The 272,342-nt window shown below is 51.6% G+C and overlaps 25 protein-coding genes, 3 long non-coding RNA genes and 3 other non-coding genes across 43 annotated transcripts in view; 16 read left to right on the top strand and 15 right to left on the bottom strand.

Annotated features, from left to right (window-relative positions):
• Positions 1–11,061: 11,061 nt before the first annotated feature.
• Positions 11,062–13,473, bottom strand: LOC102567125 (ribonuclease). 2 transcript variants are annotated; one of them, XM_014597765.3, is made up of 2 exons: positions 13,265–13,473; positions 11,062–12,759 (listed from the first exon to the last, which is right to left on the bottom strand). In XM_014597765.3, exon 2 carries the CDS (start codon positions 12,751–12,753, stop codon positions 12,328–12,330), a length of 426 nt encoding a protein of 141 aa, XP_014453251.1. In that variant the 5' UTR covers positions 12,754–12,759; positions 13,265–13,473; the 3' UTR covers positions 11,062–12,327. The 2 variants fall into 2 exon arrangements, with proteins under 2 accessions (XP_014453251.1, XP_006262268.1); XM_006262206.4 differs by having other exon boundaries at positions 13,261–13,471.
• An 11,466-nt stretch (positions 13,474–24,939) lies between these two features.
• Positions 24,940–27,740, bottom strand: LOC102571789 (angiogenin-4). Its single transcript, XM_006264703.3, has 2 exons — positions 27,526–27,740; positions 24,940–25,807 (listed from the first exon to the last, which is right to left on the bottom strand). Exon 2 carries the CDS (start codon positions 25,787–25,789, stop codon positions 25,316–25,318), a length of 474 nt encoding a protein of 157 aa, XP_006264765.3. The 5' UTR covers positions 25,790–25,807; positions 27,526–27,740; the 3' UTR covers positions 24,940–25,315.
• A 4,093-nt stretch (positions 27,741–31,833) lies between these two features.
• LOC132251627 (uncharacterized) lies at positions 31,834–34,633 on the top strand. The gene is made up of 2 exons (XR_009463618.1): positions 31,834–32,677; positions 33,841–34,633. It is a non-coding gene; the product is annotated as an uncharacterized LOC132251627 (long non-coding RNA).
• A 1,852-nt stretch (positions 34,634–36,485) lies between these two features.
• LOC109285153 (maestro heat-like repeat-containing protein family member 2B) lies at positions 36,486–49,158 on the bottom strand. The gene is made up of 27 exons (XM_059731330.1): positions 49,028–49,158; positions 48,489–48,541; positions 48,037–48,144; positions 47,562–47,681; positions 47,214–47,336; positions 46,202–46,354; positions 45,828–45,854; positions 45,445–45,567; positions 45,215–45,294; positions 44,710–44,845; positions 44,460–44,555; positions 44,011–44,115; positions 43,704–43,827; positions 43,262–43,371; positions 42,489–42,641; positions 41,746–41,900; positions 41,314–41,452; positions 40,910–41,100; positions 40,192–40,329; positions 39,881–39,992; positions 39,210–39,356; positions 38,708–38,887; positions 38,352–38,507; positions 37,787–37,921; positions 37,453–37,555; positions 36,930–36,995; positions 36,486–36,724 (listed from the first exon to the last, which is right to left on the bottom strand). The coding sequence occupies exons 1-27, from the start codon at positions 49,038–49,040 to the stop codon at positions 36,543–36,545; spliced, it is 3,228 nt and encodes a 1,075-aa protein (XP_059587313.1). The 5' UTR covers positions 49,041–49,158; the 3' UTR covers positions 36,486–36,542.
• A 962-nt stretch (positions 49,159–50,120) lies between these two features.
• On the bottom strand, positions 50,121–52,228 carry LOC132251498 (uncharacterized). Its single transcript, XM_059731329.1, has 6 exons — positions 52,036–52,228; positions 51,796–51,909; positions 51,302–51,375; positions 50,727–50,846; positions 50,188–50,295; positions 50,121–50,153 (listed from the first exon to the last, which is right to left on the bottom strand). The coding sequence occupies exons 1-6, from the start codon at positions 52,199–52,201 to the stop codon at positions 50,121–50,123; spliced, it is 615 nt and encodes a 204-aa protein (XP_059587312.1). The 5' UTR covers positions 52,202–52,228.
• An 11,041-nt stretch (positions 52,229–63,269) lies between these two features.
• On the bottom strand, positions 63,270–65,013 carry LOC132251618 (ribonuclease pancreatic-like). The gene is made up of 2 exons (XM_059731584.1): positions 64,943–65,013; positions 63,270–64,084 (listed from the first exon to the last, which is right to left on the bottom strand). Exon 2 carries the CDS (start codon positions 64,056–64,058, stop codon positions 63,588–63,590), a length of 471 nt encoding a protein of 156 aa, XP_059587567.1. The 5' UTR covers positions 64,059–64,084; positions 64,943–65,013; the 3' UTR covers positions 63,270–63,587.
• Positions 65,014–73,881: 8,868 nt separating this feature from the next.
• Positions 73,882–75,870, top strand: LOC102569860 (olfactory receptor 4N2). The gene has a single exon (XM_014609974.3). It carries the CDS (start codon positions 74,020–74,022, stop codon positions 74,953–74,955), a length of 936 nt encoding a protein of 311 aa, XP_014465460.3. The 5' UTR covers positions 73,882–74,019; the 3' UTR covers positions 74,956–75,870.
• Positions 75,871–81,582: 5,712 nt separating this feature from the next.
• LOC132251613 (mast cell protease 1A-like) lies at positions 81,583–84,734 on the top strand. The gene is made up of 5 exons (XM_059731572.1): positions 81,583–81,690; positions 82,052–82,208; positions 83,175–83,319; positions 83,469–83,729; positions 83,925–84,734. The coding sequence occupies exons 1-5, from the start codon at positions 81,633–81,635 to the stop codon at positions 84,072–84,074; spliced, it is 771 nt and encodes a 256-aa protein (XP_059587555.1). The 5' UTR covers positions 81,583–81,632; the 3' UTR covers positions 84,075–84,734.
• Positions 84,735–89,447: 4,713 nt separating this feature from the next.
• LOC132243252 (ribonuclease-like) lies at positions 89,448–90,646 on the bottom strand. The gene is made up of 2 exons (XM_059731586.1): positions 90,519–90,646; positions 89,448–90,313 (listed from the first exon to the last, which is right to left on the bottom strand). The coding sequence occupies exon 2, from the start codon at positions 90,287–90,289 to the stop codon at positions 89,852–89,854; it is 438 nt and encodes a 145-aa protein (XP_059587569.1). The 5' UTR covers positions 90,290–90,313; positions 90,519–90,646; the 3' UTR covers positions 89,448–89,851.
• Positions 90,647–94,536: 3,890 nt separating this feature from the next.
• Positions 94,537–96,570, bottom strand: LOC106738401 (ribonuclease). The gene is made up of 2 exons (XM_059731585.1): positions 96,485–96,570; positions 94,537–95,389 (listed from the first exon to the last, which is right to left on the bottom strand). Exon 2 carries the CDS (start codon positions 95,363–95,365, stop codon positions 94,928–94,930), a length of 438 nt encoding a protein of 145 aa, XP_059587568.1. The 5' UTR covers positions 95,366–95,389; positions 96,485–96,570; the 3' UTR covers positions 94,537–94,927.
• Positions 96,571–112,385: 15,815 nt separating this feature from the next.
• TRNAP-AGG (transfer RNA proline (anticodon AGG)) lies at positions 112,386–112,457 on the top strand. Its single transcript has one exon. It is a non-coding gene; the product is annotated as a tRNA-Pro (tRNA).
• Positions 112,458–113,601: 1,144 nt separating this feature from the next.
• Positions 113,602–123,984, bottom strand: PNP (purine nucleoside phosphorylase). Of its 4 annotated transcripts, none has more exons than XM_006266565.4 (6): positions 123,892–123,984; positions 120,659–120,828; positions 120,424–120,527; positions 120,047–120,222; positions 115,426–115,616; positions 113,602–115,219 (listed from the first exon to the last, which is right to left on the bottom strand). In XM_006266565.4, the coding sequence occupies exons 1-6, from the start codon at positions 123,909–123,911 to the stop codon at positions 115,002–115,004; spliced, it is 879 nt and encodes a 292-aa protein (XP_006266627.1). In that variant the 5' UTR covers positions 123,912–123,984; the 3' UTR covers positions 113,602–115,001. The 4 variants fall into 4 exon arrangements, with proteins under 4 accessions (XP_006266627.1, XP_019335001.2, XP_014465478.1 ...); XM_019479456.2 differs by lacking the exon at positions 123,892–123,984 and adding an exon at positions 123,191–123,274; XM_014609992.3 differs by lacking the exon at positions 123,892–123,984 and adding an exon at positions 120,999–121,109.
• A 1,998-nt stretch (positions 123,985–125,982) lies between these two features.
• On the bottom strand, positions 125,983–126,626 carry LOC109281126 (uncharacterized). Its single transcript, XR_002087682.2, has 2 exons — positions 126,519–126,626; positions 125,983–126,205 (listed from the first exon to the last, which is right to left on the bottom strand). It is a non-coding gene; the product is annotated as an uncharacterized LOC109281126 (long non-coding RNA).
• A 311-nt stretch (positions 126,627–126,937) lies between these two features.
• On the top strand, positions 126,938–131,661 carry PIP4P1 (phosphatidylinositol-4,5-bisphosphate 4-phosphatase 1). The gene is made up of 7 exons (XM_059731561.1): positions 126,938–127,286; positions 127,385–127,575; positions 127,666–127,772; positions 127,863–127,968; positions 129,243–129,295; positions 129,564–129,654; positions 129,940–131,661. The coding sequence occupies exons 1-7, from the start codon at positions 127,112–127,114 to the stop codon at positions 130,081–130,083; spliced, it is 867 nt and encodes a 288-aa protein (XP_059587544.1). The 5' UTR covers positions 126,938–127,111; the 3' UTR covers positions 130,084–131,661.
• Positions 131,662–132,884: 1,223 nt separating this feature from the next.
• Positions 132,885–138,325, bottom strand: APEX1 (apurinic/apyrimidinic endodeoxyribonuclease 1). 2 transcript variants are annotated; one of them, XM_019479455.2, is made up of 5 exons: positions 138,243–138,325; positions 137,017–137,134; positions 136,743–136,930; positions 135,012–135,204; positions 132,885–134,199 (listed from the first exon to the last, which is right to left on the bottom strand). In XM_019479455.2, exons 2-5 carry the CDS (start codon positions 137,075–137,077, stop codon positions 133,685–133,687), a joined length of 957 nt encoding a protein of 318 aa, XP_019335000.1. In that variant the 5' UTR covers positions 137,078–137,134; positions 138,243–138,325; the 3' UTR covers positions 132,885–133,684. The 2 variants fall into 2 exon arrangements, with proteins under 2 accessions (XP_019335000.1, XP_006266626.1); XM_006266564.4 differs by having other exon boundaries at positions 137,017–137,139; positions 138,243–138,320.
• Positions 138,326–138,361: 36 nt separating this feature from the next.
• OSGEP (O-sialoglycoprotein endopeptidase) lies at positions 138,362–142,142 on the top strand. 3 transcript variants are annotated; one of them, XR_002087684.2, is made up of 11 exons: positions 138,362–138,485; positions 138,559–138,678; positions 138,755–138,930; positions 139,012–139,107; positions 139,399–139,448; positions 139,686–139,764; positions 139,870–139,935; positions 140,174–140,264; positions 140,812–140,887; positions 141,246–141,370; positions 141,928–142,142. XR_002087684.2 is itself a non-coding variant. In XM_006266573.4 (11 exons), exons 1-11 carry the CDS (start codon positions 138,371–138,373, stop codon positions 141,965–141,967), a joined length of 1,008 nt encoding a protein of 335 aa, XP_006266635.2. In that variant the 5' UTR covers positions 138,362–138,370; the 3' UTR covers positions 141,968–142,142. The 3 variants fall into 3 exon arrangements, 2 of the variants coding, with proteins under 2 accessions (XP_006266635.2, XP_019334999.1); XM_006266573.4 differs by having other exon boundaries at positions 141,272–141,370; XM_019479454.2 differs by lacking the exons at positions 141,246–141,370; positions 141,928–142,142 and having other exon boundaries at positions 140,174–140,280; positions 140,812–140,893.
• Positions 142,143–142,233: 91 nt separating this feature from the next.
• LOC102569535 (solute carrier family 12 member 3) lies at positions 142,234–158,594 on the bottom strand. The gene is made up of 27 exons (XM_059731402.1): positions 158,519–158,594; positions 156,392–156,705; positions 156,020–156,148; positions 155,841–155,916; positions 155,629–155,724; positions 155,128–155,267; positions 154,318–154,428; positions 154,034–154,145; positions 153,810–153,940; positions 153,630–153,714; positions 153,327–153,487; positions 153,007–153,114; positions 152,341–152,464; positions 152,129–152,230; positions 151,044–151,199; positions 150,676–150,775; positions 149,756–149,867; positions 149,542–149,670; positions 149,313–149,419; positions 148,951–149,033; positions 148,297–148,371; positions 148,062–148,166; positions 147,184–147,295; positions 146,710–146,796; positions 146,174–146,309; positions 145,722–145,789; positions 142,234–143,152 (listed from the first exon to the last, which is right to left on the bottom strand). Exons 1-27 carry the CDS (start codon positions 158,580–158,582, stop codon positions 143,011–143,013), a joined length of 3,165 nt encoding a protein of 1,054 aa, XP_059587385.1. The 5' UTR covers positions 158,583–158,594; the 3' UTR covers positions 142,234–143,010.
• On the top strand, positions 146,869–151,083 carry LOC109281129 (uncharacterized). 2 transcript variants are annotated; one of them, XR_002087686.2, is made up of 3 exons: positions 146,869–146,956; positions 150,711–150,875; positions 150,997–151,083. It is a non-coding gene; the product is annotated as an uncharacterized LOC109281129 (long non-coding RNA). The 2 variants fall into 2 exon arrangements; XR_009463622.1 differs by lacking the exon at positions 146,869–146,956 and adding an exon at positions 149,859–150,458.
• Positions 151,097–165,259, top strand: KLHL33 (kelch like family member 33). Of its 2 annotated transcripts, XM_019479452.2 has the most exons (5): positions 151,097–151,186; positions 161,206–161,822; positions 161,933–162,878; positions 163,256–163,426; positions 163,805–165,259. In XM_019479452.2, exons 2-5 carry the CDS (start codon positions 161,255–161,257, stop codon positions 164,388–164,390), a joined length of 2,271 nt encoding a protein of 756 aa, XP_019334997.2. In that variant the 5' UTR covers positions 151,097–151,186; positions 161,206–161,254; the 3' UTR covers positions 164,391–165,259. The 2 variants fall into 2 exon arrangements, with proteins under 2 accessions (XP_019334997.2, XP_059587413.1); XM_059731430.1 differs by lacking the exon at positions 151,097–151,186 and having other exon boundaries at positions 159,929–161,822.
• An 832-nt stretch (positions 165,260–166,091) lies between these two features.
• Positions 166,092–178,308, bottom strand: PARP2 (poly(ADP-ribose) polymerase 2). Of its 2 annotated transcripts, XM_006266570.3 has the most exons (19): positions 178,252–178,308; positions 177,896–178,028; positions 177,700–177,818; positions 176,773–176,985; positions 175,520–175,666; positions 173,379–173,449; positions 172,787–172,837; positions 172,590–172,686; positions 172,348–172,423; positions 172,156–172,258; positions 171,649–171,805; positions 171,064–171,202; positions 170,643–170,706; positions 170,431–170,565; positions 170,192–170,319; positions 169,983–170,082; positions 169,611–169,709; positions 169,162–169,280; positions 166,092–166,757 (listed from the first exon to the last, which is right to left on the bottom strand). In XM_006266570.3, the coding sequence occupies exons 2-19, from the start codon at positions 178,024–178,026 to the stop codon at positions 166,598–166,600; spliced, it is 2,109 nt and encodes a 702-aa protein (XP_006266632.2). In that variant the 5' UTR covers positions 178,027–178,028; positions 178,252–178,308; the 3' UTR covers positions 166,092–166,597. The 2 variants fall into 2 exon arrangements, with proteins under 2 accessions (XP_006266632.2, XP_019334998.1); XM_019479453.2 differs by lacking the exon at positions 178,252–178,308 and having other exon boundaries at positions 177,896–178,150.
• Positions 178,309–178,444: 136 nt separating this feature from the next.
• On the top strand, positions 178,445–194,684 carry LOC102561087 (uncharacterized). Its single transcript, XM_019479441.2, has 12 exons — positions 178,445–179,218; positions 181,661–182,631; positions 183,927–185,121; positions 185,486–185,713; positions 187,347–187,571; positions 187,816–187,843; positions 188,458–189,821; positions 190,872–190,926; positions 191,636–192,187; positions 192,353–192,489; positions 192,892–193,063; positions 193,432–194,684. Exons 3-12 carry the CDS (start codon positions 184,156–184,158, stop codon positions 193,722–193,724), a joined length of 4,020 nt encoding a protein of 1,339 aa, XP_019334986.1. The 5' UTR covers positions 178,445–179,218; positions 181,661–182,631; positions 183,927–184,155; the 3' UTR covers positions 193,725–194,684.
• Positions 179,674–180,861, bottom strand: LOC106737469 (zinc finger protein 664). The gene has a single exon (XM_014609979.3). The coding sequence runs from the start codon at positions 180,859–180,861 to the stop codon at positions 179,674–179,676; it is 1,188 nt and encodes a 395-aa protein (XP_014465465.2).
• A 6,882-nt stretch (positions 194,685–201,566) lies between the features above and the next one.
• On the top strand, positions 201,567–215,495 carry CCNB1IP1 (cyclin B1 interacting protein 1). 3 transcript variants are annotated; one of them, XM_059731565.1, is made up of 7 exons: positions 201,567–201,628; positions 204,582–204,754; positions 205,475–205,622; positions 207,811–207,890; positions 208,686–212,329; positions 213,170–213,506; positions 214,427–215,495. In XM_059731565.1, the coding sequence occupies exons 5-7, from the start codon at positions 212,033–212,035 to the stop codon at positions 214,624–214,626; spliced, it is 834 nt and encodes a 277-aa protein (XP_059587548.1). In that variant the 5' UTR covers positions 201,567–201,628; positions 204,582–204,754; positions 205,475–205,622; positions 207,811–207,890; positions 208,686–212,032; the 3' UTR covers positions 214,627–215,495. The 3 variants fall into 3 exon arrangements, with proteins under 3 accessions (XP_059587548.1, XP_059587550.1, XP_059587549.1); XM_059731567.1 differs by lacking the exon at positions 201,567–201,628 and adding an exon at positions 201,660–201,771; XM_059731566.1 differs by lacking the exon at positions 201,567–201,628 and adding an exon at positions 202,035–202,322.
• On the top strand, positions 207,471–207,548 carry LOC132251954 (small nucleolar RNA SNORD126). Its single transcript, XR_009463699.1, has one exon. It is a non-coding gene; the product is annotated as a small nucleolar RNA SNORD126 (small nucleolar RNA).
• On the top strand, positions 208,261–208,405 carry LOC132251953 (small nucleolar RNA SNORA79). Its single transcript, XR_009463698.1, has one exon. It is a non-coding gene; the product is annotated as a small nucleolar RNA SNORA79 (small nucleolar RNA).
• Positions 215,496–215,993: 498 nt separating the features above from the next.
• Positions 215,994–224,289, top strand: TTC5 (tetratricopeptide repeat domain 5). Its single transcript, XM_006266562.4, has 10 exons — positions 215,994–216,092; positions 218,911–219,043; positions 219,918–220,129; positions 220,312–220,462; positions 220,780–220,871; positions 221,112–221,168; positions 221,646–221,792; positions 221,884–222,098; positions 222,357–222,501; positions 223,414–224,289. Exons 1-10 carry the CDS (start codon positions 216,045–216,047, stop codon positions 223,531–223,533), a joined length of 1,320 nt encoding a protein of 439 aa, XP_006266624.1. The 5' UTR covers positions 215,994–216,044; the 3' UTR covers positions 223,534–224,289.
• Positions 224,290–227,287: 2,998 nt separating this feature from the next.
• On the bottom strand, positions 227,288–228,580 carry LOC102560838 (olfactory receptor 11H6-like). The gene has a single exon (XM_006266568.3). The coding sequence runs from the start codon at positions 228,268–228,270 to the stop codon at positions 227,335–227,337; it is 936 nt and encodes a 311-aa protein (XP_006266630.1). The 5' UTR covers positions 228,271–228,580; the 3' UTR covers positions 227,288–227,334.
• A 16,791-nt stretch (positions 228,581–245,371) lies between these two features.
• Positions 245,372–246,307, top strand: LOC102560615 (olfactory receptor 11G2-like). Its single transcript, XM_006266567.2, has one exon. The coding sequence runs from the start codon at positions 245,372–245,374 to the stop codon at positions 246,305–246,307; it is 936 nt and encodes a 311-aa protein (XP_006266629.2).
• Positions 246,308–248,762: 2,455 nt separating this feature from the next.
• On the top strand, positions 248,763–254,053 carry LOC102577043 (olfactory receptor 11H6). The gene is made up of 3 exons (XM_019479447.2): positions 248,763–250,458; positions 251,945–252,060; positions 252,755–254,053. Exons 2-3 carry the CDS (start codon positions 252,031–252,033, stop codon positions 253,703–253,705), a joined length of 981 nt encoding a protein of 326 aa, XP_019334992.2. The 5' UTR covers positions 248,763–250,458; positions 251,945–252,030; the 3' UTR covers positions 253,706–254,053.
• Positions 254,054–259,612: 5,559 nt separating this feature from the next.
• LOC132251621 (olfactory receptor 11H6-like) lies at positions 259,613–260,721 on the top strand. Its single transcript, XM_059731591.1, has one exon. The coding sequence runs from the start codon at positions 259,616–259,618 to the stop codon at positions 260,549–260,551; it is 936 nt and encodes a 311-aa protein (XP_059587574.1). The 5' UTR covers positions 259,613–259,615; the 3' UTR covers positions 260,552–260,721.
• A 10,927-nt stretch (positions 260,722–271,648) lies between these two features.
• Positions 271,649–272,342, bottom strand: part of LOC102577271 (olfactory receptor 4D1) — a 945-nt gene continuing 251 nt past the window's right edge. The window contains exon 1 of the mRNA XM_059731328.1: positions 271,649–272,342. This exon is cut by the window's right edge and continues 251 nt beyond it. Coding sequence (XP_059587311.1) covers positions 271,649–272,342 — 694 coding nt within the window.

The following is a 272,342-nucleotide window of genomic DNA, read 5'->3' as shown; positions in this document are numbered from 1 at the left end:
CTGGGTCCACGTGTCCACAAACTCCAGCTTCTTATGGCATGCGCCTCTATTTATACAGAACCAGACTCCAGGAAGGACAACTTCTACCTGGTTTCACATTACATGGTAGTGAGAATAGCTCAAACATGCTGTGTGGGAAATGAAGTTGCAGAACAATAAAGGGAAACATAGGGCATTGAGCAGCAATCCTGGCAGGCTTTTCCCTGACCTCAATGATTCAGTGAAATTTAAATCAATGGCAAGAATCATCTGTCATTAGCCCCGCAAATGCCTGCCTTGGTACCACTAATGTAATATGCACTGGTTGAAAACAGCTCTATGAACTGAGCATCTCTATGAGATACGCATCAACGGGGAAGTTGCATCGGCTGTACTTCATTCCAAGTTCACTTACAGCCTATGATCTACTCACTTGATAGGCCTCAGTTTCTCCCACTCTACTATAAGGATAATCTTCCTTTTCTCCCTGCATATCTATTTTGGCTGGTGTTTCTAATGAATACTTAGTGTTCTTAAACTGCTTTGAAGGCCCTAATCATAATATGCCAGCTCTTGGGAACAGAGGTTCTTTCTCATTATTTGGATGTGTAGTGCTTGCGGGTGGGAATCTCAGGCACTGGTTAATGTTCAGCACAGATGTTCCCACAGTTAGTGGCTAGAGGTAAGAGGAGAAGCTAGCAGCCTGTTTGCCTTTAGTAAATGTTACCTGAAGTTGGACCCCAACAGGCAAAAACTCAGCGGATGTAAGCAGTAGTGTTCTACTCTTGATCCTTGCAGGGGTAATTTTGCACTGGATTGTGACAAGTTACCCCCCTTTAGAGGTTTGCCTCGTCTCTCCATTACTATAGTGTAAAGAGTTAACCGTGTTAATCTGAAGTCAGGTAGAAGGCAGGGTAGATTTGCACCTTATGAAGTGCAACATTGAGTTTTGTTTAGTCTGTAAAGTGCAAAGCTACTGTCTACTACTATCTTGTGCCAGTGCAATGCCAATGACACCAGTGTAAATAGATTTCTAGGTTCATAGGTTCCTAGGGTCGGAAGGGACCTGGTAGATAATTGGGTCCGACCCCATTACATATATTACAACTGTCCATATGCTCAGTTTGAACGTTCAGATCAGGGATGCTCAACCGCGGACCCTGTGGAGCCATGGTATCCAGTTCCCATGGGTTGGGAAATTGGGCAATGATGCAGCAGTAGCTATGAATACTGCCACCCCTCCCCTGCTGCCAAACCCCATGAGGCCAGGCATGCCCCTCCTTCACATCACCCCAAGCCATGCTCCCTCCCTGACATGTGGCCAGGTCAGGGCCAGGCCATACCCTTAGCCCCAACCCAGCTGTGCAGGGGGAAAGCTACCCCTCCACCCTCTCTACCCACCTGTGGCTGAATTGCACCCCTCCCATGCCCTCCCTGCATGCTGGATCAGGCCCATTGTCTGGATCCAGTCCGCAGACATAACAGGCACCACTCATCCAGTCTACAGTGCAAAAAGGTTGGGCTAATGGATTTGAAATGATAGCAAGGTAGAATATTCCCCATGAAGCTGCAGTCCTGTGATGTTGGGAAACCTCAAGCGCTATCTGCATTACCCATGTAATCATAGGGCCCCATAAAACTTTAAGCTTTGTGCTCTGGGCATGTTCTCTTAGTATATATTTGGGTATCACACCAAGGGTCTGTAATTCCTCTACTATCTGAGCGCCTCCCCCAAGACACTGGGAACAGATACTGAATGTATTCTTGTAACATTCTTTTGGGCACCTGACGTGTATTGTTTTCAGACTGAAAACTAAGTCACAAGATATCATTTAGAGGATGGAGCATCAGGACATTTTTCCTAGATTTTGGTCCCTGGCAGTTGGTCACTTGAGGTTGGGTGTGGGGTTGCACGTGGGTTATCGCCTGAAGGTGGATGGTGAGCAGTGGTGGGGAGATGGGGCTTGGGATTGTACCGAGGGCTGGATGTGGGCTATTGGACCAAAAAGTTAGAGAACCGTTTATCTAGAAGACCTCATATATCTTGTCTTGAGGTCTATCTAATGTGAAGAGATCAGGGTGGAGCATGTCTGGCTTTCTTAGTGGGTTTTGGAGTGCTGTCTGCCTTTCTAATGAACTGCACACAAGTACTGGTGGGTGCTGGAGGCAGAATACCGTACTCCATGAGTCAGTGGGCTGATCCGGGTTGGCATTGCTTCTGCGGGACAGCTGATATGCAGATACTGCCAGTGGAAAATTTAGTAGGGTCTCTTCGTGCAGCAGGAGTGAGCCTTTCAGCTGTTAGAGCCCTTCCTGCTGCCTACAGAGGTGGAGGGGTCCATTGTCCTTCTCTATGCTCTGGAACAGAAGAAATGTCATGGAGACCTTGGTGCAAAGGAGTTTGATTCCCGTCAGCAAAATGCATCTGCCCCTTTCATTTCACCCCAGCCAGCGCACAAGTTACCAGGCTCAGAAACTGTAAGGTGAGGTTCTCTGGATCGGACAAAGAGGAGCATTGGAGTAGATGACACAATCGCCAAAATCCACGTATAAAGGATAACAGTGTTCAAGTCGACACACGCAGGACGGTGGGGAAAAGTGAGACTTGCATCCTGAAGCCCCTGTGCCAGATCACCCTTCTTACCATGGGGCTAAATCAGAGCCACTTCCTGCTAAAGGAAAGGCTTTATATCCTGTTTCTCAGTCCCCAAGCCAGTTACTCCCCCTGCTCTGGGGTTGGAACTGATACCACCATGCGGGAAAGGCCCTAGGTCCCAGTGCTCACCCTTCTGGCCCTCTGGCCAGCCAGTATTCCCTAAGAAGAAGACCCAGGACTGGTTTCCCTAGAGGGCAAAGGCCCAGTATCCTGTTCTCTGCTCCACCCTGGGCCTTTGAGTATCCCCAGTTTGGGACCCTAGCTTAGAGCTTTTTAATGCACTGGGGCTTCAGGTGGTTGAGACTGGCTGGGAATCTGTCTCTAGGCATCTCATCTATGCTTCAGGGGGCTGCTAGGACAAAGTGAAGAAAAAATGATGAATCATAATATATTGAACCCTTCCCCATACCCACCCCCACATACCTACAGGCTTGTAGCAAGGGTGAGAAAACCGAGCTAGGCAAAAGAACAGTGACCCTTCCCATGCCCTGCATCTCCATTGCTGGATGGCACCTGCTAGGGAGGCCTGCCAGCATTGTACTGCCTGTCAGCTGGCCAGATCCTTCTCCCTCTTGAGCGGCCAAGATAGTGCCTGGACTGACCTTAAACCATACATAACAGAGCCCAGTGTTATGACACTTATTATTTACCAAAAACCAGAGAAATCAGGTTGGAAACATGTCACTGTCTGTGCAGCTTGGGGTTAAGACCTTTGTTTGGCCTATGCAACCAGATGTTATAAACTCAAATCACCCTGGGGGCAGGTGGGGTCTTAGTCATTTCTGATCCAAATGAGCACTCATCCCTAAAGGGAGTGAGTTGTGTAATGCTGAAGGTTAATGATTTAACCTATTAATAGTTTCACTTGGAGGATGCAATGACACAATCTCTACCAGGAGGTGGGACCAAAGCTCCATCTGCAGTGCAAAGGCTGACTACCTATATATAGTTGACAGCCACACAGGCACCAAAAGTGTGAGGGTTGCTTATAGCTGGAATTATAGTGTGTACATGGGGAGTGCTTCCTGCTTAGGACCTCAGGGTTCAAAAGCTCCCTTAAAATGATGTATTTTATAGCCTTTTCCAAGGCATCCAAGATACCAACTCCCCACCCCTCAGCAAAAAAACCAACAACAAACCCCCGCCCCCCCAACCCCCAAAAAACAGATCAAAACCAAACAAGTTCTGAATGTTTGGTCTGTTTTTTTGGGTAATGAACAGGCAACCATGATCCCTCTGTGATACCTCAGTGATGTTCAGCTTGCCTTCCCTCTGACCCCCACTTCCTCTTCTCGCCCCATCCTGCATGGATCTAGGGCTGATATTTCAGAGTCAACCATGTTAGTCAGAAGTCAGGTAGAAGGCATGATAGATTTGCACCTTACGGACTAACCAAAGTAGGTAGATGTATCCCGGTACTCAACACGTGGCCTTTTGCAGAGCTTGAACATGGCACACTGCATTGTCTAAATGAGAAGTCCAGCCTCTGAAAGGCTCAGGAATGGACGTAGTGCTTTTGTGCATCTCACAGAGTAAGATTTTTTGGCTTCAGCCTCCCTGCACACGTGGTTTCAAATCCCACTACTACAATTTTGATATGGGAGGGATAGAAGTCACATGTACTCCTGTTTCAACCCTAAATATCCATCTCCTCTGACATCTGAACCTTTCCTCAGTGGACTCATTGCTCAAGTCACATGAGAAGCCCAAATGCTTTCTGAGCTGTAAAGTGTCTCACTGTTAGCACCTTCCTCATTGACAGCCCCCTACTTCTTCCCCACAGGTTTTGGGCTCCAATATTGCTCCTCCCCTCTCTACTCTCTTTCTGTCTTTTTGTGGCAGTGAGGTGCATGATGGGCTTCAGGAGATAGCTGTGATGGTGCCAACATGTGTAGAGGTCTACATAGAGGTAAGAAGGTGAGCTGGAGATTATATGAGAGCAGGCAGAATTGCAGAAGACAGGACTAGCTGGAAGGGAGAAAATTGGGAGAGCATATAGGTAGAGTATGAGAGATACCACAAGATGAGTGTCTGGACACAATTGACAGAGCCAATGTATGAAGGTTGGTGAACCTAGATTCCCAGGTCCCACCTTCTCTGGGCTCCTCAAATGTCTTCATCACCTTGTGGTCCAAGAGAAAAAGTCCAAGGAGGTTCTGATGGGAACAATATTTGAAACAAGTGAGGAGATCTGAAGTTTCATTGCTTGAGCGTCAGTGCGATGGTCTTATAAGCCTGATATCCTAAATTCAAGCCTCCTTGAGGCCCTGTGTCCTCCACAGAACTTTTACTCGGAAAAAATTGTGAGAGCCTCTGAGTGTCACAGGTGCTGGAAAGAGGACCTCAGATCCATAGGGACCCTGCATGAATCATAGAAAATGAGGGTTGACAGAGACCTCAGGAGGTCATTTAGTCCAACCCCCTGCTCAAGGTAGGACCATTCCCAACTAGATCATCCCAGCCAAAGCTTTGTCTAGCCAGGTTTTGAAAACCTCCAAAGATGAAGTTTCCACCACCTCTCTGGGTAACCTGTTCCAGTGTTTTACTCCTCTCCTAGTAAGAAAATATTTCCTAATATCTAACCTCTACTTTCCTTGCTGCAACTTGAGACCATTGCTCCTTCTTCTGTCATCTGCCACCATTGAGAACAGTCCAGCTCCAACCTCTTTTAAGCCACCACCATTCAGGCAACTGAAGGCTGGTATTGAATCCCCTCTCAGTCTTCACTTCTCCAGATTAAGCCCAGTTCCCTCAGAAGTCATGTCCTCCAGCCCCCTAACCATTTTCATAGCCCTCTGCTTCAGTCTCTCCAATTTGTTCACATCCTTTGTGTAGCAGGGTGCCCAGAACTGGACACAATACTCCAGATGTGGCCTCGTCAGTGCTGAACAGAGGGAAATAATCACTTCCCTCCATCTGCTGGCAACACTCCTACTAATGCAACCCAGTATGGCTCATATCCAGCTTATTGTCCACTGTAACCCTAAGGTCCTTTTCTGCAGAGTAGCTGCTTAGCCATTCAGCCCCCAGCCTGTACAAGTGCATGGGATTGTTCTGTCCTAAGTGCAGGACTTTGCACTTGTCCTTATTAAACCCCATGCTCTTTTGGTCCAACGCTCCAATTTGTCTTGGGTCCTTCTGACTCCTAGCCCTACCCTCCAGTGTATCTACTACTCCCCCCAGCTTGATGTCATCTGCAGACTTGCTGAGGGTGCACTGTATGCCGTCTTCCATGTTGTTGATGAAGACATTGAACAAAACCAGCCCCAGGACCCAACCCTGGGGCACTCTACTTGAGACCGGCTGCCAACTAGACATCAAGCCATTGACTAATACCCTCTGAGCCCCATGATCCAGCCAGTTTTCTATCCAATTTATAGCCCATTCATCCAACCCCAGCTTCTACTTGTCCAGCCCCGCAGGGAGCCATGTGAACAGAGCGCACAAACAGATGCGGTTTTGGGCCTGGCATGCGAGTTTGAGCTGGAGGGCACGCAGCTCTAGGCAGTGATCCTGAAGGGAAGGGTAGCCCAGACTACTGCATGGACCATGATGGGAGGGACACATCGCACCCCGAGCTTCCCCCTTGCATCTGGACCCCCCCCCCCGCCCTGGTACCACTGGGGTCTTCACCCAAATGGAGCCCATGGTTCCTGCCACTACCCAGACAGAGCCTGTGGTTCCTGCCCACACCTAGGCAGTACCCATGGCCCCAGCCTCCACTCAGACAGACCCCTTGGCTTCCTGTGGAGGCTGCCTGCCACAGAAGCAGCCAGCTGGGTCTAAGAGCACTGACATCACCCCATGTGGGGTGTGCCCACTGGTGGAGGCCCCGGAGCGCCAGATTAGGGAGCTCCAGGCAATGGTGCAGCGGCTGCACAGCATTAGAGATGGAGAGCAGGAACTGGATGCCTACTTCCAGGCTCTCCACCACATGGCTGATGGCTCCATGGTGGATGTGAACAACTGCCATGAAGTCCAGCTAGGGGTTACCTGGACAAAGGTAGTCACCAGCCCTAGGCGGCACTGCACCAGGGTGACCACTCCCCTGCAGCTGCACAGCCGTTTCGAACCCCTCACCTCAGCAGAGCCAGCTGAGCTGCCAGTGTACATGGAGAGCCACCAGTAACTACGCCCAAAAGACAATGCAGAGTAATCGTGGTGGGCCCCTGAGGGGGACGGAGGGAGCGATCTGGCTCCCCGACCCCTTAGCCCGTGATGTCTGCTGCCTCCCAGGGACCCGTGTCTTGGATGTAACTGAGAGGATCATCTCCAAACTCATCTGGCCTTCTGACCATCACCCCATGCTACTCATCCATGCGGGCATGAATGACACAGCTCAGATCAATCCTGGCCAGGTCATGAGTGACTACAAGGCTCTGAGGCCTGGGCTGAAGGGGCTGGGAGCACAGATAGTTTTTTCCTCGATTCTCCCGGTCACGGGCCTCGGAGGGAGAGGTCGACAGAAGGCTCCAGCAATGGTGCCATTGCGAGGGGTTTGACTTCTTTGACCACGGTCCGCACTTTAAGAAGACAGGCAGTGGCTTGTTGGGGAGGGATGGCCTCCACCTCACCCTGAAAGGGAAGAAGGTCTTCTTGGCCAGGATGGCTTACCTCCTTGACAGGGCTTTAAACAATAATCGCTGCGGGACGGGTGATCAATTAACAGTTCTAGCCCAGGTCACAACAGCCACAGCAGTACCAGACCAGGTAGCCTAAGGGAACCCACTCTGAACACATTTCCTTCTATTCAGCACTGGTGAGGCCACATCTGGAGTATTGTGTCCAGGTTTGGGCACCCTACAGCCCAAGGAAAGGTCATGTCCCAGCACACAGGGACTGTACACAAATGCCAGGAGCTTGGGGAACAAGCAAGAGGAACTGGCCCTACTCCTGAATGACAACGATTATGATCTCGTAGGGATAATGGAGACCTGGCGGGACTCCACTCACGACTGGTCTGTAGGTATAGAAGGCTATACCTTGGACAAGAGAGACCATGTTGGGAAGAGGGGTTTGGGTGTAACTCTTTATGTGAAGGAGCAATACACTTCCCTTCAACCCAAGTTTAGCAACCATGGAGGGCATCTTGAGACCCTCTGGGTTAAAACATGGAGGGAGCATGGGGAAGGGAACATAACTGTAGGAGTCTATTACAGACCTCCCAAACAAGAGGAAGAGCTGGACTGAGAATTCAGTAGGGTACCGGTTGAGGCTGCATGCTCCCGATGTCTGGTTGTAACGGGGGACTTCAACCTCCCTGACTTCTCATGGGAGGAGCACACGGTCAAATCTGACCCGTCACGTAGCTTCCTTGCTTGCATTGATGACCTCTACCTAATGCAAGAGGTCCACAGGTTGACTAGGCGAAAGGCACTGCTGGATCTGGTTCTGGCCAAAGGGGATGATCTGGTGAGCAATCTGAGGGTCGAGGGGAAGCTTGGTGACAGTGACCATGAACTGATCACTTTCTCTGTCTAACGCAGGGCGGGCAAGTGTCTCAGTAAGATAGAAACCCTCAACTTTGGGAAGGCCAACTTTCAGAAACTCAGGAGACTGGTCAACCAGGCACTCAGAGACCATGGCCCCTTAGAAAGGGGAGCCCATGAGGAATGGTTATTCCTTAAGAACATAATCCTTGAAGCACAAGGAAAGTCCATCCCATCCTGAAGGAAGTGCAGTCAGCGGGTTGGGGTGCCTCCTTAGCTCAGTAGGGAACTTTTGGGCCTACTGAAGCTAAAAAGAGTAGCCTATGCCAGATGCAAAATGGGTGCCATCACCCAGGAGCACTACACAGCACTAGCACACACCTATCCACCCTTGTCCTGATACCTCTGTCCCCTGCCAGAGAGCTCCCCAACCCTCTTATGCACAGCCACCTGGACAGGGCTAGCTGGGACTGGAAGGCCAGCGAAGAGCTGACTGGGTAGGCTCAATGCCCAGGTTGCTTGCAAGTGTGGAAGAAAAAGGAAGGGACACATTGGGTATTCAATTATCCTCCCCTTCACTGATTGGTCCCATTGTCTTGGTCCAGAAGGCAGAACCACCTGGAAAGTCTCCCGGGTCTGCGTGTGCACAGGTGCATGGTCACAATGGAGCCCTGGCAGCTGTGATCAGGCTGTGACCTGTCCTGGACACCTGGGTTCTCCCTGTCCAGCCCAACAACTCCAGCAGGGCTTAGAGCCAACCCAGTCCTTCCCGCATACAGGGATGATGACCAGAAGGTCTGATGAAGTGCACCAAGCTGGGCTAGTTTGTGTAGCTGGACGAGCCTGTGACAGGGCTCCATGCACATGTGTGACATGGCACTGTGGACCTTCTAGACATTAAGGCCAGCAGAGCCCACTTTGGTTATACAGGAGGTCAGACTAGATGACCAAAGCCTGAGGCGTGCCCTGTACGATTGCTGTGCCAGAGCAGATCTAGGAGAATGTCTAACTTTGCTAACACATTTTAAATTCATGGAGAATCCATGGAGTGAAGCACTGAGCCAGTTCAGTGCTTATAGATACCCAGTCTGAAATCATCTAGCATCTACCTCCAGCCACGGGATCCTGCTCTACCTTTGTCTGCTGCACAGCAGAGCCCTGTGTCAGAGCCTGGGCCCCTGTGGGTATTTGCAGACTGGCAGCAGGACACCACTCAGCCTCCTGTTGCTCCAGCTGAATGGACTGAGCTCCTGGGATCTTGTCTTCTCAGGCCTATTATCATTGTAGGCCTCTTCTCTGACCCCTCTCCACCATTTCAGTGGCCTCTGCAGGGTATGGACAGCAGACCTGCCCCAGTCATCCAGGTGGGCTCACCCCAGTTCCCCACTTCCAAACACACTGGTGACAGACCCTCCCGGCTCCCCCGCTGGGTCATCCTGTTTCTACATCCAGGGGTATCACTTCCACTTCTGGCCACTTTTGGGTGCTTGTGTCCAGCTGATTCTCTCCCAGAGCCACTTTCACTGCCCTTCAAATCTGGCTTCTCTGAGGCACCCCGCTTAGCTCTGGCTACTAGCTTTTGCCTTTCCCGGGACAGGGAGTGTGAGAGAGACAATGCGCTGCTTATAAGTAGAAAAAATGATTTTTGACACAGTTCCAATGGAAGGAAACATTCCCAGGGTTTGGGGTTTTTTTTTTCCATTTCAGCACAGAGCAAACACAAATCCCCAAACCACAAACATAGCCATGAGGGAGAATTATCCTTCTCCAGCCAGCCCCTGTGTTTGGATCTTGCATGCTAAACCAAAACAGATTTGCTGGCGCAGAAACAGCATTCCTGACGATGTTTGTAAACTGGCTTAGTCATCTGCGGTTCACTAGGGGCGCTTGCACACATTGTGCGTCGTTTACTTACACGTTACAAAACGGCACGAAACATCGCCGTTTTCCTAGTTTCGTCGCGCGTGCAAATACACGTTGACTTTTTCTAGCGTGGTAGGTTTTGATTTGCCATGGCGAGTTAGACCACCTCCGGCATGTTTTAGTTCTTCCCGGGGCCAGTTGTTCCAACAAGTTCAGTCTGATTGTGATCAGTCTGTTATGTGTATTCTCGCACTAGGACTCATTTTCGGGGATTACAGGTTGTGTCTTGTCTTGCCCAGAGAAGAGATTTCCCTTCACAGGTAGACTGTCCTTTAAGACAGAATCAACTGAAAGATCTCCATGGGCAGACTACCAAAGGCAATAGCGGTCATTGCTAACGGCTTATATTCTCTTTCTTCCAAACTGGGAAGAAGATCATCGTGTCTGTATGAGATATTGGACTGGCTAATTAGGACTGCTCACTGACAGAGGCAATTATCCCACTCTGTGCTAACTCAGTAGGTTTACCGTGTAGATCTGGCTACATTCATCCCCCCACTACCTCCAGCTCCCCTGCCTTCATCTTTGCTGCACCCTTAGCTGATGGGTACAGTAAGTTTACTATAGATATGGACTAAGTGGCCTCAGAGTCAGAGGTCCCTCTGCTCGGGGTTTCCTGGCTCAATTTATCCATTGATTCTTATACAGAAAATATTGACTGGGCTGGGTCAAGCCCAGATAATATTCTTCTATGTGAAATCCAAGTTTGGGGCTGGACTAGATGACCTTGTGAGATCCCTTCTGGCCATACTTTCCTTTGATCCTATGATCCTATGAGACTGGACGGTCACCTCGCTGGGGTCAGCTGACCCCAGTTGTCTGTCCTGCCTAGACCCGATGATCTTGCGAGGTCCCTTCCAGCCCCTTACCATCTGAATCTATGAATCTTTATCTTTCTCCTCAGCTGCCTGGCAAAGCCTCTCGCTTTGCAAGCAAAGGAGTTTAAATTCAAACGGGACTGGGATGCGATGTATTTTCCTACAGGATTTTTAACTCTTGGCAGCTTGTTCGCATTTTTCTTGGGAGACAGAGAGAACACTGCAGCAAGATACCCATGAATGATCTCAAACACCCTTTCAATGAAAGCATTTTATTGCAGAAAGCAGTGAAAGACCTTAAAACAATTGGACATATTCCAGCTTAGTGTGGTTTATCACAGCCCCCCACCACTCAAAACCACCCCAGCTAATGTGAGCAGCCATTTATTTCAAGCAAACAGCGCTAGTGACAGTCCACCATCTTAGATTTGGATGATGAGAGCATCGTTTCTGCTGCGTTAAAAGTACTGACTTGTCCACTGTACCGCTGACGACCACAACATTTGAAGTCCCCGTTGGTTTCGCGCATAATACCAGCCATAATATTACTGCCCACCTCATCTCACAGGCGTATCGCCTAGCAAGCCCACTATGAGCAATAGGGACCGTACTTGTATTGTGGGATTGCCTCGGGCCCCCGGTTGTGGACCAGACCCCCTTTGTAGTGGGCATTGTAAAAAACACAGGAAGAAAAAAGGTGCTCTGCCCCAATGAGCTTACGTGACTTGCAGTAGGATGGCATTTGTAATCTTCAGCTGAGACTGAGATTGATGCCATGTTAGGGACTGTATGGCAAGAGGCAGATGGTCCATGCCCCAAGGCTTATGACACAGACCAGATCCAGAAATCCTGGATGGGGAAACTGAAGCACAGAGACTTTATATTTTTGCCTAAAGTCATACAACACCATGGCAGAAGAGCCAGGAGTAGGACACGTACCCTGTCTCCTATTCCTGATTTTGTCACAATAGCTGCAGCAGATGAGGATGAAGAAGAGCAGCTGTACTGTACAACAAACAGGAAAGGGACAGGTGATGGTAATGGTGGGGAAGGGGCAGCTAGACTGCATAAGGGACACAAGGATTCAGCAGCAGGGAGCAGGTGTAGCTCATTGTATAATGGACACGAGAGGGCAGCAGAGGAGCAAAGAAGGGGTGGCTATACTATGTAGTGGGGCAAGGGTCCAGCACATGGTACAAGGTTGCTGAATTGAACAGCTATACAATACTGCACATGAAACTTGGCTGAATTTGCAAGCATAACCTGAGGCACCAAGTTCCAAAAGAGCATGATTTTTGCAGATCTGCTGAGCAACATTGACACCCCCAGGCCTTCACCTGAGGTTTGCTTTGGCACTGGAGGGTAGATTTGAGTCTGGACAGCTGCAGAGGTCTTTCCACAACAGGAGATTTCAGCTGGGATTTTGAAAGTGGTCGAAGGGATCTAATCACTTGAATCCTTATTAAGCTCCCTGGGACTCTAGTTCCCAGCTTCACTGACCTCTACCCTGTCCCTCTTCCCCTTATGCCTGGCCTTTGTAGTGGACAGGCATCCCATTTACACAAGCCACTCGGATCCTTTGGGTGCTAAGCTTAGGTCTGTAGTTACAGGGGGGCCGTTGTGAGCCCCCAACCACCCGGCAGGCGGTAAGTGCAAAGGCCACGTTGCTGTTGTAATAATTCTCGTCATGATGGGTCCCCCCCGAGGTGCAGACGCTATCCACCTGGGCAGGCTCAGCGTGGATGAAGGTGTTGGAAGGCTTGCAGATGCCGACCGTCAGGTTCCTCTGCTGCATCAGGAGGTTGCAGTAGCGCCGGGCATCAGGGATGCTGGTCTTGGGGAAGTCCACATGCTGCCGTCGAAACTTCTCGTGGCGTGTCTCTCTCCTGGCCAGGGCAAAGCAGGCCAGCAGGAAAACCAGCAGCACGCCAGGTGCTTTCAGAACCATCTTGCCCTGAAGGGTGAGAAAGAAGAGAGGTAGGCACCTGATCCCTCTCTGGACCCAATGCACAAGCCATAGCCCTCCTAGGCTGGGACGTGGGTGACAGCAGTGGAGCTGAGAGTTGGATTCCTGAGTTGTGGAGGACTTCTCTCTTTCTCATCCTACTTTCTCATGTGTAAATGGAGTAATACCAATTGCATTGCATGAGGAGCTGGCCCCCTTTATTGCATTGGGGCCACCTCCGTTGATTTGCTTTGGCTAGGCATCTGGCCCAGTAACCCGAGTGGAGTGATGGCTGATTTACATCCAGGAAGGATATGGCCTCCCTAGTTTGTAAATGCACTGAATCTCCAGATACAGAAAAAGAAGAATGAAAATGAGCCAGGATGGCTGGCCCACATTTGCAAGCTCTTTGAGCTACTTGTTCTAGCACAAGCTGGTTATAGGGCTGCGCACTCCTTATCCTTCCCACCTAAGTACCCACACCATCCCACACCGCAATACCCTACTTACCTACGTGGGTATGCCTTGGTTTTCCTTGGAGGGTAGAATATAGCCGCTGCCTGCAGAGCTGAGATTCCCTCTGAGGGTTTTTTTCCCTTCCGAGTGGCTGTTATATGCACAACTCAGCCACAGACCAGGATCGGGGAGGGGTGGCTCATCTCAGAGGCATCCTACTAGTGGCTAGCGCTGCAGTCTGTGTCCCTGGGAAGCTCTGAGGCCCCAGCACAGAGGAGGGGAAGGGAATGAGAGGGAAGCTTGATCCTAAACAAACAGTGTTGGAAGCAAAGATCAAACTCTCCTTGGAGATAGGCCAGACCCTGACATTAACTCTCCACAAGCCTTTGGCCCTTTGGTGGGGTCCAAGCAGCAGCAGTCAAAGCAGGATGCTGCATGCACTTAGCAACAAGACAGGATTAGGTTTTTCCCAAGGTTGGGCTTTTTGCAGGACATCTGGGTTCGTTTATCATGTAGCAGGGATTTGGGACCCTGGGGCTCATTTTTTCCACCTAGGAGCGGAAACTGCACGTTCAATCCCCATGACAGCTTTTGGGAGGGAGGGGGGGAAAAAGCAGAATGTCTCTGTGGCTCATTTTTTCCCCCCTTTTGCCAGCTCGTATGGTTACGAAAGTTTCAGTCCTTTGAAACATGCAGTGCCCTAGCTTCGCATAGGGGCGCTGGAGCCTGCCCTGACTGCAAGGGGATAGCAAGACCCGCTTCCTGCACCACAGCTCCCCCCTCGCAGTGGGGCTAGCATGGACTGAGAAGGGGCAATCCCCCCTGTTGAGCCACATGTAAGGCTGTGTATATTAGCACTGCGTTGGGGCACTGCAGCCAGCACTGAGAGCAAGGGGACAAGTGTAGCTACCCAGTTTCCTGCAGTATATCACCCTTTAGCTCCTCATTCCAGTGGGCCATTGGGTCAGCCTTGCTGTACTAGGAAACCCCCCTACAGTCCTTCCCACCACCCTGGCCACTGTGTAGCTTGACCCTTCCTGAACCAAAGGTACCGTGAGAACAGATGGAGCAGCTCTCGCACCATGGGGAAATTGTTCCTAGTGAAAACTCCTCGGAAACTTTTCTACAGCCAATGTTATCTCATTAATCAGCCAAGTCGGGATTAAAGGGCCCTGAGAAAATTAACATACATAATCCTGAACAGCCCAGCTTTGGGAGGTGGTTTCGTAAGAGGATTTTGGGAAATAGTGCGGACATCCCTCCAAACAGCAGTCCAGACAACACGCACCACAATAAAGCAGAGCTGATCCCTAAAGGAGGACATGGGGTCAGAGGCGTTCATTGAAGAGCTTGCAGTTTCAGCCAAGAGGTGGGGAGAAGGAAGGCTTTGCTGCTGTTGTTGTTACCCATTTCCCATCCCCCCTTCCCCCTCCCAAAAAAAACCCCAAACCAAAAGATCCTTTAGGGTTTTTTTGTGTTCTGGTTTGAATGACAACAGGAGTAAAAAAAAACAAACTCCAACATTTGTGGATAGTAATCAATTGTTTCTGGTTGATCCAAAACTTTCATCATAATGAAACCAAAATATATCATTTTAACTTTCAAGCTTTTTGATATTTTTTTCCCCAATAAATTAACTGAAATTTCAAAGCAAAACTGATCTTTCAAAATCAACTACTGAAGTGTTTAGTTAAAACAAAACAAATCTGTCAACTGGCTCTTTTTGATTTACCAGACTTAATTTTTTCCCCCAAAAAAACATTGGCATTGCTGACATATTTCCTGGGAGGGAGGAAGGGTTGAGGGAGGGGAGACTTGTAAGGCAGTGTTACTCGGTTGCAAAGATGTCACTGAGGACAGTGCTTTGGATGACTTTTTGGGATCGCCATGTGGACATGAGAGATCCTGGGTCCCGGTGATCTCCAGTTTGCAAAGCGAACAAGTTCTGTCCGCTGTGTTTGGCAAATGGACAGAGGCCAAAGGTCCCCCTGAGAGCAAATGGAGAGTCTAAAGCCAATGCACAGCAAGCCAAAAGGGAGAGCTGAGCTCAGTCTGGTTTTTTATGTGGCTGTTTTTAGAAGGATTATGCGTTTCCCTGAGTCAGCCAAGGCAGAGAGAGGACTGGCTGAGGGTGGGGAGTCCGGACACGGAGCAAGAGAGCACTTTTCAGTTTTGATATGAAGAGTCCTTACAATGCATTGCAGATTTCAAAGTGGTCACATCCCTGTCTGAGATGGGGATGGAGTAAAGTGGTGCGACTGCTTGGTAAACAGAGGTGCAACGGGTCAGGGCTGCACCTAAGACAGGCTCCACTTCCCCATCTCCTCCTCCTCCTTCCTCCTGCACCTTCTGTGCAGAGTTGTGGCTCCACTGCCTGAGCATCCATCCCTGGGGAGCGCTGTGCTGCAGGGTGTGGGTTATGGACTCTCTCACCTCAAAGTTAGTTCTGGCCTAGTGTGTTACTGCAGAAAGGTGGGAGCTCAGGAAGGAGTTGCTTTTCCCCTGGCAATAAGTGCTGACTCCAATGCATGACAGGGTACCGTGCTGCAGGGAACAGGACAGGGACTTGTTAGGGAGTGATCTCCTCTCCCAGTCAATGCTGACCCCACTACCTGTGTCCATTTGTCTTTACAACCCACTCCTGAGCTGGCAGCAGGCTCAGGGGATGGGGATGGTTCCCCCCACTGCTTCACAAAGCAATATTCTCTGGGTATCTGATTGTTGGTCTCCAACTTCCTCTAGATTTAGGTTTCCCAGGAGGGCTCTCTACTGCCTGAGTCCCTGTCCTGGGGGTTTAAAACCTGTGAGCACATGGCATTGAAATTCCTCACCAGTCCTTTTTGATGAGAAGCATTGGATAAGCAGGCTCCTTCTCCTGGTATTTGAAAGTGTGGCAACCCATGGCCCTCGCCCTTCCCCAGAGACTGGATCTCACACCCCCTACTTCCCACACTGAGCCACATGGCCAGCTGCAAAGTGTTCTCTCTTCTTTCTTCACCATCACTGGCTCCACCACATTTTCTCCATAAGCTCCCTGCTAAACTCATCTGCCCAGAGACACTTTACTTCCAGCCCACACCCCAGTCCCAGTAAATCAGGCAGAAATGATGTCTTGTGACCCCCATATTTCTGGGTTGCAGGATGATGCAAGCAAAAATTACTGTGATATCAGGAACTCAGAGGCAGGGACAGCTGACTAGGGAGCTGTGGAGAGGGGAAGTTATGGGAGCTAAAGATTTCCAAGAATTTGGCAGGACAAAGGGTAAAGCATAGAAATATAAAAGAAAGGTTTGGGAGAGGTAAGGAAGCGCCTTTCTGGGAAGGGCTGGGGTACCTGCATCTGGGATCTCAACCCCCTCTGGGATTAACTCCATGTAGCAAAGGCTTCCTCTTTACTCAGCTGACAATGGGAAGGTTGGAGGAAAGAGAAATTAGAGCCTCCTTAGCCAAGGTATGAATCCTGGTAGTCTACGGGAGTGTTTCTCATTTCAAAAGTAACAGAGACCCACCCCAGCCTTTTTAAGAACCATCTGCTCTGCCCTTAGCAAACCTGGTGTTCTCATTTTCAGGTACAGAAAGTTTTGCATTGAAGAGCACACCTCCCGAAACATTTGTTACCATACATTTTCATCCAGCTCCTGTCTCCTTTCAGGAGTCATTCAACAGATGAGGGGCTCGGGGGGAGACAGAAACCAAGTTTGGGCCTTGTTACACCTGACACTGTGAGCCACAAATGTTGATTGGCTTAGTGCTAGCTTGGAGTTGGGAGCAGTCACACGTTTAAGTCTAGAAATCTTCTCTGGCTGTCCCCCACCTGCACAGCTGTGACTTGCCATTAGCGGCCTGGTGAGCAGGGGCAGGACTAGGAGCTGTAGGAGTTCAGGGGGTGGAAAGTTTGTCCACACAGAACAGGAGGATAGGGCAGGGGCCACTGCATCCTGGGATACTGGAGGACTTCAACTTGAGTGGCCCATCTGTTATGCGGACCAGAGATAATCCTGCCCTGGAGTGGCATAACTTTAAGCCGCATAACAAATACTTTAAGCCACTTTAAGGTATCAATGTGGAGACAATCTAGGGGTTAAGAGCTCCAGGAGCCACCTAAAATTAATGCATAACAAGGCCGTATGTCAAGCCACCCTTGTACACACCCATAGCCATTCTGCATTAAATCATTTTATTACAGGAATAAGCAAGGTTAGTAGAAGATTACAGGACTCGGCCCAAGAAAAATCACCCACCATCATACCTAGCAGCCCAGAAAGGCTGCGTAACAAGCAGTAGAGAGTAGTAGAAAGCAAGAGGTAGGGAAGGGGTAGTGTATTGCTGAATGGGTCCTTGGGGGCTGCACAGGGCAGCTATGCCATGTAACAGGTACTACATTGCTCGTACATAATGGATGGGGAGCGTGGGCTGACAGGAGACAAGAATGCGCTGGATATCAGTGTGTCCTTTATAGTGACAGGGTGGTTTCTGTGATCGTCCTTGGAGAAAACAAGCGGTCAGGGCAAAGGTGCGCTTGCTTCTTCGCAGGTTCCTTTTAGCTGGGGTCCCTGCAGAGCCACAGATGCTAGTGACGTCTCCGGCAGCGGCATGGATGAAGGTGTTAGTGAATTTGCAGTGGGATGAGGCCATGCCTCGGCGTCTCATCATCTGGTTGCAGTACGTGTTAACGTCTTGAGCCCTTGTCCTGGGGAAGTCAATGTGCTGCCTTTTGAATTTATTATAGCGCAATTCCCCTCTGGCCAGAGCCAAGCAGGCTACTAGCAGGACAAGGAAGAGCACCAGATAGTATCCCCTCTGAGCCATGGATTGACCTGGTAGGGGGAGAAAGAGGAGGCATGGAGATGCAAGGTGGGAGAGCCTATTTATCCCTACTGGGACCAACACCCCTCCTATCTTCCTCCACACCACACCACACCACACCACACCACACCACACCAGCAACTCCTTGCAGTCTGGACTCTAAAGTCCACCCCATAAGTCCTCTTGGCTGCTGTCTGGTTCCACTGCAAACACCGGGAACTTTTCCTGGCTGAGACGTATAAAACAGCCAAAGACAGTGAATTTCCCACTGCTCCTCATTTAACTTCCATATGATCAGTTGTATATCCCAGCCATGCGATCGCAACAAGGCTCAGTGCTACTTCCTAGATCATCCTCCTGGTAAGATTTTGCCTGCTTTTGCTCAATGTGGGTACTGCGACCCATATAAAGAGATGAGTGGATTATCAATGGAGTATTGACCAGATAACTCATTGAGACCCGCCAGCTGTATTTTCTACTTTACCTTTCAATTACTTCAGTGACAAACAAGAGTGGTTGGGTTGGGGACCCAAGAAGGAATGGATTTTATCATTCTAAAAATTACCAAACCAGCACTAAGAAAAAACCCCAAATAACCTGCAAGAATAGAAAGTAAAAACATTCCTGATTTCCTCTCACTACCTGTTTTTCTGGCTTTATAAGCACATAGTAAATAGCAATCCTACTCATTTTACAATTTTGTTTCCAATTACAGTGTTTCAGGACTTGAGTTATACAGTGTAAAAAAAAAGTAGGAGCACATTTGAGAAAACTCTTTGTTTTAGGGCCCCAGTGGAGCCTCCCAACCCAGTTCTTCAGTGGTCCTTGGAAGGCATCAGTTAAGCAAGAAATAATAGTCTGGGAAAGATTTGGTTGCTAGGATTTTTTTCTCTGCGCATTGTTCGTGAATTGGTTCTGGCTTAGAAATTACATCTTTTCACATTAGTGGAGTTCAACAGGTCATTTCCATTTTTGTTCTTTAGGGCCAGTGCAACAGACTTCTAGGAAATCCTTCCCTAAAATTTACAGTCAAGTACCATAATTCACTAAATACCATCAACATAAGTAAACTATCAGCCAATCTTTCTGTACCATGTTGATGTATGGGATCAACCTCCACATCATCAGGAAAAGTCCTGTTTGGTTCAACAGGGCAGCCGATTTAGCCAGATGAAGGCCGTTCAAACCCACATTATAGTTGTATAAATTCTTTGAGCCTGAGATTGGCTTTTTATGCTGGGTGGGGATGGCACCAAGTGCACTTATAACAAGTTGGCTTGTTAATAGCAGTTTTGTTAGCAAATCTTGTTAATACAAATGGCCTGGTGGGAAGGTGTAGGAGACCTGAAGCAGCAGAGGACAATCTGTGCCCACATGCCTCCTCCTGGTCTCAGGTTTAGTCAGAGATATTTTAACCCCAGTGCAGCAGGTCTCTTGCCCTTCTTCACCCATCTGAGTTGGCACAAATGGGAACACCAGTCCCGAGTGCCTCCCAGAGCACGACTGCCCCACACTTGCAGGCTCATGCCAGCTGGTTCCTCTCCGACGGGCCCGTACCGCCACTTCCTACCTGTGCCTCTGTGTGGTTGCACCTCTCCTTACCAAAACCTTGGAGCCTGGACTCTCGTCTTCCCGAGGGGTCCAATCGTCTGCTGAGCGGGAGGTTTCTCTTCGGTCTTCCTTATCTGTCCGATGCCCATTATAAGGAGCCAGGAGGGCAGGGACCATGGGAGGAGAAAATTAGCAGAAGCAGGTGGTGAATGGAGGCTTTTGGGAACGACAGTAACAGACAGTTGATGAACTGGGAGGGGCACGTGATGAAAGAGAAAAACCGATAAAGTCAGGGGATCTAGAGACGTTTCTCAGATTTCTCCATCCTGACCTGGAGCTGCACCTCTGCACCCATTAGCTGCCCTAGCACATGACTCCACCAAAGCCCCTCTCTCCTGACTTGCAGCCCCTCTGCTCCTCCACCCTGTGCTCCCAACATAGAGCTGCATTGTCAGGGCTTTGTATAGGGGAGCCCATAGCTACCGGTCTGGATGAAAGAGCATGGACACATGTTTGTAAAGTCTAGACTGTCATTAATCTCTCTGATCACCCGCCGCTTTGTCATTTACAGGTTTTTATTGCCCGTTCCTGGGATGTGCCTGTTCATCTTTATCTCACTTGGATAATTGTCTCCTACCTTATTTCCTGGGCCTGTTCCCAGCGGAGCACCCTATGATAAGCACCTGACACTTCCACACCTACAGGAGTCTGAAGAGATGCACTGTGGGGTGACCAGGGTAGCGGCAGGGGCTGGGCTGGCTCCTGCAGCACTTCCCATTCTTGCCCCCTATCTAAGTGGGGACCAGGCTGGTGTCCCAAGTGCCCAGCCCTTGTTACACTACCACATGGCTGTCTTGCAGGCTCTTAAAAGCATTTTCCCAGGTTTCGGGGTCAGAGCTTAAGCCAGGTGTAAAATACACTAAATCTGAACTCAGGCCTAGCTACTGCTGCCCAATGCCTGCCAGAATAGGTACATGAGGATACAATGGGAGCCTGGCTTCTAAATGAGAGCTGTAAAGGAATAAACTTCCCCACTCATAGGCAACCTTAAAGTAAAAGAGGGCTTATGACATGGGAAAAGGGGACCAGATACACGACTTCAAAGGAAACTGGAACTATTAAGCTGCAACTGGAGTTAAGCAACCACTCCACTGCCCCCAGGTGTCCACGGGTCCTTTTTGGGTGCCAATGCAATGACACTGTTTTAGACCCTGACTTCCACAACAGCATGCTCAGGGACTGTAGCTCCTTTCAGCAGAGTAAGTATCAATGCAGTTGCTCCCCCTCAGCTATGCTCACCTCCCTGTGCAGACTGGATGGGGCAGGGACGGCCGAACTGTAACAGGCACTAGGGGCAGCAGCCAAGCTGGAATTTGGGCGCTAAGAATTACGCATCTAAATGACCTGACTTCATTTTCTGAGGACAAGGGAAGAGGAACCAGGGCCAGACCAATGGTGTTTGGTAGGGGGACCCTTCACTTGAACCGAGAGCTGGGGGACAGCCTCTGTGCTTGCAGGGGATCATTGTGAAGCTGTTATTGCTCTGAGAGTCATTCTTGTGGGGCTTGTTCCCAGCTCATCTATGGATGAGAACCACTTTTCAGCAGTGCCTAGATAGGCTTCTTAGCATTATTGTGTGATGCTGGTGACACCTTTTGTTTTTTAATTAATTTGTATCCGAGGACAAATTAGCCAAAACTACTTCCAAATACAAGAGTCCAGAACCATAAGTGGCCCTACTACCAGCAAACATCCTCCACCCACACCTGGGGCTTCAAACATTTCCAAATCCTTTGGCGGGCATCCTACTTGCAGGACCAAGCACGGAGGCTTTGGGTTTCAGATGCCCTGAGCTTTGCTTGCCCGTAGCCATAAGGCCCTCGGAGCAAGCAAGGGAGGAAACTCCCATCTCATCCACTGGCTCCTTCTGGAAGGTCTGGTCTGGTAGACTTTTATGTTCACGTTCACCCAGGCTAACAGGTAAGTCATGAGCAATAGGGTGGAAAATGGTCCTCTTGGCCACATAAATCCTTCAGCTCCTGGCTCCACCTGAGTAGAGGCATTGAGGGGCAGTGATTACCCAATACCCCCTCCCACTCCTCTCTGGCCCTAAAGCCCTCCCCTTCTCTACCCCGTCTCACACTGTTCTGCATCCAAGGCCATCCATTACCACCTCACATCCCACATTGCCCCTCCACTCTCTTAAGACTTGGACATATCCACTCCACTGGGTTTTAACTCCCTAGGTCTGACCTTTAATGACTGCCATGGACATCAACAGCAGTGATGGGGAGCTGGGATGTTGCTGGGTTTCCTTTCCAACCAGGTGCCTGTGATCTGCCAGGGGTACATCCAGAATTTTGAACTGGGAGTGCACCTGGCGAGGTGCATCATCACATGCACAACACACGTTTTTCTCCAGTTAAAAGTGAAGTAAATTTTTACCAATATGCTAGGAGCCTATGCCTGTACCACTCAGTTTAAGATTGAAGAAAAATATATATAACACCATTGCAATGAGTTAAAATAATCCACTGAGCTGTGAAATAGGAGCTTCCTTACCAGAAGCAGCTAAGGGGCAGCAGAAGTGCAGAACAAAGGATAGAAGAGAGGGGGAATGTCAAGACAATTAAGAGGAACGGAGGGTCCTAAAGGCCTGTGGGATGACGAGTTTAGAAGGGAGCAGGTAGATTATCGTACGCCGTGAAGTCAACTCACTCCCCGAGCACTGCTGGACTAGAAATGCTGCTGCCCATGCCAGGCAGCCTGTCTGAAATGCTGGGTGGAATAGGAATCAAAGTGGGATGGAAATGCATGCCCCCTCAGACGGGTCTGCTCCTGCCTGAGCCGCACCAGAACAAGGAACCAGGAAGTCTGGGAGGAGAAATTGAGCACTTCCAGAGAACTGGTAACACAAGACAATTATTAATAGAGGAGGAGGACACATGATCAAGGGGGGAAGCCCCAGATAAAGTACAAATATTTACCCAAACTCCTGAGCAGCATCCTCCCCTCTGCTCTTCCCACCATGGGCTTTGCAAACACAGCTCCACCAGCCAGCATCCGTCTTGTCAGCTCTCGCCGTGGACTCGACACGTACAAAGCTGCACCGGAGCCCTTGCATCTGGATCTGCAGCACCCCCTGCCCTCCCCCCACCCCTTCCCCCAACCTGCTTGCCCAGCTCCAATGGGATGATGGGGTAGAGAAAAGTGAGGGCAGCTCTGCCTCCAAAGATCATTCCCCTCTGCCCTGCCCGCCTGAGATGAGCACCCTTTTCTCTCGCTTTTCAATTGTTCCCTGGTGCTCTCGCCTCTGCCCTGGGGCCAGCCAGTCCCCTGGCACATTGCAACCACACTCTTCCTGGAGACAAAAGTGTGCGGAGCATATTCCCAACTCAGCCCCTCACTAAGCTGTCCAGGTTGGGGCCACACTGAAAGCACCAGGGAAGGTCCCTGAATCAGCCAATCCCCCTGACCTAGGGCTAGATCACATCCTCACTCCCCGCAGAAGGGAAGGGTCTTGTATCCGATTGCCAGACCCCTGGAAACAGGTAGTGCTCCCGCCCTGGGACCGTATGAGATCTGGTGTCTCCTGTAAGAGAGAGCTTCTTCCCCACGCGATGCCTCACCAGTCTCTTGCCGTGCAATACCAGCACCAGCAACCACTAGAGAGGAAGGGCTCCACATCTCCACACCCCAGTCACCTGTCAGCGGGGGCTGAAGGGGAAAAGCCCCAAATCCCATACTGTGTCTCCCAAAGCCAGCCAATACCCCTGCCCATATGGCCCGATGGATTCAGTGCTCCCCCTTCCTCCCCACACTGAGGTAGAAAGGGCAGATAACTCATTTTCCCAAACCTCCCACTCTTGGTGTCTTCTTGCTCTTTCCCAGGTTTCAGTGATCTGTGGACAGGAGGAGGGTGAGGAAAAAGTGCAAATTCTTAGCACCACGTTTCCACAACCACGCCCTGAGAGCGAGGTGGTGGAGGAGGTCCTGAGAACAAGATGGGCTTCGCCCAGCCAAGGAAAGAGCATGCAGCAAAGACACCTCAGCAATGCCAAAGAGCAACGTGCACAAACAAGGCAAAGTGGAGCATGTACAAACGCCAAAAGGACTGGGAAGTGAAGACAATGATTTCCCAAAGTATTAATAGCAAATTATGATGAACAAAATAATGTGTAAAAATTCCTAGCAAGGGATACCAAAAACTGCAGCTAGCCAGGAGAAAGTCCTGTGTGCTTCCTGCATTTCACCACATGTCAAGGACCTTCAGTTTGCAGAAGACAAGCGTAATGATCCCATGAACAGTGCAGAGCTGCATGCTTTGACTTGCCACCTTGTAAAGGGGCTGCTATTCACCCCCTGCTCTTTCAAAAGTCTTGTCAGTGATTCTGCATGACTCAATGTACAGGTAAAAATGAGAAAGAGAGATGTGCTTGTGTGTCGGTCATTGTGGTTTCAACTCTGGGACAGCTGGGAAAGAGCCAGGAAAGAGGGACCCCAAAGTGCAGACCAAGGGCTGAGGCTGAGGGTGGAGAGGACTGTTCGTGGTGACTGAGGGGCAGCAGCAGAGCTGTGTGGGGAGCCCAGGGCTGGGATCACAGGAGCTGGGGTGAGGCGCGAGGAGCACTGGCAGGGCTGTGAGGTATGTGGCAGGAGCACGGGAGGGCTCTGTGGCTTGAAGTGACATGACACATGAGCTGCCAAAGATGGGCTGGGGGTTTGGCAGGAGCTTGGATGGATGGATATGTTGGCCTCAACCCACGAGTGACACACAGCACATGAACATGAACGTCTAAACGAACCACCCAATGAACGCTTGTGGAGGAAGTGGATGTTTCCTATTAAATAGTTGTCAGTTTGTATGCCATCTGGCTAGAGTTGTTGCTGTGCTTTTCAAACTATAGTAAAATAATCCAGTGGGCAATTCTCAAAATCCCAGTGTAAAAGGGATTGTGTATAACATGGGCCCGTGCCCCACAGCTGTGATGTGTTCTGCACAACTTGAGCAATGTATGCTTGATTGCACGTGCTCACGAATGCACATGCAACAGGGGGCAAGGGTTTGTGCAAGTATTTGGAGAAGATTGTGTGTGTGCACGTCTGTGTCCGTATGTGCAACAGCGTGGTTTGCAGCTCCGAATATCCTAGAAAAGTATCTTGGAACAAGCTTGGATATTTTCAGCTTGAATAAGTGTGCGTGCATGCATTTGCCTGGCCCTTGGTTGGAGGGAACGGGCACTGCTTTGGGTGTGGGTGTGTGTCTCTGTCTGTGTTGGCGTATCGCTGCTGCTCGCTTGTGGAGGGAATGAGAAGGGTGAGGAAAGAATCGTGAGCCATGCATCCCCGGCTCCTCCCAGGTAAACTCAGAGGCCGTTTTAGCTTTGATTACTTCTTTATTGTAGCCAGGGACAGACATTGCACTTTGCCTCAAACACCAGCATCCAGTCCAGTCACCTTCCCTCATCTTGCTGTTCCCCAGCAAGGCACGTCTCCTTCTAGTGCTGCACTCCCCAAGGCTCACACTTACACAGACAAGTGCGAACACAGCACACATCCCTGGGGTAATGGATGACCAGCAGTGCACTCCTCTGCTCACACCAGCAAAGAAAAGAATTAAAAGGGATGTGTGATACAGAATTAGAGTTATGGAAAGTGACTGGGACAATTCAGTGGGGGGGCCCCAGCCCCACGAGAGACGGGAGCAGGTTAGGGAGAGCCAGAAGGCCCTGTTCCCGGCGCACCCCCTCACTCAGATGTGGCTCTCCTCGAAATGCACCGGGTTCCTGTCCTCGTCACAGGCAATGACGATCCTCCTGGAGTCACGGCTGGCCCGATACCTGCAGTTCTCAAGGGGCTTCCCGCCGTGAAACCTGCAGGTTGTGACCTGGAAGCTCGAGAAGCTTCTATGCATGACTTGGCCGCTCCTCGTCACATACTCACTGCCCCCTCCTTGGCACACGGCCCTGATGGCATCTTTTGTCTCATGGATGAAGGTGTTTATTTCCTTGCAGATTTTCTTCCCTGGGTTGGGGTCCCGCCTCCGGTCCTCCCTCAGCATGTAGCGCATTTGTCTGTTGCAGTAAGCGTCGTCCCGGCCCCTGGGATTGCAATGGACGTGTTGGAGAAGAAACCTTTCGTACTGCTGCTGGTTTGCTGACACAACCAGCAACAGGGCCGAGCCTGCCAGAGCCCACAGCATGACCAGGGTCCTTGCCTGCGTCATGGCTGGGAACAGATGATCCTAGGCATGCAGAGACACAGCGTTAATGAGAGAGGCAGGCAGCTCAACCAGCTATCTCTGTTCTGTTCTCGTCTGTGCGCCTCTATTTCTTGCTTTACTCTGGGGTGTCAGAAGTATCAATACTACCAACAAGTATTGATGTCACTGCCTAAAGAGATTGTAAAAAGTGTTGGTGGAGAAATACCTAGCACCAACCTCACACGTATTGATGCCATTGCCTAAAGTGATTGTAAAATTGTTGGAGGAGAAAGTCCTGGCACCAACCTCACATGTATTGATGCCATTGCGTAAAGTGATTGCAAAAAGTGTTGGAGGAGGAAGTCCTGGCACCAGCCTCACGTGTGCCCTCTCTATCATCTCCCATTGAGTCATTCCCATGCTCCAACTCACCCAATGACCACAGCCCCCCCATGCCTTTAGCATCCTTAACTCCACTTGTGTTCAAATGGGTTAGCAGCAGATGCCACTTCCATGAATCCACCCCGATGCCTCCATTCAAAACCTCCTAGTTAGCCCCGCTCTCACTCCCTGCTTGTGTCTCTGGTGTCGCATGTACAGAGTTGATCAGCTGGAAGATGTGCGGTGGGCTTTGCAAACTCATTTGGATCGGGGTGCCTGGCTCCCTTAAGCTGAACTGCTGGACATTTGACTCAAGAATATAGCCCCGAGCGTGAATGAGGTAAAGCAGAGCTAAGGTGTCTCGTTGTGGATCCAGAGGCACGCGCCTGAGCCCTGGACCCAGGCCACAAAGGCCGTCCCCAGCTGACTCAGTTCTCTATGGACACTGGTCATTAAGGCCAGGGAAGCCAAAGAGATTAGGGTAGACAGAAGGCACTTCACTACCTTGAGTGATACTGGCCACAGAAATAAGCCTGTCTGATACACTCCAGTGCCTTGGGCCTGCTGGGATTGGGCCAACGTTTGACCTTCTAGCTGTAACACCGATGGCCTTGGAGCCCAGGTATTTCTCCCTTGGCTTTAATACCGCTAGTTGTGCCTTCGCTTCAGCCTTCCCCAGCACAGGGGATCAGGCCTCTCCCTCTGCTAATCATGTCCTCTCCACCCAGCCTGTTTGGGTAATTCAGGATTTGTTTGCCCCATAACGGGAAGCTTCCTTGGGTGGAAAATGAGAGGCAAAATGAAACTTGGTGTTTTCACACCAACTCTTATTCTGCCAATCCCTCTTACCTGCCTCCAGTGTTGTAGCTCGTAGCTAAGACCACCATTGCTGCGTGCTTGCACCGACCCCTGCCCCTCTGCTGCCAGGGGATAAATCACAGCAGTCCTGGTTTCTACTTCCCCACGTCCAACTGTTTAACCCAAAGGCCTTTCCGCTACTACGAACAGAGCCCAGGTGTCAGAAATCCCCCCTGCTCGTGACCACCGGACACTGCTCTCTCCCTGAGCAAAATACAAAACCCAGGAGTCCTGGCTTGCAACCACTTCTTCACTAACCACTGCACCCAAACTCCCTTGCTGAGTTGAAAATGAACTCCAGCACCATTTTGCTCGAACCCCAAAGACCTTTTAACATCTGGGCAGAGAACCCAGGAACCTTGACATCCAAGCCCTCCTTCTGCAACCACTGGAGCCCACCCTGACCCTGAATAGGGAGCACACCTGAAATGCAACTCTTCCTGCCTCCCTCCCTCCCCCTGCACCCCCAGCCACCCTCCCAGAACCAGGATAGACCCCAAAACAATGGCTCTCAGGCTCACCTGCTTTCCCCAACAGAGGGGTCACACTTGGCACTTGGACTTCTCCACCTCCTCTCTCTAGGGCTCTGGGATTTCGTGCCAAAGGGTCTGCTCTGCCCACAAACCACCTGTGGCTCAGTCGTCTGCGGGCTGAAAGCCTGGCTCGGCAGCTGGATGAGGCTGCTTGCAGAGCTGACCCCAACTCCGACCTGACCTCTCCCTTTCTGGCGCCTGGTTATATGGAGCAGGCTGGGACGAGAGGAGGGGTTCCCAGGCTCAGCTCACAACATGGAAGGGGCGGCATTAGGAAACCAGGGTGGACGAAGTCCAAGCCTGGGCAGAAAGCCCAGTTTCACAAGCAGCTGCTGGAAGAGAAAGGGGCCCCATTGCCTCCAACACATCCCTGGGAGCCAACACACCCCAGGCTCCTAAACGTGCCTTGAGCAAGACCGCCTGCATCCTTCCAGTCCACCTCGCCCGGCCCAGCTGTGCCTGAAGGGCACCACGAGCTCACGGGGGAAGGAGTGGAGCAAAAAGAGAGAAATCTCCTTTACAGTTTTTTGAGTTTTTTGGTCTGAGCTCTTCCAAGAGCAAGCAGCCTGATCCCCATGACGCTGCACAAAGCTCCTTGCCACCTCTGTCTTGACACACATTGAAGACTGGGCATTTTACTCCTTAGGACTTGAGGCAAAAGTGCCCCAAGCCAGGCAGAGTGGGTGTGATCACCCTGCCGGGGAGCTGGGCCTTCACATCCTCTTGGGGGGAAAGAAGGGAATGAAAATCATTCCCAGCTCTTGCTCATTGGAGGTTTTATTGGGGTTTGTTGAGTTTTTATTGCTTTTCCCCTTTATGGTCGTTTGGCTGCACTGCATCGCAGGAAGCAGAGGGACTGGGGGGTCAGGTCCGAGGAACCTTCAGCATCGTGCTGGGTGACAGATGCATTGGTCGAGGGACGGTGCGATGCCTGCTATAATGAGTGTGGGCGACTGGGAAGGCACAGAGAGACCGGGACAATTCCACATTGCACAATTTCTGAGTGTGGGTGACTGGGAAATGAGGACAGGATGAGCCAGAGACTCATTTTCAATCAAATTTTCACACTTGGCAGCCTGCAGCCCCTGCGCACACCAACTCTGCGCTCCCACCAGCTCCACTTGTTCGACTGGCTCCCACAGCACCCTCTGCATTTCTTTGCTTTGCTTTTCTTCTGCAGATAAGGTGAGGGACATCGTATGTCAATATGGAGCCTTGTGATGAGGTTGACAGATCAAACCCACGAGGAAGGGATTAATAGCAAGGAGCTCTGAGTGCGGAGCGCCAACCTGTATCTGAGCGAGTAGCAATCACGTGGAAACCAGTAAGATTTTGTTGATACTGGCATTTGCTAAGCTATATTGAACCTTGATCAAACGTCTCCTTTCCACTTCTGCCGTTAATGATCTATCTCCATCTCTTGCTGTTTGGCACTGAAAAAGAAGCCAGGATCCAACACACGACTGCAGATACCTGGCCTCATTTCTCTAAGCCACGTTACCCAACTTCAGCATTGCCTTCCTAAGAAGCAATATTTGCAGGCAGCTGTTTTTCAGTATAAAGTCTGGGTTGGGTTTGACTCTGACACCTAACCTGGATTTTTCAGTCTTGAACCTTAAAAGCCTGCTTTGGCCTGTCTTGATCTTGTATTTTGATATTAACGGACTTAAAATTGAGAGAGAGAGAGGTCACTTATTTTCTGCTCTATAGCTGGGAGGTAAAAGTCTCTGACAATGACATTATCTCCGGCAGCATTTACCTTTGACATCATGTTAAAAATGTCTTTGTCCACAGTCAGGTATGGCAGAGACATCTCTCCAAGAGCACGTGCTGTCAAACCTATATTCCTCTGAAGGTGATTCATTTCACAGTGTAGGTGAGAGCAAGTTGCTGTGTTTCTAACAGCTTCCATCTCTTGTTACCCAGCCGAGTGCCTGTGGGCAAAGAAACCGGTGTGTTTGCCAACGAGAGCCCTGGAGAGGTGCCAGGATGAAATAATTTAAAATAATCTGTCCAAATCCCCAAGCTCTCCCTTCCTGCTCCCTCTTTCCCTGCCCCAGGGTTGTTGAACAGACAGACTGTTGCAGCCGGTTGCATCTCACCCAAGTCAGGATTTGCCACCCTGGTTGGATGTCTCTGTAGCAAAGAGGGCAAAATACATGAGCTTTGTAACTGAGCTGTGGTGTCCCAGTCCCTCTGTGCCCTGAGCAGCTGCTTCACACATCCCTGTCCAGAAAGGGAAAGTGGAGGATCCCTGTCCACTAACGCACGCAGGAGGATTAATTCAATGGGACACTGGTGCACGGCCATGCTGGGCTGTTTTCTGAGGGCCCGTAGGCCTCCCCACGCTCAGCCAGAAGTTTGCAGATGAAGGTGCACAGTGTTGTGCAAGGCATTTGGAGGGCAGACATGGGTCTGTTGGCCGAGGAAGTGCCCTGTGTTATCAAAGGCCTCTCTGGGGCTTGTCTTCACTAAGGACTTCCCACGTGAACCCACGCTCTGCCATTGCCAGCAGAGAATTTCAGCAGCAAGGGCAAATGCTCCCTCCATGGCAGCAAGAAATGAGCATCGATTTTAATTATGCCCCAAGAGTAGATTTGGAAATTAGTTAAGTCAGACATCACTGGGAGATCTCACTGGGGCACACACCCAGTGTCATTATACTGCAACAGCATGTTCAGGTGGCACTCTCTCTCCAGAGTATAAACTTGTGTGTTGGCATCCGTGGGTTTCAACTCTGGCACAGCTGGGAAAGGGCCAGGAAAGAGGGACCCCAAAGTGGAGACCGAGGGCTGAGGCTGAGGGTGGAGAGGACTGTTCGTGGTGACTGAGGGGCAGCAGCAGAGCTGTGTGTGGGGAGCCCAGGGCTGGGATCACAGGAGCTGGGGTGAGGCGTGAGGAGCACTGGCAGGGCTGTGGGGTATGTGGAAGGAAGGCGGGAGGCATCTGTGGCTTGACGTGACCTCTGGGTAGAGTTGTTGCTGGGCTTTTGAAACGATAGTAAAATAATCCAGTGGGCAATTCTCAAGATCCCAGTATAAAAGGGATTGTGTATAACATGGGTCCGTGCCCCACAGCTGTGATGTGTTCTGCACAGCTTGAGCCATGTATGCTCGAATGCACGTGCTCACGACTGCACATGCAGCTGGGTGCAAGGGTTTGTGCATGCAGAAAGGACTGGGAGATGAAGATACTGATTTTCCAAAGTATTAATAACAAATTATGATGAACAAAATAATGAGTAAAAATTCCTAGCAAGGGATACGAATGTCACCCCCTCCTCCAGCTCGGCCCCTGCCTGGGTCCTGGCTGGACAAGAAGCCAGCAAGTCTGGGAGGAGAAAGCGAGCACCTCCAGATGCTGACTGGGCACTTCCAGGGAACAGTGAATGGCACTTCCAAAGAACGGGTAACACATGGCAGTTGTTGACAGAGCAGGAGGACACTGAGAAAAGGAAGGCACATGCCAATAAAGCCCCAGCTAAACTATAAATATGTACCCACACTCCTGATCAGCATCCTCCCTGCTGCTCTTCCCACCATGGGATCTTCAAACACAGCTCCCCCAGCCAGCTGGCAATGGGCTCGACACGTGCAAAGCTGCTCTGGAGCCCTTGCATCTGGATCTGCAGCACTCTCCACACCCCAGTCACCTGTCAGCGGGGGCTGAAGGGGAAAAGCCCCAAATCCCATTCTGTGTCTCCCAGAGCCAGCCAATACACCTGCCCGTACGGCCCGATGGATTCAGTGCTCCCCCTTCCTCCCCACACCGAGGTAGAAAGGACAGCTAACTCATTTTCCCAAACCTCCCAATCTTGGTGTCTTCTTGCTTTTTTCCAGGTTTCAGTGATATGTGGACAGGAGGAGGGTGAGAAAAAAGTGCAAATTCTTAGCACCACATTTCCACAAACACATCCTGAGAGCGAGGTGGTGGAGGAGGTCCTGAGAACAAGATGGGCTTCTCCCAGGCAAGAAAAGAGCATGCAGCAAAGACACCTCAGCAATGTCAAAGAGCAACGTGCACAAACAAGGCAAAGTGGAACATGTACAAATGCCAAAAGGACTGAGAAATGAAGACACTTATTTTCCAAAGCATTAATAACAAATTATGATGAACAAAATAATGAGTAAAAATTCCTAGCAAGGGATACCAAAAACTACAGCTAGCCAGGAGAAAGTCCAGTGTGCTTCCTGCATTTCCCCACATGTCCAGGACTTTCAGTTTGCAGCAGACAAGCGTAATGATCCCATGAACAGCATGGAGCTGCATGCTTTGACTTGCCACTGTAAGGTTTGACCTAGAAACTACTATGCAAAGCCTAAGCAAAAGTGAATGTTATGTGCCGAATGCCCATCTGCAATGATAAGGGGCAGACAGTCTTAGATAGAGGAAGCTTGAAAACAAAAAACAGAATCAGAGGTACTGGAGCAAAGAGCTCATTAAAATACTAAAAATCACACCCCGAGGCGGGGAAGATATATGCTAATGGAACATATATGTACGTTAATGAGCTACATAGCTAAAACACAGGTATAGAGACATGCTCAGTAAAGAACTCCTTGCGTCACTCCTTTATAACCAATTAGCAAACAAGGATGCTTATGAAGATTCAACCTCTGGTATATAAGGGGCTCAGTATTGAATGTGCTTGTGCTTGTCTTGGGAGATTATTCCGCTTGCACCTTTTATTGCTAGCAATAAATCATTTTTATACTTTCACCCCTGGTATCTTTATTGGCCTTTGCATACCGGGCACGAACCCAGACTTGGGCTGGGGCCGAACAGTTTTTGGCGACCCAGATGGGACTGCCGTAGATAAGCTTTGCCCGGACTAACTGACGACCGGTTTATCTGCTTCTTCTTATCAAAAGTCGAGCGTGCCCCAGGATTTCTTTTCCCGGTGAGACTTTTGTTTCAGGAGGAGCTGGATCGCTGAGGCGGCAGTAGCCTAACGGTGCAACGCCATAGAGTGAAAGTATCAGTAACAGGCACCTGGGCGAGAGGGTAGAAAGGGCATAAGGCCTACCGTCAGTACGTTTGCCTGGGATTATTTCTGTAAGTATTCTGTCTGGCCCGAGTCCAAGACCAGTGATTTTTCCCCTGTGAGGACAAGGACTAAAAACAGATCCCTGGATCCCAGGTAAGTCGAACGGTCAGAACCGGGAAGGCAGTCCTGAAATGGGTACTATTAACAGTAAGGTTAGCAAATGTACCCCCCTCTCTTGTGTATTGAGACATTGGGCAGAGTTTGGTGAGGATCCTATGACTAAGAAGAAAGCTAAATTCTTCTGTGAAACTGCGTGGCCACACTATCAGCTAGATGATAAAGAATATTGGCCTCGGGAGGGAAGTATTAATTATAATACCATCTTACAATTGATTTTGTTCTGCCAGCAGAATGGTAAATGGGAGGAATTGATGTATGCGCAAGCGTTTATGTCTCTTTGTAGAGATAAAAAAGTTTTGGAGAAATGTGGATTGGGGGAGGGAGTTGGGATCTGTGAGATGGCTGTGGCTCGACCAACTGCAAATCCTGTCCTGGACTGTCTGGAGCCGGAGGGGGCCCCCCCCTCCCCCCCCCCAGCTCTGCTGCCTTTACCTTATTCTCTTCCTCTTCCCCCTCCTCCTCCTGATTCATCTGATTCCTCGTTGGCATCTGCTCTTCCTGCTTCTTCCCCCCCTGAGGCAGAAGTTGTAAATATTCCCCGACCCAGGGATCTGGAACAGCACTGACCATGGCCGTCAGGTGCCTGGCAATCTCCAGACTCCCCGACTTCTCCTGATATAAGCCCGGGAGGAGGATGGAGAGTACAGTTCGAAGCAGACTCCGGGGTTAAGGGAAAACATCACAGGGAATCTGATTCTGGCCGTGGGAAGGGAAATGGGGTATTTCCCCTAAGAGAACAAGTGGTACCCGGGCCTCTCGAAGATGACGGTGAGCCAACTAGGGAAACTAGGGAAAGGACCGAACAGTAACACCTGGGCGGCACGGACATGGCTGTAGAGGCAGTTCGAGGCCATGGACGCAGCCTGCTGCTCTGGAGACTGGCATCTGATCTCTCATCTGATCTGCAGCCAATCTCCTGGTCACATCTGTCATGGCAGGGCCAGACCCACTGTGCTCAGCAATAACCTCACCCATTAAAAGAGCCAGTTCCTGCCTCGAGGAGCTGGCGTGGTGGGGGGCTTTTGGCAGGGAAGGGTCTTTGGAGCTGCGTGGGGTATGAGAGAGTAGCGGGAGGGTTGTGAGAGGGGAAGGGCAAGAGGGAGTAGTCATCCTTGTCCCTTGTTGGCTCCGACCAGGTACTTGGAGCAAATCTAAGGAAGCCATGTCTCCAAGAGATGCCTGCCCTGCCCTGCTGCTGCTCCTGCTGACCCTGCCGTCAGCCTGGCCAGCCGTGGACAGCAGGGAAACACCAAACCAGAAGTTTGAGAGGCAGCACGTCGACCCGTCTACTAGCCTGCCGTATAATGACGCCTACTGCAATCAGAGGATGAAGGCTCAGAATATAACCTTGGACATCTGCAAGACCCCGAACACCTTCATCCATGCGCCATCATCATTAATAAATAGCATCTGCACTGGGGCTGGGACAAAAAAACGAGAACCCAATTATTACTATAGCAACAACAACTTCTTTGTCACTCTCTGCATGTATGTAAGCGGCTCCCCACCGAATGGCTGTAAATACAAGGCTAGGTCCTCTAACCAGAAGATTTGCATTGCCTGCACTGGCAAATTGCCTGTGCACTTCAGCCCAGTGAGAGATTGCTTGCCATGAATCCCGCACTGTCCCGCAGCTTTTGCTTGCAGCGGGTCCCCAGGGCCAAAGCCTCTCAGCCTGGCCCTTTCCCTGCTCCCTCCTAGACCATGAAGCCAGATCATTCTGTGTCCCCAAATCTTAGTGTCCCCATTCTAGCTCTTCTGCTGCCATCAGGGTCTGTTGTGCGCTACACCCACCCCTTCCAACTCCTGCACCCACAGGAGGGGCCAGATCCTGGTGCAGAGCAAGTGCCCTCCTGCTGCTGAGTCCTCGGTGCTGTTACTGAGCTGAATTTCTTGCTGCTTTCTGCAATAAACTTTGGCAACTGCAAACTGACCCAGAGTGTTTGTGGGGGCTTGGGGCAGAACAAATACCCACTTGGTCTCCAGGAGCTTGTGGGGAGCATGAATCATGGAGTGGTATCAGGGCCCTTTCCTATTTAGGGTGGCATTCCCCTTCCCTGCAGCCCCAAGGGGAAGGAGGGGAAGAAGGAAGATCTCTTCTTGTCTTGGGAGCCATCTCTGCAGGCATCTTTCTCTTCTTCTGCATGGAGCCTAGGCCCCGGGCAGATGCAGCATTCACTTCAAAAGCAACGAATGCTTCAAAGGGTGAGTGAGCAGACAGCAAGCCCTAAGAAGCCCTCCAGAAAGGGCCACAGTGCTCCAAAAAATGACCCCTGCTCAAGAAACTATTGTTAGCCTTTGGTTGTTGAAGCACTTCCAGTCATATCTGCACGCTGCACAAGGCGCACTGAGAGGTTGCTCATGTCTCGGGCATCCCACAGCGCTTGGCTCTCCCCCACCTCCGCAGGGCAGTGGGGCAGGACAGGGGGAAGACTGGGGTGGGCAGCAAACCAGAGTGCTCTAGGGTGCCTGGCAGTTTTGCAGCTGGAGAGCAGGAATAGCTACGTGCATCTCTGACTCGGGTCCCTGGCCCCCCAGGGTGGGGTGCTCAATAATCCCCAGGGTTTTCTGACCTGACACTTCTGCTTCATCGCACTTGGAAGGCAGCTCCTAAGTTCGACTGCGTTCTGCGTTATTCCACTTGGGAAACGTGCATGTTGAAACACCCTTAAATGTTGGTTTTCCTGCTACCTGACATTGCCTTCTCGTTTGAAAATGCAATTTAGTTTCATTTTGAGTGGAAATTTAAGGCACAAATATTGAATAGTCTTTGCAAACCTTTGTTTGTGTCATTGTAAAATCAGTTGTGCTTTGCACTGACAATTCATTTTTCTTCGTTTTAAATTTCTAGCGGCGGGCATGGACCTCTTCCTCAGATCTCTTGAGCACATTTCAACATGGTCCACGGTACAGCCCCGATAGCTCTCAGCCCCCAGCTTTGCCCATGGCAGGGGAGGGGGCTTAGGGAGTTTGGTGGCATGATGCCGTTGCCTTGTAGTTGTGCAACAAGGTTCATTGTGTAATTTTTGGAATATGTTAGCTAAGGAGTTACATATCAGGGGTGCAGTACTGCCCACCGCAGCAGGTAAGGGGGGAAGAGGAAGGAGAATGGGGGTGCAGATCAAGGCCCCCATGCTGAGGGTAGGTGTGGAGCAGAGAGAGGGGTGGGCGCGGGGATGAATGGTGCCCCCGGGGCAGGTTGCGGGATGCTCGAAGTCCGGGAGGCTTGCCCAGGGGTGCAGGGGGCACGCACCTCAGCACAGCCCCGGGGGGGCACATGCCCCCAGATCTGTGCATGGGGCAGAGACAGGCTGCTGCTGCGGGCTGTACAGGACTTCAGTTAGATCAGTCTTGTCAGGCCTGATCTGTTAGCCCACATCACAAATAGGGTTAACTTTGGTCTATAAATGGGCAACCTGATCCACCAAACTTCCTGAACTTCTGGAAAGTGCATACTTAGATCTCTACTTGGGTCAATCAAGTTGAAGGTCTGCACCCGAGTGAACTAAGTTAGATTGGGTGGCCATTTTTAACCTAATCTAACCTCCCTGAACATCTGTACCTAGCCTGTGTGCCTGGGAGAGCCCCAGCTCCTGGTTAACACGTGGTAGCACCTATGCCCTGACTTCAGCAGCAATGCCCACCTCACTGCCCACACAACCCCCCAAAAGGCAGGACGCCCCAACCAAGCAGACACACGCTCCCCAAGCTACCAGGCTTCGCCCCCCTCTCTCTCTGCCGTGTTCAGGACAGAAGCCACAACAGCCAGAGGAACCAGGAACAGAATTTATTTACAGAAATTGTGCGTGTGCACACACGCACGCGTAGCAGCTTGCTCTTAGTTTGTGCCGGGCCTCAGGCACCCAAAGCAAAACATAGAAAATATACGGGGCAGAGTACGCCCATGGTTTGCATCTGGAGATTGTACCCTTCCCCAAGGGCTTTTCGAGATTGCCTCCAGGACCTGGGTGGCCGCGACTTGCACTGGTGGTGATGAGTCCTTTTCCAGAGACCTCAGAGCTGGAAGGAGAGAGGAGACGTTCATGAACAGACCACTCGTGCTAGCAGCGCCACAGGCGGGTCATCCCTGGGCATCAGGGCTCAGGAGTGACGTGGGGTGGGCAGTGCACAATGCATGCAGACGTGCGGTCTCTCGGGGTCCTGCAGCCTCTCGGCTCCTTCTGGGCTCCAGAAGGGAAGGGCAGGGGCTGGATTTCTGACTTACAGCTCTGCAAGTGGGCGATGTTCAGCCACCTGGTAGTCCCTGGGCTGCTGTACTCCAGCATGATGCCTAAACACACAGCAGGGACAACCGATCAGCTTCCCCTGGTCGGGGTGCAAGGAGAACTCAGCCCCGAGGCAGGTCGCTGGTTCCCCTGTGCCGTGTTTGCCATCACAGGCAGTTACAACCAACACACTCCCTGCACGCTGCGGCCCAGGAAGCCCCTGCCCCATCCCATTTGCCTCCCCCATGAAGTGGGTGCCGAGCAATCCTGAGCCGTGCCGGGTGACCACGTCCCAGACACGTCTCCATCACTCAGGATGACTGAACCATGGCCCAGGGTTTCTCTGCCATCACCCCCAGCCCTGCTGTCTGGTTCAGTCCCCCTTCACACCAGCCATGCAACTCTGGGAGCATCATGCTTTCCCAGTGCTTTCTGGGGAGCCTGAGGCACGGGCTGATTTGCAGCTTTCCCATTCCTCGTGGGGGTGGGGGAAACGCACAGGGACCAGGCATCCTCTCTCACCAGTAAAATGTATTGCTGCTGCCCGGATCTCTGGCCAGGAGCTGGTGTAGTACCTCCTGGTCCTGTAGCACAGACCCTCCAGGAGTGCCGGTTTTTCTTTGACCTGGAGGGACCAAGGACACGTGATCTCCCGGTGGTGAGAAGACCTCCCGCACCACATGCTGGTGCAGATCAGGAGGAAACAGGAGCACCAAGGAGCAATCTTGGCCTGTCCCGTGCCCCGTGGTCCTGGACCTGGACCTTGCAGGCATTGGCACTGCGCCCCGGTTCCCCCCCTCCATCCTACAAAGAGCCCTGCCCTCCCTCACCTCCTGCCACTCACAAACTCACTCACCAAGTGCCTGCAAAGGTCTCTCAGCAGGGCGTTGACCCGCACCTCTCCTGACCCCTGCACATAAAAGGCCAGGACTCCCTGCACCCTCCTGAGCCCCAGGTAAGGGCAGCAGAGGCCCACAGCTCTTCTGCACTCCTGAAAAACACGGTCACACCAGGTCTGGACTCCCTGCTGACTGCTGAGCAGAGCCCAAGGCTTGCCTCTTGACCCACGACTGTGCCCAGGGCAGGAACAGGAGGGGCTGGCCAGGAGGAGCCTGGCACTAGGCACAGAGGAGAGGCGGTGGGCAAAGGGAGGACTTCTCCTGCCTTTCAGGTGCCACCTGCAGCTGACCCCAGTCTCCCGCTCAGTAAACCATGCGGGGAGACTTCCTGCCTGCACAGGGGTCGGATGTGCAACCTGCCCTGGACCTGGGAGGCAGCCCCAAGCTCAAGGAGGTGCCTGCATGGAGCTGCCCCAGTGGGAAGGGGATGGCCACCACAGGATGCAGGATTGGCAGAGCTGCCCTGGGGCTGGATGGGGGAGACCTGGGGGGGCTGAGGACACCAGTGTCACCGGTCCTTACCTTGGCCACCTCCTTGTTGGGGTCCTGCAGGTGCAGCAGCAGCGCTGCCCAGCTCTGCCTCACCTGGGTTTTAAACCAAGTGTGCCATCTTTTTCTGAGGCACCCTGCCAAGGTGGCGAACAGGGCAAATGAGGCTGTGCGCAGGGCATCATCCTTCTGTGGACAAGAAACCCCAGTGGGGTCACAACCAAACCTCTATCTCATGGGCTTGCTTTTCTTCCTGAGAACTCATTTCTTCCACAACAGTTAAAATCTTCCAGTTTGGGCTGGAGCAAGGGGCAGCAAGTGCATCCCCTCCCCGACAGGGCCCACAACGAAGAGCATTCGAATGGGGGTGGGGAGCGGTGCTCACTCACGTGGTCGAAAAAGGCCCTGACGTGCGTCCCCACAGCCAAAATGACGGGTCCTGTTCTGGTCCCAAACTGCCTGAGGACCTTGGCCAGAGATATCATGCCCTCTGTCATTAGCTCATCTGAAGATGGCACGAAGGAGGCTTGGACCAGGGTGTCCAGGATGAGGGTCCGGTGGTGTTTCAGCTGGACAAACAGAAGACGTGACACACGGATCAGCGCCTACGCTCCTCACCTCTGGGGTCCCCGTTATTCCCAGAGCGCTCAGGACTTCATCTGTCCAAGCAAGCCCCCGCGGCTACATTCCCGTACACCTGTGAGATGCAAAGCACCCACTTCTGCACCAAAAGTACACTCGTCACCCCAACGGTCCCTAGGGACACCGCAGGGGTGAGAGAGCAACACTGGATATATGTCGGGGGGTTGTGCACCCTTTCAGCCCTGCCTCATTGTCCGGTCTCTATGGTCAAGCTCCGGTCCAGACATGGCAGAGGGATTTCGACCTCACCTGCGCAGGGGCACCATGTGCCACGTTCCCCAAGGCCCTGGCTGCCATCTGCCGAACAGCATAATTGCTGTCCTTGGCTTGTTCCACCAGTAGAAGAAGGGCTGGGTTCAGCAGCTCCTCGTCCTGGATGGACGGGTCACTCATAAGCTAAAAGAAACCAATGCATGCATGAGATCCAGCACAGTCATTGCCAAGAGCCCAGCCCTGCAGCAGAAAGGTATCCCGTGCCAGAGCAGAGTCCCACAAAACACCACGAGGAAGAGCCTCAGCACATGGTGCTCTCCTGTTGGACGTGGGCATGCTTGTCTGCTTAGAGCCAGGGCAAGCATCAAGACAGGGGCCTAGCGTGAGCAGGAGAGGTGGTGCCGATGCGAGTAGATGGGGGCACTGCTTGGCTGAGAGCAGCGTCTTCCTGGGATGCTGGGTGCTTATAGAGGGTGCACTAGTTAGGACCAAGCTCGGAGCTGCTGGCTAGAATGAGGGCTCGGTAAGGAAATCCCTCTCCTTGTCACGTGGCAGAAGTGGTGAGGCATGGGCAAGGGCAGAAGAGAAACCTCTCAAGTTATTCCAGTGATCCTCCCTCCTAGGAAGGGGCTGGGGCACTGCCCAGGGAAAGAGCACAGCAACCAGCCACCTTTCCATCGAACTGCTCATTCTCTACGGGGCCTTACCTGGCTGAGGAAGGCTGTCCCTGTGAGCCTCAGCTTTGGTGACGCAGCCCGCACCCATTTGAGGATCTCCTTGATGAAATTTGGCGTTACCATGCCCGACGGCAGCAGAGCCCTGAAAGAGAAACCCCTGGCTGTGGGACCGGCTGGGCACTGCCAGCGCTTGGTTGCTCGGAGGCGGCAGCTCTCATCTCTTGGGGCACAAGCTCCCTGTCCCCAGCCCCACGCCACCCTGCAGCTTCAGCACGGAAAGTGCCCCCTCCGCCGCTTTCCCCTCTGCCTAGAGCGCAGATGCAAGGCAGCCTGCCTCTTACCTGGCCAGCTGGCACACCCCCTCGTGGTGTGTCTCTGGGCACTCAAGCAAGGGCCACGTTCCCTCCTTGCACAGGGATGCAGCCACACTTTCCCCTATGCCCTTTGAAATGGCGCAGGCCAGGGCCTCCATGGAAAGCCTGGGGAAAGAGAAGGCCACGTGGACAGGCTGTCAGGAGGTGCTGCAGCCGGAGCAGGACCAAAACTCCCTGTCACTCGGGAGGTGTGTTACTCAGACACTTACACACACCCAGCCAAGTGCGGTGGGATACCCATGTGCCTGGCCCCCCAAAAGGGAGAAAAGGCCCTGTCTGCCCACAGCTGCAGCTGTAGGGATGACAAAGGTCTCCAAACTGGTTGCTACTTCTGCTCTCCAAGCCTTCCCGATGGCTAAGGCAGACAGCTCAGATCAAACCGATGCTGCCATTGTTTCTCATGCCTTTGTCCCCTGGCAGGGACAGGGCGGGCTGGGCCTTGCACGCATCAATGTTGGAAGCCAGAAGGCAAGCATGGAGGCTCTCCCAAGCCCAGAGGAGGTCAGATGGGAGGATCAAACAGCCGTAACATGTCAGACTCGGCCCTTGGCAGACAAGCCCCGTGTCTTTCAGCTGCCAGCACCAAGACAGCTCAGCACAGCCCTTGGCAAGGAGACATCACCCTGCAGGCAGCGGGCCTGAAGTGAGGCCAAACCTGTGACAGCAGTCTGAGCCTGCCCCTCACCTGCAAGGGTTGCCCACTACGTGGACTTGGCCCTCTGTAATGCTGCAAAGGCTCCCGCCGGGCGCTGGCATTTTTTGCCCCACGGTGTGGCTTGTTTGCTCCACGAGAGCACGCAGCATGGCTGGGAGCATGTCACTCAGCACTTGGCCACACTGCAGGGTGCTGACAATCTCCAAAGCAGCACAGGTTGCCTGAAGGGAGAGAGAGGACCAGAGTCAGCCTGGGGAAGACATCTGGAAATCCACAACTCCAAGTCCAAAGGTCTCTTCCTCACATCCAGGAGAGCACAGGACAGCCCGGGGAGCACCTCCCTTAGCAATTGGCTCTCCTCCCAGTCACATCCCTTCCCAGTCAATCCCTTCCCAGTCACATCCGTGCACACCTGGGGCTGGGCTCTCACTTACTGCCAGTGGCTCAAATGCTGCGGTGAGTGAGCTGCTCTCCGTCTCAGCCCGATGGTCCAGCTTGGCGAGGAGCAAATGCAGCACGTGGATGGACAAATCATTGCCTCCACCCATCGCCCGCCACAATTCAGAGGTGTCACTGCAAGTTAATCCGAATTACATACGAGCTATGGATACTCTGGTGATGTCATGAAGCAATAGGGCATTGGAGCAAAGGCCAAAGGTGCTGCTGGGGTAGGACGGGGTTGGGCGCAGTGATTCCTCTGCCAATGCCATTAGGCACAAGCCTGGCATTTCCTACACACACCCACCAGGACATGGCTCTCCGGAAGCCATCCCAAGGGATCTGCACCTGGCTTGACCCTCTACGGGCTTATCCAGGCTGTGGGATCTGCGTGTCCCTCAGTACAGGAGGTGGGGAGTGGCAAGTACCTGTCCATGGGCAGAGGTCTACAAAGCAGGCTGCTGGTGACGGCCTCTACGTGGAAGCCTGCTAGACTGGCCACAGCCTCCAGCAGGCAGCTCTTCATGCACCCTTCCTGCATAGCGGGCATGTGCATCGTTATGGTGCCCAGGATGTCCGGCACCTGCAGGGAAAAGAAGAAGAACAAGGGCCCTTGCTCACTCGCCAGCACAAGACAAACCAATCCCTCCCACGCTTGGAAAGATGCTGCCATCTGAGCTATCCCTTGCTTTAAGGGACTAGTGTCCAGACACTGCCGCCTCAGGGTGATCCTTAGCAACGAGCACGTCCCTATGCCCCTGCCCGGGGTGAAAGTGGGCGCTGCTGCACATGCGCCGACACCCACCGACCCACAACCCTCAGCCCCTCGTGCACCCATGTGCACACACCTACAACCTAATGGCATGTGCCACCTGGGACCTATTTCTGCCTGCCTTAACCTCGCACAAGCACCCCAACCAATATCAATATCTGGGAGCTGATTTAAGATGCTCATTTTGGCCTTTTGCCTGTGGGGGTGCTCAGGTGAGGACCAACAAGCACCACCAACTTCACACCCCCTGATCCGCGCATCCCCATCTCAGGCTAGCAAGGGAAATGGCCCTTGCTTCATGCCCAGGGATCAGCGGTAAGATCGCTGTCCACACCGCATGAAAGCAGCATTTGAAAAGCATGAAGCAAATGCAGAAATCCTCCTCAGCTTCAACTTCACCTCCTCCAGCAGGGCCTCTCCATGCTCCTTGATGATGCTGAGGAGCCAATGTCCTCCTGCTGTGGCACATGTGGGGCTGGCTCTCAGCATGGCATTCAGCATGGTCTCCATAAACTCATGGGTCTGGCTTGATGGAAAATATTTTCCAAGGACCTGGAGACAAATTGAAAGAAGGGAAACTGCGCTGATTTTCTTCTCCAGGTGAGACAACTGGTGAAGACCTAATTGCTGCTGAATGACGGTTCATGAGCAGGTGCTGCAGGAGGGATCTAGCTCGTCATTGGGAATGGCAGCTACCCCAGAGCTCAAGGCTGATGTTAAAGAGTTGTGCTGTGCAGAAGCCTCTGCCCTATGGTGGCATGGTGTACGTGCAAGAGGCAAACCCTGAGCTTAAATGTTGCTTCCGTCTTCAATGGAGAGAGCCTCATTTGACAACACCAAATGATCCCAGCCAAGCTGCGCCCAGGATATGTCGAAGCAGGCACAGAAGGTGACCGAGTCCTGGTTATAGCTCTCATTTGGGTGCTGTACTGACACAGGTTTCTTCTTGTGTGCAAGGACAGAAGTATCTACAAAACTTTCTAATCTAGCTCTGACTTCTTCTTTCTACCATGCACAAGGGGAAACAGCAGCAGGCAGTGGATGAACAATAATTGCCCCCAATGCCTCACCCATGCACTCCACAGAAAGAGGTAAACCGTGTGAGCAAAGGAGTGGACAGTGAAGGACGCCCGGTCCCCAGAGTCCCCACACCAGCCTCTTGAGACACTCACCTTGGCCATGCGGGAGGATACGGCAAGCACAGTCTCGGGGGTGGAGGCTTTCAGCTCCTCCTTGATACCCCTCAGCTCCTCCTCCGCTGCATCCATGCCCATGGACTGATCTGGAATAAAAGTAAGGAGGATGGAGGGCTGTAATGATGTCTGATACAGTACCTTGGCTCCATGGAGGACCCACGTGCAATGTCATGGGCAGTGCGGTCCAAGGGTGACGTCTGAGGTCTGAGCTGCTTCAGGGGGGTGGAGGTGCAGTGGGATCAGAGCTGCTACAAGCCTCTCCCCACGCAACTCTCCTCTCCCAGGAGGTCATCCCAGGGCCAGTCATGGGTCTTTTGAGATATCTTTAGACTAGCAGGGAATGGACAGAGGAGAGGAGCAGCATTTCCAGAGGGAGAAAAGGGGCAGAGTTACTCGCACCTACTCCGAGTGCCCTCACCTTGTACGGGGAGGAGGCAGGCAATGCAGTCAGCAGCCCACAGCCGGGATGTGGCCAGAGAGGCGCAGGTGTAGGGCGCCAGCAGCCCCAGCAGGAACCCGGTTTTCCCAAAGGGCTCTTGCAGCTGAGAAAGGAGGAGAAAGACCTGAATGAAATGTGCTTGGGTCTGCCTGGAGTGACATTCAAGTTTCTGGTCCTGGGAAGGTGAGAACAGGAATGCATCCCTGTCTGCTAGGCATGATGTCTGGGTCTCGGGGCCAGGCTGCCACAACGACACCAAGGCAAGAGAGAGTTAGCCCATACTTACTCTGCAGTAGACGGCCTCTCGACAGGCGGCAAGCAGCTGGGCGCTGCCCTGCAAGGCCCTGTCCCTCTCCCACTCCTTGCCAGCTGAAAGCCATGGCTCAAGAAGCTGTCGGGAGAGCAGACTACTGTCAGAGGCACCTCCAAAACAGCTCAGATGAACCATTTCAACAGCAGACATCACCATCGCCCCTGACATCCCTCCAAGCAACCTGATCCTTTCACCCTCTGGACACATCCCAGGGGGACCGTCATTGCCCTGAAGCTGCAGGACCTGTGCAGTGACCCTGGCACAACAAGGGGCAGCTACGAGGCATGTCAATGGGATGCCTGCCCATACCCCCAAGGACACCTCTCATTTGCCCTGCTGAAGGAAACCTTCCTCCCTGTCTCTTGGGCCCATCCCTGCCTTCCCAGAAAAGAGAGCTCTGCCTGCTCCTGCTGGCTACTCACGTGGAACATCTCCATGACCCAGCTCTCAGTGGGGTCTTCTTCAAGGAGGCCTCTCATGAGCTCGCCCAAGGCCTGCATGGACAACTCGTGCAAGGACTGCAAGCGGGAGACAGAAGAGGGAAGCTGGAGCGTGTGCACAAACCCCAGACCCTTTTGGGGAGGTCGGGGGTGACTGCCAGGCCCAGGGCCGGCTGGGGATCATGCCGGTGGTCCCAGCAGGTGATGCCACAAGTCGGCTCTTTAGGCGTACTTGTATTTGCAACGAGTCCTGAGCTGTCTCCCCCTCCTGTGTCAGGTGCTGCACAGCTGGGAGAGGTACCAGGCACCTGAGGCAGGTTTCAAGCAGGCTTCTGTTTGCATCCCGATTCAGGGAGGGTTTCACCTTGCTGGCAGGAGACAGAGAGGAAGAAAAGCCCTCCGTCACACTGGAAAGTGGGTCTAGTGCTCAGATACGATCTGAACCTGGAACCCGAAATCCAGACACCCCTGGGCATGGCGGCTGAGAAGCTCTTGCACTGCCCACCACTCCTACTTGTCCCACCACCACCTCCAGGTCTTTCCATCCAACTCCCCAAGCGGACCAAACACATTGCAACCCCCCCTGAACCCCGCTGCAGGCAGGGCAGCCTGTGACCGGAGCCCTGCATGTGTCTCTCAGCTCCACATCTGGCAGGAAGAGCACCCCAGGGTGAAGCAAGGAGCTCATCTCTGAGCAGGGCATCCCAGCGCCGAGAGCCAGGGCACGAATCACCTACCTCAGGTGCTTAATGGCAAGCATGGCCGTGAGGCGAACAGGAGAGGCCAGGGAATCCATCGGTTCCTCTTTTATGAAGTCCTAAAAGGCATTAGCAGAGATGTGACTCAGGGGAAGACGGATGTGGAAAGCAGTCTGCCCCCACAAAAGAGCCACTCCCAGGAAAACCAGTCCCGCTACGTTCCCCCCAGGTCCTTTGCAGTTTGGGCCCCCGGCCTCCTCCCCACTCACCAGCATGTACCCCAGCAGCTCCTCTTTGTACGTGAACTGGAAGCTCTGGGAGCCGTCAGCGTCCAGGATGGCACGGCTGATCTCAGTGACTGACCGGATGAGGGTCAGCTTTAAGTCCAGGTCCTGAATTTCATGGGGGAACGACAAAGAGATGGGGATGAGGAGCGGAGAAGAACCGAGGTCTAGAAGGGGTGAAAGGCAGCCTCCTTTGCACCCCTGAGAGATGTCTACAAGCCCCAGAAAGCCCCAGATCCACCCCCGTCTCAGACAAGGTGCATGGCAGTGTAGGGGCTCCCGCCTGGGGTAGGTCATGGTGCCTCAGTGACGCAGGGAGTTAGGGGCTGGGAAGTGCATGAGCAGAGGTGGGCTCGTTGAACATTTACCTTATTGAGGATGGTGATGCCAAGCACCTGGGAAATGAAATGCAAAACTACCGTCAGCGCCTGGGACGGCCCCAGAGCGCAGCACTCTGCCGGGTCCAAACAGCGTCCGGGCTGGTGAGCGCGGAGCAGCGCAGGGGCATGAATGTACAACCCCTGCCAGAGCAGGACAAGTTGTGAGGAGTGTCTAGCCCAGCGCTCTCCATACGTGGGTCCTTCCCCCTGCCCATCGCCCCAGGAGCATGAACGCGGGTGCTCCTCACAGGCAGGAGTTCAGGGGCATCAGAGCATCCGAGCCGTCCAGGCACCCCGGTGCAGAGCAGACCTCAGTGCCACGGCAGGCCTGTTCCCACCACGCTGCACTCCCGGGCTCCTACCTGGCAGCTGCTCACGTAGTGCTGCAGGACCCTCCTGGTGATGTCAGGCTCCACGCGGGGGAGCAGCTGCGTTTGGGGGGCATGCACAGCTATTTGGCTGTAGGCCAGGATCAAGGCCCTGTGGGTCCTGCCTCTTCTCCCCTGGTGAAAGTCCTGCAGGGGTGACACGACACTCGCACCAGGGCTTCCCATGCCCTCTGCCCCCAAGTAGGAATCCCTGCTGACCAAGGAGCTGCCCCAGCAGCGATACCAGCTCTCCCTGCCAGCCCCACGAGACCCACAGCTCTCACAGCACCATCCCCACTGCTTTGTTTTGGATGCCCCCAGGCCTCATCATGTCCATCCTGCACCCGGGTGGCTCGGCAGAGAGAGCTGCCGTGCCACGCTGAGCCACGGAGGTGCGGGCAGGGGCGGGCGAGAGTTGGTGACCTCCAGGAAGTGGGGCAGCAGGCCTGACAGTGGGGCAGGGGGTGGGAGTGCAGTCCTGGGTCCCAGCCCCTGCTCCAGGGCCGCCTCGGGCATTTGGCCATAACAAGTCCCTGGGCACAATGCATTGGGAGGGCCGGTGTGGAGGAGGTGGCCCTGCCTGCTGTGCTCGGTGCAGAAGCTGAGCCCCATTTTCCAGCAAGCACGTAGGTGCCTTTCGACCCCCCAGCACCTGCCCAGGGAGCTGGGTGTGCACGCGGGCTATGCACTTGGAGCTGGTACTTTCAGGCTGGGCACTAGGGCTCGTGTCTCCTCTCCCACAGCTAACGGAAAGAGGTGAAAACTACACAATCTCCTTCTCTGGGTGAACAACAGATGTAGTTGCCTCCAGGCCCAAAAGGGGCTCTTTGAATGCTGACGCATTAACCTGAGGCATAAAAAGTGTGACTAGTGCAAACTGCGCTCCACGCCGTCTCAGCAGACCTCTGATGTGGAGCACGTCCCCTGGGAGAGGGTGCCACTGCCAAGCTGCTCTTCTCCAGGGTTTGCAGGGGAGGAAGCCGGAGAAAGCCCCCAGCTCCATTACCTGCAGGAGGCTGATGATCCCAGACACCTGCACTTTACTCATGGCAGCACCAAAGTCCTCCAGGGTGCTCAGGGTGAGGTCCAGGTGGCCCTTGGCTGAGAAAGCCAGGATGCTCACGACTTGCTGAAACCCAAGAAATGCTTTGGTGAGTGGGTCTGACCCAACCCGAGCATCCTCCCCATGTCCCATTGATGCTGCAATGCGCACCCGACCTGGAGCAAGCGAGGGGGCTGTGCGAGGGGAAGACCAAGGGAAAGCCGTGTAGCAAACCAGCAACAGAGAGGTGAGGACATGGGAGCGGGGAGTCAGGGAAGACCTGGCCGTGTCTGGACAGAACAGGGCCCTCACCTCTCTCTCCAAAGCGTCCATGTAATCCGTGTCCTTCAGAAATTTCTGGAGCTGGGATTTCACGTAGGCAACATCCTGGCAAGAGGCCAGCGTGGTACCAAGTGCCTTATATAGGAAAGTCTGAAAGAAGGAGACCAACATCACCAAAGAGCTGGGAACACAGCACCGCGCTACTCAGGGCAAGAGCAACCCAGAAACAGCCCGTCCCCAGGAAGGACCAAGAGAGCCCAGCCCCAGCACCCACGCACCCAGCAACCGCCCCACTCTGTGCAGGGAACTGGCAACTAACGGCAGGGGCAGCCCCTCCGAGCAGCTCCCTTTGGGGCAGTCAAGTGGGTAGAGAACCAAGGACCATGCCTTGGATCAAGAAAATAGATTGGAAAAGCACAAACTCAAGAGAGAAAGTTTCTGCAGCCTTCCTGCCCCAGCACCGCGAAACAGGTGCAGCAAGCCAGGCTTCGCCAAGAGCACGCACCTTCTCCGGGGAGGAGCAGGCGTAGCTGGCCGTCTGCAGCTGCAGCTCCAGGATCAGCTCTCTGCTCCAGGCATCGTCGTCGATGGTCTGCAGTGTCCTGTTCAGGAACTGAGGGCCCAAGTGAAGGGAAGCAAAGGGACGGGTGCATGGGCTGAGTCGTCGCCCTCCTCCTCTGCTGTGCCCTTTCTAACACCCAAGAGGCCCCGAGCAAGGCCTCGTCCCCTTCCACTTCTTGAGCTCAAAGACACTATGGAAAGGCTGGACAATCCCAAATGACAACTCTGGATGTCAAGCCAGACTCAAGGAGACTGGCAAACCTTCCAAGTTGGACTCCTCCTGCCTTATTGACACCCAGCACCTCATTTCCCTGAGGTTTGAGGGAACGCCCCCTTCCCAGACAGCCCTCCGCAGTTTGCCTGGCTGCCGTAACAGCTCTGCGAGCCGTCCTGTACCTTCAGCAGCAGGTGCTCCCACCACACGTTGTCCTGGCAGGTCTGAGCAGTTCCTGAAAGCGGAAGGCAAACAAGAAGGATGTCACTGCTGTCGGCACTGAAGAAGAGTCCCAGGTGCCTCCCTGGGCATCCCTTCTGTGGAAGCTCCTGCATCCGCACCCTTGCACCTCCTGGGTCCCAAAGTCACGGGCCTTGCCCCCCATGCTCAATGGATCCAGCACACATCATGCTGACAGGCCTGGGAGTTGTGCACAGCCAGACCCTGCAGAAGTGGCCGTAAGAGGAATGGAGGGTGCTCAGCACCTGGCGGACATGCTCAGCACAGCTCGGCACAGGGCTGGGATTTGCAGAAGGGCAAAGAGCACAGAGTTTGCACTGGGGGAGCCCTTCACGGGCAAACCCTCCCCTGGGTCCCATCAGCCTCAATGCTGTCTGGCCCCTCCCTGGGTTCGTCCCCTGCGACAAAGAGCAGAAGCTTTCAAGCATGTGGCGCTGCGGCAGGGGAATGGCACCACGGGGCGCTCCCCCCGGGTCGTTACCTTCCATAGTCATGAGCAGGATGGGGATCTTGATCCTCCACTGCTCCCCAACAGCAGGGTGGATCGTGCGGTGCAGAGCCCACAGTCCCCGCAGCGCACGATGTGCACGGGTCCTGTCCCCCAGGGCCGAGGCGACCACCTGACAGCGAGAGAGAAACAGGGGCTCAGCTCTGGAGCGGGGCTGCACGCCTTTCCTTAGCAGGGAAACCGGCCTCCAGCACACATGGCCAGAGCCTTCAGCCATCAGACACAGGCCACGTGCTGTGCTTGGCCTCTCCACGGGCTGCGAGGCGGGGGCCGAGCCTGGCTGTGCTCCGCGAAGGGCAGGGAGCTCTGCCGGCAAAGGGCAGCTCCGCGTGCGGGAAGAGGCAGAGCGTGCTCCTCCAGCCAAGGCAACGGGCACGTGTCTCCCACCCCACTGCCCTTCCCCACTCCTCTGGCAGGGACCTTTCCAGGGTACTCACCAGGAGTCGTGCCAGCAGCCCCTGGGCACTGGGAAGTTTGGCTGGAGAGAGAAAGAGGGCATGGCCATGTGTGACTGCTTTGCAACTACAATGCACATGCTGCTACAAGCCCGTCCATCTCCAATGCGCCCACCCACGTATGCCCTGGGTCCTGGGCACATCTGGCACTTCCATGGCACCTCCTGTGTCTGGATCGCAAGCAGCTTGCCCCCTGCCCCTCTGTGAGGCAGGTGCTGCTCAGGCACCCCTGGATGAGTGGGGAAGCTGAGGCAGAAAGGCCCTGGCATTCCCCTATGGCACAGCATACATCTGGGGTAGCCCTGGGTTTGGGGGACCTACACCTCCCGGGTTGTAATGACCCAACTGAGAGCCCTGATGTTGGGCCTTGCATTATGGACACCAGAGGTCAAGAGGCCCTTGGAGCTGGTTGAATGCACAGGGATCCGGATTGCAAACCTCCTTTGCTGGGGGGTGTGCCAGGCGCCGCTTCTCCCTCCCACTGCTGCTGCTCGGCCAGGTCCCCGAGGCATCGGCACAGCGGGCTCAGAGTGCAGCTGTACTGAGCCGGCACGATGTACTCCAGCAGCCGGGGCCATAAGACCTGGAGAGAAGAGCCAGACAGCTCCGACTCAGCTCCCACTTCTCCTGCGCCCGGGAGATGCCTTGATAATGCAAGGGCACCAACTGGTCACCTACTTGGCTCATGCCACGCACTGAGACATCCACATTTTCCAGCAGCTCTACACAGGTGGCACGGATGCTGTGTTCCTCCTCAGCATCAGCACTGCAAAGGTTTGTGGACGACTGCACAAGACACAGAGAGAAAGCTCAGGAGTAGCAGAGACACTAGCAGGGCACTCAGTCTCCATCTCTTCTGCAGCCAGCGTGGGTTACGTCTTGACAGCTGCCACGTTCTTTCTTCCCTCGTCCACCCAAGAAAACCCTTCACATCCAGCGCAGCGCACACCAATGTGCAGGCGTCACCCCTCCGCTCCATCTGCCCCGGGGGCCAGCCAGCTCAATCCTCTGTGTCCCCTCAATGTGACTGTCACTGGCAAAGCCACATCCTGGGCACCTAGACATGTCCTCGGGGTCTATTTTTACTCGAGAGCATTTCTGTTCTCAAGTGACTCTGCCTGGCTGCCCTGGGGCGCCCCGTGCTCCTGCTCCAGCCGGTGCCAGGCTTCCCCCTGCTCGGACATCAGCACCAAGCGCCCACCCTCCATTTCTCTTACCATTTGGCTGCTAGATGAGCTGGCCTGCTTGAAAACATAGGCCACCAGCTCCCAGGCCCACTCCTCCAGGCCGTGCACAGTGAGCACCGTCCTGCTGAAATGGAGCACAGCCTTCTTCACCTGGGAGGGAGGAGAGGACAGGTGGGAATGAGGACCGCCCTTGTGCCCAAAGGGTGGAGCGGCCGGCCATGGCACGAGCCCTCCCTCAGCCCTTGCACAGGGTGGCAGGGAGGAAGGAGGGTCCTCAGACCTCCAATTTGACTTCAAGGTTGATAAAGAGGAGCCCACTCACACGGGCAAGACAGCAATATGTCCTTGACATGCAATAGCCCCATGATGGCTGCTCAGGGAAAGCAGATGCCCTCCCCACCCACCGGCAATGGGAGGGATAACACTTCCCTGGCCCCCGGCTCCCCCCAGCTATGGATGCAGAGGGGCAAACTCCCTGCAATGCTTGCCCTGGAGACGCTGGGAGGAAAGGTTTTCCCTACACAAATGCAAAGATCTGGGGTGGGAATATTGTGCCAGGCCCACGTGCCATCCCCGGCACAGCCACTGCTCACACACCACCTCACCTCAATGCTCTCATCGCTGAGCGTGCCCCTCATGGCCTGCACCATGTCACATTTTTTCTCCTGCATCTCCGGCACTGGAAGGAGAAGGAGGGCACGGTGTGGGCTTGCTTTGGACGCCCACCTCCACAGCAGGATGCACCCTGGTTTCAGAAGACCTGCTTGTGGCGACCCGCACGGCCCCCTGCCTCTACTCTGCAACCGGCTCTTGGGCCAGAACAAGGTTTCATTAAACCTCTTCACTTGGGAGTGTGGTCAGGAAAGGTGCCCGAGCAGGATTTGGCCCCAGCACTCCTGCATCATCCTGCAGGACGCAGGGTGCTCCTGGCCCTCTGGGACCGAGCCGCAGAGGACTGAGGTCTGGCTCTAGCTCTCCGCAGCCAGGACTCTTGAGCGTAGCTGGAGCGGGATGGGTTATTAGTCCTGGCCAGTCCTAACGCAGGGCCTGACGGGTCAGCCAAGACAGCAGCCGACATGTTTGCTCTGCTCATACTTACGGTCAGCAGCAAGGATGCCACTGAAGATGGAGAGGGACGCCACACGGCTTGCCTCCTTGTCGGCCTGGAGCCAGGAGCCCACAAAGGAAATAAATTGGTCTGGGGAGAGACAGGCTGTGGGGAGAAGAGCACAACCCTGGTGAGCTCAGCGCTCCTCGTTCCCGTTCCCCCCCAGGGTTTGGCCCGGTGCAGGGAGGGCCGAAGGAAACCCCCGTGGCACCTGGGCTCTCTCGTCCTTACCGAGCAGACCGAGACAGTACAACACCTTGGCGTGGTTCTCTGGTCTCGGCAGCTGTGCGTGATCACACACCTGTGGGAGGAAGGGAAGGGAAGGGAAGGGATGCTCCACAGTCCCATCTGGATGGGGATGAAAGTGTGGCGTGGATCCGCAAGTCCCACTTGCCATGACTTGAACCAGAGTTTTCCTGAGCCCCAGGAGACATCATTGCCACCACAGCAAGAGCCAACAACACAAAGGTCCAGACCATAAACCAGAGGGGATCCTGGCTTCCAAGTCCCTTCAGCAGCATGGCTGCTCTTGGCTGGACTCGTGCCACGGGGGGGATCGTTCTGGGTCCGACTCGCGAGGAAAAGGGATTTGCATGCACCTGCTCCAGGGATTTGAACTGGACTGAGGGGAGACTAGGAGGCCACAGCCTGTTTTCTTCTTCTTGGGCAAGCAGAGAGCTCACCAGCAGAGTGGGGCTTTGCACGGTCATCAGCTGGCTCTATCGGGTTCACGGGACTTGGATCTGCTGGGCCCAGGATGAGCGGTACAGGACCGGCCGTCCCTTACCTGGTCGTGCAGGGCGAGGCAGACGATCCCGAGTGTCCCGTCAGGGAAAGGGACCTGAAAATCATAGGCCACCTCCAAGACCCGGCTCAGACTCTGCAGCAGAAGGTGACCGTCAGAGGGAGGGTCAGCGAGGGCAACCAAGGACCTCTCCTCACCCCCACCCATACCCGCGCAGACCGGCACGGCCAGGGCTGCTTTCCCAGGCGCTGTCTCACCACGGTGACATGAAGGTTGTCGACCCCTGCCCCGTACTGCTGCAGGAGACAGGGCAGGCTCTCAAAAACAGTATCACGATGCCCCTCGTGATGGAGGAAGAGACCCATGGCGGGTCCCAGCGCCTGGACTGCAGCCTGCTGCAGCTGCAGAGAGGGAAGGCAGGACTGAGTCCCTCGCACACACTTGCTGGGAGGTTGCTCTGGACCAGGCTAGTGTGCAGAGGAAGCAAACTCCTCCTGGACACCACAAGAGACACGCCTGGAAGACCCTGCCCCTACCCCAGTGCTCACTGCCACTCAGCGCACACAACTGCACGTCGCATGCGGGCAGAGCATTTCTCACGCACGTGAGATCACCCTGGACACGGGGTGTCCCTGCCACGACTGCACAGACATGCACGCATAGTGACACGTGACGGATGTGCTGCAGGTTTAGAAAGACAGCAGCCCTCACCTCTGGGTCCTCGCTGCTCAGCCAGCTGCTGCTCATGAGACTGATAAAAGGGAGCACGTGGAAACAGTAGTCGGCCGCCCGATTGATGGGGAACGGGACCTCGTCCCTGACCTGGAACTTCATGTTGGCAGCGTGAGCAAAGCCTTGCACCACTGCGGAGGGGAGGAAAGACAGGGTGTTTGCAGCAGAGGTCCCCTGGCCAGTGCGGCACGCTCCGGGGGGGGGGTCCAGGCTTGAGGTTCGGCCCTGGGTGCCCACCGGGGCACCTGCAGGAGGGACTGGCACTCACCTGCACACAGTGCCCGCTTCATCTGGCTGGTCTCCACCAGCCGCAGCACGTAACGCAGTTTGCTGAGCGTCAGCACCAGAAAGGGCTCAGACTTCAGGGCTGCAGAAGGGATGAGAGGACATACTGTGCTGTTGGAGACGTTCCTGTCCACCTTCATCCCTCACACTCAGCACTGGGGCTGGGCTGGGCTGGGCTGGGCTGGGCTGGGCTGCCTGCTGTGGCCTCCCCAGCCTGGCCAGCACACGGGCTTTGCGGATGTCCAGGAAACCCCCCAGCGACCTCCCCTACATAGGGCAATTCTGTGTCTGCTGCCCCGGCCATGCCCAGATGCAGGAGAGGAGCAGGGGTGCAGGGGCATGTTGGGGAATGGCACCTGGTCTCCACTCCTTCCCATCCCAAATGCTTTTCCAGCTGTGACGGGAGTTAGTGCCGTCCCCTCAGAGCCAGGAGGTAGACTCCTTGGGCCCCAAATCCAGGTCAGCTGTGGTGGCCCCATTGGGCAGAGGTGGTATTCATGCCCTCCCTCCGCAATCCCTGAGCAGAGCCCGGAAGAGAGGGAGCAGTGCTGTACCATAGGCTGAGACCAGGTCACCCAGCGTGATCAGGAAGGACAGGGGTGGGAGCTCCATGATGTCCACATGGCTCTGCAGCTCGTGCATCACCTCGTTGTAAAAGGTGCCGGCAAGCGCCACGAGGGTTTTTCCTGCCGCCAACTGCACTTCCTCAGTTTCTTGCTAGAATAAAAACAGAAAACTGGAGCAGGCGCCCGGCGCACACTTGATACCGCTCTAAGTCAGGCTGGGGATCAAGGTCCCTCCTCCGAAAGGGAGGCAGAGTGGTGCATGAGCCTCAGCATCTCCACTGTCTTAAGTCCATGCCATCCTTGGGTAGCCCTTGGCTCCAAGCAAACTGCCTCCCCCACCACCTACCAGCCACACACTGGCAAAGCTGCTCCTGAATTCACCAAATCCCGCTAATAATTCCCTGCATGAGAGCCCTCACCCATGAACGCCAATGGAAACACTTGGGTGAACAATATTTCGGCTCTAGTTGTGTGCTCAAGTGCAGAATTCACCTGGGCTGCAGCACACAGCTCCAGCATGGACCAGGAAACGTCTTGGGCAATGCATGCTGGTGCTGCCCCCAGTAAAGCACCTCTGCGCTCTGGGCTGTCCCAGCACCAGAGCTGCCCCAGGTTTCAGAGGAGCTCAGCACTGGGCTGGATCCTGTCTGTGCTGTGCAGAAACATCTGGAGGAGATCGGTCTTGAGCGAGGCTGCAGCCCCTAACCAGGGTCCATGCAGGAGACACACCGTCAGCTCAGGCTGCACCGGACCAAACAAACTGGGCACAGACTAAGGCTTTGCGTGGAGCAACTGGGCCGAGCTCACTCACCTGGGTCTCCCTCAAGTCTTTGGAGGCCAAGTGAATGATCCTCCCGACAAGGCTCCTATCCAGGCCCTTGATGTCCCCCTGCAAGACTTGCTCCAGGCTGGAGTAAACGGTTGCTCTTGTCTCCTGGGAACACACCGAGAGAGAGACCCACGAATGGGGTAGGCTTTGCTTTGGGACCAGCGCCCGACCATCCAGGACTATCGTGTTGAACATCAGCCACCCAGGACCACAGCAGCTCTGACGGGGAACTTGCTCCCTGGACAGGAACACAACCCCGGCCCTGGCATGCAGATGTTGACAGCTGGCACTAGCAAGGGAGGCGTGTCAGGCACTGGGAGGGCAGGATGCACCAGGGTGGCGGGAGATGCAGAAATACAGTCAGAAAAGCAGCCAGATGCATCACAGGCACCGTCCCCCGCGTGCACTGGGGAGTTGTCCCTGACTGACACACGTTTCCTTCAGCCAGGGGGACACTTGGGGAGTGATAAGGGGCTGCCGGGTGACCCCAAGCAGCAAATTTAGCATTGGGTTGCCAAGCAAAATGCTGCCTTAAACCATTGTGTGATCGGGTGTGTTGCTGAATGCAGAAAGGAGTGGAAATACTTGTGAGCCAGGTTCCCCTGACACAGTGGGGTCATCCGTGGATGAGAGCACATGAGGAGGGGCAGGGGTGCTGCCGGGGTCTAGACCGAGACTCAGCACCCTTGGCTGGATGCCCAGCTCTTTTCCTGACTTGCTGTGGGCCATGGGCACCCCGCTTCACCTCCCGGGACACAACGCTGAGGCTTTCCAGGCTCACGAGGTTGCTGGGAAACTTTATTTCATGTCAGCTCAATGCTGTGCGATACTTGGAGGAAGACGCTCAAGAGGGTCACAGCATTATGTGCAGGGTGAGGGCTTGTCTGAACATGGTTTATAGCACACCCACCATGCACTGGGAGCGGGGAGATGATGCCCGTGTGAGCGTGCCCTGATGTCATAGTGACATCACAATAGACCGAGGGCATGTTGTATTGGGACCTTGTTTTGGGGGAGAAGGAATGGGAAAGACAGAGCGGATGGGCAAGGACGAGCCCTACCTCCTCCCGCTGGAGTCTCTCCAGCACAAGGCTCACAGCAATGGCCAGCTCCACGTCCGATGCCTGGCCGGACCCTCTCCCTGCAGAGGCATCACTGGTGGAAAGACCTGAGATGGAGGGAAAGGACTCTGCTGATCTCCATGTGAGATGTCACCTTGGTCTCTCTCTTCACCCCCCGCTAGCAGCTCTGCCGGAGCCGAACCCTGTGGCCTGGCTCCAAAGCAAAGGTTTCCTAGCACAGCACCCACAGGACAGCTCTCCAGGCCGCCCTCCTGGGGCACTTTCCTTACAGCAACTTAGTTCTGCCAAAAAGCCCTTCGTTGTCAGTGGGATGGAGATGATGCTCTCGCATTGACCAGCTTCAAAGGCTCACAAGCTATAATCATCAGTCCCGTGTGCGATGGCCACGGCTGGACCAGGCACAGGGACCTGGTCAGGGAGAGGAAGATGCATCTTCCCCTTGCTCCTCTTCCGACTCTGTTATGCTGGAAGATTTGCTTGCAAAATGACCCAGACACTTGAAAGGGAAATTACTGTGACATTTGTTTTCAGGAAAATAAGGGCCGTCATGTAGACAGTGACAAGTCTTTTCCCCTTGGCAATTAGTTGGAGAATTGGGAGCACACACCATGATTGCTTAGGGCCAAAGTTTTCAAAAGTTAAGGTGCCTCTACACGTTCTGGGGGTGCGGAGGGGCTGTTTAAGTTAGAGTGGTTCCTCAACAGCCACTCGAATGAAAACGGCTCATCCTCACATGTATTAAGTCTTCCACATTTTAAAATGGCCACGAGATCCCTTGCAATCAAGCTTATTCAATACGCTTTAGTGAAAGGACCCGATGTAGCTGATCAGGCTATATGAGGCACGGAGAACACCCCGGGCATCTTACCGCTGCCGTGTAGGGTCAGGTCGGTGTCTTCCATTATTCAGAAATGGCTTCAACAAGCTTTCCGTCTCTCGCTCGCTGAGCAACTCCTATCGCGAAGGCGTCCGGAGCCACTCAAGCGCCAGGTCCAGGATGCAGGGAAGAGGTGAGCCAACCGCCTTTGTGATGTAAGCACCACCATGACAACGAAGTGACCGCGTCTGACCTCATAGAGGGCTGCTGACCAATGAGGGGCTGCGTATCGTGTCAGCTCTCACATGGCTGCACAAGGCTCCACATCCAAGCATCCCCCGAGGAGGCTCAGTTTGTTTAATGTAGGAGATCCCCGGCCCTGAGATCACCGGGGAGTTTTTCTGTCGTCTCAAGCAGCGCGGTACCGTCCAACACCGAGTTAGTATTTCGATCTGCCCAGGTTGGATTTGTAAGAGATAAAAACAGGGCAGGACCGAGAGAAGCTTCCTCTGAGCTGCTACTTGCTTGGCCTCCTTTGGTTTGTCATCTTGTTGTCCAAAAGGGCTTGTTGAGGCCCTCAGATGCTACAGGACTGGGTTGCAACCGTCTTGTCCAGACTGAGGTTTGGCACGGTTCATGTTGAAGTTACATGTACTCATCATGGCCAAGGCCCACAGTGCGTCTGAATGATTAAGTGTCCTTCTTTAGCGTGACTGGGGGACATGATTTAGGGGGAAAGACTGAGGGAAATGGGCTTATTTAGTCTGGAGAAGAGGAGACTGAGGGGGATTTGATAGCAGTCTTCAGCTACCTGATTTGGGGTTGGATAGAAGAGGGAGCTGGACTGCTCTCAGCGGTGGCAGGTGACAGGGCAAGGAGCAACGGGCTCAACGTGCAGCAATGGAGGTTTAGATTAGATATTCAGAAGCCTTTTCTCACCAGGAGGGTAGTAAAACACGGGAACAGGTTACCCAGAGATATGGTGACAGCTTCATCCTTCATCCTGCCCTCCCTCCTGGGGAAGTCTTCCCTGCACCCTTTCTTCCCTCCCCTCTCCTGCCTCAGCACCCATCCCAAACATGCACGTGCTCTTGTAAGCAGCCACTTCCTGCAACTTTCTGCAAACTTTCCCACTCCGCCGTTGCAGGGATCCTGAGCCCTGCTGCAAATCCACACCAGGTACGCCTAGATTATTGCTGCCCAGAGCAGGGAGGGGTTGGACTCCATGAACCTCAGGGTCCCTTCCAGACCGAATGTCTACAGTTTCTATGACCAGGGGTTGTCCAACCCCTTTTGAACACCTCTAGTGATGGAGAGTCCACAACTCCCCTAGGCAACCTATCCCACTGCCTCCCTGTCCTAGCCATGAGGAAGGTTTTCATGCTATGCAATCACAACCTACTTGGCTGAACCATCAAGGCATTGGTCCATGTCCTACTCTCCACAGCAAGAGAGAAAAGGTGTTTGCCCTCTCCTTCATAACAGCCTTCATTTCTTTGAAGACCGTGTTCATGTTCCCCTTGAAGTGCCTTTTCTGCCAGCTGAACATGCCTGTTTCCTTCAGCCTCTCCTTGCATGACTTGCCTTGCAAGCCCTTTCCTCGTGTCTGTCACCCAAGTACATTGAATCCCTCGAGAAGTAAAGGCTCATTTCCACTGGCCCTGCTGCTAGAGTGACCAAAACCCATTTCCAACACCACAAGGGGAAAATACATTTTTCTCACTGGTCATCTTTTCACTCAAATCCTGATATGAGGCTCCGATAGGCGCTAATAAGGGTATGCATTTATTAAGAACTCTGAGATCCAGCACGAATCTCCAAGGATTTCTTAATAATTCCCTGTTTTTTCCCCAAATCCATAGTGATCTTCCCACCACTCCTGCTCCATGGACTGGCTCTCCATCCTCCCAACCTCGACCGCCCAGAGCTGAGCAGGGAGCGAGCGGCACAGCTGTCCATAGCTCCTGCTCCCTCCGGGTCCTGGTTTCTGACTCACTTTGGCTCTGTTCCTGAATGCCGACTTTCTAGCTGTCCCCTTGGATGTAATAACCTAGTCGCTGACTCCTGAACCCTAACCCTGCCTGTGTTTTGGGCTCTGCCTCTGGATTTGATGGACTGGTCTCTGACTCCTGGCCCCTGGTGCAGCCTATGGTTTGACTCCTGCCCTCCTGCAGTTGTAGCCTAACCACCAGGCAAGGTCCCCTGCCTCCCAGTCCCTGACATTGGGCCCCAGTCTGGAGCAAGGTGGCCATAAAGCTGGGGTATTTATGGGGATGGAGGTGTGGGGTGAAGCCTGCTAAGCGGAGTTGCCTCCTGATCTCCCAGTGGCAGTAGGTAACACTGGAGTCATCCTTCCTCAAAGTCTTCAGGGAAGGTGAAACCTATAATCATACAAAGCCAACCATTTCCATCCCTGGAGCAGGGAAAATGAATAAAACAAGTTATTATGTACAGCGGGCCCTTTCCCTCCCTCTGCCCCTCCTCCTCTCCTCCCTTCCCTGGTTAGAGCAACACACACAGTCCCAGACAGTTTGCACTCGCAGCTGTTCATCGCACAAGCAGGGGGTGTGGTGCTGGGGGTGCTCAAGTGCATGGTGGACAGCCCCAAGGTTACAAGTCGGAGGCCACAGCAAAAGTGCTCGTGGTGCGGCCCCGCCAGATTCCAAGAAACGTGTGAATTCTGCTAAATACCTCGTCACCGCGACATGTAAAAGGAAAGGAAATGCAAACAGCAGCAAGAAGGCTCCTCTCCACACCTATCCTGTATAATGGTTAAGTGGATTTTGAACTGAGATGGGGCCGCGGTGCTCAAGCCAAGGTGCAGTTTTGTGGTGGGGCATAGTGCGCTGGCTTATTTCTAATACAAGCAATGCAAATCTGCCCTCTCCTGACACTTCTAGTGTATTGACAATCACTTCGTCGCAGGGCAGCTCAGTGCCTGCTCCTAGGGAGGAGAAACTGCCAGGGAGAGAGAGACAGCCCTGGCAGAACATAACCACAGCTGCGGGGTGCCGGGGCAGCTAAGGGGAGCCAGCTGCCTGTAGGAGGCAGGGCCTGGCCCTTATAAAGCCCAGGGCTGAGGCCGGGCTGGCAGTCCCCTGCCAGCAGCTGGAGGGGCAGGAGCTCCTGGAGCTAGGAGGCGAGCAATGCGGGAACTGCTCTAGCTGAGGGAAGGAGGGCAGCTCTGAGAGGATTGCGCACTATGGTTTAGCCAGGTGGCTTGGAGTTAAGTTGTTACAGCCAGAAAGCGTTATAGCCAGGAGGCTGGAGTTTGTGTTCAGGCTTTGATATTACACCGGTGGTTTGGGTGAGGCTGTAGGGGTTGGAGGAGGCCTCGTAGGGACCCCAGAGGGGGGGGGGGGGCCCAGTGCCTGAGTGAGGGCACAGTACTTTAAGGGGAACCCCAGTGGTGTGGGAACTGGTGCCAGTGAAGGCGCAGCTTGCGGTGTGGAGCGCAACCAGTGGGTTGCGGGCGGGGAACGTAGACCCCGGGTTGTGTGCGGGGTACGCAGACACCAGCCCCAGAGAGGGGCAGCTTTGAGACGCTCTAGCGCGGGCACGACAAACCCCAGAGAGGGGGCAATATTATTAGGAAGCCCAGTAGGGGCACGACGAGCCCCAGAGAGAGGGGGCTATATTATTAGGAAGCCCCGTAGGGGCACGACGAGCCCCAGAGAGGGGGCTATATTATTAGGAAGCCCCGTAGGGGCACGACGAGCCCCAGAGAGGGGGCTATATTATTAGGAAGCCCCGTAGGGGCACGACGAGCCCCAGAGAGGGGGCAATATTATTAGGAAGCCCAGTGCGGGCGCAGTGAGCCTCTGCAGAAGGGCTAGTGCTGTGACAAACCCCGGAGCAGGGCAGAGTGCTGCGGTTGCCCCGGCCAGAGGGGGTAGCGGCACGGTGAGCCCTGGGAGAAGAGGCAACAGCGCGGTGGGCACAAGAGTCAGGGGGGCGCCACCGAGAAGTCCCCAGAGGGGGCACAGCAAGCCCCAGACCGGGGGCGATATCATTGAGAAGCCCAGCGTGGGCATGCAAGGTCCCAGAGAAGGGGGACTATTGAGAAGCCCGAGACGGGCGTAGCGAGCCCGGCTGTATGCTAGTGCGACAACACCCCTCGGGCAGAGGCAAGGTGCTGCGGTTGTCCCTGAGGAGAGGGGATAGCACTGCGGTGAGCCGGGATCAGAGAGGGTAGCCGTGCAGTTGGCCTAAAGGATCGGAGACCCGCCAGAGGGTCCCTGAGCGGGACAACACTTTTAGAGAAGGCCCAGCGTGGGCTCAACAAGAGTCCCAGTGAGGGGCTGTGTATTAGAGAGCCCAGAGCGGGCTAGACCATAGAGGAGGCCCCAGAGAGCGGGTGAGAGTACATAGAGGAGGCCCAAGAGACGGGCTGTGTACATGGGATAGACGCTGGTATGTCTCTCTCTATCAGCAAGGCTTGGGGAGTGGTATTAGGGGTTGGTAGGAGCCACGCGTAGCCCATAAGGCTAGGGTGCCCCAAGGCACCCATGAGTGCAGGATAAGACCCACGAGGGGTCCGGGAGTTTACGTGCCCAAGGAGACGCAAGGCAGTCTCCCAACTACACATAAACATCAAAGACGTGGCGGGCGAGAATTTGAGGGTGCCCTCGGGCCGACTTGGCACGGGGAGGAGGCCGTAGGGAGATCACGGCCCTCCTGGCGGACCCCGCCGTGACACACTTGGTGGAGAGTCACATATGAACATGCACTCAGTGATGCCGAAGCCATAGGAGCTATAATAATGATTTCCAGATGTGTCGTTTCCTTCTCTTCCACAGATGGCATTTATCTTTGATATATCGGAGTGGATAAAGGTGCTGATTTCGTTACGCTCGTCAGTGGTGACGTTCCTGTTCTTCACCATTTTATTGCAGTAGGGGCTGGGGTCTGAAGGCTGTGGACACTCGTCCACGTGCTGCCTCTGCAACTTGTCGTGAGATCCTCCTCACCGAGAAACAGGAGAAGCGTTATTGGCATTGACAGCCAGACCCAAATCCTGTCCTGGAGCTGGGGATGGAGCCCAGGAGTCCACAGTCCCAACCTCCCCTGCTGAAACCCACTGTAAAGGTGCTGAAGGGTTTCCTCGGAGCGTGCAAGCTCAATCGAGGTGTTTGCACTCTTGGGAAAGGCTCTGCAGCAGGCTGTGCTGTGCACACAGGATGTGTGCATGAGATTAGACAGCTGGAAGGCCAGGGTGGGAGGGCCAGGAAAGAAGAGGGGATCTAAGCAGTAGATGATGTGCTTGGGGTGGGGGCTAGAAGGCAGCAGGCAGACTCCTGTGAGTCCCATGATGTGTATGCTGCAAGCTGGTACTGCAGGCTGATCATCCTTTCTTTCCTCAACCAACTTGGTCCATCACTCTTGGAAAGGTTTGCGGCACATGGAACAGCAGATTCCCCTGCAGCTTATCCCTCAGGTGCAAGGGTGTGGGGCCTGGGGCTGATATCAAGTGGGGAGAAGACCCAGAAGTCTCTGAACCCCCTACACCTCTCTTCCCTCTCCACCCCGATACACACAAATCAAATAGGAAGAAAAATAAAGCTTCTTTGGCATTGCGTGGAAAATGGCATCATGAGCACTTGCCCCACACCCCTTCTGCAAAGGGGGCTTCTCCTACTGCACCCCACCCCTTGTAGATCTGCCCCACACTCCATGATGTGCAGCAACCACCCCGTCTATCCACCCTCCTCCGCTGCAGGCATAGATAGTTCATGCCTCACTGCTGAGTGGGACTGAAGCGAGTCCAGATGCTACATCTTGGGACTTATCCTTTCAGCTCTCACGTGGGAAGCTGAAAAAGAAGATTGGCTTCTCTGAAAAACTTTTGGTGCCCCTGAGCTTTCCCAGGTCTGAGCAGGGGTGAGGGACACTGCGTTTTGGGGCCGTGAGGAAATCACTCCCTGTCTGCATGCCTGTTTCCCAGATCTCACATGCAGGTACTGCTGCTTGGCACCCATAATCACCCTGAACACCGATGTCCCCTCTGTCCACCCTGCTAGCTGCAGGTGAAGGGGAAGCCCACCTCCATACTGCACAGGGAGAAACTTCACGCTCAGGAGTCATAGCCATGGGGACCAGGGAATAGCACAAAGCAGGAAATCTCTCTGTAGCAAGAGGGACTGCAAGGTTTCCTTGGCCAGGGTCTGGAGCAAGGTGGTCGTGGAGCTGGCTGGAGATGTGGAACGGAGCCTGCTGAGCAGGGTCGACTCAAGAGGCATCAAGGGCTGCAGGAAGTGTTAGGCTAAGCCTTCCCTTGTGTCTGCAGGGAAGGGGAAACCCCCAGGGTGAGAAACACCCCCTTTTCCACCTCTTGGGAAGAGAAATGAATTCTTGTGCGTCAAACCCCTGCCGTTCCCCACCCACACACACACACACAGAGTATCCAGGCCAGTTTGCAGTTGCAGCTGTTTATTGCAAAAAGCAGCTGGAAGGTTTAACTCGGTCACAGCTTTGAGGACTCATCAGGATGCTGGGGGATTGGCTGCACGTTCCTGCTGCCTCTGGATTTGGGCGGGGAGGGGAGATGCTGTTCTGTATATTGGGCACCAGGGGCCAGAAGAGGAGAACGGCTGGGCTGGGAGTGCCTGTTCTGTATACTACATATGAAATAAGCAGTAGCGCGACTAAGGAGGGGAGATGGGCAGCAGACCCATGGGCTAACTTTGGACGTGGGCAGCGGGGTCAAGGCCTGCCCCACCCCTGGCTATTAGGGGAAGCACTCTTTGTAGCTGCCATAGTGGACAGGTGCCAGTCCAGCTCCGTGGACTGGCTCACAGGTTATGCAAATCCTCCGGGACAAGGTGGTTGCCTTGTACACGCAGCCTTGCCGTGGGTCCTTTCTTATAAATTTGCAGTCAGTGACATAGAAGCTGTCGTTGCTGTAATACCTGTTGTTGGGCTTCTTAGTCCCAGTCCGTGTGCAGACGGCTTTTACTGTTCCTAAATCTGAGTGAATGAAGGTGTTGAAAGGCTTGCACTTGGGAGTGGTCATCTTCTGCTTCTTCATCCTCGTGTTGCAGTAGGCATCATTGAACGGCGGGTGTGACTGCTCGTCGATGTGCTGCCGCTGGAACTTCTCGTATTGCGTTTCCCTGCCGTCCGCGGTCGGCCAGGAAGACATCAGGGTCAGCATCAGGAACATCAGCAGCATGGCGGCACGGGGCCCTCTGGGAGACATGGCTTCCTCAGAGCCACTCGATCCACCTGCAGTTGTGGAAGGGGCAGGGGACGTGGGTGGAGACGGTTATAAGGAGTACGGATTAACCATCCACCCGACTCTGTTATGTACCCAAAACCCATCACCTCCCCCCACCCTATCCTCCCCAACTCTCCCTCCCACCACCAATGCCCTAAAGCCCCTTTCTCTCCCAGCAGCCATTAGTGCCATACAGAGATCCTCATCACCTAGAAAAAGGAGCATTGTTATTGGCATTAACTGTCACACTTATATATGGTGGCTGAGACAGGGTCTCCTTATACTAGGGCAGTGTTTCCCAACCTTTTCCAGCCCAAGACACACTTACATTAATACATTTTTTCTGCGGCACAGCTGTTAAGGCATTCCCCATCCTCATAACTATTGTAGCTCATTGCCATAACATCATGGTGCAGCACACCCCTTCATGTCTGACGGCACGCCTTTGTGCTGCAACATGCTGGTTGGGAAACACTGCACTAGGGACTGCACTGACTTGTGCGGAGATCGGGGCTGCGCTGAGTTGGGTGCTGCACACACCAGCCCTGGATCCGGGCTCCTGTTGTGCTGGTGCATGCACGGACCCACACAGAGCATTGCTTGATAATCACATAGCCCTTGGTCTTACTTGGACTCTCTCTCTCCTTTGCTCTCATTCCAAGTGTTGCTGCTGTGACCCCCACGTCCCTCTCTTCCCTCCCATAAGTAGGCAGAGCATGCAGGCATCCGCACTAAAGCTTTCCCCTTCTCTGACTCTCTCTGTTGCCCAAAGTCTGATCTCAGCACTCCCAGGCTCAGCCCGTGGAGGCTCTGTCTCTGCACGTCCCCTGTGCTGGGACCGTGAAGCAGCAAGGCCTCAGACTTACTCAAGTGTTGGTGCTGGGACTCCTGGCACGCCCGGCTACAGTTGCCTGCAGGGCTGAGTCTCTGACTCTTCTTCCCTTCCTTCCCCATTATATAGAGCCATCTGGGAGCTGGCATGGGGGCGGGAAGGGCAGTTCCCACTGAATTTGTCCAGCAACTCCTCCCACTGAGGTGCTCAGAGGTATTGAGTGGGGCAGGGAGCTCTGGGGAGGGTTGGGGGGTCACTATATTGCAACCTCCAGAAGCAACCATCCTTCTGCCCCTGCAAATAACCCAATGATCCCCAGCCAAGCACCACTGCAGAGACAGACCTGGACCAGCAGTGCTGGCCCCCAACCCCTCTGTTTTAACCACTACTGCTCCCCCAAAATAAAATCTCAATCCAAGGCTCAGAGAGAAAATCCAACCCAAGGCTCTTCTTTCTAATGCAACAAACTCCAGTGCCCTCATGCAGGCATGGAGAGGTTACAGGAGTCCTTGTTTTTGGCATGAATCCCCCGCTTCCCAGAGGGGGTTTCACACAGGCAATAACGAGCAGGAGATTAATCAGAACAGAGACCCTTTTCCTTGGGCCTTAGACACCAGGCTGGCACGGCCACACACAGGTGGGGATTGCATTTCAGTTCTAGGTTGAGGGTTGAATGGCCATTGCACCTAGCTGATAGTTTATCCTGTGCACGGCCTGTAGATCCTGTGCCTTCAGCTGCAAACCCTGGATTCAAGTCCCCTCCTGGACCTGGGAATAGCCCCAAGAGCCCTGGCTCCCAGCTTCCTAGTACTTCTCAGCCCTGGGACTCCCTTGTAGCAGCTGCTCTCTGTACTGGATACCCAGGATGTCTAATGAGTACAGGTCTTCCTAGTCCTTGCCATCCCATCCAGTATGAGGGGGCGAGTGGCTGGGGAATGGGAAGCGGGGGTGGTGTAGCAGCAGCTGTAATCTGTGTTGGTCTCTTGGGGGCCAAATAGGCTTCAGCAGTCGTGTGCTGGCTTGGGCTTAGGAGAGAGCAGAAAAATAACACCTGCTTCTGCCAGCAGCCAGGAGCCACCACTGTCCCATCTGCTGCTGCTGCCGCCCAGGGTGTCAGAGATGCCCTGCTTTGCCTTTGGGCCTCTGGCTCAGGTAGGGGTGCTAGGCTCTGCCTTTCTTCCCCAAGTATCCCTCAAGGCCACCATCAGCTAAGCCATGTGCAGCCTTGACTGCAGCCAAACCCTGTGCTGATATGTGTGGAGACCAAGTGGATAAGAGCAAAGCCTGATCAAGGGGGGCTGCATGGGCAGCTGTCTTTGAGTAGCCAAAACTATTCCTTATTATGACATTGCTTTCCTGCTGCAGGAAAAGAAGCAGCCCACAGCCCAGCCGTTAGACCTCTGTGCTGGTTGCACAAGGGATTTCACAAGTGACACAAATCGGCTCAAGGAGATCAACAGTGCAGCTGGAGCTGTTGTAAGGACCACTTGGCGTAAGTGACTTCATCTTGCATACACGTCCTCCATTACACAAAGACCAGGCTTTTAAATTCATAGATTCATAGATTCATAGATGTTAGGGTCAGAAGGGACCTCAATAGATCATCGAGTCCGACCCCCTGCATAAGCAGGAAAGAGTGCTGGGTCTACATGACCCCAGCTAGATACTCATCTAACCTCCTCTTGAAGACCCCCAGGGTAGGGGAGAGCACCACCTCCCTTGGGAGCCCGTTCCAGACCTTGGCCACTCGAACTGTGAAGAAGTTCTTCCTAATGTCCAATCTAAATCTGCTCTCTGCTAGCTTGTGGCCATTATTTCTTGTAACCCCCGGGGGTGCTTGGGTGAATAAAACCTCACCAATTCCCTTCTGTGCCCCCATGATGAACTTATAGGCAGCCACAAGGTCGCCTCTCAACCTTCTCTTGCAGAGGCTGAAGAGGTCCAGGTGCCCCAGTCTCTCCTCGTAGGGCTTGGTCTGCAGGCCCTTAACCATATGAGTTGCCCTTCTCTGGACCCTCTCCAGGTTATCCGCATCCTTCTTGAAGTGTGGCGCCCAGAATTGCACGCAGTACTCCGACTGCGGTCTGACCAGCGCCCGATAGAGGGGAAGTATCACCTCCTTGGACCTATTCGTCATGCATCTGCTGATGCACGATAAAGTGCCATTGGCTTTTCTGATGGCTTCGTCACACTGCCGACTCATGTTCATCTTGGAGTCCACTAGGACTCCAGGATCCCTTTCCACCTCTGTGCCACCCAGCAGGTCATTCCCTAGGCTGTAGGTGTGCCGGACATTCTTCCTCCGTAGGTGCAGCACTTTGCATTTCTCCTTGTTGAACTGCATCCTGTTGTTTTCTGCCCACTTGTCCAACCTGTCCAGGTCTGCCTGCAGCTGTTCCCTGCCCTCCGGCGTGTCCACTTCTCCCCATAGCTTTGTGTCATCTGCAAACTTGGACAGAGTACATTTCACTCCCTCGTCCAAGTCACTGATGAAGACATTGGAGAGTATCGGTCCAAGGACCGAGCCCTGCGGGACCCCACTGCCCACACCCTTCCAGGTCGAAACTGACCCATCCACCGAATCATTGCTGTAAATGTGTAAGTAAATAACAGAAACTCTGGGTTAAGCTAAAGAAGTGTGGCGAAAGCAGAAGGTCCCAAAAGCCTGTCTCTGAGTGATCACAAAATGAACCTTTGAGGTTGACTACTATATTTTCCCGAATCAAAAGATGACCTTGAATTTGTTGCTCTGAGGGCCTGGGAAGAGTCTCCTGGTCCATGCTTCACCATTGCTGGGAGGCAGCAATGCAGGCTGCAGCCTATGGCACTGGACTGGCGATGGCCAGGAGAGGATGACCCCCTCCATCCCCTTGGGGCTGCAGGGAAGGGGAGCGCCACCCTAAATAGGAAAAGGCCCTGATACCACCCCATGATTCATGCTCCCCACAAGCCCCTGGGGACTGAGAGGGTGAGTTGTTCTGCCCCAAGCCCCCACAGATATGCTCCTGACCAGTTTGCAATTGCCAAAGTTTATTGAGGGAAGCAGCAAGAAATCCAGATCAGTAACTGCACTGAGCTCTCCACCAGGCTCCAGCTTTTCCATCAGCTATTAGATAAAAATGCCAACCCCCCCCCCCAGTAAAGCACCCTATCTTTACAGACACTGCAGAGACAGGTTTAAGTAACATGCTGCCTCTTCTTGGCATGTGTGGGGCTTGGCATGTGAATGTGCTGAGTTTAAAATAAAGCACTGGTTTGTTTGGGGGATATCTGGGGGGTGGGGAGTGCTACATCTGCAATCACCCACTGGCAAAACCTAAAGCTGGTACCAAGTATGGTAACATCACCATGGACTCAGCAGTGGGATGGGCAATTGCTCTCCGCTGGGCTCGCGCCCCTCCTGTGGGTACACAGTGGGGAAGGGGAGGCTGCAGTGCACAGCAAGCACCGAGGGCAGCCAAAGAGCTGGAATTTGAACATTAAGGGAGTCTATACATGTGCTCCAGGGTGGAGGGTGTGGGTGCTTTAATTAGAGCAGTTTCAAAAGCCTCTCTAATTAAAGAACCCGCCGCATCACATGCACTCAGCATCCCACACTTCAAAATAGTGCGGGTGCTTGAACTAAAGCTCATTCAACAAGCTTTAGTTAAAGTGTGCCCACCACCATTTTGAAGTGCAGAGATGCTGAGTAGACATGACAAAAAAGGCTGCTGGAGCGCATTAATTAACACACTCCAGGAGACTTGATAAAGCCTTTTCCAATGCATGCTACTTAGCATGCATCAGAGCAGATGTCCGGTACACGTATGGGTGCCCTAAGATTTGGACACTACAATTAGGAGCCTAAATGAGTTGGCTTAATGGTCTAGGAGGGAGCAGGGAGAGGGCCAGGCTGAGAGGCTTTGGTAGTGGGGGACCCCACTGCGAGCAAAAGCTGTGGGGCAGTGCAGGATTAATAGTCAGCACTGGCTTACCAGGCTGTAGTGCACAGACAGGTTTTCAGTGCAGGTAATGCAAATCTTCTGGGTAATGGACCTTGCCCTGTACATACAGTCTTTTGCGGGGCAGCCTCTTACAAAAGTGCAGCCAGTGACATTAAAGTCTCTGTAGCAATAGTAATAGTTGTTGTGTGTGTTGTTCCCAGCCCCTGCGCAGATAGCATCTACGCTTGGTAAGGCAGCGTGGATGAAGGTGTTGATGATCTTGCAAGTGCCCGAGGTCATATTTTTGGCCAATATCCTCTGAGTGCAGTAGATATCATTGTATGGAGCCTTGGATACATGGCTCCTTCAGATCCCCTCGATCCATTTGCAGTGGGGAAGGGGCAGGGGACATGGATGAACCACCCCCTCTGTCACTGATTAAATCCCTTCCCACACCTCCCCCACCACAGATCCCGCTCCCCATCTTTCAGTTTCTCAAAGCCACACCTGTGCCCCCAAACCTCTGGCACTACATACTGATCCTCATCGCCTAGAGACAGGAGAGCTGTAGCTGGTGCTGACAACTACACCGCGATGGCCTGACTAAGGTGAGGTCTCATTACACCGAGCACTGTGCAGCCCACAGCTGAGACCAGAACCCTCTTGTGCCGAGGGCTGCACAGACCCAGCTGGCTCAGGGCCCCTGTTGTGCTGGTCAGTGCTGGGAGCCACACCAAACTCGAGCCTCACACCCTTGGTTATGTGCATGAGGGTATTTACAGGGGCAAACTGAGGCACAGAGCAATCACGGCTGCATTTCCAACCCTGCCTGAGAGTGCCAGGATGCCCTGGCTTGGGACTTGACCTCCAAATGCCCACCAGGCACGTGAAACCATCCCAGCTCTGACCCCCCACGGAGCACCTGAGCCCCAGCCCAGCCTGCCAGGAGCCCTTGGTCTGACTTGGCCACTCTCTGTCCTTCACCCTCACTCCAAACACCGCTGCTCTGGCCCCCGTCCCCAAGCTGGACAGAGGACCCAGGAGTCCTGACTCTCGATCATCCTTTTTCAGCCTCTTTCTGTTGCCGAGAGTCCGATCTCAGCACTCTCCGGGTCACCCCGCATGGACTCTGTCTCTGCACTCGTCCACGGCTGGGTCTGTGAAGCAGCAGGTCCTAGATTTACCCAAGTCTTGGTGCAGAGGCTCCTGCAGAGCTGAGTTTCTGACTCTTCAGCTCTGCCTGCCCCATTGTATTGGGTAGCTAAGGGCCAGGGAAGGGCAGCTCAGATAGCATCTGCCCAGCAGTTCCTCTAGTTTATCCAGTGCATGAACAGCAGACACTGCCTTAAGGACCCCACTCCCCACCCACAGCTGGGGATAAATGCCAGGAGCTCTTATTACTAGCTCCCTTTAACCATAGGGTCCTGAGGCCCACCCAGTGTAGCTCCCAAGCCAACATCAGTCAGCCCCCATGCAACCTAAGCCTTGTCCTGAGGACAGAGCCCAGACAAGACCCCTGGACACTGTCCTCATCATGGGGGTGCTGCTTACCCCAAAACAAAAGAGTCTGCTCCAGGGTTGGGGATATTCCCCGGGGTGTCAGGTCTGTGAGCTCAGAGCAGGGCTGGGAACAAGACTCAGACCAATCCACATCCCCTCTGGTGCCATTCACCATCTCCCCCTCCCACCCGCTGCCACGATCCCTGGTGCAGGGGGCAGAGGGGAGGTGTCCAGAGGTGCTCGTGCTCCACAGGAGGGTTCATCTGAATGCACTTGGTTCACAGGGACCAAGGGCTCCAGAGATGCATGTTTTGGTGCTGTGGACCAGGATATGAGCCCTCTTTGCAGACTGTGTTAATGCACGTGGGCAAGCTATTTCCCTTTGGTGTGCCTTGGTTTCTCCATTTGTAATTGGGGTTAATTACATCCTTCAGTAGGAGCATGAAGAAAACATGACTGTCTTCTTGGATCATAACATGTCTGGGCACAAAGGGCAGCTCAATTTTGGAAAGGGGTGTGACCTCCAAAGTACAAACCCTTGCCCAGAATGAGTGAGTAGTTAGTGGACAGCTCATGGTATGAGGACAAGGTGGAGCCAGCAGGTAGGAAACAGTGGGGCCAGGGTGTGTGGTTCTGGGGTCTTGCGGGTCGGTGCTGTGGGTAAGGATGGTCTTTGGTGGAGACAGGACTCACCCAAGCAGATACCGTCGTGTGCCCCCTCATATCTGCCCTCCACATACACACATGCGCACACACATACACATACGCACGCCCACACTACCCTGCCAAGGAAAAAAACAAATAAAAGGGAAAAAATGCCCTTCCTTCATAACACATGAACAAGGAGGGGTTGCTGCTGCTGTGCTCTCAAGGCTGGTAGGGTTACAGAGTCTCAGTCAACCGTGATTAGGCTGGGGTAAGGGGACAGGGAGAGCAGTCTCTTTGAGTGTGCACACTCGCACAGAGGAGTAATTGTTCATTCTTTCCCCACCCAAGATCGCACTCCCACTTGGCTGGGGAAACACTTGGGCCAATAATTACAGGTGCGTAGGAAGAGGATATGCCCTTGGCAAGGGACGGGCAGTCCTGGGTGCCAGGCTGTGCTAAGAGGATTCTAGTTTTTCTTTTTCCCATCACTGTCCTGCAAGCAAGGGCCAGGGCCCAGATTGCACTTGCCCTGGGCATGCCAGAAATATTAGGCTACACAAGCTGGCTCGCCCTTGTTCAGCCTCCTTCTGGTGCCAGGACTGTTGCACTTTTGACTTTGCAAGGGAGCAGTTTCAGCTAAAGAGCAGAGGGTGCCCTTAGTCAGCCAGTTCTTCACCCAGGAGGGTAAAGACATGCTTCTGCAAAGAGAGAGATGTGGGTCAGATCCCCTCAGGCTGATGAGGTCCTGAAATGCAAGTCTTACCACCTCTTCCTGGACAAGGCCACCAACTGCTGGGCTATTGAGCAAAGCCTGGGTTGCAAAACCTCAAAACCAAGACACAGCATTGCACCTCTACAGCAGGTGCATCTACACTTGCGCTTAACTGTGCAGTAGATTAATTTGCTGCAATGTAAAGCATCACAGCCTACACGTGCAATGTTATTAGGCTGTGGCAAACTAATTTTTGCTGCATAGGATAGCACTGTCAGGGATAGTACTATCTTATGGCAGTTAAAATAACTGCACCTAAAACCACATGTAGACACTGATAGGGCATGTTAATTGTGCCCGGTCAGCCCAGCCAGCCAGGGGCCACGTCCTCTGCTTCTGCCAGACCCTTTGCTGCCTATTGCCACCACCCAGAGCCTAAAGCTGAGCCCCAAGGCCTGCTGCCAGCCTGGGATTGATCCATCCCAGCACAAACTGCAGTGGTCCCAGGGCACATGAAGATGCTGCACCCAAAAGCAGCTGATCCCAGCATGAACTGTGCCAGGGTTTATCATGTCGCCTTAATGGCACGTGTAGATGCACCCACTGATGCTGTAGGGACCTTAAGTGTATTATGGAGCCATTTTGGATCATTTTTCCAGCACAAATTCTTTAAATTTAAATGGGGCAATACCCAAGCTGAAGCACAAACTTAAACACCAGCAGTCTTCCCTGCCCAAATGCAAATGGGGGCTGGACCCAATGATCTGTAAGGTCCCTTCCAGCCCCAAACAACTATGAAACTGTGAAACCTGCCTGAAGTATTTTCTTTCCCAGTCCCCCGCAGAGGGGTTTCCACAGCACTCCCTGCTCGGGGAGCCTTGTCTTGGCTGGAGCCTCAGCAACCTGTTCCCCCAGCCCTCCTCCTGGTCTCGGGTGCCTAAGATCACTGTTCCCCCAGCGCACTCCTCCCAGGGGGGTTATGGTCGTGGCTTTATACGCTTGTGCTCGCTCACTAATAAACCCCCTGGTGCTAATTTGCAGCTGTGCTCTGCTGGGTCAGAGCCCATCCCTGCCAGCCACAAGAACCGTGTCTCCAGAGCTAGCCATGGTGGGCAGAAAGGAGATTGCTGGGACCAGCCGGGAAGCAGGAGGAAGAGGGGAGTGTCCTGAGGTCAATCGCTCCACTGAAGGCAATGCAGAGTGAGTCTCCACCCATCACAACTTTTCTTTCTCTCTCTCTCATCGTTTTCCAATCCTTTTTCTCTCTTTCTTTCTCTCGACTATCGTGCTCTGCTTATAAAAGACATGTATATTCACAGAAAAAAAAAGAATCGAGCTCAAAGTGCTATATACCGAGGATTATTTTATATTTTAGTTACGCAAATATATATTCTTATTCTGGGGAAAAAAAAATCTGCTGTGGTGAAGCATTGGGCATTTTTTTACATAACTGTTTAATATGTCAGACATAAGTTGACTGAGTGGGTTGCATGCATTTGCATTGCATTCGATGGATAGCTCCACAGGCTGAGACTAGCCCGGGATGCCCTAACTGAGTCATCCCTGAATTGTGGGGGCTGATAATAAGAGCTATTATCTTGCTATCCATTTTCCTTTCACCCCTTACTAAGATTGTTAGGGACTGGGATGTATTTGGGCTTTCCCCACTGAAGATGAAGGTTGGGATGACCAAACCCTCCCTTCTGTTGGCGGCAGAGATAGAGAAGTCATGGCATCCCAAGTTAGGGATCACTTAGAGGATCTGGATGGTTTCAAGTTGGCTGGGCTGGATGGGATATGCCTGAGGATACTGAAGGAATGGGTTGGGGTAATTTAGGAGCCATTGGCTATTCCTTTTGAAAAGTCATGGAGATTGGGGTCCCAGGTGGGGAGACTGAGGTCCCAGATAACTGGAAAAGGGCAAATATAGCGCCCATCTTTACATGGGGGAAGGAGGAGGATCTGGGGAGCTACAAACCTCTCAGCCTGAGCTTTGTACCCAGAAGGACCATGAAGCAGGTGAAGTGCCTAGGGGAGAATAGGGAGATACGGATCAGTCAGCATGGATTGACCAAAAGTAAGTCAGTTATGCATGACCAACCTGATTTCCTTCTGTGATAAAGTGACAGGCTCGGTGGATGAGGGGAGAGCAGTGGATGTGGTATACCGTAACTTTAGCAAGTCTTTTGACACTGCCTCTCCTGACATCCTCATTAGCAAGCTAAGGAAATACAGACTAGATGAAGCTGCCCCCTGACACTTGCTTATGACAATGAATAATAAATCTCACCGACCCCTGTGTGTGTTATAGGACTCCACGCTGATGGGATGGAGCAGGGGAACGGCACAGAAGTGGTGGAGTTTGTGCTGCTGGGACTAGCGCAGACCCAAGAAGTCCAATTTTTCCTCTTTATCTTGTTTCTTATCTTCTACTCACTGGTTCTCCCAGCTAACATCCTCATCATCCTCACTATCCAAAGGGACCGCCGCCTGGGCTCCCCCATGTATTTCTTCCTGGCCAACCTGGCCTTCCTGGACATCTGCTACTGCTCCATCACCCCACCAAGGATGCTTGTCGACTTCTTTTCCCAACACAAGGCTATCTCCTACAGAGCCTGTATGGCCCAGCTCTTTTTCCTCCACTTCTTAGGGGGGGCTGAGATCTTCCTGCTGATCTCCATGGCCTTTGATAGGTACGTGGCTATCTGCAAGCCCCTGCACTATACCACTGTGGTGAACAGGGGGGTCTGCTGGGCCCTGGTGGTGGCTGCCTGGACAGGGGGTTTCACTCACTCCATCATCCAGGTCATCCTTATCATCCGTCTCCCCTTCTGCGGTCCCAATCAGCTGGACAACTTCTTTTGTGATGTCACCCAGGTGATCGAGCTGGCTTGCACTGACACCTACCAGCTTGAATTTGTCATATTCATCAATAACAGCCTGGTCATTTTGGTAAGCTTCTTCCTTCTGCTGATCTCCTATGGGGCCCTGCTGGTCCGGCTGAGGGCAGGCTCCTCCCTTGGGAAGAGCAAAGCAGCCTCCACCTGTGTCACCCACATCATCATTGTCTTTGTCATGTTCAGCCCAGCCATCTACGTCTACTGCCGGCCCTTCTGTAGCTTCCCCATGGACAAGGTGGTGGCCGTCTTCCACACCGTGGTCTTCCCCCTCGTGAATCCCATGATCTACACGCTAAGGAACAGGGAGATCCTCAGTGCTATGAATAGGCTAATGCACAAACACAAGCTCTGGAGAGGGAAATAGAACAGAGAATAAAACCCTGAAGGGACTGAAAATAGTTTTGATGGGGAGGCCAGATGCCGATATGCTTGATGGCACAGAAAGTCTGTAATAAAGCTGTAGGATTTATGATCCAGAGCAAGGCATGCTTTCGCTAGAAATTAGAGGCAGGCACAGAGCCAGGCCATCAAATAGTTCAGATCGTACATATGCAAATCGTACATACGCTGGTGCACTATATGAGAGCTGCAGGATGATACAGAGAAAAGCCGTAGGTACAGTTTCTTAATACACAGCCGAATGACATGATTATGATGGGAGTACAGCAATAAAATATTTGGTGTTCTGCATGCTCACGTGCACTCGTTGGTAAAATTGAAGATAATTCTGCAAAAAGGAATGAGTGATTGTCTATGTCTTGTTTAGCCAAGAAAAGCTGAAGAGTTGGCATTGCTCTGTGAGCCTCATCTAGCTTGTCAGGTTCTGGAATGGCCATAGGGCAGTACCTTTCGAGCCAAGTAATTACCAGCTGTGAATCTTTCTTTGCATTAGGGTGCTTGTACATTTAGAAATGACTGATTGCACTTCAACAAATGACAAATGAGCCAGCATGTATCAAAGTGAATAGAATCCAGTACACCTACTAATGAGACCACAGGGATGAGTGACTCATTAACGAGGTTTCTACGGAAAAAAGTGTAATTGTAGCATCTATGGAATATTAATATCATCATCCTTTGATATCTATTCAATAATGATATACTGTTTTTAAGTGTTTACTGGGTCATTCTACCTCTTGACAATCTTGTGGAAAAGTGTAGAGCACTGGCTCTTGGTCTTTTTTAGATCTAACAATCCCCTCCTTAGACTCACAGCATCCGTTGGAAAATCCCACCTCTTAGTTTTCACTTGCTCTTTGAGTAGGGAAAAGCAATAAAGCAATTCTCTTGCTGCAAAGATCTCAAAATGACCACGGTGGGTCAGAATGTTTTTAACACGATGGATTCCTGTTGAAATCTCTTGGTTTTTCTTATGAATCGTGTTTGCACACCTAACTACGCCAACAGTACATGGCATTAGTGATTGGTGCCACCTTAGTCAGGAAGGGCACATACCCCCCCCCCCGGTGACCAGTCAGCAACCGGGGCGGGGGTCCCCCAGTGGGTAATCTCACTGACCGGTGGGAGTGGGGGGTCCTCTACAGCCAATCACACTGCCTGGGAAGCGGCTGCAGCGCTCCCAGAAGTGGATGCAGCGCTACATTTGGTGCTCCCACTCCCCGACTGGTGCTTGCAGGGCAGGCACCAGCACTCCCACCTGCCCTCCCCCTCCATGCCCATCACCAAAGCAGGGAGCACGGTTTGTCAGGGGGTGTACCAGCACTCTCAGGGGTGCACGTGCACCCCCCATGCACCCCCTACGCATCACCACTGGTACATGGCACCCTGCAGCACCTGAAAAAGGATCTGAAGGCACCTCTGGTGCCATGGCACCTTGGTCTAGAGTTTGTATCTACTGTACCTGACAGCAGAGATTAACTTTGCCTCTCTTCTGATTTGGGAGAAGGAGGAAGCCAGCAATTTTGTCTGTGGGAGTGGGAGGGAAAAGCAGAACGTGTCCAAGACGACTAGGGAAGAGAGAGAGACTTTTAAAATTACTTTTCAGACCTTAATAATAAAAGCATTCAAAATAAAGGGTAAGAGTGCACAACCTGCTATGGATGTATAGTACTTATAGTATACTTTATAGTACTTCTGTGAGGATATTTGTGTTTGTGAAGTTAAACCCATGATGGGAACTTTCCTCATATGAACAGGCCAAGCCATTGAACACCCAGAGGTGACACTGCCAGAAGGTGGCTGGATCGGGAGGGAGCTCTGAGACAGGGATGTGACCTTCCTGAGATTCTCCCAGCACCATCCCAGTCAGGCCATTCCCTTTCCCATTCTCCGTTTGACTTCTCTCTTGCTTCCCCATCCTCCCTTCAGTCCACCCCGCAACCCAGGACGGTGCCACTAGGTGCTGTGCGTGTCGTCAAAATACAGGATCTTTGGCTTGCCAGTGTTGGCCTGCCCGTAACTGCCCTGGGACTCTGCAATGGAGATGCTCAGAGCAGTGAGGCTGCCTTGGGTGACACCCCACCCCTTGCCCACCTGGAAGCCCAGCATGGCCACTCTCTGGCCCTAGCTAAGCTACTAACAAGGAGCCTAGAGCCCAGGTATGCAGATGGACAAGGACCCTTCTCTGAGCCCTGATGTTGTTCCTGCTCCTGTCTTCTGCTGCAGCAGCTGCCGGTAGGCAAGCTTCACCCCTGGAGCTATGCATGGAGTGAGGCAGGGGCATGAGCTGATGAGCGTGTGGGATGCTGAAGAGAGTCCTGGCTTGTTCTCCCGTCCCATCCTCCCGAACCTCCTAGGCAGCAGCACACAGCATTCACCCAGTGGAAAGGCTGGTCCACATGGGAATGAGCCCCACTTCCAGCCCCCACCCCATCACTCATTCCCCTCCTGGGACACCAGCTCTGTTTATTGCTTTGGGGACCAGCCTGGCCTCCCCACTTCACACAGGATCTCTGTAGACACTTGCACTTGGATTATAACTTGCAAGTGCTCCTATTGCCCAATTCCTTTTTTTTTTATTGTGTATCTTGATGCCATAACCTTTTTACAAGTCTTTTTTATTATAGGTTAGCCCTGTGAACTTATCTTTATAGCGTGTTTACCTGGCAAGCATCCTAACCCTATAACCCTGCCAATTATAGGCTTCTTTGTAAGTCAGCTACTGATAAAGAGACAAGCAACAGGTCTTGTGCCTGACTGTATATCGGTTACACCCAGAGTACGAGATACACATATCTATGAGTGCCTGTGTCTGACTCCCCATTACTGTGAAGTAAAAGTTAAAGCTATAACTTGTAAGACCGTACAAATGAAAGGACCGGTGTGGAGAAGAGGAAATTTGGCCAGCAGCAAGTGTTTTGGGAAGCTTAATGGGTTTTCTCCCAATTTCCATCTATTCTAACAGACATTTTCTGATTTTTTTTTCTCTCTTTGTCTTTCTGAGACTCTCAGAATCCAGCCTAAATCAGCTCTTCAGTAATCTGGTCTGAAATAAAGAGAATAGCCCTCTATAAGCCCAAATGCAAAGTGCTACCCTTACAAAGAAGCAATAACATGCACAAATACCAAACTGAGAGTGACCAGGCTCCAGTTCTGGTGCAAAGAGTCTGGGACTGATAATAGAAACCAGGCTGAATGCTCACCAACAATGCAATATGACTGAAACGAAAAGCTAATCACATGCTGTATGGTTTGTAACAAGAGTGTCATCTGCAAGCCACGGGAAGCGATTCTTTCACTCTATTTAGCAATGGTGAGACGTCATCTGGAGTACTGGGTCTAGTTTTAGGGACCAATCTTTGAGAAATTAAAAAGAAAAATTAAAAAGAGTCCAGAAGAGAATGACAAAAAAGACTTACAGGTCTACGGAACCCCACATATAAGGAAAGGTGGAGGAATTGGAGTTATTTAGGTTAGAAAAGAGTATACTGGGCGTCTCTGCACAAGACACTAAATGCGCAGTAACCAAATTATATTGTGCATTAGCATGTCATGGCAAAACCCATGCTAATACTACTAATTCAGTAGTATTGGGCTACTGCACATTATGATCACTTAAAAATCGTGCATTAAGGATTGATTTAGTACCTGGTAATACAGGTACTAAACTTAATGCACAGTATTACAGCACATTAATGAACATGTAGACATGCTCATGAAGAGGTGATTTGACAACCATTTTCTAATTCAAAATACATTGTAGTGAAGAGGATGGAAATCAATGGCTCTCTCTGTCCACAGGAAGGAGGATGAGAAGTAATGGGTTGAAATTGCAACTATGGAGATTGGGACTGACTACTGAAGTTGGGTAAAGTAGATCTCACTAGGAGGGTGATTAATCACAGCAAGCGATTGTAAAGAAAGACTGGAGAATCTCCACCATCAGCAGTTTTTAAGGGCAGGTTAGAAAGCTTTCAGACAAAAAGGGGCTCAGCAGCTGACACTAAACATGAAGCTACACATGTGTAGCTCCCTGGCCCACTTGTTCCAACCATTCACACACTTGGACTCTGCAATTAGATGCCTAACCCTACCAGGGCAGAAGGCACCAGGCCAGATAGCTTTCCTGCCTCTTCCATCCTGGCCCTGGACTTGCTCTGCCCATTGCAATCAATCCTGGCCTGCAGTCTCCTGCTATCCCAGCCCCAGGCTTCTTCAAATAGGGATGGGAACAACGTTCATTGGCACAGTTGTGCACAGACCGAGATGACAGCAAGTCAAGACTGAGTTTCCAGCAGATCTGTGGTCTGGGAAGCACCAGGCTGGAATAGCCAAGGGAGCAGCAGGGCAGCGGTGAGACTGTGTGCACTACCCTTGGGGCCGGGGTAACAAGTCCATGCAGATCAGGATGGAGGAGCACTGCATCCACTTGTAAGGGCTGGGCCATTATAGCAAATGTCTCTCCTTCACCACGTCCTGCTCCCACTATGTCAATCGTTGCCTTTTATTGCCAGCTTCTTAGAAACATCTGTTCACTATGTGGACTTGCTAATCTTCTTCTTTGATATTTCTTTGCCTGATCAAGCACCATGCAGCAGGCACCTAGCACAGGTAGATCAAAGGGAATCTGTGGGGAAGTCAAGGTCAGGGCTAGCTGGAGACTGCAGGTCGGGATGGAGAAGAGTTGGCAATGGCTCTTAGAGTTAGTTGTCTCTCTTTCATCCTATACCCCTCTCACTTGACAGCTGTTTCCTTTGAGTACTATTTCCTGGAAAGAACCCATTCACCATCTGGATTTACTAATCCTCCCCTCCCATAATCCCTCATTTCTTGCTCAGCCAAGGTCCATATAATGCACACCTAACAGGGATGGAAGCTCAGAGAAAGATCTCCATTTCAACAGAGGTTTGGACCCATCTGGCAGCTCCAAGGTTAGGTAAGAGGAGACATAACTGCTCTCTGCAGTCACAGAGACAAGGGTAAGAAGTGTTGGTACTATCCAGCAGGACACAGATCAGCTGGTAGGAACGTGTGTGTGCATGTGTGTGTGCGTGCACGCTGTCTGAAGCAGTTGGTATTGGTATTCTTGGTGCTAAATGTTGGGGACAGGATCATCCATCTCCTACATCAGGAGTTGAACTCGTCTTTCACCCATTTAGAGACCAGCCCATGATCTACAGTGGGGACAGATTGTGTCCTGCCTGCTTCTCCTTGGGGGGGAGATCTTGCCCAAGGAACTTACTATCTATGGGATGTCTCCATCCTGCTTTCCTCCAGCCAGTGGGATCCTCCTCTGTGAGCCTCACCACTGAGAGCACTAGTGCTACCCCCAGTCTGTGTGTAGAGGCAGGCAGGGTCTCACTGGGAGCAGCACTGAGCATCCCCACAAGAGCTGGTGCAGAAATTGGGGTTTGCAGGACACTCACGTAAAAGCCTGGATCTCTTCATTAACCCCTGCAAGGAGCTGGGATCCACTCCAGGGCATCCACTCCTTTTCTGTTGTGTGTAGAGACAGTCTGGTGTAGATTTTGCTACGCTGCTGAGGGCCTGCAACCAGGGATTGTAGATACAAGTCATGTCTGTGACAGATCGGGACTGATGCAAGGTTGCCAGGTCTTGAGGTGGGCCTGTGGTCCCTCAGCAGTGGGAAGACAGGGAGTAGAGACACAAGCTGCAGTTTCTCTCATTGCTGTTCCTTCCTCTCCCTTTTCTGGGTGCATTTGTTTGCTTTTGCCTCTGAGAAAATGGACTGGACTTTGACAACAATAGTGGCAACACCAGCTCCAGCCCAATTCAACAAATGGTTTCCGCTTCCTCCTGACTATTAAGCCCATCTCTCATATGAGGGTGCTGAGCCAGTCAGAGACAGTGAGGAAGGGATACTATCACAAGGAGCTCCTTACTTCTAAGATGATTTTAATGGTTTTCTTTCTTTTTTTTCCCCCTGCATGTTTAAGAAGTATTAAAAAGCTTTCTGGTACAATTTTTTTCAAGAAGGTAGCTGGCGATAGATACATTAACGTGAAATACTGGACTGTTTCCTGCTGTAAAATAGGACAGGGGGTCGGATTCAATGATCTATTGACATCCCTTCCGACCCTCACTTCTATGAATCTAGGACAGTTTCTAACACTTTATCCGTTCTTCAGCTCCCAACGCCCCGCTTCATCATTATTTCAGTTTGTGAGATGCCAATGGGAACTGTGGGAAGGGAATGGGGATAAAAAAATCCCACAATGCTCTGTACAGGAGCATGAATCTGGTGTATTCAGATGCTTTCTCTGTGCACATCGCCCTGGCATTTGTCCTCCTCAAGGTCCTATGATTGGGCTTCAGGTCTACAATGGGTTTCCCACTTTCAAGAGGAATTTCTGCCATTTGCTTTCCATTGGGGAAAAGAAACCCAGGACAAGGTTCAAACCCGTCCTCTCCTCTGACACAAGTTCACATGCACAAATGCATGCACAAATACCCACGCAGAGCCAAATGGCCATGTGATTTAACCTTCAACCCACTCCACCAGCGGTTCGTGAAGGCCCCCACAGGACGCCAGCTTTATCTCAGGGGGTGTGAACATGATTCGGAGGTTTCCTTTGGGTATTTATTATATCTTCAGGTTATTGCTTTCCCCAGATTGGGAAGATGTTGCTCCTGCTTCTGTTGCCTGTGGCTCTGCTCCTGCCCTCCACACTTGGGGACGGTGAGTATGGACGGGGTTCGTGGCCATAGGGAACAAAGGCCAGTCTGCCAGGGTTCAGGGTTCTCCCCTAAACAGAAGACTTTACATGCAGCTGTATCAAAATGCACTTTCTCTCCTTGTGCCTAGATTAGTGCTCATCCCCTGCATTACTGACCACTGCCACCATCTCTGTGTCATCTGCAAACTGTCTGAAAGACCATTTCTGTTTCCCGGGTGGGGATGGTGAGAGTTCAGGGCTGAGAGCCTTTAACAACTTCCATCTGAGATCTAGGGATGGGGCAAGACCATGGAGGAGTGGATTTCTGAGCCACATGCTGTCTCAAGGCAGGTGACTTTTCCCTCTTTCCTGTCTCCATGCCAGACAAGATCATTGGGGGACGTGAAGCTGCAAATGACTCCCATCCCTACATGGCTTCCATGAACATAGAAATATTTGGGCTAGTGAGAAAGAGATGTGCAGGATTCCTGATCCGGGAGGACGTGGTGATGACGGCGGCTCATTGTTATGTCAGGTTCAGGTGAGGAATCCCACCTGATCTCCAAGGGATCGGTCCAAGAAGAATACACCCAGTTCCTAGTGGCGAAGTGACCCACCCTGTTCCTTGGAGGAACCCCTGCCCTGGCTCTGGATGGAGGCTGGTGTCCCTTAAAGGGGTGGGCCCAGGGGGTGCCGTAGTGCAGCTGCTCCACCCACATTTCAAATCTAGCTGCCTGAGAGAGGCAGCAGCATTTCTATTCAGGCAGTGCTGCAAATGTCAATTGACTTCATGGCTCATTAACCTCTCCCTGATTCCTGCTAATCTCTCTTCACTTCACAGATGTTAACAGCCCACTCCCTTTTTTAATGGTCCTCATGTTGCACTATTCAAACTAAAGGACTAATGACACAATATCTTTTGACTGTTTCCTATTTTTCCCTAGTTTGTTCTGCTTTTTCAACTTTATTTATAATCTAGCAATTTAGTGGATATTTGGTTTGCTTTCATCATAAACTGAATAACATAGTGCTAGCCTCTTGCATATCAGTACAGCATCTAGCTTTTTTTTAACTGGATAAGCAATACATGTTGCATTATATGTGATCGTGTGCCGTGCTATCTGCCACCTGGTTCACACTCCTAGATCCTCCCCTGGGCCCTGTATCTCACTTCCACCTCTCTGAGCTGGCCAATATGCCCACCTTGGAGCCAGACCAGAGCCACTGCCCCTCCAGGGAAAAGACCCCCTGTTGCATTCCCTTCCCAGGATCTACTGAACGGATCATAGGAGATGGGAGCCCTGGTCCCCCAGTGACAGTGGCTCTGAGCAAGGTGGAATAAGATCACACTTAGCTGCTTAAGCCCACTTGTGTGTCTAAGAACTGCAATGGGATCTGGACCACAGCACCCCAAAGGGGTCAGAGAATGTAAGAGCCACAGAGAAATGCTCTAGACATCCTGTTTGCAATGCTTGGACAGCTACAGTATCCTGAGATTTCCACACAGGGATTTAAACAAAATATCTGTGGTGCTGGGAGCTCACAACGTTCGGAAACCAGGAGCAAACTCACAGAAGATTGACGTGCGTCACCAGATTGTCCACCCGAAATACAGGAGGAAAACTAAACACAATGACATCATGCTGCTGCAGGTACTTCCCTCGTTATATTAGCCTGTCCCCAGTGACTCAAGCTGCTCCAGGGTCCGGCCCCATCACATAATCCCACCCCGCAGGAGCTCAGACTCCTTCCTTGTTCTGCGGGATGAGTCTTTATCCTGTGGGTTTTTTCTCCATGGCAGCTGACTCAAAAAGCCAAGCTGAATGACCAAGTGCAACTCATTGGCCTGCCTGCAAAAGGGGAAGCAGTGCAACCGGGAACCGTGTGCCGTGTGGCTGGCTGGGACAGGACAAGCCTGTGGAACTGGAAGTCCTTGAATGTGCTGCTGGAGGTGGACCTGCCGGTGCGGCGTGATCAAGTCTGCGAGAAGGCTTTCTACACGTATACTGCCCAGGTGCAGATGTGTGCCGGGAACTCCTCCAGGAAGAGATCAGCTTTCAGAGTAAGTGTGTTCCTTGGCTCATGAAGTAGGGGACATTGACCCCAAGTTGTGGGTGCTGGCCCAGACTGCAGGGTGACCCCGGACTTGTTGGGTGTGATGTTGAAACCCATCCTGGTGCAGAGAGGGGAGGCAAATCCTGTCTTTGCCACAGAAGGATGCAATGAGACTCATCTCACATCTGGCTTTATTTCACAGGTTGATTCTGAGGGAGCACTGGTGTGCAACGGGACAGCCCACGGCATCCTCTCCTACGGACGCCGAAGAAGGACCTTCCCTCAAGTGTTTGCAAAAGTCTCCAGTTTCATTCCCTGGATTGAGAGCGAGCTTAAAAAGCTCAAGCCCTAGGCTTGAGCTACCAACATCTACCAACATCACCCAATTTCTCCATCACCCTGCACCTCCCCAGCAGAGACGAATCAGACCAGAGTGAGAAACTGAGCAGCAGTCCAACAAGAGATTAAGAACTTAATTCAACAGCAATAAATAATGATTTCAGAAAGGAAACAACAATAACTTAGAAATGAAACAAGAATTTGATACCAAATAATGTTGCACTTGAACCTACGCAGAATTCAAACTCACAGCCTCGTGAAAGTAAATTACATCACAGAATAAAAATAAGGGCAATTTTCACTTCAACACAATAAATCTGTAAATGAATTGCAAACTGGAACTTTCAAAAAACAAAATCAAACCAAATTCACTCAAATGGCATGAAAACCACCCTAAGCCCTTTCAGCTTCCTAGTAGAGCCATGGGGTGGCAATAGAGATCTCCAGTGCTTTCGGTGTCCAAATGGTGGGGAAAAATCAGATGAGAGGCTGCCTTTCTAAGACCTGAGCTTGCTTATATGCCAATCAATTAACCGACAGTGTGCTGGAACCAAGTGCCCTGAGTTCAGAGCCTTGCTCTTTTCCATCTATTCCTTCCTTTTCCTCTCTGCCTCTGTGCTACTGGTTAATTAGACTTACTGCTTTTCCTCACTGCAATGAATAAAAATGTTAAAAGCAATTTGTGTCAACGTCCCATGAATGAATTTCCTGAGCCTTGGTATCAGGAATGGACTCTTCATCTCACAGGCTAGGGTGATTGCGGAGGTGGGGAGCGAATGTAGGGGGGAAATAGTCCTTAACAAGGTGGAGCTGTGGTACTAGATGAGACACAACTGGTTGCAGATGAGCAAGGAATAAATCCACTTGACAGGGTACAGAGCTTATCCTGATGCCATCTGGGGCTGGTGGCGATTGGGGCAGGGACGATAGGTGTGTGGCTGGATGGTTGTAAAGATGGAAATACATTCATCGATTGTGAGGGGCTGGAAGGGCCTTACAGGTCATTGGGTCCAGGCCCCAAGAAAGATGGATGTCCATGAATAAGGACTGGTGGAGAGACTTAGAGAAGGAGGGAAAGTGAGATGGCTCTGCTTGGCAAAGGGAAGATAATGTATGCATAGATGGATGGCTACAGGGGTGCCTGAACAAAAGATGGATACATCTGGATAGAGAACACTGAACAGGGATATGAATTCATGAACGGGTGGCAAGGCTAGATAGATCAGCTGCCAGGGCAATACAGGGGGCAAATGGGCCAGGGGATCCCTTGAATGGATAAATGTGGGAGCGGGGAGGGCCTGTCACCTCTGTGCTTGGTGCTGGTGCTGGTGCTGGAGCTGGTGCATCTCATATTGTCCCCACATTCGCCTACTGCAAACATATAATTCTCGGTCCCTTGGGATGCTATCACAGAGCTTCCTTATCATGAAAAGAAAAATGCCTGGGCTCAGAGCTGGGCCCTGGGCTGACTGCATGGTGCTCCAGGGCTTCTCTGAGCTGTCTCTAGAAACATCCCTTTCACCCCCAGGTCTAGTCCAGGGTAAACTGGGGCCATTCTTTCCCAGTGTACAAAGGGTATGATGAAGGCAGGGAAACTGAGGCATGCACTAAGAGAAACATTACCGAGCACAGTTAATATAGAAGTATTACACAGTGCTGTCCCACTCAGTCACCGATCTGAAACTTCCCAATGTACCGGACCTTCAGTTGCTACCACCCGCCCTCCCCGACTGCCTCATTGCTAAAGATGCTGTGATTGTGTCTTTGAGACGACATCTAGGGACATAAAAAAACACAACACGAGGTTTAATGAGGGATTACCCACACTTTTACATAAATAGCATAGTTTGTAATGATTTACTTAAAAGAAGCAATGAGCAAAGGAAAAAAAAGACCTAACTAACTACTAACATTTTATTTTTCTAAATGTAGATTAGTCAGACAGGATATGCACCTCTCATGAGGCTCATCATTTGCAAATTCTGAGAAAGTTTTACGTTCCAGGCTGCAGTATAACAAAACCCTCGTGGTCCAGTAAATAATAATGATTCAGACAAGCAACGGTCCTGCATCTCCATGAGAAGAAGACTGTAGCACATAACACTAATGCTGCTAGCTGGAAAATATTGCCCTTGCACCCCTCTCTTCTTGACCTTTCCTGGCTTTCTTTTGTCTTAAACTGCCATCTAAACCACTTCCTTCTGCTCAGCATGTTGCTCTTGACCCCCTTGACTAGGGGTTTCAAGAAACAAACCATCTCCAGCATTTAAAAGTTCAATGAGGCTTGAGGAGAACTGCTTAGTTGAGCCTTGTCCTGTCGTGCTCTCTATATAAGTCAACTTTGGTTCATCAGCGAGATGCCAATCTACCTGCCTCCTGTGGAGGAGACACAGGTTTCTGTAGAAGGGCTTTTCTTGAAAACACCTGTTTCACTTGGCATTTTCCATACTGTGGTAGGAAGGGGTCATTCCCTTGCTGAGGGCTGCATGACGGCATCAACGGGAAGTTGTCGGCATCTTTCTGTGCGTGTCAGTTGTTACAATAAAGCCCTTTGAGAGAAGAAAGTCTCCCTGCCTTTTAGCTATGAGAGAGCGCACGCATTCAACCCTCCTGCATAAGCCACTGTATTTTTTATCTGCATTTTTTCCCTTCAGCATATTCTCAGTTTTATTAGTTATGACCTTTTTTCCTCCTCTAAACAGGGTTTTGCAATTTGCTGAATAGCATCAACGGTCAACGTTCCCCATTAGATATTTATCCAAAGGTTGCAAAATGACCTGACAGACTGATACCAATCTTCAAATATTGCAAAGGGTGCTGCGAAGAGGAAGGCTATAAGCTGCTCTGTATGTCGGCCTTACACAGGACAAGACATAATGGGCTTGAACTGCAGTGGGGTGAATTAGGCTAGACATCAGGAAAACTTTTCATGTGTGATGATAGTTAAGCCCTGGAATAGAGAAGCAAGGGAGACTGTGGGATCAAGAACAAGTTAGATAAATATCTGTCAAGAATGATTTCGGTGTGCTTGATCCTACACAAGGATGACTAGATGAGTTTTCAAAGTTGGTTCCATAATATTGGCTCAAATTCTCAAGAGATCTTGTACTATAATCACGTGCTTGTTACTAAATTTAGATAGGTTTTATAAAATGTGGGATAAAAAAAATGGACATTCAAGCACCTTTAGATTACTTGTTGAGTTATAATATCAATGATAAATGTTCTTCAGCTGGATAGTAGGAAGGGAAAACCAGATGGAGACATGTTCCAACGCAAGGCAAGGAAACATGCCCTGTTTGGGAAGCCCCTTCCCCACCCTCATGGCAAGAACAGCCTCACCGCTACCACAAGGACTGAGAGAGCAGAAGGACTTTGTCCGCCGTGCCCTAACCGCCGGCTGACACCCAAAGGGTGAGTCAGGCCTGGCTTTGCACATGTAGGTCCTTGAGCTTCACTCATGTCTTGCAGTTGAGGTCGGCGGGGTATAAGGATGATGGGATCGTGCCCCACCCTGCAAATTAGCCCTGGACCTGCCTCTCAGCCTGTGTGTGGACATGTGTATGAGCGGAGGGGTCTATGGATATGATGAGCACAAAGCCCTGAGAGAATAAGCAGCTTTTGCAGCGTAGCTGGCATAGAGAGGGCAAGACCAGGCCTGCATAGCAGTACTCATGGTGGTGGTGTCGGTGCTATCTGACCAGTAGTGCTGCCCTTCCTACAGTGATATTTGCTGTCTCGAGTCTGATAAAGGGAACATGACAGGGAGGAGATGCAAGACGGGATCAGATTGTGTATCTAGACAGTCTGACACCCCTGGGATTTGCTCCTCAGCCCAGCCAGCCCTAGCCTCCTTCCTCTTCTATCCCACATGAGCCCCTGGCCAGGCAGCCTGGTCTCTCCCTGCACTTCCTTCACATCAGCTCTTGGGCCCAGATATCTTAGTGTCCAGGGACTCCTACACAGACATGGCTCGCAGACCAGCCCTTTTCAAATGGCCTTGCTGCTATAAGAGGATCAGTTCCTTACACCTGGCATCACCTGTCCCCTGCCGCCTTCACCCATTGCTCTGCTGTTTCTGCCTAGGGCAGCACACAGGTAGTAACAGGATGGCTGGGCTGTTGGTCTGAGACAAGGAGGGATGTGGCTGCAGACCTGGCTGGCTGGGCCTGGAAGCTGTCCCATGCAGCGCTCCATGCCATCTGACTAGGTCACAAGGTTGCTCAGAGAAGGCGGGCGACTTCGTTTTCATTAACGAATTTTTGGGAACCTGAATAGAGTGAAATAAAATCACACAGCAGTGGTTAAGTCCACTTAGGTGCTTACTAGGCAGTCTAGGGTCTGGCTCCTAGTCTCTTGGTGTGACCTGGTGCTTTGTCTCTTACTGACTTTGAAGCCAGTGGCTATACCCTGTTGGAGTGCAGGAGACTGGGCTGGACTGGGAAAGAGGGAGATGGGATGGGCCAATGTGGGGAGAGGTAGCTGATCTGGAAGGCCCAGCAGAAGGGAGACTGGGGCAGATGGAGTTAGGGGCTCAGGAGGCAATGGGAGAACCTGGGGCATAGCTGTTTGGGGAGAGGTTGGCGAGGTGTGGCCAAGGTGCTGCTCTGGGGACAGGGGATGCCAATGCATTAATGCAGGAGCTGTTGTATGCTAGCTGTTGTATGTACCTTCACTCATCTCCCCTCCATCATCCTGCCAGTAGTGCTGTGGGGGCAGGGGGGGACTCATTCAAGTAGCTGGATGCCAGCAATCTCCTCTCCATTGACACGTATTGAGGCCTAGCCCTACCCACCCAGTGTCTGCTACTGTCCCTGTCACCCCTGCAGCAGCCTCACTTAGGCTCAGAAGACCCATCAGGTGCTGGGGGCAAGAGGGGCAATTAGCCTATGTGCAATGGGAGGTAAAATAGCCTCCGGTTTCTTGGTGGTTACTCTGCAACTCACTAGCAGAATCATTTCCGTGATGCAGGACGGTAAATGGGATAAGGTTTTATTGCCTAGTAGTACCCACTTTCAGTGCTCATTACAGCTGAGTGCACACGCTGTGTGTAGGGAGCAGCTGGCAGGATGAACAGGCTGGTGCGTTTAACATTGTCCACATTGTGTACAAGCACCTGCAGTCTAGACAGAGGGGAGTTCGTTCAGGAGTATAATTCAATTGCTTGGGTGAGCCCTGGACATCCTAGGTGAAGGGGACTGTGTTGGTATGACAGGGAGTAGCCTCCAAGGGGGGGGCCTCCACTCCCAATGCCTGTGGGACTGCTCAGACACCCCCTCCCTCCATGGGCTCCAGGGAAAAGGCCCCGTATCCCATTCCCTTCATACTGCTAAGCAATCGAGTGATGTTCTCTGCAAGGTGCTCTGCACAAACACACTCACGCTCGTTCTGAATTTGCAGGGAAGTAGTTTATTGCAAGAACAGCAGGAGAATTGAGCAGACTTCCATTTTCCAAGGTGCGATCGGAGACAGTCAAATCCCCGCGCTGCATAGTCAACATCTACCCGCTCAGTGGACAAGGGATGGGAAAGGGTTGGCGTCGCTGTATAATGGACACTAGCAGGAAGCAGAAGGTGAGGGGTGGGAGATGGATGCCCCATGCTCATGCACATGAAGGGAAGGTTGGGAGATCCCACCCCGAGGCCCCGAGCAACTGGCATGTGGAAAGGCAGCGTGGAAACTCAGTGAGCGTTAGCCTAGGAAGAGCAGAAAGCAGGAGGGCAAGTCATGAGAGCAAAGGCAGGTTGTGCAAGAAGCTGGATGCTCTCTGCATGGCCTAGCCCTTGAGCCCTACAGGATTTGCTCCAAGCGCACAGGTAATTGGTGGTCACAGGCCACCCGAATCCTGCGGTTCTGACACCCGGACGAATAAACACAAGGCCTCCTGAAGATCCGGGGCACCAGGCGGCATGTCGTGAGGTCGAATGACTCCTTGCTGTCATAGAGGTCGTTTCTGAAATGCTTCCCAAGACTGGTGCAGATGGCTTTGATCTGGTTGATAGAGGCATGGATGAAGGTGTTGGAAGCCTTGCAGTGGGGCGTGGTCATGCCCCGTTGCTGCATCAAGACGTCGCAGTAAGATCTGCTCTTAACACCACTGGTCTTGGAGTAGTCAACATGCTTGGACACAAATTGCCGGAAGCTGTCGCCCTGGGCAAGCTGGACCAGGCAGAGGCACAGCAGTGCAGAGAGCAGCAGCACCATGGGGCGCGGACCCCTTGCAGCCATGGCTCTGTCCTTCACAGGATCTTCCTGGAGGTGGAGACACGGGATGGCGAGGGAGTGCCATAAGGGTCTACTTTCCCTACGACAATGCTAGCCCCTGGCCCTGCCTCCTCCCGTCACCCTCCCGCACCACCTTCCCCAAGCTCCTCTCCCTCCCATTGCCCCCTGCCTAATTCTGCCCCCAAGCCCATCTCCTCCTGCGTCTGTTAAGCAATGTGCCTTGCATACTTACCCAAGTCTGGAGGTTGGAGCGCCCGTCAGAGCTGAATCCCTGCAATCTGTCCCCCTTGCACCCAATATATAGAGACCAGGCAGGGTCCGAGGTGGGGCATGGTGGCTCCTCCCACTGAGGGACCAGGGACCGTGCACTAGGCGAGAAGTTAAGGGGGGAGTGGGCATGGCCCTGCTAACAGGAGGGCTGAGACACGGCAAACCCCACACTCCCAGTTCCTCATGTAGCTGCCTTGTCACCTTGAACCCAACAGTGCACAAGGGCAGAAATCCTGGCTCCCAGCCCTGTGCCCCACTGTACCCCAGTCGATGCTACTCCCATCACAGTTGTGTGCAAGTGAGCACAGTGTATCTGTGACGATCTGCATGATTGTGGGTATACAGTGACTGTGGACTTTTGGTTGTAGCCGTGTTGATCTAAGCACATAGGCAGGCATGGTTTTTGAGTAGATGTGATATCTTTTAGTCGGGCACAGAGTACTTGGGAAAAAGTTCTAGGCAAGCTTTCAGGTGCAATCACCCTTCTGCAGGCATAGTGTCTAATGACACAATATCTTTTGACTGTTTCCTATTTTTCCCTAGTTCGTTCTGCTTTTTCAACTTTATTTATAATCTAGCAATTTAGTGGATATTCCAAAAGTGATATTTGGTTTGCTTTCATCATAAACTGAATACCACAATGCATCTTAGTAAAGCATCTAGTTTCTGTTTAACTGGATAAGCAATACATGTTGCATTATATAGGATCGTGTGCCGTGCTATCTGCCACCTGGTTCACACTCCTAGATCCTCCCCTGGGCCCTGTATCTCACTTCCACCTCTCTGAGCTGGCCAATATGCCCACCTTGGAGCCAGACCAGAGCCACTGCCCCTCCAGGGAAAAGACCCCCTGTTGCATTCCCTTCCCAGGATCTACTGAATGGATCATAGGGGATGGGAGCCCTGGTCCCCCAGTGACAGTGGCTCTGAGCAAGGTGGAATAAGATCACATTTAAGTGCTTAAACCTGCTTGTGTGTCTCAGAATTGCAATGGGATCTGGACCACAGCACCCCAAAGGGGTCAGAGAGTGTAAGAGCCACAGAGAAATGCTCTAGACATCCTGTTTGCAATGCCTGACAGCTACAGTATCCTGAGATTTCCACACAGGGATTTAAACAAAATATCTGTGGTGCTGGGAGCTCACAACGTTCGGAAACCAGGAGCAAACTCACAGAAGATTGACGTGCGTCACCAGATTGTCCACCCGAAATACAGGAGGAAAACTAAACACAATGACATCATGCTGCTGCAGGTACTTCCCTCGTTATATTGGCCTGTCCCCAGTGACTCACGCTGCTGCAGGGTCTGGCCCCGTCACATAATCCCACCCCGCAGGAGCTCAGACTCCTTCCTTGTTCTGTGGGATGAGTATCCTGTGGGTTTTTCTCTCCATGGCAGCTGAATCAAAAGGCAGAGCTGAATGACCAAGTGCAACTCATTGGCCTGCCTGCAAAAGGGGAAGCAGTGCAACCGGGAACCGTGTGCCGTGTGGCTTGCTACACGTATACTGCCCAGGTGCAGATGTGTGCCGGGAACTCCTCCAGCAAGAGATCAGCTTTCAGAGTAAGTGTGTTCCTTGGCTCATGAAGTAGGGGACATTGACCCCAAGTTGTGGGTGCTGGCCCAGACTGCAGGGTGACCCCGGACTTGTTGGATGTGATATTGAAACCCATCCTGGTGCAGAGAGGGGCGGCGAATCCTGTCTCTGCCACAGAAGGATGCAATGAGACTCATCTCACATCTGGCTTTATTTCACAAGTTGATTCTGAGGGAGCACTGGTGTGCAACGGGACAGCCCACGGCATCCTCTCCTACGGACGCCGAAGAAGGACCTTCCCTCAAGCATTTGCAAAAGTCTCCAGTTTCATTCCCTGGATTGAGAGTGAGCTTAAAAAGCTCCAGCCCTATGCTTGAGCTACCAACATCTACCAACATCACCCAATTTCTCCATCACCCTGCACCGTCTGGAAACAATCTGCCAGGGCAACACAGGGGCCGAATGGGCCAGGGGATCCCTTGGATGGATAAACGTGGGAGCGGGGAGGGCCTGTCACCTCTGTGCTTGGTGCTGGAGCTGGTGCATCTCATATTGTCCTCTCATTCTTCTACTGCAAACATGCAACTCTCGGCCCCTTGGGATGCTATCACAGAGCTTCCTGATCAGTGAAAAGGAAAATGCCAGGGCTCGGAGCTGAGTCTTGGGTGACTGCATGGTGCTCCAGGGCTTCTCTGAGCTGTCTCCAGAAACATCACCAGGTCCAGTCCAGGGTAAAGTTACCCATTTTTCCCCAGCGTATAAATTGTGAGAAAGTTTTACGTTCCAGGCTGCAGTATAACAAACCCCTACTTTTTGGGGGGGACGAAGGAGGGGGGGCAATAAATAATAATGAGTCAGACAAGCAACAGTCCCGTATCTGCATGAGAGGAAGACTAACGTGTAACACTAATGCTGCTAACTGCAAATATTGACCCTATACCCCCCTCTTTTTTAGCTATTCCTGGCTTTCTTTTGTCTTAAACTGCCATCTAAACCACTTCCTTCTGCTCAGCATGTTGCTCTTGACCCCCTTGACTAGGGGTTTCAAGAAACAAACCGTCTCCAGCATTTAAAAGTTCAATGAGGCTTGAGGAGAACTGCTTAGTTGAGCCTTGGCCTGTCGTGCTCTCTATACGAATCGACTTTGGTTCATCGGCGAGATGCCAATCTACCTGCCTCCTGTGGAGGAGAGACAGGTTTCTGTAGAAGGGCTTTTCTTGAAAACACCTGTTTCACTTGGCATTTTCCATACTGTGGTAGGAAGGGGTCATTCCCTTGCTGAGGGCTGCATGACGGCATCAACGGGAAGTTGTCGGCATCTTTCTGTGTGTGTCAGTTGTTGCAATAAAGCCCTTTTGAGAGCAGAAAGTCTCCTTGCCTTTTAGCTATGAGAGAGCATGCATTCAACCCTCCTGTATACACCACTGTATTTTTATCTGCATTTTCTCCCTTCAACATATTCTCAGTGTTACTTAATGATGTCCTGTTTTCCTCCTCTAAACAGGCTTTTGCAATTTGCTGAATTGCATCAGCAGTCCATGTTCCCCATTAATTATTTATCCAAAGGTTGCAAAATGACCTGACAGACTGATACCAATCTTCAAATATTGCAAAGGGTGCTGCAAAGAGGAAGGCTATAAGCTGCTGGAAACGGGACCACCTGGGAACAAAAGGTGCTGGGATGCAACCAGTGTGATGGCACATATGTAGGAACCTGGGTCAGAGCCCTGGCTTCAGTTGGGAACTCCCCACACCAGCGTGCAGTGGAGATAACCGTGCCGATAACCACGGCTCTAGGCAGAGAAACTTTCTCCTGTGTGAGGTGTTTCCTGATGTTATGCTAGGAGCAGCCTCCTCCCTCCTGTCCCCACGCCCCCCAAACCACAGGGGCTTTTAGGGGACTTGAACCATTTCAGGAAAGTCCCCGTTGCCGGCTGACAGCAGCAGGAGAGCAGGGCCTGCCTGAGTGCAAAATGAGTCCTCACGCCTTGCTCATTTTCCAGGGTTGGGCTTGGGCTTGTCTTTGATTGTAGGGTTAGGCCACAAGTGCTAACTCTTGTGCTAGGACGGTTAAGTCTGGCTGGGCTTATTCAGGGAAGAGGACTAGCTGGGATATCCATTCATAAAGGTCCTAGATCAGTATGGGCAGACACATGGCTGCTCATGTGTACCCACACCCAACAGATGCACATAGACTGCCATCCGTCTCCACTGTGCACATCTGCATATCCTCACACCCACCCCTACTTATGTTCATACCCTCCCATGTCACTGCATCACTGCACCTGCAGTAGCCTCCAAGGGGGGGCCTCCTCCCACAGGGACTGCTCAGACACCCCCTCTCTCCATGGGCTCCAGGGAAAAGGCCCCGTATCCCATTCCCTTCATACTGCTAAGCAATCGAGTGATGCAAGGTGCTCTGCACAAACACACTCACGCTCATTCTGAATTTGCAGGGAAGTAGTTTATTGCAAGAACAGCAGGAGAATTGAGCAGACTTCCATTTTCCAAGGTGCAATCAGAGACAGTCAAATCCCCGCGCTGCATAGTCAACATCTACCCGCTCAGTGGACAAGGGATGGGAAAGGGTTGGCGTCGCTGTATAATGGACACTAGCAGAAAGCAGAAGGTGAGGGGTGGGAGATGGATGCCCCATGCTCATGCACATGAAGGTAAGGTTGGGAGATCCCACCCCGAGGCCCCAAGCAACTGGCATGTGGAAACTCAGTGAGCATTAGCCTAGGAAGAGCAGAAAGCAGGAGGGCATGTCATGAGAGCAAAGGCAGGTTGTGCAAGAAGCTGGATGCTCTCTGCATGGCCTAGCCCTTGAGCCCTACAGGATTCTCTCGAAGTGCACAGGCAACTGGTTGACACAGCCCACCCGGATCCTGCGGGTCTGGGATCTGCCCGTATAGACACAAGACCTGCCGCGTCTCCGGTTCACCAGGCGGCATACAGTGAGGGAGAATGACATGTGGCTGTCAAAGAGGTTCCTGCGGAAACGTCTCCCACCATTGGTGCAGATGGCTCTGATCTGGTTGATAGGGGCATGGATGAAGGTGTTGGAAAGCTTGCAGCGGGGCCGGGTCATGCCCCGTTGCTGCATCAAGCGATTGCAGTAAGCGTTGTTGTTAGGAGCGGCGGTCTTGGGCTCATTAACATGGTTGTTCACAAATTGCCGGAAGCTGGCACCCTGGGTGAGCTGGACCAGGCAGAGGCACAGCAGTGCAGAGAGCAGCAGCACCATGGGGCGCGGACCCCTTGCAGCCATGGCTCTGTCCTTCACAGGATCTTCCTGGAGGTGGAGACACGGGATGGCGAGGGAGTGCCATAAGGGTCTACTTTCCCTACGACAATGCTAGCCCCTGGCCCTGCCTCCTCCCGTCACCCACCCACACCACCTTCCCCAAGCTCCTCTCCCTCCCATTGCCCCCTGCCTAATTCTGCCCCCAAGCCCATCTCCTCCATTCCTATCCAACTGCATCTGGTGACCCTGCTTATAGCAAAGCCCCACTGTGCCCTGTGCTTGCACACACGTATGCATCCATGCACATGCACACGCACGTGCCCATTCACACCAGCACTCTGAAGGCCAGGTTCAGAGAGGAAGATTTTATGACTTAAGCACAAGGAAAGGGTCCCTTGCTGCCAGGGTGCTGGGCGAGGGAGGCATAGGAACATCAAGATCAGGCCTTTCTAGGGCACCTGAGATTGTCTAGATCCCCAATTCCCATTGAAATACACCCAGTTTGGCCACTAAAATCTTATCACGAGCTTTAGAGCCTGGGAATCAAAACCAGCTCTCCCTGACCCCAAGAAAGCCTCTTGGCCCAACCACCTGTGTACCATAAGATAGCAGACAAGGTTCCTTGGGTGAATTTGATATCTTTTATTAGACGAACCCAATAATAAAAGATATCAAATTCACCCAAGGAACCTTGTCTGCCTATGTCCTTAGACCAACACGGCTACAACCTTAACCCCTATAAATAGCAAACATTTGTCCTTTCTACTAGTTCCCAGCACTTCTGCTCTGAGTCCTGGATCCAAATCCCCTCCCAGTGCTGGGGACAGAGCCTGCAAGCCCTGAACCTAGGTCTCCTCTGCTTTGACTCTAATTTTCCTGGCTCAATTCAGATCTCAGAAAGTGAGACATCAGCTGCTGGCTGCAGGGGCCAAACCTGGATTCTGCTCTTAGTTCCCCTGGGGTAAATCATAAGCCAGCCCCGGATGCAGTGGGGTTAGGCCCTGTTCTGCTCTCAGCTCCCCCAGGGTAAATCTCTTGTTACTTTATGATGTCAAGGCTGGATCTTATCTCATCTCCCCAGGGGCAGCCTCTGCATCCCTCCCTGTGGTTGGGTCTGTTAAGCAATGTGCCTCCCATACTTACCCAAGTCTGGAGAATGGAGCGCCGTCAGAGATGACTCCAGGCTACGAGAGCTGAATCCCTGCAATCTGTCCCCCTTGCACCCATTATATAGAAACCAGGCAGGGCCTGAGGTGGGGCATGGTGACTCCTCCCACCGAGGGGCCAGAGACCCTGTGTTAGGCAAGGGGTTAAGGGGGGAGTGGACATGACCCTGCTAACAGGAGGGCTGAGACATGGCAAACCCCATACTCCCAGTTCCTCATGTAGCTGCCTTGTCACCTTGAACCCAGCAGAGCACCAGGAAAGAAATCCTGGCTCCCAGCCCTGTGCCCCACTGTACCCCAGTCGATGCTACTCCCATCACAGTTGTGTGCAAGTGTGTACAGTGAAGATCTGTGTGAATGTGGGTATACAGTTAACAGGGGTATAGGTTGTAGCCGTGTTGATCTAAGGAAACTTAGGGTTTTTGAACCCAAAAGCTTGCTTAAAAATTGTTTTCCAACTATTTAAGTTGGTCTAATAAAAGATACCAGGTTCCCCCAAAAAACCTTGTCTGCCAGTATACAGTTAATGCACATGCGTGTCTGGGTGTGTGTCTGGGCAATTGTCGGTGTGTCTCCGGTCCAGGACTGCCTCGCCCGGTGACTCTCGAGCTTTCTCCTGCCCTGGCCATGCTTAGTTTGAGTGGGTAGCCTGGGTTGAGGGCCTCGTCTGGAGTGGAAGATCAGGGTTGTTCAGACTACTTGGGAACCCAGGCTACGTGGGTCGAGGAGTCCCGTAGCCCTGGATATTTGGGCCCAGTCTCCCAACAACAGCCCCATCTCTTCCAAGACTCAGGGTCTACACACACAGGCCCAGGGGCTACAGTCAGGCTTTCCATGGGCCAGTTAGCCAGGAAAGCCCAAACCCCAGCCATGAGCAGTGGATGAAGCCTGATTGCCCACTCTGTCCTGCCTGAGCTTTTGCTCGCCCGTTGGATATCGGTTGGTGGTTGGGGCAATCCTGACATGGGCCCCGCAGGGTCCCTGTGGTTGTGGGGAGCCTGCTCGTGCTATAACGGTGGAGGGGGAAGTTTCCCAACCCAGAATGGGGGAGAGGTACGGGGCTCATGGTGCAGAAGCCGAGGAAGGGATGGAGTTTGGAGCATGACTTGGAACAAGAAAGTATTTCCATATAATAGATGGGACCCTGAGACGTCACTGATCCTACCCCTCTGCCCCAATCCCAAGGAAGTTTTTCTCTGCAGCTCCTATAATCCTCAGTGACAGAGGGTCCACAGCCTCCCCAGGTCACCTGTTCCAGTTTCACCATCCTTATAGCTAGAAAGCTCTTCTCCACACCTCACCGACATGGCCCCTGTTGCCCATTACTTCTTAACCAGTTCCCAGCAGACGTGAAGAACAGTCTATCACCCCCTTCTTTCCAGCAACCTTTGACTGATTTGAAGATATTCTTTCGTCTGCCATCAGTCTAAATCTAGACTAAATCAGCCACGTTCACAGGGCATGTTTTGCTGCTTGCAGAATATGGTGCATGAGATGGAAAAATGACCTTATTGGAACGACCGCCTGGGCCAACGGACCGAGACACAGAGGGCTGCACTCCTGGGACGACTGATCAGGAGGTCTCTTTGGGCAAAAGGCTCTGGAGCACGGCCAGGGGGTGGACACACGTCCAGCAACCAGGACGCTGCATCTCAACCCCCAAGTGGGAGCTCACATGCAAGAAGGTTATGACTCTGAAAAGGGTCTTGAGGTCACAGCAGACGATTGATGAACCACGGGTCTCGCAAGCCCAGATAGTTGTGGCAGACTCAAGCTACTCTGGGGCTAAACTCTTGCTGTGGGGGGTGTGGGATCACTGCGGGGTATCGCGTTGTGCTTGCTGCAGAAAGCCTGTCTAGTGTAGGGCACGAGATGAGGGCATGAGCCAGAGATCCCCAGTCACGGGCACAAACCACTGAACAATGGAGCCTTTGTCTCTGGGCCCATTGCTCCAGCACAGGGTTGTGAAACTTCCCCTAGTGTGTCACGCTGATAGAAAACTTTCCTTGACCACAGTGGGGGCCCCAGGGGAATAGGACCATGTCAGGAGTGTCCCAACCACCAACTGACACCAAATGAAGGAAGGCTGGGCCACCACTGAATGGACCCTCAGGGCCAAGAAAACGGCATTCATTTCCACTGGGGTGCACTCCTGTAGGCATCTTTCCACCCCACTCCCAGCTCCCAACCTGAGACACATCCCTATCCACATATGTGATTAGGCACCTTCCCCCCCTTTATATGCATCTGCCCATTCATGGACACATGCTCCAACAGCCATGCCTATTTGACAGGCACTCATCTGATCTCCACCTCTCTGTCCATAGTGACATCTATACATGGCCCCGTGGGCAGATCTAGGATTTTGAAAATGTGGGGTGGAGATAGTGTGATGCATCACTGCATATGACATTTTTCTCCAGTTAAAAAGAAACTAGAAGCTTTACTGATCTGCTAGAGGCCTAGGGCTGTATTATTCAATGCATGCCTGAAGCAAAACCAAATATAACTGTATTTACGCTATGATTTATTAAGTATAAAAATGCGACAAACTACACAAATAATAAGCAAGCCATTAGAATTAAATGGCCATCTCTTATTCAGAATCATGCAACAAAATCTAACCTCCTTGAGCATCCTGACAGCATAACCAACATTTCACTGACAGTTATTTCCACATCTGAGTTAATGTTCAACATGATGCTTCTCACCTGTGGTTGAACAAAGCCACGTTTTAAGTCTCCAGCAAAGATATTTTGTCATATTGTTTGTTGGGCCACCTGTAAAGTTGCGAGGGCTGTTGGACAAGGTGACTTGAAGAAGGGCCCTTGATTCCCAAAACTTTATCCAATGGTCTCCCAACTATACAGCTGGTCCAGTCAATTATATTGCAAACACTTTTGCCTCAAGATTGATGGAGTAAGATGTATAAGGTGTGGGTCTGCAACAAGAATTGCAGGAGTGTAGTAAAAAGGGCTGCAGGGAAACATGGCTTTTGAGATATCTTAATGAAGTGCTGCATTTAATGGCAAGCCAGGCTTTTCACTGCTGCTCTTCTTTATGCAGCTGCAGAGGACTGAGGTGTGGAGCCCCTGCTGCCTCTGCACATGGATATGCTGCGCTCTGAAAAGCATGGCTCAGGACTTCCTAATGCTTAACCTTTTTCCTGCTGGCTTCAGAGGGGACCGTTTGCTCCCTCATTGCAGCAGGACAGGAGCGGGGAAGGGGGGATAGGACTTTCCCCCAGGAGAAGCATGTGCCCTAGACCCTGGGAGCCCTACCGGACTCCCCTCTGCTTCCCACATCCCAGTGGTTCTCAACCTTTCTAGACTCAGGGCACCCCCCCCGCTGCAAGATCGCAGAATTTAGTGGCAGCCCATTTCAAAAATGTCTATAAATATAGTATAAATATTATAAACATTACATTTTGAAGTGTGAGATCTCTTAATAGTTTTGCTATATTCTAACATAATATGACATGTAATTCAAATGTAATAGGCACAACTTCAGGCTGCTCCCCCAGCTCTGCCTGGCTCCATTTGCTCCCAACGTGGCACCTGGACATTAGTCCAGGTCACTGTTTGGGACTGGGAACCAGTGGGCCAGTTTCTGGCCTTATTTACTTCTAGGACAATTCCCACCTCAACTCCATTCCCAGGGCCAAAATGGGCAAAGCCCAAGGACACCTGCCCCCAAGAGACGAGGTGTTAGGCTGCACACACGTGGCACGTGGTGGGTGCTGAGGACCTCCAAGGGGCAGGGAGATGGGGGGCGCAGAACATGTGGCTAGAGAACAGAACTAAGAGCAATTGCCTCAAACTGCAGCAGAGGAAATGTATGTTGGAAATGAGGAACTTTTCAACTATGGGGGAGGTCAGGCATTGGAGCAGGCTGCCTAGAAAAGTTGTAAAACCTCCATCCCTCCAAAGTATCAGGAGCAGGTTAGACAGACACTTGGCTGGAATGGTTTAGCCAGGGATGATTCAGCCTTGAGCACAGGCTGAACTTGTGAGGTCCCTTCCAGCCCTACTTTCCTGTGATCCTGTGCAAAGGTGATAGAAACCAGCAGTGCCTGTGGCACTGAGAAGGCAGGGGAGAATCAGACCCAGCAGGTGGGTCCAAGACAACAGCTTTCTGCTGCACTGGGAAATGTGATGTCCAGGAACCAAATGCCCTGAGGTCAGGTTTCTCCTGGGTGGTTTCTTCCCTGTGATTATTTTCATCTCCTCACCCTCTGCCTGCCTTCTTGCGCCCATTATACAGGCCAGCCACTTTCTTATCTCTGACCCACTGCTGGCCCCAAGCATCCATTGTAGGGCAGAGACACCCTGTCTTCAGGGGTATTGACTTGGATGTAGGAATGTCACCCTAGAGGGACTGGCCTGCCACAAAATCCAGGGTCCCTGAGCCCCGATGGATGTGGAGATAGGAGGCAGGAGGGTGCATGATGACTGATACAGCCCTTTTTGCTCTCCAGCCAGTTCACCCATCACCACCACTGCAGCCCTGCCTCCTCTGCCACTGCCCCATCCTGGAGCTGTCACCATCACTGCCAGAGCCAGGTCTGCCCTGCTGCATGGGGTAGCCAGAGGTGGTGCTACTGCCACTTCACGGAGCTGGAGCTGCCATCGCCTGCGCTGCTGCCACCTGCCCCAGGCTGGAGCTGCCACTGGTGCTGCCACAAGAAGCTCCACAATCTGGATCTGGCCTGGGGCATGCAGTGAGTTTGACACCCCTAAGGTAGAGTAAAATATATCTTGGGTCCTGGAAGCAGTTTCTGTCTGCTGCAATCAATGAATCTGCATGCTCAGTAAAGATTTTTGAGTCACACTGCCAGGCACCGTGGTGCTCAATAATTTCCAGAATCTCAATGCTTGATAATAGCTCAAAATAGTCTTACTCTTGTATAATGGTGAAAGCGGTGTGGGGGGGGGGGGAGGGAGTTGTAGGGTGTGGTGGGAGATGGGGGGGTATGTACCCCTGTGGCAGGACACTGTTGGTGCCTGTCACTTTAAGATCAGAGCTGAGCAGCCAGCAGGTGCTTGATTGTGGCGGCCATTTTAGAACCCTGGCTGCCTATATAAACAGATCAGTTCCCTACTGGCAGGAATATTGTCTGGCTGTAGGGCTGCTGGGACATCCTGGAGGTAAGGGAGGAGTTGTAGGGGCTAGTAAGGAGGTTCCTGGTCCTAGGTGTGACCTAAAACTGCACCCTTCCAGGAGTGGGTGGCCTGGTGGGGCTCCCAGTGGTATGGGAGTCCCCAGGAAATGCCAGGCCAGTTACCACCTCAGTGAGAGGTGGGTTGGGGTGCCTTAACCCCAGCTTCTACAATTGGGTGGGTCACCTGCTGGTAGAGTCCAGAGGGCAGACCCCAGGAGATAGAGTGGGGCTAGAGACTCAGAGACCTGATGGAGAGAATACCCTCAACTAGTCAATGCTAGACTTACAAAGGACTTTTTTTATTTCCTGCCCCTGCCCCACACACACATCTTATCTACCCAGAACTAAGTAGAAGAAAAGTTTAATAGGCATCTCGGGCCGTATATTCCCCAGTCCCACTATGGGAGGCCTATTTAAACTTCATTGACTAAAACTTGGTTCCTGGGTTAAGGAATGCTGAGGCAAGAGAGCAAGTCAGAGGGGGTATGGGCACCACTTGAACAATGCTTAAGGGGTCATCATGGCATCTAGCCCATTAGAGCTCTGACCACAAATGCTATCATACTTTCACCAGGATGACTGGTGGAAGTCCTCCCCACAGCTTATGAGCACTCCAAGTAATCGATCCCCTCAAATCTGTTAAAAGCACAGTAAAATCTGAGTCATGCTAAGCTGAGGCTTATTCACAACAGATAAAATACAAAACCCTGATGCTGACTTCACAGTGCAAGCATAGCTAGGCCATCTGAGAAGAAACCATGTGGTATCCCTTCCAGTTTATCTTCTATATTCACAATAATTTCAAGCTGGCTCCTAAGTGTCTGGTTACTCCTTAACTTTATGGTTTTCCTGGTTGTTAATCAGCTTCTTGAGATGTTCTAAACCAGATAACCCCTTGTCACTGGAAAAGGTAATTCATTTACATTAAACCTGTTGATTTTTATATAACAGGATTTTCCCTATCAATTATGGCTGGGGGCCCTCTTGATTTACACAATTAAAAGAATGCTTTAAGAAGCTGCACTAAGGGTATAAGAAAGCTGTAAAGCAGCAAACGGTGCGCTTCAAGAGAGAGATCTCTGACGCCATGTGCCGCTGCTCTTGAAGCTGGGAGAAATGGATCATCTCCCTTCAAGGATCATGCTGGGGACTTTGCTTGTCAACTGATCACCCGAGTGCCTTGAAACGGTGAGATCCCAGCTCTCAATCTTTCTCCCTTTCTTTCTCTCTCTCTTTTTTTTTTTTTTTTTTTCTCTCTAGGCATAGCTTTCTGAACCTAAATTGTATTAGTTAAGCTTAAGCTAGGTTTCCCCAAATACTCAATTAAACCAAGGTAATACTGTAACTGTTTTGTTTGGGTTTTTTTCCTTGCATGGCTATTACTACTAATACCATTATACATTTCATACACTTAGCAATAAATAACTATTATAATCAAACTGGTGGTAACTGGGTGTATTTCTTTTTTTTTCCTTCTACTTCCCTTCCCTGCTTGCTCTGTAGCAACGCTGCTTTTACCTAAGCTAAAGATCACTGTGAAGCCCAGAAATACAGTGGGTTCTGCTTATTGAGAGGCTACCACTACTAGGATAATTAGGGCAAAACATTGGGATGTGCTGAGTTTGAAACACAGAAGGGGATCAGCTTGTATAGGCTGATTAACCCAGTTTGGCTCAGATGTGCCCTTATGAACTGAATGCTGGCCCACGAGGGTGTCAGCTGGACACCCAGCCAGATGCAGAGGTCTTCTGTTCACCCATGTGCTTGTCTGACTGCAGTTCATTGTTACCTTAATTAACTGATTCTTGGCATATGAGGGTGTCTGCCTGTACGTGCTGATCAACCCGGACAGGTCAGGCGTGTCACGTTAATCTGTGTGTGTGTATTTGACTAATTTGATGTTTGGAGGAGCCCAGCCCCATTGAAACCAAGTCCCTCAAGATAGCTCCACTGAGGGTGAGGACTTGCAGAAGGGAGAAATACAGCTCCACATAGAAACACAAGTAACACAAGCAGCACATTGATAGAATTGCAAAGACTCTAGAAGCGTATCCCTAATAAATGAGCACACCCCAAGGTGGTGGGCAAATCTGCCCCCCTGCACATGATACGAGAGTAAGACTTTGTTTTGAGCTATTATGCAATTGCCTCTATATGCACTACTGAAAGACTTAAATTGGGACAAAATTATTATTTTTTAAATAAAATTAAAGTAAATTATAGCAGATGTTTGCCTTTTAGTATAGTATTTGGCTTTTTTTATCTATAATTTGTTAAAGTGATATCTTCTGAAAGATTTTAGTGTGTGTGTGTGGCCTTCCACAGCTCACCAAAACTAGATAAATGTCCTGCCAGCTGAAATAATTGCCCACCCTAGTCTATAAGGTGCAAGTCTACCCTGCCCCCCAGTGCCCATTGTTCCCCAGGTCCTTCTCCTCTGCTGTCCCCCTAGTAGTTCAGCTGCCTGCTTTCCATCTTGCATTCACAGCTGTTGGGTCAACGTGGGGGGAAAGCTGTGTCAGCCTGAGCTCTGGACATCTGTTTCTGAGGTGACTTTTTGCTTGGTGCTTCCTGTAATAAAACAGTTTCCTGCAAATATGACTTGACTGTGGGTTTTTGTCGGGGGTTCTGGGCACAGTAAGTATTCCCCGCCACTAGTTTCTAGGCTGCTTTTGTCATGAAGTGGGATAGGCAGCCACTCCAGTTTAGGAGGTCATAAGAGTATAAGAAGGGCCATACTGAGTCGGATCAATGGTCCATCTAGCCTGGTATCCTGTCTGCAAGAGTAGCAGACGTGGATGCTATAGGGGGACTGCATTGAACCGTGTATATCTAGAATGATGCATCTCCTATTCATTACTTTCCCCAGCATTCAAAATTATTGGCTTGGAGATACCCAGCCATTCTGTTCAACAGCTATTAATAGATCCATAGATGTATCATCTGTGAATTTGTCTAGACCAGGGCTGCCAAACTCATGCAGCCCCACAAACCAGATGAGGGTTGTTGGGCTGGTCTATGGGCCAGATAGGAACCAGCCTACAGTGTTGAGTGCAGCCTGTGCACTGCACATGGCACATGTCAGCCCCAGGGCTCACTATACGCACAGCAGGCCGGCACAAAACATGTGCTGCTAATGGTGCATGGGCCAGACCCCAAACTGCAGGCAGCACATGGGGTCAGTCTGGGGTGCTGAGTGCAGCATGTGCCCTGGACTTGCATTGTCACATGTAATGCTGGTTCCAGCTTGTACACTGCAAGTGCACACTCCCCATGCCTGCCCTGCAGCACGTGTCAAGCATTAGGCTGTGAGTCCAATGGCTAATGATGGGTCTAGTGCCCAAAGACCTAAGCCAGGGGTTAGGGCCCAGGGCCTCAGCCAGGATTGAGCTAGCACTTAGAGCCATGACAAAGCAATCTGGGGGTTAGGAGCTGGGCATCGTAGTCGAGAATAAACCAGAAATTAGAAGCCAAATAGGTATCAGGAGAGCAGGATAAGCAAGGACCAGAGTCAAGGCAAGGTACTGGGATAAAAGCAATCTACATGCTCCATTTGTACAACTAGATTGCCACCTTCTGATCTGCTTGTTTTAAGGCTCGGCATGCTGGGCCTGGGCATTCATTAAATCATCACCTTCATATAGACCGGATCCTCCATGCCTAATGTTGTTCGGCAGGAGTTCAATGAGTCATTTCAGCAGAGACCTGACTGTCTAGAGCTTTTGGGCTTCCCCTTCTGCTGTTATTTCTATGCACACAGTCTACATAAAACAGAAGCAATTAGCCACAGACCTGTAATCATCCAAGATAGCCAGGGGCTAGAGGGCAATAGCAACCCACTTGTGAGCTACCTTAGCCTTTCATGTGCCTTGCTGATGATGGGCCAAAAAGCTTTCCTCTGAGAGCTCCAGGCATTGACTATCCTCTTTGAGAAATTGCGGAGAGCAGATAAGGTGACTGGGAAAGGTTGAATATAGCGCTCACCTTTAAGAAAGGGAAAGAGGAGGATCTGGGGAATTACAGACCACTCAGCTTAACAACAGTACCTGGAAAAATCACAGGATTATAGACTCATGGACAAGTAGGAGGGGAAGGGACCTCCAGAGGACCTTCAGTACCCTGGGATGAAGTTCATCAGGCCCCAGTGAATTAATTCAGACCCATTAAAAGTTCTCTAACAGTTTCTTTTGTTATATCATCCATAAGTTTGTCTCCTTCCTTATCCAAATAAACCTTATTAGATGTCTGGCTGCAGCTTAATTTTTTTTTTTTTTTTTTTTTTTTTTTGTGACGACTGAGGCAAAGCAGCTGCTGTGTAGCTCTACCTTCTTTGCATTTTCTGTTAAGAGTTTGCCCTGGCTATTTAACCATGGGTCCACAGCTTCCTTTTTTTACCAATGTACTTGTAGAACCTCTTCTTGTTGTCTTTAACTTCCCTCACCAGATAAAGCACATTTTTTTTTTAATCTTTTTCTTTCTGATTTTATCCCTGCAAGTTCATGCTTTTCCCTAGTAAGCTTCTTTGGTGACCTGCCCATCTTTCAAGTGCCGGTGTGCTTTCTTTTTTGCCTTTGAAGCCTCCTATAAGTTCCTTGTGCAACCACATTGGTCTCTTAACCTTTCTTCTTGTTCTTCCATTGTGTGGGAACAGTTTCTTGTTAGGCTTTCAATATTGTGCCCTTTAGAAACTTCCATGGGCCTGCTTTCCTTCGGGCTGTCTCCCCATGGCACCATGCCTATCATCACCTTCAATCAGTTCCACCTTAGTTTTGCTGACCCTGTGCTTTCCCGTTCTCCGGATAATAAAGTCTATCATATCATGATCACTTCCTCCTAAGATCTGCACGCTGACTAACTCATCAGAGAGTGATATCAAAGACTAATTAACTACAGGGACTTAGCAGCCTCTCCTGCATGGGAGGCAAAGTGTCTTAGTGACCTCCCTGCACCTGGGGCCAATAAATGGAGGGGACAGAGGGCCATGGTCACTTGAAAGGAGGGGGACGATGATAGGCATCGCTGAACCTGGCACCAGAGGGTGGAGATTTAGGGAAACAAACACCTCCATTGCTGTCTGCCTTGGCTTAACCTCCAGCAGGCACCTCCTGAGGTCCTTGCACTTTGCTTGAATGGAGTCCACATGGCATCTACAACCCCCAGATAGCTATAACGCAACCACGTGGCACAAAAAAATCTCCCCCTGCAGCTTTCCAGAGTCGATCTGGTTGATTATTAACAGCCAGATTTTTATCTACATGTATTACACTGACAAACTGATTATATCACCCGGTGCCTAGTTCTGCCATGTAGTTTCAGCGGCCGCATCTATTTCAAGCTCATTTTCATCAGTTATGCTTTTGTGGGGGGAAGTTAAAGTTCTGCATGTCTGCACTCAAGTTCAGAAAAAACGTAACTTTTTTTCCCCACCACATCTTCATTTCCTCAATTTTCTGTCTGTCCTTTCTCTTAAACTGTCTTCTTTTTTGTTGGTATTTGATACGTTTTACCATGGTAGCTCTGGGAGGGTTGCTGTCTGAAGGCCATCAAGCTCTGTGTGCACTACCATTTCCTATGTCTTACACCTTGAGAGAGTCCAGAGAAGAGTATGATCAGAGATTTGCATGGCAAGCCATACGAGGAAAGGCTGAGGGACTGGGACTCTTCAGGCTTAAAAAGAGACGGCTGAGAGGGGACGTGATAGCAGCTCACAGCTGCACTAGGGGGGCACATGAAGGGCTCGGTGAGCAACTGTTCACCAAGGCACCCTTGGGGAAAAGTAGGAGGAATGGCCACGAACTCCTGGAAGACCATTTCAGGCTCAACATTAGGAAAAACTTTTCCACAACTGTGGAATAAGCTCCCTCCAGAAGTGGTGCAATCGTCTACCCTGGAAATCTTCAAGAAGAGACTGGAGGGTCACCTTGCTCGGGCTGCCTGACCCCAGCTGTCTTTCCTGCCTGGTGCAGGGGGCTGGACCCGACGGTTTTCTGAGGTCCTTTCTAGCCTTACTATCTATACATCTATAACACTCCTGTTTGATGCAGCCCAAAATTACATTTACTTGTTTTAAAACCATGTCACATTTACTTATTCATGTTTTTCTGCCCTTCTCAGCATCCCTACTGCCCATCCGATTATCTCTCATTCAGTACCAGTGCATTTGGGTATCCTTCCCTAAGTGTAAAACCTTAAATTTGTCTGCACTGAACATCATTCTGTTAACTCTAGCCCAGCTCTCCGGTCTATGATTAATATTCCTGCTCTTCGGAGCGGTTTCAACTCCTAGTTTCATATGCTTTATAAACATGATCAGCAGGGATCCTGAGGAAATCACCATCAGCAAGGATCAGCTATCTGACCTGTTGAGAATGAAGGGAATCTCATAGATTCATAGATGTTAGGGTCGGCAGGGACCTCAATAGATCGTCGAGTCCGACCCCCTGCATAAGCAGGAAAGAGTGCTGGGTCTAGATGACCCCAGCTAGATGCTCATTTTTAGCATTTCCTGAAAGCCAGGTCACTTGAAGGTGCACCAAATCAGACGCACAAAAGCAGCGGTCCTCAAAAATGTTGCCCTCAATTGTACACCTGAGACATGGCCAGGATGATCATCCTTTGTGTCTGCAATGATTTAGATGGGGGGTCTCAACCACGGTGCGGCAGCACCACCATGCGATGCGTCCCCACGATCGGACTGGGGCCTTCCCAAACACAGTTTGTTTCTCAGTCCGGCGTAGACTTCTTAGTTGCAAAGAACCAGTGTAGATGTCAGTGGGAAATGAATGCATCTTTTCCCAGTGACCCTTACGAATCTCAGAATAAAAAAGGAAAAGGCCCCTGAGCCAAGGGCAGTAACAGCACAGTGGTGGGCTTTCCCTGCTTACAACTACAAGACAGCTTCCCTTGCAGACACGTTAGAGAGTTTCAGCTCTTTAGCGTGAACAAGAGCCCCCAGGGATTTCATCAGTCACGTAGGATTGAGTGTCGTCTTAGACTGTGCTTGTAACTAAATTAGCGTTGACCCTACAAATTACAGGTAGCTCACTTTTCACAAGGCTCACCCCTCCTAGAGAAGGTACCTGCAGGGAAGAAGTTACTTGCTCTGGGGCTGCTACGTAGATAAAATAATTTGCAGCTGTAAAGGACGTGCCCGGTGTCATTTACCTTCTCTTTGTCAAAATGTCTCTGTCGGTGCGTGTAGAAAGTGTCGCTTTCATCATGCGCTGCACAAAATCCATTCCTGACCTGTTGCAATGCAGAGAAATCTGCCTGCCAGCTGGATAAAAATAAGTCCAGATAGAGGGGAAAAAAGTGCATGCTTTTTTCCTTGTTTCAGGTAAAACTAGACTTGGGGAGCCTGAGAATGGGACAAGGATTGCTTTTGCAAGTTCAGAGGAAAGTCTTTCCCGATTACCTTCAAGACCCCATCTCCACCCCAAAATAAACCTGCCTCCTTATTCTGCGCACTTGTAAAAAGAAGTATATAATGTAAAAATAGGGAAGTGATTTTCATCTCTTTATATTGCATTGGTAAAATGTTGTCTCTAGTTCTGGGGACTGCATTTGAGGGAGGATGTGGAAACCCTAGGAAGTTCAAAGTGATCTGGAAAACCAGGCTTCTTATGTGTGTGTCTATCCTCCTCATCTTACTGGAAAGGTGGCTGAGAGGGAATGGCTCATATGGTTTGCAGGTATTCAACCCATGGGAAAGATGTTTCCTAGTGAGGGTCCAGAAGACATTTCCCCTCAAAATCAGATCAGCAAGGACCATGGGGGGCTTTTAACCTTCCTTGGCAGCACGTTTCCTTTGGTGGGATTAGCAGAGGAACACGTACCGAACCAATCCCTGTCATCACAGGGGCTCAGACATGAGCAAAGCCCTGGTCTCTGCAGGTGGGATGTTTAGGACGAATATATTTGGTTTGACACGGGACATGTGCATGAATCTCACACCGCTGACTGATGGTCACTTAAAGGCGTGCTGGGATCTGATCCGTGATCCCAGCAATCACGCCTCCTGCCGTGCTCCATGTGCACGGGATCCAAAGAGTGGCAGGAGGTGTGGGGAACAGGGGTATTGCTAGGGAGAGAGTTTTACTCTTCCTAAAATCTTGGAAGTGGGAAGAAAAAGAAGAGGCAAGCCAGGGTGCTGCCAGACTTTAAACCTGGATTCAGGAGCAAAAACTGCCTGGCAAGACCAGCAACCAGGAGGGAGAGCTTTTTTGACATGTGCTGAGATGATGGCCAAGCTTGTCCCTTTTTGCTGGACGTGTACCTCCCCCTGCTGCCCAAACTAAAGCATTGCCTTCGCCAGTGCAGGAGAAAGTCCTTCCGGATCCGTGCAGCCGTAGCTGGGCACCATGGGACAAGCGCCAAAAGGAGGAGCAGGGGGGACATCTGCTGACCACTGTGCTCCTGGCACAATAGTGCAGCCTTTTTTTTGTATGACCTGGGCCTTGGTAGTGTGGTTGAGTGCTTTAAGGTGCTGCATTAAGGGCTCTGTCTCTGTGCAGTTGGCTGCACAGTTTCACAGTAGCTCCAAGCGCACACCGCACCTCACGGTTGCAAGCAGCGGCACGCAGCACTTTAAATCAAGGTCCACCTTCTTGCTATCCAAACGGAGTCCCTTTACGATTGCACCGTGCATGAAATACGCTGGCAGCAGATGAGCGCACAACAAAGCGTGTGATGTAAAGGCAGCGGGGACCCCCTGTACACTTGGATTTCTAGCAAAGAGCCTGGCAGAAGTGGGGAAGCAATAGGAAGAGCTGAGCTTGTACACATAGCTGGCCATAGCAGACAGGGATGAGAAATGCAGGTAAACTTTTCCATTACCTTCCTGGGAGAAAGGGCAGAAAAGCGAGTGCAACCCTTTTTACCTGAGGGGCACAATACATTAGAGCAGGTGATGAAAGCTTTGGATAAATACAATGACACCAGGGAAAATGAGGCTGTAGGAAGATACTGGGGTTTTTTAAATCCAGAATCAGGCTCCAGATGAAGTAGATACTTACATTACAGAGCTGAAACCATTGGCACCCACATGTAATTTGGGGAACATAACGGGCTCCTTTATTAGAGACAGATTTATGCAAAGAATACAGGCTCTGCACCCAGGAATAGAGGCATGCCTGCCCCCACACCGAGCTTGTCTACTGGCTGGGCACCAGATCCCAGATGAGGACATGCCTGGAGCAGTGCGAGGTGTGCAGAGCATGGAGACAGGCAACAGGAGACACCGCAGCTTCATCGGATCCCAACATACCCTTGAGAAAAGGTCAGCACAGACTCGTTCGTGTTCAAAAGCAGAAGCAATATGGTCCCAGAAGACTGCACTCCTTCCAGAGGACCCGGGGCCCCTTCTCCATTGGATCCCGTGCCATCTCGCTCCCCCTTGCCCACAACAAGATGCCCATTCCTCTCTGGCTGGATGCAGACATGCAGGCACGTGTTGCCTGTGGTGCTGCAAACCTCTTTGCAGTGCCACAAACTACCCGAGTTGCACATCAGTCAGTGCACACAGCTGCTCATTTGCAAAGCTGGGCCAAAATTTGCTACCTGGATTTCCTGGTACCAAAACAAATAAACCGGTGCAAACTGCACCATAGTGGCAAGCACTGGGACAAATGCAAAGACAGGGGATCTGGCAGCCCAAGCTGCTCCCCTGTCTCCACATGCCACTCCCCAGCTGGCACAGGCTCAGCACAGGGGATGGTTAGTCCCTGCTCTGCCACCCTGCCAGCTCCCCTGCAACAAGTGGACCAGTGGTCCAACGTGTCCCACTGCAAAGCACATGGGCAGGGGTGCGCGCCGTGGCACAAAGCAGTGGCACAAATCTGTGCTGCTACTATTTGTGCGCGTGTGCCTGCTCATGTGGACCTGGTGTCAGAGAGCAACTGTTTGCCTAATGCAAGCTCCTTCAACCTTAAAATGAACCAGCTCAGTGGTCTACGGACCAGCTTGCTGATTTCCCTCTTTCATTCGGCTCCTGTCCTGTTACAGCTCTCTGCAGACAAGGGAGCCTGTTCTCTCCCCTAGGTCCAGTTATTGTACATCTCAGGGTTTTAGGTCTAGAAAGGTCTAGACTTAAAGAAACATCCTCTAGAAACGTCTTTGGAGAAAGGCAGATGCTGGCTTGGTATCTCAGGGGGAGCACATGCAAATCGCTAGCACTCTTGAGACATATGATACCTTTTATTAGCTCACAAACCACAGATAAATGATTTTTCTTTGCAAGCTTTTGGGCACGCGCACCCTTCCTCCGGCTTGTGGACGAATCCAATCAAGTAAAAAATCCTCGTAGGTAGAAAATAAACTTCATTTCGCAGAGGCTGGAAGTTTGCTCCCCTGATTTGCAAAGGAAGGATTAAATTTTTTTTTTAGTTCCAGTCTGCATGTCGTTTGCTTCTTGCGTTCGGTGGCAGGAAACGGATCCTTGTTGGTGGACTTTCTTCTTTTTGCACATGCAAATGTAGCCCTTTCTCCGCCCTCCCCATCAGCTCCTGTCTGCAGAGGGCTGGCATTTGCTGTCCTGTTGGGACCCCAGAGACTCATCAGGTGATGCCATGACATGACACGTGTGCGGCACCGCCGGAGGAAGGGCCACAAGCAGGGGTGGAAGAGCTGGGGGTGCATTGCAGCTGGTGGGGGTAGAGGGATGCTGCTGAGCAGGGAGGAAGAGCACAAGGGGCGTTGCTAGGAAACCACTCCATCAGCTGGCTCGTTGGTCTAGGGGTATGATTCTCGCTTAGGGTGCGAGAGGTCCCGGGTTCAAATCCCGGACGAGCCCAATTTTGCAATTTTTCTCCCACAAACTTTGGGGAGACGTGATTGCTTTTATTACATCCACTCCATGCTTGGAAAAAGGGTCTTTGGGCCAGAGGAAGCATGCTGCCCTTGATGGATGATGCGGAAAGGCACCGTGCTGTGTAAAACGTGTCTTCTGATTGCATTTTCCTTTCCCTGGGCAGCGGAATGACATCATCTGTAATGAGCAGTGCAATTCCTGACATTACGTCATGTTGGAGGGGCGAGAAAAAAAGAAATCTCCTGGAATAGCTTCAGTCAGAGTTGGCAACTGGAGCTGGTGCTTCCCCAGCGGAGATGGCAGATGGCAGAATGAAACCGTATGTCCCGACGCGTGGGTTTGCAATGGTAGTACGATTTCAAAACCTGGCTCCAGCTGGCAGTCTCTGGGGTTGGGTCAGGTTCTTGCTTGGAGTAGTAAGACGTGCCAGGCCTATATCCTGTGTGAAGCAGCTTGGATTTCTTTTTAATTTTAAATAGACTTCCCCCTTTTGAAGGAGGCAGAAGTATGCACAGCTCACCCTAGCAAACTGTAGCAACAGGATCTTGATTAAATGCACTATATTCGGTGCTGCTGCTTGCACCTTGAGCGATAGCGTTTCCTGGGAGCGGGCTGGTGTCGCCTGCATCAGTATCCTTCTTGCCACTGCGGGTTGTTACACCGTCGAGCAAACTGCTGTACCAGGAAAGAGGAAGGGGAAGCTTTGGCAGGGCTGGAATTGGCCGGGGTGGGGTAGGGAAATGCTGAAGGACCTTTGAGCAGACTGGGGCGTCAGCCATGAGAAACCGCCACGTGCAGCGCTGCCCACGTGTGAGCACCCCTTGCTCTGTGGGCTCCAGCCAAATGTTGCGTCCTGGTACAGCTGACTTGCTGCCCTGTGCCTCCATGGCCACATACAGAGCCCACCCAGCAGGGCTGCCTCCCTCAGCCTTTTGCAAGGCTATCTTACTGGCCTCTGCTGCTACTGACACTGGCCAGCCATGGGCCCAGCTTTCCTGTCCCAGCACTGGTTTGCTGCACGTGTAAGTAGGCTATTACATCCCCTGGAGGTATGAAGTCCAGCCCAAGCCCTGGAACGTCACCACCTCCCATGAGACCTGAACCTTACAAAGCAATTCACATGAGAGACTTTGCACTTATTGCTTTATTTTAACTGGTGTTATAATTAGCCAGGGCTACAGCTTCTTAAATAAAATGAAAGTGCCATATGCTGAAACAGTCCTTTGATACGATCGGTTTGGACTGGGGTGGGGATTCAGCTCTCCAGCAGCTCTGGGGCACCCCACCGACAAACTTAAGAGCAATTGAAAATGTAACTGTTGTACGGAGACTGTGGTAATGGTAAAGAAGGAGGAATGTGAAAAGCAGGCTAAAACCAGCTGCACAGCTAAGGCCTAACCCCAGAGAGGCAAGACATTCATCTCCTATAGCCAAGGTGGAACAAAAGGGCTTTGGTCCCTTTGCCAGTGGGCACCAGCTGCAAGCAGGAGTGGATATAACACACACATACATCACGCCATCTCCTCCAAAAGGGACCAAGGTACCCCTGAAAGTAAGAGACCCCAACTCTTCATGAAACCAAGGCACAAAAGCCACCCATTACTGCTCTCGGGACCTAAGGCAGAGTTGTCTCTGATAGACAGCACTGCATGATCCCAGAAGAGCCTGCCCACATCACGCACTCTGCACACAATAGGCAAGTTCCTGAAAGACTGGAGTCCAGATCCTCCTAATGCTTGCAACTCAGGTGACACTAGCAGGGCAGCACCAGATGCCCATGGACACTGCTGCCCTCCCATGCATGCAAACTGGCACTGTTGCCTAAAGGCTTGAGCTCAAGTGATAGCAGCCAGTGCTCCTACGTGCCCCAGCACCCAGGTTCTGTTCCTGCTGGTAAGCCCCAAGGAGGAGGCTTGCTGCAAAGGCAGGGAGGGGTTCGGGCTAAGACACCTAGTTGGACAGGAGAGCTACAGGCGCCCAGCAGGGCACAGCATGACGCCAAGACTGAGAGAAGCGGAGGGGGACGTGAGCGAGACACCAAGATGAAAACAGGGGGATTTTTCCCTCTGCGTGGGAAGCAGCAGCTAGAATGACAGAAGTGTTTAGGGTCAATCACCCTTTGCCTGGGCTGGATGCATCCATCAGTGCAATTAGTGACAAGGATGCCTCAGGAGAAGGAAATCTGGGGGGGAGATCGACCTGCTCAGCAGAGAAGAGACCAGATTCTCCAAGGACAGACAGACAACAGCATTCTGGGAGGCTTGCAGATAAAAGCAAGTCTCCAAGTGGCAGAACGAACTGGGAAGCTCATCTAATAACAAAGACTAAGGACAGAGAAAGGGACAGGCAGACTAAGAGACCAGACTGCAGTGTCCCAAAGTGAATGAACATCCGAACATCCTCAACCAGGGCTGGTTCTGGTGCTCAGAGGCAGCCTAACAGTTCACCGGAGGGGGAGGCTTAAACAAGATTTGGAGAATTTCAGTGCCTAAACAGGAGAGGGAGGGGGGCACAGGCATCCCCTGCCTATGCCAAGTTGTTGTTGCTCTCAATACGCTGCACCAGCTCCGAGACAATCTTCTCCAGCATCTTGGCACTACCAGAGCCGGCTTGCAGCACCTCTGTGTGGTTGGCTTTCTCCTGGCTGGTGTAGTCGAGCACCGCCTTGTTGGTGATGAGCGAGAAGCCAAAGACGCGCAGGCCACAGTGTCGTGCAACAATCACCTCGGGGACAGTACTCATGCCTAGGGAGAGAGCACGAAGGAGGTTAGCCTGCTGAAGGCAGACGGCCATGTCCCTCCCCTTAAGCCCTGCTCCCTCTTCTCTCCCCACTATGCATTCTCCAGTGCTCCCCTCCATCTCTCTTCCTCTGTTCTCTGTCATTCATTCTTTCCCTGTCCTTCCATCCACCTCCTCCTACTCCTCTACCTTCCCCACTCCTTCCACTTACCCACAGCATCGGCCCCCACACGCTGCAGGAAGCGACACTCAGCGATGGTCTCGTAGCTGGGCCCTCCAACTGAGCAGTAGACCCCTTCATGCACACTCTTGGCATGGCCCAGATCCCTGGCCACAGCCAATGCCAGGCGCCGCAGGTCTTTGTCATAGGCATCTGACATGGGGGGGAAACGTACCCCAAAACTGCAGAGGAAAGAAGGAAGAGAAGTCAGGGGGAAGAAGGACAGATAGATAGGGCTCCCCTTAGGACACACATATGGGAGGGCAAGTGCATCTACAGTCCAGCATATCTATCTCTATATATCTCTACCTCTATATATCTCTATCTCTATTTCTGTCTCTGTACATCACTCATAGGGTCTGGGGCTTTCACAGCAAACACAGTGAGAGGTGGTGGATCTCTCTCCAGCCCATTTTGTAGCAGTCATGGCTCTGCACAGCCGGGGCAGATGAGCCCAAGTCAGAGCCCCTGGCCATGCCCCGCCGCAGGGCTGGCTGGAAGGGGAGGCAGAGGCCTGAGCTCTCAGAGCGGGACCCTTGCCTCTGGGGTATCAGACCCCAGCCCAAGTTGGGACAGGGAACTGGGGATGGCTCAGGCTCAGCTCCCAGCTCTGTGACACGTGGGTCTGAGTCCCTGCCGGGTCCCAAGCGTGAGCGGCTGGCCCAGCAGTCCTCTCCCCGCCTGTCCTACCCAGGGGCTGCTTGGAGCCACAGGTGGCTTGTCCTGGCAAGCGCCCATCAGGCGTGACTGCCCATGATCAGCACCTGTCCCACCGCTCCGCCAGGGACCCACGGCTCCCAGCTCCCTGCAGCTTTGGTGCAAGTCCCTGGCCACTGGCCCTGCCCCAGCAGAGGCCTGTGCAGCATCCTCGCACCGTACCTGCAGCCGCAGCCCCGCAGATGGACGTGCCCGTGTGCAGCCACAGGCCCTGCTGTGCTCCAGGTAAGTCGGGCACGGAGAGACTGGGCGCAGAAGGGGGAGGCAGTGCAGGGGGTAAATGAGGCCTGACGGCTGGGGCTTGCAGAAGCTGCCTGTGGCGGGCTCCTGCCAAAGGAAGAGGGCAGGCAATACCTGTGCCCACCCCGGAGCCTGACTCGCCTCCCAGGCTGCCTGACCTGGGCGTAGCACTCCACCACATTGCCTCCAAAGTCAGGGTAGATGTACGCCCGATAGCCTGGAGACCTGGGATCACGGCTCTGCTCCAGGTCAGGTCAGTCTGTCTGCCATGCTGCAGAGGCTCCTGGGTGAGGTACTGCTGCTCTCACCTAGCTGGACCCATTCTCCTGCTGGGAAGTGAAAAATGGAGGTTTGGACCCAGGACTAAAACCAACAGACCGCGGCACCTCAGGCTGGGGCTGTAACCACTGCACTTTTCGAGGCTCTCACCTGGGGGCACTTAGTGCCTACCAAGAGGAACCAGCTCAACAGCAGACATATATTAGTTCCGAAAACCCACAGCCAGTGTTTCCAGTAGCCTGGTGGGCCAAGTCCCACACTGGTATGTAAGAAAAACTAGAGTTCAATCCCTGATAAGGGAAAAGTAAGTCTTTTGGTGTGAACAGTGTGACTGAGGTGGGAAGAGAGAGTTAAAGACTCGTGTCTGTTTATCTTGACTAATGCAAGGCGTCGTTCAGAGGCACCGAGTCAAGAGGTGCCTCTGACAGCTTTGTTTTCAGCAGGACTTGCTGGCCCGGTGGGGAGAGTGCTGGCTTAAACCCTTGGTGTCATGAGTTCAAATCCTATTTTGACATAGTGAGCTGGTCTCCTGGGCAAGTTCTTTACTCCCAGGGCCCCTGACTCTTTCATTGCTGTGGCCAGAGGCACTGAGATAAGAGGCGCACCCAACAGGTCTCCAGGAAGGAGAGCTTGCTGGCCTTGTGGGTGAGGCACTGCCTTGGGACACTGGAGGCATGGGTTCTAGTCCTGTGTGCGTCTGGGCTGGTGAGTGATCCTGAGTGAGTCGAAGACCCATGGCCTGGGTGCCCCCCTAGCTGTGCTGTTTGAGCGCACAGCAGCTGGGGTTGGCTCCATGCTGCTGCTCAGCATGACTTTGTTGGCACAGGACCTTTTGGAGGTCACGGAGAGGTCGCCCGGGTCTGGGGGCGTCCAGTTTTGGCACTCCAAATGTACATGTACAGTGTACAGTCGTCCAGGTGAACGTAGAAGTCCACGTCTCTGTTACTGATTATGTGTATGCCTTTTAGTCACTGGGAAGCTCAAAACCAGAGACGTGGACTTCTACGTTCACCTGGACGACTGTACACTGTACATGTACATTTGGAGTGCCAAAACCGGACGCCCCCAGACCCGGGCGACCTCTCCGTGACCTCCAAAAGGTCCTGCGCCAACAAAGTCATGCTGAGCAGCAGCATGGAGCCAACCCCAGCTGCTGTGCACTCAAACAGCACAGCTAGGGGGGCACCCAGGCCATGGGTCTTGGGCTCACTCAGGATTACTCACCAGCCCAGACACACACAGGACTAGAACCCATGCCTCCAGTGTCTCAAGGCAGTGCCTCATCCACCAGGCCAGCAAGCTCTCCTTCCTGGAGACCTGCCTGGTGCGCCTCTTATCTCGATGCCTCTGGCCACAGCAATGAAAGAGTCAGGGGCCACGGGAGTAAAGAACTTGCCCAGGAGACCAGCTCACTATGCCAGGATAGGATTTGAACTCATGACACCAAGGGTCCAAGCCAACACTCTCCCCACCAAGCCAGCAAGCTCTGCTGAAGACAAAGCTATCAGAGGCACCTCTTGACTCGATGCCTCTGAATGAGGCCTTGCATTAGTCAAGATAAACAAAGACACGAGTCTTTAACTCTCTCTTCCCACCTCAGTCACACTGTTCACACCAAAAGACCCATTTCTCCCTTATCAGGGATTGAACTCTAGTCTTTCTTACATACCAGCGTGGGACTTGGCCCACCAGGCTACTGGAAACACTGGCTGTAGGTTTTCGGAACTAATATATGTCTGCTGTTGAGCTGGTTCCTCTTGGTAGGCACTAAGTGCCCCCAGGTGAGAGCCTCGAAAAGTGCAGTGGTTACAGCCCCAGCCTGAGGTGCCGCGGTCTGTTGGTTTTAGTCCTGGGTCCAAACCTCCATTTTTCACTTCCCAGCAGGAGAATGGGTCCAGCTAGGTGAGAGCAGCAGTACCTCACCCAGGAGCCTCTGCAGCATGGCAGACAGACTGACGTGACCTGGAGCAGAGCCGTGATCCCAGGTCTCCAGGCTATCGGGTGTACATCTACCCTAACTTTGGAGGTGATATGGTGGAGTGCTACGCCCAGGTCAGGCAGCCTGGGAGGCGAGTCAGGCTCCGGGGTGGGCACAGGCACTGCCTGCCCTCTTCCTTTGGCAGCAGCCCGCCTTAGGCAGCTCCTGCAAGCCCCAGCCGTCAGGCCTCATTTACCCCCTGCACTGCCTCCCCCGGCTGCGCCCAGTCTCTCCGTGCCCGACTTACCTGGAGCATGGCAGGGCCTGTGGCTGCACAGGGGAACGTCCATCTGCGGGGCTGCGGCTGCAGGTACAGTGCAAGGAGGCTGCACAGGCCTCTGCTGGGGCTGCGGGTCCCGGCCACTAATGCCCAGCCGTGGCACTTGGGCACGAGAGGAGGGCCCAGGGCCAGCTGCACTGCGCGGTCAGGAGTGCTCACGAGGCTCGTGACAGATGTTGTGTGTGAGTGGTGAGTTATGCTCTGCTCGGTTACCTTCCGCATGAATTAGATGATATGTGGGGCGGCAGGGCCAGTGGCCGGGAACTTGCACCAAAGCTGCAGGGAGCTGGGAGCTGCGGGTCCCTGGGGGAGCGGTGGGACAGGTGCTGATCATGGGCAGTCACGCCTGATGGGCGCTCGCGAGGCTTCTTCCCAGGACAAGTCACCTGTGGCTCCAAGCAGCGCCTGGGTAGGACAGGCGGGGAGGGGACTGCTGGGCCAGCCGCTCACGCTTGGGACCCGGCAGGGACTCAAAGCCACGTGTCACGGAGCTGGGAGCTGAGCCTGAGCCAGCCCCAGTTCCTCGTCCCAACTTGGGCTGGGGCCTGATACCCCACAGCAAGGACTGCCCTCCGAGGGCTCAGGCCTTTGCCTCCCCTTCCAGCCAGCCCTGCTGCAGGGCACGGCCAGGGGCTCTGACTTGGACTCAGGTGCCCTGGCTGCACAGAGCCAGGACTGCTACAAAATGGGCTGCAGAGAGAGCCACCACTTCTCACTGTGTTTGCTGTGAAAGCCCCAGACCCTATGAGAGATATACAGATATAGAGACAGAGATAGAAATATACGGAGATATATACAGATAGAGATATCCATAGAAATATAGAGGTAGTGATGTATAGAGATAGAGTTATATAGATATATAGAGAGATGTACAGAGATATATAGAGATAGAAATAGAGGAGCTGTAGTCTCCTCTAAGGAGAGAGATCTCTATCCCTATATATCTGTATAGATGTCTAAGCTGTAGTCTGGCCTGGACACCTGGGCCCCAAGACATGTTGGGACTAAGACCCCTGGGTGCTGATCACCATGGAGACAGGGAGTAAAGGAGGCAGGGGAAAGGCTAGGGTGCCTGGGAGTGCCGGCTGATCCCCAGGTGCTGGGGAAATGGCTCTTACCTTTCCTCATTGGGCCCCACCAGGGGGTTGATCCCAGCCAAGCCTGGCATGTTAATGTGGTCACGGATGATCATGATGTCCCCCACATTATATTCTGGGTTGAGGCCACCAGCTGCATTGGTGACAATTAGTGTCTCCACCCCGAGCAAGTGGAAGATCCGTACCGGGAACGTCACCTGGAAGAAAGGTGGGGGGTGAGCAGGATCAGGTGTGCCCCCTCATCTGAAACAAGCAGTTCTAGTGACAGGTGTTGCCCTTGGCCTTGAGCTTTCTCTCTCCTACCCCAAAACTCTTCCAGTGGCCCCCATTCTCAAGCCACACAGGCTTCTGCCAGCCCAGGGTCCTTCCCTCCACTCCACACCATGTCTGCCACTCACCTTCCACAGGGGATAGCCTTCATACATATGGAAGCGACCCTGCATCACCACGCAGGGCTTTCCAGACAACCTCCCAAAGACTAGCTTTCCTGCATGACCTACGACTGGAAAGAGACAGCAAAAAGTTAAACTCAGCTTGATTTCCCACTGTACAGCACAGCCTCCCCTTCCCCATCTCATCTTCTCCTGCCCTCTCACACATTATACAGTCCAGTTGCTCCTTCATCCCAAGTACCTGTGCTCTGGGGGAAGTTGGGGATGTCCGTGTACTTGATCACCACTTGATCCTTCAGTAGACTGGCCAGGCCCCCGAGGCCTGAGCCACAGATAACAGCCACGCGAGGCCGCTCTTTGGTGTTGGCCTGGAGCCATTCAGCTGTCTCCTTGTACTGCTCGTAGGTGTACCTTGAAGACATAATACCAGCAGGTAAAGAAGCGACCATAAACCATCCTGCCTCAATCTCATCCCATGAGATGCAAAGTCTCTCCCAGGAGCTCTCTTGCGTTATGTCTCATTCCCATTCTTCTCTTGAGAAGCCACCCTCTTCCCTCACCCTGTTTGCAGAGACAGACACCTTTTCCAATACGTCATTTCCTCCCATACACCGGCAGCAACAACCTTTAGGATGAAACCAGGCTGACACTCAGTAGTCCAATTACCCAATAGTCTGGGGAAAGAGATTTACAGCAGCAATATCTGCTGCAACTTGCCTGGAGCCAATCATGTGACAGGAACTTGAGATGTGTAAAACAAACCATAATTACTAATGTAATAGGAAGCACATGCAACCCAAACAATATTTGCCTTCTTGGGTTTTTCCGCCCATATCCATCCTTTAACTGCTCTCAGCTGAGATTACACAGCAAGGACATCCTGAGATGGACTCATCCAAAACTCAACAGAAACCTCCACCAGGGGAAAAAACATTCTGTTCTGTTGCTGGGTGGGTGTAAAGCAGCTTCAGCTTAGCTCTGGCTAAGCATCCAGCTGGGAATCTGGCCCACAGTCCAATAACCCTCGTGCTTGGGTGAGTCCAAGTAATTAGCTGGGTTAAAAAGCCCCATGACCCTCATGTTCACAGGAAAAGGCAGAAAATTTGATTTGCTGTGATGATAAGTTTTGTAAGGCACTGTCTGAAGCTGGATGAGTCCAATGAGAATTGAGCCAGGAGGGGGGCACCCAGCTGGGGTACTGGGACCAGCACTATGCATCCCCCAACTCCACTCCCTGCAGCACAGCAGCCCCCACCACTAACTGCAAGTGGAGAACACCACCCCCTCCCCAACCAGAGTTTGCACCTTGCTCCCTGCAAGAAGGCCACTGTGCGGTCAGCACTAGCTGCCAGGGGAGAGCACTCCTCTCTAGAGCCAGCCCCTTGCACTGCACTAGGATGCTGACATCAGTGCAGGCCCCAAGCAGCAGCGACTCACGTGGACCCCCCACCCACACTTTGCCCCTGCTTAGCAAAGACTCTGAAGTGAGCTCTGAACAGAGTTGGACGTCTGCTCCTGCCTCCCATAGTCCCAGAGCAGCCACCGGCACATGCAGCAACTTGACAATGAACCCAACTTCATTGGGGGATCCCCTGTGGGAGTAGGACTGAAAAACACCCGTCTTCTGTAAAGGACTCATTTGTCCCTGGGGTCACAGAGAAGGACTTTGATCCAAGACTGACGGACACGTGTTTTAGGAATGCATGGAATCATAGGCTCCGGGACAGGGGGCAAGATCACATGCGTGTGGGTGGGGGGGAAAGTGAGGGGAAGAGTTTTCTTGCTACTGGCATCTTCCCCAGTCAGTTGCTTGCCATCTAGGATGGCAGCTGAGTGGCAGAGTCTGGGGGAAGTTGGAAACACTCTCAGAAAATGCTGCCTTGCCAGAGACAGGGAGGCAACCCATGAATCCTGGCTCCCACACCAGCCCACTACTTTAGCTAGCTAGACCCCACTGCCCTCCTCTAGCTAGGGATAAAATCCAGTAGCCCAAGCCCTGAGCCCCTTCAACACCTTCCTCACCTCTACCCAGCTGCACTCCCCAACTCCAGGGCTGGGCGCGAGCAAATCTCTCCGATAACCACATGGAGAGGGTCAGATTGACAAGGCTGCCAAGCTGGGACCTCTCACAAAGGGGAGGTCCCATCTGTGACACTAGAAAAACACTGATAAAACCATGAGAGTTTTATCTGCTGTAGAGGGGAACCAACTGATCCATCCCCTGGGAGTAAAGAAGAGTCAAAACACACTCGGCAATGATCCAAGTGGTTATGCCACTAGTTCCCCCAGCCCCACAGACCTAGCTGGCCAGAGCTCTTCTCCGCCGTCGGCTCCTGGGCACTCACAACCCTGCCATGCAGGCCATTCTCCACAATTGCTCAGGAGGGCAAAAGCAGAAAGCACTAGGATGGGCGCCATGGGGCACTGCTCTACTGAAGGGACATGGACTGCCAGAGACAGGAGGGCATTGCATAGCTAGGGGGAAGGACAGGGACAGATGCCCCCCTCCGCCCCCAGCAGAGACACATACCAGACCAAGCTCATTAACCCCTAACTGCCAGACTCCCAGACTGGGAGAGAGCTGCTCTCCTAATGCATAACCCCCCCACCTGGCTCTGCCCTGACCCATATCCGCCCTTACTCAAGTCCTTGCCTATATGCCGCCTCTCACGTCCCTGCCCTGCAGCTGACTCAATCCCTGCCCTGCAGCTGACTCAGTGTTTAGCCACACCGGAACATAACAATGTTGGGCTGGTCCCAACAGCAACGGGACCTTCCTGATGCCACCCGGCTTTGCATAATCCGGGCAGGGGGAAGGGGTGCAGTCAGCAGAGCGGCGCAAACACAGGCTCCCGTCTCCATAGCAAGCAGCAACTTCTTTTCCTTGTGACCCAAGAGCCCCGCGAGCGCCCTTCCCCTCGCCTCGCCTCGCCTCGCCTCGCACACCCTTGTTAATGAATGACAGTTTAGCTTTCCTTCCCAGCACAAGCCACTGCCGCACCTCCCCCAGCACCCCGCCCCGCTGCCGGGCGGCAGGAGAAGGGCCAGCGCACAGGCTTTGTTCGGCTCCGCAACGCGGGATGCCAATTGGCTACAACTCGAGGGTGTGAGCGCCACTGCACATTCTCATTGGCCGCCTGCCCAGAGCCGGCTGTGAAGTCACAATTGGGAAGGGAACAGAACGTTGCGGGGACCCGCGCCGGCGGGAGAGGAGGGATGGGATGGGGAGGGGAGGGGGTCGAGCTCTCCCCAAACCCTGCTGCCTGGCCGGGGGACCCCGCTGGCACCTGAGCAGAGCCCGCCCTGCCCTGCCCTGCCCTGCCCCCGGACACCTGCCTGTCCTATGCCCGTGCCCATGGGGGAGTCGCCGGCTGCCCCCCAGCAGCCCGGGCTGTACACCCCCGCATCTAAGCGTCTGCCCCGCCGCCCCCCCAGAGCCGGAGCCCCGCTCCCGGCCCGTCCCGGCGACCGCACCTCTGCTCCGGGCGCGCCATGCTGCTCCGCGTGTCCCGAGAGATGTGGGAGCCGATCCCCCACCGCGCGCGCTAAGACACCTCGCGTCACCCTCGCCGCAGCCAATCGGCAGCCGCCCGGCGTCTCCATGACGACAGGCTGGCAGGGGACCGCGGGCGGGGCTGGGGGCGGAGCTTTGGGGCCAGCTGGACCCCGCCGGGCTGGAGGGTGACCAGAGCTGCAACCCCCCCCCGCAGCACTGCCGCATCCAGCGTGCTCCTGCTGTACCTGGGGCACACCAGAGCGGGCCATCTCCTAAAAGCATCTCTGACCCCGGTGGTCTTTCCTGCCCGAGTGCAAGCAGGGCTGGCCCCCACGATCTGCGCCCCCTAACATCTTTGCAAGGCTGAAAGCCAGGCCCTTCCCAACCCTGCACCCAGCGGAGAAACCACAGACCCACTCACAAGCCGTGGGTGCAGTCGTGCAGCTTGGAGGGAATGCTGCAAGCCACCCACGTCCACATCGTGGAGGCCCGTTCCAGACTCACATGATCACTCAGGTCACACCTAGTCCGACCCTTGCTCCGAGCAGGACCAGCCCCACCTACATCATCCTAGCCAAGGCTTTGCCTACCCAGGGCTTAAACACCTCCAAGGATGGAGATTGCACCACCGCTCTGGGTAACGTGTTCCAGCACTTTACTACCTTCCTCATGAGAGTTTTTCCTAATATCCAACCTCCCTTCCCTAATATCAACTTCCCTTGCTGCAGCTTGAGTCCATTGCTCCTTGTCCTGCCGTCTGCCCCCATGGAGAACCAATCCTTTTTCGAGCTGAAGGGTGCTATCAAATCCCCGCTCCGTCTTGTCTTCTCCAGACTAAATAAGCCCAATTCTGTCACCAGTCCTGTCCCCCAGCCCCCCAACCATTTTTGTTGCTCTCCAAGGTGTCCACATCCTTTCTGCAGTTGAGGTGGGGGGGGGGGGGGCACAGCTGGACACAACACAGGACTCCAGATGTTGCCTTCCCAGTGCTGCATAGAGGGGAAGAATCACTGCCCTTCATCTGTTGGCAGCACTCACTCCCCTCGGTGTGCAGGCATTTAATACCCTTCCCACTGCATAGAGGGGAAGAATCACTGCCCTCCATCTGCTGGCAGCACTCACTCCCCTCGGTGTGGAGGCATTTAATACCCTTCCCATTGCATAGAGGGGAAGAATCACTGCCCTCCATCTGCTGGCATCGCTCACTCCCCTCGGTGTGGAGGCATTTAATACCCTTCCCAGTGCTGCATAGAGGGGAAGAATCACTGCCCTCCATCTGCTGTCATTGCTCACTCCCCTCGGTGTGGAGGCATTTAATACCCTTCCCACTGCATAGAGGGGAAGAATCACTGCCCTCCATCTGTTGGCAGCACTCACTCCCCTCGGTGTGGAGGCATTTAATACCCTTCCCAGTGCTGCATAGAGGGGAAGAATCACTGCCCTCCATCTGTTGGCAGCACTCACTCCCCTCGGTGTGGAGGCATTTAATACCCTTCCCAGTGCATAGAGGGGAAGAATCACTGCCCTCCATCTGCTGGCAGCACTCACTCCCCTCGGTGTGGAGGCATTTAATACCCTTCCCAGTGCTGCATAGAGGGGAAGAATCACTGCCCTCCATCTGCTGGCATCGCTCACTCCCCTCGGTGTGGAGGCATTTAGTACCCTTCCCAGTGCTGCATAGAGGGGAAGAATCACTGCCCTCCATCTGTTGGCAGCACTCACTCCCCTCGGTGTGGAGGCATTTAATACCCTTCCCAGTGCTGCATAGAGGGGAAGAATCACTGCCCTCCATCTGCTGGCATCGCTCACTCCCCTCGGTGTGGAGGCATTTAGTACCCTTCCCAGTGCTGCATAGAGGGGAAGAATCACTGCCCTCCATCTGCTGGCATCGCTCACTCCCCTCCGCTTGGTGTGGAAGCATTTAATACCCTTCCCACTGACATGCCCGTCTTCCTGCCCATTGCTCCTCTGCGGTGAGGATCACTTGGCCCATCGACTAGGGAGCATGGGAACCGAGTCAGACTTCCTGAGCTATGACACAGCACAAAAACAAGACAGGCAACAGGGACTTGTTGCTCTCAAAGGAGCTTTATTGCAACAATACAGCTAACACACACACACACACCCTACCAAGGTGGCAACAGCTTCCTATTGACGTTGTGATGTCAGCCCTCAGGAAGGGAGTTACACCTTACTACATCTCTCTTTCTCAAGATTTCCAAAGAACTGCACAATCCTTTTGAAAGGAGAGGTTGCAAGCACATCAGGGCCTTGCGAGTCTTTACCACTTCCCTACAAAACGAGAAAAATCACAGCAAAAATATCAACAAGCCTTTCATTTAAAGCAGAGAGGTTCACCAATGGTGTCTCCTGGGGGGGGCGGCACACACCCTGCCCTAGGGCAGGGAAGAGGTAGGATATGATGGAGAAAACCTCTGTAGGAAGGAGTGTGCCCCTGGAAGGAGAACACGTGCGGCTGCGCGGCACCCCGGAGGCTCTCTCTGGCAATGTGTCAACGTTTCCCCGGGGAAGCGGAGCGCCGCCGGCTCCTCCCTCCCTCCCTCCCTGCTGGCCCACTCGTGCGTGCAGCCCCGCTCCCACCCACTGATCTTTGCTTTTGCACCGCTCAAGGCCGCCCTTATCGCGCTGTTTGGGGAGCGGGTCACGGCCCCGCCGTGCGTCTGCAACGGCCCTGGCCCCGCATCTGACGTCAGCGCCGCGCCCCCGCCCCGCCCCTCGGCAGTGGGAGGAGCCAAAGAGCAGGCCCAATGCCAACGGAGCTTTGTGTCACGTGACCAGGCAGGATGCCACTTCCGACCAAACAGCGGGATGACGGGAGAGTGGAGGGGAAGTCATGTGACGGGGATGTCACGTGTAAGGCGAGCGTGGGTGGGGCGGGAAGCGGGAGGAGGACTAGCCAATGGCAGCAGCTCCCCCGAATGAGCCCCGGCCCAATGGGGGAGCGCGCGCCTGTCTCACGTGCCCGCCAAGCCCCGCCCCTGCAGGGCCCGGGAGGCGGAGCCCACAGAGGGTCACATGAGCGCGTCCCTGGCCACCGCGCAGCCAATGGGCGCGCGTCCCCCTCTCACGTGACCCGGCGGACGCCGCCGAGACGAGAGGAGCGAAGAGCAGAGGAGACGAGAGCAGAGGAGGGCAAGGCGGCGGCGCCAGCGCCAGCTACGGCAGCCGGGAGGGGCGATGGCGGCGGACGGCGAGCGCTCCCCGCTGCTGCCGGCCGAGCCCGGCGATACAGGGACGCCTGGGGGCGGCGGCAGCGGCGGGGGTGGCCTGGCGGGGCCGGGCGCGCTCGTGCCCTCCGCCCCGCTCCCGCCGCAGTGGGGTTCCGCGGGGGCTAAACCCGCCCCGCCACAGGGTGAGAGTCTGGGGGGCGTGTCTTCACGCGAGGGGGCGTGGTCTAGGGTGGGGGAGGGGCTGCACCAAGTGGCACCTATTCCCCCCCCACCTTTGCAGGCTTCCCGCCCTTCCCCGAGGGGCACCCGGCCGTGCTGCCCGGCGAGGACCCGCCGCCCTACTCGCCCCTGACCAGCCCCGACAGCGGCAGCGCCCCCATGATCACCTGCCGCGTCTGCCAGAGCCTCATCAACGTGGAGGGCAAGATGCACCAGCACGTGGTCAAGTGCAGCGTCTGCAACGAGGCCACCGTGAGTCCCTGCCGCCACCCCCCCCCCCCGTTCCCCTCCCCGGGATCCCCCTCTCCGCAGCGCTCACCCGAATCTCCTCCCTGCCCCCAGCCCATCAAGAACGCGCCGCCGGGGAAGAAGTACGTGCGGTGCCCCTGCAACTGCTTGCTCATCTGCAAGGTGACGTCTCAGCGCATCGCCTGCCCCCGGCCGTACTGGTGAGACACCGCGAGGACGGAGGCTGGCCTCGGGGACGTGGCGCGTCTCGGTCCCGTGGAGTTAAACGCACGTTTTTTCTCTGCCCGCAGTAAAAGAATCATTAACCTGGGCCCGGTGCACCCCGGCCCCTTGAGCCCCGAGCCTCAGCCCGTGGGAGTGCGTGTTATCTGTGGGCACTGCAAGAACACCTTCTTGGTAAGCTGGGGCCCAAGACGAGAAGGGGACGGGGAAATCCCAGCTCCTAATTGGCGTCTGGATGTACTCCTCCCTGCGGGGAGCGGGAAGAGCGAGCGTGCACGCGGAGGGTGGGTGTACCAGTCTGTCCCGGTAGATTTCAATCCAGGTGCAAAGCATCATCACGCACGTGTGCACACAAAGTAAAAAGTGCTGTATCATTTGGCGGTGTCCCGAAAGCTGGCGGGAAAGGACAGTTTTCTTACCTTTTGTTAGACCAACTGGAAAATGGCATCATTTTGGAACCAAGAGTTCTAGTTTTTTGTATCATTTGGTTGATGCACATCCCGATTTATTATTATTTTTTAACGGTTACAAGTAAATAAACCTTCATGCTAAATTTGGGATGATTTTGCCCTGTTCGTTTGCTCGGGTAAGGAGAAGTATGGGCTCGGCGGATGATCCTGACGGTGCCTCCTGGTGTCAGAGGGTGGATCTTAACCCTTGTGGCAACTATATTAGTGTCTTGTAGCTCAGCCCCTGTATTCTTCTCTGGATGAAGCCCTGAACACTGTGTGTGTGTATGTGAAATGGGGATGTAAACCTTCATGCTAAATTTGGGATGATTTTGCCGTGTTCGTTTGCTCGGGTAAGGAGAAGTATGGGCTCGGCGGATGATCCTGACGGTACCTCCTGGTGTCAGAGGGTGGATCTTAACCCTTGTGGCAACTATATTAGTGTCTTGTAGCTCAGCCCCTGTATTTTTCTCTGGATGAAGCCCTGAACACGCTCTGTGTGTGTGTGAAATGGGGATGTGTGTGTGTGAGAAATGGGGAGCAGTAAGAGGATTGGATAAATTCTTGGAGGAAATGGGTATCACTAGCTATTGAGCACGGGATTTAAGGATGATGCAGCCTCCTAGACCTTAAATGCTGGAGGCCATGAGTGAGCATGGAGCATTGGGGGGTGGGGGGACCCTGGTTGTACCCAGTTCACTGGTTATTCCCTTTCAGCATCCACTCCCTGCCACTGACTGACACAGGATGCTGGGTGAGAATAAAGGGCAGTTCTTAGGCTCTTATGTAAGGTGACTCCTTAGTTTAGGCTGTAATATATTTGCATTACGTTTAGACTTCATTTGAAAGGTTTATTTATCTTAAAACCTGTGGTAGTCTTTGCTTGTTTTTATCTTTCAATCCTTTTAAAAAGGAAAGGGAACTAATGGATTAGGCGTGTAGAAGCTTGGAAAGTCCTATGTGTATATTAAACTTCCTCTTGCATCTCTTCTTTTCCAGTGGACAGAGTTCACAGACCGCACTTTAGCCCGCTGCCCACACTGCCGTAAGGTGTAAGTGACTTATCGCTTGTCACAGTTGGACCCCCTGTTCCTGTGCACGACTAGACTGCAGGGAGCCCTGCTCGGTGGGGTGGGATTGTTCGAATACATGTAATGGCCCCAGAGGTCCAGGGAATGCAGCAACTGTGTGAATCGAGCTGTGTTGTGGGCTGGGAGCCAGGTCTTCTGCGTTCTGCCTCCAGCTTTGGGAAAGAAATGAGACTTCAGCTGGTTTAGAATAGGGGTTGGACATCTCATGCTCCGTTCTGTTTTCTTCCAGATCGTCTATTGGGCGCAGGTATCCCCGGAAGAGATGTATCTGCTGCTTTCTCCTAGGTGTAATAATGGCTGCGACTGCCACGGGCTTAGCAGTGAGTGTCTAGATGAAAGGGTGGGATTACTGGTGCTTCAAACCTCTTCCCCTCATTCCTCCCAGGGCCGAGAGCTGGGGCTGAGTCTTGGCCTACCCAGGGGTGGGGGACTTGAAATCCCTTCTTCTCAGGCATCTGGGACCAGAAGCAGGAATCCTAGTTCCTTATCTCTTGTGCTGAGCAGTAGATGCCCACTCCCTCCAGAGTTGGGCTGGAACCTGGGGCTCTCCTGGTCTAAGCTGTTGGCTGGATATCCTGACCCTGGCTGTCTTTCTGTCTCTACAGTTTGGCACGTGGAAGCACGCCCGTCGATATGGCGGGATCTATGCCTCCTGGGCACTGGTCATTCTTCTAGCTGTGGTATGCCTGGGCCGGGCCATGTATTGGGCTTGCATGAAAGTCAGCCACCCGGTCCAGAACTTCTCCTGAGCCGCCTCCTACCCAACGTTTCCCTCCAGTTGGTCGCCATCATCCCCCCCTCTAGCACTACACCATGTGCAGGGCCCCTTGCCCTACTGCTTCCTTCCAGCTATCATCCGACCGTCCAGCCTTCTCTTTGAACCCCTCACCGTGGTCATGCTCCTCTTCTCCCCCACCTCTGCCAAAGCCAGGAAGGGCAGGTGGGCTTCGCAAGGAAGAGGTCTCTGACTGATGAAACCCTGAGGCTAGGAGGACATGACCCTGCCGATGCCAGGAACACTTGGACAACAGTTGCTCAGCTGGAACCTGTTGCCAAGACCGGGGACTGGCTCGGGGTAGCCCTGCATGGACGAAGAGGAAGCCAAACCACAGTGGCTCAGCTGGGATCCACCCCTCAAACAAGAGATGGCTGACAGTGGCGCCAGCCTTTACGCAAGAGGACGAAACGGTAGTTCTGGTCACTGAAGAGCCCTTGGGCAGTCCCTTGTCTCTCTTGAGCAGGAGGAGGGAGTGGGGAGCACAGCTGTGATGTCTGCATGTGTGGTGGGTGTGTTGGGAATGAGTAGGAGGTTGCAGAACATTCCACAATGTATGTTGGGGGCTGATGAGGGGCCCCAAATTCCCCGTTCCCTTACCCAGCATCCCCTGCCCCCCGCTTGTCTTCTGTCAAGGGACCAAATGTAGCATTTTTGTGGGGCACCCTAGGGCTGCAGCTGGTGCCTCTGTGCTGGGGAGGCCCAGGGGCTGTTGCTGATGGTGGTGGCAGAAGCTGCTTCCTGTTTGCTCTTCCCCTTGCTCCTTGGGTAGTCTGGTTGCACATTCCCAAAGAAAGAGGGCAGCCCCATCCTGAACCTCTCGCATCTCCCTCGGGCACAATGGACAAGGAAGGCCTCAGGGCCTTCCCTTCCTGCTGTTGGGTTTGACCACCATAGTAGCATCCCCTTCCTATTGTGCCCCTGGACTTCTGTGCCTCTGGGGCACCACACCATATCTTGGGTGAGGGTGGAATAGGTTTGGGGATCATCTTCCTCCTTTCTTTTCTTTTTTTTTTTTCCTCCTCTTCTAGGGCTACTTTTGAGGAACGGTTTGGGGAGAGACCCCTCCTCCCTCATGCCTTTATGTTCCTCTGGAGCAGGCACAAATGGAGGTTGTGAGAGGGAAAGGTGATCATCTTGGCTAGTATCACTTCCTTTTGGGGTAGCATCTCTTTTGGGGGAGTGACCAGCACTTCCTGTTCCAGAGCAGGGAGATGGAAAGTGTCAGGCCTCGGTTCCTCAGTGATCCATGGCTGGGTGGGTGGCAGGACATGGGGCTCCTCTCCCACCCCCTTTGGATCTCCACATGTCCCGGGGCCAGCCCGTTCCTGCCAAGCTCATGTGGACAAACTGGATACCGCTTTTGGCTTGTACATAACCCACCACCCCTGTATATAACTATTTAAACTCCACCCTTTGCTCTTGCTCTTTCCGGGGGTTTGTCCCCTCCCCATTCAGTGCTAATTTAAATTGGGTTTGTGTCTTTCCCAACCCCCAGGGACAGACAGACTGACAGATGATCTGACTGTAAATAAAGAAGATTTCACATGTCTCAAGGATGTCTGGGTCACTTCTCTGTCCCTAGGACTGCTTTTTTTCCCCCCCTTCTTGTCTGGTATGGGTCCCTGAGGTCTTCTCTTAACCTTTTCTGCTACAATCCTGGCTGAGAATACACAAAACTGCTACACCCCCAAGGCTGCAGATACAGGGCCTCTAACTCCCTCCCCTCCTCCAAAACTGGAAAAGTCCTGTGTTCCTGCTTCAGCCAGTCCCCCGGCTCTGAGTGGAGCAGAGCCACCATCCCCTGGGGAACAGGAGGAGATGGAGTTGGTTTCTAATGGACCCTTCTTAGTTTTTTCTGCAACCTCTTCACTATGGGGTGAGTGTTTCAGAGAGGGTGGGGTGGGTTCATGAAGGGCACTGCATTCATCTGGTTAATGGGAGGGGGCTCTGTGTGCTATGCCTGAGGGGAGGGTATGGATGGGTGGGGGTGGAGATTGGCCTGTTTCTCCTTCTGTAACAGAGCCAGGAGGATACTTTATGGGAGAGGTGTGGACTTACATACAGCCAGAATTGCCTCAGCTCCTGGTGCCCTCCTGTTCCCAACTCTAGAACTGGACTGCAGAGGACTTACTTAGCCATAGGGGGATAGTACAGCCACTTCCCCACCACAGGTCTGCCCTTCACGTGGCATAGCAGCAGGACCCCTGGTTCTGGTTCGTGCTAATGAGGCAAGGGGCCAAGTCATGTATGCTCATCGTAGCAGGCAGAGGCTGGCTGTCTAAGCAAGACCAGATCATGATTTTGACGGACAGGGCTGTTGCACTCGAGCGTGCCTTGTCCACTTCCCTGCCCCCCGCTTCAAGAATCGGTCTGGGTTCTCTGTAAACCGTGCGAGTTGTTTCTGTATCGGGACACTCCTATCTCAGCTTGGGGATCAGGCACTGCTGTTTGTTTCGATAAGTCTGAGCACTTCTCCCTTTGGAGCAGCTTCCTCAAAGTTCCTGCAGACTCAAACAGGCACCACTCTGCTGGGTTTCCTTGAGATCAGCATTTCAGGCTTTCTACAAACCCAGGCATGTTCTTCCTCCCTCATTTGTGCTGACAGGCTAGAAATTAATTTCCCTCCCACCACGCAGGAGCTGGGGTTTGATGTAGGGACCTCCGGTATGGCTCATTTACTGGATGGATGCCTCCCCTGGAGCTTTAGAGGACCTAACTGTAATGAGACAGAGCTCACATTCCCTTGCCCCCAAAGAGATGAGATGCAACAGCTTGTTTTAAATGTGTTTTATTCAATACTCCTTGCAACAACATACAGCCCCCAGCAAAACTGGGGAAACCCCCTCTAGTGGGGCATTGGCTTCTAGGCAAGAGAGCTACTTAGTTTTGCAGGTAAAAAATAGTGCCCTACTTCTCCATTATGAGTAGGGTCTCTGAATCTTGGGGAGAAAGAAACAAGCAGATACTAGGGTGGCCCTTACAGGTGGAGGGATGTAGGGACTGTACTGGGGGTCACAGCAAGGCTTGGGCAGTGCGGGAGGATCGGAGTCCTGGTCTGAACAGGGTGCAGCGTAATTGTCCCCAGGTTATGTTTGCCGCAGGTTCTTGGTTTGAGCTGTGGGGTCAGGGACCCTGAGCGTTGGCTCTCCCATGTGCAGGGGGTTGAACTGGGACTGCTCTGGGGGTACCCCTGGGGTGAGGCATTGCCTGACCTTGGCACAAGGCCTTTTCTCTGTACTCCTCTCCGTGGCTCTTATAGGACTATACGAAGACATACAGGCCCATTCTTCTGCTCATGTGGCCATTACCCTCTTACAGGGCTCTGTAGATGCACAGAGGTCAAGGATATGTCCCAAGGGCAGACAGAGGCCAACAGGCCAAAGTCCTGCTTACAAGACATATTAAGACTTGATCAGAATTGGAAAGATGAATATAGTCCCCTTCTACCTCGGATTTATATGGGGAGAGGGGGACTATTCGGGCTGTGGACCCAAGCCCTGCTGCGCAGAACATAAAGGGTAAGAAAGCATTGGGGTGATGGGGCTGTAGGGGCATGTTGGCCCCAGCCCAGCTCAGAGGGCCACATAGAGGGTGATGGGGCAGTGGTCACTGCCCATGACCTGGTTGCGGATCTTGCTGTCACACACAGCCCCTTGCAGGCTTTGCGATACCAGGAAATAGTCCAGGCGCCAGCCCACATTCTTGGCGCGGGCGTTCATCATGTAGGTCCAGAAGGTGTAGGCATAGGGTGTGTCTGGGTACAGGTGACGGAAGGTGTCGAGGAAGCCGGCTGCCAGCAGCTCCCCAAAGCCCTCACGCTCCTGGGGTGTGAATCCAGCTGACTTCTTGTTGCCCTTGGGGTTCTTGAGGTCAATCTCCTTGTGGGCCACATTGAGGTCCCCACACAGGATGAGGGGCTTGCGGGCATCCAGCCCTTTCAGGTAGGCCCGGAAGGCAATATCCCACTGCTGGCGGTACTCCAGGCGCACCAGGCCCCGGCCTGCATTGGGCACGTAAGCGGTAACAAGGAAGTGCGAGGGGAACTCGGCTGTGATCACCCGCCCCTCCTTGTCATGCTCTTCCTCGCCTGTTGGGGACAAGTGGGAGCAGAGGTCAGAAAGGGCAAAAGGAACGGTAGGAGTGGGATGCAAAGGCACGAGAGTAAGGAAGGCAGGAGTCTCTGAGGGCACATGCAGAAGTGGTTCAGGGTCAGAAGGGACAAAGGACATAGGATGGTAAAGGTCAGAAGTTGGGACACAGGTCAATCACAAAGGTGTCTGGGTAGAGTTGAGCTCAAATGGTCAGGGTGGGTCCTTGAATCCGAGGCAGAAAGTAAAAGGGAAAGATGTAAGGCTTGGGGAAAGTGATCTGAGAGCCAATTAAGAGGGAAGTAAAGGGACAGTCATGGGGTAAAGGGAGGAGGGACAAAAGTCAAGGCTGTTCAGGCTAAAGTCGAGAGGAGAAGGCTCGGTGTACCAGAAATCACATGGAAAGGTCACCAGCAGGTAGGGTTCGATGGGCAAACGTTTGGAGGCTGGGGGCAGAGAAGTTAAGGGACCGCAGACATGGGTCCCACGCTCAGAGGTTGAAGAAAAGGAATGCAGATACGAGGGTCAAAGTCGGAGATTGCAAGCAGCTGAAAGGTCAAGGACAGCAATCACCAGCTTAAAGAGGTGCACAAGGAGGCCTGGCCACAGGAGCAGGCAGCATGGTTTTTGCCCGAGATGAGAAAAGGATGCCTAGAAAAGGCAATTAATAAATAAATAAATAAATAAAAAGGGAATCAACCAGAGGGTGAGGGAGAAGAGGTGATGGCGCATGGCAAGTGGGCTCCAAGGGGAGCACTGGGGTGCTAGAGGATGTCAAGGGTCAGAGATGGAAGCGGGGGGAGGTCCTCACCAATGCCATAGGTGACATTAAGCGGCTCAGTCTTGGAGAGCAGGGCCACCCCGCTATAGCCTTCCTTGTCATCAGAGCAGGCCCAGTACTTGTGTGGGTATTCGGGCATGTCCCGTATCTCAGGGGGCAGCAGCTTCTCTGCACATTTTGTCTCCTGTAGGCACAGCACATCCGGGCCCTCTTCGCGCACCCACTGTGGGGAAGGGTTGGGTTGGTCAGGGTGGCTGGGCAGGGCTGGGCTGGGCTGGCAGCCAGGACTCCTGGCTTCCAGCCCCAGCCCAGGTCTCTAAATCTAAAACACAGAAACCTATTTCCTAGACTCTCCCCGTCTCTGCTACTGCGGCCCCCTTCCCAAGCGTCCTCCTGGACTGTCCTATAAACCTCAATCCCGTTATAATCCACCGGACTCCGTGCCCCTTCCCAAACTAGGCCCTACCCCTCTTGTGGCCTCGCTGTGTGTCATCCTCCTGCTGTAGTGCTAGGTGTTCTTTTAATTGCTCTGTAGCTAAGGCTGCGTCGCTGAAACCAGCCCCATGGGAGCAGAAAGCCTCATCTCCTTTGCTCTCAAGACAGGTTTCTTATATTGTTGAGGCTGTGTTGAGAGCGAGCTTCTAACCAGCATAAGACCTGACCTGACTGTACCTGTATAATAGTGCATGATAGCAGCACGGCTGGGAATATCCTCCCCCTCCACCTCCTCGTTAGCTCTAAAGTACATTGGAAGGGTTTTTTGGGGGGGAAAAAACAAAATGATATTTTTTGGACAGCAACTGCAGCAGGAAGATTGAGATCCAAGATTCAGAATTGATCCCTCCCACCCCTGCCGGCCGTTCAAGAACGTCTAGAGGCCAAATCAATTTGAGGGGAAAAAAGGGGCAACTTGCCCCCCCCACACCCAGGACATGACTGCTCGTTCATTAAACCTGGTGGCAAAAATCAAGAAAGGGGGTGGCCGAGAGAGAGCCCCAAACGTCTAAAAGTCAACGTTTACCAGATTTGGGAGGGAGGGAATATATTTGAACTGTAAATTCAAAACCAACTTAATAAACTGAGAGGCTGATTTATTCCTAGTTTTTAACTGCACCCCCAACCATCCTATTCCCCAAAACGTTGTGGGCCAAAAATAAAAGTTAATAAGCCAAGTTCTCCTTCTGCACGTCTCCAAAACACACACGAGTTACTGTTTCTACCCTGAGAGGGGAAATGGAGGAGCCAAGGGGAGGCAGTTTGAAGGCAGCACAAACAGGAAAGAGACCTGCAGTGTCCCGTGACCCCAACCAGGGCTCTGGCTACTAGGCTACACCATAAAAGGAAATTGTTCTTGGCTGCTGCAGCTCCGAGCGCTCTCAAGCAACGCCACTGCCGTCTGTGGGCCTCGCTCCATGCTCGTATTAAAACCGAACAGAAACCAGCTATATAGCGTTATGTATTTCCAAGCACTGACTGGATACCAGCAACCATAGTTGGAAGACGGAGATCCTAGATTCAAATCCTCCCACCTCTGCCGGCAGTTTGAGAACGGCTAGAGGTCCAATCAATTTAAAGGGGAGAAAAGGGGCGACCTGCCCCATCTCTCGATAGATGCATTTTGAACGGCAATTACTCTGCACCTTCAGCGGGGCCAAATGCACGGCTCGGTTCACCGGTTACTTGTGCGCTAAGTGCTTTGCAGCTGGGGCCGGTTGCACTTTGAATGTATGTACTGCGCGACTCTCCCGTCTCGGCTCTTACCTCCAGCCCCTTCTTCTTGAACCACGCGCGGAGCCCGTCCACGTTCCAGGAGGTGACCTTCAGCGTGTACCTCTTCCCGCCGGGGGAGGCGAGCTTGTCCGGGGGGTCCTGGTAGAGGATCGGCCCCTCGACGGCCTTCTCCTTGGCGCCTTTGGCTCCTTCTTTCTTATTCTTCTTCGCCTCGGGCTCTGCGGGGAGAGAGGGCGGGGGGCTCCAGCGCTCGCACGGCACAGCACGGGACGGGGAGCCACGGGGGGACGGGGAGGACTCTTACCTGGGACCTCGGGCTCCTCCCCGCTGTCCCCTCCTCCCTGCTTCTTCCCACGCTTGGGCATCTCGGGCCACCCGCAGCCACGCCGCGGCGCCAGGAGCCGACGGAGCTTGCTGAGAGCCTGCACTGGGGAGAGGAGGGGGCGGCGCGGTGAGTGCTGGAGGACGGGGGACCATGCACCCGGGCGCCCAGGCTTGTCCGGGGGCAGCAGGGGGGAAGTGGCCACCCCGTCTCCTGCTAGCGGCTCCCCGCTTCCTCCCCCACCCCACATGGGCTGGACGGGCAGCGGGGCCCGGGCCAGCCCCCCATTGCAATGCCAAAGCCCTCTGCTCCCCAGCCAACCACCGCAGAGCACCCGCTCCCCGGCCAATCACCACACAGCACATGCAGAACACCTGCTCCCTGGCCAATCACCGTGCAGCACACACAGACCACCTGTTCCCCCGCCAATCACCACAGAGCACTGGCAGAGTACCCGCTCCCTGGCCAATCAACGCCCAGCACACACAGAACACCCGCTCCCCGGCCAATCACTGCACAGCACACACAGAGCACCCGCTCCCCCGCCAATCACCACGGAGCACTAGCAGAGTACCCGCTCCCCCGCCAATCAACGCCCAGCACACACAGAACACCCGCTCCCCGGCCAATCACTGCACAGCACACACAGAGCACCCGCTCCCCGGCCAATCACCATGCAGCACGCAGAGCACCTGCTCCCTGGCCAATCACCGCGCAGCACTCACTGAGTACCCACTCCCCGGCCAATCACTGCCCAGCACACACAGACCACCTGCTCCCCCACCAATCACTATGGAGCACTAGCAGAGTACCCGCTCCCCCGCCAATCAACGCCCAGCACACACAGAACACCTGCTCCCCAGCCAATCACTGCACAGCACACACAGAGCACCCGCTCCCCGGCCAATCACCGCGCGGCACACGCAGAGCACCCCCTTCCCCGGCCAATCACCGCGCAGCGAGCGCCAACATCCATTCCCTGGCCAATTGCCGCCCCGCGCGCGGAGCAGCCGGGCCCCGGCCCATCCCCCCCAGCACCCCGTGCCCGGAGGAGCCGGGACGCCGAGCACGTGCCCCGCGGCCCGCTCAACCCCCGCGCCCGGCTCCCGGCACAAGCGGCCCCCCAGCCAATCGCAGCGCGCGGCACTGCGCTCCCCGCCCCCCCAGCCAATCGCGTGCCCGCTTCCCCCCGGCGCCCCGGCTCCCACCGGCGCTGCAGCTCGGCCCGCGCGGCCGCACAAAGACCGGAGCCTGCACGTGGGCGGTCACGTGGCCGGCGGCGGGGGGGCGGGGCCTTGACGTCAGGGGCGCGACGTGACGTCACGTGAGGTGGGCCATGCCGGTGGTGCTGGGCCTCGAGGGCAGCGCCAACAAGGTGGGCGTCGGCCTGGTGCGCGACGGGCGGGTGCTTAGCAACCCGCGCCGCACCTACGTCACGCCCCCGGGGCAAGGTGAGCGCCCCTCCCCCACCCCCCCCCTCCATGCCCCCCACCCCCATGTGACACGCTGTGGCCCCCATGGCAGGGTTCCTGCCCGGCCACACCGCGCGCCACCACCGCGCCTGCCTGCTGGAGCTGCTGGCCGAGGCGCTGCGCGAGGCCGGCCTGCGCCCCTGCGACGTGGACTGCGTGGCCTTCACCAAAGGTAGGGCGGGGCGGCCCCCGGGTTGGGCTGTGCCAAGGCGAGCGGACACTGATGCGTCGCCCCGTCCCCGCCGCAGGGCCGGGCATGGGCGCGCCGCTGGCGGTGGTGGCGGCGGTGGCGCGGACGGTGGCGCAGCTGTGGGACAAGCCCCTGCTGGGCGTCAACCACTGCGTGGGCCACATCGAGATGGGGCGGATGGTGACGGGCGCCCACGACCCCACCGTGCTCTACGTCAGCGGCGGCAACACGCAGGTACGGTACACCCCCTCCCCCTCCTCCCCGGCACAACAGCACCCGTGCGCCGTCCTCACCGACGTCTCCGCCCGCCCCCAGGTCATCGCGTACTCGCAGCGCCGCTACCGCATCTTCGGGGAGACCATCGACATCGCCGTGGGCAACTGCCTGGACCGCTTCGCCCGCGTGCTCAAGGCGAGAAGGGCCCCTAAACCAGTTAGAAAAGTCATATTTATCCGCCCCCTGCGGCCCTCGACGGCTTGCCGAACCTCGATTCAGATCCAGGGCCGTGTATTTGACGCCCGTGTGTTAATGTAAATGCCCCGCTTCCTGCTCCTGTGAGTTTTTGGGGGATACTAACAAAGGCCGAGGGCGAAGAGGATAGTGCAGAGGTTACTTATGGACGGGTGGGAAGAAGCAAGGAGGGCCATTGACTTAACTGCAGTCCCATCGGCAAACTTATCCCTTCTTTGCTGTCTGTTTTAGATCTCCAATGACCCCAGTCCTGGCTACAACATCGAGCAGATGGCAAAAAAGTGAGTGGCAAGGCACGAGGCCTGGTGGATTGGACCAGGTGGGGGGCAAGGCCCAGCAGCTGGGAGCCTCCCCGCAGCTGCCGAGAGACGCTGGCGGAGGGGGTTACGGTGGGGTAGAGCAGGGGAGGCCGGGAGCTGAGATTCCCCCAGCGTTTCATAGATTTCATAGACATTAGGGCTGGAAGGGACCTCGGAAGATCATCAGGAGGGCAGTAAGACGGTCTCCTCTCTCCACAGAGGTCAGAAGCTGGTGGAGCTGCCCTACACGGTGAAGGGGATGGATGTGTCGTTCTCAGGGATCCTATCCCACATAGAGGTGAAGAACCCATGAGTCCTGGCTCCAAACCACTAGATCCCACTGCCCGTCCAGATCTGGGGGATAGGATGCAGCAGGCCTCACTCCCTCTCTCTGCCCCTGCAGGAAGTGTCTCATAAGATGCTGGCATCAGGAGAGTGCACCCCTGAGGACCTCTGCTTCTCCCTCCAGGTGAGAAGCTGCCCTGCCCAAATGAGGGCTGTGGGTCAGGGGAAAGAGAGCCCAGAGCCGGGCTAGCAGTGACTGTGGGTCAGGAGCAAAGGGCACTGTCATGTCCTGTCGATCCCAGCAGGAATGGGAGGCAGTGCCGGGGCTGGGAAGCGGAGGAGGGAGCCTGGGCCGGCGGGGAGCTGCTGGAGCGTAGTGAGGGGCAGTGTTGAAGATGCGTACATCGTATCCCTCACCCCAGGAGACGGTGTTTGCGATGCTGGTGGAGATCACGGAGCGGGCCATGGCGCACTGCGGCTCCCAGGAGGTGCTCATTGTGGGCGGCGTTGGCTGTAGGTACCTGTGGGGGTGAGGATGCATCGCACAGCTGGAGATCTACCTCCCTCCCCCAGTCCTGCTTGCTCCTACGGCAGTCAAGCCCCCCAGTTTGCTGTCTTCCCAAGAATCCCTTCCAGACTGCACCCTCTCGATCCCCAGCACAGAGCACCCTGGGCGCGGTGATGCCAAATTCCCTTCTGCGCACATAACCTGCAGCTAAGCACCTGCCCCATGAACAGATCTCCGCATGAACCCCAGAATTGCTTTGTCCCCAGCAACAGTTTTCAGTTGCTGTCGTACCCCTCTCCGCCTGCCATTTTACAGGGGTCTCTTAGCTACCCAGGATGCATTACTGGATCTGTCATGTACCATGTCATCCACATATGGGGGTGAGGGGACCTGGAAATAGGCTATGATTGGGAGGGCACTTGCCACCGGTGGCACCAGGCTGCCCATTTGAATGGAGCTGAAGTCACTCTGACTTGTGTCACTTGTGGCCAGTGATTTTACACAGGAACCTTGACCCGGCTGGACTCTAACCCTGCCCTCTCTCCCCACCAGGTAACCTGCGGCTGCAGGAGATGATGGGGATCATGTGTGAAGAGAGAGGGGCCAAGCTGTTTGCAACAGATGAGAGGTAAAGACCAGCAGTGAGCAGAGGCAGGCCCTAGCATGTGCCACACCACAGTGAGCAAGCTCTGTGGTTCAGGGTTCCCATCAGGCTGACACACAGCTTTTTGGCAAGAGTGAAGTCTGCCCTGTTCAGCTGGAAACGAGGAAGGCCCTCAAAGTTATGAGGGCTTTGGGGTCCTTACCTGTCCCCCACATCTAGAGCCAGTGATGAAACCTGGGAATCTAGGCCTTCAGATTGCACCACTCCTCCCTTCCTGTGTAACTGTAGGCTGTACTCCCTTCCCATAGCTGGGGTTGAGCCCAGGAGCGTTGCCTTCTGATCCTTCTCCAGCCCTTTCGACCCCACTCTCTGCTGCCTCTAGGAGCTCTCGCCTCTCATCTCACCCAGGTTCTGTATTGATAACGGGGCCATGATTGCTCAGGCTGGCTGGGAGATGTTTCGTTCAGGACAGGTGACCACGCTGGAGGATTCCTGGATTACACAAAGGTATGGGATGAGGGTGGCATGCAAGATACTTCCAGCAAAGACAGGGAAATATCAGTGCTGTTTATTGCATGGTCCCTTGGTGAGACATCATCAGGGCTCTGGTGTGTAGTTGTGGTCACCCACATACAAAGCTAATAACTGTGATTTAGAGTACGTGCAAAGAAGGGCTGCTGAGAGGGTTAGGGGATGGAAAGATGCAAGAAGAGCACGGCTGGTTTTACCTGGTAAAACAAAGGCTAAGAGGGAGATCTAGTTAACACCCAAGAGGGAGAAGAGCTCTTGTCTTGGTGATAATTGGGGTTGAACTGACCAGGAATAAACATGGATGGGAAATTACCAGTTGAAGCAGCGAGGCTTTGGGACCAGCCTTCCAGTGGGAGGCAAGCTGGTTTCAAGACGGCCACAACCGTCATTCCCTTCACTCACTGACCAGGCTGCCTGAGGCAATAGGGGCCGAGCTGTAGACACAGGGGGTCCTCAGTGCTGGGGGAACCTGCAACCAAATGGGCACGGTACAGACAACCCTGCGTCTACATGTGCCTGTCTGTGCCTTGTAGGTACCGCACAGATGAAGTAGAGGTGACCTGGCGTGATTAACACCTTGGCCATGCTGAGCAAGGCGGCCTCTGGCAGCAGCTGCTGCACCCAGAGACACTTGGAGTGAGGTGCAGAAGAGGCACAGCTGGGAGCTATTCCAGTTCGAGGTGCTGGGCTCCCTCCGGGTCCCAGGTTGGGGCTGTTTAAGTTCTGAATAAAGCAGTTGGCTTTTGTAGCTGTTTTGACCTCCTTCCTCCTTTGCATGGGCACAAAGGCAAGGAGCTTCCCCCTGGCATCCAGCAAAATTTGCCCTGACTTGGGGTACGAGTTGCTGCCAGTCTCAGCCTGACTTCTCAGCTCTGTTCAGTGCAACAAGCCTCCCTGGGTCACATTGAGTCAGCCCTCAAACACAAGGCTTCTGTGCTTTTAAATAAGAATATTTAATATTTACAGCAGGTCCCACTTGGGTACACAGAGAGAGGGAGAGGAGTGGACTAAGGGCTCAGTTACCCCTCCACCAGCAGGCTGAGTCGGAGAGAAGGCCAAACAGGCTGGGGTACAACAGCTTCCTGCTTGCACTGTCTTAGAGAGGCCTGGCCCTAAGGAAGAGACTGCCTTGCAGGCCTGAATCCTGCCTAATGGGTGTTGTCATATTGCAGATATCTGGTCAGTGCAGAGAATCGTAGTTACTTCATTGCTCGGGCCAGGTGCTGAGGACAGACTCCTGGCTGAGCCCCAGTGCACAACTCGCTAGGCTACACCCCACTTCCAGAGCTGGAACAGAACCCAGGAGTCCTGGTTCTGAAGCCCTCCCACCCTGCTTCAGTCACTAGGACCCCTGGCCTCCACTTTCCTCCAGAGCTGGGGACAAAACTCAGGGGCCCTGACTCCCAGCACCTTCACCGGCCCCAGTCGAACCCAATGGACCCAAAGTTGGGTGATAAAACCCAGGAGTCAGAGCTTGCAGTCCAGACTGCTATAATCCAACAAGACTTTGCTCCCAGCACTGGCACAGAACTCCTATGTCCTGGCTCCCTGCCCCTCCCTCTTGGCTGCACCCCACTTTTCCAGTCAGTCCCTTCTCCCCTCCTGCCAAGTTGCCGCTACTGGCAGTAGAACGTGAGGGCATCCTGCTGGTTGCCTCGGATGAAGGCGATGGGTGGGCGCAGGTCCCGGGAGAGGATCTCCAGCCAAGCCATGTAGAGTGCACTGGGACAGGCTCCCTTCCGTACCACAGGCAGGCTCCTGGAAGGAAAGCAGAAGCAGTTATGAATGGGGGAAGGACGCTGGTCATCTCTTCCATCGCCTCTCGCATTTAGGGCCTAGGGCAGGGCTTCTTTTAAAGCAGTGTCCTCCAGACAGGTCTAGCATCAGGTCATCCCCTTGTGACACTAGGCAAAAGGTGGCATTTTAGGCTCACTGACCAGCTCAAGTGGGGGTGCATGCATGACCCTGGGCTAAAACGCTTCCAAGTGCATTTTACTTAGAAACGTGTCAGTTGTTCTGCCTGGGTACGGACACGCGTGCACTTGGAGCTGTTGGAGAACGTTTCCAAAGGGCGGCAGCTGTTCTGTGCTATTTGGGTGTAGGCACGCATCGCACCTGAATCATACATCTGTACAAGCCTTTTCAAGCTGCCTGAAATGGTTCGAGAGCGCGCCCGGAAAACAGAGCACTAGCTTGGACTCGGAGCAGCTCACACGTGGACCCCAAGTGTTCCACGTGCAGCTCTGCTCAGTCCTCCAGGCATCCCACATTGCATTGCTCCCCAATCCCCCACCCACCTTGTAACTGGCTGCTTTATGTGGCCCAAATTCTCATGCCCTCCCTTTTTCTCTCTGTCTTTTTAGCCCTTTTTATCAATGAGCTTCCTTGCGCTGCTTGTTCTATCAAAGCTGTCGTCTTAACAACCAGCTCTGTCCTCACGCCATACTCAGTAGTGGCCCCCTTATGTTCCCCCCAGACCCTGGCACCCTGGAAGTGTGGGTCCAAGCATTTCCCCCTCCCTGGCAAGCACACTGCAGAGTTCAGTTGGGTGCAGGCTGCTGAGCTTTACTGAACTCATGCTGGGAAGCAAGGGGAAATCAGAAAAATGAGCATGCACCACCCCCTGAACCCCCAAAACAGGAGTCCGAGCACTCCCCAGCTCACCCACTACGAGGTACAGTGGGCTGGATGCTCGCTCTCCCCCCTGGTATTGGAGCCACTGCACTTTATGCACAAGTGTGACCCGGGTCCAAAGCAGGAACGTTTGCGAACAGGTCAATTGCTGCATGTGTTTGTTTGCACCCAGGTGTTAGGCTCAGACAAGCTGAAATGGCTCAGCTCTGACATGCTTCAGCCTGGGTGAAAACTGGAGCAGGTTTGCTACATTTGTACCTGCCCCCTGCGTGTCCACACGGGACAGGAACAGCTGCTGCCCTTTTGGAAAGTGCTACCCCAAAGGCACGCGTCTGTACCTGGTGTCCACAGCCTGGACCAGAGCCGTCCAGATGACAGTCCATGGGCCGCATGCAGCCCACAAGGGGTTGCGCTGTGGCCCCCAGTCCACTGGTATCTCTGGTCTCCCTCCTCGGGCTGCTGCCTCCTGCCCAGGGAGCAGGGCCGTGCGGTGCAGGGCGTTGGACAGCCCTGCCCTGCACGGTAAGCACTACAGCAGACGTGCAGCCAGTCCTCCCAGGCAGACGGGCTATTACAGAAACTGGCCGATAGATGGTAGGAAAGCCTGGACTTACTCCAGAATGAAATGTAGAGTAAGCAAGCAGACACGCGACTGCTACATCTGCATGTAGCTGCTCCCCACTTCCTGGAGCAAAGTCACTTTGCCCTGGAGAGAAGCAGCTTTCACAGGTGTCAAGTCACGCATTATATGTCCACTCCATTTATTTATTTTTTATTCCATGGTCTGCATCGTGGCCGCACCTCATGGCTGGACACACCCTGACATTTTTTGTGGGGAAAAATATTCTTTCCTGAGAACAAGCATTTTTTTTTTTTAATGTTTGCCAGTTCAAAAAAAAAAAAAAAGTCTGAACTTGCTCATTTGGTACAAATGGGGTTCAGCTGCTGAGTTTTTAACACTAGAATTAAAGGGATTTTTTTTTTTTTTTTTTAGACCCTGAGAGATGTCTCTAGCAGAGAAAAGGCTATTGAGGTGTTTTATTTTGACAAAACTGACCTGCTGCATTTGGGTTTGCAGCTTGTTAAAATGCTTAAAAATCAAGAAGGGACTTTCAACCCACAGCAAAAAACAAACAACCCGGAAACAATTCATTTTGAAAATGGCAGCGCCTGCCTGTTTCAGATCCTTTACAATAGGGACTGGCAATGTACGGCAGTGCCACCTGGTCCAGCTTGTGCAGCCGGCAGGGCTTCTTTGGCCGGGGTCTTTGCTGTCCCTGCATTTCAGGTGTGGGGAGAGGTGGCAGGGAAGAGCACCAGCTCCCCATCCCGCCTTAGCCGCCAGCCTGGTTGTTCCAGCCCTGGCTCTGAGACGTTGCCAACCACAGCATTTGAATGTGCTTTTGGGAGATGTCCTGCTCCCCTTTCCTTACAAGAAAGGTCTTTTCTTTAGCTCCCACCTTCAAACTCCGTCCCTTCTTTGCCCTGTATGAAAGGGACTCTGGGGAAGGAGAGCTCTCTCCCATAAGGAATCCTCCCAGACCTTTATGGGCAGTTCAATCTGCCCCAGCCCATGTCCAGCAGCCCTCAGTCACCCCCCGCCTTGTCCTGCCCCCCTCCCGCGGTTCCTCTTCCTGCTGGGAGGGTGGGCTGCGTCCGGTCCCGGGGAGGAAGAGAAGGGGCTCGGACTTACATGACAACGAGGGCAGAATTTCGGGAGTTCTCCTGCAGGATTTCGTGCAGCCGGATCTGCTGCTCAGACTGGAGGGACAAAGCAGGGGTCATGAAGGGGCTGGCATGGTGATCCCCCTAGCTCCCTTCATTGCGTCCGGGGTCTCTGGGCTCCCCTCCCTTCTCTGGCGTTTGCAACCTGCCCCTGCCCTCGGAAACAACGCCTGCAGCGCTCGGGGAGCTGAGGGGAGGGGAGGGGGCCTGCCTGTGCATGCGGTATAGTGGGGTGGGGGCTGTCCAGGTGCTCAGTTGCCTGCCCTTGCCATGCTGGGGAAGCTTGCAGTGCAGTGCAGTGCAGTGCAATAAGGGAGGCTCGGAGGGGGCTGTGACCGCTGCTAGCCCGGCTGCTAGGACATTGCACTGCCCGCTAGAGCTGGGGTAGATCCCAGGCGTCCCGGCTCCCCGAATTCTCACCTTCTTCTTGTAGATCTGGAGATCTTCATCTGATACTTTCCAGGGTGCCTCCTTCTTCAGTGCTTCCACCGCCTCAGGGTCCCGCTGACCCTCGTTCAGCCGGTACGGTGCTAGCAGGTCCTCAAACTCCTTCTGGCTGCCAGGCAAAGCGGAGGGTGCTGGGACAGCTCTGTCTTCACCAAGACCCATGGGATGGAGGCGGGGGGTCCCCACTACAGTAGGGTAAGTGGTAGCTTGCTTCCTAAGGGGACTGGGGGCCAGGATCCCTGGACTGTATCTCCACCTCTGAGGCCAAAATAGCATCAATAGAGAATCTGAAGAGATCACGGGTCTCGATTCACCGCTGCCTCCTGCTCGGACCTGCTTGACCTCGCTCCTCTTCCAGGGGTGGTGACAGCCCTGGCTCACGGGCCCCACTCTCTGTTCTAGCCCACTACGCCCGCTCCTCACATCAACTGGTGTTTGAGGGATTTCCCAGTGCCCTCGGCTAAGTGGATACTGGGGAAGCAGGATGAAGGGAGGAGTGGGCTTCTCACCTGCTCTCTTCTGGCTTCCAGGCAATGTCAGGCAGCACGACCACCTCGTTGAAGCCCAAGCGAAACTTGGCGAGGAGGAGCTGGATCCTGCCGTGGAGACGGAGAGAAATCAGGCAGAGGGGGAGAGAGAGGCCAGACTGGGGCCAGCCGGGGTTACTCCTTTGCAGGGAAGAACCCACCAGCCCGAAGGGATGTGTCACAGGGATTTCTCCAGCCCCAGAGGGAGGCCTGCATGCTTGGACAGCGGGTAGGAGTTGGCACCGAGTCCCACTGGGTCGTTTCTCTCTGGGATATACCCCAGCTCTGGAAAGGATGTGGGGTTTTATGCATTCAAGTCAGTGGGGTCTGACACCAGCATCCTTGGATTGGGAGACGAGTGGGATCTGGTGGGCTAGATGGGGGCGGGGGGGTTGCCCCTGCCCAGAGCTTGGGGTTCGCCCTCAGAGGGTCCTTGCCCGCTGGTCTCCTCCTTACTCTTCCCGCTGCTCTTCAGCATTGGCCAGCTGGCTGCTAATGAAGACCCGGACTTTACAGCGGCTCCAACGCTTCCGGCGTGTCAGCAGATACGGGATGAGCAGGGTCAGCCCTGGATGGGGGAGAAAGGATTAGCAAGATGGGCTGGCCAAGATCTAGCGCATTAAATTGCGGGGTGGGAATCAGGATTCCTGGGTTTTATCCAGTTCTGGCAGAGTGGGGGCTAGAGTGGGGTTGGCTAGAAACCAAGCAGGACTCCTGGGTTCCTTGCCCCCGACTTCTTCTGAGCTGCTTCCCTCTGGATAACACGGGGGTCACAGCACCCAGTGCCAGGGTGTGATGAATACTGGTGTCCAGATGGAGTCGAGTGAGGCAGAGGCAGGGGGGAATGACAGAGGATGTGGCTAAGTTGCAGTTGGCAACCGGGCATGGGATGGTTTGGTCAGCTGAGTGAGTCGCATCTCTGTCCTCATGATGATCTGAAGGCAGGAAATGAGATGCCTGCCCAGGATCAGTGCAGGCCAGGGAGAGCTCAGCAGCCTTCTCCAGTGCTTGCATGGGGAATGGGGGGTTGGGGGTGTTTGGGCCTGCAAGACCAGCTCCCTCCGGGGAGAGGTCCCAGCTGCACAGCACTGGCTGGGCTAGCACCGCCTGCAAGCACAGCGCAGCCCTTGCGCGCAACCAGCTGTGTGGCACACGGTGTTGTGCCGAGGCAGTGGGACCAGCCCTGCTTGTGGAGGAGAGTCCTGGTGAGCTGGGTGACCGGGAAGAGTCCCGAGTAGGGACCAGGCATCCCCATCCCAGGGGCCAGAAATAGGACACTGGCTGCAACCAGCCCCTGGTCAAGGGGTGGCTGCGATTGAGCTGCTACGCATTACCCCCGTCATCGAAGAGCCAGTATACATCCAGACATTTCTTCTTCTGGTTGCTCTGGAAGAGGGTCTCCATGTGCTCCTCTGCCCCAACCACCCTGACAGCGCTGCCTGTGGGGAGAGGGGTTGAGCGGGCTGGGAAAGGGGGACACGAGCTCATCCCCAGCTCCACCCCTAACACACATGTCCTCCTCTCAGCCCCGCGATCCATGCCCAGCACCCTTCAGCCCTGTGCCGGTACCTGTGCTGGCTGACGACTCCCGGCGCTGCCTGTCCCACTGCAGCGCTGCCTCGGGGTCCTGAAACATGGGGTTCACTGGAGAAGAAGAGGGGGTTAGAGCCACAGGGCCCTCAGCCCGGTCTGTAGGGGGACGGAGCCTCTCCTGGCCTTGCAAAGAACGGTTTTTGGGGAGGGAGTAGGGGAAATCCTGCCTCTGCCCACCCACACTGTGGGGAATGGGCCTGGCTCTGTGTGTGTATGTGCGTGTGTAGCCCTTGATCCTCACCTGTGTTCCTGGCTGTCCTTGCCTGACACGGCCCTGCTGCTGCCATACTTGTGCTGGCCTTGTGGTGTTTTTCTGATGGGTTTTTTTTTCTGCCGGATGTGTTACGCCGGCTCCCCGCACTGCAGGAGTCAAGCCAGGCAAAGCCCTCTTCTGCACCCCCGATGCCAGCTTAGCTACCTCAGTGTGCCTCAGTGTTGTTATGCCAGCAAAGCTACATGGCAGAAGCTCCATGGCATAGTCTGGATCCATGTCATGACCAGGGCCACAAGGGAAGTCTGTGGCAGAGGAGGGGTTTGAGCCCAGCTCTCTCCCCGGTGCCCCTAAGCACCAGCACGTGTTCACCATCTCTTGAGCAGCATCCTCCCCCGCTCTTCCAGCGACGCACTCACCGTAGGCCCGCACTGTCCGAGACACATCGATCCCCTCCTTCATCCTGAGCACGCAGACCCCGGCCCGGCAGTCGAATGCATCGCTGGGTGGGGGAGCAGACCAGGGTTACAAGGTTACAGCACTGTCAGGGCCCCAAAGGGCCTATAATCCACTTCCCTGTGTCCAAGGGCAGAGCTCTGTTTCAGGGGAGGGGGCAACGCTCTGCATCCCCAGAATAACACCTTCCCCCCCTTGATGCCCCTCACCTGGGCCCAATACCTCTCCCTCCCCCCTGGACACCCCTGTTCTTGCTGCCTAAGGGGCCTTGCTATGAGCTTGCCCCTCATCTGCCCAACCTCAGCTCCCCCAAGTCAGCCCTTACTGGATGATGGCCACGTAGCGCTGTAAGTTTTGGGGCGAGTCCGTCTGCCAGTTCTGTTTGTAGCCCAGCACGACTGTGTTGGGCTTGAGACGCCCTAGACCCGAGACCTGGGGAGGAGATGAGGGGAGAACCGCCAGTCAGCTCAGGGCGACGTGGGGAATAGGACACAGACAGCAGCAAGGCACAGGTCTCCGTCCCGCTCCTTCCGGCCGGGGCCGGACGCTCGCACCTGCATGAGGCTCCGGGCGCCGCTGCACAGGTCCTCTGCCGTGATGACGGTGTAGAAGGAGCGCACCTTGCGTGCATTCAGCCACTTGATGTGTTCATCGGAGTCACTGACCCCAGGGACGTCCTGTGGCTGGGGACAGGCAAGGGTGGGCATGAGGGGTCGAGTGCCAGGCTCCTGCCCCCTCCCGCACAGCCCTAACCAGCGCCGTACTCACCCCGACCACATTGCCGCAAATCATGAGGCTGACGCCCTTGGTGAAAGCGCTAACGAAATCCACCAGGGCTGGGCGGAAGCTGGGGGGGCCCGTCAGCACGAGGCACTGGGGTCTGGAAGAAACGGGGGGCTTAGCAAATCCAGAGATACTACGGGGAGCTGTGTGCTGGCTCCCAGCCCCCTCCCTCTTAACCTGCAAGATCCCACTGCAAGCTTCAGATGCAGTCGGTGCCTCAAACACCGTGATGACACGCGCAGGCTCTGAGCCTAGCACCTAAGCTTGCACTGTAGCCATAAGTGATAGCACAAAAAGGGAGCATCAAGCCTGTGGTTCCCACCTAGGCGACCCCTTCCAAGTCCACGTGGGAGCTCGTTTAGTTCCATTAAGAAAAAAAGGTCATTGAAACAAAGAAATGTGAATAAAACCAAGCGAAGAACCCCTATTGCAATACTAAAAGAGTAACCTTGAACAAGCCGTGGGCAGGAAACCGCCCTCTGACAGTCTGGGGCCCTCTCCTGAGTCTGCCCAGCTGGTGGGAATCTGCATTATGTTGTGGGGGTAACGAGGTAGGCACTGAAATGGTTATTCTTGTGCTTCTCGGGCATGATAATAAAAGTTTGGGCTGTCCATTTGTCTCTTGCCTCTTTTCTGTGTTGTGAGCATTAAGGAAACCATAACTGTACCTTACTTTTGTGTTTCAAGGGTAAATCATTCAGGGAATTGTAGCTGTACCTGAATTTTGTGTCTATGCTTGCAAAAGAGATCCTGATCACAGAGAGGCTGCAGTCTTGTCTCTAAAGGCTGAAAGGTCCTGGGTTTTTGGTAACACCACTGTCCGCCCAGAGCAGAAAGAGAACCTGGATGCCCTGGCTCTCAGCACCCCCCACCTCTAATCCACCATACTCGACACTCGGGCTTACCGGAAGTTTTTGACATGGTCTTCTACTTCTGTTAGGTTGACAGAGTAGGACAATGCCATGTTGTATGTCCCAGCCTGCACGGAGGAGCCCCAGTTGACAGCTGCGGTGGGATGAGGAAGAGGATGCAGAAGAAAGGTCAGTAGGTCCCACACCTACATCCCTCCTAGTGGGAGAGCACATCTGGAGCAGTGAATGGAAAGGTCTGTATATCCCATAGAGGATTCCTGCAGCCCTGCTGCTCTCGTGCCATGCTCCCCCTTTCTCCCCGATGTGACTGTCAATTCTCCCCTGTAACATCCTACTTCGCTTTCCATATTTCAGACCCACCCCACAGGGAGAGAGAAAGGGGCTGGGAGGCACCTCCTCACCTGGCTTCTTATAGCTGACATAGGCCACGCTGACCAGGATGATTCCTACCACAATGAGGGCTGCCCACCAAGTCAGCAGGAACATGATGACCACGGAAATCACAGCACCGAAGAGGGCGCTCCATTTGCTGAAGTAGCGGAAGGTGGGTCGCCAGCCTAGGGTTGTGGGGGGTGATGATATGCACTCGCAGGGATTTGTAGCGTGGCACACTCATCTGACACACCCATCCCTGTTCAGCTCCATCCACCTCCTGCAACACTGAGTGCTCCCAGCTCACTCGGGCCAGTAGGTTAAGGGATCTGTCCAGCTTAGCTCCACTCAGCCCATCCCTTCCAGCCCATTGTATTCAGCCCAATTCCACTCTACCCAGCCCAACCCATCCAACTCAATATATCCAGCCTGACTCCACTGCACATAACCCAGTGCTTCCAACCCAACTCTGCCCTACTCAGTGCAGCCCTCCCCATACCCAACTCAACACCCTCCTATTCAGCACAACCCTTCCACATGCATGTAGTCAAACAACTCTGTCCTCCCCAACCTAGCCCTTGCAAACCAAACCAGTTCTTCCAATAAAACCCAACACTACCTTGCACAGCCTAGCTCTTTCATCTCATCCCACTCTACTCTACTCTGTCCACCCTTCCAGCTCTACTCAGCTCCTACTACACGTGGCCCCGCTGTCCCAATCCAGCTCAACTCCCTCATGCAAACGTACTCCACCCCATGCAGCCAATCCTTCTTGAACTTATCCAACCCAAGCTGATCCTACTCAGCCCAGTTCTAGCAAAGCAACTCAATTCCTCTCACACAGCCCACTCCACTCTCCCCAAGCCAGCTCCACTTCTCCACTAACCCCACTCTCCTATGCAGTCTGATCCAACTTAGCTTATTCCAGTCAAATCTGCCCTGTCAAACCCAACCCTTACAAGGCAACGTGATTCCTGAGTGAGCCCCATCCTTACACCTCAGACTATCCAACCCATTTCTACTCTACCTAGAGCAGCTCTTCCAACTCGCACCGTGCAACCCAGCCCTTCCAAATCAGCGTCTCCAACTCAGCCCATTCAGTAGCTTACTGTACCTGGTGAGTTGGTAATGGTGGCATGGAAGCAACTGAAGTTGATGAGAGCATACGAGCAGAGGAAGAAGTTGGAGATGATGGGGGCAATGGTGTTCAGCTCAGCTGTGGATGCAATAAAAAGAGATATTATATTAATGTGGTAGCCCACTCCCAGGCCATGTGGCATGGTCTCCTTGTACTCATTCCCAGGGCAGAGTCACAATCCCACTCACCAATTAAGATGAAGGCAGTGGCCAGAACAAAAGTCAATGCATAGCCCCGGAGTGGCTCATTGTTCTTGCCATAGCCTTTGGCAAAGAAGCCGATGAAAGGGTAGAGCCTGTCCTGACAGAGGCACTGCAGACAGGAAAGGGCAGGAGTGAGCGGGGCATGCCACAAGAGAGAGAGCTGGTTTACCGAGCGATCCTGGAGGTACGGTAGCATGTGTAGGGGGGGAGAGGGGAGATGGAAGGGAGGGGCTGGGAGAAAGACATGCATTTGGGCTGCAATGATGCCAGCAAGGGTTAGTGTTTGGCGTGATAGTGGGGTGCTGGCACATGAGGGGGTTATGGAGGATGTTCAGATATCAGTGGGGATGTTCTGAGGGTTTCTTTGGGGTACTGCAGTACTCTGAGGTCCATGGATGCGGGGGTGTCCAGATCAGTTGCGATAAAGGTGTTTTGAGGTGTTGTTGGGGTGAGGATTAGGGATTCTTGTGGTGTCAGCTGGGGATTTAGGAGCGGTTGTGACACTGGGATTTCAGTCATAGACAGTGCTGGCAGGGCTGTCGATGACAGCAGGGTGTGATTGCACGCGAGTGTGCCAGCGGAGGTATGCACAGCGTGTAGCAGCTGTTGTGATGCCGGGTCCTTCCACTTCCAACACGCTCCCCCACACACCTGGAAAACCTTGGGGGCAGAGACGAGGCAGGCTAGGGCTGAGGAGAGGGTGGCAGCAAAGATCCCAGCTGTGATGAGGGGACTGAAGCCGGACACCATACTCATGGTCTGCGGAGAGAAAGGTCCCACTATAAGTCCCAGCCTGCGAGATCCTATAGCCACCTTCTCCCCAACTCCTAGTCCTCCCTGCCCAGGGCTGACGGCTTCCCCAGGCCCTCCCTCTCAACACTGAGCCCTCCTGTAGTCCTTCCTCCACAGGTGAGGCCCCACCGCAGCCCCCCACTCCCCTAGGGAGGTCCTGCCCCCATCCTCCAGAGTACCTGGTAGTTGTTGGCCATCCCATGTTCACAAGTCCCGGTCTGGATGCACGAGCTGAAGTTCCAGCCGTAGTGGCAGCCCAGGCCCAGGCAGTCACCTGTGGCATTGAGGGAGCCCAGGGTGTCATTCATGCTTCCAGATGCATCACGCAGGACACAGGAACCTGGAAGGAAATGTGGAAGATGAACCCTCCCAGGTCAGGACATGCCTCACGCTAAGCCCCCAGCCCCACTGCTCCTGCAGCACAGTGCCCTCTCATGTCGGCTATACCCCTTCTCTGCCCTGTCCCCACACCATGGCATCACCTATGGTCGCGGACACAGCCAGGTAGGAGAGCGTTGTCCAGAAGATGGCTAGCAGGGTTCCTTTGGGGATGGCCACAGCGGGGTCCTGCAAAGAGGGACAAGTCAGGGCTGGGCGGCAATTGTACCCCACGGCACTGCAGGTCATTCTTCCACCTGACCCTGGTGGGCCTGGCTGCCCACCTTGAGGTCTCCAGAGATGTTGGCCCCAGCTAAGATGCCAGTGGCAGAAGGGAAGAAGATGGAGAACATGGTGAAGAAGCTGCTTGACTCTCCCCGCCAGTCTGGCCCAAGATTTTCCATGAAGATATCCCCTGTGGACAGGGGGAGGCAGAGGGTGAGTCACGCAGCGGGGATGGGGCTGTCGGAGCCAGCATCCAGAGGAGGGACATGCCACTGCTCCTTACCTTTGTAGCTGAAGTAGCCTTTGGACATCTTCTCCTCAGTACCAGGCAACAGGGTTCCCACAAAATAGTTGATAAAGGAGACCATGATGACTAAAAAGAAGACGACTTGGGCCTGCAAGTGGGCATGGAGAAGAGCTGCGAACCCATCGCTACCTGGGCAAACCACGAGGCTCCCCTGCCACAGCCGGCAACACAACCCAGAGGTGCGGACGCCCAGCCCCCTGCTGCAACTCGCTAGAGCCCATTCCCCGCCCAGAGCCAAGGAAAGGATCCAGGCATCATACCTTGGCTTCCCACTCCATGCCAGCCACTGCAATGCCCATCAGCACAGTCACTGTGATGACTCCCACGATCCGGATATCATTTGTAGGATCTGTCATCACCACGTCAAACTCCTAGGGGGTCACACAGAGATGGAGGTTAGCAGGAAGGAGCCTGGTAGAGAAGTGAGAGGCAAAGGGTCAGGGACTCAATGTAGGGAAGGAACCATGGATTAGGTTAGATCTGGGGCTCCTTTTCCCATGGGAGTCAGATTGAGGGCTCAGGTTAGGATCAGGGTTAGAGCTGGGGTAAGGGCAGGGTAGGTATGAGGCTTGTGTTATGATTCTGGTTAGGGCTAGGGCTCGAGTTTGGACTCGAGAAGGGCTAGAAATGGAGTGATGAATGATTTTTGGTTTGGCATTACATTTGGTTAGGGTTTGGATTAGGTGTAGTGTCAGCATTAGGATTAGCATCAGGTTTGGAGTGATCATTAGGGTCAGGTGACAGACCAGTGTTGGGGCGGGAGTGACACTTAGTCACAGAAAGGCTTAGACTTGGGTTAGGGCTGAAATAATAGGTTCGGAAGGAAGATTAGGGCTAAACCTAGGGGTAGGTTTGGACTGACGGTTAGAGCCTGGGTTGGGTTTCAGGTTAGGTCTTGCTTTGAACTGATGGTTCAAGCTAGCATTTGGGTCATGGGATGGTCATGGTTAGGGTTGGAATGATGCTTAGATTTAGGGTTCAGGTTGCAGCGATCAGTAGGGCAGGGCTGGGGTTAAGCTTAGGGTTGCTGCGGTTGCTGTTAGGACACGGTTGTGCTGGGCCCCTCTTACCAGCAGCAAGTCACGCACGGTCTCGGCAAAACCCACAACATGCATGGCCACAGCCACGGCATTGGCGAAGGAAAAGAGAAGCCCGATAGATCCTCCCAGCTCAGGACCCAGGCTGCGTGAGATCAGGAAATAGGTACCCCCTGTGCTTGGACAGACAGAGAGTCAGGCTTGTTGAGCAGGGTGGGATCCAACTCTTGACTTGGTGCAGCTGTAAGGTGAGCCCTAGAGACTCTGCGTGCGTGTGTGTGCATGCACGTGTATGCACATGCCCACACGTATGCACAGTCACATGTGCCTGCTATTAAGTTGAACTACCTGCTTCCAGCATGGAGCGCTCGCTTGGCTTCCAGCTCATCCTGCCTCCATGTGTTGCACCCAGTCCGGCCCCCACTGACCCCACCACAGCACCAGCCCACCCTGCCATGACCAAACTGGGGACTGTGGCTTGCTGTCCTGCCATGGCTGTGCTGGTAGCAGGGTGCACGAGGCCACACAACTCACCTGCCTTGACCTTGCCATTGGTGGAGATGGCGGAGATGGAGAGGCCAGTGACAGTAGTGACCAACGCTGACATGAGGATGATCAACCAAGTCAGCCCTGCGGGGGTGGGAGTCAATGAGTGGTGAAAGCTGGAGGATGGGACTGCTCCCTGCTGCCTCTCCACCCATCTGGGTGGGCTCCCAGCCCGGTCCCTCCTCTCCCAGCCCCATTACCGATTCCAGCCTGAGCCGTGATCCAGGGCAGCCGGAGGTAGAGGATCACACCCCAGATGTTCAGCATGCACCGGATCTGGGGAGAGAAACCAGGGAAGAGCGGATGATGGGACCCCAGAGTCTGGCCCGCTCCCCTGCTGGCCCCATGCCCCTCTCGGAGGGGGAAAAGCTCCCTTTACCATCACGCCAGTGACCCAGCCAAACCGAACAGGCTCTGCCACGGAGGCTGCTGCCTCTGGATCATCGTCCGTCACCTTCGAGTTGGGGACCCCAGGGTCTGGGACTTCAGGGAAAACCTCTCCGTTTTCCTGGGCACAGATGGAAAGCAGGGTTAGAGCCGCCCTACAGACCCTCCCCGCTCTGCCCCCGGCACAGCTCCCTTAACGGTGTCATCCTGTCCTGCACACCTTGCAGCAGTGATCCCAGCTAACCTGCCCACCTCTCCTTCCCTCAGCAGCACGCTGCCTATGCACCTCCAGCAGAAGCACAGTGCCCACCTTGTTCCCTGCAGCACCGTGCCCCCCACCCTGAGCATGCCCCTAATGCCCTACCGCATTGCGCAGCACTTCCAGGGAGGGGCGGCTCTTGCGGACTCGTCCCGGCGGCACCGAATGCGCGTAAAACTCGTAGCAGGGGCTGGCATCAATGGTGGTCTCGTAGTCCGGGGGCGCCGACAAGGAACCCCCTTCTTCTGACTGGCCCGAGCCCCCTGGGGCTGGGGGCTGGGGGCCGCTGTCTTCTCCCCTGCTGGGTTTCTTGGCCGGTCTGGTCTGGAGCCTCCTCACCTTGAACCGCCCCAAGGCCACGACAGTTTTATAGGCTGGAGAGTCCATGGTGGAGCAGGCGGGCGAGTCACGGGGTCCTTCTGCTTGGAGCAGGGAGGGTTAGGAGGGAGTTACACGCACAGGCGTGAGCAGCAGGATCCAGTCCCCCCAGCCGGCACACGCACACGGGCACGCAACATGCACACATACTGGCGTGTAGCAGCCACCTGTATTTTGCAGCCTGCAAAACCGAGGCACGGACTCCACCCTGGAGGGAGCAGTGAGGTCAGGGCCCGCTAGTGCTCATTTCTCCCTCGGGACTGGGGGTAGGACCCAGCACCCCTGCTCTAACCCACCAGCCCCCACTGTCCCCACTGGGGAGCAAAGCCCTGGCTTCACCGATCCGTTCTGGGAGAGGAGTGGCACCTCGTGGCTGCAGGTGGGGGAAGAGAGGTGGGAGCCGGGATGCCTGGGGATGGTCACTCTGTCCAGAAGCAGAGTGGGAGTCTGTGCCCCGGGGTCCGTCTGCTTTGGAAGAGGAGCAGGGTCCGGTGGGCTGGGAGTGCCTCCAGAAGGGGAGAAGACAGGGTGGTTGCCTGTCCATCAGTCTGTACCGTCTCAGGTGCCCAGGTACCTGTTCTGCAGCTGCTCTCCATGTACCGTCGCGGCCAGTTCACTCCTTCCTTCTCCCTCTGCCGGCCGCTTGCCTGCTTTATATGGACCCTGGCTAGGAGTCCGGGCCAGGCCCTCCAGAACCGGCCCAGGCAGCCCCTGGCCGGCCCCACCAGCCTACCCCCATCCCATCCCCACTCCTCCAAACAGAAACTTTCCAGCAGGAAAGATCCCCCCTCCTCATTGCCGTGCTGTTTGCTCAGCTTATCTTCCCTGCGTTCTTTCCACTGGGCTCGAATCATCCCGGTTTCGCTTGGGGGGGTGGGGGGGGGCAGTGTGGAAAATAGCAGGGGCAGGGCAGGTAATCATCCCTGTACTCCTCCCCACCCGGGCAACCACAGGCCTCTAGGTGAAAGTGGGGGTCCAGAGCTGGTCAAGAGGCCAAGGGGAATTGGTCACAGGGGGCTATTGGGGAGAGAGTGGTGCGACTCCATACACACACACACACACACACACGCCTTCCAGCAGGGGTCAACAGGGACATACATGTGTGCACATTTGCACGCCTGGAACAGGGCTCTCTCCTTCCAGCAGAGGGCAGCTGATGCACATGTGCATGCACACACAAAATCACATGCACGTGCACAGGCACACTCCCTTGTGACTAGTCAAACGAAGAGTATACATCCAGGGTTTGTTCCCACGCTGAGCCTGGAGCGAGCGCCCAGGAGTTTTGTGCCCGTAGTTTGATTTTTCGTGCAAAGAAAACGCCGTGTGCGTTTGCATGTGCGGGTGTGAGTGCAAGTGTGTGTTCACATGCATGCACACTGACCCCTGCTGGAAGGAATGAGCCCTGTTAGGCCCACGCTGCTCATCCCCAGGGGGATCCTATCTCACCCAGGGCTGCTCTCAGGGCAGGGCAGCTGCATGCTGTGCTTGTGGTCGTCCTCAGGCTGGTTGCTTTCTATGCCAATAGAAACAGTTTGGCAACCAGACAACTCCAGTCTTGTATCTGAAGCTGGCCAGGAAAGAAAGCTGCCAGGGCAGATTGGGACTGGGGTTGAAAGTCCTTGCACATCGGCACGCCTGTCCTTCCAGCCTCTACCGAAGTACACGCTACCCATTTGTCCCCCTACATACCCCATTTGTCTGTCTGTCCATCCCTCCAAGCAGCCTACATCTCCATCCACACCTTCCCACACATACGTCTACTCATCCATCCATCCATCCATCCCCTTTATCCAGCCGCCAACTTAATCTCCCCTCTTCCGTCCATTCACTAGCTCAGCAAACCCCACGCACCTCCATATAAATATGAGAACTTCTCCCTCTCTGTCTCTCTCTCTGCCTTTTCCCCCATCTTCATTCTCCTTGCATTTCCTCCCCCTTTCCCCCCACCTCTCCCCCCGCAACGCCCCCTTGCAAGAGGCCCGCCCCGTCCTTTTGTTCCATTCCTGGAAAAACCAACAACAACACTTTTCTGACTTGACCTGGGGAAATCCCCTCTCCCCTGGACCTGCCCCAACTGCAGGAGGGTAAACCAGAGCCTCTGCCAGGAGTCCTGATCTGCTCCTACCCGCCACCGTCCCTGCTGAGACCCCACTCCCCGTCCGTAACAGGGAAGCACACCCAGCACTTCTGCACCCCCATCCCCAAAGGGACACACTCCTCTCCCACAGCAGGGCTTGGACCCCAGTACTCCTGCCTCCCAGCCCTGCTTGCCTTCCCATGCCATAGGCAGAGCCCAAGGGTCCTGCCTCCCAGCCCCCTGGCTTTGAACCCATGAAACCCCAGAGCTGGGGCACAACCCAGGAGTCCTGGCTCATAGTCCCCCTTGCTTGAACCCCAAGAGTCTTGTCTCCCAGTTCCCCTTGTTCAAGCCAACTAGACCCTACTCTCTTCCTAGAGCTGGGGAGAAAAGCCAGGAGTCATAGGAGCCCTCCCCTCTCACCCCTGTCCTAAACAGGAGACCCACTGCCCCAAAATTAGCTCCCCAGACTCACCTTTTGGTCCATCAAGATCTGGCTCTTGGCACTCGGCTCCTCCTTTCCCTTGCTCCTGGTCTCCACCCGGCTCCTTTGCTCTGTGGGACTTCTTCTCGCTGCCATTCGCCATCCCTTTGAGCACCAATTCCTTCCCTTTCTCCCCGTTTCGTCCCTGTCGAACTGTCCCTGTCTTCCATTCACGCTGAGTCTTCCCTCTTCTTTTTTTTTTTCCCTTTTTATTTCCGTCTGTCCACACCCACCTCTACCCCACACCCCGATTCCCCGCCCCACCCCACCATGTGGAGCATATCCCCAGGGCAGAAAGTTCCCTTCCAGACAGGTGTATCTGGGATCTCAGTCCTGCCTTGTTGCCAAATCCCTCTCCAGTGTCAACTGTATGGGGATAAGGATACTGTGCACCATATTGCAGAATATGGAAACTAATGTGAAATCCCTGCCAACACTGCAATGGTTAGGATACGCAACCCTCTGCTATATGTCTCGGCACTCGGGACTCATAGATATCGGCATCTTGCGCTATTGGGGAATCCTCCTCTGGGATCAGCAGCGCGGCGTATGACACACATCACAAGGTTTGCCAGCCGTCTCGAAGGCTCTCGAAATGCCAAACACGGAGGATTTCTCCTGGGTGATCAATTCTGCCTTATTGGAGAATCCCCATGCGGGTGAGCATTATTGGGGCCAGGATATATATATATATATATATATATATATATATATATATATATAACCACAGGATTTCCCAGCTCTCCTCTAGCACAGCTCCCAACCCTCAGGCTGGGCAGGGGAGGATTTTCTCCTCGGGACTTTGGGTACATGGGAGGCTGGCTGGAGTCCCATGTCCAGCTATAATTAACCACAGAGCCAGCTGGGAGCCTATCCAACATTTCCCCCTGATCAGACTCCGGCTCCGAAGGACCTCTGGAAAGGTCAGCGTCACCCCACAACAAGCGCCCCACAGGTAGGAGAGGGCTTGGGTAGGGTGTGAGCCCCCTGGGGAGCAGGCAGGGATCCAGGGGGGCACACAATGCACAGCAGGCAGATACAACACAAATGCACGCACCCAAACACGTAGGCATGGGACATCCACCAGAAAATCAAACAAATCCAGCCCACACGAGCATCAGAAAACAAATACACCACCAATATGTACAACACAGACATGGCCGCACACAACACAAGCATGCATGTACAACACAACAGACGTGTACGCCATGAGCGTATGGACTATGCACAGCAGAAATGCACAAAAACAAATGCACACACAGACCACCAACCTCCAAGCTATACCCGACACACACAGAAGACATACCCAATGCATCCACATGACTAATACACACACACACTTACCACACAACAAATACACACTCCTGAATATACAGACCGGATATACAGTATCATAACACACACATATCCAAAACAACAAATACAGGCGTGCACCACACAACAAATACACACCCCACAAATGTCCAGGCCATGCATAAACATGTCTATACATAGCTGCATAAAAAATACACACCATGAACATTTAGATCCCATTAATACACACAGATGTGTCTACATGTTCAATTAATGCTCTTCAAGTGATGAGCATTAAATCTAGTACCTCCATTGTGAGGTACTAGAAAAATGCCCTTTAGGCTATTTGAATTAGCCCATTTCAATCATGCTAGCTAAGGAGCATGTGTTTTGGGGGACACTTTAATGCGCTTTAAAAGACACTAATGCGCATTAAAGTGCACGTGTAGATATGCCCACACACCACACCAAAAATATGCACACGACTCAGCGATTATATAGACGCACGGGCCGCAAACGCAATGATCTACACATACCTTGTACAATATGTCATGCTTAGCTCAGAAACTACGCGATAGTACATAATACAAGGACCCCACACACACACAACACACACACGGTAGATGTTCAGGTTTAAGCTCCTAAGGGTGCTATTTCTTACCCTGCATCATTGTGGTTTTGCAGAGTGAGGAAAAGGGCACCGGGCCTTTCCCATCCTTTCCCGGCAGGGAGGATGTGGCCAGGTGTGGGACCGGATTCCCCGGCAGAGGAAGAGGAGGAGAAGGCCACGTCAGAGCCCCGCAGGGAGCTGCTGAATGAGGACCATGCCCGGCAGTTCTTCGAGGTGGCGGTGGAGCTCTGTGCGCAGAACCAGCTGGTGGATGTGGACGTGATCTCGGGCTCACGGACACATCATGCCCACGCTGTGGTTTTGGCAGCTGTGAGTTCCTTCTTCCGAGAACGGCTGGAGCAAGGGGCAGTGGGCGAGGTTGACATGAGCCAGCTGGCCACGCCGCATGGCTGGAAAGCCATTCTGGATTTTGCCTACTCAGGGGTTGTGGAGACCACATCAGACAGTGTCCAGGAGGTGGTGGCTGCAGCTCAGGTCCTGGGGGTGCCACGAGTGGTGGAGATTTGCCAAAGAAGATGGCTCAGTCCAGAAAAAGAGGAGGAGGAAGAGGAGGAGGGAAGGAGGACCCCATCGGACGAGCAGTGGGAGACCCTGCATAGCATTGAAAAGCTATATGGAGATAAGATTGGCTGTGACCTGGACCTGGAAGCTCAAGGAAAGACTTTCAAAGGTGAGCTGGGGGGGGGAGCTGCAATTAGGGAAGGAGCTCAGAGCCGGGCTAGGAGGACGGCTGTGGTGGGGTCGCCCATCCCTAGCCCTCGTCTTCTCTCCTCCCCACAGTGCACCGCGTGGCCCTGTGCTGTGGCTGCGAGTTTTTCCGGGCCATGTTCACCAGCGGGATGCGGGAGTCGGTCCAGGCCACCCCACTCCGCACCCTCTTCTCGGTGCCGGACCTCCACCTCCTCATCTCCTTCGCCTACTCAGGAGCACTAGGAGGCACCTGGGATGAGATCCTGGATGCAGCACAGACTGCCCTGCAGTACCAGGCATCGGGCATCTTCTCCCTCTGCCTAGACCTCTTCCAACACCAAATGACCCCGGAGACCAGCCTAGACGTCCTATCCTTTGCCCAGGCCTATGACCTGCGCCAGCTGGTCCAGACAGCTGAGGACTTTGTGCTGATGAACTTTCCCTGCGTCTCATCCACCCCCAAGTTCCTCGACCTCTCTCTGGACCAGCTTCTATGGTTCCTCCGCTCCGATGCCCTCTACATCCTCAACGAACTGGAGGCCTTTGAAGGTGCCCTGCGGTGGCTGAATGCCGACCGGGCCCAACGGCTGGAGGAAGCTGAGAAAGTCCTCAGATCCATTCGGTTCCCCTTGATGTCTGGACGGGAGTTAAAGCAGGTGCGTGCTGTGGATTTCATGGCGAAACCGGGCCGGTTCTACGACCTGCTGGTGGAGTCGCTTGCCAGCATCCCCCCCGGCACGTCCACCATGGAGCGGCTGCCGTGCCGCATCCGCACCACGGAGAAGGTGCTGGTCATCTGTGGCGGAGACAGCGTCATGGCAAACATGGCCATGCGCTGCCCCAACCGGGAGCTGTGGTTCTCCCACCGCTTCCTCAGTGGCATCGGGCTGGTGAAGCAGGTGGAGTGGCGGTACCTGGGGGAGTTCCCCGATGGGCCACGCTTCCGCCACGCCGTGGTCGTGATGGGCAACGTGCTGTATGTTGTTGGAGGCAAGCAGTACTATGGGGTGAGGGACATGCTGACCACGGCATTCAGGTGAGTGGGAAGTCCGTACAGCGCAGGGACTTTGCCCTCGAGAGGGTGCCGGCTCTAATCCAGTCCCGTGGCAGGAGACTCGGCTGGCTCAGGGGGTTAAAGAAAGGAGCATGGGACCTTCTCTATGCAGGGAGCACCTGTTTTGACACAGTATTAAACTTTGCAGGGGTCAGGATGGTGACCCTTTCTCTTTCAAAGGGTGCCAACTCTCATCTGACCCAAGGATTTGCTGGGAGGTGGCAGAAGAGGAGACCCCCTTTCAGCGGGAGTTGCTCCTGATACTGTCCCCAGGCAATGGGGGACAGGTTAGCATAGCAGATGAGGAGGGGGCTGTTCCCTTGCAAGGGGTGCCGGTTTCAGTCCTCTCCTTCCTTTAGGTTTGACCCCATGCAAGGCTCCTGGGAGCGCCTGGCAGACATGTCTTGTGAACGCAGCTACTTTGCAGCCGTGGGTGCAGGTGGGCTGCTCTATGCGATGGGAGGCAGCTCTGCCAACCGATACTGCATGGACTCGGTGGAGTGCTATGACCCAGCTGCCAATGCATGGAGGTGAGATGGGGATGGGAGCGTTCCAGGCACCTGTGTCCCTTTTCTCCTAAGACACATGCAAGCCTGATTACCTGTGCCATGATGTATGTGGTCCAGATGTCTAGAGCTCCACTGGGATGAGACCTGGAGGCCTGGGAGGTTACAGACCAAGGTAGCTCTATTATCTGGAGGCCTGAAAGCCCATAAGACATAGGCCAAGGTAGCCCTATTAGCATGAAGCCTGGGGTCCTTGGGAAAGTGGGAGAGCAGAAGCCAAGGCCAGAGGCAGGCAGCCTCGTGGCTGCAGGCATAAGCCAAGCCCATTGACATGGGACCAATTTTCTCTTAATTTCCTTTCCTTTCCTTCCTGCCCACCTGGTTCTGGTCTCTCCCCTGCAGACCGTCCCACCCTCTCCCGGCTGCGCTCTGCGGCCAGGCTGCCTGCGTGCTGGATGGCACCATCTACGTTTCGGGCGGCTGCGACGGCTCCTGCCGCTGCCTGACCGCTCTGCTCCAATACCACCCGAACCACCCACCCACCCAGCGGGCACCTATGCAGGAGGAGCGTGCTGGCCATGTCATGGAGGCTTTGCGGGGACAGCTGTACGTGGCAGGGGGCTTGCGCTGGCGGGACGGCCACGGGGGTTATGCTGACCAGCTGGCCTGCGAGGTCTACAGCCCTCGTCTAGACACCTGGACCCTGCTGAGCCCCCTGCCCCACGCCCACGTGGTTGCTGCCTCAGTTGTACTGCAAGGAGAGCTGTATGTCCTGGGGGGGTACAGCCATAACACCTATCGTGACACTCACCTAGTGCACTGCTACCACCCAGGCCAGGACCGCTGGATGGGCCTGGGCACCCTGCCCCAGGCCTATGCAGACCTGCGGGCCTGTGTCCTGTCTGTGCCACCTGCCTTGAGGGACGACAAAGGAGGATCCCAACACCACCCCAAGGAGAATAAGAGCCTCCCCAGTTCCTCCCTTTAGGATGAGGGGCCCTGATGCCCCTCCGATGCTTTTGTCCAGTCCACCCACATTATGGGTGCTTTCACTGATGCGCTGCAAGTTGGACAAAACTATTCATGTTGCACCTTACCGACCACTCTACGACCGCCTGTTTAATCCACCCAAGGCCTGCCTCCCTTCGCAATGCCCCTTATGGAGCAAGCTCCCTGACCAGGATTTGTCTGCAAGATACTGTCTGGATTAAGCAATGGGATTCACAGGAAGTCACAAACAAGTGCCTTGTGACAAACCTCACTCGTCAACCTGCTGGCTTTAAACTACCACGGCAAGAGCGGTCCCTGCTAAAGAGGCTCAGGACAGGCCAAGGCTCCTGTGCAGCCAACCTTCACTGCTGGGGCCTCGGTGATAACCCATTGTGCACTTGCGGAGAGATACAAGCAATGCTGTGCATCAGCGAGGAGTGTCCCCTCTACGTACTTAAGAGATGGATTAATAACTTTGAACTCAGCTAACAAGGAGGCTATTGCTTGGCTTTGGGGATTTGCATTTGCTAAATAAATAAATAAATAATGGGGGCTCTATCATATGAGCTGAGAGGCCTCTTGGATCTCCCAAACAGGACAGGGCTGTCTCCAACATGACAGGGAGATCCCCCAAAAATGGATACGCTTCCTTACACGTGGGACATCAGCCTGGCACCACCCCACAGGACTGGGGTATGTCTGATAGAGAAGGAGGAGAGATGAGGATCAGCAGGGGAGAAGCCTGATGTTTCCTGATCATCCATGGTGTGGGGTGACCGAGGTTGCTGCGTCCAGGGGCAAGGTCTGTCCACCCCTTCACTGTGGGGCCAGTACCAAAGTAAGTCAGTAAAGAAGGTATGCAATTCATGGTCCTGCTTGGTTCTTTTAAGGGGACTGAGGAAGAGACACAGCCCCAGGGGCCCACAGAGGCAGGAGCCAAAGGGTAGGACCCAGGACTCCTGGCTTCAAGCGCTGCTCTAACCCACTACAGCCCATTCCCCCCTCCTGGATCTAAGAGCACCCCGAGTTCCCAACCGCTGCATTTCCTGTCACTGAAACGAGGAGCAGCTGATTTAATCTGGTCTTGGCTCCTCGGTATTGGTCACAGCTGGGGTGAGGCTGGGAACCCAGACGCCGGAGATCTATTCCCAGCACCGGGAGGGGGATGGGGTCTAGTAAGTTATGAAGGGGGAGGGGAGCTAGATCCTGGACTCCTGGGTCCTTTTCCCCGCATTAAACAAAGCAAGTCCGAGAACCAGGACTCCCTCCTCCAGCTCAAGGAAGAGAGATGTAGTGATGCAGGGCAGAGGGCATCGGAGCCCACATGCCTGGGTTCCCATGGGAGAGGACAGGGAGGACTTCCCTCCTGTCCTGTTAGACAACTGACACCCGAAACCTGCTTCCTGGTAGCTGTTGGAGGAACCCTGGCATGTAATTTGTGGGAGGTTACCCAGGGTTGGGTAGTTCCCAAAAGGCTTAGCTGGCTTAGCCTTCCCAGAAGGGCTCTGGGGCTTTTTCCAAGTATGCTGAGCAGGGAAGGGGGACGAGGCTGTGGTGCAGCATTACCCCTCACGACTACAGCTAGCATTGTTGTGGCGTGTGCCACAAACCAGTGGTTCTCAACTTCCTGAGACTCAAGGCGCCCCTCCTGGGACTCAAGACACCTCTCCACAACTTCAGTGAATGGAGCAGCACTGCATTCGAGAAACTAAATGTATTTATTGCAGGGCTTACTTCCTTGAAGAGGGAGCTGGCAGTGGGGGTAGGGGAGCAGCTAGGCAAGGAGAGCGTGAGCCTGTCCGTATTTGCTTATCTCCTCACACTTCTTGCAGCACCCTTCAAAGGATCTCGCGGGACTCCAGAGCATCCCCAACACCCTGTGAAGCACTGCCATACTCTCTCCCCTCTTGCTAACAGTGGATGACCAACCTGATGTGTCCTACAGCTTAGAACCAGGACGCTGCTTTGCTCTGTCACTATTCAATTTATTAAAATATGAAATGATTGGAAACTAGTCTTTGCAAATAAACCACTACTGGTGTAAAAACCACTTGCTTACTTTGGTTGCCCTCCTGCTGGGGTGAGAAAATAGCACAGATAAACGTTCAGAAAGTCCTCCTCTCTGCAGTGTGAAAGCTGAGAGCAGGGGGACAGCTGTCATCCTGACCCCTCCGTGCTGGAGGATGGGCCTGGGCACTGTCTGCCTTACCACAGTTGCGTGAAGTTGAAGCGCACCTTGAGCAGGTAGCGCATGCGCACCTGGCATGGGTCATAGATGATGAATTCATTGTAGTTCAGGGTGTAGCCATGGGGGTTCACCACTCCGGTCTCCACAGGTGGTCCTAGCGGGACCACGGTGCCATCCCTGCCACAAAAGAATGACAACAACTGAAATCTTCAGGCCTCGCAGACAGAAGCTCCCTGCTTTGACCCCCTTTTTTTTTTAGCTATATCCCAGACCCTGCTGGAATCCAACTACATTTGCAACTGTGGGGAAACTCCCCCGTGACTGTTGCGGACTAAGAACAAAAGAAGATGTTTCTGAAAGAGGAAATCCCTTCATGCCAAGCCTGGCACAGGTTCTTACAGCAAACTCAGTCTATTTGCACACAGAACTTGGCTAGGAAAAAACGATTGGGGGGGGCGGGGGGCAGAGGTGCATAGTCTCTCTCTTCCTTTGCCCCACCGCCAAAAACAGTTCTATAATGGGCAGGAGGGAATTTAACTTTCCCTCTACATTCTTCCCCTTAAAAGGTGTGCAACAATTGTTTGATTTTTTTTTTTAAATAGAAGTAAGGCTGAAGACTTCCACATCATGGTACTAGCTCCTATCAAAGGCCCAAAGTTACTAGTAAAAGAATAAAAGTTACTAGTAACATTCAAGTCCCAGCTGTTCTCTGGATGCTGGTAAATGTGGTCACAAAATAAGTGAACTACTACCAAGATTTGACCACTGACAAAGTCATGGTAGAAGATCTGATCTTAGAAAAACATCCTCACAGGCTGCTTCCATTTCAATGTAGATGGGTGCATAAACAAAAGTAGGTTTGTAACAACAGGTTTGTACTTCAAGAGAATTAACTTACTCATGAGAATTAACTTACTGAAGTGACCCAGCTGAAGATGTTAACTGAGCTGTGATGCTTGGGGCCTTTGAAACTGGTGAATGAGAACTGGAATCTCTTAAGAGAGTCCCAGGTGCTGAAATGATCAGGAAACTATATCCCAAGCAGGGGGCAAAGAAAGTGGTCTGAAGGATGACTATCCCCTTCAAGGATGGTAACAGAAATACTCTGCTTACAAAGAATGGGTGGAGATGGAAAAAAAAAAAAGAGGATCAAATAGCAAAAAAAAAGGGGTCAGGGAGCATCAAGATAGCAAGAACTGTTCAATGTTATTTGACCCCAGCAGTCTTCCCTGCCCAGACCAGGGGGGCTGGACTCGACAATCTGACGAGGTCCCTTCCAGCCCTAAATTTCTATGAATCTGAACGTCAAACTGAGTTTGACCTTACAAAGAATGTTTACGCAAGAAACTGTTCTTCAGCTACATAAGCGAGAGAATGCGGAAAGCAGCAATGAGACTATAAATATGCAACGAGGGCGTGGTGGACAGTATGGATCATTTTGGTACGACTCCAAAAGCAAGTGTTACTTTGCTTGTTTTCAGTCTGGCGTGAACGATGTTGACCACAGAGACCAAGGCAGAGTGGATAATCAGACACATGTACAGAAATGACCTCGAAACAGGCATGACCCGATGCTTCCCACCCTACAATTCTGAAAGCATCAGCACACCAAGCAGCAAGTAGATCTATTACACGTGCTCAGACAGCAAATCTATGGGTGTCAAATGGTATGGATAGGATGTGCATTTTAAGAAAGGGGAGGCAAATAACCAGCCCAGGTGAGTACAGGGCTGTTTAGTTTGATGTCAACAGCATGCCAGGCTTTGGAACAAATTCTGCAGGAAAGACTAAAAGAGATGGAGATAAATGGAAGAGGGGATAGACCGCATGTGGGTTTACTATTGTGTCCAAGTGACCTAATGGCAGTTTTTGAGAATATAAACCAAAGATGCCAGACAAAGGAAATGCCTACCTAAATACCACGTAGGAAATATCTACATGGCCTTCAGTCAAGCATCCAAAGATGGCAGCACCTGGGCAATTAGTGAAACAGGATTGTTAAGACGACTCAAAGTGGGCAAGACACTAGCTACAAGGATGGTGATGGTGATGACTAAAACGGGGCTCACTGGAATGGGACAAGTTATTAGTAGAACTCAAGCCCCAGACTTGGACCCAGTGTGATTTGGGCCAAGGTTATTCATGAAAACAAGGTGGGATTGTGCTGCTGAAACCTACTGAGGACAGAGGTAGGAGGCATTGTCAATGCAGAGGAGGATCAGGATATCAAAGTCAGAGGCTTGGATGATGTAGAGGACTAGAGAAAATGGCATGACATTCACATGTATAAAATATAGGAGACAGAAGGAAAGTAACAACCCTATGGACGAAAGAGTCATTCCCGGGACCTCCAGCCTTGGACACAAGTCCCCCAAGCCTAGGGTGGGACAGCCCCCGGACAGGCGGCCAGACAAACTGTCTCTGCCCCATGGAGTCCACGATCCCAGAGCAGCTTCTGGATGCAACTTCCCCTGCTTTTGTCATGGCAAGGGGAGAGGATTTCTCCACCCCTGCCCCTCCCTCCTCTTGGCAGATGGGGGTCAGGGGGAGAAGCTTTGTTCCTCAAGCAGGGGATACTCACAGCTTGGTGCGGTTAGCAGGAGCCATCTTCCCCATCCCCTTGGTGCTGTGCTTCCCGTTCAAGAGCTTCTGGGCATCAGCGTTAGCCTCCAACAGCTCGTTGCACTCACCCAAGGCCACCTGTGATAGGAGACCAACCTCCCTTCAGAGCCAAGGATGGAAGCTGGGTGTGCTGGCTTCCAGCTCCTTCCCCTCCCAGAGCTGAGCTAGGAAGCAGGAAGAATCCCAGTTCCCTCCTGCTCTACTGCACTGGACTCCTCTCCCCTCCCAGAGCTGGGATAGCACCTGGGAGTCCCAAGCTGTGACACAGTCACCCCCAGAGCTGAGATTGCTCCCTGCAATACAGCTGGCTCTGAAGCAGAGGAGAGCTTCACTGCCCAGGCACAAACCCTGTGAACCATTCCCTGCCTTTGAGGCTGAAACATCACCTCATTGTTCCCCAGTTGTCACCTCTGATAGCAGCAGGAGCCCCACATCCTTCTGACGGGAAGCAAAGCAGTAGTTGGCACTCTTGGAGGACATGTCAGCAAAGTAGATGCCTCTCCCGAACTGAGGGAAGACGAGACAGAGAGAGACCAGGGCTGGGTGCAGTGAGAAACGCAGGGTGGTGGGGATACTGAGACCGAGGGGCTCTAGAGGAACATATGGATGGGGGGAAACTAGAAGTAGAGCAGGGTCCAAGGCAGGGACACCAGGACTGAGGGCTCCACAGATCAAGTAAGGAAAGGGAAGGATTAGAGAATGAGATACTGGAGGGCGAGAGGCTGAGGGTCAATGGGGCTCAGAGGATCTGGTCCCAGGGGCAGGTCGGGCATCACTCACCATATAGCCAGTCACAGGAGCCTCCGGGGGTGCGATCCGCAGCCCCTGGCTCAGGATGCCCATCCAGTTGCCCAGCCGGGAGCCGTGCCACAGCAACACCCTGCCAGGGGGTTGAAAGCAGTAGAAGGGGTGAGCTCTATGCCACCTCCCCGCCCAACAGGCTGGGATACCAGTGATCCCTCCCTTGCACCCAGCAGCACCCCCCTGACCTGTTGGGAAGGTCAGCACGGAAAGCCGTCTCCTCAGACGGGCGGCGCAGGGCAAAGGCCTCCAGCAGTTCCATGGAGTAGTCGCGGTGGGTGGGTGCATGGGTGGTCAGCAGGTACTGCTCCAGCACCTGGAGAAAGCACAAAAGGGGATGGGCAGTGAGCCACAGAGCCCAAGCTGCTAACCCCTGCCCCAGGGACCTGCAGCCCAGGTGCTCTCTCCCACAGCCTGACCTCCCCACCTGGAAATCGTGGGTGTCCCTGTCCAGGGCACACAACTCGCAGCCCAGTCTGCGGTAGTGCTGGTCCAGCGGGTGCTCGTGGTCCTGCCTCTCTGAGCGCACCAGTTTGATAGCGATTTCAATCTCGCCCAGGGCCTGGGGTGGGGGAAGAGACAGGATTAGAAGGCATCTCTCTCTCATGTGCATATGCGCACACCCAACAGCCTCCTTACCTCCAGCAACTGCATCTTTTCCTGCAGCTCCTGCTTTGTCCGGATCATTGGGGGTGTTCGCAGCCTGAAGGGGCAGGACACCAAGAGTGAGCAAGCTGGGGAAGGGGGTGCATCACATACACAGCCCCCTCATCACTGCCTGCCCTGGACAAAGCTATGGGGATAGAAAACAGAGCAAGGAGGAAAACACAGCATAGATCCAGGGTCGGGGGGAGGAAGGCCTTGAAACTCATTTGTGGGGACCCCGGGGCAAGAGCCATAACACTCACCAAGAGGATGAGAAGAGGTGGGGGCCTTGAACCTGGCAAGGAGAAAGGAGACCCCAGTGCTGCCAAGATATTCCCCCCACCCCACGGGGCTGGCAGAGAGGCCAAGGGATAGAGCCGGTCAGTGGGGTGGGGGCCTGTGGGGGGGCCCTGACCCGAAGTCGTGCGGGATGCGGGTGTAGAATTCATTGCAGGCGTCCAGCAGGGCCTGGCCAGCGCTTCCCTCTTGCAGACACGCCTCCACCTTCTGCAGCGAGCAGTACCCAGCCCGGATCTGCTCGGCCGTCAGCTTCCCTGGGGGTAGGGAGGGGAGAGGGTAGGTCAGGGCCACTAGACCACCACCCGTGCCCTCCAGCAACCCCTTTATCTGACAGGCCTCTTGAAGAAAACAAATATTTGGGCACGCACCCATGCACAAACCCTCCAGAAGCCTCCCCCACCCACTCCAAGGCATCGGAAAACTCCCTGGGATCCCCCGACCTGCTCTCCCAAGCACTTGTGAAACACTTGTGCACAAGCAGTATTCACTCCTGTGGCCTCCAACATCCTCTCCTCTCCCCTATTTTCCTATTTGGTACCACACAGAACCCTCCAACTTGGTCTGGGAGGGGCTATAAAGGTTACAACTCAGGGGGAGCCTAGAAACCAGCCAACTTCCCATAGGGAGGAGAGAGGAAGAGGTGGGGATATGTTGCAGGGTGAAGTGCGGAGATTTGGTGGGGGGTGGGAGGGGTTCTCACCCAATGGGGCCTTCTTGGTGTCATACTTCATCTCCATCACCATCTCCTCCATGGTCTGGATGTCACAGATGAGCTCCACCAGTGCTTGCACGCGGGGCTCAAGCCGGGAGGCTGGTTTGAGTTGGGGCATGACTTTCTCAGGGCGGCTTTCCTCATCCTGGGGGGCACAGGGAAGCAGAGGTCATGGAAAGGCACAGGTCTCCTACCTATAGGCCTAAATAAAACCCTACCCTCGTTGGTGCCAGATCTGGAAAAGGGCTGGTAGACTCCCTCACCAGCAGGGTCAAAGTGCCCCCCACGGCCCCTAGGGTCATGGGATAGGGGTGCTGGTGGGAGAGACCTGGGGAAAATGCCAAGGCAGATGGGGCTGGGCAGTCCTTGTGCAGCAGGCTATGCATGGTGGAGGGGGGCCTGCGGTGGTACTTGCTGGGCAGTGGGGCTGGGAGTCCATGTGCAGAAGACTGTATGGGACGGGGCGGTGGGTCACTGGGGTTCTGGGAGACTCACTGGACCATGGGCCTGGTAGTCCATATGCAGCAGGTCGTATTTGCCTGGCACCTTCTGGAAGCTGCCCCGACTGGGCCAGCTGTTCTTGGTCTTATCCAGAAACCTGGAGATGGACAGGAAGGTCTGATGGCAGTTCTGGCAAGTCTAGGTAGAGGGAAAGGGATGCACCCAGGGCAGTGTAAGCACACTCACTTCTTGGTGAAGACATCCTTGGCTTTGGCAAGATCCCCAGCACAGGATACCAGCGTGTGCTGGCCTGGACGCCCCACTGCAGAGACAGAAGAGACCTGGTCGTGGGGTGGTGGGAGTGGGGCTGTGCTCCCAAATAGCATTCCTGTCCACCCAGTGCCCACCCCCCACCCTTGAGAGACCAAAGCCAGGCAGCTCCACACATTGCTTCCCCACCCCACCCTAGCCCAGGCGCCCCAGCTCACCGCGCCCCCACCGCATCCAGACACTGTAGCTCCGCTGCCCATCATCCTCCAGGAGCTGGATGATGTAGAATTTGTTGTTGTTGAACTGGAGGTTCGTCTGTGTCCATGGGGAGAAGGGAGACAGTTACCAGCACCCCACGCTGAGGCACCATAGCAGAAAGGGTCACTGAAGAGCAGAAATGCACTGCTGCACTCACCTGGTTCAGCATCACATCGTAGACATCGTCCCCCTCACAGTACACATGAGCCTGGGAGACAGAGAGAGTCTATTCTACAAACAGACATAGCACAAAGGAGGGGTGGGATGGGTGGGGGGGGATGGTTTGGGTAGGCAGGGTAGGAGCCTTTCTCTAGGGAGAACCAGGTTCTTTCCAGCCCCATGGTAGGGAAATGGCTGGGAATACAGGGTAGGACATGGGTCTTCCCAGGGCCGGATTAACACATAGGCAAACTCGGCACGTGCCTAGGGGCCCCAGTCCTTCTCTCTATGGCGAGAATGGCCCCATCCGCTTCCCTTCCCTTCCCCTCTTCTCTGCTGGCCTTGCCACCATGGCTCCCAGTCCTACTCATGGGTGGCAGCACCGGGGTAGGGTGGTAGTGGGGGTCTCGACCAGCCCAGGGCCCAGGAGTTTGTTTGCCTACGGCCCACTAAAGGGTTAATCCAGGCCTGAGTCTTATTTTAGGGGGAGTCATCTCCCATCAGGTCCCAAGGGTCTTTCCGTTCTATGGGGTGGTGACCCTAATCCAAACCCTGGGTGGGGGGACTGGCTCAGGGGTGGATCTTGTTACCTTCCCAAGCTTAGCAGAGCACTCGGGATCCACTGGTGCTTTCCCCTTCATTACTAGGGTCTTAACAGCCTCTAAGGGAGACAGAAATAGAATAAGGGCTGCAAGGCTCAGGATTCCTGGTATGTCCCCACAGATTAGAGTCAGAAACACCACAGCAAACCCCGTGGGCCCATCGCTAAGTGCAGACAGCAGCATTTTAAATAACAATACAGAAAAAGCAGAAGTGTTTCATAAATACTTGTTTGGTACCTAGAAAGAAACAGGTGACCTATGCACACAACACAAAAAAGATGAAGTACTTTCAACCCATTAGTTACTAAGAAAGATGTTGGACAGCATTACGCACAGTTAAATCAGCAAGCACCCAAGAGTTCTAAAGCAATTGGCCAAGGGGTGCTCTCCTGATGTTCATTTTTAATTAACCTTGGGATCCTTAAGACAGTGATAAGGCTGTGCCTGGATAACTGTGTGTGGCTTAGTTTAATATCAAATAAAATAAAGGGAAAGCTCATATAGGACTCAAATGATAAAGATGTGAAGTACAGGAACAGAGACTGTTGCCAGTCAGCATGGTTTCATGGAAAATAAGGCCTGTCCAAATGTCTCTATTTCATTCTTTGACAAGATTTCTAGTTTGATTGATTAAAATGTCTCCTATGAATATATTAGGACTTTGGGAAGAAATTTGACTAGGTAGCATGCAGGGCTGTAATTAAAAAAAAAAAAATCAGTGGTAAACCATATCCATAAAATTCATTGACAGACCACAGAAACTAGCAGTTGGTGGAGAATCAAACAGGAGTGTTTCTTAGTGGGGTTTCCTGCACACCAGGGGTAGAAACAACAGTATTTGGTATTTCCATGGGTGATCAAAAAGGAAATGCAGAATCACTGGTCAATAGTTTTCAGCTGGCCCAAGGAATGGATCATGAGGATTAAACCACTGGACAGAGTGGCTTGGATCACCTGATTAGCTAGGCCCAATCTACCAAAATACATTTTTTATGCAGTCAAGGTTCTCTGGGTAAATGCAGCATCTTTTATTAGACCAACTGCATAGTTGGGAAAACTTGTTTTTTGCAAGCTTATGGGGCACAAACACCCTTCTTCAGGCATAGGGAGAGTCTGCTGGTGTTGTGTGTTCTCCTGGATGGAAAAGAAGCCAAGATGCAAAATGCAGGTCTGTGAAAATGCAAATACGGCAGCGAGGATCAGATGGAAAGGGCAACAATAGGTGTGAGCTCTGCCAATGGTCTGGAGGAAGTGTCGATTACCAGAAGTGAAGTTGCTGTGTATAAGGATGAACTGTGCAAGTTCACTAATAACTTTATATCTGTACTCCGGGTTGTAATCCTGCTCTTGTAGATATGCAAGGCAAGCTTGGATGCCATCCTGATGTAGGATGTTGGTATATAAGCTGGTAACATCCATGGTGGCTAGGTGGGTATTGCTGGGAAGGTGGTCCGTGTTTTTATGCAATAGTCTAAGAGTGATGTTATGTGACATCATGCAAGGATTTTTAGGGTGAACTGCTTTACTGGACCAATTATGTAGTTGGGATAAAGGTAGACAAGCTTTCAAATGCTTTGTCAGATCTTTGCCTTTTTAATACAGCACAGTCAGGCTTTTAGCAGCCAAGCACACGGATACTGGAGGGGGAAAGCAATGGCTCTGAGAAAGATGTACTGGGTTTTTGCCTGCTCTTAGCCCACGAGTTCCCGGAACAGTGTGATTGTCTACAGCCAAGACCATGCTGATCTTTACATGCAGACAGAGCAAACCAGACTAGGGAGAGGAGTCTATCTTTGTCCACACTACTGGCTTCTTGCACACATCTATTTAAAATGAGGTAAGAAAACTGGAAGCAGTACAGATAAGAATCATGCAAAACTGATTCAAAGTCTGGAGGAAATGCCTGACCGCAAGAGACAACCAGCACTGGGTCTGTTTGGTTTACCAAAAAAGAAGAAGACTTGAGTACTGCATGTTTTCTCCCTGTGAGGGTTTCTGTACTCAAGACTCTCCTTTACCTAACAGAGAATGCCATAACAAGTCAAAGTCAAGTCTGGCAGGGAACTGGGGAGGATTTTCTGCCTTTTGGGAAGTCAGACCAGACGGTCCTGATGGACTGAAGCTCTCACCTTTGCCCTCTCCCCCACCGACTTCTTTAGCCACTGGGTCTAGGAGGGACCCCCTACTCCGGGACCTCTTCAGTGCTTGAGCCTCTTGGAGGGCTGTGGAGCTGGGAGTGTTGCTCGCTTGAGATTCCTTACTATCAACTACTGCATCTATGGAGAGAGGGCACAGAGCATGCATTAGAGTGTGGAGGGGATGGTGCCCTCCCTAGAAGTGGCTGCATCTCAGCACCGGACACCCTGAGCTGTCCCACCCCAGTGAAGACAACACCTAATGCTTGCATGGCATTGCTGGGCAGTGGTCGTTCTGACACTCTGGAGACTCGGATCCTCCTCTCTCAGAGGTCTCTAGCTACCTGGGCAGCATTGAATCTGCAGTTTATTTCTTCTCAGCAGCAAAGATGATTTTGCCCAGGATTCCTGAAACCAGCCAGACCAGACCTGCCCAACTGGGCTGGGCCCTGGAAGGATCATTCTAGTCTGGGTCTCTCTAACCACTAGACTCCATGCCCCTTCCAGAGCTTGGGGTGTTTGCCTTCCACCATAGAAGGGGGAGAGGGGCATGGCTTTTCCTGGGATCTCTTAAATGTGTTTTAGCAACCCTCGTAGCAGCAGGACATTGGCTGCCATTGCCCCCCTGCTTTACCTGTGGCAGGTGGGGTGTTCATGATCTGTGCCTGTCAGGATTGACTCTGTAGTTTTGCTAACAGGTTAGATCAGCAGTACCAAAATGATTCTGTGGGCTGGCTGAATGGTGCCAGGCTCAAATACAAGCCTGATCCAGTGTGTGATGCTGCCCCATCCAAGGCCCAATCCAGCAGTGCAGAAATGGCCCAGCCAGGGCTGATGCCGCTGCACGGGGCTGAGGTCCAACACAGCTGTGCAGGAACAGCTCAACGTGTGAAGGAACGGACCACCCATGCAGCTGGATAGACCTCAGCTCAATCCAACTGCACAGGAATGGGGTGCAATCCCTCCATGCGGGGCCAGCCTGGGCAAGGTCAATCCAGCCACGTGGAGCTTGGAAATTTGGCTCTGGGGCAGCAGTGGCAATTGCCACTGCTCCCCCACTGCCAAATTCCTGGACCCATGAGGAGACCCACAGGTCAGATGACAAGGCTCTGCAGGCCCGTGGGTTAGACAGTGGATTTGTTTAGGATGGTTTGGACTGGGATGATCCCACCGTTCTGGGGGACAGTACTAGGTGACCCCTTCCAGCCCTGCTTCTCTAGGTTTCATCATCCGGCCTCCCCTCATACCTGACTCCCTGCGGTCCATCTTGCGTTGATACCTGGTTCTCGAGTTGGTCTGGATCATCTGGGCTGGGTCCAGCGTGTAGCGGGTCCGGCCAACAGTCATCTGCAAGGTTGGCCCCCCCTTCCCACATCGCACCCGCTCCAGAGCTAAGCAGGTGTCAGCAGGGTAGGGGAGCCAGTCCTCCTCCCCATCGCCCTGCCACTGCCAGATGAAGTCTGAGACACAGGAGACACGCGCCATCACTCAGTGGCCCCTGCATGGCCAGGGGACAGGGGTGGGAATAGGACCCAGGCGTGCAGCAGGTTTTCACCCGCGGCGGCTCTGCAGCCTGCAGCCCCAGAGGGAGGAAGACCCAGACAAGAAGCAGGACTCAGGTGTGCAAGATGCCAACAGAGGGTTGGCATCTTGCCCCACGCCAACCTTTTTTAATTTTACTAAAATTTTTCACGTATCAGGTCAAACTAGCCAGATCAGCCCTATCGAACCGTTCAAAAACCATACTACCGGCAAGTATCCTCCACCCCAAACTTTTCAGCCTGGGATTTCAGATATTTCCAAATCTTCTGTTGGGCATCCTATGTACAGGCGCAAGCCTGGAGGCTTGGGGCTCAGATGCCCCCGAGTTTGCTTGCCCCGAGCCGTATGGCTGCAGGAGCAAGCTAGGGAGGAGTCTCCCATTTCCATGAAGTCGGCGTGTAGCCGAGATCCTCCCACTGGATCTGGCCAGTGGGACGCTAACTACGAGGCTCTTGTAGGGAGTCCTGCCCGCAAGCAAGCAGACAAGGGTGCCCCCTCTGCTACACCCTGCCATTTTCATCGTAACGCCTCCATCAGGGTATTTCCCCTGCCAGGCAAGTGCACCAGTCCCCTGGGAATGGGAGGCTGGGACCCCAGTATCCAGCATGGCCAGAAGCCCCCAAGTCGCTCACAGGAGTCCTGGTCCCGGACCGCAGCTGCCACGGGTCTGTCCTGCCCCGTCCGCGTGTCCTTTTGCACCATCCTTCTCAGGTCCACGCAGGCCCCGACCTCCACGCTGGGCTTCCCTGCCCTGCAAGAGGCGCAGGCCCAGGTCAGAGCCACCTGCCCCAGGCGGCACCGCCCGCCTGCCCCCTCCCCGGCACTGACCTGGCCGCCTGCGTGAGCACCCTGCTCTGCTCCGGGGAGTACTGGTGCCAAGTGCCCGCAGCATCCTGCCACTCCCAGCGCAGCTCCGGGTCCGCGTCGCCCGCCTCTGGCGCTGCCCGCTTGCGGCCCATCCCTGGACGGGCACAAGTGGGAAGGGACAGACATTTGCTCTCCCAGGAGAAACTCTCCTGGGAGTGGTGCAACACCCGCTGTCCCAGAGACTCTCCCGGGAGAAACTGAATGTGTGTAGGGTGGGTGCTGCACCCCCACCCCCTCTGCCTGCAGCACCCCATAGCCCCCTGCACCCCTGGGGGGGGGGGGCTCATCACCCCCATTGCACCCCCACCCCCTTGCACCTCTGCAGCTGCGCGCCAAGGAACCAGGAAACAGAGGGAGGTTCCAATGCCTCTGGCCCCGCCCCTTTATTCGCATAAGACTCCCCCCCGCAAGGGGCATGCAAGGATTGGTGCGAACGCCGAAGCTTCGCCCCCTAATTTGCATGCCCGGCGCGAGGCTTGCTGGGAGAGCGGCGTGCTGGTTATTGTGGCTCCATGTGCGGCTCAAGTGTGCCCCGGGGCGAGCTATGCGGCACGGGCAGAGCCGTGAATGAGCGGGAGCCCTGAGTAGAGGCAGGAATAAAATTCACCCTAACATATAAGACCACAGCTTGATGGAGGTTGATATAAGAGTGCATTGGCAAGCTACAGCAGTCCGGGGGAAGCTCGCCGATGAGGCCACACGCGGGGTGCATGTCACCCGCCCTCGCCTCTGGGAAGGTCTGAGACTGGGGCCCGCGCCGCCCCAGCAGGGCGCCGCCCGCGCGGGCGGGTGAGCCCCCAGCCATGGGGCCCGGCCGGGGCCGCTCCGGGCAGGAGAAGCGGCCGCGCCCCGGCGCCCCGCGGATGCCCAGCCCCGGCCCGGCTTGGGAACGACTCACGGCCGGCAGCACGAGTGCAATGGGCCGAGGCAGCGCCGCCCGCGGGGCTGCAACCCAATTCAGACTACTCTCCCCTGGGCCGCTGTTTTCCTACAGCACTGAGGACTCCATAAAGCTTCTTTATATTTGGTGCAATTCTTATTATTTTTATTATTTCTTCCTCTTCTTATTATTATAAATGGGCCACATTGAGACCGCCAAAGTGACATTTCCATTTTTCAAAGCTGCACCCCTTGGACATCATGCTACAGCTGGTGACAGGGCCATGCCACGACGCACGGGACAGCTGCTCTTCGATGGAGATGACGGCCCTCTGGACCAGGAAAAAAACCCGCAGCTCTTCCTCATTGGTCCCGCAAAACAGCACAAAGGTTTTATTACAAAAGGTAAGCATCTCCCACATCGTGCACCATCTTGTCCCCAGGCAGAACCTCGTGCCCCCCAGCCGCACCTCCCCGAGCACCAACTCCCCTTTTGGCCCAAAGATCTTTGGGCTCCAGGCCCGGAGGCCCAGCCCACGCTGCGTCTCAGGTGCTGGGGACCGACGGCAGAGCAAAAGTCCCCTGGTCGGGAGCCGGACAGCGACCGGCTCTTGCGTGATCCAGGCACCCCGGGCCCTGCAACTCGTGTCCAAGCCATCAGAGCATCTCTGGACATAGCGGCCACCGCCTCCCCTGGAAACCTGTACACACGGAGCAGGGCACGGCTGCAGGGCTGGAGAGAGGATGAGATAGGTGAGGATGTGACAGTAGGGCTCCTCGCACGGCCAAGGGGGCTACAGGGTCCTCTGTCCCCACAACACGGCACGGAGAATCCCAAGTCTCCGTCTCCGCCGGCACGGCTACAGGGTCTGCACCCAGCGGGCCGGGTCCTCGCCAGCCTGGAGCCCCTGGCCGCCAGCATGGACACGCTGGTGCACCACCATGTTGGAGCGACGATGGAAGCCGCGGCCACACTGCGGGCACCGGAAGGGGCGCTCGGCTGTGTGGGTGCGCTGGTGGCGGATGAGGTTGGAGCTGCGGTGGAAGCACTTGCCGCACTGGGCGCAGACGTAGGGCTGCTCGCCGGTGTGCGTGCGGCGGTGCACGGTGAGCGTCGAGCTCTGGGCGAAGGCCTTGGGGCAGTCGGGGCAGCGGTAGGGGCGCTCGCCCGTGTGGCTGCGCCGGTGGGTGGCCAGGTGGGAGCTCTGGGCGAAGGCCTTGGGGCAGTCGGGGCAGCGGTAGGGCCGCTCGCCGGTGTGGGTGCGGCCGTGCACCACCAGGTCGGAGCGCTGGGCGAAGCCGCGGCCGCAGTCCCCGCAGCGGTAGGGCGACTCCTCCAGGTGGGCGCGCTGGTGGCGCCGGTGCACGGTGCTGTGGGTGAAGGCGTCCCCGCACACGGCGCAGCGGTAGGGGCGCTCCCCGGTGTGGCTGTGCCCGTGCCGCAGCAGCTCCGAGCTGCCGGGAAAGCCCTTGCCACACTGGGCGCAGCGGTAGGGCCGCTCGGCCTGGTGCGTGCGGCGGTGCTGGGCCAGGTTGGAGCTGGTGCTGAAGGTCTTGGGGCAGTCGGGGCAGCGGTAGGGCCGCTCGCCCGTGTGCGTGCGGCCGTGCACGGCCAGGTCGGCGCGACGGGCGAAGGCCTTGGGGCAGGCGAGGCAGCGGAAGGGGCGCTCGCCCGTGTGCACGCTGCGCCGGTGCACGGCCAGGTTGGAGCGCTTGCCGAAGCGGCGGCCGCAGTCGGGGCAGGGGTGTGGGCGCTCGCCGGCGTGCACGCTGCGCCGGTGCTTGTAGAGCCCCGAGCTCTGGGCGAAGGCGCGGCCGCAGTCCTCGCAGGCGTAGGGGCGCTCCCCCGAGTGCGAGCGCCGGTGCACGATCAGCGTGGAGCTCTGCGAGAAGGCCCGGTTGCACACCGCGCACAAGTAGCGTGCCCCGGCTTCGTCTGACCCCTCCGGCTCGGGGCCACGGTCCAGGGTTGCCCCAGCGCTGGCCTGGCCCTCGGCTCTGGGGGTGCCACCGTGCTCAGCGCCCTGCGCCTGGGTCCTGTCCGACATCCTGGCACCTGGGGGGAGCAGGGGAAAGGTCAGGCTGGCCTCGGGCCCCAGCCCCAGCCCCAGGCCCGGGCTAGCAGTGGGGCAGGGGGCAGCACCATGCCCGGCCCAGGGAGGCTGCAGGGACGTGGGGGAGGGAGGGGCCGGGAACTACAGCTCCCAGCGGCCTCCGCGGCGCCGGACCACAGCTCCCGGCATGCCTCGGGCCCGCCCGCTGGTAACCCTATTGGCGCTGGGTGGTGTGGATCAGCTGGTCTACACTGCTGCTCCGCCTTCTGCTCCCTGCTCCACTTTCTGCTTCTTTTTTGTTCCCCTCCTTCTGCTGTCTGCTTTCTGCTCCACCACCCTGTGTCCGATTTCTCACCCGATCCACTGCTCCGCTTTCTGCTCCCTGCCCCTTTCTACTGCTCTGCCCAACACAAACCATGCGTTGCCCCGTCCTGGGCGGGCGATGCCAGCAGAGAGCACTGGGGTGCGATGCGGGGTCGGGTGTGGAGGTGGGCGGTGGATTTGGATGGGGTGGTTTGTTCGGGCGGGGATGACTCGGGAGGTCCCGTCCAGCTTGCCCCCTCTGTGACTGGGGCTCACCCCCAAGCTGCGGCTGGCTCTGGGGCACGGAGAGGTGACAGCCCGGCACGGCCGGCTCCTTGTCTAGCACCCACAGAGCTACGTAGAGGTGGCCCACACAACACAGCAAGGCGGCCGGCTGTGGGGTGCCTGGCGGGGAACAAGCATTAGTCTTGGGTTTACTCCAGTGCTCTGATTTCACGAAGTGCAACCCACCCGTCTCCTTTTCCACCAGGTGCAGCATATAACCATCAGACCAGCCTGCCTTGCTGACTACCCAGCTCTAGAAAGATATTTTTCAATGGACAAGACCAAACCCAGGTCTATGCAAACCGCTTCCCCCTGCCTGTGGGCTTCTCAACACAACAGTGCATCAGCCACATCTTTTGCTGGCAGAAACCAGCATTGCCCCATCAGTTCCAGCATGGCAACAACCAGCTTATGTCAGCTGAAGATCTGGGCAGCTGACATGGGTGGAGACATGGGCCAGCGGATACTAGCTGGAGACCTGGCCCCGTGGACTGCAGTGTCACTACAGCTGGTTTGCGCCAGCTGGGGATTTGGCTGCATTGACTTCAGTGGAGTGATTCTTGATTTATACCACCTGGGAAAGAGCCCGCTGACTTCACTGGAGCAATCACTGCTGACTCCTGATTTACTTACTCCCCTGCACTCAGTGCATGACTGTATTTAGCACAAGGGGATTGAGTTCAGACCACACTAGGGTCAGGAGAGTGGACTCTAGCCTTGCTGTCCCCAGTGAGTGACCTTGGATTTACCCCTACAGAGCAAAGCTCTGACACTGGCCGTGGGTGCAGATTGAGGCTAGTTGGATTTTGGAGCCGAGTAATCTCATTTTGTCAGCAGCTCAGTTGGGCCCTGTAGAAAGCAGCTCAATTTTATACTTGACCTGTCTGGATAGGTGAGTTCCCTGCTTGAGCTGGTGACGGGCTTTCCAGGTGTATTGATTTCTGGCTCCTATCAGGTGGCTTCACCCAACACAAAACCTCTCCTGACCCCACCCATGCTGGTGAAATGTAGTGACTAGAAAAAAGAAATGGAAAGTGAAACTTCTCATACAGAGGTTTATTATTTGAGAGAGGAGCAAATTAAGTTTCATTCTGCTGCAGGATCTGTCATCTCCAAGAGGGTGTCCAGCGTGGCACTGGAAGAAGGAAAATCAGCAGACAGACTTGCTAGATGGAGGTTGGTGGGACTTGGGGGGGAGAGGATTGGAGGGAATGGCACATTGAGATTTTGGGATTTCCAGCTCAAAGTTGTGGCCAAGGGGAGCTACTCGAAACAGCCAGCAGCTCTCGAGTAAGAAGCTTCCTTTGCTTGCCACCTGATACTGAACAGCTGGTGCACCATTTTCAATGCAAAGCATTGGGCTTTACAGAGCACTGCATCATGGGTTGCAGGCTTGCCAACCAAAGGGAATAAAATCACTGCTGATCTGTCATGCTTTTACTGATAACCAAACTTTTATATTAATGTGTTTGTTTTTGGGTTTTTTTACTGACATCTGTTTTACATAAAGGAAGTGTAACCCTTTAGGCTGTGATGGCAGTAACGAGGGCAGGGTTTAACTCTAACCATTGTAGTAAAAAAAAACTTGCAGATTGCAAGTTAAAAAGCCCTCTTGGTTGGCAACCCTGCTTGACCAAAGCAATGGTTTTACACCGTGCTGCCCCCACCAAAGGGTTCCCTACTAACTCCCACACTCTGACCCTCCCAACTGCACCCCATACAATGCTGTCCCCACCTTACCCCTGCTGGCCTTGCTCCTCCCCATCCCAGCACAGCCCCGCCATGCACTGCCTCTCCTCCTCCCAGCCTGTAGCTCCATCCCTGTCACACCACTTCCCTTCCTGTGCTTTCCTGGCAAGCAGCTGTTAGATGCAAGGGATGGAGCAGCAGCGCATGGCTGGGCAGGGAGAAGGTGCCAACATAGGCTTCTGCGAGTCATAAAGTCCTGGCAAGAGCTTCCTGCAGGATGCCGAGTCCTGCTCGGGTACTTTGTTCTGTCTGTCCATCCAGCTCCTCACTTAGTGATTTTTATGGAGGACTTGTTTTTTTTTTAGGGACCTAATGCACAAGGGTTTTTGCCCTATTTTTATGGGCTGCCCATAAATGTATGGCCACCTGGCCACCCTGATGGGTTGGGCTCTGAGGGGGAGACGCTTGTTCTTTGGCTCTGCTACAAGAGTAGAGGCCACTTGGGGAAGGGGATCAGTTTGTCAGCCCATGTGCTTTGGCCCACTGGATCCCAGTCCTCTTCCACAGCTAGGAAAAGAAGCCAGGACTTCCATCCCCAGTGGCCCAACCCAGTAGACTGTATTCTTCTCTCACAACCTGGGGTAAAACTTAAGGGTCCCGTCTCCCACCCCTGCCCCATCTGCTTTAACCCATTCAACCCCACTCTCCTGCCAGGCCTAGGACTAGACCGCAGGAGCACGGATTCAGTTTTCTAATCCATAAACTCCACTTTTCACCTACAGCTCAGGGGAGACCCCAGGCATCCAGCCCCCCAGCGATCCTGGCATTGACTTACAACTGCCTCTCTTCAACAGTTTCAGAAGCAAACAAGGACTAAGATCCACTTGGCTCCTTCCCATTCTTCCTGGCTGTGCCACTGACCTGCCCTTCTGTCCTGGATGTTAGAAGGAACAAAAGGGACCCCAGCACCAGTCAGCAGAACTGGGAACAAGCTGCAAACCACTCAGGAAGATGGTAGCCTTAGCTGAGAGAGCTCTCAGATGCTTCCATCCCTCTTCGGGCAACACTGAAACAAAGGAGGCACCCAAGGTTGACCAGGAGTGCCATGTGCTGTGCATGGGGCCAAGCTCTCCGGGCTGGACCCAACCAAAGATCTCCCAGGATGACAGGCAGGGCTACCATGAAGAGGTCCCTTGCACCAAAACTCTCTTTGTCACCCCCATGGAGATTCGCCTCCTGGAGCAGCTGCTGGGGGCCTTAGCTCTGTCCCTGTGGAAGGTGGAGATCACTTGGCAATACCAAGAGGATGCAGGCATCATCGTCTTCTCTGGCTCCCATGAGGCAGTGCTGGCAGCCCAAGTGGCCGTCAGCCAGATGCTTATCAGGGTGAGCCAAGCGGTGAGGCCTGGTCCCATCCGCCCCTTAGCAGCTGAGCTCCGGGTCATTGGGTTTTACTGCCTCCGGCAAGGGCTGAGCCTGTACCTCTGGCACGGGGATGCCTCTGGCCTCAGTGGGGATGTGATCATCAGCATCTCAGGCAAGGGAGGCTCAAATCATGGTGCCAGCGTGCTCTCCCAAAGGCTGCTGAGCCAACGAGGGGCTCCCCACACCCATGTGGATGTTCTCCTGTCTCACCTGGGACCTGGCAAGCTGGGAACAGGTGCTCTGCTGCTAGCCCTGCAGTCTGCGTCCCAGCAACAGCACACCTCTGTGGTCATCTGTGTGGATCCTGCAGGCACATGGATGGCAGAGGCTGTGGCTTGGGTGATGACCATGTTCACCAGCAGCCACCACGTCTCCTCACTCAGCAGCATTTCTGTTGTGACAAGAGATGGTGCTCTTGCAGCTGCACTCCATGCAGCTTGGAGGAGGTACTGGCCGACTGGGGGGAGCCAGCAGGAGCTGCTGGGGAAAGTCCTCCAAGCCCAGGAAAGCGTCAGTGTTGAAGTGGTCACTGGCTCCATGGCAAACCAGAAAGTAAGTAGCGGGGTGGGCATTTGGGACACCTGGGGTCTATTCCAGCTCAGCCAAATGAGTGAGATCAAGTCATTAGATTGGGCATGACTTGGAGTCAGGACACCTGGGTTCTGCTCCCAACCTGGCAAGAAAAGACAGCTTCAGACTGTGGGCAGTGCCACGACCCAGCACTCCTGGGCTCTATCCCTAGCTCTGGGACTGGGGTGGGTGCCAGTGGTTTTGAACAGGAAACTAAATGCCTCTGATTCTTGCTGCTCTGTGGGAGGAAGGCAGCCTCAGGACTAGCCTTGCTCTGACCCAGCAGAGCTTGTGATTCCTGGGGCAAGCAGACGTAGCCGACTACCTTGGCTCTGGTTTCTTTCAGACAGATGTGGTGGTCCTGCCATTGGCTCCAGGATTGCACGGGCCGTGCTGGTGCCGGGGGGCCCAAGACCTGGCAGAAGCAGCTTTGGCAGCTGCACCCCACCTTAGAGAAGCAAGTCCAGGAGAGGTGAGAACGGTCCTGGCCGATGCTGTCCCAGATTTGAACTGCAAGATGCTGTATGTGGTGCGGCTGGATGAGGAGCAGCTCTGGCACCAGGGAGCACACCAGGTAATGAAGGACCTACTAGACACCCCACAGGTCTCAGCTGCAGCCCCCGTGGCCTCTCTAGTTTTGTGCATGCGTGGATTTTCATACGAATACTAGGCATTTCTTCCCCCACATGCCCCTGAGCTCACCCCGCCCTTGGCTGTTCAGCAGTTGATGCCTAGACCCAATTTTCCTACCTACAAGTCACCTATAGAGGCTGGCTTGACAATGGGATTTAGGTGTCTGACAATGCAGAGAGGTGGGTACAGGGATTTATGGAAGGACCCCAGTGAGTTAAGTGCTTAATTTTCAATGTGAATTAAGCAGACATTTGCCTAGGTGCCTCTGAAAGTCTTCCTTGGCTGTCAAATGTATATTCCTGGCAAATATTGCTGACTAAACCAGGTTGTTTTTGCATCCCCATGTCACTCACCAATGAAACATCCTGGAAAAAATATGTTTTCTAGAGATTTTTTTTACCTGGAAGAAATGGAAACTAAAACACTGATTTTTTTTTTTTTTCCTCTTATTGTTGAAAAGCATTTTTAGGAAAAAAATTAAAATTGAAGCTTTTCACATGAAGACATGTTCAAAACCAGAACATATGTACTGAAAGCTGATTTTTATGTTTTTTTGTTTTGGTTTGGTTTTTTTTACTGAATACCAAAAATATTGTCAAAAGCTTTTGAAAATCAAATGGTGTTACTAAAAACTTTTTTTTTTTTCCATAAGCAGGTTTTTTAAAACAAACCATTTCACTGACAACTAAATCTGTTTAGTGAAAGCCAATATTATTTTTATGGAAAATCAATGTTTTGCCTTTGGTTTCTGAACACTGGGAGTTTTCCCAGAAAGTCGGTTTTTGAAAACTGAACATATTTAATGAGCATCAAAACTTGTATTGTAAGCTGTAAGGGCAATCTCCATTCTTTTTTGTTGCTGTCTCGGAGCACGGAAATCCTAGTTAAGAGCTTTGGACCTAGTAAAGGCATGCCCCAGTGATGCTGCATGGCCTGGGATGGGAGGATGTAACCATCCCTGCTGGCCTTAAACCTGTTGAAAGTGAAATAACCTACCTTCTTTCTTATCTCTCTTTAGTGATTTTTTTTTTTAAGTTTCACCATTATTTTGTGGGGGGGTTGGCTCATGATTTCTTAATTCCTGGAGCTGCCCATACTGCTACAAGTTTTCTGATTGTCCATCGAGAACCCCACAGGGAGAAAAAGCCTGAACTCCTTATATAATACACAATTCAGAAAAAAAACCCGAACAACTTGCATCATTTTTAAAGGACCACGAGCAATATGTAACTTGTGTTTCTGACCTTCTGCTGCCATCTGATGGTTGCATTTAGCCATACATATGCATCTTAAATGTTGTTTCTGAATGTCAGAGTTAAAGAGGAGAGTGTATGAACAGACCAGTGGAGGGCATTTTATATGTGGTGAGGGGGAGAGAGAGCATGCAGGAGTAGGATGGGCAAATGGCAGGTTATAGCACAGGTGATGTAACTTGAGATCTGGGATGCCTGGCTTTGATTCCCCAGCTTTGGAAGGGGAACAGGGTTTAGTGAAGGAGCTGGGAGCTAGAACTACCAAGTCTGTTCCTATTTTAAGGCCTAGGAAATACCCATCCTCGTTCTCCACCCCAACAGGTCATCCGTCAAATTGTGCAAAGCTGCCTCGGCTCTCTGTATGGCTCTTTCCTGCAGTCCATCTCCTTCCCTCTGATACAGCCAGATTCTGGGGCAGGGATGGAGGAGCAGGAGGCCGTGTGTGTGATGCTGGATGAAATCAACCGCTTCCTGAAACACAAGCCTAACACTTGGATGAAGCTGGTGCAGATCGTCTGCCCCCCGGGCCTGTCTCCTCCTGGTTTGGTAAATGGGGCAGATCAGAGTGGGAACTGGGTCACCAGAGTTGGGACAGGTAGGAGTGTGGGGTCTAGTAGATCAGATCTGGGACCTGGGATTCATGGCTTAAGGAAGAGCATGGATGCTGGTGGTCTGGCGTAGTGACAAGGCAGCTGGGAGTCTGGACTCCTGGGTTGTGCGCCAGTTTGGGGAGGGGATTAGTTTTTACATCTGTTGTACAAATGGATACCTTTTCCCCCTTCTCTCCCAGGTGGCTGAATACATCAAGACACCCACTGGTAAGTCCCCTGGAAGAGCTGAGTTAACGCGGGAGATTCCTCAGTCATCTGCACTGCAGGCCGTATGCCAACAGCTGAGCAGCTCTGACTGCACCCATGCAGAGAGCGCTGCCAAGTTTCCAGACCCATGGGGAGCCCCACAGTCTGGATGATAAGGCTTCCAGCCCACAGACTGGTTCTTGGTCAGCCCTGGTTTATGCAGTTTTAGTGGGAATTGCATGTTTAACTCTCCTAAGCTTTTTGGAAATCCCCAGCCCACAAGCACGCTCCCTTATTCACTGTCAGGTGGACTGCAGTGCCCAGTGACTACAGTGCAGGGAGTGTGGCCCTCTTATTTGGATCTCCTGAATGTATTTTAACAGCCCTCGGAGCAGCAGGACACTGAGCACCGTTGTCCTCCTGCTTTACCTGTGGCAGATGCAGGTGTTATGCTTTGTAGTTAGGTGACAGGGTTGATTGTGTATTTCAGTAACAGGTTACATGAGGATTTGTATGGGATGGTTTGGGTAAGGATGAAAAATGCCTGCCTCAAGGAGGGGGTTGGACTAGATGACCTTGGGAGGTCCCTTCCAGCCCTGTTTTTCTATGATGCTGTGATCTTCTCACTCCTGCAGAGGCCGTGGGGTTCTGTCAGCTGGAAGACCCCCTCTTTCTCCGATACCTGGATGAGAGCCCAGCTACCTTGCATAAATTTGAAGGACATCTGAAGGCAGCCGGTTATAGCTTTCAAGCCTATGCTTCACAGGGTATCCTGCTATTCCAGGCCAGAGCCAAGTCCTCAGACCTGCACAGCTGGGAACCAGCTTTCCGATCCATGCGAGAGAAATTTACAGTCCGCCGTGGGCTCCAGATGGACCTTCTGGGAGTCCTAAGTGATGAACCGTCCCTGGTGGAAAAGTTTGAGTCCATCAGAGTTTATGATGGCATGTGTTTTGTGGGCCTGGTCTGTGAGATGGCACGGTTCCTTCAGAGTCTGCAAGTGAAGGCCTTCCAGAAGCAGGTGGTCTGCAGGCAATATCCAGCTGAACCAATGCACAGATATGTCATTGTCAAGGACATGGTGGACAAAGAGATGCAGCTCTCCAAACACCATGTGAGCATTGACCTTCGTCAAGGCAGTCCAGCCACCATCACTTTGCAGGGGCCTTGCGGGCAGGTGACTGAAGTAGAGAGACGGTTGGAGCAGCTACTAGGAGACTTCAGGGTGGTGCCAGTCCCTCTGTCACCTCTTCAAGCTTGGTTTGTCCACGAACTCCGCAGCGAGGTCTTCTCTGAGACCTTCTTTCTGGAAAGGGAAATTCCTGTCCTGCTGTGTGTCACAGTTTCCTCTGACCTTCAGGAAACCTCCACAGGTGTCTTGGTGTCTGGGCTGGACTGGAATAAGCTACAGGAAGCGGCAAAGCTGCTGATGAGCCTGGTGTGCCAGCAGACTCTTCTGATAGAAGAAGGACTGCGTTGGGCCACGGAGTGTCAAGAATGGACCGAGTTGCTGGCCAGGCTGGGGGCAAAGAAGGATGTAGCTTTTCATTTTGACAGACCCAGCCAGGGAGTACTGACCATGGTGGGTCTCCATCCCCATGTTGAGGAAGCAGAGGCTGCTGTCAGGGAATACCTCAGCAATAACTCCCTGGTGCAGGAGAGGTTGGCCGTTCTCAGGCCAGAGCTAGTGGAGGTTGGGGAGGAACTGCTGCGCATAATGGACTGGGAGAACCCACAGGTCAAGGTCCAGGTGTGCTCCAGCCCTGGGGCTTTGTCGCTGGAGCTGGAGGGACTCCGAAAAGATGTGCAGGAAGCCCGCAAAGCTGTCAGGGCTGACTTACTTTCCCTGGTCCTCGGCATAGTGGCTGTGAGGGACCGGGCTCTTGAGGAGTACTTGACTAGCGCTGGAGAAAGTCTCCTTCAGGGACTTGCACAACAGCTACGGTGTGTGGTGAGCTTACGAGGACGAACCTGGAGCACAGACTGGGAGAGGGGGCAGGTAAGACATTGCTAGGGGCTGTTCATACAGAGCCTGCTGAGATTTCAGCTGTGGCTGGGCCTGAATTAGATACCCACGTTTTGGCTGTTGGTGACCTAGGAAGGGTGGAGGGGGTTTTGGTTAAAGTGGCTGGGACACAGAACTGGAAAGAGACCTCCTGGGTACTGGAGTCCAGTTTCCTCCTGTTGCAGGCCCCACATCGAATCCCTTTTATAAACAAATAAAGTTCTGCCATCAAAGTATTGAGGTTGCTTGTGCCAGCTACTTGCATTGAGAGGCTCTTCCAGATCAGAGTATTTGCCTTCTGTAGCAGGGGGGACGGCCCTCTTCTTGGGACTTCTCAAGTGGATTTTAACAACCCTTGTAGCAGCAGGACACTGACTGCCGTGGTCCCCCTGCTTTACCTGTGGCAGCTTAGGGAGCTATGCCTTGTGGTTGTGTAAAATAGGACTGATTTTAACAGGTTCGACAAGGATTTGCATGGGATGTTTTGGATAGGGATGACCCTGCTTCAGGCAGGGGGAAGGACTAGTTGACCTCCTGAGGTCCCTTCCAGCCCAGCTTCTCTCTGATTCTCTGACTCCCAGATCCAATTCATATCTCTCATGACTTAAAGCATGGGGACTGGGACCAGAAGACCTGGTTGTATTCCTACCTCTGGGAAGATCCTGGATCCAGGGGGTGGGATCTATGAATTATGCCAGGAAGGATTGGGGGTGGTTAGATTGGGGGCGCACTGCATTCCCTGGTCTGCCCTGACTGCCCTTTCCCCTTCCTCTTCCTGTTTCTCCATTTTTCCACCTGGGGTACAGGGCTGGCAGGTCTCGCCCTTCACAAACCTGGCTATGTTGAATTCGTATAAAGACACATAATGAAAAGTGAGGCTGAGTATGATGTGAGACGGGAGCTGTGTGCACCTAGGACTTAGCTTTGCACTCACAGCAAGGTGGGTGAGCACAGAAGCAGTGCACCATTGCCAAAAAAAAAAGGCATTTGAAGGAACGGGCACAAGCATGAGCATCTTATTGCAGCCCTGTCCTTTCTCTCCAGGGCTTGGTTAGCGAGAAGACAGATGCTCTAAGGAAGCTTCCAAAAGGCAAGAAAGGTAAGCGCAATCCGATAAAACAGAAGCAATTCCAGGACAGCTTGTGGGGCAGGTCATTTACAACGGGGCCTCCAGGATGCTGAAGGAAGTAGTCCAACTTTAGCCCTAGCACAAACCTAAGCCCTAAAACCTAAGCCACAACATTAACTGTACCATTAATTCTGGCCCTAACCTCAGCCATAAGACAAGGTCAGACCAAGGATCCATCTAGTCCAGTATTTTGTCTCCAAAAGTGGTGAGCAGGGTATGATTCAGATTTATGAGTATATAACAAAGAGGGTATATGTAATGATCTATCCCTTGTGAAACCCTCTGTGTTTCCAGCAGTCCTATGTTTACAGATGTCCTGAGCCTGAGGTGACACTCCTGACTGTTGTGTTTAGTCACTCCTGTTGGTCTTATCCTTCATAGATTTGTCTAGTCCCTACTACAGCCCTAAGCACACTTTGAAAACCCCAGACTTTAGCTGATGGAGATCAAGCTTCCAATATTAATTTGACCAACAAGTGGAATTAGTCTGAATCTATGAGAAGCCCGAACTCACAGCTCTGCCAATTCATCTCTATGCCCAAGCCACATTCACTGATACCCCAGCTCAGGGTTTATTCCCCCCATAGCTCTCCAAGTGCTCTTCAATCCTGACCCACAGCCGTGAAATTCCTCTTTACCTGTGAGTGTGGCTCACCCTGTGCTGTTGCTTCCCATTTAGGAGCGCTCTCTCCATTCGCAGAGGCCTCTGAAAGGCTGGTGATCAGGATTGTGGGCCGAGAGGACAAAGTGGCCTGTGTGAAGACAGCTCTGTCTAGTTTCATGACTCAGTTCCATGAGGAGAGCATTTGCAATACAGAGATAGTGGCTTTCAGTGACCAGACCCTCAAGGACCTCAGCAGGAGATCCTTCTATCGCTTCCCCCTCGCCCTCCATCGCATCCAGGGAAATGTGCTCTGCGTGCGTGGTTGTCGAGAAGATGTGGATAAGGCTGTGGCAGCTGTCTATGCTAAGATCCAGGCTGCCCAGGCCAAGCAGGTAGATACACAGATCCTGTATGGGCTGGTGAAGTGGTACCACATGTCCCATGGGGAATGGTTCCCATTTGATATAGCCATCAGCCACCAACTGGAGAGCGAGTATGGGAAGAAGCAGAGGAAGACAGTGATCATATGGGAGGGTCAGAGAACGGAGGTCGACCTGCTAAAGCAAGAGGGATTTGTGCCAGGCAGAGGGACCACCATCAGCATCAGGAGGGAGATCTGCTTGCAGGGTGAGACTCTCCATCCCTTCTTCATTCCTTTGCACTTTCTCAGTAAGCTGGATATCGGGGTTCTTAGGGTGGAGGAGGGCTGGCTGGATTGGGGAAGCGAGATCCAGTGCCTTTCTCCATTAAAGACACCCCCACACTCCCTGCCTCCAACTATTTTTGTTCCAGACAAGGTCATTGCCCCACATTGGGAGCCGATGGGTGAGGGCCTCGTGAAGATGGTGGAGCTTCAGCCCAGCTCGGAGGAATACCAGGAGGTGGCCAAGGGCTTCAACCGTACAGCCGAGGGGTTCTCCATCCTCAAAGTAAGTGCAGTGGGTCAGGGACCCCAGTACCCCAGTGGGTGGAAGAACTTCAGATTAGGATGATGGACTGGTGGGCTTGGCCCTAGGGTCACTGTAAAGCCAAGCTGGGTATAGAGAATGAGACAGAGGGGTAACTGAGCAGTTCTGCGCCAGCAAGAGCAGTAGCTGGCAGAGGCACAAAAGGGCAAGGAGCCATCATGGAGATTAACATGGAAGCTGCTAGTTGAAATGCTTAGGCAGATCCAGGATTTTAAAAAAGTGGGGGTGATATAGCTTGGTAAGGAGTGAGGTAGAAAGCCCCTGAATTGCTATGAAAACTCTCCTGCCTTTCCTCATGGCCCTAGGAGGGGCTAGCAATGCCTAGCCTTACCCACGGAGTGCTTTTTCCCTATCTCCCTGTAGATAGAGAGGGTCCAGAACAAGTTCCTGTGGGTGTCCTACTGCTGGAAGCGCAGCTGGATGGTGACGAAGAACCCCCCGGGGGTGAGGAATGAACGCATCCTCTACCATGGGACACAGCCTGAGAACTGCTGCTCCATCCAGGAGATTGGCTTCAAAAGTACTTGTAGGAAAGGTAGGTGCGAGTGTGGGGTGATTCAGACAAAGGCACGTGAGAGACCTGGGCCTCTACGCCATTCCCCACCCAGCAAGTCAGCCAGTCCTACTGTCCTGGGACCAGATCTGAACCCAGCCCCCACCGAGGGAGAAACCTGCACGTCCCATTCCCTACCATCTGAGCCAGCCAGTTCCCTTTCTTGGGGTCTAGACTGGAACCAGTGTCTCCATAAACTGGAAAAACCCTGTTTCCCATTCCACACCTCCCTAAACCAACCTCTCCTCATGCTGGATGGGAACTCATGCCCTCTAAAGTGGAAAGGCCCTCTTTTCCTCTCTCGCTGTCTATATATTGATTGTCCCTGTTCTCTCCTCTCTTCTTCCCAGTTGGACTCTATGGACAGGGTCTATATTTTGGTGTGGATGCCTCCCTATCTGTTTTCTATGCCAAACCTGATTCCTCTGGGCACCGATTCGTGTTCCAGGCACGAGTGCTGACGGGGCAGTTCACCCGAGGGGAGGAGAAGATGGCACTGCCCCCACAGAAGCCAGATGGAAGCGGCCGATACGACAGCGTGGCCAACTTAGCTTCACGTCCCACCGTGTTTGTAACCTTCTTTGATGACCACGCCTACCCAGAGTACTTGATCACCTTTCACGGCACAAGGGTGCAGTACTAGTGAGACTGGCACCATGTCAATCGAACTAAGAATCCAGACTATTAATGTCAGCAGGGTATAAAATGGGAGAAACTGAATGTGTGTATGTGTGTGTCTTGTCCCTGCTGTCCCCAGGTGGCAGAGGTAAGACTTGCTCTTTGTGTGTATGGATGTGTGTGCCCGTCCATCTGTTCCTACTGGCAGGATTGAACCTGCCTCAGTGTATGTATGTGCATGTGTCTATTCACTACCCCCCTCCCCTCCATTGTCTTGAATTCAGAATTGTTCAGTCGTGTGTCACAGACTACTGCTGACAGCCAATGAAACATCCCCGTGGAGTGCCAACAAGCAGCCTCAGCAGTGGGGAAGTATGCACTACTGCCGTTTACTGGATGGCATCATAACAACTCATCTGTGTGTCTTCAACCCAGGCTGTCCGTGTTGAGCAGAAGACCCTGGGATACCTCTGCTGTGGAGCAAAACCTCAAAGCAAAAGGGGTCACACTAGAAAATACACGATACAGACTCCCAAGCAAAGGGAAGCTGCATGTCTGAGCTAGGGGACCATAAACACTGATGTGGAAAGAAGGGGTGGCTTTATCAGCCATTTATTGGTCAACCTATGATGCTAGGTCAGTGGGTAAAATGAATGGACCATAGTACTTTTACCACGGCCTGCAATTGGCGTCATAGGTGCTGAGGCCAGAAGGTTTGTCATGGGGTCATCCAGCTTGAGGTCATCCAGCTTGACATCCTGTATAGCTCAGGCCAGAGAATTTCATCCAGTGACCCCCTGCATTGGGTGCAAAAACTTGGGTTTCGTTAAACCAAATGCAAGGTGTTACACTAAGGGGTGGAAAACAGAAGGGGATAATACTGATTTGGAAGTGTCACTGGTGAAGGACCTGTGGGTTATTTCATAGACATTAGGGCTGGAAGGGACCTCGGAAGATCATTGAGTCTAGCACCGTGCCCGAGGGGCAGGAAGTCAGCTAGGGTCATAGGATCCCAGCAAGATAAGCATCCAAATGTGTCTTGAAGGCATTCAATGTAGGTGCTTGAACCACCTCCAGTGGCAGGCTATTCCATGCTTTCGGAGGCTTGGATAGTAAAGAAATTCTTCCTTATGTCCAGTCTGAAACAGTCTTGCAGGAGTTTATAACCGTTCAACCTCGTCATCCCTTGGGGCGCTCTGGTGAACAATTGTTCCCCCAGATCCTGGTGGTCACCCTGATAAACTTATAGGTGGCTATCAGATCACCCCTGAGCCCGCGCTTTTCCAGGCTGGAGAGTCCTATGGCGCTCAGCCTGTCATCGTAAGGTCTGTTTTCCTGACCTCTGATCATGTGCGTGGCTCTTCTCTGGACTCTCTCAAGCTTCTCTACATCCTTTTTTGAATTGTGGAGCACAAAACTGGATGCAGTACTCCAGTTTGTTTTTTTTCCACCTTGGGAAAAAAAACTTACAGCATCCTTATAGGCTCGGCAGTGCTATGTTGGCTAGCACTATGGAAGAAAGAGACTTGGGGGGTCATCATTGACCACAAGATGAACATGAGCCTGCAATGCGATGCTGCGGCTAGTAAAGCTACCAAAACGCTGGCTTGCATCCATAGATGCTTCTCAAACAAATCCCGGGACGTCATTCTCCCCTTGTACTCGGCCTTAGTGAGGCTGCAGCTGGAGTACTGCGTCCAGTTTTGGGCTCCACAATTCAAAAAGGATGTGGAGAAGCTTGAGAGAGTGCAGAGAAGAGCCACGCGCATGATCAGAGGTCAGGGAAGCAGACCCTACGATGACAGGCTGAGAGCCCTGGGGCTCTTTAGCCTGGAAAAGCGCAGGCTCAGGGGTAATCTGATGGCCACCTACAAGTTTATCAGGGGTGACCACCAGTATCTGGGGGAACGTTTGTTCACCAGAGTGCCCCAAGGGATGACGAGGTCGAATGGTCACAAACTACTACAAGATCGTTTCAGGCTGGACATAAGGAAGAATTTCTTTACTGTCCGAGCCCCCAAGGTCTGGAACAGCCTGCCACCGGAGGTTGTTCAAGCGCCTTCATTGAACACCTTCAAGAGCAAACTGGATGCTTATCTTGCTGGGATCCTATGACCCCAGCTGACTTCCTGCCCTTTGGGTGGGGGGCTGGACTCGATGATCTTCCGAGGTCCCTTCCAGCCCTAATGTCTATGAAATCTATGAAAGCTGCGGCCTCACCAAGGCTGAGTACAACGGGAGAATGATGTCCTGGGATTTGCTTGGGAAGCATCTATGGATGCAAGCCAGCGTTTTGGTCCCTTTACTAGCTGTAGCATCTCATTGCAGGCTCATGTTCATTTTGTGGTCAATGATGACCCCCAAGTCCCTTTCATCCATAGTGCTAGTCAGCATAGCACTGCCGAGCCTTTAAGGATGCCGCAGGTTTTTCCTCCCAAGGTGGAGAACCTTGCATTTTTCACTGTTAAACACCATCAGGTTCTTGTCTGCCCATTTCCTGAGCCTGTCCAGGTCAGCCTGGATCACCCGCCTGTCTTCTGGTGTGGATGCTTTGCCCCAAAGTTTGGATGTCATCGGCGAACTTGGCCAGTCCACTTCTGACTCCAATGTCCACATCATTAATGAAGATGTTGAACAATATAGGTCCAAGGACAGAGCCTTGGGGGACCCCACTGGTCACAGGGCACCATGATGATTGACTTCTGTCAACCACCGCCCTCTAGGTCCGACCACGGAGCCAATTCCCCAGCCAACGGATCGTGGTGGACCCGAGGCCACGGTTGGCCGGTTTTGACAAGTGGTGATCGTGGGATACCAGATCAAAGGCTTTTTTGAATTCAAGATATACAACATCAATCTCCTCTCCCTTGTCCAGGTGCTAGGTATATCACAGACTCAACATGACTCAGCATCATAATGCTGTCATAGGAAAAGCAAATGAAAATGTGGGCTGCATAAACAGGAGCATTGTCTGTAGGATGTGGAAGGTGATTGTATCTCTCTACTCGGTGCTAATTAGGTTTCAGCAGGAATAGCGTCATGTTCTGGGCCCTGCTTGATAAGGATGTAGAGAAACTGGAGAGGGTCCGGGGTGAGTGACAAAGATGATGACTGGAAAGCCAATTGTATGGAGAAAGACTAAAGGAACTAGATAGGTTTGGAGAAAAGGAAATCAAAGCGGGACACAGCAGTAGTTTTCAAACATTTGAAAGGCTTCCATAAAGAGGGAAAAGCAATGTTCTCCTCTGCCATGGAGGCAGGGCAGAGGACAGTGGTTTTAAATTGCAATAAAGCAGATTCAGATTCAGGGAAATCTCAGGAAACCTTCGTAAGTGTAAAAACAATAGAATAGTGGAATAAGGTGCCTAGGAAAGTTGTGGAATCTCTCTTTCATTAGGCGCTTTCAAGAAATGTCAGGATAAGCATCTGTCCAAGATAGATTAGGAATTGAAAATCCTGGTTTGCGGTAGGGTGTTGTACTAGATGGCCCCTGAAGTCCCTTTCAACACTCTAGGATTTTATGAAAGCATCTTCTACAAAGGCAGCGTGGCTGGATTTGACCTCTGCTGTTAGGAGATTGTTTCTATAGTAGTTAAACACTCTCCCTGGGGGGGAAAAAATTGTGCCTTATTTTGAATCTGAATTGAATTTTGAATTTCTTAATTTTGAATCTGTCCAATTTAAACTTTTGGCTGTCAGTTCTTTTTCTGCTTTTGTCTGCTCCATGGTCATCTTGGTATTTTCTCTTACATACTGTAATTGGGTGACCTCTGAGTCTTCTTTGGAATGGGAGAAATGGAGTGAGCATTAATGTAATATAATACTCTGTAAGGTATTGCTTCAAGCCTGAAAATAATTTGGTGTTGCCTGAAAACAGACATATCAGAACCGGATGCAGAATTCCAGTCTCATTATCGTCTTTTCATCATCACTGCCTCTTCACAGCGTTATATAGGGGGTGCTGATGTGTAAAGGCACATCTATAAGCTTCTTGGCTGGTTGGGAAGTAAACTTTTGTCTCTGAGAGAGCATCAGAGCTGTGGGACCCTTTGCTTTGGTTCTTGGAAAACAGAGGCTGAACTTTTAATAAATATTTAGAAAAAATGATGTTGTGTGTCCACAAAGAAATCTGTTTGAAGAAGTCTTGGGGGTGCAAGAGCATTGGTGGGAAGCACTAGATTTGCTATTCTATGTTTTGGGGGACTTTCTTAAGCAATGAAAACTGAACAAATTTATGCACAAAGTGGAATATGTTTAGTTTTCAGCAAACACATTTTTGGTGGTTTGTTAAAACCCTCAACATTTGGGGAGAAAGAGATGAAGACAAATATATTTTCATACTTTTTTCCCCATTAAAAATGTTGTTTTGCTAACAAGTTCTAGCAGATGCAGTGGGGGGATGTAAACTGAGGGATATATAGGCCTCAAGATCCCATTTTCCTCCTTGAACTGGGAAAAGAACCTGACTCCCTGTCACCTCCCTGTTGTAATCATGAGTTCATTGTCCTTTCTAGTATACAAAGAGTCCTCATTTATTTCTAACTGGTCACGTGGCTCATGTTTGCAATGCTTGTGCACAAGAAACTGCATTATCCAGTAAGGTTTTTTTTTTAAGGTAATTTAAGTTCTGTCTCTCTCAGTGTCCCACCTGTAAATTAGAGATAACAATACCTTACTTACATGCCAAAGGCTTAATTTACTAACAGTTGTGAAATGTATCAACATCTTTGGATGGAAAATACCAAAAGGAAGTTAAAAAACAATACCATTATTGTTCTGGGCTTATTGGCTGTAACAGAGCCGTAGCCTAGAGACTATTCACATTTTTTTCTGGGGTAAAGGCTGCCAAAGATTTAAGGAGTGCAGAGTGATACGCCTTAAATACAAATACAGATACTGTCTCCAGTAGTCAGAAAAGGGAGGAGCCCAATGACCTCTTTCCGTACTACAGTTTCTCAGTGTATAAGATGGGGACAGTAATGTCAATTTTCGATCTACAGATGGGAAGGAATATAAAAAGGTCAAACATCTATCTGGACCTGGATGACCATCAGGCTAGCATAGTTAAGGCACCACAGTTTCTCTTGCCAGTGGCACACAAAATAGGTAGTTGGCATCAGAAATGATGTAGTTCATAAATAGCCTTTTTCTCCCCTACTCAAGTGACCAGGTCCCCATTTGAAGCTGAGCTGACTGGGAAGACAGTCTTTGGCACACGTCCGGAATTAGGCTGTAACTCAATCCTCTGGATCTGTAGAGGTACCTGAGATTTTGAGGGTCCAGCATTGACTTTCCATAGCTAACCACGTACAAGGGAGTGAGATGGATTACATCGCCTTTGATTCCCCAGCCTGAATGATCAGGTACTTGCATACCGCTGGGGTGCCTGGGGGCAATCTGAGGCAAGAGCAGAGCTTGAAGTCATCTCTGGATCTGTATCATGGCAATTTAATCCTTTTTATAGTCAAGGCACTCCTTGGAAAGTGCCATTTCTTAGTTTTTAACACTTGGAATCCTATTTGAAACCTCTGGGTACACCTTGTGAATTATGTTTGGTCACATCCTGGCGGGATGTGAATAGTGGGGTCCCCCAGGGCTCGGTCTTGGGGCCTACACTGTTCAACATCTTCATCAGCGACTTGGACGAGGGGGTGGAAAACACGTTGTCCAAGTTTGCCGGTGACACTAAGATGTGGGGAGAAGTAGGCACGCTCGAAGGGAGAGAGAGGCTGCAATTAGATTTGGACAGACTACAGAGGTGGGCAGAAGATAATAGGATGGGGTTCAATGTAGACAAATGCAGGGTGCTACACCTGGGGAGAAGGAATCCACAGCATACGTACAAGCTGGGGAGCTCCCCCCTTGTGAGCACAGAGGCGGAAAGGGATCTTGGAGTCATTATTGACTCCAAGATGAACATGAGCCGCCAATGCCAGACTGCAGCCAGCAAAGCCAGCCACATCTTGTTGTGCATCCAAAGATGCATTTCATCCGGAGGGGTGATACTCCCCCTCTACGCGACGTTGGTCCGGCCTCAATTGGAGTACTGCATCCAGTTCTGGGTACCGCACTTTAAGAAGGATGTGACCTGCCTTGAGAGGGTTCAGAGGAGGGTCAGCCGCTTGGTTGGAGGGCAACAGGGCAGGCCCTATGAGGAGAGACTGAAGGACCTGAACCTGTTCAGCCTTAGCAAGAGGAGGCTGAGGGGGGACTTGGTGGCTGCCTACAAACTCGTTAGGGGAGATCAACAACAAATAGGAAGAGCTCTATTCTCCCCAGCACCACCTGGGGTGACGAGGAACAATGGCCAGAAGCTGCTGGAGAATAGGTTCAGGTTAGAGATTAAGAGGCACTATTTCACTGTCAGGGTAGTTAGAATCTGGAACCAACTTCCTAGGGAAGTGGTCCTCGCTCCTACCTTGGGTAAATTCAAAAAAAGGTTGGATGAACACCTGTCTGGGGTCATGTGATCCCAGCGTGTGCTCCGGCCAGTGGTGGGGGGGGTCAGACTAGATGATCTGTTCAGGTCCCCTCTGACCCTTAACTACTATGAAACTATGAAACTTAACCGTGCTAAAATTGCATGGCACCCCATGACACTCTTGGAAGGCTCTCAAGGCACCTCAGGGTGATGTGGCACCCTGGTTGAGAATCACTGCCTTCATCCCCCTGGCACAATGCCTCTATGATGCTGAACTCACCAGTTTAAATGTGAAGCAACTCCACTGAACTTAAATGAGCTTAAAACTGTGAATTAAAAGCACAGTTTGGCCACAAACACTATATAAAACCATTTCTATTATTTTCCTCTGTTGATTTCTGTCAGTATTTCCCATATATTATGAAAGATCCCTACTGAAGATCTCTCCTACTGCTTTTGTTCACTCTGAATCTGGATATGAGCTAGGCTTTTCAAAGGCATCCAAAGAAATGTGGTCTCTAGTTCCTGTGGGAGTCCAGTTCCTGCGTACTTTTGAAAAGCCCACTAGCCCACTGTCTGTATCCTTAAATGACCTTTAAAATATGTTTCTATTGTGTGAATACCTTTCAGTCTTGGGATTTCAGGATAAGCAAAATCCCAAGGGCTATATAAACATGACATATTTTTCTTGATAGGGTTGAAGTGATGTAGCCATGATGGTCCAGGAAATATGCAAGAGGCAAGGATTTTTGTAGGGGATGTCTTTCATTGTACAAACTTCATGGTCAGGATAAACTTAGACAAGTTTTTGGGGACCACAGTACCCCAGCCCTGTGAACTCTAGGGTCAACATTAAACCTGATTTAGCCTCCTAAGTAAGTGGTCTGATTTTCAGAAATGTTGAGCAAGTTTGCTCATTTTGAATATCCTCCTCATTTACTTAAGATCTTGCATCAAGGTTACTGGACACAGTTTTTTTTCTGAATACCCCAGGCCCAGTTTTGAATGTCTTGACTCTAGGTTGGCAGCTTCTTTGGGTAGATGTGCTATCTTTTATTAGACCAACGGACCAAGCTTCAGGCATAGGGAAGAAGGGCACTTGTGCCTGAACGCTTGCAAAGAACTGTTTTTCCAACTACTCCGTTGGTCTAATAAAAGCACATCCACCCAAAGACGCTTGCCTGCCTATGTCCTTAGACCAACACGACTACAACCTCAAACCCTGCAACACACAAGATATTGACTCTAGGTTGAATCCCCTGGTCCAGATTCTGAATTTTTTTTTAAGGGATTTCCACTGATTTCTGCCTCCCAAACTTTCCCCAAGCCCACTCTATAGAAGCTTCTGGCCACAAATTCATTAAAATAATTAAATGACCAGATGACTAATCCAGGAAGTGCAACATGCTTGTGCTTCTCACCAATCACAGGGCGAGCTCTGTTCTTTGTTCCACCTCTCTTCCTCCCTCCCTCTCCTTTCTTCTTCCTCTTCCTGGCCTAGCTTCATGGTGAGTAGTGTGCTACCCTCTTTGATTTGAATCCTTTGCCAATCTAGATTTAATCTTTGCCATCCACTCATGTTATAGCTATGTGCTAAACCAAAGTGAACTACAGGAAGCAGAGGCTTGAAGGGCATTGGACAAGGTTTTAGGTAAGGGAAAAATGCAGGGAGATCCTTATGATCAAGCAATTCAGTTGTGTTTTGCACCCCCTCTGCACTTGATAGTTCTGTTGAGCTCAGCGTGCTGGAGGGAAGCAGATGTGAGCCACGTGTTTAGAAACCAGGCCTGTATCAAGCCATATACAATACCTGTGCAATACCCGTAATAGAGAATCATGTATAGGATGCCTGGATTCTCTATAAAAATCTTGTACAATTTTTAAAATATTATTTCTGCATGATTAGGAGTAGGCTCCTCCAAAGTGATTTATCTGCTCAGGGGCACACAGGGGATATGCTGCAAGGCTGAGCAACAAACCCAGGACTCCAGACTCCCAGTTCTGGCCTTTAAAGCACTAGGTGATACTTTTCTAGGAGTCCTGAGAAGGGCTTCTTGCAAACTGGAGCAAATAGTAGCAGGTGATTTGATACCGTGTGTGCGTGTCTCTTTAAGAGGGAAGCACATGGTGGGGGAGCAGGAACAAAGGCTGCCTGTGCAGAGGGCCGGGCTGCAAGGAAATGGGTGACTCTCCGCAGGATCTGTGAGTTGCCCTGGTTTGGGGTGATAGGTGCATTGTAGCTTGGGCTGGGGAGGGGGAAAGCTTGAGAGTTGAAGGTCATTACAGGCCTCTGTGTTGCATCTCTGGTCTCCTCTCCCCTTTCCAAATTGCGGGTGCAATTTTAGAGGCCTGTGCAGGGCTTGTTTCCTGGTGAATGCACGTTTTAAACTTGTCTGCAACAGAAACAGAGCCAGGCCAGAAGTGCAGGGAGCTTCAGAGGGCCTTAAAAAGCAGCATGGGCTAAATATAGACATTGGCTTGCTGGCACATACCCCAGCACAGGCCTCTAAATTGCATTTTGCATATTTGCATTTTGCATTTCTGTTCTGCACAGGAGGACACAAACACCGGCAGACCCTTTCTGCACCTGAAGAAGGCTGTTTGTACCTGAAAGCTGGCCAAGAACAATTTTTTTTTCCCCCCCCAACTATTTATTGGTCTAATAAAAGATATCACATCTATCCAAAGAAGCCCGTCTGCCTTTAGAAAGACTTTATGGTTGCAAGGGAGGATGTAAATAGCATCTAGCAGCTCTGGGCTGGCACCCAGAGAAGCTCTGAGCCTGATTGGGCTTCACTGGTAGAAGTCTCATCTATTCCTTAGTAGTTTTTGTTGCTCCCTGGTGTCATCCAGGCTCCCTGTTTTTAAATAATAATCAAATTGCTTTATTTAGAGTTGGGGGGACCTGAAGTTTTGGCTGGGGTTCTGGGCAGAAAGCGGAGTCTAGCAGGCTTTGAGCAAAGGCTTTTGGGAATTGGGCCTTCTGGATGTTACATGCTTTGTTGTCCTCGGACACTCTGGGTGAATTGCTTTGTTTCCATATACCTAAGTTTCCCAGTTATGTGCAATTACGTATGTATGTAATCACTCAGTATTGCACAACTGTAACTATAACAGTATTGCATGTAATATAATGTATTTATATATATATTTTTTTCAAGCAAGAAGAGTTGTGTTGCTTGTGAGACTCCATTCATAAATGTTTATAAACTGCGTTGACATAATTGGCTGGGAACTGCTAGAAAAGGAACAAATCATTCGATATTATTTGAATCGTGGTTTTATTTTCCTGCTGAACTCTTATTAAATGCCCGGGGGCGGCTCAGAAGTTATGAAGCCCCTAGTCTGCTACTTACACCGCTTTGTAGTATTCTGAAACTGTTGTAAAACTAAGAGTAACCCTTAAGAGTAAGAAGGGTGAACCTAGGTTTTTAATGGTAACTCGGAGGATTTTGGATACAGTGCAGATCCTGGGTGTACAGTAGGCTACAAACCTCCAGAGGTTCCTTCCCTTGCTCTGGGCATTGGTTCTTCAGATGCACCACAAGGTCAATACAGGCCTGGAAAAGGTTTCTTTAAGGTTAATTCAACATTTGGGGGTGCGGGGAAGCCTTGTCTGGGCATGAATGTAAGCATGCCCTGTTGGTTTCCCTGTAACAACTACTAGTGTAGCAGGTTGGTGCAAGTCCTTGGGGAGAGAGAAGCAGGATTTGAGATTGACCTACGTGATCCTTACTGGTTGACCTAGGTAGCTCGGCACCCGGCGTGCTGGCTGTTGTGGAGCCTGGTTTTAGCATCTAAATCTGTTGCCGATCCCACTAGGCAAGCAGACACCTAAAATCTAGGCCCTTCTGTTTATCTAGGGCAATGATTCTCAACCTTTTTAGACTTGAGACACCCCTCCATAACTCTTGCAAATTGAGTGGAGTGGCACCCTATTTCAAAAACTAACTTTTTGCAGTGCTTACCTGGTTGGGAAGGGCTGGGAAAGGAGCAGCAGCAGCTAGCAGGGAAGAGCCTGCTGTGGGAGGAAGAGTGGGCCCATGGCAGTATCCTGAAAAGGCTATTATGGCACCCTGGTTGAGAACCACTGACCTAAAAAGATTTTTAGGTCCCTAAACAAACTCCCATTGATTTCAGTTTCCCCTGTTAGGTCTCAAGGACGCCATATAGTGAGCGAGCCTTAAACATTTGGTTTGAGATTTTTTCAGAGGAGCTGGCTTGAGTTAAGTAATCTAACCCGCATCAGCCCTGAGTATTCAAAGCTTTAAGTGAAGGGCACTAGAGGAAGACAGGCCTTATTTTAGCATGAGTTACACTTGAACACAGAACTTTGTTCTTGTGAGCAGAAATTCTAGTTGTGGAAGTATTTATTCTCCTATGGCCGCAGCAGTATGTGGTATAGTAGTCAGGTTTTGGTGTCTATATCCTAAACTCCTATTTGAATTCATTTCATTTCAGGTTGGAAATGGAATTTGCATCTAGGAAGAAACGGATGCCTCTGAGAAGCATTATTTTTAAGGCATGGAGATACATGAGTTGGTGTGAAAGGAAACTCTTAAAGAGAGAGGAAGTTGCAGTTGCATACAGCAGCATCAAGTGTTCGGATCCAGGAGCAATAACAGGTTGAACTGGTGCGTGAGCAAAGCCTTTAATTTCAAACTTTGAAAGAGGCCTCCAGAGTCTATTCTTGTCTGCCTTGACCTGTCTACTCATGCCATACTTAATTCAGTTTGTACACCTTTCCCTAGCTAATACAGGCAGAAAGATGTCAGACCTTCAGCTCTGGCTTTGGAGGGTGTAGCAGATGTTTCCAGCTCTTTTCTTTTGTTTTTAATTTATGAAAAAGCATGCACATATGAAAAACAAAGAAATACTTTTTATTATGCCAAGCCTTGTCCCCACTCTTGAAACAAGTTTGCCTTTTTAAAGAGCTCACGTCCTGTGACTCTTAGGAGATAATTTTTTTTTTTTTTTTTACGTAAGCTAGGACACATTAGGCCAGTTTGAATGAATTAAAATCAGTGTATTAACTTTAATCTGTTTACTACAATCCTTCACATATCAGCGGGAGTCTCTTAAAGAGGAAAAAGTAGGTATTTCGGTTAGTGTTCTGTAGATCAGGAGTCAATTCCATTGCAGCTGATTGAAAATGTGCAAGCAACAGAAAAATCAAACATTTGGGTGTATGCTTTTGCTTTGTTTTGGTTTCGTTTTAATACAAATGTGGACAGAAACCAACAATTGCACTGCTGGCGTTTTGTGCTTTTGTGGGGAAAAGAAAATGGGAAAAAGAGCACTATCAGTCACATGCATATGAGGTCATCTTATATATGTTTCTTTTCCTGTTTCAGAGCGTGGAGGGGCTTTTCCCCTTGCTTCTCACCCCTACAAAATAATCAGGACCTTAGTGGGGAAAATGGAGAAACAATTCACAACGGGTCATTTTGAAAATGGCCTGCAATGGCACATCCTGGATCTTGTAAGCACCTAAAACAAAAGGTAAAAATATTTAATTTAGGCAGGGCATTAAAGAAAAAGGACTTGAGTTTCTGTGGCATGCTTGAGTTGAGATGAGGATAAATCTCCTATGTATTCATGGCATGCTTTGATCTTTTTGAGGATTAGAAAGGAAATACTAGCTGATATGGTGACTGGTGAACACAAGGTGCTTGCTTTCTGTTGGTTCAATCCTCTTTTCTCTTGTATTGCATTATTACCTTGAGGCCCCAGCTAAGATCAGGGCCTACTATATTAAGAAATGTATATGCACATGAGTCTCCTGCCCAGCAGACTTCCAGTATTGTCCATTTATATTGTAAAGACTGGGGGGAAAAGAGTGTCAGCATTTCTGATTTTTTTTTTTTTAATTTAATTTAATTTTTTAATATAAGAATAAAGAGAGAGAGGAAGCTAAAGACTTTCTGAGGGACTTAAGGGAATGGACTCAACGATCTTCCAAGGTCCCTTCCAGTCCTAATGTCTATGAAATGTATGAATATGATGTCCAAACTTGTGATCATATTAAAGTTTCTTGAAGTGACTTGCACGCAGAAGGAAAGAAGCACTAATTTTTTGGTGTCTGTTCTATTTTCAGGTATTTCATGGGAGAGGTCAAGATTTAAGTCAAAGGGAGGACATTAATTTGTTTTGACTTTTCCATACTGTAGGGCATAGCAGAGATTACTGGATGGTGGTCTATGCTGTCCTGACTCCTTCCACTTCTAAACTCAATCATATCACCACTAAGTCCAGCACCAGCCCCTCTTAAAGTATAGTAGCATAGAGATTTAGGCATCTTTCAGTGTCTTCTGGAGTTTTGCTCCAGACTCCTGCTGAAAGCTGCCCTCCGTTTCCCCAACTTAACAGTGGGATACCCCTTTACAACTGGGCCATTGGAGGTGGCGAGACCTCTTGCCACATCACTTCTGTGTGCTGTTGGCCATGCTAACACAGTGGGCCTTCTAGAGTCAGGCAGACTGTCCCTATTTACACTAGCCCCTCTCATATCAGTGTCTCCACAGGTAATTTTGCTGTGCCATTAGAAAACCATTGTATGGCCAGTATATTAAAAAGGCACGTGGACTTCAAAGGTCAAGACCTGAAGGGATCATTAGATCATCTGGTCTTTATAATACAAGTGTTAGAATTTCACCCAGTTACCCTGCGTTGAAACCTGTAACTTGCTTGCTTTAAAGCATACTTTCCATCAAGGTATCAAGTCTTCATTTGAAGGCAAGAACCTGAAAGAATCTTTCTCTTCCTTGCTAGTGCGTTCCAATGGCTAATTGCTTCTGGTTAGAAACTTGTGGCTTACTGACCAATTTGAATTAGTCTGGCTTGAGGCAATGACTACTTATTATTTCTGTGCATTTTTGTTTGTTTTCCTTTAGTCCCTAGCACTTTTCCACCTATGAAGGTACCTAGACACAGTAATTAAGACCCCACATTCTTTTTTTTTTTTTTTTTTTTTTGGATAAACTATACAGATAAATTTATGTATACATTTCCTTCAAAGATTATTGTACAGCTAGTCCATTTTTTGCACCCTTTCAGTTCTGCAACTTTCTTTTTAAAATGTGGGCACCAAAACCATATACAATATTCTTGTATCAATCCTCAGTAGTGCTGTGTAAAGTTACCTTTCTTGTGTCTGTCTGCATCCAAGGATCTTATCTGTCCTCAGATACAGTTGGGAAACCAGGGTCTCTCTCTCCTGTTTGAACAGGAGGATATTGGGTGAGGAAAAGCTGACGTTTTCAAATCTGAGGTTTCAAATTTGTGTGTGCATCAGTGGGTTAGATAGATATATGGAAGGGATTCTGCCTTGCCACTTGCAGGCCTGACAGTAGTCTGCTGTGATGAACTGCATGTTCAGTCCGTGTTTCATCTGATCTATCCTGATTACATACATGCCCTGAGCAGACAAATTAAGTCAACACCTGCAAATGAAGTGAGTTTTGCTGGGGAGAAGCTGACATTTGGTGGTCTTAAAGAGAACCACTTGTAAAACTTCCAGGCAGGAAATAGCAGATCTGTGGGAATGCTTTTAAACAAGAGATCCTGTTTGTATGAAAATAAAGAGGGAGGACAGATATAAGAAAAGAGAAGGTTTCTGTGGAACTGGTCGATCTTTGAGGTTGTTTTTAATAGGGTCATAATAACTAGAAATGTCCCCTTGTTTTTGTAGGCTGGAGATTCGGAAGACAAGGCGGGATGCTGGATTCACTTCTCTCTGTGCGCTCTGGATTTTTGTTGGAAATCTTGGATGTAAGTGCTGTGGGGAGTTAGCCTTCAGTTTCATATTGGCTTTCCCTGCCAACTTGCCCGCTAGGGACTTGGTAGGGAGAGCCCAGAGTGGTGGTTATGATGGCAGACAGTTTACCAGGGGCTAATTGCTATCTGACACACTTTCAGTGGTTGAGCAATTTCTGAATTGACCTTACAAATCTTGCTAGGCTGTGTTTTGATGCTGAAAGTTATCGCTGCTTTTAGAACACTGTATTTTTTGAGCCTCTTGTAAACTGGGATTTTGTTGAGGACTTGCCTTAAAACAAGTTATCTCTTCTGCAGAAATGCATGCAGCTGTCCTAAGGAGGCCTTTTGCTGTCCTAGTAGCACGCATAAGGCAAAATGATCCCGATGACCGTTCCTCTCGCTGCCACAAGATATGGGCAGCGGGATTTTGTGTCGTCGCAGATTAAACTTGACTTTTCTTCACTTGGGGTGCCTTGGATGGATTGGCTGTCTGTTAGGCCCTCCAAATTTTGCGGGGTCAGACATTCAGAAAGGAGTGGACTACAACTAGGGGGTGGTGGTGATAGAAATGGGATTTAAAAACAGCTTGCTTTGCACGTATTGCTTTCTTACTGGTAACCAGATAGTGAGATAACCTTGAACTTTTACAATGTGAGTGGAAAGACTTGACTCTTCTCCAGATGAGAAGTAGGTGCCATGCCAGGAGTTCATAGCATAACTTTGTGATCTGATTTTTCAAATGTGGGAGCTGGGCTGTATGGCATGTTTCACATCTTTAACACCAAGTTATATTTATGTTTTTTACAGAAGGATTTGAGATGACATTAAAGAAAATGCATCTTTCTCCTGCAGCATCAGTTATAAGGCAGAAATTTCAGCCTGAAGACTTTAAGAAGTTCACTCCTTTCACATCTGTGCTATAATGGGTCCTTAAAGTAATGCTGAGACTGTACTCAGAAATAGAATAAGGAAAAGGATTTGGAAAACTCGGAAGCCTTCCAAATAAAAGGATTTTGGAGGTTTGCGTATTCCTCTTTGAAAAAAGGAAAGGAAGGAGAAATGGAATCGATTTACTTTGAACACAGCTGTGGCCTGGAGTTGGGTTGTTGTTGTTGTTGTGTAGATTAGTAGTTAAATACCATGCTCTCTTGCAAATATCAGACTTAATCCACTGCTGCCAGAGATTTTCCATTGTCCACACTACAGCAAATAAGGGTTTTGACCACATGTCTAAAATGCCATCTCTCTGAAGGTCTTGTAAAGTACCCAGTGACTATATATTAGTGGGGAGAAGATATGGCCTTAATTTGTGGTTTTCCTGCTTGGCCAAGTGCCACTCCAATTTCTTATCCCCGTCTGGTCTGCCGTGTACCATACACAGAGATTGGCCACCCCTAGCATGTGTGAATTGAGAATCTGGAATTGAGATTAACGAACAGTAGCTGAGTTACCTTACATCCAGAATTTAATCTGGAAAGTCCACTTTTTTGTATGGTGTGGGGGTTCTCCTCCCCCCCCCCCCACGGCACTTAGCATTTATTTAGGGTTAGGTTGATGTTTTCCAATTTGTTTTCAGGAATTTGGTTTTCTTTTCACACCATAAAAAAAAAAAAGTAAATAAATACTTTTCTCTGGAGGGCTGCCACCCCAGCCCTGCTACAAGGTGTGACTTGTGCAAACAGATGATAAATGGCTGAAACAATGGGAGACCTGGGAGTGGTGTCTGAACAGCATGTAGCAGTACTTGAGGAAATTTAGGTGTGGATCCCTGCAGCTAGGAGGAGAGGAAGTTGTGCTTTCGGTACAAGTGACGGCTGCTAATCTGGGACATTCCCTTCTCATTAAGAGTTTGGCAATCACTTTTGAGTATCTAGCTGAACAGCAGTATTAATAATAAGCAACATTATCTCTGCCATTTAACCGTGATGAACCTCAAGATGCGGGTCCCCAAATAAAAGCATTTTCTGACAATCTACTGCTGTTTGTTAATATTTTGGGTGGGAGCGGGTGGGGGAGGAAGCATTTCTCTCATAGCCAGGCTTTTCAAACATGTTCTGAATATTTTTATTTAAATGGGACTTGAATTGGGACCTCAACACCTCATTTTCTTAAGCTTTTTTGAACACTCGATCCAACCACAAACCCATGTCCCTTTTTTTTTTTTTTCCCTCTCTGTATAGCACCCAGCACTTTTTAAAGCAGAAAAATGCTTTTGTTTGAAAAAAGACATTCAGCCTTTCTTGCAACCTAGCTGCTTTTTTTTTATTTAATTAAATTTTATTTTATTTTATTTTATTTTCATTCCAAATGCAGCAGGAAAGGTAGCAATTACATTCATTTGGTCGAGCAGTTGGTTTAAGACACTTGCTGTTATTTCTGGTGCTGATTTTTTTTGGGTTGGCCAGCGGCTGCTCTGGCACCATCTGTACCAGGCCCCTTGGTTTTGAGGCAGTTTGTGGATGGGTCATATAATTTATATATAATATAAAAATAAAATAAAGCCCAGGCAAAGGCTATGGGGGGTAGCGAAATATTTCTTGGGGTCTCCCTGGCAGCTGCTGTATATATAGATATACGCACTCTGTGTGCACGTATATATATCACACACGCAGCGTATGTCTGTGGTAGCTGCGTGTATATACACAGGGTCTTCATAAAGTCCGTGTGCACTTTTAAACGTTAATAACACGGTGTGTGCACGTTGGAGGTGCACGTTTGAAGCACGTGGGTGGGTGCGGGTGCCGGTTCGGTGCCGTTCCTGAGGAGGACATTGGTGCCAGAGCCGCCCCTCAGCCAGAGACAGGGCCGGCGTCTCGGCTCAAACCATTTCTCTTGAAGGGAAACGTGGGGAAAGCGGCTTATTTGAATCAAACATCCGGATGCGATTTCTTAGAGGGAGCTGAGGGTGAACTGCCTTTAAACCCTCGTGTTACCTAATGCACTAATTACTCGGGGAAACCTAAATGAAGTTGCCCGCTTCAGAATGGTACGGTCTGCCCCCCCACCGCTGAGGCGAGGAGGCAGCGCCTGGGCATGATGGCGCCAGTGGGTCCTTAGAGGCTGCTGCCCCATTTCCCCCATTTTTTGCTTTCTCCTTGCCACCTCAACGTTTTAGTGATGGTGTTCCTTCAGGAAATGACAGCTTCCAGCTCTGTCCTCTCAATTTGTGCACATTCACCTCCCTTTTAGAAAATGGTGGCCACCCTGTGACAGCTCGCTATTTGAACCCATTGGGCAGCCTCGTCCCTCCCGGCTCCAAAAAACCCCAGCGTGGCGCCCTGCAGGCCCTGCGCTGGTAGGCACCAAGGCCACGAGGGACTCCCTTACTTCACGCCTCATGTCAAGCTCGCGGCCATAGTGTTGTTTAACTCCCAGTCAGCATGGATGAGGAGCGGCCGGCGTCGGGCCCCAAGTCCCAATAGCGGCCCCAGAGGAAAGCCGGGTTGCGTTCCCACTGTGCATGTCACATATATAAAAATAACCAATATTGGCACCTGTGGCAGAGGGGAAAAGGCCTGTCAACACAATAGGATCTAAAGGTTGCAGCTAAGTGTTGGATACGGATGCGCTGTATGACTAAACACCATTAGTTTGATGCACGGGCGCATATAAAAACCCTCTGTCGGCTCTTGGGTGACTGCCGTGGAGGTGGGCTAAGCCCCCAACATACACCATATGACCATATCCAGGTCATACACATGACCTGGATATAGCTGTTTTAATAATGATCGATTTTACCCTTGAAACTCAGTTATAAATGACTTGCCCAAGTTCACCACGTCAATTGGGGAGGTTAAATAGTGGGGGTCTGAATCCCCATCCTTTCGGGTGTAGCATGGGCATCCTGATTCCCAGTCACCTTTAATATCTCGGTGTTAGCGCAGGTGCAATCTGTGTGGGCACAGACAGTGCCATTGTGCATCGGCAGAAGTAAAATCCCAGTGGAGAACGTGCCTTGTCACATCTGGCAGCTGTGCCGTGAAGTCGGATGCCCCATGCCCGTAATTCCCTGAGAATCGAAAGTCTACCTGCTTTGGCCATCCCGGCTTGAACGTTTGCTTTGCTTCCTAGGTTTGCCGCGGGAAGGGGCAGATTCCTTTCCGGCGGCGGGTGTTTAATTTGGAGTCGAGACTTCTGCCGTTGACTCCATCGAAATGGCCGTGTGCGAGGACACCCTGCTGTGCAATTACCGCAAGTGTCGTGTCAAGCTCTCTGGCTACGCTTGGGTCACAGCTTGCTCGCACATCTTTTGTGACCAACACGGTAGTGGGGAGTTCAGTCGTTCACCGGCAGTCTGTCCGGCCTGCAACAGCACCCTTTCCGGCAAGCTAGACATTGTCCGCACTGAGCTGAATCCCTCTGAGGAATACAAGGCCATGGTGTTGGCCGGCCTGCCGCCAGAGATTGTCCTGGACATCAGTTCTCGTGCGCTGGCCTTCTGGACGTACCAGGTAAAAACCCAGCTCAGATGAGACTTAACACGGTACCCTAAAATGGGCAGATGCCTTCAGACTTGCCTCCTGAAACATAAATTGGGATGGGATTTTTCTGCTAGATTGGTGCAAGACCCAGAAATCAATTTTCAAATATTTGAATGCAGGGCAGAGTTTTGCTACCCAGGTAACTGCAAGTTGTTAGGACTGCTGTTACTGTCGGGCCATCTGCTGAACCGCCATCCGAGATTTTTGGCTTGAGCACTGAGAAAATAAAGCCAAGCAGTCGCGGGGATGGAACGAGATTAAGGAAACCCATTGTTTTATTTTATTTGGTTTTGTTGTGCGGCAGGGCATTGCCACTCAGCCTCCGTTGTCAAAAGCATCGCTTTGTGGCACTTCTTTCTTCCTTTTCTCCTCCATCTGTCCATTTTTGCTCTCTTGTTCGTTCTCTCCGTTCTGTCACCGTCGAAGTTTCTTTGCCGATTGTCTCTGTTGCACATTTTTGACTCTTAGGTTTGTTTTTTCCTTTCCCCATATGACCATAATATCTAAACACCTCATTAACATTGATGAATTATCTTCACAAGCCCTTGGAAGGGAGCATTTCCATCTTCATTTTACAAAGAGGTAGAGGATTGACAGTCTGCACACAATTAGTCACCACTCTTGAAAGTATTGGTCTGACTGACTTGCCCAAATTTGCTGGGGACAGAGGTGGGAATTGAACCCACCGTAGTGCCTGCACTCAAGACCATCCTTCTTTTGCTGCACTATATCTAAAATGAATTGTTTTGAATGTCCTATGGCAAACAATTGTCAAAGCCCTTCATGCATATTTTTTTTTGCCCGTGGCAGGTTCACCAGGAGCGCCTGTATCAGGAATATACCTTTAGTAAGGCTGAGGGCCACCTGAAGCAGATGGAGAAGGTGTATACCCAGCAGTTGCAGAGCAAGGATGTGGAGCTGACCTCCATGAAGAGTGAGGTCTCCTCCCTGAAGAAGGTATTAGAGGAGTACAAGAAGAAATTCAGTGACCTCTCTGAGAAGCTCATGGAGCGCAACCGCCAGTACCAGAAGCTCCAAGGCCTTTATGACAGCCTCCGTCTACGCAACATTGCGGTGGCTAATCAGGAGGCCTACGAGCCACCCATGATGCCCCAGCCTGCCATCTTTGGCTTTCCATTGAATAAGGGTGAGGCCCGTGGGAGATGTTTTTAATTCAATTATTCACCGGAGCGGATATAATGTTGACATCTCAAGTGAAAGGGAACACTTTCACCTTCACCCTCGAGCAGGAGGAGAAACGATACCGGTGGTTTCTCTGGGTGTGCACGGGGCGGGAGAGGTGAAGGCTGCCAAACTGGTTATCGCCGGAGACTGGAAAATGCTTGCTCCCATGTAACAGGTTGTCGACATTATCAACCTCCCTTATACTAACTAGCCTCCTTCCTTAGCGGTGTCAGCAGAGAGAATAAAGACTACAAGAACCTGAAATCCTTTTTTCTCCCTTGGTCAGGATTTCTCCAGAACATGGGTTGATTAATGTCCTGAATCCCACAGCACTGAATATCTTTTGTAATTTCTCCAGCTGTGGCTAGTCATCCAGAGTTGCCAACTCATGACTTTACTGTGAATCAGTGTTTCTGAAAGCCACAGCTCCTGGGATTCAGCGATTATGGGATTAAAGACAAATAAAAGTAAAGTTTTAGTAGCCCTGGTTGTAGAGGAAGATGGAATATGTAGCGAATAAAGGCTCCAGAAGGAAGAAAGACATCTTTATATAATTAAAAAAAAAATCCTCATTATTTGAAAGCCAATCTTGGCAATTTTCAGAGCGCGACTCATGAGTTTTAAAAGACTGAGGCTGGCTTAAGCATTGGTGTTTCTCTGCAGCTGGTTCCCTCATAGAAAAGGTTATGAATTCAGGCTAGTGAATTTAGGACAAAGGGAGGCCCATAAATTTCATGGTTTCCCATGACAATCCCTACCTTTGTCCCTTTTGCTCATGCAGTGGCCATTCACTGTTTTGGCTCCTGCTTTGTCACAACACTAAGGTCCCTCAGGACGGTGAATCCAGTCTTCTTCTGACCCTGTACATCTCCCCCTTCCTAGGTAATGCAGGCAGGCTGCCTGGGGAAATCACACCAGTCCGGGGCAGGTGCGGCGAGGGAGACTTCCCCTTCAAGCCCTTCTTTGCCACGTCCCCTCCTGCAGGCGAACCTGGCAACAGCTTCTTCGCTTTTGCTTCTCCTACCAACGAGCTGGAGTCGCATCCTGGAGCCAGCCGGGCCTTCAAGATGAAGCGGATGTAACTGGCTATGTCCTGCCTCTGAGAAAATTAGCTCATCCAGTGCTGCAGAAAGCAGAAACACTCATTGTCTAGGGCTGGCATATTTATTTTAGGAGTTGCAATGCCCTGCCACACCGCTTGTTGTCGGCAAATTGTCACTCTCAGGCTGTAATGCTGGTTGATATCTTCTGCCGGTAAACTTCTCTCCCTCATGGGTGTCCCCCTCAGCTTGTAAAACTGATTCACTTCCAGGCTGTAGGAGGTCATTCAATTATTCACACAATTAATCACACACTGATTATTTTTGGCCAGCTACATGCGTATCTGAGAGAGAGAGTGTACTTGTGTGTGTGTCTAAATGCGGGTGCAGATCTGTGAGGTTGTATGTATTAGGGTGTGGATGGGGAAGAGGGAATGTAAGTCTGTGCCTGAGTTTGCTTGTGCACATGTGTAAGTCTACACAGGTGTGTGTTATCTGCATATGGGAAATCAGCGTGTGTTTCAACCCCTGTCTGCACTTTGGCTTGTTACATAAATATACACAATATTGAATCTGTGGCTGTGTGCTATATGGTTATTTGCAAGTGAGGATATTTATTATCTCAAGGTGTGGGTGTGCACATTATGATATGCAATGGGCATGCTTTTAAGTGTGCATGTTTCATATACAGTTGCACATAAAAAGTGTGTATTTCCTGATGTGAGCTTGTGTGTACATGTAGGTGCATATTTGCTTTATGTCTTTGCTTGTCTCCAAACCCGTGTGTGGGTTTCTCAGTATGTTATCCAGTGTATGCAAATCTACTCTTTCGGCTACCCCCCATCCTGTCTTTGCAGTACTTATGTTAGTTAATTTCCCCCCAATTAAAGTTCAACTGCGCACTAATTTCACCCCTCGCTTTCACCAGGACTCATAATTCATAGAAGGAGCAACCAAAGGAGCGGGGCCTCTCCCACCCATCGTATTCTTGTCCTGTCTAACGTGCCTTTCCTAAATAGATCATTTCTTTTCTCATAGATGGGATTTCATTTAAAAGGAAATAAAATGTTGATTTGTTGCCAGTTAATTTTCAGCGTATCATACACCAGGGGAGAAACAGAGAAGGGATTTCAGCAGCAGGGAGCACAGACTGGGGAGGGATCCTAGCTATGAGAAAGTAGGTGGGTGGCATGGGGTGGGCATACGTGAGAAAAAGGCAGCACAGGGAAGGGAGGAAATCTACCCCCTCCAGGATCTGCTGAATACAAATACCCCCAACCAGGAAGGCCAGGGTGGGTGTTTTGAGAGCAACACCAGGTGTGTGTCAGAGAGAGAGCAAGCAAGCAGGCCAGGCACCACTTCCCCTCCATGCCCTTAGGTGTCCCTGTGGCTGCAGGCTGGAGCCTCATCTCTCTGGCTGTGATGTAAGAGGAGGAAGAGGAGGAGGAACTGGGGCCAACATGGCAGAGGAGGAAGAAGAAACTCCCCCGGCCTTGCAAGCTGTGCAGGTAGCGGCGTGGGGCGGCTGCGGGACTTGTGCACCAGGCAGGCAGCACTGCTGCTCCCGGGGAGGGGTGTGCACCCACAGCAGGCAGGGGAAAGCAGGTCTTGCAGGCATGCAGCAAGGGTTTTTCTGCCCTCCCCAGGTCCTGGCAGCAATCTGTGCAGTGCATACCAGCAGGCATGGGCAGGGGCTATTTGTCTTGGGGAGGAGTGGGTATAGATTGCAAAGAGCTGGGGCTGAAAGCAACCCTGGTGCTGTCGTTTCCAGAGTGGCTCTGCTGGGTGTGCTGCTTGTTGCAAGGGAGAAAAGGGGTGTGTTTGCACGCACAAGCACGAGCCTCTCTGCTCCGGTACTCACCGTTGGCCTGGCTTTTCCACCACACCTCCACTTTTTCTTTTACATTCACAAAAGCACTTGTCTTCCTTTATTACTGTGCAGCTTTCAGACTCCTTTAGTGTGCCTGCAGGAGTGATGCCTCGTCCCCAGCTCGTGTGTGTCACACCTATGCATGCTCCTCTTCCTCACACAGGGACTTGCATGCTTTCTAGTGCCTCCCCCTGCAACACACACACACACACACACACACACACACACACACACACACACACACACACACACTTCTGCCTCACATCCCCTACTTCTTTGGCTCTCATCACATTCCTGTGCCTTATACACAAATCTTTGTCATACTCCTTCCCCCAGCTTTATGCTACTTTTAATTTGTTAACCTCTCCATTTTACTACCTTTTCCTGACACCAGTTTCCAATGAACTCTTCCCCTTGCTCTCTCTCAGCAGCTCTGAGCTGGATTACTTCTGTGTGTCACTGCAGTGTCTGGCACAATGCTGGTGTTATAGGGTCTCTTTAGTATCTGTGCCAGGTGCCACATAGATTGAGGGGTCTTGATCTCTGTCTGGATCTGTGCAGTGCTGTGCAGCAGGGGTGTCCAACCTGCAGCATGCATGCCACACGTTGCACAGGCAGCCTCGACTTGTGGCACACGACAGGTTGGAGAACGGCAGGAAGCAGAAGGTAGGACAGCAGAATGGGCAGGGAGCACAGGGAAGGGAGGAAAAAGAAGAGCAGTGGATTCAGCAGAGGAGTTGCGTTCGGGGAGTGTGCAAGGCCAGTTTGTGGTACACCTGTCAAGAAGGTTGGTGCCCGCTAAAGAATAGGGGTTGTATTTTCAGTACTCATTGGTACAGCACCTGGCACAATGAGGGCCCTTGGCTTGGCTGGAGTATGCAGTGCTTGCCATAACTGGAATCAGGTTATGGCGCCGATCTTTGGTGAATACTGCTACATTACAAACAACTAATAATAGAAGTGACAGACATGAATGTAATTCTTTGGGACTATCAGGTGGTGAGACTGGCATACATCTGACTTGGATCGGATGTATCCACTGAGCACTTGTGCCACAGGTTGATAGATGAGCCATGTTCAGGCCCTTCTATCAGGTGCTGCGCAGTTACAGGGCGAGAGACGATTCATGCCCCAAACAGCAAGAAGCCATTGTTTTCATCTGTCTCAGACTAGGTGATCTACTGGTGCCTTCTGGTTTTAAATGCTAAATGAATCATAGGGAAAAAACAGGCTGGAAGGGACTTTAGGAGGTCTTCTAATCCAACCCCCTGCTCAGGGCAGGATCATCCCTATCTAAATTATCCTATACAAGTTTGCCTAACCTAGGGGTACCAAATATACAGCCACACTGGCTTGATCTGGCCTACTGAACTACCAGCAAGCTGGGGAATTTGGGAACATGTCTTGCAGTGGATTGGGTCTGTTGCAGAATGTGCACCTTGGTAGGCATTGCCCATGGTGACGGATGCAAGCAAGGGCTGTGCCTGCCACTTGCATTGCCTCTAGCACAGCAAGTGGTCAGCTGGTCTGTGATTGCTTGCCCTGCAGCTGCAGCCACTGTCCCAGTTACTGTTGCCTCTGCTGTGGATGCTGCTGCATATCCAGCCTGTAACGAGCCCTGTGGTCTGGATCTGGACCAGGGCACGGGGGGAGTCTGACACGTCTGGTCTAGCCTGCGTCCTGCATACTTAAGGGACCGCTTCCTCCATTATGTTCCATCATGATTCCCAAGGTCAGCTGAGAACGACCCATTGCAAGTACCACCTGTGTCCCAAGTTCAGTTTGCTCAAATGTGGGGGGTCATTCTCGGTTCTTGCTCCTCAGCTCTGGAGCTCCCTCCTGCCCACTGATCCCGGCCATCTTTCAAAATCAGTTGCAAGATCACTATATTTGGGCAGGCTTTTAGCAGGTGGGGTTAAGCTTCGGTAGTCTTTGGGGCATTATTTTACCTGTTTTATGCTTTTGTTGTTGTAAGCCACTCTGAGCCTTTTGGGGGAGGCCTGCATAGAAATCAAATCAATCAATCAGTCCTAAAAACCTCATCGCACAACTCCCAGGCACATTACCCAGAAACACCAGAAACATGCTAAACTACCATATGTAAATCAGGGGGACAAGGACACTGACAGGGTCCTGCTAGCACAGAATAATTTGGTGACTTGTATTACCAAAGGAGCCCAAGGGAATAAGGGGCCTAATTGACTTTTACTGGAACGTTATGGGCGCCCCTAACTTACTTAGATCCCTTGAAATTCCAAGCCAAAGTGAGTTGCCTGAGATCTCATGAGGAGACTGTGGCAGAGCTGGAATTTGAATGCAGGTCTCTTGAGTCCCCATCCAGGGCTTTAACCATACAGCTTTGGGTAGCCGTGGGCTTCTGATGAGTAGATGTAGGTCACTAGTGTTGTCCTTTCTCCCTCTCATGCCCCTTGTCTATCTGTCACTTGTCAATGAAGGATTTGGTTGACCGCCTCTACTATTTCCGGGATCACTACTTTGAGAGCCACAGTGTGGAAGATGCTGGGAAAAAGCAGAAGGATGTGTTGGAGGAAATGGAGAAGACGCTACAGCAGATGAAAGAGATAGAAGGTAACAGGGTAAAAGAAGGAAATGTGACTCTTCTTCTAAAGGGAAAGGCCCTATTGTCCCAGTGTTCACACCTCTAAGCCAACCTCTCACTTTGGACAGATTGGAGCCAGCACCCTCTGGACCAAAAACATCCTGAGCTGTATTTCCAATACCTCTGAGCCAGCCAATCTCCCAACCCTTGGGAGCTGCTTGATCTCTCTGCCCTGTGGCCTGATCAGATTCATAGATGTTAGGGTCGGAAGGGACCTCAATAGATCATCGAGTCCGACCCCCTGCATAGGCAGTCATGACCCAAGTTGTAACCTTCATTTGTGAGTCAGTGTTGTATATACCCATAATGCTTTGTACTCATGCTAAATTCTTCTCTTGAAATATACTAGGAGTTAAATTGCCCTGGCCTCTGCAAAACGTACCATAGAGAAAGGGATTTATGTTCTCATTGTACACCCGTGACCAGTAAAAATTATCTGTATGCCTGGAATTGTGGGATATTTCTCTTTTGGATAAAAGCACATATGAATGAGCTAATTCTGTTAGATTATGAGCTGTAAGCAGGTTGGCTTTAAAAGGGTTTGTGCGAAGTTACATGCTGAACTTACTCCATCAGAACATGCTGCAGCACCTCACGGACCAAGCCTAATAACACACCCTTTACATTGTTGATTAAGATTGTTACCATCCTAACCAGTAAGCTAATCCAGTTGCAGTGAATTGATCTTTCAAACTTTGATCGATAACTAATAATTACTGGTAACATTGGCTTTTTTGTATTGTATTGATTTATTTTTAATCATAAATTCTTGGGCTTGGTTATCTGATGTTGTGGACTCTGTAAATCTCAGTGACTGATAGGCATTATTTTTGTCTGTTGCAGTTGCTCCCCAGGATCGTGCTCAAATGCTGATGCTGAAGGGGAAGGCTTTGAATGTGACTCCCAGCTATAATCCCCAGGCTGAGGAGCTGCTGTCCAAGGCTGTCAAGCTTGATCCTAACCTGGTGGAGGCCTGGAATCAGCTGGGTGAGGCCTACTGGAAAAAGGGTGACATCACAGCTGCTCACACATGTTTCTCCGGAGCCCTTGGACATGTAAGTCCTACCCCTTGGGATATGACCATGAAGGGAGAAACCAGGCCAGCTGAGCCAAGAGACTGGGTGGAGGTGTTTGGGTTAAGGGACGGATTTTGGAGGAGACTGGCGTGGTTGAGAAGAAGGAAGAGGAGGTTGTGTTGGGTTACTGACCCGCGATCCATGTTGCTTTGCCCTCACAGTGTAAAAACAAGGTTTCCCTACAGAATCTCTCTATGGTGCTCCGGCAGCTGCGGGTAGAGAGTGTGGAGCAGCATGCCCAGAATGTTATGAACAGTGTCCGGCAGGCCAAGCTGGCTGTACAGATGGATGTGCGGGATGGTCGCTCTTGGTGTGAGTGTCATCCCCAGCATGCTTTTTAACTTCCTACCCTTCTCCTTAATTTGGGGGGAGAATAATATACCCAATTCTGTTTGCCTGTCCAGCGCTCCGTCTATTGCAGCTGTATCCATCCATGCTTCCATCTGTCCATTTCTTGTTATATCTGTCCCTCTCTTCTTCTCTCCATCCATCCATAGTTGTTTAATCAGTGCACCTGTCTAGCCATCCATGCCTCTATTTGTAATTACTCACATATGTCCATCCTTGATGCCTTCAGTTCATCTGCACCCCATCCTCAGCGCTAACTCTTATGTCTTTGTTGGTTACAGACGTCCTGGGAAATGCCTATCTCTCATTGTTCTTCAATACAGGCCAGAAACCCAGTATCTCTCAGCAGGCACTGAGTGCCTATGCCCAGGCGGTAGGTACTGCATCTTCTACTTGTGCTAGTTGGGCGCTGTACTGCAGGGAGCAAATCAGGGCTCAGTAGGTCATGTCATTCCCAGGGGAGGCTAAGGTATAGAGAACATGGCTGGACTCAGCAGGGACTCTCTACTGAGAATCAGGGCTGGTTTGAATGCCCTGGCATCGTACTAAGAAATTCTGTGCTGCGGGACATGACACAGGATGTGCTCTGACATTGATTCCCTCTTCCCACTAGGAAAAGGTGGATCCTACAGCATCCTGTAACCCAGACCTGCACCTCAACAGAGCAACGGTGAGGTGGAAGGGAGTGGGCCAGGGGGAAATGTGATTGAAAAGAATGGGAACTGGTTGTCTGGTTAGAAAGAACTGTCAGTTCATGCTCTCTTTCTTGTGGCATCCTGCTGCCACCTACTGAAAGAAACTGCCCTGCTGAGTTTGCGGGGGTGGGGAGGATGGGGAAGAAGGGGCTACTGTGGGCAGAGCAGGAAAGTATAACTGGTTGGCACTGAGGAGGGATGCAAAAAGTCTTACTTCTTAGCTTCTTTCTCCCTAACCCACTAGACTCCACTGCTGTCCCTGAGCTTGGGTAAAATCCAGAAGCCCCACATTGCCTTAACAAACTAGACACCACTCTGTTCTTAAAGCTGTGGATCAAACCCAGGAAGTTCTGGTTTGTAGCCCTCCTACTCTAACCTGCTCGACCTCACATCTGTCCTAAGGTCAGGAAAACAACCCAGTGACCCCTTCGGTTTTGTTTCTCTTGGGGCAGTTATATAAATATGAGGAGAATTACATGGAAGCCCTGGAAGGGTTTTCTCGTGCAGCAACCCTTGATCCAGCCTGGCCTGAACCCCAGCAGCGCCAGCAGCAGCTCCTAGATTTCCTAGAGCGGCTTACCACCCTCCTGAAAAATAAGGTATGGCGACTGGCCAGTTCTCTGCACTTGCCTGCCTATAATGAGTGACATGACTCAATCAGTGGCGCTGATATGCCCCCTTTCCCTGCAGGGTAAGGTGAAGGGTAAAAAGCTGCAGAACATGCTGGGAAGCTTGCGCCCCTCCCAGCTGGGTCCCTTTGGGGACGGGCGGTACCAGACATCTGCAGGCCAGAAGGTGGCCCTGCAGCATCAGCCGCTGAGTGCCCTGCAGCCAGGTGTGAACACGGGCACCGTGGTCCTAGGAAGAGTGTTGTTTAGTCTCACCACAGAGGAGAAGGTGCCCTTGTGAGTACCAGCCTGCTTGTTCATTGGTCCTGAGCACCTTCTGTCTTTGTCTCCACCTGTCTATGCATTATTAGCTCTGTCTGTCTCTCTGGCTGTCTCTTCATGAGTTCATGCCTCCTCTGCTATTCATCCATCCCCATGCCTCCTTGGCACCATCCATTTGTCCATAGATTTTCTCTTCTGCATCCGTGCATCCTCCTCAGAGTTATTCTTCTATCTTCTCTTCTCCACTTACACATTTTTTCTGTTTTATGACAGCACCTTTGGCCTGGCTGGCTCCGAGGGCCCCTGCTTCGCTGTCACTGTTTATAACATGGTGCAAAGTTGGGGTGTGCTTATTGGTGATTCAGTGGCTGTCCCTGAGCCACACCTCCAGCACCACCACATCCAGTACCAGGGCAAGGTGAGCATAGCCAGTGTTTCCTCCTTTTTTCCCCTCTGTGGTGGTAGGATCCATAGCCCTTGCTCTGGAGGATGTGGGATCTGGGAAACCCAATAACAGCAGGGCAGGCAAGGGTAGAAACACGACTGTAGCACTTAGGTGGCTTAAGGGTTAAGACCCTTCCCTTCCCATGCCCCTCCCTCTGTTTGGCATTTATTTCTTTCCACATAACAGTGGTGGGAGGCACAAATGAAGGCAGGACTTCATTATTTCCAGGTGTTAACCAGTCTCCTGCAGGGATCAGGAAGGAAGTTTAATGGCCTAGGATCCTAGATCCTCCTGGATGATGTTATGATCCCTTCTGGCCTTAAACTCTGTGAACCCATGACTTTCTTTGTTCCCTGCATCAATTCCTGTTACTTTAGACCTGAGTTAGGGGCCTTTATCACAGCCCAGTGTGGGAATGTGTATTTTTCACATCCCTTTTCTATAGCCACAATGAACATGACTTTAAATTGAGAGAGAGAATTTCAGTTTCTCACATACTTCATCTGGTACTCCAATGTCTGTCCCCAAATTAAATGTAGAAGAAGTCTGCTAACTGTGATCACTCAGGATGGAAAGCATTAACCACAAGACTGTTTCCAGAAGATATACGCAGGTGCCAGGGGCACCTCATTTCCCACTATTGCATGTCTTCTGATTCTCTCTAGTATTGGGAGGACTGAGAACTCTGCTTTTCTTTTTCTTTTTTTCCCCCAGGGCATATGGACTTGAAACTGCCATTGGTAGGGTCCAGAATTAGAGAGTAGTTTAGCTGAACCTCTTAGCTGGGTTGGAAGATTTCAGCTCAAGTCATAAAAACAGCCACCAGTAGAGATCAGAATCAACAACCCACCTCTGCATAATTGTTCTCTGTCTCTGTGCCCACAGACCTTTGATTTCCCTGGGATCCGCGTAGAGACACCGCTTCTGCTAGTGGTGAACGGCAAGATTCAGGGATCCCACACCCAAGCAGCAGCTACCTTGGCATACCAAGCACAAAGCGAGTGAGATTGTGGGGAGGGGAACGGCGGGGTAGCTCGTCCTGTTGATGGTGCCAAAGCGATTGGATTGGTTGTGCTCTGCTATTTCTGGGTGATGCCCAGAGGCTTAATGTCTCTGAGAGGCTGTGTAGCCATCAGGATACAGAGAATTTACAACAAGGTAACGGGAACAGAGAATGGGGCCATCTCCCCTTCAAACTAGGGTAGCTGGGATGGCAGATAAAATGGAGGAGCTCAGAAGGGCACAGTCTTCCTTATGGAGAGGGGTTGAGAGAGTTCTTCCCACCTTTCTCAAGACTCTCTCTGCTCCAGATAATCTTGTTCCTCTGACATTGAACCTCATTTGTGTTCTCCCTGTGTGTACCCTGACAAACCACCCCCAAAAGCTAATCCTGGGTCTGGAGTTGTCCTAAGGGAACTGGGGCAGTCCCCTACAAAGAAGCCCAGATTTCTTGTATCCTCATGGCTGCCCTGTCCTGCCCCACATTCCCTTTTCTGTCTCAGTTCTGCTCCTTTTTGATCCTGTTTGGTCTGTCCTTTCTGAGGCAAGTTTGTAAAAGAGCCTTGGGACTTTTGGCTACCCAACTGCTGAGAGTCATAGGGTTGGATTCCCTTGGATCCTTGGAGAATGGGTCTGACCCAGTCCTCTCCTCTTGGTGTATATAGATTAGTTCAGTATTTATTTTGAAAGGCTTGATCTGTTTTATAATTTTATATGCTTTTGAAGTTTTTTTTCTAATGAATAAAATTTGTTTTTGATGCACTCTGGAGTCAGTGAGTTACATTTGTTTATCCATCCATGATCCCTGTGCCTCCCCACCTCTCTCTGCCTTTCCCTCTCCCCATTACTCATCTCCCTTTCTTCTTAGACCTTAATTTTCATGATGCACTTATACCACTAGAGCAGTGAGTCTCAACCAGGGTGCCACAGCAACCTGGAGTGTCCTGAGGTGCTTTTAAGGGTGTTGTGCTGTTAGGCATCTAGCATATTAGCACTATTAAGTATGCAAACAGATGAACCCAGAAATTTCAAATAGGAATCCCAAGTGTCAAAAGCATTTTGTCTTGTGGTCTTTTTGACTTTGTTACAACAGGAGAATTTTACTATTATTTTTCTGTAGGCAAAAAAACAAATGAAAACTAAAAGCTAGCATTCATCAAGCAGTGCCTTGCGTCTGACCAGTAGAGAATCACTGTTCTAGGGAAGGTAAATCAGATGTACCTGAGACTTTGGGGGCTTGCTGTGGACATTCTGGGGGCAGCCTGAGATTTGAGGTAAGAGCAGGTCTTGAACTTGCCTCTAGATCAATAGCACACCACCTTCATTGCTCTAGGACTATGCTCCCCTGTTGTTGAACATAGCAGTTTAAATTTGGAGCAACTCCACTGAGCTTAATTCACTTAAAGCAGGGTGAAATGAAAGCACAGTTTATTCCAAAACAGGTATAAAACTCCTTTTAGTATTTTCCTCCATTGATTTTGCCAAGATTTCCCATATGTTTCTGTTATCCCCACATATTCTCAACATTCCTTATTATAGATTTCTTCCCCAACTTCTGTTCACCTTGAATCCAAATACATGCCAGGATTTTCAAAGCAGTGCAAGGAAATGAGGTGTCTAATTCCTACAAAAGTCAGGCGTCTGTATACTTTTGAAAACCCCACTAGCCAGCTTTCTGCATCCTTAGCTACTTAAGTTACTTTTAAAAATCTGACTTTCCAGAGTCCATACCTTCTGCCCTAGGATTTCAGGATGGGCAAAGTCTGAAGTGCTAGATAATGTGATATATTGCTACTGATTTTTGTAAGAATTTTTTGGTTTGGGGGAGAGGAGGGGGTCAAGTTACCCGAGGACACAAGGACTAAATGTTTTCAAACCTGAGAGCCTGGAGTAAGGCTTGAACTCTATAGTTCTATCAAGGCATTTCAGGTACTTTGCTAGCATCTTCCACTATCCTGAAGTGGTGGTTGGAAATTTTTCCACATAGAAACATGCCTTCAAGATTGTAAAAGATTACTCATGGGTAAATAAATAGTTTTCAAGTAAGGTATGGTTACACTTCTGGGCCATTAGAGCTTCCCCTTGCCTGGAGAATAAGTGTCTAGAGAAGCAGAAGACCAATTAAATTCCTAGAGCGGTTCAGATCGTGCGCTCGAGGACTAGGGATGTTCCAGTGTTGTATTCTAGGCACCTTGTGTCGAGTGCCAAAGACTTGAGACTCCATGCAACAGTGAGTCTAAGGGTTTGTCAAGCTGGGGGCCTTTTGCAGGCACAGCCAAGGCAACAGACCCCCTTAGTGGAGATGTAGTGCATTGCTACAGAAGGTTTTTTTTCTGCCCGTGTATCTACACTACTTCCCCTAACCCAAACTGCCAGAAGACTACTATCAGCAAAGCTGAGTCCAGATGGGGGTGGAGAGCAGGGAAGGCAGAGCTGTGGCAGTTACAGGGCTGTTTCTTTTCACTTCTTCTAGCCAAGGTAGTTATGTCAGCAAACTTTGTAGTGTAGATCAGCCCTCAGCTCTGTACGATGCCTCTCCTGTGTAACAAGGGGGTTGCTTCTTGGCCACTTCCACAGTAGAGCATGGGCTTTCATGAACTTCCTACTGACTGGCTGGGGTTGTCTCTAGGGAGGCCAAAATCTGAAGAATGCAAAGATTCAGTAATCCTTTTTACCCATAAACAGCTCTTCTAGTGCCCCTTCTGCTTTCCTATCCCTTGGTTTCCCACACATAACTCTGCCAATGTCCTTCAGTGCTGACCTTCTGCTTCTTGCTGCCCTACCCGTGTTCTCCCCCAAACACTGAGTTCTGAGGCTACACCTTGCTCCTGACCCATAGTCCCCACCTGCCGTATTCCAATTCCAGGATCTGAACTTCAGTTCTCAGGAGATGAACTATGTTTTTGCTAACTTTAATTTTGAGCAAGATCTGTAAGGAGTTGCATTTAATTACTTGGCCCCACCTCTGCAAGTAGGAACTGACAGCAAACTCAGCTCAATTCTTTAATTGGCTCCCCTCGGGGCACAAATTGTTAATAACCAAACTAAGAAAAAGTTCAGACATCACCACAAAATAATTATTCCAAAGAGATTCACACTGCTTTCTTTGTCTTATTAAGCGGCTCTAACTCCTGCAAGTGAGGGGAGGGGTAACTCTTGACACTGTGAATCCCCTAAAACTAATGCAGCTCAGACCGTGGGTTATGGCCCAGTGATCAGAACGCTGGACAGGGAGCCAGGATGCTTGATTTGTTTTCTCATCCTTGAGAAGAGAAAGCCAGGGAAGGGAAGGTTGTGGGTTATAATAGAGGGAGATGACCAAGAGTTGTGGCCTCTAGATTCTGCTTCCAGATGCGAGAGAGGAGTGAGGTCTACTGCATATGAAGTCTAATGTTACCATGATCTGATCCCAGTTGAATGTTTTCTGGAGTCAATGAGAGCATTATTTGACCAGCTTCAGTTAATGGGATAACAACCCATTTAATACAAGGGAATGCTTGCACAGATACAGAAAGATGGGGGCCAACACCACTGCATACACAGTCAATATAATTTTCCATGCACTGCAGCCTCCAACCCGTGTGTTGTTCCCACCTCCCCGCAACAAATGCATATACTTATTGAGTGCAGCAGTAACAAATATAGGTACTTCACCCGTGTTCCACTTGTAAACTCAAACAAGCTTTTTTTAATATTGTCCCAAGGCCAGATTGGAGTTGGTGTCCCTTAGAGGTGAAATGGCTTGGAACCCATTCACCACCTCCTGAGCCAGCCAGTCCCCCTGCCCTGAAACCAGATTCACACCTGTTACCGGTCCCCTAGCAATGTGCGCCTCAGAGCCTCTTTCATCTCCTTATTTCTCAGGCTGTAGATCAATGGGTTGAACAGTGGAGTAACCAACACATATAGAAGGGACACCTCCTTCCCGCTGTCCCCAGAAGCTGCTGGGTTGACATAGGTGACCATGATGGAGCCGTAGAAAAGACCCACCACTGTTAGGTGGGAGGTGCAAGTGGAGAAGGCCTTGCGTCTTCCAGACCCCCGTGGCAGTTTCATTATTGCCCTGAGGACCATCACGTACGAGGTCAAGATAAAAAGGACAGTTGAGAAGATGATAGTGGAAGTCACAGCAAAGAAGGCACGTTCAATCTGGGGAGCAGGGACACAGGAGACAGCCAGCAATGGAGCAGGGTCACAGACATAGTGATCCAGGATATTAGGGCCACAGAAGGGGAGCTGGGAGATGAAGATAATGGGGGTGGCAAACCAGAAGAAGCCACCGACCCAGCAGAAAGCCACCAGGAGCAAGCAGGCCCTCTGGGACATGAGGCTGGGATAGCGCAGGGGGTGGCAGATGGCCAGGTACCTATCCAAAGCCATGGCTGAGAGGGAGAAGCATTCAGCAGCCCCCATAGAGAAGAAGAAGTAGAACTGGAAGAAGCAGGCATGAAAGGAGATTGCATCGCCCTGCGGGGTTGGCAGGTCTGAGATCATCCGTGGCACTGTGGATGTGACATAGCAGATCTCCAGGCAGGAGAAGTTCCCTAGCAGGACATACATGGGCAAGCGTTGGAGGCGGGAGCTCCTGACAACAGCCCACATGATGCATAAGTTGCCTGCTAGTGTCAGGGTGTAGACAGAAGACAGGATAGTACAGAGGAGGATGCGACTGGTGTGGTCCAGGGATGAGAAGCCCAGCAGGATGAACTCAGTCACATAGCTGGTAGCATTGTCTGGATCCATTGGGAGGGCACAAGCCTGAAAGAGAATGATTCACAGGACACCTGGGGTTTGTTCATGGTTTGGATTCTATCCCTGGTTGGTAGGAGTCTGCATTCCTCTTGTTCTTCCACCCGTAACAGGAGTGGAGTCATGTGCAGTGGTTAGAAGTGTGTGGAAGAACGGGGCAGCAGTCTCACATATGCAGGTGGACTTGCATCCACAATCTATCTGATGGGGTTTCTTGACCAAGGTGCAGTGATTTTCCTTTTGGTACTAGCTTCTCAAAGGCTAGAGGATCTTCCTCTTCTGTTCAGTGTCAGAACGGTTGCCAAATTTGGGGAAAGGAAGGAACTTTCCTCCCTAGGTCACACTGGGATGGACTGTGAGGGTTTTTACCTTCCTTGGTTCTGCGCAGCACCATCCTTTTCCTAGGATCTTCTTACCTTATGTTACCCAACTACTCCCATGGTGTTGCAGCAGCACTTCCCTTTGCACCATTGTTTTTTTTTTTTTTAACTGCCATGCTAAAAGTGTTTTTGTTGCATCAGGTATAGTTCTCTGCAGTTATGGTAAAGGAATCAGTGATGATTTGGGAGAATTCTTTGGTTAACAAATGATCTGTTAATGCAGGGTCTAGATTTGATGGCCCAAGCAGCTCCTTCCAGTCCTCTGTCCCCATGTTCCTATATTACATTTCACAGGCCACATCCACATTTATTAATCTGCAGTTGTTACTGTGCATTTAATTTAGCACTTGCTTAATGAAATCTGCAGTAACTATAATTACTGCACAGTAGTGCTGACAGACTTTTTTTTGTGATGCTTACTGTGCAGTAAGCCAATACTACTGCACAGTAGCATGTTGGCATGGTTTTTGCCCAGCACACTACTGTACAGTGTTATTAGGCTACTGCTCATTAAGCATCTCATGTAGACGTGCCCAGTTTACCTGGGCATGTGGGATGTGAGACTTACTTTGGGATTATGGTGTGTGGGATACCCTTCCTACTGGATAAATATCCTGCACTGCAGCTCTTGATCAGTGGTTCTTCTTGGGGAATGGATTTTGTTGGCTTTCCACAGCTAGATCCCCTCCTCTGTGCTAGTCAGCACAGATTATAGGGCAGCGATTCTCAATCAGGGTGCCATAGCACCTTGATCTTTTCAAGGGTGCCACACAACGTTAGTACTGTTAGGTGTACAAACAAGATAAACCCAGAGATTTCAAATGGAAATCTATAGTTGCGGTCTTTCTGAGTTCTTTGCACCAGAAAAAGCTGTCCTATTATTTTCCTGTAGTCAAAACAGAGAGTGAAAACTCAGAGTTGGTATTTTTCAAAGGGTGCCTCGAGTCTACCTAGGGGGGGCCTCGAGTCTAAAAAGGTTCAGAACCACTGTTCTAGAGGCACTGAGGGAACTGGTGGATGTCCTTCTTTCTCTGCCCTTTGGATCTAAAACAAAGTTGACCAGATAGTTCTGGCATCACTTCTATGCAAAGCAAAGTTGGCTAGAACTGGGATTTTCAAAAATCACTTCAGCTGCTCAAGTATTTTGGAAATGCTTCATAGGCATCTCTCTATATATCAGTGGTCTCCAACCTTTTTATGGTGACGATCACTTTTTGGAAGTAGAGGGCACCCCAGGACTGACCACGCGCCTTGCCCCACAGTGCCCCTTCCCCATGCACCCCTGGATCACAGAGTGTCCCAGACCTGGCCGAGCCGGGGCCCAATCCCACTTCTGTGCCGTACCTGCCCAGCAGCCAGAGGATCACGGTGTCAGGCCCCAGCACGGCTGGGTCTGGAAGTCTCTGTTCAGGGTCATGGCAGGGGGGGGAAAAGAGATGCTCCCACCACTGGGCACAGCCTGGTGGAGGCCTCAGGGGCCCGTGCCCCCCCAACCTATATTCAGGATGAGGTGGCTGCTGCTGCAGGCTGCCCGCTGTGCGCCCAGCACAGGTTGGAGGAACATGGGCCCCCAGAACCTCCACTGGGGTGTGCCCAGTGATGGGAGCCCCCACCCCCACCACATGCCCCTGGATGGCCAGATCTTCCCAGACCCAGCTGGGCTGGGGCCACTCCTACGAGAGTCCCCACTGCTGAGCTAAGCCATGCCTACACATGTCCAGTTGCAGTGGGACTCGAGGTGCAGCAGCAGCAGCCTCCGTTGCCTCTGCGGAGATGAGGAGGGGGCCCTCCGCACCCTTGGAGGAGCCCCCCTGGGCTCCAGTCCTCCCACCACCTGGCCAGGCTGGGACCCCACTTACCTTCCCCTGCTCCTGGCTGGGCCGCATAGTCAGCCGCTCACTGCAGGGACCTTGATCTGGCCCCTGCCCCTTCCCTCCCCCACAGATTGACCTGCTGGGGCTGGAGGTGGTATATGTGCACATGCCCAGCTGTCCCACCCCCCCAGCTCAGGATCTACCAAGAGAGGCTTTGGGATCTACGTGTACATCAGGATCCCCAGGTTGGTGACCACAGCTCTATTTTATTAAATGCCTACACTGAGGCCTTGCTGGACAGCGAACTGACAACTGGGAAACATGACAGAGGAGCCCCACGTAAGTGCTTCAAGGACACCCTGAACAGGTCTTTTTCTGCCTATGGTACTGAGCACAAACTATGAGAAACACATGGTGCAGATCACGGTGCCTGGAGGCTCCAAATCAAAAAGACAACAGCCCTCTTTGAATGTCAGCGCACAGCCAGCATCGAGGAGGAGGATGAGGAGAAAGATGCACCCTGATCTAGCAGCAATCAGCCATGCACATGTAACCACTGTGGCAGGATTTGCCTCTGCAGTTGGACCGATTAGTGTAACAGGGGCTCTCGGAGCCAATCTGTCATTGGCCCACCCACCTGTTTCTGAGCAAGCCATCCACCTCCTCACCTGCCACAACTTGTTGTTTCTTAATTGGTTCTTATTAAGGTGGGAGGCTGCCCATTCTTGCCCCAATGCCAGGGGGCACTATCTGCAGTTCTGTTCCTCCTCTACACCGCAGCCCATGCCTCGCAGATGGCATCCAGGTGACAATGCTCCCAGCCTATAGCCAAACCAAGCTTAGCCCTCGTTGTCAGGCCTCAGACATACACATTCATACCACCCTCCTCTCACTAGGGCCTCTCACTCCACCCCCTCTCACAGGGTCTCTTTCATGCACTGACAGCTTGTACCACCTTGCTCCCTCTTGGAGCAGGGAGCCTTAGGCCATGCCTTTGGCCTTAGCTCATACCTTGGGTGGCAGATGGACTGTCTTTTGGGCTTCTCTCACCAGGGTACTGGCCAGCTCATTACCCAAGCAGGACCAAGCTTGCTCTGGCTCCTCCCAGGACAACTCTATACACCCACACACACTTGGGCCCAACATCTCCACTCCCCTCACTGGGGCCACAGGGCTTCCCTCCCCAGCAGCAGCTCAGGTGACCATAGCCACACCTGTCCCCATCTGGGTCTTACAACCTCCTTGGGCTCAGGTGACCATAGCAAGGCCTGGCCCCCTTGGACCCACAGTGTTGGGGCTAGGGGTTAAGGTACCCCAACCCACCCTTCACCACTGGGAGCCCCACTAGGCCACCCACTCCCAGCAGGGTGCAGTTTTAGGTCATGCCCAGGACAAGGAGCCCCCAAACCACCCCCTTAAGCTGCTGCTGCTGCTGCCCTTACCTCGCAGATATTGCATACAGCCTTACAGCTAGGCAAAATTTCTGCCTGGCCTACAAGTGGCGCACGGGCTCTGTTTATATAGGTGGCCAGAGTTCTAAAATGGCCACTGCAATCAAGCACCTGCTGGCTGCTTGGTTCAGCCCTTAAAGTGGCAGGCACCAACAGTTATCCCATTATAATCTTATTTGAGATTGCAAAATATTATTTTTATTGTTTTGATTCAAGTAATATAGAGCTAAAATGATTCTATTTCCAAGTACCATTAAAATACTAACTCAAGTATCTACATTGTATTTCTAGCATTGCTTCACTCTTTCCATTAATATTTACATATGCTGTTAAATTCTGGATTATTTAAACATCTCAGTTTAGGATTTATTGTAATGTTAATATATTGAAAGAATGGCTATGTATTAATCTCTAATCTGATCAAAGCAAATGAATGTCTTTATTAATTATTATTTATTATAAATATAGTAAATTCAGAATTATATGTTGCCTGAATATCACGGGTACAAGAAAATATTACATGTTCATGTGTTGTGTTCAGAGATCATTAAAATGTTAGAATAGTGATATATTTAGATATGGCTAAATATTAAGCTTAACTTTCTATAAACGTTTAGATTTGATTAAAATATTATTTGAAGAACTCCATTTTAGGTTTGGTTATCATCATATATGTGTTTTGATATCTAATGTTAACCTGCAGGTGTACTAAATAAATATTTTTCAAGTAAGGCATGATTACACTTCTGGGCCATTAGAGCTTCCCCTTGCCTGGAAAGTAAGTGTCTAGAAGAGCAGAAGACCAATTAAATTCCTAGAGCAGCTCAGATCGTGTGCTCAAGGACCAGGGATGTTCCTTGAACATACATAAGGAACAGGGATGTTCCTTATACATACATTGTGTAATGTATGTATATAGTACAGATCTCTAGATCTGGTATACCTGCACACATAAATGAATACTTTGGCACCTTTGAAAGTGACCGCAGAAGCAAAGGCAGACAACTAATGGGAATAAGTGTATGAGAATGGAAGCTGCCACATCTGATGAGGAAGCAACACTCAAGGAGATTTCTGCTGCCCCCTTGAAGATAGAGCTTGATCAGTTTATGAAGGGGATGATATTTTGTGCTTGCCTGTGATATCAGGCTCTAAACTTGATGATCCAGGAGGTAGGTGTTTCCAGGATCAGGTCCTGACTCTTTAGAATTTACTCTTTAAAACTCACAGAATCCTAGAAGAGTAGATTTGGAAAGGATCTCAGGAGGTCAACCAATCCAACCCCCTGCTGAAAGCAAGATGGTCCATGGCTAAACCATCCCCATCGAGTGTTTGTTTGAGATTCCACAACCTCTCTTGGTCGATTGTTCCAATGCTTCACTAATCTCATAGTGAGACATTTCTTCCTAATATCCAACCTAAATTACCACTGCCGAGATTTAAGTCTGTTGCTCCTTGTCCTATACCCTGTAGTCAGGAAAATAGGTTATTTCCATCCTTCATGCAGTCCCCCTTAGCAATTTGAATACTGTTATTTTTTTTCATCTTATCCTCAGAAATCATGTTTCCCAAGCCTCTAATAAATTTTGTTGCTCTCCACTGGACTCTTTCTATTGTACTTACTCAAATCCAAGACATGGGTATTTCTGGTTTGAGTACCAGTTTGGTTGCTCAGCTCTGGCTTCAGCCCTGGGCCAGGGTGGCTTGTGTGCAGGGGGAAGGGGCACAATGTCTTCTTGGATTCTGGTAAATGTGGTAATTTGTTTGCATCTTACTTGATGTGAGGAACCCAAGACCGGACATACCAGTCCATGTGAGGCCTCACCACGCTGAATATAGCAGAAGCATCGCTTCCCTTGATTTGCTAACATTAACATGACACACAACACAACACATTTCTCTTTAGAAATAAAAGTGTGGGGGTGAAATGACTAGCACTGATTCATTAGAAATTGCACTTTAGGAAAACCTCATTAGAAGCTATGGCTTAATTTAAAAAAAAATTATGCTATGAAATTCACTGTAAGATATAGTTCTTTAGCAATGCTTTGAGTATGAACATTACAGTAAAATACTGTCTAGAAATTTCTCTCTAGAAACTAGACTTAAAAGCAACACCTTTGTAGGACATTCCTTTTTAGAGACTAGAAATACATCTTAGAGGTTTCTTAAATTGGCCTTTATGTGTTAGAAAGTCCTCAAAGAAAATACATTTTAAATATTACACTGCAATTCTCCTTTGAAAAATATCTTTAGGACATTTTTGAGCACTGTAAAGAAATATTTTTAATACTCGCCCTACAAATCACTCTGGAGCATTTATTCTTATTATGGAACAATTCACTTAGCAAATATCCTTAGAAAGAATGCCAGGAAATTATCTTAGGAAAATCACCTCAAACATACTCTGACTAGAAAAAGATCTGTAGAAGAAGATCTCTATGAATGAAATTTTAGAAATTTCTATAAAAAAAAAAATGCTTTGTTGGCAGATTCCTTTTGACATTTGGAAATGTTATTTTAAGAAAATCTCCTTAAAAATATAGCTTATGCAACCATAAGGAGATTTCTTTAGGGTCTTTTTAATAAATCTACCACTGAAGTTATTCTTGAAAATTATTTGTGAAATAATAACAATGTAAAAAACATTCTTTAGAAAATACACTGGAAAATTCATTTTTAGGATTTACAAAATCCTCTAGAAAAAATTTACAAAAATATTACTTAGTGTTAAGAGCAACCTGACAAAATCTGTTTAGGAAGCTTGAAATGGAAATTATTCTAGGCTACTACTTTTTAGACATCACTCTTTAGAAATGAATGTGTAGTAAGCCCTTTTTGCAAAAGTCTGCTTGTATAAATCTCAATAGAAAATTTTAGGGAGAATGATGCTTTCAAAAAAAATTAAAGATGTATAAACATTGTTTAAAAAAATGTAATTTGAGAAAAGTTTGTTTAGAAAGTTTTCTGCAGAAATGGTGCTTTCAGAACAATCTTTGCCAGTAGGGTTGCCTCCAGACTTACCATTTTGGAAAACTCTCTAAAGAAGTACATTTTCTTAAAAAGCACAGATCCTTTTGAAAATCTCCCAACTGCTGCTCAGCCTTTTGGATAATACCTGGCTTTTCCTTACCTCTGTGGGTTTCAGGGCTCTCAGAAACCCCTGTTCTTCTTAGCAAGTCATCTCCATCCTAAACCTCAGCAGAAATTTGCCTTCCCCATTTTGCACCAGTGATGAGCTTGCTCCTGATGAAATGGGGAATGTAGGAGGAACCTGCAGCTGGTGGAATAGGATTTTCCCCTGGACAATGCGATGTCTGAGAAACAATCAAAGCCTGAAACTCCCCAATAAATGCTGGCTTTGTTTTCTTCATAACCTGGAAGCTCCTTAGGGAGGCGGGATATTTCTCTGAAGGATGCTTCACGTTTCCACCCAATCCACACCTTGTAGGCATCATATCATCATCTTGTTGCGTAAGGCTTGCAACTTGCAAAAACTTTGTTTTTCAATGTATTATGCTGTTTGTTCAGCAGAAAGTACCGGGTCTCTTACAAAGGTCTGTTGTGACTTGTGACAAGCTGATATGGAAGACATTTTTAAGGCCACAAATGAGTTAGTCTGACCTCCTGTATCATATATGCCACACCATTTCACCCAGTTATGGTGTCTCACGCCCAATCAGATCTATTTGACTCTGTGTAGCTCAGCTGCAGAAAAGGCAAATATGGTTGTGGCCTGCATCAATAGGTGCATTAGGTGCATAACCCTTCTTCCAGGGACCAGATGGCAGTAACTAGAGCTGAGTTCAACTTAGGGGTTTTGATTATTACAGCTTGAGCCCCCACCCAGAAACCGTGGAAAATTATTTCTGAGTGTTACAATGCGAACAAACTTCCCCCTCACAATCAATATTAAATGATAACAGGATTGGGGCAGAAGGGAAATAGAACAATAAACAGATTTGGGAAACCCTTAAAAATGAGTAGCCCACCTCAACCCACTATTAGCAGTTTTGCAAAATCAGTATGTTCAGACTTCTCCCATCGTCCCACACAGGGTAAGCAGCATGGTCAGTAAATCCAGCACAGCTGGTATCAAGTCCAAGGTGTCCCTTGCCTCACCACTGTTGGGAGGTTTTCCTCCACTGCTACTGTTGTCACTCAGTGTAGCTTTTGGTGGGTACTGCTCTTTTGTTGCTGTTGTGGCTCCTCGGGGGCTCTGCTCACCATCACTGCAGCCCACCACCACTGGGTTCAGGAGTGCCTCAAAGTGCTCTTTCCATCTAGCGTGGCTAAATTCATTGTCTTTGAGGAGCATCAAGCCATCCTGCAGTTGCAGGGCAGTAGGACCTTGGGAAGTTGTAGATGGCTTGCATTGCCTGGAAAAAGCTATGCATGTCATGCTTGTCAGTGTAGAGCTGGATCTCCTTGGCTTTATCTTGTTACCTCTGGTTTTTGATCTCCTAGATCTTCTTTTGAGCTTTAGCTTTGAGGAGTTGATAGGTCTTCTTCTGCTGAGATGAGATATCATCTTGCCAAGCAGAATGAGCCCTTCTCTTCCAGAGCTTGGATCTTGCCATCACTCTCACCAAACCAGTCTTGGTGTTGATGGGTGGTATAGCCTATGGATTCAGCACAGGCCATATGGATAGTGGTTTTAAACCCCTTCCAGAGTTCCTCAAGGTTGCTTTCATTTGTGGGCAGGACAGAGAGCTTTTTGTGAAGACGCTGTTGGAGATACTTACAGGCATTTAGGTCCTGACGAGATTTGGCATTGAAAGTCCTTCACATTGCTTTTGGCTGATTTGAGTGTTTTGGAGCAAACTGGATGTTCATAATGGATCTGATGAAACCATGATCTGTCCAGCCGTCATTGGTTCCTCATGTAATATGGGCATCCATCTGATCATTGGCTCTAACAATAGCATAGTCAAGGAGGTGCCAGTGATTAGAGCAAGAGTATTACCAGGTAGTCTACCCCCCGCCTTCACTCCACCCCTCTTTGTAGGGTGAGCAGAAGCGATCTCGATAGGACTGCTCAGTCACAGTTGCAGCTGCCAAATTGCACCCCTGTCTCAGCCTGGGTGCAAAATGATCCTCAAGCTACTACAGCCTGAAGGGGCAGATCCAGAGGGCATGCAATGGCACTACTACGCCGCACATTTGGACTGGATTGTGCTGCTGGAGCCTCTGGGAACTTTTTTAATAGAAGAGAATCCCCCTTTCCCTCTATACTCAGAGGCACATCCCCTCCCATCCACTTCTTCTGTCCCCCACCTGTCCTGATGCTTTCCCCACTGACCAGGGGCCAGGGAAATCTTCAGAACTGTTTGTGCCCTTTCCAATTGGGCTGCAGATGGACTGGGCTCACCTAGGGCAGTGACAGTGACAGCAGCTTCCTGTATCTTCTCCTAGGGGAAGGGTAGCATGGGGGAACCCACCTGTCCCCATTGCTGCTGCCTCTGTTCCCAGTTAAACCAGCCCCCACACAGCCCAGCTGGAGAGGGTGGGAGCACCTCTGAAGCTTGCCTACACCTGGAGCAGTGGAGAAAGTGGCAATTTCATTTTCACTTGAAGACCAAAGTATTCAAAACAACCATCCTTGACTTTCAGTACCTTCTTGACTGTGCCATCCTTGCACACACAGAGGAAAACCTCCAGACTGCACTGGATCTCTTTCCAGACATCTTTGCAGGACCCGGGTAACTATACACCAATCAGCCTAACTTCTACTCCAGGGAAAAACCTGGAAAAATTTTATTAAGGAGTCTATGTGTGATAGGGTTGCAGAAAGTAGGATTCTGAATGACAGCCATCATGGCTTCATTGTGGGTAGGTCTTGTCTCACCCACCTCATCTCCTTTTACAATCAGGTGGCTCACCACCTGGATAAGAGAGCGGAGGTTGACATTATATACCTCGTCTTCCAAAAAGCTTTCAATATGGTATCCCACAATGTTCTCGTGAGCAAATTGAAAGACTATGGGCTTAACTGCAAGACAGGTGAGTAGGAAGCTGGCTGCGGGGTAGGATCCAGAGAGTCCTAATGAATGGATTTGTGTCGTCGTGGCGAGAAGTGGCCGGTGGTGTCCCTCAGGGGCCAGTGCTTGGTCCAGTGCTATCCAACATCTTTATCAATGATTTGGATGTGGGGGTGAAGAGCTCGCTGGCCAAGTTCACGGATGACACCAAGTTATGGGGAAGTGTGGTCACACTTGAAGACAGGCTGCACATACAGGGGAACCTGGACAGGCTGGCAAGTTGGGTGGACCAGAACCAGATGAAGTTCAACGTCAAGAAGTGTAAAGTGATCCACCTGGGGACGAACAGTCCTCTGCACATCTACAGGATTGGCAATGCCAACCTGACCAGCACTCTGGATGAAAGAGACCTGGGAGTAATAATTGACCACAGTATGAACATGAGCCGGCAGTGCGACGCTGTAGCCAGCAGGGCTAGCAATACCCTGGCATGCAATCAATGCATCTCCAGGAAAACCAAGGAAGTGATTCTTCTGCTCTACTTGGCATTGGTGAGACCACAGCTGGAGTAGTGTGTCCAGTTCTGGACACTGCACTTCAACAAGGACATGGCAAAGCTTGAGAGAGTCCAGAAGAGAAGAGCCACCTGTATGATCAGAGACTTGCACAGCAAATGATATAAGGAAAGGCTGAGGGATGGTAGGACTCTTCAGCCTGAAAAAGAGAAGGCTGACAAGGGACTTGTTAGCAGCTTATTGCTACATTGGAGGTGTACATCAAGGGCTTGGTGAACAACTGTTCACCAGGGCACCCTTGGGAAAAACCAGGAGTAATGGCCACAAATTCCTGGAAGATCATTTCAGGCTCAACATTAGGAAAAAGTCCTTCACAACTAGGGTGTCCAGACTGTGGAATAAGCTCCCTCCAGATGTGGTGCAATTGCCTACCCTGGAAATCTTCAAAAGAAGACTGGATGGGCACCTCGCTGGGGTCGCCTAACCCCAGTTGTCTTTTCTGCCTGGTGGCGAGGGGCTGGACCCGATGATCTTCCAAGGTCCTTCTGCCCTTACAATCTATGAATCTATGAAACAGGCAGAGCACAATGGAGCAGAAAATTGTATTAAGATCTCTCTACCACATTATTGAGGATGGCGTGATCTCTGCGGGCTGCTAATTGGAGCATCCTTGAGAGTTGTACCTCCCCGCTTTCCCAAGGGTCTGCCAGTTCATGACAAAAGCAAAACCAACATTCATTGGGAGCCTTTGTACCAGTTGTTCTTCAGGCATTGCATCCTTCATTTTCAACCAACTGTTCCTCCTTTTCAACCAACAGCTCATGCCTGCTGGTCCCCATGCCATCCGGAACGGGTGCTCTCTTGGTTCAGGAGTGAAGGAGGCAAATCTGCAGTGATGTTTACAGTGGAGACAGCTGGCTAAGGTTTTTGAACTCGGTCATGAGACCTACAAAGGTAAAAACCGTAAGGGATTTTCTGATTGATTGAATAAGGGGCAGGCCTTTTTAAAAGAGCTTATAGTTTCAAGAACATTTTTTTCTTATGAGAGTTTTTCAGAGACATCTTATGCACCAATGCTATACAAAAAAAATGAGACCATCTTCTAACCAGAATCTTCTAAAACATCCTTTCTGAAGAGATCTTTGTATCCAACTTTGTCTAAAGGATCATACTAGAAATAATGCTCTACTGAGATTTTTTTGAGTAGCCTTTTCTAAAGAAAAAATAGATTTTCTAGATCATTTTTTTCAATTTGAAAGGGTTATTTTTAAAAAGGCTTTTCCCCTTCCCTTTAGGATACTTGCAGAAATTTTTCCAAGGTATACTTTTCTAAATTTTAATCTCTAAATGATATTTCCTATTCAGCTCCTTCAAAGTATAGTTTCTAGAAACTATTTCCCCAAACAATTATTTTTAGAGTAATTTCTCACATTTAAGACCTTGCTAAAGCATTATAGTCTATAGAGACTTTTCTCAGATAATTTCTAAAAAAAAAGAAAAAAAAATACTGAGGCATAGATTTTGACAAGTACTTGCAAAAGTGTGATTTCTAGTGACTTAGCTCTAGACACATTCTTCTCCCAAAGTAACTGTTTTCTAAGGAGAAATTTGTAAGAGAATGTTTTTCAAAAACAAATGCTAAACAGTCAGGTACTGATGCTTAAAATAATTGTGCACCTGTGTATTTATTTGCAGGACTGTGGTGTTAATTCCCAGAGAAAATCATCAAAAGTATATTGAGCCGTGCAGGACTAAAAGGAATCTCCTGGGTAATCAAGACCAATCCCTTGCCAACACAGGCATCCAAATGGATGCCATCCCTTCATATCGTCCAGCTCCATCTGGGAGGTAGTTAGTAGGGCTGTGCAATGCTTTGGGTGCTGGCTAGTAGGCCTAGTAGTTAGGTTTTATACTTCCACAGTTGCTATCCAGGAAGGTGCTCCTCTCATGGTAGTTTTCTGTTCCTTCTTATGCCCACGGTGTCCTTGAGAATTTTCTACAAAGAATTTTCTAGTGATCATTTCCTATTGTCATTTCTGAAGAGAATTTCTAGAGCAATTTTGAAGGCTAGCTTCTTAAATTTATTTTCTAAAGCACCTTTAGTAAAGTGTGACATTTGTAAAGCAGGGGTTTAGGTTGTAAAGCATATTTTTCAAAGCAAATCAACTCTTGCAGAGGTGAGTGGGGGAGGAACTGTGCATATAGAATATCTGTGTGTGAGTGTGGGTGGGTGCACGCACACGTGTGCATGCACACATGTTTAGGCTGCTGTGCTTCCAAGGTGGTCTCTTTCATAGAAAAGAAAAGAAAAGAAAAGAAAAGAAAAGAAAGTTACAGTACTGTTTTAGCTCTTTCTGAAAAGTTTCTGGCCCGTTGTTCATTCTCTGAGCTTAGGCAGCGAGAACACATGCTTCTCTCATTTGCTTAGACCCAGGTTTAGTAGAGATTGCTTATCTGATCAAATCTGTAAATCAATAGAAAATGACCATTTTGACATAAAATGGACCTACTGAGCTATTATTGCCAATTACTTTGTAATAACATGATCTAGAAATTCATCTTTGCTATTTTCCTATTCACTAGATCACAGTTCATTACAGGTTTTAATATTGGTTTCATATTAATTTTAATATTGAATGAGTATTAACAACAAGGCTACAATACAACACTCAGTTGGCATCTAGAATCATTAATATAATAAAATCATGGAATCATAAAAAAATAGTGTTGGAAGGGACCTCATGAGGTCATATAATCCACACCCCCTGCTCAAAGCAGGACCAGCCCCAAATAGATCATCGCAGCCGAGGCTTTGTCTACCTGGGTCTTAAAAACCTGCAAGGACAGAGATTTCACCACCTCTCTTGGTAACCTATTCCAGTGCTTTTTTCCTACCCTCCTCGCAGGAAAGTTTTTCCTAATGTCCAACCTAAACTTCCCTTGCTGCAATTTGAGCCCGTTGCTCCTTGTTCTGTCGTCTGCCCCCACTGAGAACAGTCCAGCTCCCTTCTTTTGAACTCCCCCTTCCAGGGAGTTGAAAGCTGATATTAAATCCCCTCCAAGTCTTCTCTTCTCCAGACTAAATCAGCCCAGTTCCCTCAGCCTCTCCTCACAAGTTGTGTGCCCCAGCCCCCTTATTATTTTGTTGTCCTCCGCTGGACTCTCTCCAATTTGTCCACATCCTTTCTGTAGTGGGGGGCCCAAAATGGGATACAGGACTCCAGATGTGGCTTCACCAGTGATGAATAGAGGGAATAATCACGTCCCTCCATCTGCTGGCAATGCTCCTACTAATGCAGCCCAGTATACCAGGCCAGTATGTTGTTAGCCTTCTTAACAACAAGGGCACACTCTTAGCTCATACACAGTTTATTCCATATGCAATAATTGATTTCTTATTTCAGGCGCACAGAAAAATTAATATGGAGAAACATCTCAACAGCACAAACTATCAGATCTTTCTCCTGCTTATCTGTTAGGCCTCACTCATGACTGATGACAATCCTGGATTTCCTGAATTCAAGGTAAATACTTGTAAAGCTTCCCACTGATCCAATTTTGGTTTACTCGTAAGTAATGCAGAAGGGGAGGAGTGGGGTAAAATTTTCAATGACGATGTTGGGAGTCTGAATTCTATTTTGAAAAATGGTCCTTTTAAACCATTAAGCTGAGCCATTTAAGTGAAGAAAGGGGGTTGCCTGTCAGCTTCCTGATGTTCTCTCGAGCAGTGCTTCTCAACTTGTGGGTCACGACCCAAAAGTGGATCACAAGAAGATTCGAAAGGGTCACAAGCAAGTCCCAGAAAATTGTTGGAAAGTGTGGGTTTCCCTTTATAGGCTGGCAGCATTCCAGCCTGCCAAGGGCTGCTTGGAGCAATTGGAGGCAGCGGGTGCATGTGCATCTGCATGTGTACACACACATGGCCGGTATGCAGCCAGGAAGGGCCATGGGAGCAGCTCCAGCAGCTGGATGCAGGTAAGTGTATTGGGAGTGGGGGTTGGAGGTCCAGGTCTTGGGGACTGTCTGGGGGGTGGGGTATTGCTGTGAAAACAAATGGGTTAGGGTGTGGGGGGCAGGTGTCTGCCAGCACTGGAGGAAGGAGGCCAGGTGCCGAGGCTGCGTCAGGGCAGGGGACTGGGGATGGGGAAGGCACCTGCCCCTCCAGTGGGATAAGTGGGTAGAGGGGGTTCTTCCAGGGTGGCGGGGAGCTGCATGGCTAGGCCAGCGGCACCTGGGCCAGTGACTATATTTGCAGGGTCAGGGCGTCCAGGAGACACTGCTTGGGGAGCAGGTGGGGACGTGACTAGGCTGCCTGGCATGGCATGGGAGCCCCAGCCCAGTGCAGGATGGGTGCCCTCCTCCTCCCTCCAGCCCATCCTGGGGCTGGACTTGCTCCCCTGCCACTCGCATGAGCCAGAGCTGCTGCACCATGCTCCGGCCTAAGCGGGACAGGGTCAGTTGGGAGCTCCCTCCGGCAGGGCTCGGGGGACAGGAGGCTGCATGTTGGGAGGGACACCAGCATGGCTCAGGGGAGCAGGGGACTGTAGCTTTGGAGTGAGGGGCATTGGCAGGAACAGGGCGCTATGGGTTGGGACTGGCCATCGATCTTTACAAATGGGTCCCAGTACAAAAAAGGCTAAGAACCAGTGGTCTTGAGCATCATGTGTTCTTATGACCAGCATGGAGAAGGGTTTCCCATCCTCTAGACTGTGGTTTTAAAACTTCCTAAAGCCACAGAAACTTCTCACATTACTTCTTCTGCCATGGAGCCCCTACCACTACTCTTCGAACTGACATGGAGCCCGGGGACCTGGCCCCCAGTGGCAGCACATCATCTCTCGGCCTGTTCGGCCTGAACCCCTGATGATCTCTTGCGAAAGCTCACAGCTCCATGGAACAGAGTTTGAAAACCACTGATTTCAACTGGCCCTCAAAAGCACACCCAGGCATGGGGATGTGTTCCCTAGGCAGTACAGCTGGTCTAGAATGATGATTATCAACCAAGGTGCTGTGGTACCCAGGAGCACCATGAGGTCCTTTTAAGGGTGCTGCATCATCTTAGCACTGTTAGGTGTGCAAGTGCCTACGTGTGACCTGCTGAAGAATGCATTGCATTTAGACTTCAGGAAGGCCTTCGATACGGTATCCCACCCCATACTGGTGAACAAGTTAAGAAGCTGTGATGTGGATGACTGCACAGTCCGGTGGGTGGAGAATTGGCTAGAGGGTCGCACCCAAAGAGTCGTGGTAGATGGGTCGGTCTCGACCTGGAAGGGTGTGGGCAGTGGGGTCCCGCAGGGTTCGGTCCTTGGACCGATACTCTTTAATGTCTTCATCAGCGACTTGGACGAGGGAGTCAAATGTACTCTGTCCAAGTTTGCAGATGACACAAAGCTATGGGGAGAAGTGGACACGCCGGAGGGCAGGGAACAGCTGCAGACAGACCTGGATAGGTTGGACAAGTGGGCAGAAAACAACAGGATGCAGTTCAACAAGGAGAAATGCAAAGTGCTGCACCTAGGGAGGAAAAATGTCCAGCACACCTACAGCCTAGGGAATGACCTGCTGGGTGGCACAGAGGTGGAAAGGGATCTTGGAGTCCTAGTGGACTCCAAGATGAACATGAGCCGGCAGTGTGACGAACCCATCAGAAAAGCCAATGGCACTTTATCGTGCATCAGCAGATGCATGACGAATAGATCCAAGGAGGTGATACTTCCCCTCTATCGGGCGCTGGTCAGACCGCAGTTGGAGTACTGCGTGCAATTCTGGGCGCCACACTTCAAGAAGGATGAGGATAACCTGGAGAGGGTACAGCGAAGGGCAACTCGTATGGTCAAGGGCCTGCAGACCAAGCCCTACGAGGAGAGACTAGAGAAACTGGACCTTTTCAGCCTCCGCAAGAGAAGGTTGAGAGGCGACCTGGTGGCTGCCTGTAAGTTCATCACGGGGGCACAGAAGGGAATTGGTGAGGATTTATTCACCAAGGCGCCCCGGGGGTTACAAGAAACAATGGCCACAAGCTAGCAGAGAGCAGATTTAGACTGGACATTGGGAAGAACTTCTTCACAGTTCGAGTGGCCAAGGTCTGGAACGGGCTCCCAAGGGAGGTGGTGCTCTCCCCTACCCTGGGGGTCTTCAAGAGGAGGTTAGACGAGTATCTAGCTGGGGTCATCTAGACCCAGCACTCTTTCCTGCTTATGCAGGGTGTCGGACTCGATGATCTATTGAGTTCCCTTCCGACCCTAACATCTATGAATCTATGAATCTATGAAAGCTTGCCTAACTTTATTCCAACCGTTCAGTTCGCCCAATAAAGGATATCACACCCCAAAAATCCTTGTTTATTTGCATAATTTGTGGACCAACATGGCTACAACATCCCTCTAACACTACAACGCACATGATTCACAAGATGAACCCAAAGATTTCCCATAGGAATTCTTAGTGTGAAAACAGTTGTGATGTCCTGTTGTCTTTCTGAGTTCTGTCTGAGCAACAGAAGAAATGCTCTGTTATTTCTCTGTAGTCAAAAAATGTCTGGGATCTAAGTCCTGGAATTTTCTAAAGGGTGCCTTGTGTCTAACGAGGGGTGTCTAGAGTCCAATGAAGTCGAGAACAACTGATCTAAAGCATCCGTGCTGCGCCTTTTTCATGCGTGGAGGGTGTTGGATCACGTATGGACTTTGAAATGCATTTTGTGTGCGAGCGTGTTTGCATGTGTATGTGGCACGTATGAGAGCACTGCTCCCTGTGTGGGGATGGAACCATGCTCAGTGAATGAATGTCTGCTTTTCTATATGATATGGTCAACATTTTCAATGCTGATGACACAACAGGAGTCCTAAACTCCTAGATTTTCCAGCTCTACCCCACTAGAGCCTTATCCATTCTCAAAGCCAGGAATAAAACTGAGATATCTTGTGTGTCATTTCTCCAGATCCAAGCTTCCCAATGATTTTAAACAACGCCACCAGCCCTGTGACTGAATTCATCCTGTTGGGCTTTTCATTCCTGGACCAGACAAGTCGCCGTTTCCTCTGTGCCCTCCTCTCTTCAGCCTATGTTCTGACACTGGCAGGCAACCTTTGCATCATGTGGGCTATTCTACAGGACCCTCGCCTCCACCGTTTGCCCATGTATGTCCTCCTGGGGAATTTCTCTTTCCTGGAGATCTGCTACATCACAACTACAGTGCCACAGATGCTAGTGGATCTGGCGACTCCTCAGGGGGATGTCATCTCCTTTCAAGCCTGTTTTCTCCAGTCCTACTTCTTCTTCTCCATGGGAACCACTGAATGCTTCTTCCTTTCAGCCATGGCCTTGGATAGGTACCTTGCTATTTGTCACCCCCTGCGCTACCCCAGTCTCATGTCCCAGCGGTCCTGCTTACTCCTGGTGGTCTCTTGCTGGGTTTGTGGCTTCCTCTGGTTCATCATCCCCATTGTCCTCATCTCTCAACTCCCCTTCCATCACCTCAATGTCTTGGATCATTTTCTTTGTGATCCAGTCCCACTGGTGGCTGTCTCCTGTGCCCCTGCTCCCTACACTGAACATGCCCGCTATAGCCTAAGTTCCCTCCTCCTTTTTTCCACCTTTCTATTTATTCTGGCCTCCTATGCAATGGTTCTTAAGGCAGTGATGAGGCTGCCTCGAGGGGCTGGGAGACGCAAGGCCTTTTCCACCTGTACCTCGCACCTTGCTGTGGTGGGTCTCTTTTATGGCTCCGTCATGGTCGCTTATGCCAATCCAGCAGCCTCGGGGAGCAGTGGGAAGATGGTTACACTCTTTTATGCAGTGGTGACACCACTGTTCAACCCATTGATCTACAGTTTGAGAAACAAAGAGGTGAAGGAAGCTTTGAGGAGGACACTGTTGGGGGAGCGATAGCTGTTCCTGTCTAGCTCCTGGTGGTACTAGCTGGCTCACAGCATAGGGAGTGTAACAGGGTGGGTTGTGTCTGTAGGAGTCTCAGGCTGTATGGGCCCAGGAATGACACAGAGGCCTTTCACCTTTAGGAGACACTATCTCTGATCCAACTGAGCAAACACATTTTGTGTGTCTGCTAGGAGTCGCTCTGCATCTAATGATAAAAATCCATTTGACCGTTCACTTGGAATACAAGCCGTGTGTGTTTCTGTGCCTGCACAAGTAAATAAGTGCAATGATAGTGTGCGCCTGCATGCTGGATCCCCTCTTTCCATTTTTGGCACTATTTAATTTCAATTGTTTCCCTACATTCCCTACACAGCTCAAGTGCACAAATTTGTTGCCCATGTAAATCAGGAGAAATACCTGGAATATCAAGCTATATCACAGCCTAGGTTTGCTTGCTAAATGCCTGTCCAAATAGGAAGATATTACAGTGATTGCAAAAGCTATCCAGCCTCAGGCTCCATCAGGCCTTAATAGGGAGCGAGTCCTACAACTAAGCAGACATGGTGTATTGATGGTGCTTGCAGAAGTTAGCTCTCACTGATCTTAGGGACCGCAATGGGACATCAGGGAGAAGGCTGTCTCTTAGGTATGTAGGGTCCAGGCTGTTAAGGGGTTTATAGGTCAGACCTATCACCTCAAATTGCACCAGGGCCTGTGTACATCAAGATCTGTCGCATAGTTTTGGGCTGCCTTATCCTGCTCTGTACACCTGCAGTGGCAGGTCCTGATGAGGATGAAGCTGAGTACGGTCCTCCCACACGAGCCTGCAGGTTTGCTCTGCAGCTGGAGATTTGCTAGCGAGGCTATTCTGGCCTTGTCCCCAGCAGCCATGCTCAGGTATTGGAGACTGAGGGCTTGAGAGGAGGCACTGGCTACAAGGCCAGAGCAGTCTCACAGGTGAACTCAGCAGGACTTACTGCCCTTACCCTCCATAGGGAACTGCCCGCTCACTTTGGGCTTCAGGCCTTGGACTTAGACAGAAACATCTCACATCCATATTCATGTCACTGCCATACTCATGTGACAGCCCCAACACCAGAAACAGTCATGGCAGCTGAGACACACATCAGCAGTAGTCAGAAGTGGTGCTGGCTCATACCCTGGGGGTCTTGAAAAGGAGGCTGGATGAACACCTTGCCAGGGTCATTTGACCCCAGTACTCTCTCCTGCCATGACTGGGGGTCAGACTTGATGATCTGCTCAGGTCCCTACCAACTATGAAAGAAAAACAGCAAATATCACAGCTTCATGCCACTCACAGCTGAAATGTCTTGGAAAAAAAAGTAACATATTGGGTAGATGACTAATGGAACGGGCAATGTGTACTTGAGCTTTAGTAAGGCTTTTGATAAAGTAGACAGCAGCATAAATATGCATCTTCCAGGCTAACTAAATAAGATATCTATAGAGCCCAAGCTTTCATTAATTTGATTTCACTTCATCATGTGGTGTGAAAGGACAGGATAGAGCAGTGATTAAAGTGGAAAGAGTGATTTCAGTACAAAAGGTGGGAAAAGAGGAGGGAGCGGAAGGGCTGGGGAAGGTGGGAGGGGGATAATGCAGGGAGATGGGTACAAGCAAAGAACCCACAGGGACAAAGGGGCCATAAAAGCGAGTCCAGATAATGGAATAAGAGTCTGTAGTCCCTGTTTAAATCATGCTGTCCAGTCTGCAGATAATTTGCAATTATAGTTGGGTAGTTAAAAACCTGTAGGGATAGAGATTCCACAACCTCTTAGGGTAGCCTGTTCCAGTAGTTAAGACCCAGGTAGACAAAACCTTGGCTGTGGTGATCTAGTTGGGGCTAGTTCTGCTTGAGTAGGGGATTGGATTAAATGACCTCCTGAGATCCCTTCCAAGCCTAATTTTCTTTGATTCTACTGTGCCACACATTGCTTAGTACTTCCTTGTGTTGCTTAATTGTCTTATGCTTGACATTGCACATTTCTGTGCTCACTAAACTCTTTTTTTAGAGAACAGACTATTCTTGTCCAAGCCATTTTCATGACTCCAGTGCCACCATGTAAAGTTTAATACTGTATTAAGTCCAGTATCAGGAGCTGTCTGTAAGCCAAGACAGGTTTGTCCTCAGAGGCTACCTTAAGATGGTGATCCTTTCCCAAGAGGGATTGGAAGTCATTAATTATGTGTCTAAAGTGTCGATGCCCTGCCTGGCCCTCTTCCCACTATTGTGCTTGTGGCAGGGCACCTTTGGATATCAGGCACTTTAAGGGCAGAGTCAGGCAACTACCAGGTGCCTGATGACAACAGCCATTTTGAGAGCATGGGATATAAAGGCTGCAATTTCCTGCTGCCAGCCCAGGAAGGAACATCACCTGGCAGAGCTCAGCAGGAACATCTGGAAAGTAAGAGCAGGAGGCTTGTTGGTCCTGGGCATGACCTAAAACTGCACCCTGCCGGGGAAGGGTGGCCTGGTGGGGCTTCTGGTGGCACGGGAGCCCCCAGGAAATGCCAGGCCAGTTACCTCCCCAGTAGAAGGTGAGGAAGGGCACCTTAGCCCCAGCCCCCATCTTTGGGTGGGCTTTGGAAGCAGCTGTGGGAGTAGTGGGGCCAGATACAGCAAGCAGAGTGCCACCTGAGCCCAGCAGGGATGTGAGGTCCCAGAGACCCCAGAGGAGGTAACGTAGAGAGCATAGAGCATGGCTCTGCACAGAGTAGGGTTGAATGGACATAGTCCTGAAGGGCAATCCCGGGGGCACGTTGAGTAGGGTGAACTGGGAGTAAGCCTGAAGGGCAATGCAAGCGCCAGCCCCGTGAGTAGTTTCTCATGAAGATGACAAGACCCCAGGGTGGGGTGTAGTGCAGAGGCTGTAGAGGGGGTGTGTGGGGAAGAGGCCAAGGCATGGTCATGGATGCCTGAGGCCATAGTTTGGGCCAGAAGCTGAGTAGAGGGTTCAGCCAGAGAGTTAGGGGTGAGTCCTGACCCCAGTAAGTCCTCTGCCGCAAGAAAGCTGAGAATATGCTTGCCCTTAAGATCTTTCTTTCGTCCCAATGACCTGCTGCTCCAGAGAGGGAGGGAGAGTCCCTGTGAGACCCTGGAGCACCAGTCCTGGTGTAGGCTATGGTTACATCATGTGGATCCCCTCTGCGAGGCATGGGCTGCGGTGTAGGGGAGGTTGGAGCCGCAGATAGCGCCCCCTGGCATCAGGGCAATGAATGGGCAGTTCACCACCAGTTGATGGAAACTACAAAGTCGTAGCAGGCAAGACAGGGCAGACTGCCCCATAGAGACAGGTGGGTGGCTCGGCATGAGACACGGCCCCGAGCATGCCTCCGGTCACAGTGCTACTGCTTGTATCTCACATTTACCAGCTGGTCTCTAAAAGATCAGCACAAATGTAATGGACAGAGTTCCAGCTCAGCTGCAGATGGCTTTGGAGTCACACATATACAGTGAGTGTCATTTCCCCCAATATGTGCATACGTCCCCACTGCCCGACAAAACTAACGTTTACAGACCTGACGGGGTGCATTTTTGAAAAGTGTGTCAACTCCTATTATTTTATCAGCAAACTGCAGTGTTTAATTTTCTTACAGTCCCAGATCCTGGATTCGGAAGCTTTGTTCTGAGCTTCCGCTTTAATCTGAACCAAAAAAGAGAGAGTTTTCAGGTCTCGTGTTTGAAGCAATGACATTGAAAGTATGAAAAATCTGTTCTGAGGGACCTGCAGACCAGATCCTCAAGAGATGTGCTAGACAGACTTTGGTAAGAGGTTGAGCACTTTCTGTTGAAGCAGACGACACAACAAAGAGGAGAACAAAGACTTCACAGTTCACCCATTGCACTGTGAGGGATGAGGTGATCTCGTAAGGATGTTGATTAGATGGGAAAAATAACCAGCCTGGAGAGAGTTACCCTACCTCCCTCTGGGGCCCCTATGCTGAGTGAAAACAAACCCTACATTTTTCAGACAGCACAGGTTTTGATTTTTTTGGCAGACATTGCATCGTTCATAGGAAACGACATTTCACCCAAGTGCTCCTGAGAGGTGACCGAATGCTGCCTGAACGGAGGCTTAGCATGGAGACTGCTGGATAAGAGCGCTGTGCATTTTTGAGTTGCTTCCTTAAGCCTGCAAAGGGTGAGGGAGCTGAACAACTGGTGGGAGGATGCCAATTTAAGTATGCAAAAGATTTGCTCTTTTAGCTTTCGAATAGAACCTGAAAGTCGGTGAGATAAGCCATTGCATTAGTGAGGTGCCTGTTTTAACAAAACCAGTTTAACAAACCAGCATCACAGGTGGCTGTTTTAACAACAATGGCATTTATCAACCTAACGACTTATTCAGACACACAGGTTAAATGTAATATTCTAACTTAGTCCTTTCTATAATGTTTTAATCACATTGACATGCACAGAGGAACTGGATAAAGACCGCACTTAAATACCTAAGTATTTTAAATCTTTAATTAATGCTGGACATGAATACAACCTGTATGTTGCTAGTCTTTTACATGGAATCTAGATGTCCGTGGGTGCATCTATATGAGACGCTTAATGTGCAGTAGCCTAACAACACTGCACAGTAGCATGCCCGATGAAAACCATGCTAATACACTACGGCTACTGAACACTAAGTGTCACTAAAAAACCATACGCCGGCACTACTGCGCAGTAGTTGTAGTTACTGTGCATTTAGTTAATACTTCATTAAGCAAATAAGAAACTAAATGTGCAATAACTACTGCACATTTATGAATGTGTAGATGTGCTCCATATGATATATAATTCTTAATTTAGTATTTCCATAACAAAATTGATCTCTATAGAGATTTTAATTATTTTAATCATGGTGTACATGTAAGAAGTCTGGTCAGATACCTGATGAATCCATTTGTGGCTTACAAACCCAATTTGAGAGTGACACAGCTTGTTACAAGATTCACAGATCCATGTGTTGCCTGAGTTGATCCTACCCAGGACCAAGGATTGAGATAATAACATTATAAATGTAACATGTTTACACATCAGGAATCACTACAATCCTTACTAAATTAAGACAATAATTTTAATAAGTATCAAATCTAGAATTTAACATGGCAAGTTAATATTAATGTAACAAATTATGCAAATCTAGAGGCACACTGTTCATATTGAATCAATCTTTTAAAAAATTAGGAATAATATATTATAGTTCTTCATATTGCATTATTTTCACTCAACTCTACATAATATGAGCTCATGATTTTTGAAAAAGAAGCTATGGGCTGATATCATACATAGTCTGGAGTGTATTGGAATTAAAAGTATGAAAGGCTATCACAATCATTATTGGCTCAGTGCTTCCATAACAATAGGGATAGATAGAATAATCAAAAGTAGGCATTAATATAACACAGACTCGTTAGTTTTAAACTTTAAGTCCTGAAAATTGTGTAATCTGACTTGCCATGCAGACTGTCTGGGTCAGGGGCTACCTGTTTTGGGTCTGTGCAGTGTGCAGCAGAATGGGACCTGCCCAGGGCTCCCCAGTGTTTCTGAGTGACTAATGAAGAATAGCAATGATCATCCATTGACTTTATAAGTTCATTTCACTTCTAATAAATCATCCTTGATTTCACTCACAGCCAGGAATCGAGAGAGGCAAATCCAGGAACCTGGACTAACAGATTTTCCTTCTACATGTGAGTGAGGGTCTTCTCATCCATGATTGATGCCATCCCTGGATGTGTCTGAACAGCAGGTAAGGAGATTTGAAATGTCTCTTTGATCTAGTTCAATTTTGCCCCACGGTTTCCTAGGGAGAAATATTGTGGGTATAGTACTCAAAGGCATGTAGGTGGTTTTGACGTCTGAATCCCATTTTGAAAAAGGAAGTCTTGGCCAGATTCAAAAACCGGCTTAGGCACCATGTGGAGAGGCACCTGTGGAGAGTCTCACAAACACCTGACTGGTTGAGAAGTATTTGAAACCCCCAGTCTTCGTTCTGGTTTGCCGAGAAGGGATTCTTCTAGGCTGGCTTTCAAAAGCAGGTCCAGGTGTGGGAGAGCCAGGCTGTCCAGCCAGGGCCTCAGTGCAGTGGCTTTTCCCAGCAGGCTAGGTGTCCACCAAAAGCTGAACGAACCTGTGCTGAGTGGATTAACCATCCTAGGTGGATGTGAGACTGTTGCTTGTGCAAGCTACCGACAGACTCGTGCACATGCATGTCTGTATGCACACATGGTTTGACTGCTGCCCACAGCTTCAGTGATGGGCTGTGTTCAGAGTGCCACTGCTGGTCCATCGCATTCTCCATTGCAAATACCGCTTTGCCTTCAGATGTGGGGATTATAGCATGAGGAGTCCTATTTCCAGTGTCTCCCAGCTCTCGCCCACTAGATCCTTCTTGCTTTCTGGGGCCAGGAATACCAGGAGTGCTGTTTGTCCTTTTCTTCCAGATCCAGGTCTCCACAATGAATCCAGACAACGCCACCAAGCCTGTGACTGAGTTCATCTTGTTGGGTTTCCCTTCCCTGGAGCAGAAGAACCGCATCCTCCTATGCATTCTTCTCTCCTTAGCCTATACTGTGACGCTGGCAGGCAACTTGTGCATCGTATGGGCTGTTGTGCGAGACCCCCGCCTCAACTGCCTGCCCATGTATGTCCTGCTGGGGAACTTCTCTTTCCTGGAGACCTGCTATGTCACCGCCACGGTGCCACGGATGATCTCAGACCTGGCAACCCCCCAGGGAGATGTCATTTCCTTTCACGGCTGCTTCCTCCAGTTCTACTTCTTCTTCTCCATGGGGGCTGCTGAGTGCTTCTCCCTTGCAGCCATGGCTTTAGATAGGTACCTGGCGATCTGTCATCCCCTGCACTACTCCAGCTTTATGTCCCAGCAGCCCTGCCTTGTTCTGGTGGCCTCTTGCTGGTTCCTGGGCTTCCTGTGGTTCATAGTCCCCATTGTCCTCATCTCCAAAGTCCCTTTTTGTGGCCCCAATATTCTGGATCATTTCATGTGTGACCCTGTGCTATTGTTAGCTACTTTCTGCATCCCAGCTCCCCGCACTAAACTTTCTTGCTACGTCCTGTGTTGCCTCCTTATCTTCACCACTTTCCTCTTCATCCTGACCTCCTATGTGATGGTCCTTAGGGAAGTATTTAGGCTGCCAGAGGGGTCTGGTAGGCGCAAGGCTTTCTCCACCTGCACCTCACACCTGGCCATAGTGGGTCTCTTCTACACCTCTGTTATGGCGACCTACATCATTCCGTCAGCCCCTGGGAGCAATGGGAAGGTGGTGACCCTTTTCTATGTGCTGGTAACTCCACTGCTTAACCCACTGATCTACAGTTTGAGAAACAGGGAGATGAAGGAAGCATTGAGGCGGACACTACTGGGGAAGAGGTAATGTGTTTCCTCTGGCTCTCAGCTGGAAAGGAGTGGTGCAGAGAATCAGGCAAGGGACCTTTTCCTGCTAGAGGGCCCCTGTTCCAGTTCTGCCCAAGGGCAGTGGGACTGGCTACAGCAGGGACCTGGTTCTGGGATCTAGGGCATTTGAAGTCTAGGACATGCTAGCTTTGATCCAACTAACTAAGCAGAGCATTTGAGCAATTCTAAAGAGTCACTGTATAAAACTAGAGCAAAAATATTGTGTGTGCATGTGTGTGTATGTCCTTTGGGGGATCTGCTCTGAATGGCTCCCTACAGAGACAATCCTCTGAGCCCTGTGGACCTTGCATTTCTCCAGTTTAAGACCTTGCTAAAGAAAGAACTATTCGGAGCATTTTCTAAATTAAAGTGTATGTGGCGGGGGGACGGACCACAACAACGCCTGTCTGACTTTGGAAAATTATCTTTGAAAATGAATATCCTACACTTGAAAAAGTACATGCATGAGTTTTTGGAGGCTCAGCCCATCTCTAGAATTTACTATTTGAAATCTCCCCCTCACAAAATTTGTCTTAGAAATGAACATTTTAGAATGGATTCATTACAATTTCCACTTGAGAAAGAACTTATTTGAAACGATGCCTGAAAGATGAATTTCCCCATAATGTCCTGTAACTGCCAAGGTCTTTGTGCTGTGCTTTCTCATGCAGTTGGCAGTGTTCAGCCTGTTATAGAGGTCCATGAGATACACTGAGGAGTTGAGATACATGGGCAAGCCCAAACATCCCAGGATCACAAGACTGGTCCAAAAAACTCATGAAATCCTCAGAAAAATCCCGCGTGTCTGAAACATCCTGAACATGGAGTGCTTTTACATAGGTTAGGAACATAGGAAAGTAGGGGGGGAATGGACCTTACAAGGTCATTGCGTTGAGCCTCTTGCTCAAGGTAGGATCGTTCTAACTAAACCATCCCAGCCAAGTGTCTGTCCAACCCACTCCTGAAAATTTCCAAGAGACCGAGATCCCACAATGTCTCTAGGTATTTTGTTCCAATGCTTGACCACCCTCATAGTCAGAAAGCTGCTCATTACCATGAACCCCAGTTTCCCCTGTTGCAGATAGAGGCCATTGCTCCTAGTTCTGTCCCCTGCGGCTACAGGGAAAAGCCCATCTCCGTCCTCTCCGTAATCACCCTTCAGGTACTTGAAGACTGTAATCAAATCCCCCCTCAGTTTTCTCTTTTCTAGGATAAATAACCCCAGTTCTTTCAGCCTTTCCTTAGAAGTCTGCCTTCCAGACCCCTAATCATTGTTGTTGCTTTGTGTTTAGACTCTCTGCAATCTGTCCACATGATTCTTGAAGCGTGGGGCCCAAAACTGAACACAGTACTCCAGGTGAAGCCTCACCAGTGCTGAATAGAGTGGAAGAGTTGCAAGCGCCAGTCCTGTTAATACAACCCAGTATGCATATGGGGATGAGGGGTTGAGTGCAATGCTGTCCCTCCCCTGGGTTTTTGCAATGCATAGTGTATCTGGGGGTAGGCAGCAAACAGGACACGAGGAGCAGCCCATGTTCTGGGGCTGCTGTGGCCAGCATATAGAAAGCCTATCCCTCGGCTACTGTGGGTCCGTGTTGTGTTCTGGTGTCCCCCACTATGTCGATGTCCAGGGCTAGTGCCCTGCCTGGCCCTCTCCCCAGTATTGTGCTTGTGGCAGGGCACCTTTGGATGCCGGCCACTTTCAGGGCAGTGTCAGGCAACTACCAGGTGCCTGATGACAACAGCCATTTTGAGAGCATGGGATATAAAGGCTGCAGTTTGCTGCTGCCAGCCCAGGAAGGAAACATCGCCTGGCTGAGCTCAGCAGGAACATCTGGAAAGTAAGAGCAGGAGGCTTGTTGGTCCTGGGCATGACCTAAAACTGCACCCTGCCGGGGAAGGGTGGCCTGGTGGGGCTTCTGGTGGCACGGGAGCCCCCAGGAAATGCCAGGCCAGTTACCTTCCCAGTAGAAAGTGAGGAGGGGCACCTTAACCTCATCCCCCATCTTCGGGTGGGCTTTGGAGGCAGCTGTGGGAGTAGTGGGGCCAGGTACAGCAAGCAGAGTGCCACCTGAGCCCAGGAGGGATGTGAGATCCCTGAGACCCCAGCAGAGGTAATGTGGAGAGCACAGAGCATGGCCCCACACAGAGTAGGGTTGAACGGGTGTTGGCCTGAAGGGCAAACCCGGGGGCGCATTGAGTAGGGCTGAACTGGGAGTAAGCCTGAAGGGCAATGCAAGCGCCAGCCCCGTGAGTAGTTTCTCATGAAGATGAGAAGACCCCAGGGTGGGGTGTAGTGCAGAGGCTGTAGAGGGGGTGTGTGGGGAAGAGGCCAAGGCATGGTCATGGATGCCTGAGGCCATAGTTTGGGCCAGAAGCTGAGTAGAGGGTTCAGCCAGAGAGTTAGGGGTGAGTCCTGACCCCAGTAAGTCCTCTGCCGCAAGAAAGCTGAGAATATGCTTGCCCTTAAGATCTTTCTTTCGTCCCAATGACCTGCTGCTCCAGAGAGGGAGGGAGAGTCCCTGTGAGACCCTGGAGCACCAGTCCTGGTGTAGGCTATGGTTACATCATGTGGATCCCCTCTGCGAGGCATGGGCTGCGGTGTAGGGGAGGTTGGAGCCGCAGATAGCGCCCCCTGGCATCAGGGCAATGAATGGGCAGTTCACCACCAGTTGATGGAAACTACAAAGTCGTAGCAGGCAAGACAGGGCAGACTGCCCCATAGAGACAGGTGGGTGGCTCGGCATGAGACACGGCCCCGAGCATGCCTCCGGTCACAGTGCTACTGCTTGTATCTCACATTTACCAGCTGGTCTCTAAAAGATCAGCACAAATGTAATGGACAGAGTTCCAGCTCAGCTGCAGATGGCTTTGGAGTCACACATATACAGTGAGTGTCATTTCCCCCAATATGTGCATACGTCCCCACTGCCCGACAAAACTAACGTTTACAGACCTGACGGGGTGCATTTTTGAAAAGTGTGTCAACTCCTATTATTTTATCAGCAAACTGCAGTGTTTAATTTTCTTACAGTCCCAGATCCTGGATTCGGAAGCTTTGTTCTGAGCTTCCGATTTAATCTGAACCAAAAAAGAGAGAGTTTTCAGGTCTCGTGTTTGAAGCAATGACATTGAAAGTATGAAAAATCTGTTCTGAGGGACCTGCAGACCAGATCCTCAAGAGATGTGCTAGACAGACTTTGGTAAGAGGTTGAGCACTTTCTGTTGAAGCAGACGACACAACAAAGAGGAGAACAAAGACTTCACAGTTCACCCATTGCACTGTGAGGGATGAGGTGATCTCGTAAGGATGTTGATTAGATGGGAAAATTAACCAGCCTGGAGAGAGTTACCCTACCTCCCTCTGGGGCCCCTATGCTGAGTGAAAACAAACCCTACATTTTTCAGACAGCACAGGTTTTGATTTTTTTGGCAGACATTGCATCGTTCATAGGAAACGACATTTCACCCAAGTGCTCCTGAGAGGTGACCGAATGCTGCCTGAACGGAGGCTTAGCATGGAGACTGCTGGATAAGAGCGCTGTGCATTTTTGAGTTGCTTCCTTAAGCCTGCAAAGGGTGAGGGAGCTGAACAACTGGTGGGAGGATGCCAATTTAAGTATGCAAAAGATTTGCTCTTTTAGCTTTCGAATAGAACCTGAAAGTCGGTGAGATAAGCCATTGCATTAGTGAGGTGACTGTTTTAACAAAACCAGTTTAACAAACCAGCATCACAGGTGGCTGTTTTAACAACAATGGCATTTATCAACCTAACGACTTATTCAGACACACAGGTTAAATGTAATATTCTAACTTAGTCCTTTCTATAATGTTTTAATCACATTGACATGCACAGAGGAACTGGATAAAGACCGCACTTAAATACCTAAGTATTTTAAATCTTTAATTAATGCTGGACATGAATACAACCTGTATGTTGCTAGTCTTTTACATGGAATCTAGATGTCCGTGGGTGCATCTATATGAGACGCTTAATGTGCAGTAGCCTAACAACACTGCACAGTAGCATGCCCGATGAAAACCATGCTAATACACTACGGCTACTGAACACTAAGTGTCACTAAAAAACCATACGCCGGCACTACTGCGCAGTAGTTGTAGTTACTGTGCATTTAGTTAATACTTCATTAAGCAAATAAGAAACTAAATGTGCAATAACTACTGCACATTTATGAATGTGTAGATGTGCTCCATATGATATATAATTCTTAATTTAGTATTTCCATAACAAAATTGATCTCTATAGAGATTTTAATTATTTTAATCATGGTGTACATGTAAGAAGTCTGGTCAGATACCTGATGAATCCATTTGTGGCTTACAAACCCAATTTGAGAGTGACACAGCTTGTTACAAGATTCACAGATCCATGTGTTGCCTGAGTTGATCCTACCCAGGACCAAGGATTGAGATAATAACATTATAAATGTAACATGTTTACACATCAGGAATCACTACAATCCTTACTAAATTAAGACAATAATTTTAATAAGTATCAAATCTAGAATTTAACATGGCAAGTTAATATTAATGTAACAAATTATGCAAATCTAGAGGCACACTGTTCATATTGAATCAATCTTTTAAAAAATTAGGAATAATATATTATAGTTCTTCATATTGCATTATTTTCACTCAACTCTACATAATATGAGCTCATGATTTTTGAAAAAGAAGCTATGGGCTGATATCATACATAGTCTGGAGTGTATTGGAATTAAAAGTATGAAAGGCTATCACAATCATTATTGGCTCAGTGCTTCCATAACAATAGGGATAGATAGAATAATCAAAAGTAGGCATTAATATAACACAGACTCGTTAGTTTTAAACTTTAAGTCCTGAAAATTGTGTAATCTGACTTGCCATGCAGACTGTCTGGGTCAGGGGCTACCTGTTTTGGGTCTGTGCAGTGTGCAGCAGAATGGGACCTGCCCAGGGCTCCCCAGTGTTTCTGAGTGACTAATGAAGAATAGCAATGATCATCCATTGACTTTATAAGTTCATTTCACTTCTAATAAATCATCCTTGATTTCACTCACAGCCAGGAATCGAGAGAGGCAAATCCAGGAACCTGGACTAACAGATTTTCCTTCTACATGTGAGTGAGGGTCTTCTCATCCATGATTGATGCCATCCCTGGATGTGTCTGAACAGCAGGTAAGGAGATTTGAAATGTCTCTTTGACCTAGTTCAATTTTGCCCCACGGTTTCCTAGGGAGAAATATTGTGGGTATAGTACTCCAAGGCATGTAGGTGGTTTTGACGTCTGAATCCCATTTTGAAAAAGGAAGTCTTGGCCAGATTCAAAAACCGGCTTAGGCACCATGTGGAGAGGCACCTGTGGAGAGTCTCACAAACACCTGACTGGTTGAGAAGTATTTGAAACCCCCAGTCTTCGTTCTGGTTTGCCGAGAAGGGATTCTTCTAGGCTGGCTTTCAAAAGCAGGTCCAGGTGTGGGAGAGCCAGGCTGTCCAGCCAGGGCCTCAGTGCAGTGGCTTTTCCCAGCAGGCTAGGTGTCCACCAAAAGCTGAACGAACCTGTGCTGAGTGGATTAACCATCCTAGGTGGATGTGAGACTGTTGCTTGTGCAAGCTACCGACAGACTCGTGCACATGCATGTCTGTATGCACACATGGTTTGACTGCTGCCCACAGCTTCAGTGATGGGCTGTGTTCAGAGTGCCACTGCTGGTCCATCGCATTCTCCATTGCAAATACCGCTTTGCCTTCAGATGTGGGGATTATAGCATGAGGAGTCCTATTTCCAGTGTCTCCCAGCTCTCGCCCACTAGATCCTTCTTGCTTTCTGGGGCCAGGAATACCAGGAGTGCTGTTTGTCCTTTTCTTCCAGATCCAGGTCTCCACAATGAATCCAGAAAACGCCACCAAGCCTGTGACTGAGTTCATCTTGTTGGGTTTCCCTTCCCTGGAGCAGAAGAACCGCATCCTCCTATGCATTCTTCTCTCCTTAGCCTATACTGTGACGCTGGCAGGCAACTTGTGCATCGTATGGGCTGTTGTGCGAGACCCCCGCCTCAACTGCCTGCCCATGTATGTCCTGCTGGGGAACTTCTCTTTCCTGGAGACCTGCTATGTCACCGCCACGGTGCCACGGATGATCTCAGACCTGGCAACCCCCCAGGGAGATGTCATTTCCTTTCAAGGCTGCTTCCTCCAGTTCTACTTCTTCTTCTCCATGGGGGCTGCTGAGTGCTTCTCCCTTGCAGCCATGGCTTTAGATAGGTACCTGGCGATCTGTCATCCCCTGCACTACTCCAGCTTTATGTCCCAGCGGCCCTGCCTTGTTCTGGTGGCCTCTTGCTGGTTCCTGGGCTTCCTGTGGTTCATAGTCCCCATTGTCCTCATCTCCAAAGTCCCTTTTTGTGGCCCCAATATTCTGGATCATTTCATGTGTGACCCTGTGCTATTGTTAGCTACTTTCTGCATCCCAGCTCCCCGCACTAAACTTTCTTGCTACGTCCTGTGTTGCCTCCTTATCTTCACCACTTTCCTCTTCATCCTGACCTCCTATGTGATGGTCCTTAGGGCAGCATTTAGGCTGCCAGAGGGGTCTGGTAGACGCAAGGCTTTCTCCACTTGCACCTCACACCTGGCCGTGGTGGGTCTCTTCTACACCTCTGTTATGGCGACCTACATCATTCCGTCAACCCCTGGGAGCAATGGGAAGGTGGTGACCCTTTTCTATGTGCTGGTAACTCCACTGCTTAACCCACTGATCTACAGTTTGAGAAACAGGGAGATGAAGGAAGCATTGAGGCGGACACTACTGGGGAAGAGGTAATGTGTTTCCTCTGGCTCTCAGCTGGAAAGGAGTGGTGCAGAGAATCAGGCAAGGGACCTTTTCCTGCTAGAGGGCCCCTGTTCCAGTTCTGCCCAAGGGCAGTGGGACTGGCTACAGCAGGGAACTGGTTCTGGGATCTAGGGCATTTCAAGTCTAGGACATGCTAGCTTTGATCCAACTAACTAAGCAGAACATTTGTGCAATTTTAAAGAGTCACTGTATAAAACTAGAGCAAAAATTGTGTGTGTGTGTGTGTATGTCCTTTGGGGGAGCTGCTCTGAATGGCTTCAGTTTAGGCAGTTACTGTACAGTAGCATCGGCGAATGGTTTTTAGGTGATGCTGAATGCACAGTAGTGCATTACTACTGCACAATAGCATCATGTCGCATCATGCTTTATGTCGTGCAACACTACTGCACAGTAGTAACAAGCTATGCACTACTGCACAGTCAGCATCTTGTGTAGATGTGGCCACAGGATAGCAAGAAAAAGATCTTTACTCTTAGAAAAGTGGAGTAGACTGCCCAGGGAAGTTGTGTAATCTCCCTCATCCAAGATTTTTCAGGAAGAGGAGGTTAAATTGATGATTTAAAAGTAGCTGTGCCTGGAGTGTACTGTAGGTGTGTGTATTCTGGTTATATTCTTGGCTTATAACATTTGAGGTTCATTTACCTGCACCTCTGCCAACATCCTATATACCGTCACCTGCTTACAGTGCCCCTCCGCTGTCTACATTGGACAGGCAGGGCTATCCCTACGTGTAAGCATGAGTGAACCCCAATCTGACATCAGTTCCAGAAAGACACATATGCCTTTAACCTCCCTAGACACTTCATTGCTGACCTCAGAGAGGTTGTTCTTAGGCAGCAAACCTTTAAACCTGATTTGAACAGGAAACTGCAGAACAAGAAATCATCCACAGACCGGACTGTGTTACGTACAGTGTAAATGGGGACTATGATTCTTATCCTATTACCCAGGTTAGCTTTTGTGTCCCCTTTGTCCCAATGGGTTTATTGCTTGTTTGCCTCTCCCAGCATTGTCCCCCTCTTTTCCTCCCTTCCCTTATCTTTTACATTCTAATGACTCTCTATTTGACAGCCTGCTCCATGCGTGTCCTTTCAAAGCATCTGATGACATGATCTTGGCTCAAGAAAGCTTGTGTGCTTCTAATACCACACATACAATCAACTAGCATGCAAGTGAGGCTGGGCCAGTTCCTCTTCTGCTGGCACCTGGGGGTGAGCACAAGTCTTCCTTGTCTTCAGGGCCTCTGTCCAACTACAGGTCAAGAAACTGTGGGCTGCGAAGTGTTAACAGTGATCTCCACACTCTTTTGGGGCTTACGACCCATAACAACAACAACAGGGTTAGGGTTCGAATCATCACATTCACAATCACTGCTGTACACAGCCACAGTTACACTAACAAGCAAAGCGACCCCAATGACAATCCAATCATAACAGCACTTGGCTGTCACAGTTCATGCAACACATGTGAACAACACAACAGTCCCTAGCCCCAGCTCCTGGTGTTACCTACAGTGTTGCCTTGTCCACAATGTGCTGCATTTTCCACACTGCCCCAGTGAGAGTGAGACCTAATCACTCACACCACCTGTACCAGTCCCTCACCAGAGAACAGTAGGGGAGCAGGAGAGGCAAAGTGCATACTCCCTTTCACTAAGGATACCTTAGAGGCACACTACAGACACTGGAAGAGCATGTCACATCCCATCCATCCCCCCCTTTCAGGTCAGTGGCAGGCACCTCTGCTCTCAGTCCAATCTTTTCCGCACAAGCTTCTGCAGTACTTTCCAGATCCAGATGCCTTTGCAAGCTGCCAATGGTCTCATCATCCCCAGACCATGCTCAGGGGCAGAGAAGCCTGGGGACCCACATAGCTGAGTCCTCACCCCCCGCAAGACAGACAGAGAAGCAGCATGCCAGGAAAGGATGCTCAGGATGGCATACTGTAACCCACTAGACCCAAAGTCCCAGCTGAGAGCTGGGATAGAGCATAGGAGTCCCTACCAGTGTAACGTAAGGCTGTACGTTATCAGGCAGCCCTTGCACTTTATTCTCTAGCAGCAACAGCCCTGCTCCGTCCTTCAGAAGGAACCAGGCTCCTTGTCTGCTGCCTCAAGACATGGCAGAAAACTACCAAGAGCTGCCAGACTCCCTACAGAGACAAACCTCTGAGCCCTGTGGACCTTGCATTTCTCCAGTTTAAGACCTTGCTAAAGAAAGAACTAATTGGAGCACTTCCTAAATTAAAGTGTATGTGGCGGGGGGACAGACCACAACAATGCCTTTCTGACTTTGGAAAATTATCTTTGAAAATGAATATCCTACACTTGAAAAAGTACATGCATGAGTTTTTGGAGGCTCAGCCCATCTCTAGAATTTACTATTTGAAATCTCCCCCTCACAAAATTTCTCTTAGAAGTGAACATTTTAGAATGGATTCATTACAATTTCCACTTGAGAAAGAACTTATTGGAAACGATGCCTGAAAGATGAATTTCCCCATAATGTCCTGTAACTGCCAAGGTCTTTGTGCTGTGCTTTCTCATGCAGTTGGCAGTGTTCAGCCTGTTATAGAGGTCCATGAGATACACTGAGGAGTTGAGATACATGGGCAAGCCCAAACATCCCAGAATCACAAGACTGGTCCAAAAAACTCATGAAATTCTCAGAAAAATCCTGGGAATCTGAAACATCCTGAACATGGAGTGCTTTTTCATAGGTAGGAACATAGGAAAGGAGAGGGGGAATGGACCTCACAAGGTCATCGCGTTGAGCCTCTTGCTCAAGGTAGGATCGTTCTAACTAAACCATCCCAGCCAAGTGTCTGTCCAATCCACTCCTGAAAATTTCCAAGAGACCGAGATCCCACAATGTCTCTAGGTATTTTGTTCCAATGCTTGACCACCCTCATAGTCAGAACGCTCCTCATTACCATGAACCCCAATTTCCCCTGCTGCAGATTGAGGCCATTGCTCCTAGTCCTGTCCCCTGTGCCCACAGGGAAAAGCCCATCTCCGTCCTCTCCATAATCACCCTTCCGGTATTTGAAGACTGTAATCAAATCCCCCCTCAGTTTTCTCTTTTCCAGGATAAATAACCCTGGTTCTTTCCGCCTTTCCGCAGAAGTCTGCCTTCCAGACCCCTAATCATTGTTGTTGCTTTGCGTTTAGACTCTCTCCAATCTGTCCACATGATTCTTGAAGCGTGGGGCCCAAAACTGAACAAAGTACTCCAGGTGAAGCCTCACCAGTGCTGAATAGAGCGGAAGAGTTGCAAGCAACAGTCCTGTTAGTACAACCCAGTATGCTGCTGGCCTTTTCTGCAAGAAGAGCGCACTGTTGGCTTGCACCGATTCTCAGACTCTGTTGATTCAACAGATTTTGTTGATTCCACGGATTCTACCATTTTTATGGCCAGAAGGTCCATGTACGAGATTGTCTGGTCTGACCTACTGTATTGCACAGGCTGTAGTAGTTCAACCAGTTACCCCCATCTTCATCTCAATTCCTGTAGAGCACATCACCCTGAAAGGCCTCCAGGCTTCATTTGAATACATTGCTGCCCTTGACAGTGTGTTCCAGTGGGTTAATATCTTAAATAGCTGGGCCTTATTCCTCATACGAACATGTCTGGCTTTAGCTTCCATCCACTTGTTCTTGTTCTGCTTTTCTCCAGTAGGCTAAAGAGCCCTTCTGTATGAGATAATTTCTTCTTAAGAATGTATCTAGGCACTGTCATAAAGTCTTCTGGGGTCGATTAATACGGCTTCAAGTTTCCCATTGCAAACGCTAGGCTTAGAAATGGAAGCTTTGATTCTCAGGATATCACCTGCTTCCAAGACTTCAGGGTTCAAGAAAATCAACAACTATCATCGTTTTCAAGGTAAAATCATAGGAGCTGGCAATACTGCAAGGAATTTGTCCAAATGTGTCCATTTGCTCCTGTTTGAATTTGTAAGGAGGTCAGGAGAAAGAAGACATTAGGTCTATGTTTTGTCTCTGGTGGAGGGAATGAGACTTGCTTTTTGTCTCCTACGTCCCCCTGTTCTGTATGTGTGTGCGCTCTGACCGCTGCCTCCACCCTTCCTGCTGGAGAGATGAGGTTTGCTCTGTGTGCGCATGCGTGTGTGCGCTCATGCATGTGCGTATGCTTGTGTGTGTGTGTGTGTGTGCTCGTGTGTGTGTGCATGTCACTGATGAACCTTGTTGCAAGGAGTAAACGTTGTCCAGTGTATTTTGATGGAGGATAGGATCTTTCTAGTCCTGGTTAGCACTGCGTGTGATCCAGCCCATGCTGCTGGTCTTGGGCTGTTTAAGATGTGGGGAATGAGGCATCAAGTATTTCCCTTGAGAGGGATGGGGGGCAGGGGAAGGGAGGGAGGGGAAGATGACTCTGATCTAGCTCCAAAGCAGGGCTGCTTGGTTCAGACGGTGAGAACGGAAAACCAGAGCTTTTCCTGACAGAGGGCAATAGCTGGGTCATTTCCCTACAGGTGGCAGTAGTGAATGAATCGTAAGCCAGTAATTATCATACATCGTTTACTTGGCCCTAATGGGGAACAAGTTTCTGGGTTCTCCATGCAACAGATGATCTTATGAGAGAGAAGTCCACCACTGATGGCACAACCAACTTTATGGCTGGCAGTCTCAGCAAAGGAGCCAAACACCGAACAGACAACGGTGATGGACTGCAGCTACTTTAACTGCTATAACCCCTCAGCTGCCCTCCCAGGGCTGTGGATAGTTCCTAGGACTCCTGGCTCACAGCACTTTCCCCATGCACTAGCATACTACACCCCACTATACCCACATACTTCCCTAGGGATTGAATTCAGAAATCCTAACTTCCAGCCTCCCTCCTCCCCATCCCCTTGTTCATACAAGCAGACCTCCCTCGATTCCCAGAACCATGCACAGAACCCAGGATCCTGGCTCCCAGTCCTCTCCCACCCCATGCTGTAATTTTGGAGATAGTCTGAATACTGTTTCCTTTAGCAAAGGCTTTTGAGTGCAGAGATGCAAGTCCTCTGGGGACTGTCTCCATAGGGAGTCTAGCATTTGTTTAAAGTTTCTGCTTTGTTTTGATGCTTTGGAGAAAGAGCCCGATTCCTTCTGAACCACGGTCATGGCTATAATTGCCAGACAGTAAGGGCCTTTGTACATGCCACAAAATTACCGTTTCAATTTAGGGAGAACTAAATCAAATTAAACCCCTGTGGCATGTACAAGCTCCCTTAGGGCGAGACCTTACATTTTTATCCTGAACTCAAGACACCCAGGTTGTGTATCCGGCTCTGGAAAAGCCAGAGAGGCCAATAAGTTAGAAGAGAAGGACCAGGAAGCCCCCAGATTAGGGAGAGAAGTGGGGTCTAGTTGGTTAGAATATGTGGGAGCAGAGCTAGAGGTGGGAAGTCCTGGGTTTTAGGCCCAACTCTGGGTGGTGATTGGGGTCGAGGGGGTTAGAGCAGGAGGAGCTGGGATTCTGGGTTTTACTCCTAGCTCTGGGAAGAAACTAGTGGTCAAGAGACAGTGAAGAGGGACTGGATGCATGCGCTACTGGGCTCTCTTCTTACCTCCACATATCTTTTAGTTGCTTATCCTGAGCAGATCCCTTACCCAATCAGATGCTCATTTCTTTTTTTCTGCTGGTGGGGTTCAGTGAATCTCCCCTTGTCCCTAAACCCAGGACCATTGGTGTGCTAGGATGGTCTCTGACACTGTAGCCTGGTGAATGGCCCTCAGAGGGAGAAAACTGGCTGCGATCAGAGATACCAGCTGGCTTAGGGTGAGCTGTGATGGGGTCTTGGGGTGTCCCTGGTACAGGAGTGGGGCTGGAACCGGACATGGATTGGGAGGGGGCATAGCAGAGCCAGGCCTGGGCTCAGGGTTGGGGCCTTCTGCACCTGTGCGGCCGCCCCTTCCCTCACACCCAGGGTTGTTGCCCAGCGCCAGCAGCCCCCAAAAACCACCCCCGCCCCCAGCCCTCCACTGGTCCCAGCTGTTTCCCTGCCCCGGCCCAGGCCCCGGTCCCTCACTGCTTGGGAGGGGCCTGAAGCTGTGGGCCAGAACAGGGCCAGCCAAGGGGGTGGGGTACATGTCTCCCCAACCTGTGCATGGAACAAGGGTGGGCTCCAGCTCTAGGCTGGGCTCTGCCTGCTCTCTGCCTACGTGCTTTTGAAAGCAGCATGGTGCCATGTGCATCCCACTGCTGGGCAGGCTGGGCAGCGAGGCACATGGTGCTGTACCATGTTGTTTTCAAAGGCAGCAGCAAGGCACTTAGATAAGGAGCAGGCAGAACCCAGCCTGCAGCTGCAGCCCACCCTTGCCCTGTGCACAGATTGGGGAGGCCATGTGCCCCCCCCCCTTGGCTTTTTGGTGCTGCACTGGGCTCTTCCTGGGGATACCTGGGGTGGGGCGGGCACAGGGATCCCAGGGGCTCCGTCCCCTCTAGCCCTATGGTGCAGCTGAATCTGGCCCCGTTCCAGCCTCCAGCTCTGGGACCCCCCAGGTGGTGTGGGCCCTGGGTCAGGGCCAGTCTGGGGAGGCAGCTGGGGCCAGTGTGGGACTGGGGGTTGGCAGTTTTGCAGGGGCTGCCAGTGCTGGGCAATGACTCCAGGCATGTGGGAAGGAGGGGCGGCCACACAGGCGCAGTGGGCCCTGGCCCCAAGCCCAAACCCAGTCCTGGTCCTGGTCCCAGTCCTGGTTCTGCTCCACTCCCTCCCAATCCCTGCCCAGTCCCAGCCCCACTCCCCTGCCCCCCCCCAGCCCTTTCCCCTGCAGACTTTCCTGCCTGGGAGAGGCATGGGGGTGAGCATGCATGCTCAGTGCCCCCCACATTTTTTTTCCCTCTGCCTTTGGGACCCATAGCCCCCCCATCCATCTGCTCCACCCCCCACATCCGTCTCCACTCCCCACCCTGCCGCTCCACATCCACCTGTGACCGCCTCCCCTGCCCACTGCCTTCCTCTCCCTGCCGGCTGTTCTGGGGGGCATCAGGGCCAGGTGTCATGGGGGTACTGCCACTGTGATCCCTGCTTTGCCTTCAGGCAGGGAGGTATGGCGTAGCCCCACTGCTTGGGGGAGGAGGCAGAGGTGGGCAGGGGGAGGGAGCCGCCACCACACACTTCCCAGTAGCAGTGCAAATTTGGGCCCACACAGCCTGGTCAGTACAGCCAATAGCCGTGCACCCTCTCAGCGGTGCATACACAGTTGGGCAAAAGTGTTATGGACAGACAGACACACAGACATGCAGACTAAGCCTTTTATTATATTAGAATATATATACTAAGTATATATGAGTACTTGTGGCTGTTACTAGAGTGTGACTTGGATTGTGAATGGGACTGTGCCTGTCACTGAGCTGCTTTCTTCTGTGAATGTCAAAGTTTCTGAGCTGTTGTGATTATGGCTTTTGGTGTGGCTGTAACCAGCCCATTTTGATGAGTGGCTGGGTTGTTCTTGTTAGGAGTGTAATGGGGTTGTTGTGATAGCGACCTTTTGTGGTTATGACCAGGGTGTGGCTCTGATTGTGAATATGATTGTGGATGTTATGCCTGGGATTGGACTCTTTTGCTGTGACTATGCTGTTACGGCTGTCTGCTGTGACTAAGCTATGATTGGTGATACATTTCCATGTACAATGGTGGCTACTTCTGTTGTAGCTGTGGAAAAAAAAATGAAAACATCACAATAAGAAAAGTGACAAAACCTTTCTCCGGCACCACAGATTTAGAAAAACACACCCTGATCAGCTGGCGCTATCACCAAGATAGGACAGGGAGGATAAAGCGCAGGAGATGGGGCTAGGGAGGAAGATGGGGTAGCTGGGTGAAGGCAGTGACTGACTTGTAACTAGAGAGCCAAAAAAGAGAGAAATAATAATATAAGGAGGGTGTCTCAGGGACAGCATGGGTAGAGTGGGGACTAGTGGGACTGGGACCCAGGGCTCTGTCTCATCTGTGGAGCAAGGGAATGGGTCTAGTGGTTATAGCACGGGGGGCTAGGAGTCAGGACTCTTGGTTTCTATTCAAGACAGTTTCTCTAACTCCCATTATCTCCTCCCTACCCCAGACATGGAGTGGATGAATGGCTCTGCAGTCTTATAGCTCATTCTTCTGGGCCTGTCCCGCTCTCGTGCTCTCCAGCTCCTCCTCTTTGCCTCGTTTTCTGTCAGCTATCTCACCATCCTTATGGGCAATGTCCTTATCATGGCAAGAGTGTGGGCTGACTCCCACCTGGTCCAGTCCCACATGTATTTCTTCTACGCCAACCTCTCCTTCATTGACATGGCACTGGGCACTGTAACTGCTCTCAAGATGCTTCATGACCTGATAAGCCAAGGCAGTACCATCTCCTAGGGTGGCTGCGTGACCCAGCTCTTTTTTCTACACTTCTTTGGTGGCTCTGAAATGTTCCTTCTTACCCTCATGGCCTCTAACTGCTATATGGCCATCTGCTACACACTGAGCTGTACAGCCATCATGCACCATCAACACTGCGTTTGATTACTTCTGGCCTGCTGGGCTGGAGCCCTGCTTTATTCCACTACTCACTTAGCTTTGATCATCCAGCTGCCATTCTGTGGGACCAGTGAGCTGGATAATTTCTACTGTGATGTGCACCAGGTAGTCAAGTTGGCATGCATGAACACTTACGTAGTTGAGATGCTTATGATGTCCAGCAGTGGCCTTCTCTCACTGCTGTGCTTCTTGGTCTTGCTGGGGTCATACCGTTTCATCTTAGTGACACTAAAAAGCCACTTTGGAGATGAAAGCAGAAGGAAAGCTTTGTCTACCTGTAGTTCCCACTTGACAGTGGTGAGTCTCATCTTTGTGCCTTGAGTTTTTGTCTACTTCAGGCTTTTCTTGAGTTCAAGGATAGACAAGATGACCTCTGGTTTCTATGCTGTCATCACACCAGTGCTTAACCCTGTTACACACACGCTGAGGAACCAGAAAGTCAAGGAAGCCATAAGGCGGTTGAGGAGCAGGTGTGTCCTCTGCTGGGGCATAAAGTTGATTGTGAACAGAGAAAAATAGTGATGCATTTTGAGGGGATGAGTACAAGGGTTATTTTTTCATATGGCATTGGGTTCTGCGTGAAAACTTTCATGTGAAGTTGGAACCTCCTCAATCTGGTTTTGCTTAGGTGTGTGTTAGAAGGGGGCTCCTGTGACTCTGGATCCATGCAGGTTTCTTTTCAGGTGGCTTCAGGAACCTCTATGTTTTTCTGTTTCTGCTTAATTAAGAAAGGGGTCTTAGAAGAGGATGGAAAACTAAATGTTTTTCACAGAGATTAATGACAAGTTTTTCATGTGACTTCTAGACCACAGCAAAAAAAAAAAAAAAAAAAAGTCCTTTTAGATTCTCTCAATATTTTGGGGTTCTTCTTTGGTGAGTAGCAGAGGCAATGACGGCAAAGTTTTCATGAGAATCCTTCAACAATTTGACACGTGATATTATAATCAATACAACATTTTCATGTGGTCACAAACTCTAGTTCTGTGCTTTTGGTTTAAAGCAGGGGTTGTCAACAGGTTACTTTGAAAGGTCCCAGGGGGTACGCGGGGGCAGAGCGAGAGCAGTGGTACCTTTCTGCACACAGATGCCACACTGCCGCCGCTTGCAACCCCTCCACACTCGTCGTTTGGATGCTTGCCACACGCCCCCCCCCCCCCCAACCCCTCCTTGTCATCCGGCTGTGTGCCACCCCCAACTTGCTTGTCATCCCCCCCCACTCATCATCTGGCTGTGTGCCCCCCCCCCGTCAGAGGTACATTTATTAAAAAGGGGGCCACCAGGTGTACACTTATTTAAAAAAGTTGAAAACCCCTGGTTTCAAGAACTGTAGGTCAGTAGAAAAGGCAGGAATATCTTTCACAAGCATCCATGTGGAAATTTGCACAAAAACACATGAGTGCTTCATGTTCCTATTTTTTTATTCATTAAGTAGAACTTGGGAGTTGGGTGTAAGTCATCAGAGGTGGATGGGGGATCTGGTGACAGTGATCTTCTCAGATCCACAAAAGTTATCAAATCTAACCTCCCTATGCATATGCACACAGGTTTTAGCTAAGAAGCTAGATTAAAGCATGTCCTGTAGAAACATTCATCATATCCTTTTAAAGATTGGGTGATGGGGAGTCCACACTTTCCCCGTAAAAATCTAGCATTTAATTACTTTTACCACCAGAAAGGTGGGGTTATCACCTAACAATGAATTTTTATGATTGCAATATCCATTAGCTAGAATTGCAAGACTGAAAACTCCAGCCTTTGATTATGTGAATCCCTGGACAGGGTCCTGGACACGGTCAGTCAATCTCCTTTCCTTTTCTAAACAGAATTGAGCCATGCAGCAAAAGTCTGGCTTTCCAGCTTTTGGTTCATTTTTGCAGCTCTCTTATGGGAAGCAAGGATCTCATAACGCTGAGTGTTCATCTCGGGGCAAGCCCTTGCCCTCCCTCTCCCCTAATGACTGCAACTTTGGCTGTGTTGCAAAGGCACAGTGAGCTCTGAACTCACTGTCTGTGCAGTGCAGGCTCCTACCGGAGTACTGAGTGAGCAGTAAGCTCTGAGTTCAAAAGCTTTTGTATGGGTCCAGAGCCAGGGGGTCAACGCTGCTCTTCACTCTTCCCCATACTTCCCATTTCCTCCACTGCCCAGGTGCTGAATTCGGTAGCAGGGGAAAGGAGAGGGTGAGTGGCTATGGCAGCTCTCACCCTCTGGACATTGGAGCCCCGTGAAAGCAGGGGCTCTGGCTGGCCCCTGTGTTGAGAGCTCACATGTAGCACAGACAAAGGAGGGTGCAACTGCATCACTGCACCCCCACTGGATCTGCCTCTGGCTTCTGGCCATACAGGGAGCTTGAGGCCAACGTGAAGTAGGTGTGGTGGATGATAGGCTGATGCCTTATCCACAGTATTACTCTCTTCAGACAGTGGAGTTAAGACAGAGACTCCCCATTGCCTTGGATGAATAATGTCCATTGACTTCAAATCAAATCATTTCCACTGACCTCCAAAAAAGACACCCAACCAGGATGGCTATTCTTCCCGCTCCTTCCTTTGTTTACATGTTCAGTCCTTTCCATGACACCAGGACTCTGCTGAACATCCTCTTGATGGCACCTTTCATCTCGGTGTTCCTCAGAGTGTAGATCATGGGGTTCAGCATAGGGATGAAGACTGTGTAGAGGACAGAGACTGCTTTGTCTCCAGTGAAGTTCTGGAAGGGCCGGGCATAGATGTAGAGGCAGGGTCCAAATATGAGGCAGACCACAGTGATCTGGGCCATGCAAGTGTTGTAGGCCTTTTGCCTGCCCTCCCTCACACGCGTCCTCAGCATCACCAAGATGATAGTATAGGAAATCAGCAGCACCACAAAGGTCAGGGTGGACACCAGGCCACCATTGGATGCCATCAGCCGTTCCTCAACAAAAGTATTGGCGCAAGCCAGCTTGAGGACCTGGGGAACATCGCAGAAGAAGTTGTCCAACATGTTGGGCCCACAGAAGGGGAGACGTATCAAGAGGGCAACCTGGACTATAGAGTGGGCAAAACCACCTAGCCAGGCCCCAACCACCAGCCCAATACACACATCCCGGTTCATGATGGTCAAGTAGCGCAGGGGCTTGTAGATGGCCACATAGCGGTCAAAGGCCATGACTATGAGGAAGAAGACCTCGGCACCACCACCCAAGTGGAAGAAGAACATCTGGGCCATGCATCCATTGAAGGAGATGGCTCTGCCCCCCAGGAGGTTA

Source organism: Alligator mississippiensis, chromosome 7, assembly GCF_030867095.1.
Source record: "Alligator mississippiensis isolate rAllMis1 chromosome 7, rAllMis1, whole genome shotgun sequence".
Taxonomy (NCBI): domain Eukaryota; kingdom Metazoa; phylum Chordata; order Crocodylia; family Alligatoridae; genus Alligator; species Alligator mississippiensis.
Note: the sequence above shows the minus strand (reverse complement) of the source record. Positions and strands in the feature narration are given on the sequence as shown.

Bases quoted from the DNA above. Each gene is read 5' to 3' on its own strand.
- LOC102560615 (XM_006266567.2), top strand. From the start codon at position 245,372: ATGATTTTAAACAACGCCACCAGCCCTGTGACTGAATTCATCCTGTTG.
- LOC102567125 (XM_014597765.3), bottom strand. From the start codon at position 12,753: ATGGTTCTGAAAGCACCTGGCGTGCTGCTGGTTTTCCTGCTGGCCTGC.
- LOC132251618 (XM_059731584.1), bottom strand. From the start codon at position 64,058: ATGTCTCCCAGAGGGCCCCGTGCCGCCATGCTGCTGATGTTCCTGATG.
- LOC132251613 (XM_059731572.1), top strand. From the start codon at position 81,633: ATGTTGCTCCTGCTTCTGTTGCCTGTGGCTCTGCTCCTGCCCTCCACA. The intron at 82,209-83,174 runs GTGAGGAATCCC...ATTTCCACACAG, and splicing joins CATTGTTATGTCAGGTTCAG to GGATTTAAACAAAATATCTG. The intron at 83,320-83,468 runs GTACTTCCCTCG...TCTCCATGGCAG, and splicing joins ATGACATCATGCTGCTGCAG to CTGACTCAAAAAGCCAAGCT.
- LOC102569535 (XM_059731402.1), bottom strand. From the start codon at position 158,582: ATGAAGATGGGGGAAAAGGCAGAGAGAGAGACAGAGAGGGAGAAGTTC. The intron at 154,429-155,127 runs GTAAGAGGGGCC...GTGACCCCCTAG, and splicing joins CCGTGCGTGACTTGCTGCTG to GAGTTTGACGTGGTGATGAC. The intron at 151,200-152,128 runs GTACAGTAAGCT...CCACAACCCTAG, and splicing joins CACCATTACCAACTCACCAG to GCTGGCGACCCACCTTCCGC.
- LOC132251498 (XM_059731329.1), bottom strand. From the start codon at position 52,201: ATGGCAAGTGGGACTTGCGGATCCACGCCACACTTTCATCCCCATCCA. The intron at 51,910-52,035 runs GTAAGGACGAGA...TTCTCCCCACAG, and splicing joins GTACTGTCTCGGTCTGCTCG to CCTGTCTCTCCCCAGACCAA. The intron at 51,376-51,795 runs GTAAGTATGAGC...TTCTCCTTCCAG, and splicing joins TGGCATCCTTGCTGCTGACC to TGCCGGAGATGCAGGAGAAA.
- APEX1 (XM_019479455.2), bottom strand. From the start codon at position 137,077: ATGCCCAAGCGTGGGAAGAAGCAGGGAGGAGGGGACAGCGGGGAGGAG. The intron at 135,205-136,742 runs GTAAGAGCCGAG...CCTTCCCCACAG, and splicing joins TCAAGAAGAAGGGGCTGGAG to TGGGTGCGCGAAGAGGGCCC. The intron at 134,200-135,011 runs GTGAGGACCTCC...TGTCCCCAACAG, and splicing joins TAATGTCACCTATGGCATTG to GCGAGGAAGAGCATGACAAG.
- LOC109285153 (XM_059731330.1), bottom strand. The intron at 38,508-38,707 runs GTGAGTGAGCAC...TCTTGTCCACAG, and splicing joins TCAGGGCCTTTTTCGACCAC to AAGGATGATGCCCTGCGCAC. The intron at 37,922-38,351 runs GTAAGGACCGGT...CGTGTTTTTCAG, and splicing joins CCAACAAGGAGGTGGCCAAG to GAGTGCAGAAGAGCTGTGGG.
- PNP (XM_006266566.4), bottom strand. From the start codon at position 120,866: ATGGTCGCTTCTTTACCTGCTGGTATTATGTCTTCAAGGTACACCTAC. The intron at 120,223-120,423 runs GTGAGTGGCAGA...CCTTTCTTCCAG, and splicing joins AAGGCTATCCCCTGTGGAAG to GTGACGTTCCCGGTACGGAT. The intron at 115,220-115,425 runs GTAAGTGGAAGG...CTCTCTCCCTAG, and splicing joins TGTGGGGGCCGATGCTGTGG to GCATGAGTACTGTCCCCGAG.
- LOC132251621 (XM_059731591.1), top strand. From the start codon at position 259,616: ATGAATCCAGAAAACGCCACCAAGCCTGTGACTGAGTTCATCTTGTTG.
- LOC102561087 (XM_019479441.2), top strand. From the start codon at position 184,156: ATGGTAGCCTTAGCTGAGAGAGCTCTCAGATGCTTCCATCCCTCTTCG. The intron at 192,188-192,352 runs GTGAGACTCTCC...TTTTTGTTCCAG, and splicing joins GAGGGAGATCTGCTTGCAGG to ACAAGGTCATTGCCCCACAT. The intron at 193,064-193,431 runs GTAGGTGCGAGT...TCTTCTTCCCAG, and splicing joins CAAAAGTACTTGTAGGAAAG to TTGGACTCTATGGACAGGGT.
- CCNB1IP1 (XM_059731565.1), top strand. From the start codon at position 212,033: ATGGCCGTGTGCGAGGACACCCTGCTGTGCAATTACCGCAAGTGTCGT. The intron at 212,330-213,169 runs GTAAAAACCCAG...TGCCCGTGGCAG, and splicing joins TGGCCTTCTGGACGTACCAG to GTTCACCAGGAGCGCCTGTA. The intron at 213,507-214,426 runs GTGAGGCCCGTG...CCCCCTTCCTAG, and splicing joins TGGCTTTCCATTGAATAAGG to GTAATGCAGGCAGGCTGCCT.
- LOC102571789 (XM_006264703.3), bottom strand. From the start codon at position 25,789: ATGACGCAGGCAAGGACCCTGGTCATGCTGTGGGCTCTGGCAGGCTCG.
- PIP4P1 (XM_059731561.1), top strand. From the start codon at position 127,112: ATGGCGGCGGACGGCGAGCGCTCCCCGCTGCTGCCGGCCGAGCCCGGC. The intron at 129,296-129,563 runs GTAAGTGACTTA...GTTTTCTTCCAG, and splicing joins TGCCCACACTGCCGTAAGGT to ATCGTCTATTGGGCGCAGGT. The intron at 129,655-129,939 runs GTGAGTGTCTAG...CTGTCTCTACAG, and splicing joins CGACTGCCACGGGCTTAGCA to TTTGGCACGTGGAAGCACGC.
- LOC106738401 (XM_059731585.1), bottom strand. From the start codon at position 95,365: ATGGCTGCAAGGGGTCCGCGCCCCATGGTGCTGCTGCTCTCTGCACTG.
- LOC102577043 (XM_019479447.2), top strand. From the start codon at position 252,031: ATGCCATCCCTGGATGTGTCTGAACAGCAG. The intron at 252,061-252,754 runs GTAAGGAGATTT...CTTTTCTTCCAG, and splicing joins TGGATGTGTCTGAACAGCAG to ATCCAGGTCTCCACAATGAA.
- LOC106737469 (XM_014609979.3), bottom strand. From the start codon at position 180,861: ATGTCGGACAGGACCCAGGCGCAGGGCGCTGAGCACGGTGGCACCCCC.
- LOC102569860 (XM_014609974.3), top strand. From the start codon at position 74,020: ATGGAGCAGGGGAACGGCACAGAAGTGGTGGAGTTTGTGCTGCTGGGA.
- PARP2 (XM_006266570.3), bottom strand. From the start codon at position 178,026: ATGGGCCGCAAGCGGGCAGCGCCAGAGGCGGGCGACGCGGACCCGGAG. The intron at 177,819-177,895 runs GTCAGTGCCGGG...CGCCTCTTGCAG, and splicing joins GTGCTCACGCAGGCGGCCAG to GGCAGGGAAGCCCAGCGTGG. The intron at 172,424-172,589 runs GTGAGCTGGGGC...CTGTCTCTGCAG, and splicing joins CTGGATGCGGTGGGGGCGCG to TGGGGCGTCCAGGCCAGCAC.
- LOC132243252 (XM_059731586.1), bottom strand. From the start codon at position 90,289: ATGGCTGCAAGGGGTCCGCGCCCCATGGTGCTGCTGCTCTCTGCACTG.
- LOC102560838 (XM_006266568.3), bottom strand. From the start codon at position 228,270: ATGGATCCAGACAATGCTACCAGCTATGTGACTGAGTTCATCCTGCTG.
- OSGEP (XM_006266573.4), top strand. From the start codon at position 138,371: ATGCCGGTGGTGCTGGGCCTCGAGGGCAGCGCCAACAAGGTGGGCGTC. The intron at 140,265-140,811 runs GTAGGTACCTGT...TCTCCCCACCAG, and splicing joins CATTGTGGGCGGCGTTGGCT to GTAACCTGCGGCTGCAGGAG. The intron at 141,371-141,927 runs GTATGGGATGAG...TGTGCCTTGTAG, and splicing joins GATTCCTGGATTACACAAAG to GTACCGCACAGATGAAGTAG.
- TTC5 (XM_006266562.4), top strand. From the start codon at position 216,045: ATGGCAGAGGAGGAAGAAGAAACTCCCCCGGCCTTGCAAGCTGTGCAG. The intron at 216,093-218,910 runs GTAGCGGCGTGG...TTGTCAATGAAG, and splicing joins CGGCCTTGCAAGCTGTGCAG to GATTTGGTTGACCGCCTCTA. The intron at 222,502-223,413 runs GTGAGCATAGCC...CTGTGCCCACAG, and splicing joins ACATCCAGTACCAGGGCAAG to ACCTTTGATTTCCCTGGGAT.
- KLHL33 (XM_019479452.2), top strand. From the start codon at position 161,255: ATGTGGCCAGGTGTGGGACCGGATTCCCCGGCAGAGGAAGAGGAGGAG. The intron at 161,823-161,932 runs GTGAGCTGGGGG...TCCTCCCCACAG, and splicing joins TCAAGGAAAGACTTTCAAAG to TGCACCGCGTGGCCCTGTGC. The intron at 163,427-163,804 runs GTGAGATGGGGA...TCTCCCCTGCAG, and splicing joins CCAGCTGCCAATGCATGGAG to ACCGTCCCACCCTCTCCCGG.